The following is a 238,969-nucleotide window of genomic DNA, read 5'->3' as shown; positions in this document are numbered from 1 at the left end:
ATGAGGGGAATAAAGAGAATTTACTGGTCGAACTCTTGGAATCCATTCAATAATATAATGCAGAAGCACACAGGATAAAAGAGAGGCACTGGGGTATAGCTTGCTTCTGCCTCAAAGGAGAGCCAAGCGGTATCTCCTAAACCTGGTGGAGGGTGGTAGCAGTGTTGTGCCCCGAACATTTTGCCACCTCTACTTAAAACCCAGAGAATTATACAGTAGAAGCTTTGGATCTATTCAATAATATTTGCTCAGAATGACACATTGCATAAGTCCCCAACAGGTGGACGCCCTGCTTCAGCATTCAATTATCAAGGATATATGAAAAAAATGGAAGGAGGAATCAAAGGTAATTTGTTACAATAACAATACATTTGTCTCATAGACTTTTGACATGATTTTAGTCATACACCTCTGCACTCTCCTATGAGTCAAACTCAGGAGTCAGGGCACACATACACACACACACACACACATACGCCCACCTCTGGGCCTTCCGGAAATACAGCTTTGCATTTACCTACAATGGCGCCAGTACGCCCCTACACACACACACACACACACACACACACACACACACACACACACACACACACACATACAAACACACACACACACACATACACACTATGCCTCCGTCACACACACTCCCCCCATCCCCACTGCACACACACACACGCATCCCTGCAGACCTCAAAAGGCCTTAATGATTTGGAGAGGGCAAGATTAGAGGAGAAAGATGGATCATCTCCCTCTGCCACCGCAGCTGCCCTCATTCATTAGGGTCTCTTGGATGGTTTCTCTCCATCCGGCCTCATTCACTAAGAAAGCATTCACCCAACCCAGCCCATCCTAACTCAGCCCTGCCCAGTCCATCCCAACCCAGCCCATCCTTGCCCAGCCCATCTTAACCAAGCTCATCCTAACCCAGTCCAGCCCATCCTAACCCAGCCCAGCCCATCCTAACACAGCCCAGTCCATCCTAACACAGCCCAGTCCATCCTAACACAGCCCATCCTAACCCAGTCCATCCTAACCCAGTCCATCCTAACCCAGTCCATCCTAACACAGTCCATCCTAACCCAGCCCATCCTAACCCAGTCCATCCTAACCCAGTCCATCCTAACACAGTCCATCCTAACCCAGCCCATCCTAACCCAGTCCATCCTAACCCAGTCCATCCTAACCCAGCCCATCCTAACCCAGTCCATCCTAACCCAGTCCATCCTAACACAGTCCATCCTAACACAGTCCATCCTAACCCAGCCCATCCTAACCCAGCCCATCCTAACCCAGCCCATCCTAACCCAGTCCATCCTAACCCAGTCCATCCTAACCCAGTCCATCCTAACCCAGTCCATCCTAACCCAGCCCATCCCAACCCATCCCAACCCAGCCCATCCTAACCCAGCCCATCCTAACCCAGTCCATCCTAACCCAGCCCATCCTAACCCAGCCCATCCTAACACAGTCCATCCTAACCCAGCCCATCCTAACCCAGTCCATCCTAACCCAGTCCATCCTAACCCAGCCCATCCTAACACAGTCCATCCTAACCCAGCCCATCCTAACACAGTCCATCCTAACCCAGCCCATCCTAACACAGTCCATCCTAACCCAGCCCATCCTAACCCAGTCCATCCTAACCCGGCCCCAACCCTCGTCACAAGTGGGTGGATCATCATAGGGCCACATGTGGATTATGACACAAACGCGTGCATACACACACACACATACTGTACACATCCACGCGCACACACACACGCACACATGGGTGGCAGGGAGCCTAGTGGTTAGAGCGTTGGGCCAGTAACCGAAAGGTTGCTAGTTCGAATCCCGGAGCCCTTGAGCAAGGTGCTTAACCCTAATTGCTCCAGGGTCGCCATTGACCCCACTCTCTGAGCGTCTCTCAGGGGTAGTTGGGATATGCCAAAAAAACTAACAAATGCCAATTTCACGCATATAATACACACAAAATAAGCAACCACCAAATGATATTATACACTCAGACCCCTGGCTCTCTCTCCACTCCAGCCACAACCACACTCTCCATATGAGAAGTGGAAGCAGGATTTCATGCTCCAGAAGTTATCTGCAGGAAGGATCTAATTCCCAGGTGATGAGTTCTTGAGTGGAGAGGCTTTTTCTTGTTCTTGTGATGCACATGGATGTGACATCACAGTCACAGGAAGCTCTAAGAGTTCCAAGAACGAGAAAGGAGCAAGGAACACGCAAATTAATGTCTAGATTAGAGGATTATAGGAGCATATGTTATGTGCTCACGTGTGACTCTAGGATAGCCATAGGCAAGCATACATTACAAACACAAACGGGAGGATAAGCTTACACAAGTGGATTCACTCGAAAAGCATGCAAGACAAGTACACACTCATAAACACCTGCAACCACACACACACACACACACACATTTATTGGAATTTTTACCTTGTCTGTCTCAGAGTAAGGGTTGTTGAGCACCGTCTGCATGTTGTTGTTGTCCTTCCTCCACAGGTCTTCACACACTCTGTCCTTATCAGACGCCAGCTGGGGTGAAATACCGTTTCCCATACCAAGGTCCCTGAATGGCAGGCACACACAGTTAGTTCTCCTTAACCCCCACCCACCCACGCGTAAATCTAATTAACATAATAAAATAATCCACATCAAAATCCATCTGTTTAAGTTAGAGATACCGACGTCGGCCTTCTGCATCTGTGGTGGAAAGTGGCAGAGCTACAGTGCTGTTTGTCAGACCAGGAGACATCCCAAAAATCGCTCTTCTCACGACAACGTCTGTAGCGTCCGAACGGTTTGGGCAAACTAATATGACCCCTCTATGAAACGATGAGACTCTCATGAACATGGTGGTTTTCTCCGTTTTGCTCTACGACCCCCACAAGTTTCACGGGACTCATCTGAAGGTAACACGGTACCGGGCCGAAAAATCAATGGGAGTGAATACGTAATTCCCATTTCAAAGGTATACGGGTCATTCCACTGTAAAAAATATTATATGTCTCACATAGAGGACAGACACTTCAAAACATACTTCCTTTTGATCTATTTTTTTTGACTATCTGTTTTTCCATGTACGAATCTGTTATTCGATGTGTTTCTATGGGCTAATAGCAGTAAGGCCAAATTCAATGTTTCATCAAATAATTTTTGTATATATATTTTTTATACCTAAAGGGGTCCTAAAATCAAAATCAAATGGCTAAAATGATCCTTGGTATGACCATCTTAAAACAATTCCATATTAGCTTAGTAGAAACCCAGCCCCTGTGCTTAGACTTTAGGTTAAGGAGTGTGTGTCATCTATTGCCAAGCAGAACTACATGTAACTAACATCTATTGCCAAGCAGAACTACATGTAACTAACATCTATTACCAAGAAAAACTACATGTAACTAACATCTATGTCTAAACAGAGATGCAGTCAGACGATGTGTGTGGCTGAAACCCCATGAGACGTGACTAAATACAGCCTCAGTCTCATCAGCGTGTGATTTCAGTTTTGCGTTCCTTCGCTCGCGAAACACCCACACACATATCTCCTCTCTCTCATGGACGCCTGTCCATGCTAATGGGGAATCTGACGCCCGCCTGATCATCTCTCTCTCCCTAACACACACACTCACACACACACTCACACACACACTCATACTCACACTCACTCACACACACACACACAAACTGCCCCCCACTACACACACCTAACAGCGTGCCCAACCGTCTTTCCCTCACACTGCATACACTTATTTCCTCCATTTGTTAAACAACCACATTCATCATCAGCACAATTCTGTAGACGGACTCAGAACCACAGAAATAACAAGAGTAGTTAATATAAGTAGTTTATCTGTCATTGACTCTGACTCAGTTGTTATAAAGTAGTGCAGTTCAGAGTGAAAACTAACTTTAACTACTTTTGGTCTAAATAGCTCTTCTAGTTCATGGGGCTGTTCTATTTCACTTCAACTGCTATATCAACTTATTAGTAAGATGATAGTGCACAAATATAGCCGGAGATAACAGTTCAGGCCTGCCCTGAGTCAATACCTAATACCGCCATTTCATTTTCTATAATCCTTCACCTCTATTGGGTGATCTTTGGAGAGCCTCTTTACTGAGCAAGCTTGGCCATATCTGAACGTCATCATAGCCCTAACAAGGAAATCTGGTTAGCTAGCGTACTCTTTCCTGCCTCTCAAACATCAGTCTGCCCGTCTAAAATACAGGATGCATTTAAAAGTTCATTTATGTTTAGGTGCTATAGGTCACATATCAACATGATTATCAACCGCAATAGCAGTTTTATAGTGCTTTGCTTTGAGGTAGACTTAAAGAGCATGTAACATCGTGTTTTCTAGTTTTCCTAGAAAGCTATGATTCATTTGAGGATGAGAGGATTAGAGGGAGTCAGCAGAGTAATCAGGGGGTTGACGTAGTCAATGTGTGCTATTGATTTTAAGGTACTGTACCATGCTCTCTCAAATCCGATTTTGATTGGATATATGTACACAGGATATATGTACACAGGAGGTATACATTGTCACCAGTATCTACAGGACAATCACCACTGAGTGGGTCTGGACCATACAGTCACTACAACAGTTATCCAAAGAGAATAAGCACAAGATGTTTGAATCAGATTGAAACCTTTTGAACCAACTGCTCCCTGATGTGAAAAGACACTATCCCTCACACCCACAAACACTAGCAATGTAAAGATTTATAATAATGAACCTGTAGGAGCATTCTCATTTACCATCTAACCATCTAGTGATCAAGTTGTTGTGGCGTTGTGGTGTGTTGTGCTATGCACTACTGTATATAGATGTGCTATCTTCATTTGACCAGTTTCATTTTTGGGGGGGGGGGGGAAATAATCCTCCAGCAACAGGACATTTGCATTATTATGTGGATAATAATGGCCATTTTTGTAGGGGTTACATTTTTTGTTAAGGCAAATCAAGTCTGACATTTTTATGTGGACATTACAAACCTTAGAAGCCTTTTAAAAACTTGAATACACTACAATTTGCATTTCCTGCTTCACAGGAACATTCTATGTGACAACAGAGTGATCAAATTAAGAGAGTACATCTGTATGTGCCGTCGTGTATACTATGCATGGTCGGGGTCAACGGATCACATGTTCGGGGTCAATGGGTCACCTCACCTGTCCACCTGCACCTCAGCGTCCCTGCTCTCTATGGTCCTCCGTCCCTCTCCGTTAATCTCCCTCTTGCTGTTCTTGATCAGCCGCAGCACCGGCTCTATCTCCTTCAGCATGTCGTTGTTCTCCTCCAACCCGTTCAGGAGCAGCGCCCCACGGCCCCCGTCTCTGAGCAGGGGGTCCTGGGCCGCGATGAGAGCCTGCACCCCTCCCATCTGGAGCAGGGCCTCTCTGCGGGATGGAGTCACCGAGGGGGGCGACAGGTTCTCGATGGCCCTCAGCTGCTGTGGGTCCTTACCTCCCTGCCCTGGACTGAGGAGGCTTAACGGACAGCAGCGCTCATAGGACTTGGAGGTGGGAAAGGCTGGCCGGGTGACCCTGACGGTCCTCTGTTGTCCGTCTCCAGACAGGGTGGTCTCCAGGTGGGTTGTGAAGCCCTCAGGGCCCCTGAGGATGAGGACGGCGTGGTTCTCTGGGGACACATTCTTCAGGGTCTCCAGGGCCCGCTCGTAGCTGAGGTCCACCAGAGGCTTGTTGTTGACGGCCAGGATGATGTCCCCCACCTGGACTAAGCCGCACTCCTCAGCCGCCCCGCCCCGTATCAGGTCAGACACGATGACCGGCGGCTTGCAGACGCGCTGCTTGACCAGGAAGCCCAGCCCTCCTAACTTCCTCTTGAAGAGACGCACCGAGATGATGTTAGGCTGCAGCTGGTACACAGTAGACTCTGACTCCAGCATGATGTCTGGCGTGTGTCTTGTGTGTGTGTGTGTGGTGTGGTGTGTGTATGTGTGTGTGTGTATGGTGTGTGTTTGTGTGTGTTGTGTGTGGTGTGTTTTCAGGGATCTGATGCCTACAGAGCAGAAGGAAAGACAAGGAGGAGAGAGAGGCCCAGTGTTGTTAGTAAAAGACAACATTGACTTGATTTTGTGATCTATTTGACAGCGTGTTTACAGATGTAATGTTCTAAGACAAGTGAGTCATCATAGAAATGGATTGAATGCTTTTAAAAGGACATGATATTACACTGAACATTTCAGCTGGAGTGGTAAGTGGTTTAGGCATTTTGTCAAGTAGACAAATCATAATCAAAACTTGGTAATTAGGCTATATTAATTATGATCTTTTTTTTTATAAAGGTATGATATCATAACATCATTTTTTTAAATGAATTTTTCTTATAGAAATAGTAAGATAAAGGCCTCAACTCAAGATGACTCACCTGTTTATATTGATGCCCTAGTCAAACAATTACAATAAAACATTTATAAGTGACTTTGTAAGCCTAAGCTGGAGTCATAGACACCATACACAGCTGGCCCCCAGGCAGGATTACCAGGCAGGATCACCAGGCAGGATCACCATAGAGAAAGACTAGTAGACACCCTCCAGTATGACTTCCTCTGTGTGTCTCTGTTAAAGTTCGGAAACCAAGTCGCATATGGTCGCGAGTGACAGCGCTTGCATAATCCTAACATAACCTAATGGAAGTTTGGAGGAAAAGGGCAAAGCGTGCTAACTACACGCAGGCCCTGGAGTCCGAAAGTCGCAATAGGAAAACCAGTGTTGCACGGCGCATTGATTGTGTCAATGAAACAACTTTAAAAACAAAATACAACGTTAAACACACGTTCCTAATCTTTTCAAATGCTTTTTAAATGCTATGCGTTTGTCTAACTTGATAAACCAGATAACCTTTGACTATTTCTATCGTTTCTTATTTTCAATTCAATGTTAGTTATTAGGCAGAATTCAGAACAACAAGTGATTCACATGATTGCTGTGAGACGCCTTGTCCATGTGGGTGGGAAAGTATCAACAATACACGTGCAATGCCTTTCATCTTGTCCAGTGCCAAGGACAGCGCCATGTAGCACCATAGACAGCGCTCATTACAGAAATGTTTTACAATTTCGTGCAGGGTTATCTCTAGCTTTAGGTAAATGTAATGTTTCATATTTCGATTATATTTACTGTTTTAACCGATATGCTATTGAAATCACAAACATAATCCAGGTATTTGTGCAAACAATCTTTTAAATGCACCAATTGCATCGATATTGAACACAATTGGGGATAACTTTTAAAACGGTTTAAGAAGTGTTGATTGTCTCTTGAAGATTAAAATCACTTGCCCCAAAATGTTAAATAACTGAGTACACGCAGAAATGTCAGACATTGTCTGTCAGACATAATCACTTAAACAACGTGGAGGAACCAAAAATATCAGTTTTAGGCTATTGGAATCCTTTGTAGTTTTGTTATTGTCTTTTTTAAAATCTACCTGCCCAATGGGGCAACCACAGAGCAGGCTCAACTTCTCAGATTTAATTCCCTGTCTTCCTACTTCTTCTCCTCTATCGCATTCAAACATGCTATCTTTATCTCACCCACGCGTATATCAAAATAACCCCAGTTAAATGTTGCTGTGTGCTCACTCGCAAAGCAAATGAATAAGACAGATATAATGCTGATCTGTGGGAAATGTAAAAACACTTAGGCTATAGTTTATAGAAGAACAAAACTAAAATCACATCAAATGAACAAGAGCATCATAAAAAAAATGGACAGGCCATAGACAGGAGATGCAGGAGCATGTGTGCTTGTCATGCCATTTTTCAGCTATGAGTGCCGCATAACACTACCCTGGCTTGTCTGTTTAACAATGTCTCAGAGTTCAGGTTCATAGGGCTTTAACCCTACCAGGAGATGTTTCAATTGCTGGGCACAGACATACCGTTACCGTGTATATGGTGAGCACCAGAGGGCCTGTAGCCTAATGTTCGTTTGTTCTATGCAACAAGTGCGTCTTCCTACTGCGTTAATTGCGAAACACACATTTCTGTTGTCTGATAAAGAACAAAGCAAACAGTGCCAAATCAGATCTTATGTTTAGGACAATAATCATTTGCTGGTTTACATTTATAAATATTGTCAAAGAAGTGTATCCACCTGTCTACAATTTTTTTGGAAAGCCTTATCTGACAATAAAATGAACAGTAGGATTTAGCAGTTGTTGTTACATTCGATCCGATAATCAAGTGTATAATGTGTCAAACCTCAACGATAGCGATGCATAATCAACAGCACTAAGCAGCCATGAAATGCGTAATTTTCTGTATGGCACCCAAAGAGAAATCGGTGCTTTTAGGTCTGAATGATCCAAGTGACTCACCTCTGAGAACAACAAGCTCACTGCTTCACGAACTGTTGCAAATAAAAGTGACAGATTAACTCCTCTCGTGCGTATTCGTTTTCCTCCTCCGAAGCTGCACACACAGGTTGTTGGCTTCGCTCGAGCTCCTCAAGTCCCACTTGTGCGCGCTGTCACATTAGAGCTGAAGCATGCCTGTGCGTCTCTGCTCGCCAGGGTGCTGTATAAATATGGAGCACGAGGGACACTGTGACGAGCTCAGATCGGGTCGTGCGCGGGCATTTATAACGTAGTGGTGTACGTACGGTAGGCTGCTGCCTTTTCTTCTGTCATCGCCAAGACGAGTCACTCCTGAGTCCTCCTGACGTCCCACCCCGTTACATGGCCATGGGTGTGGACGGGAGGAGGAAGCGTTGACTGTGGAACTGGAGCCGTCGTTTACAAAATAAACAAAAATATAAATGTGTCTGAGTCATGCTCATGCTTAGTTACTGCCAATATTTGTATTTGCCCACTGCTGTTTACTTTATTTCAAAACATGACTTGTGTGTAGGCTATAGAAGGAGATATATTCTCCATATTAATGCATCTAGTGGAAAGCCTTCCCAGAAGAGTGGAGGTTGTTATAGTAGCAAAGGGGGGACCAACACTATATTAATGCCCATGATTTTGGAATTAGATGTTCAACAAGAAGATGCCCACATACTTTTGGTCATGTAGTGTAGATTGTCTAAGTGGCATCAAAGTACACAATTCTGACAATGGTGTGGCCCAGGCTGTTGAAATCAATTCGTGAAATTGTGATTGCATATGTCAGACACCAGCTTAAATGATTGATCAGGACTACTGCATTGCATTAATTAATAGCCTAGGTTTACTTACACAGTGTGGGACACTTGTACACACTGTGTTCATCAAAGTTATTGGCACAGATAAGTGGTCACTGCAAAGTCACACACACAAACACCACTCCTTGCTTTTTCATATGACCACTAACTGAACCTATTCCTCCAATAATAGCCCACTGAAGGATCTCATTGGAATAGGCTAAATAAAGCCCTTGGCCATCAGTGCAGTAAATAAACTGTTTTCCTTAAGAAAATGGATACCTAGTCAGTTGCGGGAGGCTGCCTTCATCGACGTCATCGGCGCCCGGGGAGCAGTTGTTTTTTTGGGGTTAACTGCCTTGCTCAAGGGCAGAACAGCAGATTTGTCCAGCTTGCTGGCTCAGGGCTACCTGCTGCCCCTTGAAGGGTCTATTTGCAAAAGTCGCTCTGGATAATAGTGTCTGATAAATTAATCAATTTAAATACTATATGTTTGTGGATAAATTGCCTCAGATCTCCAGTGGTTTTGCCTTATCCAATGTTATCTGCCCAGGTGTCTAAAGAAGAGATATGGTCGATCAATTAAAGGGGCAATCCTGGATTTGAAAAGGGGACATGGAGGTGCACGTCCAAGGACTTGAGGTTAGTTATCTCCATACATGTTCAGATAATGATACAGACATCACCAGCCATGGAGTTCAAAGGGCACTGTCTCAGTGGTGCACTGCAGTCCACACTGATTAGCAAAGAATATGGGGCAAAGGATGCTGAATGTGTTACTTCCTACTTCAGAGCCAATCAGCATTGGCCTTTTGACCCAACCTGCTTCATGCTTCCTGGCTGTCATGAGTTGGCAATCATAAAACCAAACACAACACAATTCCTGAAAGACTTGGGGATGTGAATAACCCAGGAGTAGTTATTTTATTGTCCCTTCTATAAAGTTAAGTCTAATACATCGCTGTGATGCGGTGATAAACATCACAAACACACACAGACACACACACACACACACACAGACACACACACACACACACACACACACACAGGCAGGTTAGGGTTTAGAGGACTCACCTGGTGAAGATGGCCAGGTGTGGGGGGCTCATGCAGGTGCCCGTGAAGAGGGCCACATGCACACACACACGCACGCACACACACAAACACACACACTGACACTCAAACACACACCCTGACACACTCGGCCTGCTTCCCCGGCCGTGTCATTATTTCAATCACTTCCTGCTTGAGTGGTACCATCTGCCCTTTAATAAAGCCACGCTGCAAAGCCCCTGCTTAGCCCTGCCAGTCGCCAGGCCGCTGGGCTGTATATCACACCATCAGCCCAGAGTTAAGACCCACCAACCAGCCAAACTAAAATGACATCTGTTACGTTTTACACTCCACCCCATTTACCCCTGTCACCCTCCATTTTGGCAACCAAGCAGTGGATGTTTTGAGAATTGTGACAAGAGTGTTGAGTGAGAGAGAAAGATTAAGAGTGTGTGTGTGTGTTTGTGTGTGTGTGTGTGTGTGTGCGCGCGTGCGTGTGTGTGTGTGAGTACATGTGAGTACATGTGGGTACGTGTGTGTGAGTGTGTGTGCGTGTGCGCGCATGTATGTGTGTGCGTACAGAAAGTGTGTAATGAGGTTGAAGGGGTACCATCGTCAGCGGTTTTCAGGGATACAGTATCTTCAACCTATCTTCCTTTTCCGCTGAAAACTGGATGTTGGGACCTGTTATTTACGCATGCTACGTTAGGGTAAAGGGGTCCTATTTGGAGCAAGGGTTGAGTCACATGACCCTCTCATGTTGTCACATGATGATCTACACATTCCGTGAATGGGTAATTGACGTATATATGATACCTTGACGTATATCATACCTAGCTTCTTTCTCACTTCCTTGTTCTCACCATTTGACTCAATGTCGTCAAACTATACATAGAGCTCAGTTAATTGGTCAGGTGTGATATCCGTTATATCGTTTGGAGTTGATTAAATGTTTTGGTTACATAGCCACTTTTTTATAATGTGTGTTTGGTGTAAGTCTCTCCCTCTGTTGGATCTGTCTCATTATTGCCAGTTACACCACAATACATTATTGCCAGTTACACCACAATACATTATTGCCAGTTACACCACAATTTTTGCCGTCATCACAATAATTATTGCCAGTTACACCACAATACATTATTGCCAGTTACACCACAATACATTATTGCCAGTTACACCACAATACATTATTGCCAGTTACACCACAATACATTATTGCCAGTTACACCACAATACATTATTGCCAGTTACACCACAATACATTATTGCCAGTTACACCACAATACATTATTGCCAGTTACACCACAATAAATTATTGCCAGTTACACCACAATACATTTGTACCTCACTGCAGGCTCACTGTGTTTTGATAGTGTTTAGCTTTGGATGGATGAATTCTATTTGGCCATGTCATATAATTTGATTCTATTGGATTGTGTTTATGTTTGATTGTCGCAGATTTTAGATTACGATTATCATCCTGAGAAGAAAGAATAGAATAATCCTGCAGAGATGTTGTATGTTAGAACTGTATCCACTCACTCATTTGGAACTATTGTTTTTCATTACAGTGCACTCAAGGGATGAATGATGTTTCCAAATACGGTCCTCTACAGTCCCCTAAAGGATCTTGGTTCATGTGTGGGCTACAAAGAAAACGTATTTGACCCTAATGCACTAGAAGAGTCCATTGAATAGTAAACACTCGGGATGTATCAAAATTGTTCAAGTCAAATTTCCTACATATCAAGAGGACATGTCATTTATGATTTGTATTTCGGATCCCCATTAGCTGTTTAAGAAGCAGCAGCTATTCTTCCTGGGGTTCACACAAAACATAGAACATGACAAAACACAGAACACTAATGGGCAGGAACAGCAGCACACGTTTAAACTAAGAACATTATGACTAAAGAACAATATGACTATTAAATATATATATATATAAGAAGAAAGAGATATAGTCTGCTACCATCCTCAGTAGCTTTGCATCTAGGTTGTCAATAACAGGTGGTTTCTCATTGTTGATGGACTGCAATCATTTTTCCACCTCTCCCACACTAACTTTACAAAATTCAAATTTACAATGCTTTTCTTTCATTATTAATTATTTTATGCATGGATATGATGGCTCACAATTTGTTGTTGGCATTTCATGCCTGAGTTGGCCCACTTTGCCAATGAAATAGTCGTTAAAATAATTGGCAATGTCAAAAGGTTTTGTGATGAACGAGCCATCTGATTCAATGAAAGATGGAGTTGAATTAGTCTTTCTGACGGTAATTTCATTTACAGTATTCCAAAGCTTTTTTTCATCATACTTTATATAATTTATCTTAGTTTCATAATACAATTTCTTCTTATTTTTGTTCAATTTAGTCACATAATTTCTCAATTTATAATGTCTGCTAATCAGATGTGCAGCCAGACTTATTTGCCACTCCTTTTTGCTTCATCTCTCTCAACCATACACTTTTTCAATTACTCATCGATCCAGGGGGCCTTAACAGTTTTAACCGGCCTGGTCTCATAGACTAGACAAAACATGGTAAATGTAAATCCGGGACACTCAAATTAGTATATACTACGTTTGGTATGGTTACATAAGACAGATGGTTACTTAAGGCAATTGGCAACTTTTTATCTACTTTTTAGCTACTTTGCAACTACTTAGCATGTTAGCTAACCCTTCCCCTAACACTAACCCTAACCTTAACCCTTTAACCTAACTCCTAAACTTCACCCAAACCTTAACACTAACCCCTAACCCCCAGCCTAGCTAACGTTAGCCAGCTAGCTAACGTTAGCCACCTAGCTAGAATACGTAACATATCATACGTTTTGCAAATTCAGAACATTTAATATTAATTTTAATTCATAACATATCATACGAAATGGGTGATGGACATCCACAAATTAATAGATACCATGCGAAACGTAACATATCATACTAAATGGTGTGTTCGCGGATTTACATACAGAATAATACGAAATGTCTGAGACCAGGTTGTTTTAACAGTCAGTTTCTTAATAGGTTCATGCTTATCAATAACTGGAAGAAACAATGTCATCAATGCATCAAGTGCAGCGTCTGGATGATCCTCATTACACTTCAGACCAACACATCTTCTTTACGTCTTCAACATAGGAATCATTACAAAACCACTTGTATGATCCCTTATACAATCTTTTAGGCTCAGTCTTTGGCACTTTGGTTTTTCTATACATGGCCGTTATATTATGGTCACTACATCCAATGGGTATGGATACAGCTTTAGAGCAGGTTTCTACAGCATTAATAAAGATATGATCAATACACATGGATGATGTCGTTCCTGTAGTGTTTGTAAACACTCTGATAGGTTGATTGATAACCTGAGCCAGATTACAGGCACTGGTTACAGTTTGAAGCTTCCCCTTGAGCGGACAGCTTGATGAAAACAATTCAGGTCACCCAGAAAATAGACCTCTCGGTTAACATCACACACATGATCAAGCATTTCACCCATATTATCCTGATACTGACTGTTAGCACTTGGTGTCCTATTGCAGCACCCCAAAAGAATACGCTTTAGATGAGGCAGGTGAACCTGCAACCACAACACTTCAACAACATTAGACATGAGATACTCTCTAAGCTTTACAGGAATATGGCTCTGAATATATGCAGCAACACCTCCTGCATTAGGCATTTCTGTCTCTTCTGTAGCTGTTGCAGTATATCCGTGTATTGCTGCTGCTGTATCATCAAATATATTATCTAAGTGAGTCTCAGAGATAGCCAATATATGAATGTTATCTGATGTTAGCAAGTTATTGATTTCCTGAACCTTATTTCTAAGGCTACATATATTAATATAATAATAATAAGCCATTTAGCAGACGCTTTTATCCAAAGCGACTTACAGTCATGTGCGCATACATTTTTACGTATGGGTGGTCCCGGGGATCGAACCCACTACCCTGGCGTCACAAGCGCCATGCTCTACCAATTGAGCTACAGAGGACCTTATTGCTAAGGCTACATATATTCATATGGGCTATTCTTAGCCCTTTCCTGGGTAGCTTATTAGAGATGGACATGATACGGAGAGAAAAATAAATAAATAAATAATAGTCAGTTGGTGGTGTGTGTGTATGTGTGTGTGTGTGTGTGTGTGTGTGTGTGTGTATGTGTGTGTGTATGTGTGTTTGTGTGTGTGTGTATGTGTGTGTATGTGTGTTTGTGTGTGTGTGTGTATGTGTATGTGTGCGCGCGTATGTGGGTGTGTATTTGTGTGTGCGTGTGTGTGTATGTGTGCGCGAGTGTGTGGGTGTGTGCGAGTGATAATGGGCTGAAGCTACTGACCCAGAAACTTGGTTCTCTCACTCCTCCCAGGCTTCTGAGAGGGAGGATGGACAATAGGCCGTAGAGGATGTAAGTAATGTTCTCACGCTCTCTGGCAGCTTTCATAGCTGGTATAAGTTCTTTCCGCCTCTGGCGCACAGCTTCAGAGAAGTCCTCGCTGGGGAAGATGTTGGTTCCTCTCAAGTTCTTGGCTCTCTCCAGAACAGCCATCTTGTCCTTGAACCTTAGGAACTTGACCACTATCTGCCTGGGTCTTTCACCTGGGATGGTTACGGGTTTTCCAGACCTGTGGGCGTTCCTCAATCTTCCCATGATCCATTAGCAGCTTTTCGGTGATCATTTATCTCACTTTCTACTCAGACTCTGTCCATGTCTCATGTGGAGACTCTGGTATGCCATACACAACAATGGCATTCCTCCTAGATTGTCCCTCTAGATCACGTGTCAAACTCATTCTACGGAGGGCCGGGTATCTGCAGGTTTTCACTCCACCCTTGCGCTTGACTGATTAATTAAGGTCACTGGTTAGTAAGGTTGTCTAGGTCTTAAAATTGAAAGGAAAAACCAAAAACAGCAGACACTAGGCCCTCCATGGAATGAGTTCGACACCCCTGGTCTAGATGGTCTGTTTTCCCAGTCATTGTTAATACAGTGGGGGAAAAAAGTATTTAGTCAACCACCAATTGTGCAAGTTCTCCCCCACTTAAAAAGATGAGAGAGGCCTGTAATTTTCATCATAGGTACACGTCAACTATGACAGATAAATTGAGAGAGAAAAAATCCAGAAAATCACATTGTAGGATTTTTAATGAATTTATTTGCAAATTATGGTGGAAAATAAGTATTTGGTCACCTACAAACAAGCAAGATTTCTGGCTCTCACAGACCTGTAACTTCTTCTTTAAGAGGCTCCTCTGTCCTCCACTCGTTACCTGTATTAATGGCACCTGTTTGAACTTGTTATCAGTATAAAAGACACCTGTCCACAATCTCAAACAGTCACACTCCAAACTCCACTATGGCCAAGACCAAAGAGCTGTCAAAGACACCAGAAACAAAATTGTAGACCTGCACCAGGCTGGGAAGACTGAATCTGCAATAGGTAAGCAGCTTGGTTTGAAGAAATCAACTGTGGGAGCAATTATTAGGAAATGGAAGACATACAAGACCACTGATAATCTCCCTCGATCTGGGGCTCCACACAAGATCTCACCCCGTGGGGTCAAAATGATCACAAGAACGGTGAGCAAAAATCCCAGAACCACACGGGGGGACCTAGTGAATGACCTGCAGAGAGCTGGGACCAAAGTAACAAAGCCTACCATCAGCAACACACTACGCCGCCAGGGACTCAAATCCTGCAGTGCCAGACGTGTCCCCCTGCTTAAGCCAGTACATGTCCAGGCCCGTCTGAAGTTTGCTAGAGTGCATTTGGATGATCCAGAAGAGGATTGGGAGAATGTAATATGGTCAGATGAAACCAAAATAGAACTTTTTGTTAAAAACTCAACTTGTCGTGTTTGGAGGACAAAGAATGCTGAGTTGCATCCAAAGAACACCATACCTACTGTGAAGCATGGGGGTGGAAACATCATCCTTTGGGGCTGTTTTTCTGCAAAGGGACCAGGACGACTGATCCGTGTAAAGGAAAGAATGAAGGGCATTGAAGATGAAAGGTGGCTGGGTCTTTCAGCATGACAATGATCCCAAACACACCGCCCGGGCAACGAAGGAGTGGCTTCGTAAGAAGCATTTCAAGGTCCTGGAGTGGCCTAGCCAGTCTCCAGATCTCAACCCCATAGAAAATCTTTGGAGGGAGTTGAAAGTCCGTGTTGCCCAGCGACAGCCCCAAAACATCACTGCTCTAGAGGAGATCTGCATGGAGGAATGGGCCAAAATACCAGCAACAGTGTGTGAAAACCTTGTGAAGACTTACAGAAAACGTTTGACCTGTGTCATTGCCAACAAAGGCTATATAACAAAGTATTGAGAAACTTTTGTTATTGACCAAATACTTATTTTCCACCATAATTTGCAAATGAATTCATTAAAAATCCTACAATGTGATTTTCTGGATTTTCTTTTCTCATTTTGTCTGTCATAGTTGACGTGTACCTATGATGACAATTACAGGCCTCTCTCATCTTTTTAAGTGGGAGAACTTGCACAATTGGTGGCTGACTAAATACTTTTTTCCCCCACTGTAATTATTCAAAGACAGTGCTGATGTCATCTAGCTGGGACCTTCAGTTTGTTGTCATATTGCTGCAGGTCCCTTTCAGGACTTCTCCCTGGGAGAACTGCAATCTGTTCTTAGGGTCCTGGACCTCTTTGGTTAGCTCGTCCATTATTTTGTTAGTTGAGTCCACCAGTATTTGGACAAAGCTCTTGAAGCTATTCTCCTGTTGCTTGTAGACATATTTTTGTTGATTTAAAAGATCACGCACCTGTGATAGCGAAACACCGTCCTCCATTACTCCCACCTTCTTTAACTTTGGGTGGCATGATGGTAGCAAGGCAGTTCCAGCCAGGACAGCTTGTAGGGCTGATGGAAACAGCACCAAACAGCAGGGATTTAAACAGCCACAAGTCCGGGACTATCCGTGGTCCCAGCCACAAGGGCTAACCAGGTCGCTGGCTGTGTTCAGGTTGTCAAGGAAACCTGGCTAGCTTGATAGCTAGCAGCTAGGCTAGCTGCTACACCAAGCAGCAGCTCTTCAGACTTTTGGGTTTGGCAGTATTCCGGGACAGATAGTGGCAGTCCCAGCAACTGAGGCTAACCGCGTCGCAGGATCCAAATTAAACAGGTAGTAACCAAGCTTTGTCAATATTTTATTTCCCCCGAAACTTTAAAAAGAACAGACCGAGCTCAATACAACAGCATGGGAGACTCCGTTCACACCTGTCATCCTATGATGAATTCCTGTCATTTGTGACAACATTCTCCAACAGTCAACTACATGGCATAGAGGAAAAGCAATGAAAAGTACACCATCGCTTCTTCAGTAGGGGAAAGGGCCTCAAAAGTTTTATGAAATGCACTATAATTCCAAAGGGCAGGCAGAGTGGTGATAACACATAGAGGGGTCTTTACAGTATGTATGCAAGTGGATATTAGCATCTTCCCACTGGTTGTGTAGGAAATTATTTTATTTGAAATTATGCAAAACATGAGGGTTGCGTACCATCTGTTTAGCCCGTGGGTGATGCACTGTGGGACTGTGGAGGACCAGCGCACTAGAGGACACCACAGAGCAAGAAACACAATTCGCTCCACACAGCGCCTCACACAAAATTTACAGTATATCTCACACTTTCAAGAAAGAGTTCCTCCCACCCTTCTCTTTTGCATGGCTTTGAGGTTTACTTAAACAAATTGATTGTTCTCGCTGAAAAGAGTGTCCAATCATATGGAGGACCGGAGACTGCAGAGAGAGGCAAAGAGAGAAAGAGAGCATAGTTTAGCACTGTGGAGGCTGAAGAGTAATGGTATGGTGGGTACAAGGACTAGATCCTGTAAGTGTCTGTCCGTGCATGCGTGCCTGTGTGCTTGTTGCGCGTGTGTTTGTGTGTGTGTGTGTGTGTGTGTGTGTGTGTGTGAGGGAAGTGGCAATATGGAGGGGGCCTCTCAACAGGCTGTTAGGGGATGATAGTATAATGTGCCTCCCTCCGTCGTGTGTTGTCCTCCCGTTGCCCCAGGAGCTGGTGGGAGGCTGGGGAGCAAGGACTCCTGGTGTTTGCAGAGATGTGAGAAGTCTTTAACCAACCCCCTACCCTGGCATAATTTATTTAAAAACCATAACCCTTAGCCTCAGCACAGCTGGTTCGGCTTCCAGAAGCTCAATCAGAATGATGCCTAAAGCCAAACACGTCATTATAACATTGACTGAATACTGAGGATCTGAATAAATTGTTCTCTCATTGTTCATTTTCCTTATTTTTTTTAACCAGGGACAGAAGGTTGATTGAGCTTTCATTCTCATGTACAACAGTAGCTTGGAGATGAATTGCAGTGAAGAGGAGCGGGGTTGAATGTTTGGATTGGAAGCTGGGGAGGATCAATGAGTGTGGGATCTTGGTAAAGTGTGATAAACAAAGGACGTAGTACAAGTAATAGACTAATGCATTCTTTTCCAATGCCCCCCATAAGACCTCTAAGGTTTGCTATAATTTATGAAGCACTCTACACATTCTAATGACACTAAATAAAATATTAAAGTGTAGTCAAGTCATTCCTAATATATTCGAGTCAAAAGGGAAAAACATTATTGATTTCTGGAACTTTAAATTACTTGAGCCAAACTTCTAATGACCCAGCAAATCATAGTTGTGTAATGTAAGCGGTTTTTGATTATCTCTCTTGATATTTTGGTTTGGGTACACGTTTCCGCTCTATGTTCATCCCTGAAAGAAAACATAAGTAGAAAAAGTAGAAATACTGGTGTGAGTCTGAGTGTGAGTCCTTGTATGTTCTATTGTACTGAATGCCCTCTCTGTGCTGGCTGGAGGAAAACACAGCTACAGAGAACCTTTCCTCACTCAAAAAAGGTCCGGCTCATCATTTATAGTGAGGCTCTTTGCATCCACATCTTCTTGCACAAATGAGAAGATAATGTTGGGGCCAAATAAACTGCGGTTGGAAATCTCTCCAGGCTCAGAGAGAGAAAGAGAGAGCTATGATGTGTGGCCCAAATTTCCCCCTATAAGGAATAGGGTGCATTTGGGATGCGGCCATGGTTTGTAGCATTAAATGTGGATCCCTGATATAACTGCATTGAGCCTGACTAATTCATGAGGCTAGCTGGGGCTGTGTGTGTGTGTGTGTGTCAGAGTATGACTCGTAATGTAATGGCAATCACTTTAAAACAAATGTACTCCCAAGCCTCATCAGCTCTTGAATATTATTAAGCAGCTTTTATCGTAAGCAACAGAGATCATTGCAGAGGTTATGATGATCACAGAATGGACAATGGTCAGAGTGATATAGTGTATGTGTGACTGTGAACTACTGTATATCCCTAGATATTAGTGGCGAGTTTCAGGGAACCGAGTTACATTTCAGGGGACTGAGTTACATTTCAGGGGACTGAGTTACATAATATTAGTCTGACATAATATTAATGCCATGAATCTTCACGGTACCATCTTCACTATAATAGTATTGCAACGAACTAGCAATGCCTGGCAAGTGAAATGAAAATGAAATTCCACTAGTCATCTCTTGCTATTGTCTCCAATGCTGAAAATAATATAACGCACTTCAGAATAAAGTGAGAGCGGTACAACATGTGTCGACCTGTTTTACACAGGGAGGACTGTGTGGGAGGAGGTCCTCACAGAAATCCTGGTCTTTGCGTCAGACAGTGTCATTCATGGTCAGGGTACTGGGTTCAAGCCTTTGAAAATACTCTCAGTAAGAAATAGATCGATTATGTGTTTAAGTCTGGAGCTAAATATAGTGTTGCTTGACTTGTTTTTCAGTTGTCGGTCTCTCTTGTTAGGAAAACGAATGTCCTACATTGACGCATTTGACATGTACCATCTGTGATGTTGAGGAAATTAGGAAAGAAATATCCCCTATTCGTATTTAGGATAGGTGACACAATAAATGGGAGGAACTCACAGAACTGTATGTTAAATTCAATTAAAGAAGCTAATGTGTACACATTTAGAAAGATTGCAACATTTTATTTATTTATCTTCTGATTCATTCATTTCCTTTTGATGCCACTGCTGCTCGTTGGAGACTACATTCTATAAAGGCCAGTGCACTCTCTTTGACTTTTTGACATCTCATAGCACTGTCGGGCTATGAGCTCAGCTGTCGACCAGCTCACTGCCAACCCTCACTGTAAAAGGTATTAAATACAGGTGGACACTGGACTTCAAATAGGAGTGAATCAGAGTCCTCTGATCATAAAATGACTAAACTGTTGGTGGCAATGGATTCTGTAGAGCTGGTAAAAGCAAAAGAGCTCTTATTCTCAGCGGCAGGTAGCCTAGCGGTTAGAGCGTTGGGACAATAACCGAAAAGGTTGCTGGTTTGAATACCTGAGCTGACAAGGGGAAAAGAAATCTGTCAAATGTGCCCTTGAGTAAGGCACTAATTTGCTCCAGTGGCACCGTACTACTATGGCTAACCCTGTAAAACAAACATTTCACTGCACCTATCTGGTGTATGTGACGATAAAATATATATGTTTTTATTCTATCTGCTGACTTCCTTGAGCTTAAACTACTGTTGTCTAATTGTACCCTCCAGTCATATCCAGCAGAGAGCTTCATGAGCCAACACACACAATGAAACACTGGCAGAGAGCTTCATGAGCCAAAACACAGCTTCAACACACACAATGAAACACTGGCCCAGGCTTATGTGTTGTGTGTTAACAGAGGAGGAGGGGGCTACACAGTCTCACATATCAGCTATAATAAGGAAACTGAGTTTTGGACCATTTGACCTGACAGGAGCCATAGTGTTGGTCTATAACTAGACTTTAGTGCTTCTTTGAATCACTGTCCACAGAGTCTAGGTGATTTGGTGGCTTGGTCTCAGAGTAGGTGATTTGGTGGCTTGGTCTCAGAGTCTAGGTGATTTGGTGGCTTGGTCTCAGAGTCTAGGTGATTTGGTGGCTTGGTCTCAGAGTATAGGTGATTTGGTGGCTTGGTCTCAGAGTCTAGGTGATTTGGTGGCTTGGTCTCAGAGTCTAGGTGATTTGGTGGCTTGGTCTGAGTCTAGGTGATTTGGTGGCTTGGTCTTAGTGTCTAGGTGATTTGGTGGCTTGGTCTCAGTCTAGGTGATTTGGTGGCTTGGTCTCAAAGTCTAGGTGATTTGGTGGCTTGGTCTCAGAGTCTAGGTGATTTGGTGACTTGGTCTCAGAGTCTAGGTGATTTGGTGGCTTGGTCTCAGTGTCTAGGTGATTTGGTGGCTTTGTCTCAGAGTCTAGGTGATTTGGTGGATTGGTCTCAGAGTCTAGGTGATTTGGTGACTTGGTCTCAGAGTCTAGTTGATTTGGTGGCTTGGTCTCAGAGTCTAGGTGATTTGGTGACTTGGTCTCAGAGTCTAGATTATTTGATGGCTTGGTCTCAGAGTCTAGGTGATTTGGTGACTTGGTCTCAGAGTCTAGGTGATTTGGTGGCTTGGTCTCAGAGTCTAGGTGATTTGGTGACTTGGTCTCAGAGTCTATGTGATTTGGTGGCTTGGTCTTAGAGTCTAGGTGATTTGGTGGCTTGGTCTGAGTCTAGGTGATTTGGTGGCTTGGTCTCAGAGTCTAGGTGATTTAGTGGCTTGGTCTCAGTGTCTAGGTGATTTGGTGGCTTGGTCTCAGAGTAGGTGATTTGGTGGCTTGGTCTCAAAGTCTAGGTGATTTGGTGGCTTGGTCTCAGAGTCTAGGTGATTTAGTGGCTTGGTCTCAGAGTCTAGGTGATTTGGTGGCTTGGTCTCAGAGTCTAGGTGATTTGGTGGCTTGGTCTCAGAGTCTAGGTGATTTAGTGGCTTGGTCTCAGAGTCTAGGTCATATGGTGGCTTGGTCTCTAAGTGTGTGAGTGGATAACGTGTCTAGGGCCATGTTATAGCCCATAATTACTACTTCAGTTTTAGATTAAGTGGTTGGAATGTATTGTTTTATTATAAGGTACAAAGTCTGACAGACTCAGAGTACCCATTATAGAGTACCCAGTCTGACAGACTCAGAGTACCCATTATAGAGTACCCAGTCTGACAGACTCAGAGTGCCCATTATAGAGTACCCAGTCCGACAGACTCAGAGAGTCAAGGGAACACTACATCAGTCTTGGGGTCCAGAATCAATTTAAACTACTGTCTGCCCACCACACATATGACACCTTCAGAAAATTGGAAGCATTAACCTGTGAGGAGATTCTACCTGGTACAGCTACAAAAACCATTATGTGGTTTTATTCAACTGTAAGAAAATGGTAACTGCATAAATACTGTAAAGTGGGCTGGAGTGGGTGAGATCCATCGTTAGAATGAATTTTTCAGCCGGAACAACCCAATCTGTATTTATCCATCATAATTAAAATAATACTTTACTGCACCTTAGGATTCTCAAAAGGGAGTTATAAAAGGAAAAGACAATGGACATGGTTCGTGAGACACAAGAAGATGCATGACGCAAAAAAGATACTTCCAGAAGGATGCAAGAAAAACATAATTTTGTATGTATTCTACTTTTACAGTGACTGCCACAAGCTACTAAGGATATGTATGATGAATTTTAAATAAGCCGAATAGTTTGCCTTGTTCAATATCAAGAGAATAATGCATTTACTTTATATTTTTCAATAAAAGGACAAGATAAGAAATTAGCAACTGTCACGTCTACTCCCGCTCCTCCCCTCCGGCATTCGACGTCGCCGGTTTACTAACCATTGGTCCTGGTAACCATCATTACGCACACCTGCGCTTCATCACGAGGCACACTTGGCCTCCATTACCTCACTCCCCTTTATCTGGCACTCCCTTAGGTTCTTTCCCCTGGCAGTATTGTTTCTGTGTTTCATGTCAAGATGCTACTCCTGTGTTGTATCATTCCATGTTCTTTCTTGTGGTAAACGTACCACCTGCACCTGCTTCTCGACTCCCAGCGTTCACGTTACGAATACTGCCTCACAAAATGGAAGCAGCAAGTAATCAGAACATCTCCCAGACGGTCGACGAACAGGGATGCCTACTTCGTCAACACCACTACCAGCTGGTGCAACTGGGGACGGCTATAGAAGAGGTTCTTCACAGTGTTCAACGTCTCGAACAAACCCGAGAGGCGTTGCCTTCAACTAGTGGAGGATATTCTACCATCAGTCGACCCAGCAAGCCAGCACACCAGCCCATTCAGCAACCCGCCCAGGTCAGCGATGCCTGTTTGACCCTTCGGATAAATATGACGGAACCCCATCTAAATGCCGTGGCTTCCTACTACAGTGCTCCCTCTACTTTGCACACCAGATGGGAGCCCCCACCACGAGAGGTCCAAGGTTGCCACGGTTATTTCTCTGCTGACTGGGCGGGCATTGGAATGGGCCACGGCCGTCTGGGAGAGAGGAGAGGAGGAGCTGGATTCGTATGAGGGGTTCATGGCTCTGTTCAGAGGTATCTTCGATCATCCACCGGAGGGCAGAGAGGGGGGTGAGCGCCTACTCCAACTACGGCAGGAGGACCAGACTGCTGCAGAGTACGCACTCACCTTCCGGACAGTAGCAGCATCCTGCGGATGGAATGAGCCGGCGCTTCATACGCTATTCAAAAGAGGACTGCGCGAGGAGGTCCAGACAGAACTGGCCTGTCGAGACGACAACCTCTCCTTGGACGCATTCATCGCGATGGCCATCCGTCTGGATGACCTACTTCGGGAGCGTCTGCACTCTCATCGCTTCTCTCCCTCCGTCAGTGAACACTTTGGATCAGAGCCTGAACCCATGGAGGTAGGGGTCCCACGCCTCAACGCGGCGGAGCGACGCAGACAACTGGGGCTCTGTCTCTATTGTGGTCAAGGAGGGCACCAGCTCCAGCAGTGTCCGGTACGTCCCCAACTCGGGATCCACGAGAGCAGAGGGATCTTCCACCTCCTGGGGCAGGTGTGAGTATCCCCTCTTCATCACTTTGTGTCAAACCCTTTTTGGTGTCGATCACACTAGTTGACTGTCCCTCATGTACTGTTTCTACTTTATAATGGCACCGGAGGGGATGGCTGCCGTTTTACGGGCTCGTAACCAATTGTGCTATTGTGTGTGTTTTTTCGCGTTATTTTTAACTTATTTTGTACATAGTGTTTCTGCCACCTTCTCTTATGACTGAAAATAACTTCTAGATATCAGGACAGCGATTACTCACCTCGTACTGGACAAAGGTTTTTCTTTAATGAGTCGGACGCGAAGGATTTACTTCAGACACCCGACAAGGCCCAAGTCCCCGTCATTCGCATGAAGAAGAGACGGAGCTATCGAGGACGTAGGTCGGGGCGAGTTGGTAATCAGCCTCTACCATCAGTCCTATTAGCCAACGTACAGTCATTGGATATTAAAATGGACGAGCTACGATCAAGACTATCCTACCAACGGGACATGAAAAATTGTAATATCTTATGTTTCACCAAGTCGTGGCTTAACGACATGGATAACATACAGCTGGCAGGGTTTTTGGTGCATCGGCAAGATAGAACAGCTGCCTCCGGTAAGACAAAGGATGGCGGTCTGTGTATATTTGTAAATAACAGTTGGTGCACAAAATCAAATATTAAGGAAGTCTCAAGGTTTTGCTCGCCTGAGGTAGAGTATCTCATGATAAGCTGTAGACCACACTATTTACCAAGAGAGTTTTCATCTATATTTTTCGTAGCTGTCTATTTACCACCACAAACCGATGCTGGCACTAAGACCGCACTCAACAAGCTGTATAAGGCCACAAGCAAACAAGAGAATGTTCATCCAGAGGCGGCGCTCCTAGTGGCCGGGAATTCTAATGCTGGGAAACTTAAATCCGTTTTACCTCATTTCTACCAGCATGTTAACTGTGCAACCAGAGGAAAAACAACTCTACACCACCTTTACTCCATACACAGAGACGCTTACAAAGCTCTCCCTCGCCCTCCATTTGGCAAATCTGACCATAATTATATTGTCCTGATTCCTGCTTACAAGCAAAAACTAAAGCAGTGGTCAGATGACGCAGATGCTAGGCTACAGGACTGTTTTGCTAGCACAGACTAGAATATGTTTCGGGATTCTTCCGATGGCATTGAGGAGTACACCACATCTGTCACTGGCTTCATCAATAAGTGCATCGATAACGTCGTCCCCACAGTGACTGTACGTACATACCCCAATCACGCAACATCTGCACTGAGCTAAAGGGTAGAGCTGCCGCTTTCAAGGAGCGGGACTCTAACCCAAACGTTTATAAGAAATCCCGCTATGCCCTCAGACGAACCATAAAACAGGCAAAGTGTCAATGCAGGACTAAGATTGAATCCTACTACACCAGCTCCGATGCTCGTCGGATGTGGCAGGGCTTGCAAACCATTACTGACTACAAAGGGAAGCACAGCCGCGAGCTGCCCAGTGACACGATCCTACCGGACGAGCTAAATGACTTCCATGCTCGCTTCGAGGCAAGCAATACTGAGTCATGCATGAGAGCATCAGCTGTTCCGGACGACTGTGTGATCACGCTCTTCGTAGCCAACGTGAGTAAGACCTTTAAACTGAGTCTGTAATACCAACATGTTTCAAGCAGACCACCATAGTCCATGTGCCCAAGAACACTAAGTTAATCTGCCTAAATGACTACTCACATCTGTAGCCATGAAATGCTTTGAAAGGCTGGTCATGGCTCACATCAACACCCTTATCCCAGAAACCCTAGACCCACTCCAATTTGCATAGCACCCCAACAGATCCACAGATGACACAGTCTCTATTGCACTCCACACTGCCCTTTCCCACATGGACAAAAGGAACACCTACGTGAGAATGCTATTCATTGACTACAGCTCAGCGTTCAACCCCATAGTGCCCTCAAAGCTCATCACTAAGCTAAGGACCCTGGGACTAAACACCTCCCTCTGCAACTGGATCCTGGACTTCCTGATGGGCCGCCCCCAGGTGGTAAGGGTAGGTAACAACACATCTGCCACTCTGATCCTCAACACTGGAGCCCCTCAGGGGTGGGTGCGCAGTCCCCTCCTATACTCCCTGTTCACCCATGACTGCATGGCCAAGCACGACTCCAACACCATCATTAAGTTTTGCCGACGACACAACAGTGGTAGGCCTGATCACTTACAACAATGAGACAGCCTACAGGGAGGAGGTCAGAGACCTGGCCGTGTGGTGCCAGGATAACAACCTCTCCTTCAACGTGGTCAAGACAAAGGAGATGATTGTAGACTACAGGAAAAGGAGGACCGAGCACGCCCCCATTCTCATCGACGGGGCTGTAGTGGAGCAGGTTGAGAGTTTCAAGTTCCTTGGTGTCCACATCACCAACAAATTATCATGGTCCAAACACACCAAGACAGTTGTGAAGAGGGCATGACAAAGCCTATTTCCCCTCAGGAGACTGAAAAGATTTGACATGGGTCCTCAGATCCTCAAAAAAGTTATACAGCTGCACCATTGAGAACATCCTGACTGGTTGCATCACTGCCTGGTATGGCAACTGCTCGGACTCTGACTTCAAGGCACTACAGAGGGTTGTGCATATGGCCCTGTACATCACTGGGGCCAAGCTTCCTGCCATCCAGGACCTCTATGCCAGGCTATGTCAGAGCTTCTACCCCCAAGCCATAACACTCCTGAACAGCTAATCAAATGGCTACCTGGACTATTTGCGCAGACGCATCTACCCTCTGTCAGTGGCTGAGACCAAGGCCATGGAGGAGCACATCCATGAGGCGCTCCAACAAGGTTTCATCTGCACGTCCACTTCTCCTGCGTCTGCAGGCTTCTTCTTCGTGACCAAGAAGGATGGATGGTTATGCCCGTGTATTGATTAAAGAGGACTCCATGAGATCACCACCAGGTACCGTTACCCTCTCCCGTTGATGCCGTCAGCCATCGAACAGCTCTGCAGGGCCCGGTGCTTTACCAAATTGGACCTGCAGAGTGCATACAATCTCATCCCCCTCCAGGAGGGGGATGAGTGGAAGACAGCTTTTAGCATGATGTCTGGTCACTACGAGTACTTGGTGATGCCATTTGGCTTAGCCAATGCTCCGTCAGTGTTCCAGGCATTCGTCAACGAGGTGTTCCGGGACATGCTCGGACTCCAGGTGGTCGTGTATTTCGACAACATCCTGGTCTACTCGGCTACCTTGGAGGATCACACCGCTCATGTCCGAGTAGTCCTGGAACGCCTCCTGGCTAACCAACTGTTTGTCAAGGCTGAGAAGTGCCAGTTTCATCAGGAGGCTGTCTCCTTCCTAGGCTATCAAATCAGTCCGCAAGGTGTGAAGATGGACGTCAAAAAGGTAGATGCGTTCAGGTCATGGCCAGTCCCAACCACCATAAAGGGGTTACAGCAGTTTTTGGGGTTCAGCAACTTCTACCACCGTTTCATCAGGAACTTTAGCTCCATCGCCGCCCCTCTCACCTCTCTCCTCAAGGGTGGTCCCTGTAGGTTGGTGTGGAGTCCAGCAGCTGACGAGGCCTTCCGCCTACTGAAGGGACGTTTCCCCTCCGCCCCATTGCTCCAACACCCAGATCCCATGATACCCTTTGTGGTGGAGGTGGACGCTTCAGAGGTGGGCGTGGGGGCAGTTCTGTTTCAACGACAAGGTAATCCACAAAAATTGTATCCGTGTGCATTTTACTCTAAGAAACTGTCCCCTGCAGAGAAGAATTATGACGTCGGCGATCGAGAGCTCCTGGCGGTGAAGTTGGCATTAGAGGAGTGGAGACACTGGCTGGAGGGCGCCAAGGACCCATTTGTCATCCTCACTGACCATCGGAACCTGGAGTACATACAGACAGCGAGGAGGCTGAATCCGCGCCAAGCAAGGTTGACTTTGTCACTGATCTCCCCTCCTCTGATGGTTTCACCACCATTTTGGTGGCTGTGGATAGATTTTCGAAATCCTGTAGTTTCATCCCTCTCTCTGGTCTCCAGGTCGCTGAGGCACTATTTCAGCAGGTCTTCCGGCATTATGGCCTTCCAGAGGACATCGTCTCCGACCATGGCCCCTAATTCACATCACTGGTATGGAGAGCATTTATGGAGAAGCTCTGGGTCACGGTCAGCCTCACTTCCGGATATAGGCCTCAGTCTAACGGGCAGATGGAGAGGATGAACCAGGAGCTGGGGAGGTTCCTGAGGAGTCACTGCCAGGACTGGCAGGGAGAGTGGGCCCAATTCCTTCCATGGACGGAGGACGCCCAGAATTCGTTACACCACTCCTCCACCGGGCTGACTCCCCCTTCCAGTGTGTTCTGGGTTTTCAGCCGGCCCTGGCTCCGTGGACCCCAGGCCAGAAGAAGCTCCTGCGGTAAATTAGTGGTTCAGGCGCGCAGAAGAAGTGTGGAGCGAGGCTTACATGAGACCAGGCTCACATGAAACCAGGCTCTCTACCAGGAACCTCCCACTCCGCCTGCCCTGCAAGAAGCTGAGACCCCGGTTTGTGTTCAAGGTTCTCCGGAGGGTCAACGAGGTGACGTATAGGGAGGGGTATGGCCCAGAGGAGCGGTGTTGGGTTCCGGTGGAGAACATTCTGAATCCCAACATCATCCGTGATTTCCATTTTCGCCACCCGGACTGGCCTGCTCCTCGTCCTCAGGGCCGGCGTCGTCCTGTGGCTGGAGCCACACGTTGGGGGGGTACTGTCACGTCTACTCCAGCTCCTCCCCTCCGGCGTTCGATGTCGCCGTTTACTAACCATTGGTCCTGGTTACCATCATTACGCACACCTGCGCTTCATCACGAGGTACACCTGGCCTCTTTATCTGGCACTCCCTTAGGTTCTTTCCCCAGGCAGTATTGTTTCTGTGTTTCATGTCCAGACTCCTATGTTGTATTGTTCCATGTTCTTTGTTATATTAAACTTACCACCTGCACTCGACTCCCAGCATCTACGTTACAGAAACATTAATGATATCTCGAAATATGACTCACAGTTAGTTTTTCCCCTTTTTTTTCTCATCTCTGACATATATCACTTGCAAAAAGACATATACAGTGCCTTGCAAAAGTATTCATCCCCCTTGGCATTTTTCCTATTTTGTTGCATTTCAACCTGTAATTTAAATGGATTTTTATTTGGATTTCATGTAATGGATATACACAAAATAGTCAAAATTGGTGAAGTTCCTTGTTTCACAAAAATCTAAAAAATAAATAACGGAGAAGTGGTGTGTGCATATGTATTCACCCCCTTTGCTATGAAGCCCCTAAATAAGATCTGGTGCAACCAATTACCTTCAGAAGTCACATAATTAGTTAAAGTCCACCTGTGTGCAATCTAAGTGTCACATGATCTCAGTATATATACACCTGTTCTGAAAGGCCCCAGAGTCTGCAACACCACTAAGCAAGGGGCACCACCAAGCAAGCGGCACCATGAAGAACAAGGAGCTCTCCAAACAGGTCAGGGACAAAGTTGTGGAGAAGTACAAATCAGGGTTGGGTTATAAAAAAATATCAAAAACTTTGAACATCCCACGGAGCACCATTAAATCCATCATTAAAAAATGGAAAGAATATGGCACCACAACAAACCTGCCAAGAGAGGGCTGCCCACCAAAACTCACGGACCAGGCAAAGAGGGCATTAATCAGAGAGGCAACAAAGAGACCAAAGATAACCCTAAAGGAGTTGCAAAGCTCCACAGCGGAGATTAGAGAATCTGTCCATAGGACCACTTTAAGCCGTACACTCCACAGAGCTGGGCTTTACGGAAGAGTGGCCAGAAAAAAGCCATTGCTTAAAGAATAAAATAAGCAAACACTTTTGGAGTTGGCCAAAAGGCATGTGGGAGACTCCCCAAACATATGGAAGAAGGTACTCTGGTCAGATGAGACTAAAATTGAGCTTTTTGGCCATTAAGGAAAACGCTATGTCTGGCGCAAACCCAACACCTCTCATCCTCCCGAGAACACCATGTTCTTAATCGGCAGGGACTGGGAAACTGGTGAGAATTTAAGGAATGATGGATGGCACTAAATACAGGGAAATTATTGAGGGAAACCTGTTTCAGTCTTCCAGAGATTTGAGACTGGGACGGAGGTTCACCTTCCAGCAGGACAATGACCCTAAGCATACTGCTAAAGCAACACTTGAGTGGTTTAAGGGGAAACATTTACAGTGAGGGAAAAAAGTATTTGATCCCCTGCTGATTTTGTACGTTTTGCCCACTGACAAAGAAATGATCAGTCTATAATATTAATGGTAGGTTTATTTGAACAGTGAGAGACAGAATAACAACAAAAAAATCCAGAAAAACGCATGTCAAAAATGTTATAAATTGATTTGAATTTTAATGAGGGAAATAAGTATTTGACCCACTCTCAATCAGAAAGATTTCTGGCTCCCAGGTGTCTTTTATACAGGTAACGAGCTGAGATTAGGAGCACACTCCTAAAGGGAATGCTCCTAATCTCAGTTTGTTACCTGTATAAAAGACACCTGTCCACAGAAGCAATCAATCAATCAGATTCCAAACTCTCCACCATGGCCAAGACCAAAGAGCTCTCCAAGGATGTCAGGGACAAGATTGTAGACCTAAACAAGGCTGGAATGGGCTACAAGACCATCGCCAAGCAGCTTAGTGAGAAGGTGACAACAGTTGGTGCGATTATTCGCAAATGGAAGAAACACAAAAGAACTGTCAATCTCTCTCGGCCTGGGGCTCCATGCAAGATCTCACCTTGTGGAGTTGCAATGATCATGAGAACGGTGAGGAATCTGCCCAGAACTACACGGGAGGATCTTGTCAATGATCTCAAGGCAGCTGGGACAATAGTCACCAAGAAAACAATTGGTAACACACTACGCCGTGAAGGACTGAAATCCTGCAGCGCTCGCAAGGTCCCCCTGCTCAAGAAAACACATATACATGCCCGTCTGAAGTTTTCCAATGAACATCTGAATGATTCAGAGGAGAACTGGGTGAAAGTGTTGTGGTCAGATGAGACCAAAATGGAGCTCTTTGGCATCAACTCAACTCGCCATGTTTAGAGGAGGAGGAATGCTGCCTATGACCCCAAGAACACCATCCCCACCGTCAAACATGGAGGTGGAAACATTATGCCTTGGGGTTGTTTTTCTGCTAAGGGGACAGGACAACTCCACTGCATCAAAGGGACGATGGACAGGGCCATGTACCGTCAAATCTTGGGTGAGATCCTCCTTCCCTCAGCCAGGGCATTGAAAATGGGTTGTGGATGGGTATTCCAGCATGACAATGACCCAAAACACACGGCCAAGGCAACAAAGGAGTGGCTCAAGAAGAAGCACATTAAGGTCCTGGAGTGGCCTAACCAGTCTCCAGACCTTAATCCCATAGACAATCTGCGGAGGGAGCTGAAGGTTTGAGTTGCCAAACATCAGCCTCGAATCCTTAATGTCTTGGAGAAGATCTGCAAAGAGGAGTGGGACAAAATCCCCCCTGAGATGTGTGCAAACCTGGTGGCCAACTACAAGAAACATCTGACCTCTGTGATTGCCAACAAGGGTTTTGCCACCAAGTACTAAGTCATGTTTTGCAAAGGGGTCAAATACTTATTTCCCTCATTAAAATGCAAATCAATTTATAACATTTTTGACATGCGTTTTTCTGGATTTTTGTGTTATTCTGTCTCTCATTGTTCAAATAAACCTACCATTAAAATTATAGACATACAAAATCAGCAGGGGATCAAATACTTTTTTCCCTCACTGTAAATGTCTTGGAATGGCCTAGTCAAAGCCCAGACCTCAATCCAATTGAGAATCTGTGGTATGACTTAAAGATTCCTGTACACCAGCGGAACCCATCTAACTTGAAGGAGCTGGAGCAGTTTTGCCTTGGAGAATGGGCAAAAATCCCAGTGGCTAGATGTGCCAAGCTTATTGAGACATATCCCAAGAGACTTGCAGCTGTAATTGTTGCAAAATGTGGCTGTACAAAGTATTGACTTTGTGAATAGTTATGCACGCTCAAGTTCTGTTTTTTGGTCTTATTTGTTTCACACAAAAAAATCAAATGATACAAACCCCCCAAAATCCATTTAAATTCCAGATTGTAAAGCAACAAAATAGGAAAAATGCCAAGGGGGGTGAATACTTTCGTAAGCCACTGTATGACAAACAACAGCATATTGACAGTGACTAAATATATTCCTTTTAGATCATCTGGCTGTAAAATATTGTTTTATGTAATCACTGTTGTATGTTCTTGTTTATGACATATCCCTGGAAGGAAAGCATCCAGTGTAAAAAGTAATTCCACCATGTAGGGTAATATCTTTTAAAGTTTTATTGGCTGGACAGTAGAATAAAACCAATTGTTGCACAAAAGAACACAAACCTAATAATAACAAGGATCCAGATTTCAGTAATTAATTGACCTTCAGTTGAACAGCAGAAACTATAAATACTTTCTAGAAGGGTAGAAAACGTTAAATATCACTGTACAAATGTACAAATGTAGATACATCATCTGTCTTTGAACAAGAAAGAGTTGCTCCCTCAAATACATAAACATCAGAAAGAGCAAGGACAGCATCAAAGTGATTATGGTGGTGATGGGGATGATGGTGATGATGGGGGTGATGATGGTGGAATGTGGCTGATGTTGATGGGGATGATGGTGGTGATGGGGATGGTATTGATGGTGGTGAAGGTGATGATGGTGGTGCTGATGGTGCTGATGGTGATGGTAGTTATGGTGGTGATGGTAATGATGGTGGTGGTGATGGGGATGATGATGAGGATCATGGTGGTGGTGGTAATGGTGATGATGATGATGATGATGGTGATGATGATGGTGGTGCAGAAAAGCTGAGTAGGCATATCAAAGAAAGAAAGTGACATACATTTGATTTAAAAGTTTACAGAGGCATCTGTTTTGGACAGAACATTCCAAATAACTTTCACAGAATATCAGTAGACAGGGTGGAGAAGATTTTCAGACATTCAAACTTGACAAAAAAAGAAAAGAATCTGAGATTTAAAAAAGAATAAGCTGAAAGTCACATTTTGGTCAAGATGGAATTCGGAGTCTTTTTTCTCAAACATTAATAAAAATGAACAGGCAAAGAATGCTATTCAAACAACTCACACAAACAGTAAATAAGGCATTTCACGTGCTACAATGTAGGATACATTCTCAGGTGGACAAGGTTTTGTGGAGCTACAGTAAGAGATACCTTGGCCTTTGGCTGCTAGTTTCTTAACAGAAACGTACACCTTGACTCACCTGTACTGTACTGTACTGTACTATAGTACTAAGCCCTTCTGAATCATTGTCCTCAAATTGTACATCTTTGTACTGTAACAGTCAGACTAAGAAACGGGTCCTGTAGATGTTCTACAGTTCAATATACACACTGGGGTCAATTTTCCGCTCTCCCCTAAGGAGGCGCAAGTGTCAAACATGTTAGCACATTGGCGCACGTAATTTCCTCATGTAAAAACGCCAGGGTTGGTAATTTACCTGTCTGACATCAGCTCGCTTGTGCTGAGGTGGGAGGGGTGGACATATTTTAAGTGTGTCCTTAAAAACGGGCGCCGATATGCCAATTTTAGTGCGCAACTAGAGAGAGATATTTAAAACCGGCAAAAAGCTGGTCTTAGCGTAACATGATTGGTCATGGCATTGATTTTGCCAGCATAGTAGAGCACACAGTAGCCTTATCCGTACATCACCAATGTTTTATTAAAATATCACGAGCAGCAAAACATTCAACGAAATCCCCCTTTTTAATTTATATTGGACATTATATTTGTCCAGCTTCTGTGAAAAGTCTGGACTCATTATGTGCGATGCCCATTGCATGAAATATGTCAGTGATTGTAGGAAGCCTGTTTACGAACATCAAGTTATTTAAAAAGACTGCTTATTGTTTTTCATTTGTCATTTTGTCAAAAAACGCATCTTCCCCTTTCCTCTGTTTGACCTAAGTGTCAAATTGCAGGAATTCCGATTGCTGTCCTTGGTGCTGAATCCGCTTGTAGCCTAGGCTATTTGCATGTTCGTTTTACCTTTCACGAAGTAAAGTCACTAACAGGCCATATCAATGGCGATTGTAGGCTAATCTTATTATAGTGTTTGGGCGATGTCCAATTTTCCATGTCTCAAACATGCAGTGCATTTTCGAAATGTGAATGCAATATGTGTAGACGAATATTTCCATGTTAAAGCCAATCAAAAAAAAATGTTGTAACTATGCCTATTGTAGGGTTACTGCACACTGTAAAGGGGTTACTGTACATTTGACAGTAGTTTACAGGCAGCTCAGTGGCAAGTACAATTCCATATTTTATATTAAAGTACACCTACTGTAATATAAATACGGAATCAAAGCAAGTAATGTGTAATGACTGTAAAAGTGACTGTATTATACTGTAAAGAACGCAATATCCGTGCTACCATAATCGGAATGAATGAATGAATGAAATTCATTGAGGAGAGGGGTTTGTATTTCACAGTATTTTACTGTAATTGCAAGGGATTGTTGCAAGCAGGTTGGCTGCTAGGTAAAGTGTTTACACATTACAGTATATAATTAATATTTGGTGTTTTATATCACTTGCACTGCTAGAGGCCTTAACAAAGGCTTCCAAACTGGCAGTGATTACAGGGCAAAACAGACCAAAAGGACATGGCAAAATGCTCAACCATTTAAGGTTTAAGACTTGCTGCCACTTCAATCTGTCCCCTATAAACATGTCTGTTAGGTTTGTTAAAAAAAGGTGCTATCTAGAGCCAAAAAAGGACAGCCGAAGAACCTTTTACAAAACCTTTTTTGAAATTCCACTGCTCTGGCGTAATAATCAGGTTGTTGTTGAGTGTTTTTACAGGCCTGGATGATTAAATCATGGGATTAGGTTGTGTGGAAGTAGATCAAAGCAAGCGTCAGTCAGCATGTAGCCTATGCATGAACCAATTATGTGTTATTTTTGAGGCCTCCATACAACATACAAAAATAAGACCTCCTCGTCTTTCTATTGGGATTTGGGGGGTGTCATCATCCCATTCTTACCATCATAAATGTATCTCTCTATGGCAGATTGGGTAAATTTAATTTGCATGTCTCTACTAAAAGCTGCTTTCCACGATGTCGATGACGTGGCGAGGCAGCGGGACTCGTGTCAGTGGAGCGGTTGTCAGGCTTTTCAAATCAAATCAAATTTTATTTGCCACGTGCCGAATACAACAGGTGTAGACCTTACAGTGAAATGGTTACTTACAAGCCCTTAACCAACAATGCAGTTTTTAAGAAGAAAAAAAAGTGTTTTGCCTTTACTGACTTGCGTGAGAGAATGAAGTGTGCTGGTGGTCATATAACCCTGTAGAGCTCTCTCTTTCTCCTCTCCTCTCCCCTCCCCTCCTCTCCTCTCCTCTCCTCTCTCCTCTCTCCTTACGATCATGAGCTGATCTCTCTCTTGAAGTCATGCTGCTCTTACCAGACCTTGGTTACAGCAGTGCATTTGGGAGGCTCAGGCGAAAATTCATGCGCAACAGGACAGAAAGGCATTTGGTTTGTCCAATGCCCACGCTTGCCTCTCAGAACACAGTCATGGAACCTCAGAACACAACCTCTATACATTTTATGTGTCAGAAAATCCAATCATATACAGGCAAAAAGTTGAAGGGGGTGAAAAACAAGCCATAATGCTGATGTGCTTAAATATATCATTCAATAAACATGTTATGTTGCTTTATAAAGGAGAAAGAATTGTAAAGTAAATTGGAAAATGTTATGGAGTCATTCGAGGACAAGTTATGAGTTTTTCGATGTTCCCAGTCTGCACGTCTGATACAAATTGAATAGATTATTTCATGTTTTACGCTCTACTTGAAGCATTAACATTAATATGTTTACGTTGTGTTTGGCAAAGGGCATGGCATGGGAGAGTGTGCAAACAGCAGAGCAGACAGGGACAAACAAAGTTGAATCATGAATTAATGTTTTTTTTTGCTCCCTTTATAGAATCATATGCAATCTGAGGAGTAGGAGGAAGAGGAGTAGGAGGAAGAGAAGGAGGAAGAGGAGTAGGAGGAAGAGGAGAATGATGAAGAGGAGAAGGAGGAAGAGGAGTAGGAGGAAGAGGAGAAGGAGGAAGAGGAGAAGGATGAAGAGGAGTAGGAGGAAGACGAGTAGGAGGAAGAGGAGAAGGAGGAAAATGAGAAGAAGAAAGAGGAGTAGGAGGAAGAGGAGAAGGAGGAAGAGGAGTAGGAGGAAGTGGAGAATGATGAAGAGGAGTAGGAGGAAGAGGAGTAGGAGGAAGAGGAGGAGGAAGATGAGTAGGAGGAAGAGGAGAAGGAGGAAAAGGAGAAGGATGAAGAAGAGTAGGAGGAAGAGGAGAATGAGGAAGAGGAAGATGAGGAAGAGGAGTAGGAGGAAGAGGAGAATGAGTAGGAGGAGTAGGAGGAAGAAGAGAATGAGGAAGAGGAGAAGGAGGAAGAGGAGTAGGGGGAAGAGGAGTAGGAGGAAGAGGAGTAGGAGGAAGAGGAGAAGGAGGAAAAGGAAGAGTGGGAAGAGGAGGAAGAGGAGTAGGAGGAAGAGGAGAAGGAGAAGGAGAGGAGGATGTTGTCAATGCTGTTTTAAGTGCAGTAAATTAGAGAAGAGGGAGGCTGAATATTTCATTTCCAACTCAACTAGTGGATCAGAAATGGTGCTCATGATCAGATCCTCTCCCTTCAACACTTGCTAAGTTATTTAGTCAAATCTGCTCTAATATGAATTATTAGTGAACCACATGAGCTGTAACAGATTCATAAGTCCGAACCACAGCATCACAAACACGCTCAGCCCCGTACGCAAAGCTTTTTGGAGTGCATCCAAATACTCCACATCAATTAATTGATTATTGGGCTGTGTCCCAAATGGCACCCTCTTCCCTAGGCACACTACTCCCAATATAGTGCACTGGTAAGTAGTGTTTGTTTGCACTATATAGGGAGTAGTGTGCCATTTGGGACGCGACCTTGGTGTCATTGTATCAATAAAGCTTTTATTTGTTAAGGCGGACGGGGAAAAAAGCTCAGGGAAAAAAGCTTTTATTTGGTAAGGCGGACAGGGAAAAAAGCTTTTATTTGTTAAGGCGGACGGGGAAAAAAGCTTTTATTTGGTAAGGGATAAAGTCTACCGGGGAGTAATTAAATACTTGAATGTGAAAATTAGAGATGTGGTGAAGAGAGGATTTGGCATTTCGTCTGCGGTAGCAGCACATTCATTTTCTGCATAGCTGATTACAAACACACACACATTACACACACACCTACAGTATAAACACACACACATTACACACACCTACACAAACACACATAGAAAAATACACGTCATAGGAGGCTGGTGGGAGGAGCTATAGGAGGACAGGCTCATTGAATGGCTGGAATGGCATTAATGGAACGGAGTCAAGGTTTTTATGTTTCATTTGTTTAATACCGTTCCATTAATTCCATTCCAGACATTAATATTAGCCCGTCCTCCTCTAGCTCCTCCCACCAGCCTCCATTGATGCACACATACACACACACACACAGACACACATGCGCGCACCAGGGGCGTCATGCCCATAGGGGGCGCAGGGGCACGTGGCCCCCTCATATTTGTCCTGTTAAAAAAATCATTGTTTTTGTTTTGTTTTGTTTGTTTCTCTGTAATACTACTTGCCACCTAGCAATTTTATGACGTTTGCTTTAGCTAGCCCAGATAGGTTCCCAATCTACCAACTTCATAACTATCTACCATTACATTTCAGGCTATCAATGAAGTTAGAGGAGCTAGCTTGTCTAATTATCTTAGCTGGCATGCCTGCTGGCAAGGTTGGTCGACTTTAGAAAAGCAGCCCATAACTAAATGTATTGAATAAGACCCACATTCCTTTCAATCTTTTACCCAGATTTGAGCAGAGAAGCATATTTCGTTCCTTTAAAAAAAGAACCACCAGTCAGGAGGATACAGACAGCTCAAGAGGTACGCTTCGATATGCAGAAAAACAAACATATTTTTTACATAGAATTAAGCATAATCATTATGGCTCTAGATTACAGGAATAAGATGTTTCAGGTGTTTGAAAAATGTCAAATTCTCCGACTTATTGACGGGGGGCCTAGCCCCTCTCCGGACCATCCCCCAGCCATTATCACGTACTTTGTGCCCCCTCAGATTTTTGGGGTGCATTACGCCCCTGGCGCCCACCAACAACATACACCAAAAGTAGAAAAAATAAACACATAATTAATCCCAATTAGCAGTATCTCACCACTTGCATTCTCTAATCATCTCTGAAAATACGACAGGAATAACTAATGTGAAAAATCTCTCCAAACGCAACAGGAATAACTAATGTGAAAAATCTCTCCAAACACAACAGGAATAACTAATGTGAAAAATCTCTCCAAATGCAACAGGAATAACTCATGTGAAAAATCTCTCCAAACACGGCAGGAATAACTAATGTGAAAAATCTCTCCAAACACGACAGTAATAACTGTTAAAAATCGCTCCAAACAAGACAGGAATAACTCATGTGAAAAATCTCTCCAAACACAACAGGAATAACTAATGTGAAAAATCTCTCCAAACAAGACAGGAATAACTAATGTGGAAAATCTCAAACAGATCGTTTATTGATAATATGACCATCTGTAGGGCATCTACAGATGAAAAATCCGGACTTTCCAAATAAGGTGTGACCCATAAAAAAATGTTTTGGGGGGGCGTCCTGATCCGCAGGCCTACAAAAAGGGGGCCACCAGTTGCCCATCCCTGGACCAGACCATCCAGTAAGACATGAACACCTGAAGCAGGTGCATACAAATAACAGGGTGTGTGACTCACTCATGTATAAATGATGTATGTTCTGTATGTATGTCAACCTCGATGGCAGGTCAGTAGCTAATTTAAAAGTAGTAGTGTCATTGGGTGGACTGTAGCTCTCACAACTGACTGACCTTAATTGGTTGCATGTGTGACTTGGAGATTTGCTGTGCTTAATTGTATGAACTTTTTTAACCACCCTTCTCCTGTGATTGGAGCATAACCTAACTACGCTGTCTCTTTCATTGCAGTTCACGCCCTCTGCCTCCTTCATAACCTGTAGTGCACCTGTGTTCGGGGTTCGAGAGCCTGCTAGGGGCGCTGGAGTCCAAACTACAAAGGTCTGAGCTGCAGAGCTCTGATTGGAGGTTGCTCCTAGTGGCGTCAGTCCTAACCATAGCTATCGTTTTTTTTGTTTTTTTTGTTTTTGTAAGCCTTGCTCCAAGCGCAACTCCCCATACTCATGGTGATGGTGGCTTCACCAGGTATTTGTAACGATTAATGATCTGATATATGACGTAATTTATTGCTCTAAAAGAGACACTAATGTGATCTGAGTAGTGCCAAGCCACCATCCGGGTACGTATCATTGACTGTTGTTTATACTGGCAAAGTTGAAACTGAATTTGGCCAGTTGGTTTTAAATGTTTTAACTTAAAGAAGATTAATTGTGATACAATTGTAGATAAAGTGTTGCCTGGTCCATTGCATTGCTCATGACTCAATCCAATAGGTGGCCTGTCACAAACCTGTGTCTTGTACTGGTTTATTTGGTACCCCTCGTGAAACAGGAAGCAGTCTGCTAGTTGTGCCAGCCCCTCTCGGACAGGGTGTGACATTATAGCATTGGTAATGTGCAGGATATAGCATGGGGTTGACAGTGTTGGAGTTGACTGGAGGATGTTGACACAGGTGAGGGGGAGAAGAGAAGTCGCTCATTCTGCATTATGTCACAGAATAATTATCTGTCATTTTTTAAGGTGTTTTAGTCCCAGCATGATGAACACTGTTGCAAATGAGATGGACGTGAAAGTTAGATGTATGGAATGAATGAATAACGGAACCCCGTAAAACAAAAAAAATCCTAAATCAAGATTAAGTCAATTGTTTGTGGAAAACGTTTTAGGCATTGAGTGGAGAAAGGCCTCTGTCAATCTTGTCTGTAGACTGTCCTCTCTTCTCAACCCCTCTGGCAGAGTGTAAGGTCAAGGGGTCAGGAGTCGTAACCTCTACAAGTTCCCATCAGGCGACGGCTAGTGTGTGTTTGGGCTGGGAAGGGGAGGGGAGGGCCAAAGAGAAGGGTAACATCAAGGATGGGAAAGCTGAGGGGAGCTAGGAAAGGTAAGGTAAATTGGGACAGATGCAGCGGGTGGGAAGCTGAAGGGGGACAAGAGGAAGTGATGGAGCAGAAGCAAGCGGAGGGAGCTGGGGACAAGCTTCACCACGCAAAGACACAGTCCCATGGTTACTTCTGTTACAGCCTGGAGTAGAAACAGGAAAAACAAGAGCCAACATTCAATCAGGGAGTGGTCTTCCTTAAGCCTCGCTATGCCCTGAGGAAATGGAGAAAATCATATCCAAACACACACAGAAACACACAAACATGACCCCGGGGCATAATTACAAAATTTGAAAAAGAGACGGTTTTTGATAAACTTTTAAATATGAAGGGATATTTTACATTTTATTTACAGTATCTATTTCTGATCATCCAACTGTTTATTGTGCACCTCCAACTCCCTGAAACAATCTGAGATCAGACTAACAATAGCATGACACTGTTTGGCATTTATAGGAGAACTACTGAACAATAGGCCTTGGTTATTCTGAGTGGCTCACTGGTACTGTTGCAGAACTGTATTCCTTTAGCTGGCAGATGGACAGATATGGGGACTGTTGCGGTACTGTATTCTTTTAGCTGGCAGATGGACAGACATGGGGACTGCTGCAGGGAAGGAAAGGGTCACATCACATCCTGCCGGCTCTTTTATTTTATTTGTTTATTTTGGGTTTCTGAACTGACCTGTGTCCTCCATGTGGCTGTCAGTGAGGGAGCCAGAATTACCCTCCGGGCATCTGTCTAGTTCCAGGGGCTTTCGCTCTAATTTGGTCACTAGATTCTTATTCCAAATAATACCCCAAAATAATCCCAAAAGGATGCGAGGAATGCACAATTCTGCATGGCTGAAAATAATTGGGATGTGGAAAAATGAAATGTAGTCACACAAGGGCAACTAAAAGTCGTGGCATGAGCTTGAGTCGTTGGCTCACTGGAAGAGGAAGGAGTTGACCTGATGCTTGAGATGTAAGCATACAGGTGTTTCCTTGCTGTTGAGGAACACGTATGATAGCCAGAGGGAAATCTGGCACATTAGAGCATCAATTAATGCAAGCTCTGGTCCAAAACACTGCCAGCTAAAGGAAGGGTTTTCAGGGTACAAGTCTCTGTATTTCTTTGTGTTCTATCTCCCCCCTCTCTCTTTCCTCCCACCAGCCTTTTGTCTCTATCTCTCCATCTTCCGTGAAGTACGCTGTGCGTGTGGGTGTGTTTGGAGGGATAAAGAAAAGCCCACACACTCTGGAGGCTGTGGAGCGATCGTTAACTCGGACAGCTCATGTCGCACCAAATTGGCAGTTTCTAAAGCTCCTGTACTGTACGTGTTTCATCATCTTGATACCATCTTAATAAAGCCAAACGTTTCTTTACCTTGCAGTTGCTCCAATCAATCTTAAAAGGGTGCTGCTTTATTGACTTTCTCCATTCTAAAGGTTACAGTATCTGTTTCATTGACTTGCTCCATTCTAAAGGTTACAGTATCTGTTTCATTGACTTGCTCCATTCTAAAGGTTACAGTATCTGTTTCATTGACTTGCTCCATTCTAAAGGTTACAGTATCTGTTTCATTGACTTGCTCCATTCTAAAGGTTACAGTATCTGTTTCATTGACTTGCTCCATTCTAAAGGTTACAGTATCTGTTTCATTGACTTGCTCCATTCTAAAGGTTACAGTATCTGTTTCATTGACTTGCTCCATTCTAAATGTTACAGTATCTGTTTCATTGACTTGCTCCAATTCTTAAAGTTATAATCTCCACTGACCTGCTCTATCATTGCGAGATGCAAGAATTTCCTCCAAGTTTGTTTCTCACATACTGTACCATTAAACTACTGATGCCATTGGTTCCACAGGGACAGGATTTAAAAATAAGGTATCTTTACCTGCAGCCTGGGTTGCTCTGTCAGCTCTTTCAGTACGGCAATTTCAAAATGGATAAAACAAAATACATGATGTGGGGGAGAGAAGATGGTCATGAAAGATTAAAGGTTCTAATGAAATGTCATGCGAAAACATCAGGAAAAACAAAGGAAACAAGTGGGGGTTTAGGTTTTAGTCGACAGTCATTGGTTATAGTGCCTATAATTATTGTATTATCCTAATTTAGTCATGAACACTTTTCTTTATGTTCTCAAAGAACAATACATTCCCGATTAGAACCTGCCAATGGAATCTTGATCACTAGGACATGACATTGTCACTAATGACTGCATTCTAGAATCTATGGGATAATTTCTCCACCAGATCTTCCTTGTTTTAGAGGGGATTTTCCAGGAAATGATGTTCATGTGTTTGATTTGTAGAACAGGAGAAACATCAACAAACTAATTGGGGCTAATTATGTGAGGATCAGGATATTAGAGTATTAATTAGCATTCCCATTAGAGGTGGGGTATGCAGGATCTGGTGGTGTTACTGGTATTCCCTAATCAACCCCCTCTCTCTACCTCTCCACCACCCCTCCTCCTCCTCTCAATCTATCCACACACCCCGCCCCTGCCGCCATCTCCTCAAGCCTTCAAGACGGTAGATCTCCGAGCAGAAAAAAACAACTCTTTAGATCAGGGCACTCCAACCCTGTTCTTGGAGAGCTACTGTCCTGTAGGTTTTAACTCCAACCCTGTTATTGGAGAGCTATTGTCCTGTAGGTTTTCACTCCAACCCTGTTCCCGGAGAGCTACTAGGTTTTAACTCCAACCCTGTTCCTGGAGAGCTACCGTCCTGTAGGTTTTCACTCCAACCCTGTTCCCGGAGAGCTACTAGGTTTTAACTCCAACCCTGTTCCTGGAGAGCTACCGTCCTGTAGGTTTTAACTCCAACCCTGTTCCCGGAGAGCTACTAGGTTTTAACTCCAACTCTGTTCCTGGAGAGCTACTAGGTTTTCACTCCAACCCTAATCTAGTGCACCTGATTCTAATAATTAGCTGGTTGATAAGCTGAATCAGGTTAGTTACACCTGGGGTTGGAGCGAAAACCTACAGGAGGGTAGCTCTCCAGGAACAAGGTTGGAAAGCACTGCTTTAGAGTAAATAGGCCTAGACATCAATTTATTTGCCTCAATCCTCAACTACTCCATCACTGAGACAGATATCTCCAGACATAGACAAAGATGTGAATTTTACACCTTAGTGGGGGCAGTCAGAAGAAGTGGAGGGAGAGATGGAAGACAGGAGGGAGAGATGGAAGACAGGAGAGAGAGAGAGAGAGAGAGAGAGAGAGAGAGAGAGAGAGAGAGAGAGAGAGAGAGAGAGAGAGAGAGAGAGAGATGGAAGACAGGAGAGGGAGAGATGGAAGACAGGAGAGGGAGAGATGGAAGACAGGAGAGATAGAGATGGAAGACAGGAGGGGGAGAGATGGAAGACAGGAGGGAGAGAGAGAGATGGAAGACAGGAGAGAGATGGAAGACAGGAGGGAGAGAGAGATGGAAGACAGGAGAGAGAGAGATGGAAGACATGAGAGGGAGAGATGGAAGACAGGAGAGGGAGAGATGGAAGACAGGAGAGGGAGTGATGGAAGACAGGAGAGGGAGAGATGGAAGACAGGAGGGAGAGAGAGAGATGGAAGACAGGAGAGAGAGAGATGGAAGACAGGAGAGAGAGAGAGATAGAAGACAGGAGAGGGAGAGATGGAAGACAGGAGAGGGACAGATGGAAGACAGGAGAGGGAGAGATGGAAGACAGGAGAGAGAGAGAGATGGAAGACAGGAGAGAGATGGAAGACAGGAGAGAGAGAGAGATGGAAGACAGGAGAGGGAGAGATGGAAGACAGGAGATCGGAGAGATGGAAGACAGGAGATCGGAGAGATGGAAGACAGGAGATCGGAGAGATGGAAGACAGGAGGGAGAGAGATGGAAGACAGGAGGGAGAGAGATGGAAGACAGGAGAGAGAGAGATGGAAGACAGAGAGAGAGAGAGATGGAAGACAGACAGAGAGAGAGAGAGAGAGAGAGAGAGAGAGAGAGAGAGAGAGAGAGAGAGAGAGAGAGAGAGAGAGAGATGGAAGACAGGAGAGAGAGAGATGGAAGACAGGAGGGAGAGATGGAAGACAGGAGGGAGAGATGGAAGACAGGAGAGGGAGAGATGGAAGACAGGAGAGGGAGAGATGGAAGACAGGAGAGGGAGAGATGAAAGACAGGAGAGAGAGAGAGAGAGAGAGAGAGATGGAAGACAGGAGGGAGAGAGAGATGGAAGACAGGAGAGAGAGAGATGGAAGACAGGAGAGGGAGAGATGGAAGACAGGAGAGAGATGGAAGACAGGAGAAGGAGATGGAAGACAGGAGAAGGAGATGGAAGACAGGAGGGAGAGAGATGGAAGACAGAGAGAGAGAGAGAGAGAGAGAGAGAGAGAGAGAGAGAGAGAGAGAGAGAGAGAGAGAGAGAGATGGAAGACAGGAGAGGGAGAGATGTAAGACAGGAGAGAGAGATGGAAGACAGGAGAGGGAGATGGAAGACAGGACAGGGAGATGGAAGACAGGAGAGGGAGAGATGGAAGACAGGAGAAGGAGAGATGGAAGACAGGAGAGAGAGAGAGAGAGAGAGAGAGAGAGAGATGGAAGACAGGGGGGAGAGAGATGGAAGACAGGAGAAGGAGATGGAAGACAGGAGGGGGAGAGATGGAAGACAGGAGAGAGAGAGATGGAAGACAGGAGAGAGAGAGATGGAAGACAGGAGAGAGAGAGAGATGGAAGACAGGAGAGAGAGAGAGAGAGAGAGAGAGAGAGAGAGAGAGAGAGAGAGAGAGAGAGAGAGATGGAAGTCAGGAGGGAGAGATGGAAGACAGGAGGGAGAGATGGAAGACAGGAGGGAGAGATGGAAGACAGGAGAGGGAGAGATGGAAGACAGGAGAGATAGAGATGGAAGACAGGAGGGGGAGAGATGGAAGACAGGAGGGAGAGAGAGAGATGGAAGACAGGAGAGAGATGGAAGACAGGAGGGAGAGAGAGATGGAAGACAGGAGAGAGAGAGATGGAAGACATGAGAGGGAGAGATGGAAGACAGGAGAGGGAGAGATGGAAGACAGGAGAGGGAGTGATGGAAGACAGGAGAGGGAGAGATGGAAGACAGGAGGGAGAGAGAGAGATGGAAGACAGGAGAGAGAGAGATGGAAGACAGGAGAGAGAGAGAGATAGAAGACAGGAGAGGGAGAGATGGAAGACAGGAGAGGGACAGATGGAAGACAGGAGAGGGAGAGATGGAAGACAGGAGAGAGAGAGAGATGGAAGACAGGAGAGAGATGGAAGACAGGAGAGAGAGAGAGATGGAAGACAGGAGAGGGAGAGATGGAAGACAGGAGATCGGAGAGATGGAAGACAGGAGATCGGAGAGATGGAAGACAGGAGATCGGAGAGATGGAAGACAGGAGGGAGAGAGAGTGGAAGACAGGAGGGAGAGAGATGGAAGACAGGAGAGAGAGAGATGGAAGACAGAGAGAGAGAGAGATGGAAGACAGACGAGAGAGAGAGAGAGAGAGAGAGAGAGAGAGAGAGAGAGAGAGAGAGAGAGAGAGAGAGAGAGAGAGAGAGAGAGAGTGGAAGACAGAGAGAGAGAGATGGAAGACAGGAGGGAGAGATGGAAGACAGGAGGGAGAGATGGAAGACAGGAGAGGGAGAGATGGAAGACAGGAGAGGGAGAGATGGAAGACAGGAGAGGGAGAGATGAAAGACAGGAGAGAGAGAGAGAGAGAGAGAGAGAGAGATGGAAGACAGGAGGGAGAGAGAGATGGAAGACAGGAGAGAGAGAGATGGAAGACAGGAGAGGGAGAGATGGAAGACAGGAGAGAGATGGAAGACAGGAGAAGGAGATGGAAGACAGGAGAAGGAGATGGAAGACAGGAGGGAGAGAGATGGAAGACAGAGAGAGAGAGAGAGAGAGAGAGAGAGAGAGAGAGAGAGAGAGAGAGAGAGAGAGAGATGAAAGACAGGAGAGGGAGAGATGTAAGACAGGAGAGAGAGATGGAAGACAGGAGAGGGAGATGGAAGACAGGACAGGGAGATGGAAGACAGGAGAGGGAGAGATGGAAGACAGGAGAAGGAGAGATGGAAGACAGGAGAGAGAGAGAGAGAGAGAGAGAGAGAGAGAGAGAGAGAGAGAGAGAGAGAGAGAGAGAGAGAGAGAGAGATGGAAGACAGGGGGGAGAGAGATGGAAGACAGGAGAAGGAGATGGAAGACAGGAGGGGGAGAGATGGAAGACAGGAGAGAGAGATGGAAGACAGGAGAGAGAGAGATGGAAGACAGGAGAGAGAGAGAGATGGAAGACAGGAGAGAGAGAGAGAGAGAGAGAGAGAGAGAGAGAGAGAGAGAGAGATGGAAGTCAGGAGGGAGAGATGGAAGACAGGAGGGAGAGATGGAAGACAGGAGGGAGAGATGGAAGACAGGAGAGGGAGAGATGGAAGACAGGAGAGAGAGAGAGAGAGAGAGAGAGAGAGAGAGAGAGAGAGAGAGAGAGAGAGAGAGAGAGAGAGAGAGAGAGAGAGCAGGAGGGAGAGAGATGGAAGACAGGAGAGAGAGAGATGGAAGACAGGAGAGAGAGAGATGGAAGACAGGAGAGAGAGAGAGATGGAAGACAGGAGAGAGAGAGAGAGAGAGAGAGAGAGAGAGAGAGAGAGAGAGAGAGAGAGAGAGATGGAAGTCAGGAGGGAGAGATGGAAGACAGGAGGGAGAGATGGAAGACAGGAGGGAGAGATGGAAGACAGGAGAGGGAGAGATGGAAGACAGGAGGGAGAGATGGAAGACAGAAGAGAATGTGTGGAGGACCCAGTGCTCCCATCCATCCATCCCTTCCCTCTTTCCACCCTCCCTCTCTCACACTCTCTCCTTCCTCAGTCTGTGAGTCACACACACACACACACACACGCACACACACACACACACACACACTGGCATAAAGCAGAGGCAGCAAGCGAGGCTCGCACACACACAGACAGCATCATCAGTGTGCCAACGTTCCCCTAGGGCATGCAGGAATCTTTGGCCAAAAAATACATCAAAATACGACTGCAAGTGTCAATTAGTAGAATGATCAATTCTGTGTGAATGCTGGGATACGTAAAGGAGGATCCTGGCATATAGTCAACCCTCCAAGTCCCTACGGACATAAAGAGATCCATGCAAACACACTGTTGCTGCCAATTTGCTTAATACAAAATATTCATGTCTGGGGAATGTGTAAATTATCTCCAACTCATCTCATTTACACACATACAGTGGGGGAAAAAAGTATTTAGTCAGCCACCAATTGTGCAAGTTCTCCCACTTAAAAAGATGAGAGAGGCCTGTAATTTTCATCATAGGTACACGTCAACTATGACAGACAAAATGAGAAAAACATTTCCAGAAAATCACATTGTAGGACTTTTTATGAATTTATTTGCAAATTATGGTGGAAAATAAGTATTTGGTCAATAACAAAAGTTTCTCAATACTTTGTTATATACCATTTGTTGGCAATAACACAGGTAAAACGTTTTCTGTAAGTCTTCACAAGGTTTTCACACACTGTTGCTGGTATTTTGGCCCATTCCTCCATGCAGACCTCCTCTAGAGCAGTGATGTTTTGGGGCTGTCGCTGGGCAACACGGACTTTCAACTCCCTCCAAAGATTGTCTATGGGGTTGAGATCTGGAGACTGGCTAGGCCACTCCAGGACCTTGAAATGCTTCTTACGAAGCCACTCCTTCATTGCCCGGGCGGTGTGTTTGGGATCATTGTCATGCTGAAAGACCCAGCCACGTTTCATCTTCAATGCCCTTGCTGATGGAAGGAGGTTTTCACTCAAAATCTCACGATACATGGCCCCATTCATTCTTTCCTTTACACGGATCAGTCGTCCTGGTCCCTTTGCAGAAAAACAGCCCTAAAGCATGATGTTTCCACCCCCATGCTTCACAGTAGGTATTGTGTTCTTTGGATGCAACTCAGCATTCTTTGTCCTCCAAACACGACGAGTTGAGTTTTTACCAAAAAGTTATATTTTGGTTTCATCTGACATTCTCCCAATCCTCTTCTGGATCATCCAAATGCACTCTAGCAAACTTCAGACGGGCCTGGACATGTACTGGCTTAAGCAGGGGGACACGTCTGGCACTGCAGGATTTGAGTCCCTGGCGGCGTAGTGTGTTACTGATGGTAGGCTTTGTTACTTTGGTCCCAGCTCTCTGCAGGTCATTCACTAGGTCCCCCCGTGTGGTTCTGGGATTTTTGCTCACCGTTCTTGTGATCATTTTGACCCCACGGGGTGAGATCTTGCATGGAGCCCCAGATCGAGGGAGATTATCAGTGGTCTTGTATGTCTTCCATTTCCTAATAATTGCTCCCACAGTTGATTTCTTCAAACCAAGCTGCTTACCTATTGCAGATTCAGTCTTCCCAGCCTGGTGCAGGTCTACAATTTTGTTTCTGGTGTCCTTTGACAGCTCTTTGGTCTTGGCCATAGTGGAGTTTGGAGTGTGACTGTTTGAGGTTGTGGACAGGTGTCTTTTATACAGATAACAAGTTCAAACAGGTGCCATTAATACAGGTAACGAGTGGAGGACAGAGGAGCCTCTTAAAGAAGAAGTTACAGGTCTGTGAGAGCCAGAAATCTTGCTTGTTTGTAGGTGACCAAATACTTATTTTCCACCATAATTTGCAAATAAATTCATTAAAAATCCTACAATGTGATTTTCTGGAGAAAAAAAAATCTCAATTTGTCTGTCATAGTTGATGTGTACCTATGATGAAAATTACAGGCCTCTCTCATCTTTTTAAGTGGGAGAACTTGCACAATTGGTGGCTGGCTAAATACTATTTTCCCCCACTGTACATAGAGTGTACAAAACCTTAGCAACACCTGCTCTTTCCTTGACATAGACTGACCAGGTGAATCCAGATGAAAGCTAGGATCCCTTATTGATGTCAACTGTTAAATCCACTTCAATCAGTGTAGATGAAGGGGAAGAGACAGGTGAACGAAGGATTTTTAAGCCTTGAGACAATTGGGACATGGATTGTGTATGTGTGCCATTCAGAGGGTGAATGTGCAAGACAAAATATTTAAGTGACTGAACGTTTTAAGTGCCTTTGAATGGGGTATGGTAGTAGGTGCCAGGCGCACCGGTTTGAGTGTGTCAAGAATTGCAATGCTGCTGGGTTTTTCACGCTCAACAGTTTCCGTGTGTATCAAGAATGGTACACCACCCAAAGGACATCCAGCCAACTTGACACAACTGTTGGAAGCATTGGAGTCAACATGGGCCAGCATCCCTGTGGAACTCTTTCGATTTTTTTTGTAGAGTCCATGCCCACAACGAATTGAGGCTGTTCTGAGTGCAAAAGGGGGTGCATTTCAATTTTAGGAAGGTGTTCCTAATGTTTTGTACACTCAGTGTAGTTTAGGTGTTATGTCTGTGAAAAACCTGACTATAGGCTAACCGTTTTGAATTGTGTTACTGTTTAAACACTGGGAAGGACTCTTGATGGGTTCTTGGTTGAGATTGATGACATTGTCCACCAGTATATTTGATGTAACTCAAACTTTCCTGATTGATACAGTACCTTTAATCCAGATTTGTGTTTCACTGCCTCAGTTTAAATTTTTATAGATTTGATATACCTTTTTATGTGTAAGTCAGTTGATTTGAGGTTAGCAACTGACTTTAGGTTCAGTTTTAAAGGACGGCTTAACTTCCTGATTTGGAATCATATTAGATTTTGGTTCATTAAGAAATGCTAGCGGCCATGACTGAATTCAAGCGAGAGTTGGTTTGGGGGTGTGGTTTGATGTTGGTGTCTCGTGTGTATGTTCGCAGGTGGGAAGAGTTTGCCAAATTCTTACGCCAATTAGCTTCAGCCAGCTGGTGTGCGACCGTGGCAAAGTTGGTTTGACTTTGGATAGCCTATCTTTGGGGCTAGTTAGGGACCGCCAGTAAATTACACAATGTAAATGAGACTATTTTCATGTTGCACACGTTTTAGTTCTCATTAAATGCTTTCAATATTTGTATATACATTTCTACAATTTATAGTTGGTTTGAGGTTTTTAGGTCATTGAAATTTGGAGCTTTTGTAATTTAACATTGTTCCATGTACATTGTGTAATTTACCGATGATCCCCAACTAACCCCATTGGGATATTCAAAGTCAAATTTACCACAGGCATTACAATCGGGTCGCATGCAGCTGTACTACGAATGTATGATTACTTGTGTGATGCCAGCTGTGGGCATGTGGGCAGCATTGAAATAAACCCAACCTTCATTTACGTTGTGATGCAGTCACGATCACAAGTCTCACAAAACTCAGTTTTGGACGAGACTGACTTTATCCTATTTACACTTTTGTAGTCAATTTTGACAGTAGAATAAATATCGATGCCACATAGGCTGTTTTCTAAAAGAGAAGTTTGTTTTTAGGGCCGTTGCTCTTTAATAAAGTTCTGTGCAAGGGTGTGTAAAACATTTTCAAAGTAACAAGTGCAAAACATATAAAAGAGAAGAGGGTACGATAAAAGATGTGTAAAAACGAACAAAAAAACATCCAAAATCAAAACATATTTTTATTGTCATACTTTTTCGTAGAAGATGAGTGCAAATAAAGAGCTTCTGATGAGTCACTGAGCCATGGACAACAAGGCATCGATAAATACAAGCTTTTGGAGCTATACTCTACAATACAACGATTTAATCAGAAAATAAACATCAATGCTTACGTAATATAGGAAGGTATATGGAGAAAAATTAATCTGAATGAACAAAAATATACAACAAAACCACAACACAATACAGACATTCATAAAGTAAGAAATCCTGTACACAAACTGCTGTAGTGAGTTCACATGGAATATTGATTTACGGCAACTGACGATAAAACGAGGTCTACAATCAGTTATGTACACTTTGCACTAAATGTTGATTGGTTTTTCTGTTGATTGGTTTTCCAGCACAATTAGTTATTTCTCTTCACGATTATACTGTGCAAATATAATATTACAATCATTCTCTTAAACATCGCTTTTGAACATTTCCTTTTTTACAAAGCAGGCTGTATAGTCTTATTAACTGTTGTCACTGCATCCTTTGGTGGTCCTATGCTGACAACAGTTCAATCAGAAAATACCCCAGTGATCATATACTTAATATAGAGCTGAAAGTCAACTTTGTATCGTAAGAACGAGAATAGATCCTTTGTAGTCCATTTCATGCACTTAAAAGTTGTAAACAGTACAAATATAGATGACCCATGTACAATATCTGAATTCCAGTAATTCCAAAATAGACAGATGTACTCCAAAAAACAGCAGCAATTTGTTTGTATGCATTTCCAACATTGGTGGATATTTTACTGTATAATACAGTGTAGTAGAAAGGGCTTTATACAGGATTGGATTGTCTGCATCTAAGCCGTGGCTGTACAGCGTCCAAAGCAGCAGCTATGCAGTTCTTACTGAGACACTGGTTTTCATCCATAATGATATGATTCAGTCTGACTCTACTCTAGCTAGCATGTTTTTCAAATATCGCTGTGAAATATAAGATAGAAATGGCCAGATCATGTTAGTAGACTGTGTCATGGTGTCTGTCCAGAAAGTGCTTTGTCAATTATAGGGCTGACAAATTCCTCAAGGGAATCGATTGTGTCATCATTAAAATCGATTGTGTCATCATTAAAATCGATTGTGTCATCATTACTGGAAGTAGGTGTTGACCTTAGCTAGCTAGCTATACATCTTTTTACTTTTCTGCGATAAAACACTAAAGTAACCACTATACACCTATTTCTCAGGCACAGCATTTGTCCAAAGTGTTTAAGCACGTTCATACTAAGTAATGAGATACATTTGAAGTGTCAGCGTTTGAACATTAGTGAGAGACTTCTAGTCAGTCAATGTAGGTCTACTACTGACTGAACCAGAGCTGAGAAAAAAAGGCTGTTGTTCAAAGATCTCTCACCCTATTTCCCATCTAGTGCACTACCTTTAACGTTTTTGACAGGTCCATGTAGGGAATAGGATGCAATTATTTTTTACGCATCCTCAACAGTGTTCACAGGCAATAATCAAAGCACAGGACAGTTTCCTACCAATGTACTGAAGTGTCATCCAGCCCTACAAGTGACAGGAGTGGAGTCTTCACATTCAATAGTGAATAATGAAGATAGATAAAGCTTTGAGACAAACATGAAGAGAACACAAACAGGAGAGAACATGAGGAATACTGACAAATAACAGAGACAGTTGACAGATGAGAAATGCCAAGACAATTACTTAAAAATGTACATTTCACAATTCATAAAATAATTACATTCATTCTAAAAAAACTATTTCATTCTGATGCATTTTCCGTACACAACGAAGTGAGACATGACACAAACTCTCATTAAAACAAGTGACATTGAGAAAAATACATTCCAGAATAAAGAAACCATCCAACAAACTGAACAGGTCATTTGAGCAATGAAATAAAACACATCTTCCACGTGATTAAACAATAAACCCAAAATATGTGTTCAGAGGATGTTGAGATGTCTAGGTTCAGGGGGTCTTGGTCAACTGCACCTATTCTCACACACACACACACACACACAAGTACACGCACACGCACACACACACACCATAAGGATACATAGTCTAGGCAGGTTTACTTTGTTGTTTTTTAGTCTCATTTGACATACTCAGCTGACTTCCAGAAGTGCCCTGGGTGGGAAAGGCGGCGGTTCCGTTTTGGCAACTTTTCCAGCAGATCCACCAGCTTGGAGAAGCTGGGCCTCTCCTCCTGCTCGAACGCCCAGCAGAAGAGCAGGATGTCCTAGGGAGGGAGAGCCAGACAGACCCCCTTTAGAGACCCAGGCAAACACAGGAAAAACAGGAGAGAAAGAGACCTGCGTGGAGAACTGGACAAATGGATGAATGCCACCGGATTCAAACAACCGTATTTTTCCCTGTGAGATAAATTATTTTGTGAAGTGGTTCAGGAAACACAAATAACAAAAAGCCAATTGAGCACTCAAAAAACATCCCAGGCAGGATTTAGTCTCATTGCATGTATGAAGATGCACATTCTGAACACCTGTAAATTGATATGTATGCAGATCAGACCTGAAACTACCAGGTATGGTGTTTAGTTATGTGAAGAAAGATAGTCACCACTGCAGTATTATGAAGAACACCACTCAAGGATATACAGTATCTTTACCCATGGACATCAAATATGTTCACCTACAACTAGTGAGCGACTTCTACCAGAAATAGCCAGGTGTGGTACAGTTTACTGTATATGAGCAACACTTACCGATATCTCTTTGCCCATGCCGATCTGTGTGAGGTTGGGCTTCATTCCGCTGCCCACCTGCCAGATGATAACTTCTGCTGGCTGGTTCTTATAAGGCCACTCACGTGCATGCAACTCATACCAGATAGTTCTGCAGACGGACACAGCACAGGGGGGGAAATCAGTTGGAGGGTGGATGTGTGAAATATCCCATGGCTTAGACATTTAACATTATGATACCATAAATGATATGGTAGCATAGATTTCACTGTGCAGTGTCACGTTTCACAATTATTCGATTTGTTTTCATATTCAGCACCTGCTCAGGGAGATTGGATGTGTGTATATCATATTTTCCTATTACAGTGACATTATGACAAAACACAACAACAGACGTCCACACACAAGTGGCATCAAACCAGGTTTAATACCTAAACCTGCATCTCTATGCTGTATGTCTGTTGTGCTTGTCCGAATACATTTAAAAGCTCTAGACGCTCCCACAATGAGTCTGACAGACCACAAGGTTGCTGCTGAGGAACTAACTTTATATCAAACCTGTTAGGTCCATTAATACATTATACTTCATCAACATCGTCACACCATCCTCATTTCGCATTATGAGCAGGCATTTTTTCCCCTGTCATGTCAACGACCAGGGTTGAGTAGCATAAAAATAGCATTCGGCCAAGACAGAAAAACACATGGAGAATTGCTGAATATGTACAACAGCTTCAGGGGTAACCTCTAGATATCACTAAGGCACCAACAGGCCATATGGACACTGGCTGCATCCCAAATTGCACCCTATTCCCATAGGGCTCTGGTTAAAAGTAGTACACTATATAGGGAATAGGGTGCCATATGGGGCGCATCCAATGTGTGTGAGCGCTGCATCCCTTCCCCTCAGACTGATCCAGTGACAGGCCCTCCATATGAGAGGACATCTGAAAATGCAATTGTGTTATGAGTCAAAAGAGCAGGGTCCACCCACGCAAAGGGGTCTGTGACGATCACAGAAGAGAACAAAAGAGAAGGGAGTGAAAGGCAGGCCTAGAACATGGAAAATCACTGTTATAACTAGTGTTATAACTAAAGTCAGTGTTATAACTAGGGTCAGTGTTATAACTAGGGTCAGTGTTATAACTAGGGTCAGTGTTATAACTAGGGTCAGTGTTATAACTAGTGTTATAACTAGGGTCAGTGTTATAAATAGTGTTATAACTAGTGTTATAACTAGGGTCAGTGTTATAACTAGGGTCAGTGTTATAACTAGTGTTATAACTAGGGTCAGTGTTATAACTAGGGTCAGTGTTATAACTAGTGTTATAACTAGGGTCAGTGTTATAATTAGTGTTATAACTAGGGTCAGTGTTATAACTAGGGTCAGTGTTATAACTAGGGTCAGTGTTTTAACTAGTGTTATAACTAGGGTCAGTGTTATAACTAGGGTCAGTGTTATAACTAATGTTATAACTAGGGTCAGTGTTATAACTAGGGTCAGTGTTTTAACTAGTGTTATAACTAGGGTCAGTGTTATAACTAGGGTCAGTGTTATAACTAGTGTTATAACTAGGGTCAGTGTTATAACTAGGGTCAGTGTTATAACTAGTGTTATACAACGGGTTGGTCTAATCCTTAATGCTGATTGGTTACAACAGCATTCCTGCCACAAGTTACCACCAGCTAAATCTATGATGTTAAAACGCCTATTTACTCTGTTCCATCTCACTGCGCAATCCACTGTCTCATCAGCTCTGCCAGGCACTTTATAAACTTGATCTCCACTATAAAAAGCATCTAGACATTATCTCCCATTTCTTTTAGACTAGCAATTGGTTTTCAATAGCGGAGATTTGTATAAACCTTGCTGTCTCTCTGACATTATAACATTGTTTCAGTAGGCTATTGAAATTCTATCTCCAGGTGTCCTATAGTAATGAACGTATAGGGGTCGGGAGTCGGGATGCAGCAAGCAGCTTTTCTCAGCAAATCGAAATCCCGAATCAGCATAATTTGTATGGATATATACAAAGAAATGTCAATAGAAAGGTAAAACAAAACGAAGTGCAGCTAGTTTGCAGTCTTTCCAGCTTCAGTTTTAGCTGTGTTGTTGGCTAGCTCCTCTGAAAAACAGTGTCCTGAGGAGAGAGCACATTTTCTATGCCAGGTGAAACAGTGTATCATTAGCTCATTGTTATGGATGTCTCTAAATAAATGTCTCTAGAAAACAGCTTAAACAAATGCAAATGCAGCTACTTTGTTGTTATTCTGGCTGCACTGTTTGACGTGACTGTAAGTTAGCCGTTGTTGGCTAGCTAGCAAGCAATGGATAAGAACGTTGCCAGCCAGTATGGCAATAGAACATTTAGAACGAACGACTGGATAGATACAGAACAAAAAGACTGAACGACTGGGTCGTGTCTCTGGCAACCGAACCGATAGAACGAACGACCAGCCGGCTAGGGTAGCAACGCTAGATTTGTGTCGGGACTATATCTTGTGGAAGGTTGAAATAGTATGAATAAATTCATCCAAATATTTTTGATATACACTACCAGTCAAAAGTTTGGACACACCTACTCATTCAAGGGTTTATCTTTATTTTTACAGTTTTTACATTGTAGAATAATAGTGAAGACATAAAAACTATGAAATAACACATATGGAATCATGTAGTAACCAAAAAAAGTGTTAAATATATTTTATATTTGAGATTCTTCAAATAGTCACCCTTTGCCTTGATGACAGCTTTGCACACTCTTGGCATTCTCTCAACCAGCTTCATGAGGTAGTCACCTGGAATGCATTTCAAATAACAGGTGTGCCTTGTTAAAAGTTAATTTGTGGAAATGCATTTGAGCCAATCACTTGTGTTGTGACAAGGTAGGGGGGGTATACAGAAGATAGCCCTATTTGGTAAAAGACCAAGTCCATATTATGGCAAGAACAGCTCAAATAAGCAAAGAGAAACGACAGTCCATCATTACTTTAAGACATGAAGGTCAGTCAATACGGAACATTTCAAGAACTTTGAAAGTTTCTTCAAGTGCAGTCGCAAAAACCATCAAGCTCTATGCCACCACAGGAATGGAAGACCCAGAGTTACCTCTGCTGCAGAGGATAAGTTCATTAGAGTTACCAGCATCAGAAATTGCAGCCCAAATGAATGTTGCAAAGAAACCACTACTAAAGGACATCAATAATAAGAAGAGAGCTGCTTGGGCCAAGAAACACGAGCAATTGACATTAGACCAATGGAAATCTGTCCTTTGGTCTGATGAGCCCAAATGTGAGATTTTTGGTTCAAACCGCTGTGTCTTTGTGAGACGCGGGGTGGGTGAATGGATGATCTCTGCATGTGTAGTTCTCACCGTAAAGCATGGAGGAGTAGGTGTTATGGTGTGGGGGTGCTTTGCTGGTGACACTGTCTGTGATTTATTTAGAATTCAAGGCACACTTAACCAGCATGGCTACCACAGCATTCTGCAGCGATACGCCAGCCCATCTGTTTTGGGCTTAGTGGGACTATCATTTGTTTTTCAACAGGACAATGACCCAACACACCTCCAGGCTGTGTAAGGGCTATTTTACCAAGAAGGAGAGAGCTGGAGTGCTGCATCAGATGACCTGGCCTCCACATTCCCCCGACCTCAACCCAATTGAGATGGTTTGGGAAGAGTTGGACGGCAGAGTGAAAGAAAAGCAGCCAACAAGTGCTCAGCATATATGGGAACTCCTTCAAGACTGTTGGAAAAGCATTCCAGGTGATGCTGGTTGAGAGAATGCCAAGTGCGTGCAAAGCTGTCAAGGCAAAGGGTGGCTATTTGAAGAATCTCAAATATAAAATATTTAGATTTGTTTAACACTTTTTTGGTTACTACATGATGCCATATGTGTTATTTCAAGATGACATATGTGTTATTTCTTCACTATTATTCTACAATGTAAAAATAGTAAAAATAAAGAAAAAACAATGAATTAGTAGGTGTGTCCAAACTTTTGACTGGTACTGTATATATTTTTTTAACCCTTTTTCTCCCCAATTTCGTGATATCCAATTGGTAGTGTCGGAGGAAACACCATACAACTGGCGACCGTGTCAGCGTGCATGCACCCGTCCTGCCACAGGAGTCGCTAGAGCGCGATGGGACAAGGACATCCCGGGCCGGCCAAACCCTCCCCTAACCCGGACGACGCCGGGCCAATTGTGCGCCGCCTCATGGGTCTCCCGGTCTCGGCCGGCTGCGACACAGTCTGGGATCGAACCTGGGTCTGTAGTGACGCCTCAAGCACTGCGATGCAGTGCCTTAGACTGCTGCGCAACTCGGGAGGACCCCAAAATAACGTTTTTAATTAAAATATGTACTGTAAATCACTATTTGAATATGTTGGTAACCCATTGTATAAAAGTGATAATGCCCTCGAAGCCGGTGTTCGGAGGATATATTGGCACAGTTTGCCGGCCCTCGACGAACAACACCCATGCCAATATATCCTCCAAACACCGGCTTCTCCGGCAATTATAACTAGGATCCATGTTATAACTAGGGTCAGTGTTATTACTAGGGTCAGTGTTATAACTAGTGTTATAACTAGGGTCAGTGTTATAACTAGGGTCATGTTATAACTAGGGTCAGTGTTATAACTAGTGTTATAACTAGGGTCAGTGTTATAACTAGGGTCAGTGTTATAAGTAGGGTCAGTGTTATAAGTAGGGTCAGTGTTATAACTAGGGTCAGTGTTATAACTAGGGTCATTGTTATAACTAGTGTTATATCTAGGGTCAGTGCTATAACTAGGGTCAGTGCTATAACTAGGGTCAGTGCTATAACTAGGGTCAGTGTTATTACTAGGGTCAGTGTTATAACTAGGGTCAGTGTTATATCTAGTGTTATAACTAGGGTCAGTGTTATAACTAGGGTCAGTGTTATAACTAGGGTCAGTGTTATAACTAGTGTTATAACTAGGGTCAGTGTTATAACTAGGGTCAGTGTTATAACTAGTGTTATAACTAGGGTCAGTGTTATAACTAGGGTCAGTGTTATAACTAGGGTCAGTGTTATAACTAGTGTTATAACTAGGGTCAGTGTTATAACTAGTGTTATAACTAGGGTCAGTGTTATAACTAGGGTGAGTGTTATAACTAGGGTCAGTGTTATAACTAGAGTCAGTGTTATAACTAGTGTCAGTGTTATAACTAGTGTTATAACTAGGGTCAGTGTTATAACTAGGGTCAGTGTTATAACTAGTGTTATAACTAGGGTCAGTGTTATAACTAGGGTCAGTGTTATAACTAGGGTCAGTGTTATAACTAGGGTCAGTGTTATATCTAGTGTTATAACTAGGGTCAGTGTTATAACTAGGGTCAGTGTTATAACTAGTGTTATAACTAGGGTCAGTGTTATAACTAGGGTCAGTGTTATAACTAGGGTCAGTGTTATAACTAGTGTTATAACTAGGGTCAGTGTTATAACTAGGGTCTGTGTTATAACTAGTGTTATAACTAGGGTCAGTGTTATATCTAGTGTTATAACTAGGGTCAGTGTTATAACTACAGTCAGTGTTATAACTAGGGTCAGTGTTATAACTAGGGTCAGTGTTATAACTAGTGTTATAACTAGGGTCAGTGTTATAACTAGTGTTATATCTAGGGTCAGTTTTATAACTAGGGTCAGTGTTATAAAATAATAATAAATAATAATATGCCATTTAGCAGACGCTTTTATCCAAAGCGACTTACAGTCGTGCGTGCATACATTTTTTGTGTATGGGTGGTCCCGGGGATCGAACCCACTACCTTGGCGTTACAAGCGGCAGGTAGCTTAGTGGTTAAGAGCGTTGTGCCAGTAACCGAAAGGTCGCTGGTTCTAATCCCCGAGACGACTAGGTGAAAAATCTGTCGATGTGCCCTTGAGCAAGGCACTTAACCCTAATTGCTCCTGTAAGTCGCTCTGGATAAGAGCGTCTGCTAAATGACTAAAAATGTAATGTAAATGTAAACAAGCGCCGTGCTCTACCAGCTGAGCTACAGAGGACCAGTGTTATAACTAGGGTCAGTGTTATAACTAGTGTTATAACTAGGGTCAGTTTTATAACTAGGGTCAGTGTTATAACTAGTGTCAGTGTTATAACTAGTGTTATAACTAGTGTTATAACTAGGGTCAGTGTTATAACTAGGGTGAGTGTTATAACTAGGGTCAGTGTTATAACTAGGGTCAGTGTTATAACTAGTGTTATAACTAGGGTCAGTGTTATAACTAGTGTTATAACTAGGGTCAGTGTTATAACTAGGGTGAGTGTTATAACTAGGGTCAGTGTTATAACTAGTGTTATAACTAGGGTCAGTGTTATAACTAGTGTTATAACTAGGGTCAGTGTTATAACTAGAGTCAGTGTTATAACTAGGGTGAGTGTTATAACTAGGGTGAGTGTTATAACTAGGGTCAGTGTTATAACTTGTGTTATAAGTAGGGTCAGTGTTATAACTAGGGTCAGTGTTATAACTAGGGTCAGTGTTATAAGTAGGGTCAGTGTTATAAGTAGGGTCAGTGTTATAACTAGGGTCAGTGTTATAACTTGTGTTATAAGTAGGGTCAGTGTTATAACTAGGGTGAGTGTTATAACTAGGGTACTAGAGTTTTTCATGGTTAGGTCAGGTAGACAGGAAAACTTCTGGCTTTTGGTTATTATAACCATTTTAGCTATTATAACCATTGTATTATAACCATTGTATTATAACCATTGTATTATAACCATTCTATTATAACCATTCCAAACATGGATGAGCAAGAAGATGGAAGAGAGGGAATATGGAAAAAGAGGGAAGATGGAAAGAGAGGGAAGATGGAAAGAGAGGGAAGATGCAGAGAGGGAAGATGCAGAGAGGGAAGATGGGTGAGAGGGAAGATGCAGAGGGAAGATAGATGAGAGGGAAGATGGAAGAGAGGGAAGATAGATGAGAGGGAAGATAGATGAGAGGGAAGATAGATGAGAGGGAAGATGGCTGAGAGGGAAGATGGTTGAAAGGGAAGATGGTTGAAAGGGAAGATGAATGAGAGGGAAGATGAATGAGAGGGAAGATGGCTGAGAGGGAAGATGGCTGAGAGGGAAGATGGATGAAAGGGAAGATGAATGAGAGGGAAGATGGCTGAGAGGGAAGATGAATGAGAGGGAAGATAGATGAGAGGGAAGATGGCTGAGAGGGAAGATGGCTGAGAGGGAATATGGATGAAAGGGAAGATGAATGAGAGGGAAGATGGGAGAGAGGGAAGATAGATGAAAGGGAAGATGGAGAGAGGGAAGAGGGTTCAGAGGGATAAGAATAAAAAATTAAAAACATCAGAGTATTTGTCTTGCTAGTGACAACCCCAATTTCCCCTAGTGGGATAAAGTTTATTCAATTTAATTCAAGTCAATACAACCGGGCCTGAAAATCCAATGAAAACTAGACAGAGAGTGAAGAGGCTCCTGAACAACTCCTTACAACAACGAGAAGTCGCAAGGGACACGTAGAGTGTGTTCCAAATGGCACCCTATTCCCTATAGTACACTACTTTTACCAGAGCGATATAGGCCCTGGTCAAAAGTAGCACACTATATATGGAATAGGGTGCCATTTGGAACATAGTGGTACTCACCCAAAAGCAAAGACGTCTGACTGTTTAGAGAAAGGCAGTTTGTCCTCCTCTGTTTCGGGGGAGAGCTGAGAGACTATTTCAGGGGCCAGGTGACACAACCATCCACTGGGGATCCTCAGCTTGTCCTCTCTACGGCTCCAGAATAGAGACAAGACAACAACAGTCTGAATGCTGAACGGTGTGTGGTCTTTCAGAGTTACAGTATCTCAAAGATCATGGCCACCCTTTTTTTTTATTATTCATTAATTTCATCCCTATAGAGATACAGCAGTATGGGGTTGTACATTTCTGCTACTTTTTGTTGTGTTGTTATCTTTCTCTAAATACAGTATTATGGTTTAATTGAAACTCATAATTCATACTCCCAGTAGTTCATACACACACTAGGAGACATCTAAAACAAATGGTAAGCAGCGTTTTGTGTGAAGGGTGAATCTGTCCTTTCCTTTCCCACCTGGATGACATCACACCCCAAACGCACACTGAGACATCCTGCTGGATGACATCACACCCTAAACACACCCTGAGACATCCTACTGGATGACATCACACCCCAGATTTACCCTGAGATATCCTGCTGGATGGCATCACACCCCAAACGCACCCTGAGACATCCTACTGGATGACATCACACCCCAAATGCACCCTGAGACATCCTGCTGGATGACATCACACCCTAAACACACCCTGAGACATCCTACTGGATGACATCACACCCCAAATGCACCCTGAGACATCCTGCTGGATGACATCACACCCCAAATGCACCCTGAGACATCCTACTGGATGACATCACACCCTAAACACACCCTGAGACATCCTACTGGATGACATCACACCCCAGATTTACCCTGAGACATCCTGCTGGATGACATCACACCCCAGATTTACCCTGAGATATCCTGCTGGATGGCATCACACCCCAAACGCACCCTGAGACATCCTGCTGGATGACATCACACCCCAAATGCACCCTGAGACATCCTGCTGGATGACATCACACCCCAAATGCACCCTGAGACATCCTGCTGGATGACATCACACCCCAAATGCACCCTGAGACATCCTGCTGGATGGCATCACACCCCATTAGAAAGTCTAAATAAATTCTCTCTCTTTCTCTCTCTCTCATTCATTTAAGGGCTTTATTGGCATGGGAAACGTATGTTAACATTGCCAAAGCAAGTGAAGTAGATAGTAAATAAAAGTGAAATAAACAAGAAATATTAACAGTAAACATTACACTCAGAAGTTCCAAAAGAATAAAGACATTTCATATGTCATATTATGTATATATACAGTGTTGTAACAATGTACAAATAGTTAAAGTACAAATGGGAAAATAAATAAACATAAATATGGGTTGTATTTACAATGGTGTTTGTTCTTCACTGGTTGCCCTTTTCTTGTGGCAACAGGTCACAAATATTGCTGCTGTGATGGCACACTGTGGTTTTTCACCCAGTAGATAATGGAGTGTATCAAAATTGGGTTTGTTTTCTAATTCTTTGTGGATCTCTGTAATCTGAGGGAAATATGTGTCTCTAATATGGTCATACATTCAGGTTAGGAAGTGCAGCTCAGTTACCACCTCATTTTGTGGGCAGTGTGCACATAGCGTATCTTCTCTTGAGAGCCAGGTCTGCCTACGGCAGCCTTTCTCAATAGCAAGGCTATGCTCACTGAGTCTGTACATAGTCAAAGCTTTCCTTAATTTTGTGTCAGTCACAGTGATCAGGTATTCTGCCACTGTGTACTCTCTGTTTAGGGCCAAATAGCATTCTAGTTTGCTCTGTTTTTTTGTTAATTCTTTCCAATGTGTCAAGTAATTCTATTTTTGTTTTCTCATGATTTGCTTGGGTCTAATTGTGTTCTTCGTTGGTGAGTGGACCCCAGACCTCGCAACCATTAAGGGCAATGGATTCTATAACTGATTCATGTATTTTTAGCCATTTTTATCCTATTTGGTATGTCAAATTTTATGTTCCTTTTGATGGCATAGAAGGCCCTTCTTGCCTTGTCTCTCAGATCGTTCACAGCTTTGTGGAAGTTACCTGTGGCGCTGATGTTTAGGCCAAGGTATGTATAGTTTTTTGTGAGCTCTAGGGCAACGGTGTCTAGATGGAATTTGTATTTGTGGTCCTGGCAACTGGACCTTTTTTGGAACACCATTATTTTTGTCTTACTGAGATTTATTGTCAGGGCCCAGGTCTGACAGAATCTGTGCAGAAGATCTAGGTGCTGCTGTAGGCCCTCCTTGGTTGGTGACAGAAGCACCAGATCATCAGCAAACAGTAGACATTTGACTTCAGATTCTAGTAGGGTGAGGCCGGGTGCTGCAGACTGTTCTAGTGCCCTCGCCAATTTGTTGATACTGTGAGGGAAAAATCAGTATTTGATCCCCTGCTGATTTTGTACGTTTGCCCACTGACAAAGAAATGATCAGTCTATAATTTTAATGGTAGGTTTATTTGAACAGTGAGAGACAGAATAACAACAAAAAAATCCAGAAAAACGTATGTCAAAAATTAGGGGTGTAACGATCCATCTACTACATCGATGTATCGATTTATATTCCTATGATCCAACTACATCGATCTGTGCTCGGCGAGTTGGCCTTTTGGACAACATATATCGATCTAACATCGTTTTAAAATGTAATAAATCGATTGTATCGATACTAGGAAATAACCCATTGGATTTAAGCACGTCAGACTTTATATGGATGTTTTTTCTTAGCACTTTTAATGATAAAGGCTTTAAACATTACTCGATTCACTCTGCCTATCCGTGACGTCATCGCGCCAACAGCAGCGCAAAGGCGGCAAGACAACAAAACATAGCATGGCGGACGACAGAGGAGAAGCCGACGAGCGAGAAATTATCAAGCCACCATTGCGGTCCTTACAAGAAACAGGAATCTAGGAAACTTCACCTGCACTGTCCAGTATGCAGGTATTTATTTCAGTCACACTGGTTGAATTTTTGGCTAAAAGGTTACTGAATCGATTTCAAGTCACTGAATCGTTTCGGATCGTATCGTTCTAAATGAACCAATATCGTCCTTGAATCGTATCGACAACCACGAATCGTGATACAAATCGAATCGTTGTTAAAACGAATTGTTACACCCCTTTCAAAAATGTTATAAATTGATTTGCATTTTAATGAGGGAAATAAGTATTTGACCCCCTCTCAATCAGAAAGATTTCGGGCTCACAGGTGTCTTTTATACAGGTAACGAGCTGAGATTAGGGTGTGCTCCTAATCTCAGTTTGTTACCTGTATAAATGACACCTGTCCACAGAAGCAATCAATCAATCAGATTCCAAACTCTCCACCATGGCAAAGACCAAAGAGCTCTCCAAGGATGTCAGGGACAAGATTGTAGACCTACACAAGGCTGGAATGGGCTACAAGACACTCGCCAAGCATCTTGGTGAGAAGGTGACAACAATTGGTGCGATTATTCGCAAATGGAAGAAACACAAAAGACTGTCAATCTCCTTCGGCCTGGGGCTCCATGCAAGATCTCACCTCATGGAGTTGCAATGATCATGAGAATGGTGAGGAATCAGCCCAGACCTACACGGGAGGATCTTGTCAATGATCTCAAGGCAGCTGGGACAATTGGTAACACACTACGCCGTGAAGGACTGAAATCCTGCAGCGCCCGCAATATCTCCCTGCTCAAGAAAGCACATATACAGGCCCATCTGAAGTTTGCCAATGAACATCTGAATGATTCAGAGGAGAACTGGGTGAAAGTGTTGTGGTCAGATGAGACCAAAATCGAGCTCTTTGGCATCAACTCAACTCGCCGTGTTTGGAGGAGGAGGAATGCTGCATATGACCCATCCCCACCGTCAAACATGGAGGTAGAAACATTATGCTTTGGGGGTGTTTTTCTGCTAAGGGGACAGGACAACTTCACCGCATCAAAGGGACGATGGACGGGGACATGTACCGTCAAATCCTTCACTCAGCCAGGGCATTGAAAATGGGTTGTGGATGGGTATTCCAGCATGACAATGACCCAAAACACACGGCCAAGGCAACAAAGGAGTGGCTCAAGAAGAGGCACATTAAGGTCCTGGAGTGGCCTAGCCAGTCTACAGACCTTAATCCCATAGAAAATCTGTGGAGGGAGCTGAAGGTTCGAGTTGCGAAACGTCAGCCTCGAAACCTTAATGACTTGGAGAAGATCTGCAAAGAGGAGTGGGACAAAATCCCTCCTGAGATGTGTGCAAACCTGGTGGCCAACTACAAGAAACGTCTGACCTCTGTGATTGCCAACAAGGGTTTTGCCACCAAGTACTAAGTCATGTTTTGCAGAGGGGTCAAATACTTATTTCCCTCATTAAAATGCAAATCAATTTATAACATTTTTTACATGCGTTTTTCTGGATTTTTTTGTTGTTATTCTGTCTCTCACTGTTCAAAAAAACCTACCACTAAAATTATAGACTGATCATGTCTTTGTCAGTGGGCAAACGTACAAAATCAGCAGGGGATCAAATACTTTTTTCCCCTCACTGTATATATGTTGATGAGAGTGAGGCTTAAACTGCATCCCTGTCTCACCCCACGGCCCTGTGGAAAGAAATTTGTGTGTTTTTTGCCAATTATAACCGCACACTTGTTGTTTGTGTACATGGATTTCAGTCCAAAGCTTTTTTTTTCTTAGGTTTTTGCATTCTTCATCAAACCATTTGTCATTGTCGTTACTTTTCTTCGGTTTTATGTTATAGATTTTTAGATTTGATAGGGAAGCTGAGAGGAGAAATATACTGTTTAGGTTTTCTACTGCCATGTTTACACCTTCACTATTACAGTGGAACGCTTTGTCCAGGAAGTTGTCTAAAGGGGATTGAATTTGTTGTTGCCCAATTGTTTTTTGGTAGGTTTCGACACTACTTTCCTTCCATCTATAGCATTTCTTAATATTATTCAGTTCCTTTGGCTTTGATGCCTCATGATTGAGTATTGCTCTGTTCAAGTAGACTGTGATTTTCCTGTGGTCTGATAGGGGTGTCAGTGGGCTGACTGTGAATGCTCTGAGAGACTCTGGGTTGAGGTCAGTGATAAAGTAGTCTACAGTACTACTGCCAAGAGATGAGCTATAGGTGTACCTACCATAGGAGTCCCCTTGATGCCTACCATTGACTATGTACATACCCAGCGTGTGACAGAGCTGCAGGAGTTGTGACCCGTTTTTGTTGGTTATGCAGTAGAAGCTTTCTTCATTAAAGTATGGGGATTCTAGTGTGGGGATATAGGTAGCACACAGGAGGACATTTTTCTCTGTTGAGATAATTTCCTTTTGAATATCTAGCCAAATGTAAAATGTTCCTGTTTTGATTAATTTAATAGAGTGAGTTAGGTCTGCTCTATACCAAATGACCATACCCCCTGAGTCCCTTCCCTGTTTCACACCTGGTAGTTTGGTGGATGGGACTACCAGCTCTCTGTAACCTAGAGGGCAACCAGTGGGTCCATCTCCTCTATACCATGTTTCTTGTTGGATGACAATGTCTGTATTAACGATTTCTTTGGTGAAGTCCAGGTTCCTGCTCTTTAGGCCAAAGGCAGATGACCTCAGGCCTTGGATATTCCAGGATGAAATAGTGAAGGCTTTGTTTTCCATAAAGTGTCTAATGTTGTTGGTCGTGTGGTTTGGCCTCAGGCCAGTAATTGTGAGCAGAGCCTGCTGAGCATCTGGTACATGCCATTGGCTTGGGCTAGTGTAAGAGTGGGGGTTGGGCCTGTTTGCCTGCTCACTGCCTGGGCGTATGTGTGACTTTCATGTTGAGGCTCTCTTTGCGGGAGTGGGGGGCATGGGGTGGGTAGGAGGGGCATAGGTCTGATCTGAGGGGGCCTAAATGGGGTGGGGGGGGGGGGTTCTGGGAGAGTGTAGGTCCTGCAGGTCTGGGAGAGTGTCTTTCTGGTCTGGGCTGGGTGTCTGTTGATCTGTTGCTCCTGTGTGAGGTGTTGGGTCTGCGGTTGAGGGCGATATCCTTTAGGGTCCAGGCGAAGGTGAGCACTGCTGCCTTGTATAGGTGGACCTGGTCGTAAAGGCTGTTCAAGTCCAGGGTGGAGTGGTGGGCCAGGTAGACATTTGGTTTTGAGGCACAGTCACAGGAAATACTTGCGTTTACCTGCTGTATGGTAGCAGGGTGGACGTTTTTTCGTGGTAGGAAAGTAGAAGAAGCTTTTTCTATCAGTCCCTTGAGTGCTGTGGCCACCCTTTCCTGCTGTGTTCTCAGGTCGTTTGTGCCTGTGTGTATTATTATGTGACTGGGTGATCCTAGTTGGTCCTCAGACAGAAGGTCTAGGGCGTGCTGGGTGTTTGGGAATTTTTTTTTCTTCCTGTATGTATTTCCCGTTTGAGTCCATAAGGAGTACAATCTGTGGCTTGTGTATGTCCTCAGTGGGTGTGGGGGGGTCGTCAGGAGGGCTATCAGGGTGGCTGACAGGGGGGGATGCTCAGAGGGGTTGGGATCCCCTGGGCTTGTGGTTCTTCATTTGTTTGTCCGGCTGTGATGTTGAGGCTATGGTCAGGGTCTAGGGTGTACTGTTCTGCTGCGGTGTCGAGACTTTGGCCAGGATCTGAGGTGGGCTGTTCTGCTGGCTTCTCTGCTGGGGTGGCCAGCTCTCTAATGGGTTGTTCTCTGTCACCCGTCATCGTTCTCACCTTCTCCTCCAGCACTCTGATCCTCTCCTCTAGCGCTCCGTTCTTCTCCTGCTCCTGCTCTTTCTCCTGTTGATGTTGTCTCGCCACAGTCCAGAGTGCAGACATGTCTCTCTCCACCTCCAGCTCTCCAGGTCTAGTTAAGGGGGTGTTGTTGTGCTGGACTGTTGTCTGGGTCTGTGCTGACTGGAGTGTAATCACCTGATGTACCTGCTCCACCTGCCTTACCTCCAGCTGGGTGAATTTATCCTTAATTTCAATGAGGGAGTAGTACTCTGTGCTGGGAAGTTGACTTTCCGCTTGGGGTTGCTCGTCTGTGGGGTTATTTAATGAAGAGGTCTGGTCTGACTCGCTCGGGGTGGGGGTATCTTTCTCAAGGGAGAGCTTCTCCTGCTGAGCTATTTATTTGATTAGGTGAAAGTCCAGCTGGAACTATTTGGGGTTGCCCTGTACCAATACTGTTCCAGATTTATAGAGATTTATATTAGCTGACTCAGAGTCCTCGTTGTCTAGTATCCTGAGTTTCCACCCATTGCTAACACCCCCCCTCTTAACAGAGGGGTAGTGTGCTAATATAGCACTGTGCCATGCCAGGGGATGGTCTGTGTTGAAGATAAGGTTGCTTATGTTCCCAAAAGTGTCTCTTGATTTCCCATAAGGAAACTGTAGCTAAGTTGGTAGAGCATGGCGCTTGCAACGCCAGGGTTGTGGGTTCGATTCCCACGGGGGGCCAGTATGAAAAATGTATGCCCTCACTAACTGTAAGTCGCTCTGGATAAGAGCGTCTGCTAAATGACTAAAATGTGAATGTTGTACTCTTTTCGTGTCTTATCATTCTTTACAAACAGAGGGTACTGTATTTTAATTACCTCTGAACAGCGGGAGGGTGCTTCTAAGGCCTCTCCATTTGGTTGGGGTAGACTGTGCGACTCTCCTGCCATTGTTGGGCTCAAGGGCTTTGACACCTCTCACTTTACACGTCAGTGCTAATTGAAGTTGTATCTCTTTGTACTAGCAAGCTTGGTAGCCTTAGCATTAAGTCCTTATAAAGTAAAATATATCATTGTAATGTATTTTTCTTCTTGGTTTTTGAAAGTAAAAAATAGCTTCAGACTAAACATGATTCACTCAGTTCTAGGTTGGATGGTGTTTTCAGGTTTCTGTTTGTTTGCCAGATCATTTGCTGTATAGCTTGGGAATAGTCATCCTTGGTAGTAGAAAGCCTTCCAGGTAATTCCGTCCAAAATCAGGTTGTAGGTTTGGAGTTTTGGTTTGGAATTAAGGTTATGTTGTGGAGGGTAGCATCCTGTATACAGTTGAAGTCGGAAGTTTACATACACCTTAGCCAAATACATTTAAACTCAGTTTTTCACAATTCCTGACATTTAATCCTAGTAAAAAGTCCCTGTCTTAGGTCAGTTAGGATCACCACTTTATTTTAATAATGTGAAATGTCAGAATAATAGTAGAGAGAATGATTTATTTCAGCTTTTATTTCTTTCATCACATTGCCAGTGGGTCAGAAGTTTACATACACTCAATTAGTATTTGGTAGCATTGCCTTTAAATTGTTTAAATTGGATCAAACATTTTGGGTAGCCTTCCACAAGCTTCCCACAATAAATTGGGTGAATTTTGGCCCATTCCTCCTGACAGAGCTGGTGTAACTGAGTCAGGTTTGTAGGCCTCCTTGCTCGCACACACTTTTTCAGTTCTGCCCACATATTTTCTATAGGATTGAGGTCAGGGCTTTGTGATGGCCACTCCAATACCTTGACTTTGTTGTCCTTAAGCCATTTTGCCACAACTTTGGAAGTATGCTTGGGGTCATTGTCCATTTGGAAGACCCATTTGCGACCAAGCTTTAACTTCCTGACTGATGTCTCGAGATGTTGCTTCAATATATCCACATAATTTTCTTTCCTCATGATGCCATCTATTTTGTGAAGTGCACCAGTCCCTCCTGCAGCAAAGCACCCCCACAGCATGATGCTGCCACCCCCGTGCTTCACGGTTGTGATGGTGTTCTTCGGCTTGAAGCCTTCCCCCTTTTTCCTCCAAACATAACGATGGTCATTATGGCCAAACAATTATATTTTTGTTTACTCAAACCAGAGGACATTTCTCCAAAAAGTACTATCTTTGTCCCCATGTGCAGTTGCAAACCGTAGTCTGGCTTCTTTATGGCGGTTTTGGAGCAGTGGCTTCTTCCTTGCTGAGCGGCCTTTCAGGTTATGTCGACATAGGACTCATTTTACTGTGGATACAGATCATTTTGTACCTGTTTCCTCCAGCATCTTCACAAGGTCCTTTGCTGTTGTTCTGGGATTGATTTACACTTTTCGCACCAAAGTAAGTTCATCTCTAGGAGACAGAACGCGTCTCCTTCCTGAGCGGTATGATGGCTGCGTGGTCCCATGGTGTTTATACTTGCGTACTATTGTTTGTACAGATGAACGTGGTTCCATTCAGGCATTTGGAAATAGCTTCCAAGGATGAACCAGACTTGTGGAGGTCTACAATGTTTTTTCTGAGGTCTTGGCTGATTTCTTTTGATTTTCCCATGATGTCAAGCAAAGAGGCACTGAGTTTGAAGGTAGGCCTTGAAATACATCCACAGGTACACCTCCAATTGACTCAAGTTATGTCAATTAGCCTATCAGAAGCTTCTAAAGCCATGACATCATTTTCTGGAATTTTCCAAGCTGTTTAAAGGCACAGTCAACTTAGTGTATGTAAACTTCTGACACACTGGAATTGTGATACAGTGAATTATAAGTGAAATAATCTGTATGTGAACAATTGTTGGAAAACTTACTTGTGTCATGCACAAAGTAGATGTCCTAACCGACAAAGTAGATGTCCTAACCGACAAGAAATTTGAGGAGTGGTTGAAAAACAAGTTTTAATGACTCCAACCTAAGTTTATGTAAACTTCCGACTTCAACTGTATGTCTCTGCCAAAAAATCCAAGTTTATCTAACTCTAAATCTATATTTTTTGTAAAAACATTGCAGGAGCAATGTCTTTGAGCTCTCTCTCTCTCACACACACACACACACTAGCTACCTTTTGAGTGTGTATCCCGTGAATCGGTTGGCATCAGATGCTGGAACGGCTACTATCTGTCCAGTGATCCTGCCTGCTTTTTTGACATCACACTTCACACAGCAAGTCCTGCAGGCTCTAGTTTTATCTTATCTTGATTATTGTCCAGTCATATGGTCAAGTGCTGCAAAGAAAAACCTAGTTAAGCTGCAGCTGGCCCAGAACAGAGCGGCACGTCTTGCTCTTCATTGTAATCAGAGGGCTAATATTAATTACTATAGATGCCAGTCTCTCTTGGCTAAGAGTTGAGGAAAGACTGACTGTATCACTTCTTGTTTTTATAAGAATCATTCATGTGTTGGAAATTCCTAATTGTTTGCATAGTCAATTTACACACAGCACTGACACACACACTTATCCCACCAGACATGCCACCAGGGGTCTTTTCATAGTCCCCAGGTCAAGAACAAATTCAAGAAAATGTACAGTATTATACAGAGCCATGAGTGCATGGAACTCCCTTCCATATTATATAGCACAAGTGAACAGCAAACCTAGTTTAAAAAAACAAATAAAGCAACACCTCACGGCACAACGCCTCTCCCCCATGTGACCTACTTGTTGTGTGTATGTACTGACATGCATGTGTAACACACTACATGTTAATGTTTTTAAAAGTATGTAAATTGTACAGTCTTTAGTTTGTAATGCCTTCTTCGTTACGTGTCGGACCCCAGTATGACTAGATGTCGCCATTGGCTCCCGAGTGGCGGAGCGGTCTAAGGCACTGCATCTCAGTGCTTGAGGCGTCACTACAGACCCCCTGGTTCGATTCCAGGCTGTAACACAACCAACCGTGATTTGGGAGTAGGGGGCGCACAATTGGCCCAACGTCGTCTGGGTTTGGCCGGTGTAGGTCGTCATTGTAAATAAGAATTTGTTCTTAACTGACTTGTAAATAAGAATTTGTTCTTAACTGACTTGCCTAGTTAAATAAAAGGTTAAAAAAATAAAAACACAAATAATAATTGCCGTTGGCTAATGGGGATCCTAATAAATCTAATCAAATATACTACAACCCTTCTGACATTCTCAACTACTTCAAAATGCACCCTGAGCGCTCACTGACTCACTCAAACTGACAGGCGTACTGCCACCTCTGCAATAACACACAGCACTGCATTGCACTACTGTGGGTATACCCATCCACAGGTATCTGTCCAGTCAGCCATTAGTATTCATCATGATGCACACAACAATGCGTTGAGTCATGAAGCTGATGGTTTCATTTAGCTACCCACTGTAGTGGTGAAGATAAATATGCAGGGCGTTGTTGTTTGTTTTCTCTTGGTGATAATGATAATTCATCATTCAGAGGGTTGGCTTTGGTAGGATTCACAGTAGGTGAGAAAGTTTTCCTAACAAAAAAAGAGTTAACCAGGGACAACAGGCTGATTATTATTTGATTATTCAACCGACAGTGCCAGGTAGCAGAGGCCCAGTATTGTAGACATCTACATATCCCCTTGTGTGTGTGTGTGTTTAGCAGGTTGGCACTACAGGAATGGTTGTCAAACTTTTCCCGGTATAAATTACCTTCAACGCACACACTCCTGTTGGACACACACACACACACACACACTCCTGACTCCACCACAACATAACATTCCTGCTGAGAGTGAGGGGCGGTAGGTAAATGTTTGTCTTGTCATTCTGTCAAACCTGTTTATTAGTTAGCCGTCTTGCCTGCCAACGAAAATAAACAAAACAAACAAGTCACAGAACTACTGAAGCTAGATTAACCACCTCACACCTAGCTATTTGTTCTCAGAAATTAATTGAGGTGTTCAACTTTGAAAAGAGAGGCTTCTGGGTATTGATGACAACACCAGACGTCTAATGAGGGCTTAATCAGGAGCCGGGTGGCGAATGGGACATCTCAAAAACAGCAACAAAAATATATTTTGATTATTTTCCCAATAATTTTTATGGGGCTTTATTCGTCAGAGATTCCAAAAACATCAAATGATACCCTGACAAACAGTAAGCGTTAGTGTGGCCATTGTGAGCATTGGCACGCAGTAATTTCATAGAGGCTTTTGAAAACGTTGTACACTGCAAGTCAAATAGCACAACAGAAGAAAAAAAAAGAAAAACACTTTCCAGGTTTTCTCTGTTAGGCATTGCAGTAACAACAGTTCCTGAAAACAATCCTAACACAATGATCAGAATGAATCATATATTCTTTCATTTGTTAGAATCTTTAGATGTTATGTTAGAACCTTTAGAATTCTCAGTCTGCCTGTGTCCATTCACACATTCTGTTTGGCTCTGCTTGTGTCTAGTCAATCAGCCTGGTCTCATAAACTAGACGTAACATAGTAAAAGTAAATCCGGAACACTCAAATTAGTATGATACCGTATGTTACGCTTGGTATGGTTACATTAGACAGATGGTTACTTAAGGCAAAAACGAAAGTAGGGTGGTTGGTTGGGGTGGATGGGTTGGTGTATAACGCAAACGTCTAGCAAGCTAAAGGTTGTGAGTTTGAATCTTTATCACGGACAACTTTAGCATTTTAGCTAATTGGCAACTTTTCAACTACTTACCACTTTTTAGCTACTTTATAACTATTTAACATGTTAGCTAACCCTTCCCCTAACCCTAATCATAACCTTAACCCTTTTAGCTAAACCTTCCCCTAACCTTAACCTTTTTATCTAACCCTTCCCCTAACCCTTTACCTAACTCCTAAACTTAACCCTAACCCCAACTCCTAGCTAACATTAGCCAGCTAGCTAATGTTAGCAACCTAGCCACCTAGCTAGAATTCGTAACATACAGTTGAAGTCGGAAGTTTACATACACTTAGGTTGGAGTCATTAAAACTTGTTTTTCAACAACTCCACAAATTTCTTATTAACAAACTATAATTTTGGCAAGTCGGTTAGGACTGCATGACACAAGTAATTTTTCCAACAATTGTTTACAGACAGATTATTTCACTTATAATTCACTGTATCACAATTCCAGTCTGTCAGAAGTTAACATACACTAAGTTGACTGTGCCTTTAAACAGCTTGGAAAATTCCAGAAAATGATGTCATGGCTTTAGAAGCTTCTGATAGGCTAATTGACATAATTTGAGACAATTGGAGGTGTACCTGTGGATGTATTTCAAGGGCCTACCTTCAAACTCAGTGCCTATTTGCTTGACATCATGGGAAAATCAAAAGAAATCAGCCAAGACCTCAGAAAAAAGAATTGTAGACCTCCACAAATCTGGTTCATCCTTGGGAGCAATTTCCAAACGCCTGAAGGTACCACGTTCAACTGTACAAACAATAGTACGCAAGTATAAACACCATGGGACCACGCAGCTGTCATACCGCTCAGGAAGGAGACGCGTTCTGTCTCCTAGAGATGAACGTACTTTGGTGCGAAAAGAGCAAATAATCCCAGAACAACAGCAAAGGACCTTGTGAAGATGCTGGAGGAAACAGGTACAAAAGTATCCATATCCACAGTAAAACGAGTCCTATATCGACATAACCTGAAAGGCCGCTCAGCAAGGAAGAAGCCACTGCTCCAAAACCGCCATAAAAAAGCCAGACTATGGTTTGCAACTGCACATGGGGACAAAGATCTTACTTTTTTGAGAAATGTCCTCTGGTCTGATGAAACAAAAATAGAACTGTTTGGCCATAATGACCATCGTTATGTTTGGAGGAAAAAGGGGAAGGCTTGCAAGCCGAAGAACACCATCCCAACCGTGAAGCACGGGGGTGGCAGCATCATGCTGTGGGGGTGCTTTGCTGCAGGAGGGACTGGTGCACTTCACAAAATAGATGGCATCATGAGGAAGGAAAATTATGTGGATATATTGAAGCAACATCTCAAGACATCAGTCAGGAAGTTAAAGCTTGGTTGCAAATGGGTCTTCCAAATGGACAATGACCCCCAAGCATACTTCCAAAGTTGTGTCAAAATGGCTTAAGGACAACAAAGTCAAGGTATTGGAGTGGCCATCACAAAGCCCTGACCTCAATCCTATAGAAAATATGTGGGCAGAACTGAAAAAGTGTGTGCGAGCAAGGAGGCCTACAAACCTGACTCAGTTACACCAGCTCTGTCAGGAGGAATGGGCCAAAATTCACCCAATTTATTGTGGGAAGCTTGTGGAAGGCTACCCAAAATGTTTGATCCAAGTTAAACAATTTAAAGGCAATGCTACCAAATACTAATTGAGTGTATGTAAACTTCTGACCCACTGGCAATGTGATGAAAGAAATAAAAGCTGAAATAAATCATTCTCTCTACTATTATTCTGACATTTCACATTCTTAAAATAAAGTGGTGATCCTAACTGACCTAAGACAGGGACTTTTTTACTAGGATTAAATGTCAGGAATTGTGAAAAACTGAGTTTAAATGTATTTGGCTAAGGTGTATGTAAACTTCCGACTTCAACTGTATCATGTTTAGCAAATTTGTAACATATATTTCGAATTGTAATTCGTAGCATATCATACGAAATGAGTGATGGACATCTACAAAGTAATAATTACCATATGAAACGTAACATATCATACTTAATGGGGTGTCTCAGATTTACGTACAGAATAATATGAAATGCTCTGAGACCAGGTTGAGTAAATGAACAGTGAGAGATGCTCACTACTATTAAAAGTATTGATTCCAGAGCAAACCTAAATGGCAGTTGGCTACACTGGAAACTAACGATAGACTGGATAAGGCTGTATAAGATCTAGGTGCATGTTGCAGGATTGCATATCTGTCTACAGTAACACTTCAGCATTTATTTAGAAGAGGCTTTGGGTTTTAATGAGCTGTCAAGAATGCCAATATGAAACCATCCATCTTCATTTGACATAAACAGTGACTCATCTCATATACTCTTCCATCCATAGTGTTGAAATGCACTCCTACGCAACACCACGTTTCAACTGTGTTGTACAAACTTGTTGAAAACACACTATGCAATACCTCTCGTTGGGAAGTCGGCTGTATAATCAACATCTTTCTGATTATAATAATTAGTAGTACATAGCACATGGGGGCGGCAGGTAGCTTAGTGGTTAAGAGCGTTGTGCCAGTAACCGAAAGGTCGCTGGTTCTAATCCCCCGAGCCGACTAGGTGAAAAATCTGCCGATGTGCCCTTGAGCAAGGCACTTAACCCTAATTGCTCATGTAAGTCGCTCTGGATAAGAGCGTCTGCTAAATGACGTAAATGTAAAAAATGTAATCCTCTCACAGTCAATTGCAGGAACACATCTCAAACCTACTGGAGATTTGTAATTGATGTGGCCAATTAAATGGAAATAAATCCATCAAGACAAATCTAGTCACCAGTCAATTATAGCAGTTGTTGTCGTCTCACCATATATGTCAATCTAAATCTAAAGAAAACATACTTCACAGTGTTTTAGAGAACACACACACACACTTCCTTCCAACATGTTGATAGCGCCTGTAAAGCTGCTTCATATACAGTGAGGGAAAAAAGTATTTGATCCCCTGCTGATTTTGTACGTTTGCCCACTGACAAAGACATGATCAGTCTATAATTTTAATGGTAGGTTTATTTGAACAGTGAGAGACAAAATAACAACAAAAAAATCCAGAAAAACGCATGTAAAAAATTTTATAAATTGATTTGCATTTTAATGAGGGAAATAAGTATTTGACCCCTCTGCAAAACATGACTTAGTACTTGGTGGCAAAACCCTTGTTGGCAATCACAGAGGTCAGACGTTTCTTGTAGTTGGCCACCAGGTTTGCACACATCTCAGGAGGGATTTTGTTCCACTCCTCTTTACAGATCTTCTCCAAGTCATTAAGGTTTCGAGGCTGACGTTTGGCAACTCAAACCTTCAGATCCCTCCACAGATTTTCCATGGGATTAAGGTCTGGAGACTGGCTAGGCCACTTCAGGACCTTAATGTGCATCTTCTTGAGCCACTCCTTTGATGCCTTGGCCGTGTGTTTTGGGTCATTGTCATGCTGGAATACCCATCCACGACCCATTTTCAATGCCCTGGCTGAGGGAAGGTACATGGCCCCGTCCCTTTGATGCGGTGAAGTTGTCCTGTCCCCTTAGCAGAAAAACACCCCCAAAGCATAATGTTTCCACCTCCATGTTTGACGGTGGGGATGGTGTTCTTGGGGTCATAGGCAGCATTCCTCCTCCTCCACACATGGCGAGTTGAGTTGATGCCAAGGAACTCGATTTTGGTCTCATCTGACCACAACACAATCACCCAGTTCTCCTCTGAATCATTCAGATGTTCATTGGCAAACTTCAGACGGCCCTGTATATGTGCTTTCTTGAGCAGGGAGACCTTACGGGCGCTGCAGGATTTCAGTCCTTCACGGCGTAGTATGTTACCAATTGTTTTCTTGGTGACTATGGTCCCAGCTGCCTTGATCATTGACAAGATCCTCCCGTGTAGTTCTGGGCTGATTCCTCACCGTTCTCATGATCATTGCAACTCCACAAGGTGAGATCTTGCATGGAGCCCCAGGCCGAGGGAGATTGACAGTTCTTTTGTGTTTCTTCCATTTGCGAATAATCGCACCAACTGTTGTCACCTTCTCACCAAGCTGCTTGGCGATGGTCTTGTAGCCCATTCCAGCCTTGTGTAGGTCTACAATCTTGTCCCTGACATCCTTGGAGAGCTCTTTGGTCTTGGCCATGGTGGAGAGTTTGGAATCTGATTGATTGATTGCTTCTGTGGACAGGTGTCTTTTATACAGGTAACAAACTGAGATTAGGAGCACTCCCTTTAAGAGTGTGCTCCTAATCTCAGCTCATTACCTGTATAAAAGACACCTGGGAGCCAGAAATCTTTCTGATTGTGACGGGGTCAAATACTTATTTCCCTCATTAAAATGCAAATCAATTTATAAAATTTGTGACATGCGTTTTTCTGGATTTTTTTGTTGTTATTCTGTCTCTCACTGTTCAAATAAACCTACCATTCAAATTATAGACTGATAATGTCTTTGTCAGTGGGCAAACGTACAAAATCAGCAGGGGATCAAATACTTTTTTCCCTCACTGTATAGGTTTTGATATAATATTTATTAGAATGCCTTGCTGTGTGAAACTTGTGGCTGGTGACATTTCAGGGAGAAGTCATTTCAGTGAGCAGTCATTTCAGCACAGTGGCGGCAGAAAGCAGAGATAGACTTTAATCACTCTCAGGGAGACAAATTAAATAGAGATTAGCACCGATCCATACCATTTTCTGGCTAATACAGACCATTGAGCCACTAAAGAGTATAATCATCACTGCAGTAAAATAACTGTCACAGCAGGAGGGGTTATAATTACGCGCGCCTCTCTGTTTGTTTAGCACTGATGTTTATTTTTGTTTTCCTACTTATGCTTTTTTTAACAGATGTATCTTATCCCAATACATCTACTCTACTCTACTGTACTTTACTCTACTCTACTGTACTCTACTGTACTCTACTGTACTCTATTGTACTCTACTCTACTGTACTCTATTGTACTCTACTCTACTGTACTCCACTCTACTGTACTCTATTGTACTCTACTCTACTGTACTCTATTGTACTCTACTCTACTGTACTCTATTGTACTCTACTCTACTGTACTCTACTCTACTGTACTCTATTGTACTCTACTCTACTGTACTCTACTCTACTGTACTCTATTGTACTCTACTGTACTCTACTGTACTCTACTGTACTCTACTGTACTGTACTGTACTGTACTCTGCTCTGCTCTGCTCTACTGTAAAGTACAACAGTAACTACCAACCTGCCGGCTTGCAGAACCCCAGATATGGTGAAGAGTCCGAAGTCGGTGATGACCACTTTGCCGTTGTCATAGAAGACATTCTTGGACTTCATGTCCTTGTGTAGGATCCCCTTGGCATGAAGATAGCCCATTCCCTGAAAACAACACAAACATAACTCATTGGGGGTCTAGGCTGAGTCATGTTTTGTGACCAGTGTTGTTGTAGAATAAACTGATTGATTGATTTAATGTTTGATTGATTGATCCAGCCAGTCTCCAACACATTGATTATGTTGTTAAGGTAATGTGTAATGAGTCTTAAAAACGTTACAGTACCTTAACCATCTCCTGGGCGATCTGTCTGGTCTTGTTGACATCCAGGATGACTTTAGCATCTCTCACCACTGAATACAGGGTCCTTCCCTTACACAAGCTGAGAGAGAGACATTACAACTTAACAACACATCATACATTAGAATAGAGTAGAGTAGTGTAGAGTAAAATAGAGTAGAATAGAGTTTAGTAGTGTAGAGTAGAGTAGAGTAGAGTAGTGTAGAGTAGTGTAGAGTAGAGTAGAGTAGAGTAGAGTAGTGTAGAGTAGAGTAGTGTTTAGTAGAGTAGAGTAGTGCAGAGTAGAGTAGAGTAGAGTAGAATAGAATAGAATAGAGTTTAGTAGTGTAGAGTAGAGTAGAGTAGAGTAGAGTAGTGTAGAGTAGTGTAGAGTAGAGTAGAGTAGAGTAGAGTAGTGTAGAGTAGAGTAGTGTTTAGTAGAGTAGAGTAGTGCAGAGTAGAGTAGAGTAGAGTAGAATAGAATAGAGTAGTGTAGAGTAGAGTAGAGTAGAGTAGAGTAGAGTAGAGTAGAGTAGAATAGAATAGAATAGAGTTTAGTAGTGTAGAGTAGAGTAGAGTAGAGTAGTGTAGAGTAGTGTAGAGTAGAGTAGAGTAGAGTAGAGTAGTGTAGAGTAGAGTAGTGTTTAGTAGAGTAGAGTAGTGCAGAGTAGAGTAGAGTAGAGTAGAATAGAATAGAGTAGTGTAGAGTAGAGTAGAGTAGAGTAGAGTAGAGTAGAGTAGAATAGCATAGAGTAGAATAGCATATTCATCTTCATAGCAAGTTAAGCATTGTTTCATGAAATCATATGCTATGTTGTTGTTGTTAGATTTTTTACCAGGGGGGTATTGTTGTTAATTGAATATTCATTAATGATGATGGTATCAGTTCCAGTGTAGGGACATATCCATTCTGTTTAGTTGTTAATTGAATATTCAACAATGATGATGGTATCAGTTCCAGTGTAGGGACAAATCCATTCTGTTTAGTTGTTAATTGAATATTACACATTACATCTCCAATAACACAAACTGAGCATTTGGCTTTGTAGTGGAGGAATAACTGGTGCGACATCTAACCCCAAGGCCTCTCGTTTGGGCTCAGAGGGCAGGTGATGGATGAGAGCAGAGAACAACTAAAGCCAGGGGCTGCCTGCCATCTATCTATCCACTACTGGTGAATCACAGCTAGGGGCTGCCTGCCATCTATCCACTACTGGTGAATCACAGCTAGGGGCTGCCTGCCATCTATCCACTACTGGTGACTCACAGCTAGGGGCTGCCTGCCATCTATCCACTACTGGTGAATCACAGCTAGGGGCTGCCTGCCATCTATCTATCCACTACTGGTGAATCACAGCTAGGGGCTGCCTGCCATCTATCTATCCACTACTGGTGAATCACAGCCAGGGGCTGCCTGACATCTATCCACTACTGGTGACTCACAGCTAGGGGCTGCCTGCCATCAATCCACTACTGGTGACTCACAGCTAGGGGCTGCCTGCCATCTATCCACTACTGGTGAATCACAGCTAGGGGCTGCCTGCCTATCTATCCACTACTGGTGACTCACAGCTAGGGGCTGCCTGCCATCTATCCACTACTGGTGACTCACAGCTAGGGGCTGCCTGCCATCTATCCACTACTGGTGACTCACAGCTAGGGGCTGCCTGCCATCTATCCACTACTGGTGACTCACAGCTAGGGGCTGCCTGCCATCTATCCACTACTGGTGAATCACAGCTAGGGGCTGCCTGCCATCTATCCACTACTGGTGAATCACAGCTAGGGGCTGCCTGCCTGCTATCTATCCACTACTGGTGACTCACAGCTAGGGGCTGCCTGCCATCTATCCACTACTGGTGACTCACAGCTAGGGGCTGCCTGCCATCTATCCACTACTGGTGAATCACAGCTAGGGGCTGCCTGCCATCTATCTATCCACTACTGGTGACTCACAGCTAGGGGCTGCCTGCCATCTATCCACTACTGGTGAATCACAGCTAGGGGCTGCCTGCCTGCTATCTATCCACTACTGGTGAATCACAGCTAGGGGTTGCCTGCCATCTATCCACTACTGGTGAATAGAGACATTTCAAATATGACATTTTAAATGTCTCTATTCCTTTGGAACATTTGTTTAATGTTTACTGTTTATTTTTGATAGTTTATTTCACTTGTATTTATGATCTATTTCACTTGCTTTGTTCATGTAAACATATGTTTCCCATGACAATAAAACCCTTTGAATTGAATTGAGAGATAGAGTAGTATTACACCTCATCACATCCTAAAGCCCCTCCCCCTCCTCACACCCCTTCTATCACCCCAAAGCCCCTTGCCCTCACACCCCTTCTATCACCCCAAAGCCCCTTGCCCTCACACCCCTTCTATTACCCCAAAGCCCCTCCCCCCTCACAACCCTTCTATCACCCCAAAGTCCCTCCACCCTCACACCCCTTCTATCACCCCAAAGCCCCTCCACCCTCACACCCCTTCTATCACCCCAAAGCCCCTCCCCCTCACACCCCTTCTATTACCCCAAAGCCCCTCCACCCTCACAACCCTTCTATCACCCCAAAGCCCCTCCACCCTCACATCACCCCAAAGCCCCTCCCCCCTCACACCCCTTATATTACCCCAAAGCCCCTCCCCCCTCACACCCCTTTCATGAAATCATATGCTATGTTGTTGTTGTTAGATTTTTTACCAGGGGGGTATTGTTGTTAATTGAATATTCATTAATGATGATGGTATCAGTTCCAGTGTAGGGACAAATCCATTCTGTTTAGTTGTTAATTGAATATTCAACAATGATGATGGTATCAGTTCCAGTGTAGGGACAAATCCATTCTGTTTAGTTGTTAATTGAATATTACACATTACATCTCCAATAACACAAACTGAGCATTTGGCTTTGTAGTGGAGGAATAACTGGTGCGACATCTAACCCCAAGGCCTCTCGTTTGGGCTCAGAGGGCAGGTGATGGATGAGGAGCAGAGAACAACTAAAGCCAGGGGCTGCCTGCCATCTATCTATCCACTACTGGTGAATCACAGCTAGGGGCTGCCTGCCATCTATCCACTACTGGTGAATCACAGCTAGGGGCTGCCTGCCATCTATCCACTACTGGTGACTCACAGCTAGGGGCTGCCTGCCATCTATCCACTACTGGTGAATCACAGCTAGGGGCTGCCTGCCATCTATCTATCCACTACTGGTGAATCACAGCTAGGGGCTGCCTGCCATCTATCTATCCACTACTGGTGAATCACAGCCAGGGGCTGCCTGACATCTATCCACTACTGGTGACTCACAGCTAGGGGCTGCCTGCCATCAATCCACTACTGGTGACTCACAGCTAGGGGCTGCCTGCCATCTATCCACTACTGGTGAATCACAGCTAGGGGCTGCCTGCTATCTATCCACTACTGGTGACTCACAGCTAGGGGCTGCCTGCCATCTATCCACTACTGGTGACTCACAGCTAGGGGCTGCCTGCCATCTATCCACTACTGGTGAATCACAGCTAGGGGCTGCCTGCCATCTATCTATCCACTACTGGTGACTCACAGCTAGGGGCTGCCTGCCATCTATCCACTACTGGTGAATCACAGCTAGGGGCTGCCTGCCTGCTATCTATCCACTACTGGTGAATCACAGCTAGGGGCTGCCTGCCATCTATCCACTACTGGTGAATAGAGACATTTCAAATATGACATTTTAAATGTCTCTATTCCTTTGGAACATTTGTTTAATGTTTACTGTTTATTTTTGATAGTTTATTTCACTTGTATTTATGATCTATTTCACTTGCTTTGGTCATGTAAACATATGTTTCCCATGACAATAAAACCCTTTGAATTGAATTGAGAGATAGAGTAGTATTACACCTCATCACATCCTAAAGCCCCTCCCCCTCCTCACACCCCTTCTATCACCCCAAAGCCCCTTGCCCTCACACCCCTTCTATCACCCCAAAGCCCTTGCCCTCACACCCCTTCTATTACCCCAAAGCCCCTCCCCCCTCACATCCCTTCTATTACCCCAAAGCCCCTTCACCCTCACAACCCTTCTATCACCCCAAAGCCCCTCCACCCTCACACCCCTTCTATCACCCCAAAGCCCCTCCACCTCACACCCCCTTCTATCACCCCAAAGCCCCTCCCCCTCACACCCCTTCTATTACCCCAAAGCCCCTCCACCCTCACAACCCTTCTATCACCCCAAAGCCCCTCCACCCTCACATCACCCCAAAGCCCCTCCCCCCTCACACCCTTATATTACCCCCAAAGCCCCTCCCCCCTCACACCCCTTCTATTACCCCAAAGCCCCTCCCCCCTCACACCCCTTCTATTACCCCAAAGCCCCTCCACCCCCTCACACCCCTTCTATTACCCCAAAGCCCCTATACCCTCACACCCCTTCTATTACCCCAAAGCCCCTCCACCCCCTCACACCCCTTCTATTACCCCAAAGCCCCTATACCCTCACACCCCTTCTATTACCCAAAGCCCCTCCACCCCCTCACACCCCTTCTATTACCCCAAAGCCCCTCCACCCCTCACACCCCTTCTATTACCCCCAAAGCCCCTCCCCCCTTCACACCCCTTCTATTACCCCAAAGCCCCTACACCCTCACACCCCTTCTATTACCCCAAAGCCCCTCCACCCCTCACACCCCCTTCTATTACCCCAAAGCCCCTCCCCCTTCACACCCCTTATATTACCCCAAAGCCCCTCCCTCCCCACCCCTTCTATTACCCCAAAGACCCTCCACCCTCACACCCCCTTCTATTACCCCAAAGCCCCCTCCCCCTCACACCCCTTCTATTACCCCAAAGCCCCTCCACCCTCACACCCCTTCTATTACCCCAAAGCCCCTCCCCACTCACACCCCCTTCTATTACCCCCAAAGCCCCTCCACCCTCACACCCCCTTCTATTACCCCAAAGCCCTCCCCTTCACACCCTTTCTATTACCCCAAAGCCCCTCCACCCCCTCACACCCCTTCTATTACCCCCAAAGCCCCTCCACCCCCTCACACCTTCTATTACCCCAAAGCCCCTCCACACCCTCACACCCCTTCTATCACCCCAAAGCCCCTCCACCCTCACACCCCTTCTATTACCCCAAAGCCGCTCCACCCTCACACCCCTTCTATTACCCCAAAGCCCCTCCACCCTCACACCCCTTCTATTACCCCAAAGCCCCTCCACACCCTCACACCCCTTCTATCACCCCAAAGCCCCTCCACCCCCTCACACCCCTTCTATCACCCCAAAGCCCCCTCCACCCTCACACCCCTTCTATTACCCCAAAGCCCCTCCCCCTCACACCCCTTCTATTACCCCAAAGCCCCTCCACCCTCACACCCTTCTATTCCCCAAAGCCCCTCCCCCTCACACCCTTCTATCACCCCAAAGCCCCTCCACCCCCTCACACCCCTTCTATTACCCCAAAGACCTCTCCCCTCACACCCCCTTCTATTACCCCAAAGCCCCTCCACCCCCTCACACCCCCTTCTATTACCCCAAAGCCCCTATACCCTCACACCCCTTCTATTACCCCAAAGCCCCCTCCACCCCCTCACACCCTTCTATTACCCCAAAGCCCCTCCACCCCCTCACACCCCTTCTATTACCCCAAAGCCCCTCTACCCTCACACCCCTTCTATTACCCCAAAGACCCTCCCCCTCACACCCCCTTCTATTACCCCAAAGCCCCTACACCCCTCACCCCCTTCTATTACCCCAAAGCCCCTCCCCCCTTCACACCCCTTATATTACCCCAAAGCCCCTCCCCCACCCCCCTTTATATTACCCCCAAAGCCCCTCCCCCCTCACATCCCTTCTATTACCCCAAAGCCCCTTCACCCTCACAACCCTTCTATCACCCCAAAGTCCCTCCACCCTCACACCCCTTCTATCACCCCAAAGCCCCTCCACCCTCACACCCCTTCTATCACCCCAAAGCCCCTCCCCCCTCACAACCCTTCTATTACCCCAAAGCCCCTCCACCCTCACAACCCTTCTATCACCCCAAAGCCCCTCCACCCTCACATCACCCCAAAGCCCCCTCCCCTCACACCCCCTTATATTACCCCCAAAGCCCCTTCCCCCTCACACCCCTTCTATTACCCCAAAGCCCTCCACCCCCTCACACCCCTTCTATTACCCCAAAGCCCCCTCCACCCCTCACCCCCTTCTATTACCCCAAAGCCCCTATACCCTCACACCCCTTCTATTACCCCAAAGCCCCTCCACCCCCTCACACCCCTTCTATTACCCCCAAAGCCCTATACCCCTCACACCCCTTCTATTACCCAAAAGCCCCTCCACCCCTCACACCCCTTCTATTACCCCAAAGCCCTCCACCCCCTCACACCCCTTCTATTACCCCAAAGCCCCTCCTTCACACCCCTTCTATTACCCCAAAGCCCCTACACCTCACACCCTTCTATTACCCCAAAGCCCCTCCACCCCCTCACACCCTTCTATTACCCCAAAGCCCCTCCCCCTTCACACCCCCTTCTATTACCCCAAAGCCCCTCCCCCCTCACACCCCTTCTATTACCCCAAAGACCCTCCCCCTCACACCCCTTCTATTACCCCAAAGCCCCTCCCCCTCACACCCCCTTCTATTACCCCAAAGCCCCTCCACCCTCACACCCCTTCTATTACCCCCAAAGCCCCTCCCCCTCACACCCCTTCTATTACCCCAAAGCCCCTCCACCCTCACACCCCTTCTATTACCCCCAAAGCCCCTCCCCCTTCACACCCCTTTCTATTACCCCAAAGCCCCTCCACCCCCTCACACCCCCTTCTATTACCCCAAAGCCCTCCACCCCCTCACACCCCCTTCTATTACCCCAAAGCCCCCTCCACACCCTCACACCCCTTCTATCACCCCAAAGCCCCTCCACCCTCACACCCCTTCTATTACCCCAAAGCCCCTCCCCCCTCACACCCCTTCTATTACCCCAAAGCCCCTCCACCCTCACACCCCTTCTATTACCCCAAAGCCCCTCCCCCCTCACACCCCTTCTATCACCCCAAAGCCCCCTCCACCCCCTCACACCCCCTTCTATCACCCCAAAGCCCCTCCACCCTCACACCCCTTCTATTACCCCAAAGCCCTCCCCCTCACACCCCTTCTATTACCCCAAAGCCCCTCCACCCCCTCACACCCCCTTCTATTACCCCCAAAGCCCTCCCCCTCACACCCCTTCTATCACTCCCCAAAGCCCCTCCACCCCCTCACACCCCTTCTATTACCCCAAAGACCCTCCCCCACACCCCTTCTATTACCCCCAAAGCCCTCCACCCCTCACACCCCTTCTATTACCCCAAAGCCCCTATACCCTCACACCCCTTCTATTACCCCAAAGCCCCCTCCACCCCCTCACACCCCTTCTATTACCCCAAAGCCCCCTCCACCCCCTCACACCCTTCTATTACCCCAAAGCCCCTCTACCCTCACACCCCTTCTATTACCCCCAAAGACCCTCCCCCTCACACCCCTTTCTATTACCCCAAAGCCCCTACACCCTCACACCCCTTCTATTACCCCAAAGCCCTCCCCTTCACACCCCTTCTATTACCCCCAAAGCCCCTCCCCCCTCACACCCCTTATATTACCCCAAAGCCCCTCCCCTCACCCCCTTATATTACCCCAAAGCCCCTCCCCCTCACACCCCTTCTATTACCCCAAAGCCCCTCCACCCCCTCACACCCTTCTATTACCCCAAAGCCCCTACACCTCACACCCTTCTATTACCCCCAAAGCCCCTCCCCCTTCACACCCCTTCTATTACCCCAAAGCCCCTCCCCCCTCACACCCCTTCTATTACCCCAAAGCCCCTCCCCCTTCACACCCCTTCTATTACCCCAAAGGCCCTCCACCCCCTCACACCCCTTCTATTACCCCAAAGCCCCTCCCTTCACACCCCTTATATTACCCCCAAAGCCCTACACCTCACACCCCCTTCTATTACCCCAAAGCCCCTCCACCCTCACACCCCTTCTATCACCCCAAAGCCCCTCCACCCCTCACACCCCTTCTATTACCCCAAAGCCCCCTCCACCCCTCACACCCCTTCTATTACCCCAAAGCCCCTCCACCCTCACACCCCCTTCTATTACCCCCAAAGCCCCTCCCCCTCACACCCCTTCTATTACCCCCAAAGCCCCTCCACCCTCACACCCTTCTATTACCCCAAAGCCCCTCCACCCTCACACCCCTTCTATTACCCCAAAGCCCCTCCCTCACACCCCTTATATTACCCCAAAGCCCCTCCCCCTCACACCCCTTATATTACCCCCAAAGCCCCTCCCCTCACACCCCTTGTATTACCCCAAAGCCCTCCCCCTCACACCCCCTTCTATTACCCCAAAGCCCTCCACCCCCTCACACCCTTCTATTACCCCAAAGCCCCTACACCCTCACCCCTTCTATTACCCCAAAGCCCCTCCCCTTCACACCCCTTCTATTACCCCCAAAGCCCCCCCCTCACACCCCTTCATTACCCCAAAAGCCCTCCCCTTCACACCCCTTCTGTTACCCCAAAGGCCCTCCACCCCTCACACCCCTTCTATTACCCCAAAGCCCCTCCACCCCCTCACACCCTTCTATTACCCCCAAAGCCCCTCTACCCTCACACCCTTCTATTACCCCCAAAGCCCCTCCCCCTCACACCCCCTTCTATTACCCCAAAGCCCCCTCCACCTCACACCCCTTCTATTACCCCAAAGCCCCCTCCACCCTCACACCCCCTTCTATTACCCCAAAGCCCCTCCCCCACTCACACCCCTTCTATCACCCCAAAGCCCCTCCACACCCTCACACCCCTCTATTACCCCAAAGCCCCCTCCCCCTCACACCCCCTTCTATTACCCCAAAGCCCCTCCCCCTCACACCCCTTCTATCACCCCAAAGACCCTCCCCCTCACACCCCTTCTATTACCCCAAAGCCCCTATACCTCACACCCCCTTCTATTACCCCAAAGCCCCTCCACCCCCTCACACCCCTTCTATTACCCCAAAGCCCCCACCCCCTCACACCCCTTCTATTACCCCAAAGCCCCTCCACCCCCTCACACCCCTTCTATTACCCCAAAGCCCCTCCCCCTCACACCCCTTCTATTACCCCAAAGCCCCTCCCCCTTCACACCCCTTCTATTACCCCAAAGCCCTCCCCTCACACCCCCTTCTATTACCCCAAAGCCCCTCCCCTTCACACCCCTTCTATTACCCCAAAGCCCTCCACCCCCCTCACACCCCTTCTATTACCCCCAAAGCCCTCCCCTTCACACCCCTTCTATTACCCCAAAGCCCCTACACCCTCACACCTTCTATTACCCCCAAAGCCCCTCCACCCTCACACCCCCTTCTATCACCCCAAAGCCCCTCCACCCCCTCACACCCCTTCTATTACCCCAAAGCCCTCCACCCTCACACCCCTTCTATTACCCCAAAGCCCCTCCACCTCACACCCCTTCTATTACCCCAAAGCCCCCCTCCCCCTTCACACCCCTTCTATTACCCCAAAGCCCCTCCACCCCTCACACCCCTTTCTATTACCCCCAAAGCCCCTCCCCCTTCACACCCCTTCTATTACCCCAAAGCCCCTACACCCTCACACCCTTCTATTACCCCCAAAGCCCCCCCACCCTCACACCCCCTTCTATCACCCCAAAGCCCCTCCACCCCCTCACACCCCTTCTATTACCCCAAAGCCCCTCCACCCTCACACCCCCTTCTATTACCCCAAAGCCCCTCCACCCTCACACCCCTTCTATTACCCCCAAAGCCCCTCCCCACACCCCTTCTATTACCCCAAAGCCCTCCACCCTCACACCCCTTCTATTACCCCAAAGCCCTCCACCCTCACACCCCTTCTATTACCCCAAAGCCCTCCCCACTCACACCCCCTTCTATCACCCCAAAGCCCCTCCACACCCTCACACCCCTTCTATTACCCCAAAGCCCCTCCCCTCACACCCCTTCTATTACCCCAAAGCCCCTCCCCCCTCACACCCCTTCTATCACCCCAAAGACCCTCCCCCTCACACCTTCTATTACCCCAAAGCCTCTATACCCTCACACCCCCTTCTATTACCCCAAAGCCCCTCCACCCCTCACACCCCTTCTATTACCCCAAAGCCCCCTCCACCCCCTCACACCCCCTTCTATTACCCCAAAGCCCCTCCACCCCTCACACCCCCTTCTATTACCCCAAAGCCCCTCCCCCTCACACCCCTTCTATTACCCCCAAAGCCCCTCCCCTTCTACACTCCCTTCTATTACCCCAAAGCCCTCCCCCCTCACACCCCTTCTATTACCCCAAAGCCCCTCCCCTTCACACCTTCTATTACCCCAAAGCCCCTCCACCCCCTCACACCCCCTTCTATTACCCCAAAGCCCCTCCCCCTTCACACCCCTTCTATTACCCCCAAAGCCCCTATACCCTCACACCCCCTTCTATTACCCCAAAGCCCTCCACCTCACACCCCTTATATCACCCCCAAAGCCCCTCCACCCCTCACACCCCTTCTATTACCCCAAAGCCCCTCCCCCCTCACACCCCTTCTATTACCCCAAAGCCCCTCCACCCTCACACCCCTTCTATTACCCCAAAGCCCCTCCCCCCTCACACCCCTTCTATTACCCCAAAGCCCCTCCACCCTCACACCCCTTCTATTACCCCAAAGCCCCTCCACCCTCACACCCTTCTATTACCCCCAAAGCCCCCTCCCCCTCACACCCTTCTATCACCCCAAAGCCCTCCACACCCTCACACCCTCTCTATTACCCCCAAAGCCCCTCCCCTCACACCCTTCTATTACCCCCAAAGCCCCTCCCCCCTCACACCCCTTCTATCACCCCAAAGACCCTCCCCCTCACACCTTTTCTATTACCCCAAAGCCCCTATACCCTCACACCCCTTCTATTACCCCAAAGCCCTCCACCCCCTCACACCCCCTTCTATTACCCCAAAGCCCCTCCACCCCCTCACACCCCTTCTATTACCCCAAAGCCCCTCCACCCCCTCACACCCCTTCTATTACCCCAAAGCCCCTCCCCCTCACACCCCTTCTATTACCCCAAAGCCCCTCCCCCCCCTCACACCCCTTCTATTACCCCAAAGCCCCTCCACCCCCTCACACCCCTTCTATTACCCCAAAGCCCCTCCACCCCTCACACCCCTTCTCTATTACCCCAAAGCCCTCCCCCCTCACACCCCCTTCTATTACCCCAAAGCCCTCCACCCCCTCACACCCCTTCTATCACCCCAACTGTAACGGCTTGACGCAGCTAGGTGACATCCAGATGACCTGAGGGCCAGGGGCTTCATGCATATTCATTCATACCAAGAGGTAAGGTGACGGGCCTCTGGCTCCGGAGAACGGGATGGGGACCTTCTATTGCCTGATGACGCACCGTCCACAACTTCAGGAACCAATAAACATCCAGGGATGACATCAATTACTGCCATAGCTTACAGGTGTGTGTGTGGGGTGGGTGGGGTCTGTGTGTGTGTGCGCACTGAGGGTTTTGTCAACAGTCTGGATGAATACAGCCAGGATAGTAATACAGTGATGGAGTTTCGTGGCTCTCTCTGCTGATCAAAAGCTAATAAAGTCACAAAAACACTCAGAGAGCCTAGCTTTGAAAAGCGGAGTAATTATTCTGTATGGATAGAAACCTGCGGTGAAGGGAAACGGCTAATGATTATTCCACACTGCGGGCACTCCTGCAAATCAATCCACACACAGCCACTCATGACGAATCAATGACAAACAATCAATATGAATATTTTCAGAATTCTCCACATCGCTGACTAACCTTCCATCCCTGCCTGGCATGAGCCAATTTCGTCCTCATTCATGTTCAATTTGACATGTTTTTCCTGTTGGTCTCCGTGGTAATACGGCTGAGTGGAATGATTAAGACTAGTGCGGCTCTATAGCAGGTCCTGTATATTAAGAGTATTAAGTATTAAAATGTATGCACTCACTAACTATAAGTCGCTCTGGATAAGAGCGTCTGCTAAATGACTCAAATGTAAAATGTAAGAGCAGCTCTATGCGGCTAGCTATGACATTTCCTTTGATTTCATGCACTCACTCATTTCAGCACTCAGGACTTGTCCAAGGCAAAGCACTTGACTTTTGAGTCCTTTTAACTATTGTTTGCGAGTGTTGGTAGTTCGCCGAACTATGCTTGCATGATGAGTGACTTTGCCTGACACCCGGAAACTTGTGTTAGCTCCCAGAGTTAATGCCTAGGCTTTAGCTCAAAGGGCTAATGCAGTCTTGGGTCATGCAGACAACCCAGGGTTGATACCTGGTCAATAAGGGATGGAATGGCATTGTTTCTATAACATCCCTTTTCCTTTCAATTTACTCAATTGTATAATTCTTGAAGTGAACACGGTACTAATACAACTTCAAGCACACCATCCTATGTTTTTTTGTGAAACATTATTTCTGCTTCTTTGTGCACTGAGCTGTTATCATAACAGGGGAGGGGGTTTCAGACACTGTTTGATGAGTCGTCCTCACACATTTCCTCTGGAGAAACAATGACACAGCACTTTAACTGAGGCATTTCCTCTGGAGAAACAATGACACAGCACTTTAACTGAGGCATTTCCTCTGGAGAAACAATGACACAGCACTTTAACTGAGGAATAGAAAATGAGGGACAGAATCAAATGGAATCAAAGGAATTATTGTTGTTTTGTTACTTTTAACAGTTACTTTATGGAATCTACATTTAAGTCTTTCCTTTGTTGAAAAAGGACCACACACCAAAGGAATTGTCCTAAAAGTGAACACTACAAAACATTTACTCACATCTAGACAGGGATTTAGCTACAGTATAATGTTAACTGCTTCATCTCCAGGTATACACTTCTACTTGTGAGGTAGTTTGGATTCCCCCTTTACCTTAGCATATATGTATTTTCTTAGCCGCAATATTGTCTGTTTCTGTTATTAGCCAGCCACTAACGTTTCATATTTTATTCATAGAAATATCCTGCCAGACAAACACCTTGAGATGAATCATCAAGTTAGTTTCTTGGGGGGTCCTGTTACATGACAAACAATACCATGTCTCTAAACCTAAAGCAGAGCGTCCAGAAAGGCCAGTCTTTGTGTAAGCACAGATCTCTAGAGAACACGCAAGGGCTGTGGAGAATCACTGCACACTCGGGTTGGCTCAACCCAGTGCACTTCAAATCAGCCAGATAGACAGCACAGCCAGGACACTGCCTTTCACTTCATTGAGACACCCATGTTACCCACTTCCCAGTCCAGACACACAATAGTGCTCCAGAAGGGAATGGAGCGCTGTTTTATGATCTAAATCCACAAAACACCCTTGTTGGAGAGAGAGACTCTGTCTCTGACCACTGCCAGGCCTCATGGTAACAAAGACTGGGTCACTCATAGTACATAGCTAAACCACTTCACAAGAGTATTGTATTTTTCTACACAGCTTCACTACTTTACGATAGCTTTAAATTCCTAGAGTGGTGAAGTGGATGCTATCGCCCAATCATTCTTCTGCACGTTGACATCAAAATCCCATTTATATCTATATCTATATCTATATCTATATCGGGGACAGGAGAGTTGAATTTAAGGAGGGGGTTACTGTGACGTTAAAAGGGTTGGGCTGCTTCCCTATACTGAGAGACCAGCTGGTGGTGTGGGACTACCACCTACCACCACAGATGTTACTTAATATATTGCCGTTCCTAAACTGTCCAGTATAATTATGGTAGGGTTGTCAGACCCAATTCCCCTCTTGTACTTGAAGAGCACTTGTAACGACATACTTACTGATCCTGTACTTGAAGAGGCCCCACAAGGACATACTTACTGATCCTGTACTTGAAGAGGCCCCACAAGGACATACTTACTGATCCTGTACTTGAAGAGGCCCCCACAAGGACATGCTTACTGATGCAGTTTGATTATAAGACCACAGTCAGTTCGTCAGTTGGCTGTGGTCCATGTTGGAACAGAGCTCAGTAATGACAAACATCATCACTCACCTGGTGAAGATAGCCAAGGGTTGGGGGCTCATGCAGGCGCCCATTAAGAGGACCACAAACACACACACAGACAGGTTAGGGTTTAGAGGACTCACCTGGTGATGATGGCCAGGTGTGGGGGGCTCATGCAGGCGCCCATGAAGAGGACCACGTTCTCATGTCGGGTGTTACGGTAGGCCATCACCTCCCGCTTGAAGGCCTTCAGCTGATCCTCGTTGTCCTGCTCGATGTCGATGAGGCGGATGGCTACCTCACCATGCCAGCGCCCGTGGAACACCAGGCCGAAGCGACCTGAAGAGAGCAGAAGGTAACTTAGAGGTTAGAGAGGTGGACCTGTAGCCAGAGGGTCGCTGGTTCAAATCTCAAGTGGGATCTGAATTGGTAACTAAAAGACTGCTAGTGTCAGATCACAACTAAAATGTCCCACCATTGTGACCCTGAAGCAAGGCACTTAAACCTAGCTCCAAGGATTCTGCACTATGGCTGACCCTGTGCTCCTTTCAAATGACGGATTGTGTTGTATGGGGCGATTGAGAGCAGATGTAACAGTTGGACTAATAAAATTGTATTGTATTGTATTGTATTGTATTACCTTTCCCGATGAGGTCTCCTATCTCCAGCTGTTTGAAGGGGATGTCCCACTCCTGGAGGAAGATGGATGTCTGGCTGGCCTTACGGGGGAAGTTACGGGCCGACAGCAGAGACAGGTTCATCTCCTCAAACTCATCCTCCGAATCCTCCGCCTCATCGTTGCACTCCTCATTCTGTTCAGGAGAGGAAGATGAAGAGGAGAGGAAGATGAAGAGGAGTTTAAGATGAAGAGGAGAGGAAGAGGAAGATGAGAGGAAGATGAAGAGGAAGATGAGAGGATGATGAAGATGAGAGGAAGAGGAAGAGGAGGAAGAGGAAAGGATGATGAGAGGAAGATGAGAGGAAGATGAAGAGGAAGAGGAGAGAATGAGTGAAACTCCTTTCAATCCAGGTCCACAATAAGTGTTTTATACTTATTTGTATTTATTTATTTATTTTTACATATAACACAAAAACACAACAACAACAAAACACCCAGTATACAAAACATTCTCTAAGATGGTCAACATACGATTTCCAAATTCTGTCAAATGTGTCTGGTTTATGTTGGATGTTATGAACATTTTCACATTTATATGATCAATGGTTCTTCTCAATTTCTTCCTTTGTCTGTTTCCGATTTCTTCCTTATAGGTTCTGAACCAGCAGGTAAAGTTTCAATCAACCCTTGGCAATCATCTTCTTTGGCGTAGCAGCTTCTTTCAGTATTTTTTCTATGCTAGATGCCTTAGGTTCATCCAGATTCTGTTGAAGCGATTTAATAAGATTTCTGAGTTGTAAGAACTTAAAGAAATCGACCTTGGATAATCCAAATCTTTCTTGTAATTGATTGAATGACAGTAAAGATCCATCATAGTACACATGTTCAAAATTCATGATGCCACTTTGGAACCAGGACTTAAAGGTGTTGTCATTCAACACTGGAGGTAAGGTGGGGTTATTCCAAATAGGGTTGCCTGGTAATATTGGTTCTTTCCACCTCATGAATGTATGTATATTTTCCCAAATACACATGGAATTGAGAATCATTGGATTGTCTGTTTTTTTCTTCAATGCCTTGGACCCGAAGTAGTGAATATATTTTAGATCATACGGTACAAGATTTGTGGCTTCGATACTCCTCCATGAACAAGGATAGTCAGTTTGCTGTCCATTGTTTAAGTGAACAATGGCTCTCATTGCCAAAACTCCGAAGTATCCCTTTAAAGAAGAGTTATTGATTTGATATGCCTCCTCCAGATTGCATGGTATCAGTACACCCGGGTATTTCATATGTGTCTTTGTCCATTTCCACTTCAATGTACTTTCTAAGCTTGAGAAGTCATGATTAGAAATGGGCATTATTTCAGTTTTCTCCCAATTCACATTGAATCCTGAAACAGCACCATGTGTCCAACAGTAGTAAAATAAATGACAGAATGTTCTGATTCAGAAGATAAACAAAGTAAAATGTCATCTGCATACAATGATGTCACATGTTGACCTCCACCAATCTCTATGCCCCGGATTGAGCCATGAGTTCTAATTATTGATGCTAAGGGTTCTGTGGCTAAAGATAATACATAATTAGACAAACTAGTTTAAAATCCAATTAAATGTAATTGAAACAGTGAAAATGGACAGCCTTGTTGTGTGGTTGCAAAGGATTACCATCTCGAGCATCAGCATGCCAAACTATAACAAATATTACTAACCCTACACAGATTTTATTCAGAAATAAATCCTACAATTTCATTAGAGGGGGGACTCACGTCTGATGTAGGTTCCACTTCAATCTGTAGTAAAGGGTTTAAAGGGTTCATCTCGACTCTGTAATCAAGAGGAGGGCATGCAGATGGGATGAGCATTTTACATTGCACACGTTAGCATCATACACATCTGCACTGAACCGTGTTGAATCACGCATCGTGGACGGTGATTAAACACCATGCACTTTCTGAACCCTCCTTTCTGTTTATCTAGCTAGGTGGCCAGACAGTAAGGCATTCTACATGTAAGCTCTTCTAACCTCTGTGTCATCAGTACAGCTGCATACACACAAAATTGTCACATGTGCCGAATACAACAGGTGAAGACCTTACAGTGAAATGCTTACTTACAAGCCCTTAACCAACAATGCAGTTTTAAGAAAAATAAGTGTTAAGTAAAAAAATAGATAAGTAAAACATTTTAAAATAAATAAATAATTAAAGAGCAGCAGTAAAATAACAATAGCGAGGCTATATACAGGGGGTACCGGTACAGAGTCAATGTGCGGGGGCACAGGTTAGTCGAGGTGATTGAGGTAATATGTACATGTAGGTAGAGTTAAAGTGACTATGCATAGATAGTAAACAGAGAGTAGCAGTAGTGTAAAGGTGGGGGTGGGGGCGACGACAATGCAAATGGTCCGGGTAGCCATTTGATTAGCTGTTCAGGAGTCTTATGGCTTGGGGGTAGAAGCTGTTAAGAAGCGTTTTGGACCTAGACTTGGCGCTCTGGTACTGCTTGCCGTGCGGTAGCAGAGAGAACAGTCTATGACTAGGGTGGCTGGAGTCTTTGACAATTTTTAGGGCCTTCCTCTGACACCGCCTAGGTCCTGGATGGCAGGAAGCTTGGCCCCAGTGATGTACTGGGCCGTACGCACCACCCTCTGTAGTGCCTTGTGGTCGGAGGCTGAGCAGTTGCCGCAACCAGTCAGGATGCTCTCGATGGTGCAGCTGTAGATCTTTTTGAGGACCCATGCCAAATCTTTCCAGTCTCCTGAGGGGGAATAGGCTTTGTCGTGGCCTCTTCACGACTGTCTTGGTGTGTTAGGACCATGACAGTTTGTTGGTGATGTGGACACCAAGGAACTTGATGCTCTCAACCTGCTCCACTACAGCCCCGTCGATGAGAATGGGGGCGTGCTAGGTCCTCCTTTTCCTGTAGTCCACAATCATCTCCTTTGTCTTGATCACGTTGAGGGAGAGGTTGTTGTCCTGGCACCACACGGCCAGGTCTCTGACCTCCTCCCTATAGGCTGTCTCATGAGTCATGAGTCGTTCCTGGCCATGTAGTCATGGGTGAACAGGGAGTACAGGAGGGGACTAAGCACGCACCCCTGAGGGGCCCCCGTGTTGAGGATCAGCATGGCATATGTGTTGTTACCTACCCTTAACACCTGGGGGCGGCCCGTCAGGAAGGTAGAGGTGGTCAGTCCCAGGGTCCTTAGCTTAGTGATGAGCTTTGAGGGCAGTATGGTGTTGAACGCTGAGCTGTAGTCAATGAATAGCATTCTCACGTAGCTGTTCCTTTTGTCCAGGTGGGAAAGGGCAGTGTGGACTGCAATAAAGATTGCATCATCTGTGGATCTGTTGGGGCGGTATGCAAATTGGAGTGGGTCTAGGGTTTCTGGGATAATGCTGTTGATGTGCACCATGATCAGCCTTTCAAAGCACTTCATGGCTACTGACGTGAGTGCTACGGAACTGTAGTCATTTAGGCAGGTTACCTTAGTGTTCTTGGGTACACACACACACACGATGCACACACACATTAGGGTTATGTATTATGTAATCTTTTATGTTTTGTGTTGGCCCTGCAACAGCTAATGGGGATCCTAATACAATACCAATAAACCCCCCACACACACCCACCACCCACCCACCCACCCGCCCCCCTGTGTGCAGAGTAACACTACTGGTGGCTCAGTGTTATGATGGTGACAGTGTATGAAATGATGTATGTGATTCCTGTGGTATGTGTGGCCCCTGGTAGGGCCTCAGTCTCCTAATGAGAGGATCCAGCCAGGGCCATAGAGAGGCCCTCATTAACCCAGGGAAGAGGTCATTAAGGCGGGGGAAACTGCCAGCTGCTACTGGACCCTGGCTGGGTGAGGGAGTGCATGGAGCCACACACAGAGTAGAAGACTGGCTTTAATTACATCATGAGAATGTGGGTTTCATAACCAAGATAATGGATTCACATTTGTCAGAAAGCAGTGGGAGAGAAAAAGAGAAGCAGTGGGAGAGAAAAAGAGAAGGAGAGAGAGAGGGGGAGAGAAGGTGAGAGAGAGGGGGTGAGAAGGTGAGAGAGAGAGAGAGAGAGAGAGAGAGAGAGAGAGAGAGAGAGAGAGAGAGAGAGAGAGAGAGAGAGAGAGAGAGAGATAGAGGGAGAGGGAGAAAACGCAAGAGAGAGAGAGATGGGTGCACCTTTCCCCAGTCATATTGACATTGAAATAACACCTGTGTCAGTCACTTAGAACGTATAAAAAGCATTAGAAAGTCATTAAAACAGTCTCCCATTTCTGTCAGTTTAAAAATCCACTAACAATTGACTATGAAAATCATCTATGAAAGCTAGTTTAGGTTTAGGTTTATTTGAACATCTTGGTACATACAGTATGCAGTTTCTGAAAGCTAAAGTTACTGAGCGCTACCTTGCGTTTATTTATGTGATTGATTTAGATTATAATCAAACTATCTGAGGAGTCCAAAGACATCGGCATCAGTCCTTGTCGTCTCCTTCTGCTTGCTTTCCGCAGCCGTGGTTTTTAGAAACCCAAGTGGAATCCAGTTGGCATCCTAACTGTAGCGTGAAGTAAAGGCCATGCTAACATTAGCCCCAGAGTGTGTGTCTTGTCCTGCATCTCTCATTGTCACAAAAACGTCTTTGCTCCAATAATTTTGAGTCCCTATCCCCTTTCGACCAATGGAGGGACAGAGACCGACAGACGAGACGTGATATGAGGCTTATCTGAAACAGACTGTTTGTTACCCACACGATCATGCGAACATTGCTCTGCGTCTGTGTCGCTCGACAACATTTCTTGGCATATCATTTAAAAATAAAATGTATGTCATTTACTGACCTACTTCACTGGTGGAGGGAGACAGAGGAAGAATCAGAGCTATCCCACTGGGCACAGAAGTCAGTTCAACATCTAATTTTGATTTACATTTGGTTAAGTTGTCAACTAACGTGAATTCAACGTGAAATCAACAAAACACTTCATAATGTCATTGGAAATGTGATGTCATTGGACATTTTGGTGAAAATGCTGGTGAAAACAAAGCAGAAATGCCCTTACGTTGATGACTTTTTGCAAATCCAATTCCTTTTCCACGTTGATTCAAGGTCATCACATTGATGTTTTGGGTTGAAATGACGTGGAAACAACGTTGATTCAACCAGTTTTTGCCCAATGGGATTTTAAACAGTTTATTTCCTTCAACAACCCCTCTAGATTGACTAAGGTCAGAATATATTTGTCACGATAACTCATGTTGTTCATACTGTATCCAAGATGTCAACAGCGTTATGGTGGACACTCCTCCCAAGATACTTGTCAGACTTCCCTTCAAACACCCCTTCTAGATTGACTAAGGTCAGAATGAAATAGACTGACAGTGACTTATCTGCTGCATGGTGTGTTTCTGTGGCCGACACACCTCCCAGGGTACTGGGCGGACGTTATGTCGCGTGTGAACTCAAAGATTGACACCTCACTGACATTGTCATTAGATGTTGATTGCGTGACATTGGTTTACTACGTGGTACCATGGTTGAGCCAAAACAAATATAAAGAAAGCAATCCCGTTTCCTAGTTTTCTACTCACCCTGGCTCAGACAGAACTGGGTGCAGGATGACCTGGGGTGCCCTACTGGGGGCCTCTGGGACCAGGGCCACGTCTAGAGAGGAGAGGCATATTGTAAATCATCACAACACTGGACATTACATAGTCTTTATACCACAGCCCAGTGTAATATCACATACAGTGCATTCGGAAAGTATTCAGACCCCTTGACTTTTTTTTACACATTTTGTAATGTTACAGCCTTTTTCTAAAATGGATTAAATTTCCCTCATCAATCTACACACAATATCCCATAATGACAAAGCAAAAACTGGTTTTTAGAAATGTTTGCAAATTTATATATATACAAAAATATATACAGTGAGAGAAAAAAGTATTTGATCCCCTGCTGATTTTGTACGTTTGCCCACTGACAAAGAAATTATCAGACTATAATTTTAATGGTAGGTTTATTTGAACAGTGAGAGACAGAATAACAACAAAAAAATCCAGAAAAACGAATGTCGAAAATGTTATAAATTGATTTGCATTTTAATGAGGGAAATAAGTATTTAACCCCCTCTCAATCAGAAAGATTTCTGGCTCCCAGGTGTCTTTTATACAGGTAACGAGCTGAGATTAGCTTACCTGTATAAAAGACACCTGTCCACAGAAGCAATCAATCAATCAGATTCCAAACTCTCCACCATGGCCAAGACCAAAGAGCTCTCCAAGGATGTCAGGGACAAGATTGTAGACCTACACAAGACTGGAATGGGCTACAAGACCATCGCCGAGCAGCTTGGTGAGAAGGTGACAACAGTTGGTGCGATTATTTGCAAATGGAAGAAACACAAAATAACTGTCAATCTCCCTCGGCCTGGGGCTCCATGCAACATCTCACCTCGTGGAGTTGCAATGATCATGAGAACGGTGAGGAATCAGCCCAGAACTACGCGGGAGGATCTTGTCAATGATCTCAAGGCAGCTGGGACCATAGTACCAAGAAAACAATTGGTAACAGACTACGCCGTGAAGGACTGAAATCCTGCAGCGCCTGCAAGGTCCCCCTGCTCAAGAAAGCACATATACAGGCCCGTCTGAAGTTTGCCAATGAACATCTGAATGATTCAGAGGAGAATTGGGTGAAAGTGTTGTGGTCAGATGAGACCAAAATCGAGCTCTTTGGCATCAACTCAACTCGCGGTGTTTGGAGGAGGAGGAATGCTGCCTATGACCCCAAGAACACCATCCCCACCGTCAAACATGGAGGTGGAAACATTATGCTTTGGGGGTGTTTTTCTGCTAAGGGGACAGGACAACTTCACCACATCAAAGGAACGATGGACGGGGCCATGTACCGTCAAATCTTGGGTGAGAACCTCCTTCTCTCAGCCAGGGCATTGAAAATGGGTCGTGGATGGGTATTCCAGCATGACAATGACCCAAAACACACGGCCAAGGCAACAAAGGAGTGGCTCAAGAAGAAGCACATTAAGGTCCTGGAGTGGCCTAGTCAGTCTCCAGACCTTAATCCCATAGAAAATATGTGGAGGGAGCTGAAGGTTTGAGTTGCCAAACGTCAGCCTCGAAACCTTAATGACTTGGAGAAGATCTGCAAAGAGGAGTGGGACAAAATCCCTCCTGAGATGTGTGCAAAGCTGGTGGCCAACTACAAGAAACATATGACCTCTGTGATTGCCAACAAGGGTTTTGCCACCAAGTACTAAGTCATGTTTTGCAGAGGGGTCAAATACTTATTTCCCTCATTAAAATGCAAATCAATTTATAACATTTTTGACATGCGTTTTTCTGGATTTGTTTGTTGTTATTCTGTCTCTCACTGTTCAAATAAACCTACCAAATTATAGACTGATCATGTCTTTGTCAGTGGGCAAACGTACAAAATCAGCAGGGGATCAAATACTTTTTTCCCTCACTGTATATATATATAAAATAAAAAGTAACACTATATTTACAAAAGTATGTGGCTTTGTGTTGTTTTGTTTTGCTTTGTGTTGTCAAACAAATGTGTTGTTTGATAAGCTGGTAAGTACATGTAATACTTTTATAATTAAATGTTTTGACTTAAAACAATGATTTGCAGGCGTAAGAAATAAGCATTGGGAGTTGTTAACAGCAATGGCCTCATGACACTACTCATGACTTCATAATATACACTGTGAGGATCAGTCCTGCATCACTATACTGCATCTCGGACTCTTCCACCCCACACAGATGTAGGATCTTCATTTGATCACGCTGTTGTTGCACAGCATGAAATGCAAACTTGTAATGTATTCAAGGTTTAAAAAGCCTTCTAAAGTTTGTAATTTCAGACTTTATTTGCCCTAATTCAAATGTATCAACCCCTACAAAAATGCACATTTCCTGTTGCTGCAGGATTAAGATCCACAGCTCTAAAAGACTCTCCTGTAATGGTCCAGCTAGATAACAGAGACCGGCAGCAGCAGGCTTTTATTTGTTTCTATTCTATAGAAGAGCCTGAGGAGAGCAGAGGAGCGTGAGGGAACCTGAGGAGAGGAGACTGAGGAGAGGGAACTGAGGAGGGGGAACTGAGGAGAGGAGGGGGAACTGAGGAGAGGAGATTGAGGAGAGGAGACTGAGGAGGGAAGGCTGAAGAGAGGAATGGAGTCTGAGGAGAGGAGACTGAAGAGAGGTGGTTGAGGAGAGGAGACTGAGGAGAGAGGAGACTGAGGAGAGGAGACAGGCGTTAGAGTTTAGAACCTGTCAAGGACGAAAGAACAGAATCATCAAATCTCAACATCAAAAGTGAATGGGTATTGTGATGATCAACTACAAGGCACTTACCTGGGAATATGAACTGCTGCTTGTATTTGAAGTAAGAAGAGGCTGGATAGAGGGGGAGAGGGAGAGAGGGAGGAGGGAGATTGAGAGTGGGTCAGGGTTGTGGTGCAGACCCTTTTGATCTTCTTTCACTGACAATCAGCACAGAGCTGGGTTCATAGAAGGGTTGAAATGACAAGAATGACATTTCTTTCCTTGAGCAGAGAAGTTGAACAGACGGCTCTAAAAATCAAACAGTAGTAACACTAAATGTACTACTTCTATCAGAATAAATGTCTAAACGCACTTTAAATAAAGTTTGATTTAAGACTTTATCTGGAAGAAAAACGCTTTACGTTTTCATTTAAATCCCGTACCTGTTAAATTGAACTGTTTCTGTAGCCGTGCCGACTGTGGGGAGGGGTGCAGGGGGGAGGGAGGCGTGGTACTGGAGGGGAGGGGGGGAACGGGGGAGGAAGGAGTGGAGGAGGTGGTGGAGGAGGGGTTACTACTGGAGTCTGGCTGGTACGGGACAGGGATGTGATCCTGAGGACAGAGATAGATAGAGAGAGAGGGAGAGAGAGCAAGAGAGAGGGGGATGGAGCAATACAGAGAGAGGAAGAGAGATAGGAAGAGAGAGAGGGAGGGAGGGAGGGAAAGAGAGAGAGAGCGAGAGAGTGAGAGCGAGAGAGCAAGAGAAAGAGATAGGGAGAGAGAGGGAGAGACGGAGAGAGATGGGGGAAGAGAGCGATATAGAGAGAGAGGGAGAGAGAGAAAACGAGAGAGGGGGGAGACAGAGAGAGATACAGAGGGGGAGAGAGAGAGAGACAGAGACAGAGACAGAGAGATAAGGAGAGAGAGAGATAAGGAGAGAGAGAGATACATAATTAAATAGGCCAGTATTATCGTTTATCTCTATGGCCTGTAGCAGGAAGAACTAGTATCTTTTCAGACTCTTCCTCATTCACAAGATAACACCTGACAACGCACCTGTCGTCTATTTGTGTTGTTATGATGAGGATCCATAGAGATAGTAGAGAGATTTGCTGCCTGTGCTGTGCTCTGGGAGCTAAAAGCTATTTTATGTGGTAGGGTAGGAATGAGTGGACTTGGTTGTCCTCTCTTATTATGGAGTGTTGCTATGCGTGTTGTTGACCAATATGTTCATTTCCTGGTTGTATTGGGGTAGTCGTACAGAGTGAGGGAGTGAAGAAACTCTGGTCTCAAACTACACTAGTAACGGTCATAGTGAATTAGCAGATGTCCATTAAAAGTCTCTCATTAAAAACTCTAACTCTGAACTGTAAGGCCCACTAAATGTTGTCTAAAATGTAACAGTAAATCTGAGACTGAGCTTCATGTGATTTCAAACAGAAATAAATAACTTTTGGACTTTAAATAAGACAACAGGCCTCAGATGTGGAGCCCAGAGCAGTTTGTTTGTGTGCGAGTGTGTACGGTGGTTCCTACCTTGTTGATTTTGCTGGTTTTGGGCAGCGTCTGACTGATGTGCAGGTCTGTGTACCTGAGGGGGTTGTTGATGTCACATGGTACCGATTCAGTCCGTACCAAACGAGCTGGGAGAGACAGAATCAGACATAAACAGAACACTGAGTGAGGGCTTTGAGCAGATGTGATATGTGCTTAAAAGCTTTGGCTGTCCATTAGAGAAAGTCTTTATCTACTCAAATTTCTAAATGTGTTAAATGGAAGATGGACCCTTTTTACTATCGCAAGGGAACTCTTAAGAACACCTTAAGATAGCTGGCCAACTTCAAGTAGACTTCAGAAAGGTTCTGTAGTTCAAAAAAAGAAAGGTTGACAAAGTGATTGTTTTACCTTGATTTCCTTGGTGATCTGTCGCACCAGTTGGGAGAAAAGGAGAGACATATAAAGAACTTACAGTAAAAACTAACTTCAGATGACAGAGAACCTTGAAGTAATACTTCAAACAAAAGCACTATAGCAGAGAATTAGTATTATTTTAAAGCAATACTTCCATAACTAAAGCACTACAGCAATAACAATCCTAATAAGTATTCCTAATATGAATATGTTTTGCACTGCTGAATTACAGTAGGGCTACAGAAAGTATATCTCTCCTAACTTGAGATACATGTGCAGTTCGTGTTACTGCTTATGTTGAGAATACTACTAAGACGTTTTGAGGCCTGTGTATCAAGGTCTACAGCTATTAAAATGGTGCATTACTGCTTTCAGTCGCTTTAATAAATGCATCTGCTAAATCACGTATTATGTATGAATTGAAAGACCAGTGGTGAAATGGTCCTTGAAGTTATGCGGCATGTATATGAAGTCAGGCTTCAGCCCTACAGTAAGCTGCTGGTCCAACAGTCCTTTGTTACCTTTCAGGGGGTTCCTCCCTCCTCGCTGGATGATCAGCAAATGGCAAGGCGGGGCTTCTTTGGTGCATTTGTTGTGGCACTTCAGCCTAGTGAAACAACAGAATAATATACACACTGAAACCAGGGCTGTGTCTGAAATGGCACCCTATTCCCTATATAGTGCACTACTTTTGATCAGAGCCCTGTGGCTCTGATCAAAAGTAGTGCACTATATAGGGAATAGGGTGCTACTTCGGACACAACCCCTGACATCACTGAATCTCTACTATTCATTTTCAAAACAGTTAAAAGAAACAGTTCTTGAACGTTTAGTAGTCTGGGTCATTAAGGAAATAAAAAGCTGTCCTTGTGTCAAAGATGTCTCATTCGGTCGATTGTGAAATTGGTTAATTTATTTGAGTAATCTGTTTAGAATGATAATGATAATTGCTGTTCTGTTCCTTTTCAGAGACTTTTCAAAGTATGCCGTGACAAATTATCTTTCTAGAATTCTAATAAGAATGTGGATTAACAAATATGGAGGACAAAAAAGACCTTAAAACCCATAACCAACCAGCATAATGATTGGATTAAATGATTAAAAATGTTTACTTCACTAAGCACACCAAGATAAATTCTTAGAAACATTTGATGCATGGCAATAATGTTGTTTTCTCCTGGCGTAGACATGCTTTTCATGAACAAAGATCAGAATAAGGTTAGGAAGAAGGACCTACTTGCAGTTTTTACATTTGAGTCCAAACAACATTCCTTTTCCACACACTATGCATGTCTGAGACATCCAATACTTGGTGGAAAACCTGCAAAGACAAGAGAGCGAACGAGAGAGAGAGAGAGAGAGAGAATGAGAGAGAGAACGAGAAAGAGAGAGAGAGAGAGAACGAGAGAGAGAGAACGAGAGAGAGAGAACGAGAGAGAGAGAGAGAGAAAGAGATAAGATCACATAGACAAAACATCTCTTCTACCTGTTTCTCCATGCATAAATGAGTCCCAAACAAGGCCCCAGCAGGTGTGCATCACTGCACAGAGGAAACATCACTGATTGCTTGTGACCTTTCAGAAAATGATTCCTATTCCCACGTGATGACAAATGGCTTTTGTCATAGAATGCCTCATATTCTCAGGTCACCTTTCCTTAACATAAGAAAGATGGACGCCTTTAGGCCTATTCTTCCCCTCCCTCTAAAGATTTTTGTGCTAATCTCTAATGCACCTTGATTCAATTTGGGGTTCACCTGGCACTCCTTTCATTATCCCCCGCCAATGTTGAGTTTGTGGCTGTGCTGTCTGAATAACTGCTGTGACAGCCCACTTGAATCAACGTTGTTTCCATGTCATTTTTGCGAAATGACGTGGAACCAACGTGGAATAGACGTTGAACTGTGCCCAGTGGGAGAGACCATACTGCTGCATCAAGACGGTAACACAGCAACCATTCACAGAGATGAAGACGGAGCCTGGCAGAAACCGTGGCACGGCGCACAGAGCAAGATCTCAAGATGCTGCCACTTTATCAAACGGGCAAATCTACAGTGTGTTTTAATTCTCTTGAACGATAAAAAGCAATTCCCTACTTCGAGGTTGGATGGAGCATCTAAGTGCCAGGCAGCCCAGGGATAGAACTAGGGGGTTTATTGACAGATAGAGGCTGACACCTGGGTTCAAGCAGCAGGCTGGCTGGGGTAATGGAATATGACTGATAGAGGCTGACAGAATCAGAATCTCTTCATTAGGAACCCTCGCATCACCTCGTACCGTCGCTAAAAAGAACCAGAACTTAATCTTCCACACAGACCATCCACTGGCATGGTGCAGTGCTTTATTAACACACTACCCCTCTATCAATAGGGGGGGTGTTAGCGATGGGTGGAAACTCAGGATACTAGACAACAAGGATTTGAGTCAGCCAATGTCAACCTGTACAAGTCTGGAACAGTATTGGTACAGGGCAAACCCAAACAGTTTCAGCTGGACTTTCACAGAATCAAAGAGGGAGTGCAGCAGGAGAAGCTCTCTCTTGAGAAAGACTCCCCCACCCCGAGCGAGTCAGACCTCTTCATTAAACAACCCCACAGACGAGCAACACCAAGCGGAAAGTCAACATCCCAGCACAGAGCACTACTCCCTCACTGAAATTAAGGATAAATTCACCCTGCTGGAGGTAAGGTAGGTGGAGCTGGAACAGCAGGTGAACACACTCCAGTCAGCACAGACCCAGACAACAGTCCAGCACTGTGGTGAGACAACTTCAACAGGAGCAAGAGCAGGAGCAGAAGATGAAGGCCCAGCAGCCAGATGGCACGACTCCAACAACATCATTAAGTTTGCAGACGACACAACAGTGTTAGGCCTGATCACCGACAACGATGAGACAGCCTATAGGGAAGAGGTCAGAGACCTGGCCGTGTGGGGCCAGGACAACAACCTCTCCCTCAACGTGATCAAGACAAAGGAGATGATTGTGGACTACAGGAAAAGAAGGACCGAGCACGCCCCCATTCTCATCGACGGGGCTGTAGTGGAGCAGGTTGAGAGCATCAAGTTCCTTGGTGTCCACATCACCAACAAACTATCATGGTCCAAACACACCAAGACAGTCATGAAGAGGGCACGACAAAGCCTATTCCCCCTCAGGAGACTGAAAATATTTGGCGAGAGAGAAAGGGAGCGTGAGAGAGAGCGACAGACAGAGCAGTAGAGAAAAGTTGGTTCGTTTCCAGGTTCTCATGGCCAATAGCGGTGGTGTATTGTTTAACTTAGAAATCCGTGACATTTGGGAGTCATCAGGCATTCAAATGGGGAAAGAGCATGAAAATGAGTTATGCAAGTACCCCCTTTAATTGGTCTGACATTCTGTCTGTCAGTGGTGGAGAAACAGACACATTAAGAGATACACTCCACACCTTAATGTCTGAACACTCAAACCATCACACACACACACACACACACGCACACACACAGGTTACCTGTGTTTTATGGAGTTTCCCAGGTCTCTCTGGGGGATCTGTGGGGACCAGCGAGGCACTGAGAGAGTGTCTGGAGGAGAAGAGAGAAAGAGGGATGGATAAGAATGTAACGATGATGAGATATTGGACCAAACGTAGGGCTTGATTCAGTCAGACATGCAGCGTTGTAGCCTAATACATACTCACCATTGGAAATTAGGACTACATTTCAACACATGCCCTTGTATTGAATAGTTCCCTAACGAATACCACTGATTGTGACTGGGCTAAAGCAAACACTGATTTGTGGACTGCATGACATTTTGCCGTATTAATAGATTAGTAAAAACTGGTCTGATCTGGCTTTGGTCTTTACTACAATCAATTATAATTACCTATTTTGACTAACAATTCCTGACATTCAAAAACCATAAAGTGACAAAAGTCTGATCTACGTCAGAGTCATGAGATACAATGATTCACTTCTGGATCTTTAAAGAAGAAATACAAGTTATTCTCTTTTCTAAACGTCCTTTTATCAAACAGGCAGAATGGTATCAGCTCTCTCAGCTATGACCACACAGTAAATGTACAAACAAGTGTTGTTAAAATTCTCAGTTACATTCACGGTCACAACAATCCCTGTAGCTCAGTTGGTAGAGCATGGCGCTTGCAACGCCAGGGTTGTGGGTTCGTTTCACACGGGGGGCCAGTATGAAAAATGTATGCACTCACTAACTAACTGTAAGTCACTCTGGATAAGAGCGTCTGCTAAATGACTAAACATGTAAAACAATCTAAGCCTTAAGGTGTACGATACATGGAAGATATAGGAACATGGCTCCAAAGAACATTCTTCTGACATCACCATTACTACAGTATACTGCTCAGATATTCACCGTTACTACAGTATACTACTCAGATATTCACCGTTACTACAGTATACTGCTCAGATATTCACCGTTACTACAGTATACTGCTCAGATATTCACCATTACTACAGTATACTGCTCAGATATTCACCGTTACTACAGTATACTACTCAGATATTCACCATTACTACAGTATACTGCTCAGATATTCACCGTTACTACAGTATACTACTCAGATATTCACCATTACTACAGTATACTGTTCAGATATTCAGCATCAGCAAAGTATGAGATTGAGCATCAAGCCCAGACCAGACCTAACCCGCTATATAGATACACACACGACCATAATAGGTGGTATGTTGATGATATGGTCCATATGAAAAGCGTTCTGTGTTGTAGGTGCTCCATTGTGAAGGTATGCACAGAAAATGACTTCATGGCAGCAGCAGCAACCTTATACATTACGGACCTCTCAATGCACTGTGTGCCACCAGCCACAGCACACCCACAGGCTGCAAAGCTATAGTCAGGAGAGTATGTACCATACCTATTCTGTGCATTGCATTTCTGTGTGTGTGGGGGGAGTGGGAGGGTGCTCGAGTGTGTGTGTGTGTCAGGGTGAGAGCGAGAGAGGGATCGAGAGCGAGCGAGCGAGAGACAGAGATAGGTGAAATACCACAGTGTGCCATCACAGCAGCAACATTTGTGACTTGTTGCCACAAGTGAAGAACAAACACCATTGTAAATACAACCCATACTTATGTTTATTTATTTTCCCTTTTGTACTTAAACTATTTGCACATCGTTACAACACTGTATGAACATAGCCACAATATGACATTTGAAATGTCTCTATTCCTTTGGAACTGTAATTTTGTAAACTGTAAAGTTTACTGTTAATTTCTGATTGTTTATTTCCCTTTTGTTTATTATCTATTTCACTTGCTTTGGCAATGTAAACATATGTTTCCCATGCCAATGAAGCCCTTCGAATTGAAGTGGTTGAAGAGGTTATCTCAACCCTGCTACCACGAAAAGACTTCCACCCTGCTACCATACAGCAGGTAAACGCAAGTATTTCCCGTGACTGTGCATCAAAACCAAATGTCTACCTGGCCCACCACTCCACCCTGGACGTGAACAGCCTTTACGACCAGGTCCACCTATACAAGGCAGCAGTGCCCACCTTCGCCCGGACCCTAAAGGATATCGCCTTGATGGAAAGTGGGGTTGGGGGAAAAACATACAACATTATAAAATCCATGTACACAAACAACAAGTGTGCGGTTAAAATTGACAAAAAACACACACATTTCTTTCCACAGGGCCGTGGTGTGAGACAGGGATGCAGTTTAAGCCCCACCCTCTTCAACATATATATCAACGAATTGGCGAGGGCATTAGAACAGTCTGCAGCACCCGGCCTCACCCTACTAGAATCTGAAGTCAAATGTCTACTGTTTGCTGATGATCTGGTGCTTCTGTCACCAACCAAGGAGGGCCTACAGCAGCACCTAGATCTTCTGCACATATTCTGTCAGACCTGGGCCCTGACAGTAAATCTCAGTAAGACAAAAATAATGGTGTTCCAAAAAAGGTCCAGTTGCCAGGACCACAAATACAAATTCCATGTAGACACCGTCGCCCTAGAGCACACAAAAAACTATACATACTTCGGCCTAAACATCAGCGCCACAGGTAACTTCCACAAACGATCTGAGAGACAAGGCAAGAAGGGCCTTCTATGCCATCAAAAGGAACATAAAATTTGACATATCAATTAGGATCTGGCTAAAAATACTTGAATCAGTTATAGAATCCATTGCCCTTTATGGTTGTGAGGTCTAGGGTCCGCTCACCAACCAAGAATTCACAAAATGGGACAAAACACCAAATTGAGACTCTGCACGCAGAATTCTGCAAAAATATCCTCAGTGTACAACGAAAAACACCAAATAATGCATGCAGAGCACAATTAGGCCGATACCCGCTAATGATCAAAATCCAGAAAAGAGCCGTTAAATTCTATAACCACTTAAAAGGAAGCGATTCACAAACCTTCCATTACAAAGCAATCACCTACAAAGAGATGAACTTGGAGAAGAGTCCCTTAAGTAAGCTGGTCCTGGGGCTCTGTTCACAAACACAAACAGACCCCACAGAGCCCCAGGACAACAAAAACAACACAATTAGACCCAACCAAATCATGAGAAAACAAAAAGAGAATTACTTGACACATTGGAAAGAATTAACAAAAAAACAGAGCAAACTATAATGCTATTTGGCTCTAAACAGAGAGTAGACAGTGGCAGAATACCTGACCACTGTGACTGACCCAAACTTAAGGAAAGCTTTGACTATGTACAGACTCAGTGAGCATAGCCTTGCTATTGAGATAGGCTGCCGTAGGCAGACCTGGCTCTCAAGAGAAGACAGGCTATGTGCACACTGCCCACAAAATGAGGTGGAAACTGAGCTGCACTTCCTAACCTCCTGCCAAATGTATGACCATATTAGAGACACATATTTCCCTCAGATTACAGAGATCCACAAAGAATTCGAAAACAAACCCAATTTTGATAAACTCCCTTAACTACTGGGTGAAAAACCACAGTGTGTCATCACAGCAGCAAGATTTGTGACCTGTTGCCACAAGAAAAGGGCAACCAGTGAAGAACAAACACCATTGTAAATACAACCCATATTTATGTTTATTTATTTTCCCATTTGTACTTTAACTATTTGCACATTGTTACAACACTGAATATAGACATAATATGACATTTGAAATATCTTTATTCTTTTGGAACTTCTGAGTGTAATGTTTACTGTTAATATTTATTGTTTATTTCACTTTTGTTTACTATCTACTTCACTTGCTTTGGCAATGTTAACATATGTTTCCCATGCCAATAAAGCCCTTACATTGAAATTGAATTGATAGAGAGAGAGAGAGAGAGAGAGAGAGAGAGAGAGAGAGAGAGAGAGAGAGAGAGAGAGAGAGAGAGAGAGAGAGAGAGAGAGAGAGAGAGAAAGAAAGAGAGAAAGAAAGAGAGAAAGAGAGAGAGAACCCTCCCCATCTACTGTAAAGCTTATCTCAGTATGACACATGGTCTTAAGACGGACGAGGCAGAAGAGGAGGAGGAGGAGGAAGAGGAGGGGGTATGACTTTATAGCTGAATAGATTGAATCCAGCTGGAAAATAGATACAGTATTTGTAAGATAATTCTTCATTATTTTCAGGTCACACTGAAAAGGGATTTTATCCGAAATGTTAGTGTATTGTCCAATCCCCTGTCAAGATAAAATAATTTGAATATTTGGAAAAATTAAGTAATTTCTTTGGACCTACTTTATCACTGTATAACAGTTCTCAAGGTTGGCAAGTACAGTACTGCGTCCCTAGTGTGTAGAATTGTGTTTTTCATATTTGATATACAATTAAATTAACAATAAAGGCTATGTTGACATGACAACAACAATAAAGGCTATGTTGACATGACAACAACAACAATAAAGGCTATGTTGACATGACAACAACAACAATAAAGGCTGTGTTGAAATGACAACAACAATAAAGGCTACGTTGACATGACAACAACAACAATAAAGACTACGTTGACATGACAACAACAACAATAAAGACTATGTTGACATGACAACAACAACAACAAAGGCTACGTTGACATGACAACAACAACAATAAAGGCTATGTTGAAATGACAACAACAATAAAGGCTATGTTGACATGACAACAACAACAATAAAGGCTATGTTGACATGACAAAAACAACAATAAAGGCTACGTTGACATGACAAAAACAACAATAAAGGCTACGTTGACATGACAACAACAATAAAGGCTACGTTGACATGACAACAACAACAATAAAGGCTACGTTGACATGACAACAACAACAATAAAGGCTATGTTGACATGACAACAACAACAATAAAGGCTACGTTGACATGACAACAACAACAATAAAGGCTATGTTGAAATGACAACAATAAAGGCTATGTTGACATGACAACAACAACAACAATAAAGGCTATGTTGACATGAAAACAACAACAATAAAGGCTACGTTGACATGACAACAACAACAATAAAGGCTACATTGACATGACAACAACAACAATAAAGGCTATGTTGAAATGACAACAACAATAAAGGCTATGTTGACATGACAACAACAACAATAAAGGCTACGTTGACATGACAACAACAACATTAAAGACTACGTTGACATGACAACAACAACAATAAAGGCTATGTTGAAATGACAACAACAATAAAGGCTATGTTGACATGACAACAACAACAATAAAGGCTACGTTGACATGACAACAACAACAATAAAGACTATGTTGAAATGACAACAAAAACAATAAAGGCTACGTTGACATGACAACAACAACAATAAAGGCTACGTTGACATGACAACAACAGCACTACTCTGGCTTGCTCCTATATAGGCATGCTATGCACAGAGGCAAGGTCATTATTTGCATACAAAATGTTCAAGGGCAACTATGACATAGGCCTACCGTATTTTAATTATATTACCACTATTTCATCTGATCATTTTTAACAAAGACTTACACAACAGAGTTCGTTGAATATGTTGAGGCCTTTCAGCCTTTTTTGGAGCTGAAAGGAACAAGTCAAGTAAGTCAATTTAAGATGAGCCATTTCCTAAAGACACATTTGACATAATAATCATTGAAATATAGCTTCCTGTACAATACCAGACAGAACAGTGAGTTTAGTTATTTCCTCTCTGAGCTGACTACGCAATATAAGCTCTTGACATGCTGGGTGTGTTCGTAAATTCTGGCTATCTATTCCGATTTCAGAGCACTCTCGTCTGAGTGTGCCAGAGTGCAGAATAACTCATGAATTTACGAACGCTCAACACCCGTTGAATATGACTGGTGTCAGTAAATGTCGGCAAATAAACATTATCAAATTGTTGCTAGCAGCACAGTTACAGTCACCAACGCTCTGGATAACATGAAAACAGCCTAACCAGCTCTGCTAGGGCGAGTAAAATGGTCAGCGTGAGGTGTTCTCTCATTTGTGTCTGGAAGTAGCTAGCTAGCTAGCCAACTTTAGCCTGTTAGCTTGGGTGCTTGACTGCCGTTGTGAGGTCAGAAGTCTCGGATCAACCCTACTCCTAGGCCAGAGCGTCCAGTGTGCGCTCTGAACGCTCCGAGAGCGAAACGCTCTGAATTTATGAACAGACAATCTGACCATGCTCTGATTTTACAAACGACCCGGAGCGCACTCTGACACACTAGAGGCAATTTACAAACGCACCCTTTATTGAAATTGAAAACAATTAGGAGAATGTTTTTTGAAGCCTTCGAAAAAGAAAACACATGCATTCTCACTCAGACTAATCTTGAAAGTCATATTTCCAACAAAAGGCCAAAAACAACAGTCATTAGCAACTCTTACTGTAGTACAAGAAAAGGGTATTAGACTGAGTTCCTTGTTCATTCTCCAAACGGGCCAAGTGATTATAGTGTATGGATTGAAAATACCTCCCATTTAGGCTTTCTGTTCATATTGTCCTTTTCCAAACATGCAGGTGTTTTTTACTAAGCAGTTGAATGGAGAACCTACTATCACTGGATACACTTTGGCTGACCCAGCTTGTGTGTGTGTGTGTTTGTTTGTTTGTTTGTTTGTTTGTTTGTTTGTTTGTTTGTTTGTTTGTTTGTTTGTTTGTTTGTTTGTGTGTGTGTGTGTGTGTGTGTGTGTGTGTGTGTGTGTGTGTGTGTGTGTGTGTGTGTGTGTGTGTGTGTGTGTGTGTGTGTGTGTGTGTGTGTGTGTGTGTGTGTGTGTGTGTGTGTGTGTGTGTGTGTGTGTGATTGGTGGTACTGTGACAGCAAAATAAAATTATCTGTGCAAATCTATTCTCAATTCTATTTCCCTTTCAATAATATGACCCTGACCTGACTTTAGCAGAGCCATGTGTTTAGAGAGTTGGGCCATGTTAGATCCCCATTAACATTTCATGGGGAATATTTTTTTTAAAGTGTCTAAAATTAGCATTATGACACATTTATATGACACTACAACATTCTATAGCAGCCATGTTGGCGCCCCATTAAAATGACATGGGGAATATTTAAATAATGCTATGATACTGAATGTCTAGAATTAGAACAGTATTTAAAATTCTGAAAGTTTGCCCAACTCTCTAAATACATAGCTCTGGTGATTAGGCACAGAGCCATACCAGTAACCCAGTATATACATACAGGAGGTAGGGGTAATAACCTGGTGAATTAAGGGTTGACTGTGTGACAGCACGCCACTGAAATGGATATCAATGATTGATGATAGGACTGATTAACGTAGCTCCAGTAACACAGCATTTCCTAGTTCCTGTTGCACACACACACATACACACACACAAACACCATCCCACCCTCCATGGGCCTGTGACTGTGTCTCTGGTTCACAGTCCAATACGTCGCTGAATTACACTCAGTCAGCCTGATAACCTAATAGAGAAGGGGAAATGACATCATCTGCTTATTGTTTAGTCTGTTTACACTAACAGCCTTGTAACAGCAGCATCACATGGTGTTGACATCTCTGAGCCTGACTTCATGAGTCTTTGCACATGTGTGCACACAGACACACACACGCACACAGACACACACACACACAGACGGATGTCTGAGTAACCCAAAGGCGCCAGACAACAGTGTCCTCCTCCATCCTTTCTCTTTCATTTGGATGGAGTCACAGCCTCCTTACCCCTCCACTCCTCCCTCCACCCCCTCCCCCCTCATGTCATCATCTAATAAGATGACAAACAGCCAAACAACAACAGGTCAGGGAGAGAGAGAGAGGATACATAGACATGGAGGATATTACACCATAAAGTAGGGAAGACATGTCCGCCTTCCTGATCACAGGCACCTACAGTAGGTTATGGTGTCTTTACGTATGGAAACCAACTGAAATAAAAAAGCTGAATGACATTAAACACAATAACAAGTTTTAATAATGATATTAATCTATTTTGCTTTAATAAAACTACCCCATGTGTGACCTAAATAACAGAAGTTGGCAGAGAGTGGTGGTGAAATGTAACTGTAATTTCCACGGTGTGAAATAAACTCCTCCGTTCCACTTGAGACAAAGAGCCTTGTTGCCAGCACTGTTTCCATGACAACCATTCAACGCGTGGGTATGACCTTTTCTACAGAATATTGTTTTGATGTCATCTTTGACGAGGAGAACACCCCTCCCTCTTCTCACCTATCACCGAGTGCCCTAGAACTTTCTGTTGTTACACATCATGGTGATGGTCATTAAAAACAACATGTTAGAAAATACATATTATCTTCCACAAATGGGCCAAAGCCCCTCAGACCTAGCCTGGTCTCAGATCTGTTTGTGCGGTCTTCCCAAATCATATGGCAGGTTGCCTAACGGTTAAGAGCATTGGGCCAGTAACCGAAAGGTTGCTGGTTTGAATCCCAGAGCCGACTAGGTGAACAATCTGTCGATGTGCCCTTGAGCAAGGCACTTAACACTAATTGCTCTGGAATAGAGTGTCTGCTAAATTACGTAAATGTAAGACAACACAAACAGATCTGGGACCAGAACTACCTCAGCCAACCACTGCAACGCATGTGAATGTCTGTTCTAGTCATTATACTGTTTATGTGGGAATGGGAAGCAGACGTGTTCATTAGAAGTGGTGGTCAAATTAGAATGGTGGTTTCTTTGTTTACCTGGCATCGGTGGTAAAATTATCCTTGTGGTGTCTGAGTTTAGCTGGCAGCAGTGGTAAAATGAGCCTGGTGGTGTCTGTATTTACCTGGCAGCAGTAAAATGAGCCTGGGGGTGTCTGTGTTTAGCTGGCAGCAGAAAAATGAGCCTGGGGGTGTCTGTGTTTACCTGGCAGCAGTAAAATGAGCCTGGTGGTGTCTGAGTTTAGCTGGCAGCAGTAAAATGAGCCTGGTGGTGTCTGTGATTACCTGGCAGCAGTAAAATGAGCCTGGTGGTGTCTGTGTTTACCTGGCAGCAGTAAAATGAGCCTGGTGGTGTTTAGCTGGCAGCAGTAAAATGAGCATGGTGGTGTCTGTGTTTAGCTGGCAGCAGTAAAATGAGCCTGGTGGTGTTTAGCTGGCAGCAGTAAAATGAGCATGGTGGTGTCTGTGTTTACCTGGCAGCAGTGGTAAAATGAGCCTGGTGGTGTCTGTGTTTAGCTGGCAGCAGTAAAATGAGCCTGGTGGTGTCTGTGTGTAGCTGGCAGCAGTAAAATGAGCCTGGTGGTGTTTAGCTGGCAGCAGTAAAATGAGCATGGTGGTGTCTGTGTTTACCTGGCAGCAGTGGTAAAATGAGCCTGGGGGTGTCTGTGTTCACCTGGCAGCAGTAAAATGAGCCTGGTGGTGTTTAGCTGGCAGCAGTAAAATGAGCATGGTGGTGTCTGTGTTTACCTGGCAGCAGTGGTAAAATGAGCCTGGTGGTGTCTGTGTTTACCTGGCAGCAGTAAAATGAGCCTGGTGGTGTTTAGCTGGCAGCAGTAAAATGAGCATGGTGGTGTCTGTGTTTACCTGGCAGCAGTGGTAAAATGAGCCTGGTGGTGTCTGTGTTTAGCTGGCAGCAGTAAAATGAGCCTGGTGGTGTCTGTGTTTACCTGGCAGCAGTAAAATGAGCCTGGTGGTGTTTAGCTGGCAGCAGTAAACTGAGCATGGTGGTGTCTGTGTTTACCTGGCAGCAGTGGTAAAATGAGCCTGGTGGTGTCTGTGTTTAGCTGGCAGCAGTAAAATGAGCCTGGTGGTGTTTAGCTGGCAGCAGTAAAATGAGCATGGTGGTGTCTGTGTTAACCTGGCAGCAGTGGTAAAATGAGCCTGGTGGTGTCTGTGTTTAGCTGGCAGCAGTAAAATGAGCCTGGTGGTGTCTGTGTTTAGCTGGCAGCAGTAAAATGAGCCTGGTGGTGTTTAGCTGGCAGCAGTAAAATGAGCATGGTGGTGTCTGTGTTTACCTGGCAGCAGTGGTAAAATGAGCCTGGTGGTGTCTGTGTTCACCTGGCAGCAGTAAAATGAGCCTGGTGGTGTTTAGCTGGCAGCAGTAAAATGAGCATGGTGGTGTCTGTGTTTACCTGGCAGCAGTGGTAAAATGAGCCTGGTGGTGTCTGTGTTTACCTGGCAGCAGTAAAATGAGCCTGGTGGTGTTTAGCTGGCAGCAGTAAAATGAGCATGGTGGTGTCTGTGTTTACCTGGCAGCAGTGGTAAAATGAGCCTGGTGGTGTCTGTGTTTAGCTGGCAGCAGTAAAATGAGCCTGGTGGTGTCTGTGTTTAGCTGGCAGCAGTGGTAAAATGAGCCTGGTGGTGTCTGTGTTTAGCTGGCAGCAGTAAAATGAGCCTGGTGGTGTCTGTGTTTAGCTGGCAGCAGTAAAATGAGCCAGGTGGTGTTTAGCTGGCAGCAGTAAAATGAGCATGGTGGTGTCTGTGTTTACCTGGCAGCAGTGGTAAAATGAGCCTGGTGGTGTCTGTGTTTACCTGGCAGCAGTAAAATGAGCCTGGTGGTGTTTAGCTGGCAGCAGTAAAATGAGCATGGTGGTGTCTGTGTTTACCTGGCAGCAGTGGTAAAATGAGCCTGGTGGTGTCTGTGTTTAGCTGGCAGCAGTAAAATGAGCCTGGTGGTGTCTGTGTTTAGCTGGCAGCAGTGGTAAAATGAGCCTGGTGGTGTCTGTGTTTAGCTGGCAGCAGTAAAATGATCCTGGTGGTGTCTGTGTTTAGCTGGCAGCAGTAAAATGAGCCTGGTGGTGTTTAGCTGGCAGCAGTAAAATGAGCATGGTGGTGTCTGTGTTTACCTGGCAGCAGTGGTAAAATGAGCCTGGTGGTATCTGTGTTTAGCTGGCAGCAGTAAAATGAGCCTGGTGGTGTCTGTGTTTAGCTGGCAGCAGTAAAATGAGCCTGGTGGTGTCTGTGTTTACCTGGCAGCAGTGGTAAAATGAGCCTGGTGGTGTCTGTGTTTACCTGGCAGCAGTAAAATGAGCCTGGTGGTGTTTAGCTGGCAGCAGTAAAATGAGCATGGTGGTGTCTGTGTTTACCTGGCAGCAGTGGTAAAATGAGCCTGGTGGTGTCTGTGTTTAGCTGGCAGCAGTAAAATGAGCCTGGTGGTGTCTGTGTTTAGCTGGCAGCAGTAAAATGATCCTGGTGGTGTCTGTGTTTAGCTGGCAGCAGTAAAATGAGCCTGGTGGTGTTTAGCTGGCAGCAGTAAAATGAGCATGGTGGTGTCTGTGTTTACCTGGCAGCAGTGGTAAAATGAGCCTGGTGGTATCTGTGTTTAGCTGGCAGCAGTAAAATGAGCCTGGTGGTGTCTGTGTTTAGCTGGCAGCAGTAAAATGAGCCTGGTGGTGTCTTTGATTACCTGGCAGCAGGCTCTCTAGGCCCAGCAGGTGTTTGTGTGTTGTGTCCACAGGCTAGGAGCAGCCTCCCAACTGGACACACAAAACCTGTCTCCCTGCAGGCACCACTTCAATCAGGCCATCTAAAACAAACCTCAAACCTCTAAGCTTCATGGCGAGACAAATAATACAGCCACCCGGAAACACGGTATCAAGGCAAACTGTTTTAGAATACAGAAATCTATTACATACTGATGCAGTACAAAACTGTATGACATGCAACAGATTTCAACTGCCACTGTCAAAAGCAATAATAATTAGCGACAATTCAGCCTCCGTTCTGACTCATTCTGAGCGGGTCCCAGTTGGCCAGCTACCCTCATGGAGTCCTTGCTCTTTGATACAGATATCAGAGCCAGTAGGTTGGTTCTTGTTGTGCCAGAAGGGGCTTTTACAGATGAGCTGTGCTGAGCAGATCCCAAGCAGATACTTTACGGCACAACGTGCTCAATAAAACTCCAGCAGCATTCTGCTCTGTGGCTCTGTGCTGCTATGAGCCGTACTGGGAACCCAGGGGGAGCCTAAGCAGCCATATAAAAGCATTAGGGATGCCGCCACTTCCTATAAATAACTGCCTTAGACAGGCATTTATCTTAATCTCTAATGTCTTTGTCAGAGCCACAGTAAGATAATGAGCCAGAACGGAGGTTTCTGACTGGCTTTACCAGGGATATTCCTCTATATTGTAGTGCTTTAGGGCCAAGCCCTGTTGGTTGTTCTGGAGTGGGTGGACCTAACCTCTGATTTAAGGTCAGATATATTCTACAGATTACTGATGGGTTCTGATTTATAAACTAGAAATATCCTTAATCATGTCACAGAGGGAGAGAGAGAAATGCAGGACGTGTAAGTACTGGCAGAACATGTTATTGTTAATTATCAAGTATCCTATGGAAATGAGGAGTGCCATAGTCTGGTTTCTACACCAGAAGTTAATGGTTATCTGTAGGAGGAATGTATATGGTGGAGGCAATCACATGGTTGCAGTCACTGATAAGGGTGGATAGCTGTGGATCAGTGAGGATTGAGGAATGAGGTCAGGTCAGGTCACATTAAGGGAGAAGGAACAGTTTATTGCCCGCATCACTTAACTTCCTGCCTAGCAATAAACATGTCATGTTTAGAGGGAAGGAGGATACTTCACCCAAATTGGGGTATATATATACTTGTGCTGGTGGAAACATGTCTTTGTCTTATGCAGCTGTGGGACCCAGTGGGTGAATAAACTTGGTTGAGCTTTACTAATCGTCTGTGGGTTTTAGTCCGTTCGTTTAGAACCTAACATTACTAATGGTTACTGTTAGAACTGTAGGTAAGGTTATTTGATTCTAGACCTGTAGTTAACTTATTTTGTTTGATCTTATCCCTGGTATTCGCTTGGTCAATTAGTCTCACTGGACAGAGAATAGACACATCAGTAGTCTGGTCAGTCACTGACAGCAAGAAAAAGCTTAACCATCAGTGGTCCTTAAAGATTGGAGTTAAATACACTTAGTTCATAGTGCTGAATATCTAGAGGCTAGAGCCCCTAACAATGACATAAAGAACAAGAGAGCGTAATTATACTTATTTGTACTTACGTGACATTTAAATAACAGCCAATTACAAAGATAGTAATTACTGAGGGAGATATTAGATTACCAGGAGCACTTTTTAGCAACTGGTATTGAATTAAACATGACTTAACAAGGAGCTTTTCATACTACATCATGCAGCAAGGAGGATTATCATCATTGTCGCGCTCACTCCTGCTCGCTCTATCCTAAACTATCTCTCTGTCTGTCCATCTGTCTGACTCTCTCTCTCTCCTGCTCTCTCTATCCTAAACTATCTCTCTGTCTGTCCATCTGTCTGACTCTCTCTCTCTCCTGCTCGCTCTATCCTAAACTATCTCTCTGTCTGTCCATCTGTCTGACTCTCTCTCACTCCTGCTCGCTCTATCCTAAACTATCTCTCTGTCTGTCCATCTGTCTGACTCTCTCTCTCTCCTGCTCGCTCTATCCTAAACTATCTCTCTGTCTGTCCATCTGTCTGACTCTCTCTCACTCCTGCTCGCTCTATCCTAAACTATCTCTCTGTCTGTCCATCTGTCTGACTCTCTCTCTCTCCTGCTCTCTCTATCCTAAACTATCTCTCTGTCTGTCCATCTGTCTGACTCTCTCTCACTCCTGCTCGCTCTATCCTAAACTATCTCTCTGTCTGTCCATCTGTCTGACTCTCTCTCACTCCTGCTCGCTCTATCCTAAACTATCTCTCTGTCTGTCCATCTGTCTGACTCTCTCTCCTGCTCTCTCTATCCTAAACTCTCTCTCTCTCTGTCTGTCTCTCTGTCTGTCTCTCGCTCTGTCTGTCTGTCTGTCTGTCTGTCTGTCTGTCTGTCTGTCTGTCTGTCTGTCTGTCTGTCTGTCTGTCTGTCTGTCTGTCTGTCTGTCTCTCTCTCTCTCCTGCTCTCTCGTTCTTTCTCTCTCTATCCTAAACTCTGTCTGTCCGTCTGTCTGGCTCTCTGTCTCTCTCCCTATCCTTCTCTCTATCCCTCTTTCACTCACAGAACAAAAACACACACACACACAAACAAGCACGTCATTCATCCCATTTTATGTTGCAGCAGATTAATTGAAGTAGACGCCGCATCTTGAGAGATAAGCATGAGGCATTATCTTTGTTTTGTGTATGTATAGTCTGTGTACGGATGTGTGAAGAACAACTTCCTGCTACTTCTCATATCCCATGTTGAGTCCACAACGTGAATCCAGACTTCCATGGTAATACCAGACAATGAATTAAGGACTATTAGTCAGAGTCTAGACCCATTCAGGTCCTGTATCGACGGACATATTTCACGCCCCGACACCCCTGTCCCTTCCTCCCTCCGTCATTCTCAGTCTCCTCACATCGTCCCCCTCTCTCGCTCCGGACCGCTCGGGCACTAATTGCTTCCGGTGGGGGCGCCAATAACGCAGTAGCCAATAAGGTGGCTGTATGCGCTGACATCGCACCTCCGGGTACCCTGGGATATGTATATGTGATCTGGGAAGGATTAGTCTTCCGCTACACGTATAACCTCACTGAGAGAGAGAGATGAATATAGATAGAGACTTGAATGGCTAGGCCTCTAAACTCCCTAAACTCCCATAAAGTAATTACTAGAGAAAGACCTGCAGACAGACAGTGGACAATCGACAATCATGTAGCACACTTGAGTCTTCAATCAATACTTTATTAGTTTTATCAGGTGAGTTACTCCTTGCACCCACACCGGACATTTGCAGATAAAATGGAACACTCCTAGACTAAGGTGTACTATAAGTCTTAGTGTTGTAAAAAGGGTACTTACTTGCGTCGGAGTAGACGGGGGGAGTGGAGGGCATGAAGGTGGGGAAGAAAAAGGAACGGAGGGAGCGATGGTCGGAGGAGTGAAGGGGTGAGCGCTGGATAGGCAGGTTCTCACAGCTCCCCACACTGCTGTTGATCTTCAGGTGCTGAGGCTTGGACTTCTTCTGCTTCACTCTGAGACACACAGAAATATAACATTACTGTTATTAAACAGTTACAAACGTATATTATACAATTCTAAAGCTCTTACGCACAGAGAAAAAGTTAGACTGTAATTATAAACTACAGTTATAAAGCTTTATACTTCGATTTATGTGTGTATAATCAAAGTATAAAACTTTATAACTGTATATATATGTATATATATATATATATATATTATACAGTTAAAAAGCTCTTATAATACAACTTCTTATAAAACTACAGTTACAAAACTTGGATTTTTCGGCAAGGACATATACAGGATACTACCCTCCACAACATAACATTCACTCCATATCAAAACTCCAAACCTACAAAATTACCTGGAAGGATTCCTACTACCAGAGATCCAATCTATACAGCAAATGCTCTGCCAAACAAACATAACCAACAAAAACGGGTCACAACTCCTGCAGCTCTGTCGCACACTGGGTATGTACAGTGGGGAAAAAAAGTATTTAGTCAGCCACCAATTGTGCAAGTTCTCCCACTTAAAAAGATGAGAGAGGCCTGTAATTTTCATCATAGGTACATATCAACTATGACAGACAAAATTAGATTTTTTTCCCCAGACAATCACATTGTAGGATTTTTAATGAATTTATTTGTTCAAACAGGTGCCATTAATACAGGTAACGAGTGGAGGACAGAGGAGCCTCTTAAAGAAGAAGCTACAGGTCTGTGAGAGCCAGAAATCTTGCTTGTTTGTAGGTGACCAAATACTTATTTCCCACCATAATTTGCAAATAAATTCATAAAAAATCCTACAATGTGATTTTCTGGATTTTCTTTTCTCAATTTGTCTGTCATAGTTGACGTGTACCTATGATGAAAATTACAGGCCTCTCTCATCTTTTTAAGTGGGAGAACTTGCACAATTGGTGGCTGACTAAATACTTTTTTCCCCCACTGTACATAATCAATGGTAGGCTTCGAGGAGACTCCTATGGTAGGTACACCTAAAGCTCATCTCTTGGAAGTAGTACAGTAGACTACTTTATCACTGACCTCAACCCAGAGTCTCTCAGAGCGTTCACAGTCAGCCCACTGACACCCCTATCAGATCACAGCAAAGTCTATTTGAACAGAGCAATACTCAATCATGAGTACTGCCAAAGGAACTGAATAATATTAAGATATGCTATAGATGGAAGGAAAGTAGTGTAGAAACCTACCAAAAAACAATTAGGCAACAACAAATTCAATCCCTTTTAGACAACTTCCTGGACAAAACGTTTCACTGTAATAGTAAAGGTGTAAACTTGGCAGTAGAAAACCTAAACAGTATATTTGACCTCTCAACTTCCCTAACAAAGCTATACATTTCTAACAGAAAACCAAAGAAGATTAACAACAATGACAAATGGTTTGATGAAGAATGCAAAAACCTAAGAAAGAAATGGAGAAAACTATCCAACCAAAAACATAGAGACCCAGAAAACCTCAGCCTACGCCTTCACTATGGTGAATCACTAAAACAATACAGAAATACACTACGGAAAAAGAAAGAACAGCACGTCAGAAATCAGCTCAATGTATTTGAAGAATCCATAGACTCTAACCACTTCTAGGAAAATTGGAAAACACTAAACAACCAACAACACAAATAGTTATTTATCCAAAATGGAAATGTATGGGTAAACCACTTCTCCAATCTTTTTAGCCCTATAACAAAGAACAAACAGCAAAAACATATACATGATCAAATACAAATCTTAGAATCAACTACAGTGCCTTGCAAAAGTATTCATCCTCCTTGGCGTTTTTCCTATTTTGTTGCATTACAACCTGTAATTTAAATTGATTTTTATTTGGACTTCATGTAATGGACATACACAAAATAGTCCAAATTGGTGTAGTGAAATTTAAAAAAGTAATTGTTAAAAAAAAATCTAAAAAATTAATAATGGAAAAGTGGTGCTTGCATATGAATTCACCCCTTTGCTATGAAGCCCCTAAATAAGATCGGGTGCAACCAATTACCTTCAGAAGTCACATAATTACTTAAATAAAGTCCACCTGTGTGCAATCTAAGTGTCACATGATCTCAGTATATACAGTGGGGGGAAAAAAGTATTTAGTCAGCCACCAATTGTGCAAGTTCTCCCACTTAAAAAGATGAGAGAGGCCTGTAATTTTCATCATAGGTACACGTCAACTATGACAGACAAATAGAGATTTTTTTCTCCAGAAAATCACATTGTAGGATTTTTAATGAATTTATTTGCAAATTATGGTGGAAAATAAGTATTTGGTCACCTACAAACAAGCAACATTTCTAGCTCTCACAGACCTGTAACTTCTTCTTTAAGAGGCTCCTCTGTCCTCCATTCGTTACCTGTATTAATGGCACCTGTTTGAACTTGTTATCTGTATAAAAGACACCTGTCCACAACCTCAAACAGTCACACTCCAAACTCCACTATGGCCAAGACCAAAGAGCTGTCAAAGGACACCAAAAACAGAATTGTAGACCTTTGTCAGGCTGGGAAGACTGAATCTGCAATAGGTAAGCAGCTTGGTTTGAAGAAATCAACTGTGGGAGCAATTATTAGGAAATGAAAGACATACAAGACCACTGATAATCTCCCTCGATCTGGGGCTCCACGCAAGATCTCACCCCGTGGGGTCAAAATGATCACAAGAACGGTGAGCAAAAATCCCAGAACCACACGGGGGGACCTAGTGAATGACCTGCAGAGAGCTGGGACCAAAGTAACAAAGCCTACCATCAGTAACACACTACGCCGCCAGGGACTCAAATCCTGCCGTGACAGACGTGTCCCCCTGCTTAAGCCAGTACATGTCCAGGCCCATCTGAAGTTTGCTAGAGTGCATTTGGATGATCCAGAAGAGGATTGGGAGAATGTCATATGGTCAGATGAAACCAAAATAGAACTTTTTGGTAAAAACTCAACTCGTCGTGTTTGGAGGACAAAGAATGCTGAGTTGCATCCAAAGAACACCATACCTACTGTGAAGCATGGGGGTGGAAACATCATGCTTTGGGGCTGTTTTTCTGCAAAGGGACCAGGACGACTGATCCGTGTAAAGGAAAGAATGAATGGGGCCATGTATCGTGAGATTTTGAGTGAAAACCTCCTTCCATCAGCAAGGGCATTGAAGATGAAACGTGGCTGGGTCTTTCAGCATGACAATGATCCCAAACATACCGCCCGGGCAACGAAGCAGTGGCTTTGTAAGAAGCATTTCAAGGTCCTGGAGTGGCCTAGCCAGTCTCCAGATCTCAACCCCATAGAAAATCTTTGGAGGGAGTTGAAAGTCCGTGTTGCCCAGCGACAGCCCCAAAACATCACTGCTCTAGAGGAGATCTGCATGGAGGAATGGGCCAAAATACCAGCAACAGTGTGTGAAAACCTTGTGAAGACTTACAGAAAACGTTTGACCTGTGTCAATGCCAACAAAGGGTATATAACAAAGTATTGAGAAACTTTTGTTATTGACCAAATACTTATTTTCCACCATAATTTGCAAATAAATTCATTATAAATCCTACAATGTGATTTTCTGGAGAGAAAAAAATCTCAAATTTGTCTGTCATAGTTGACGTGTACCTATGATGAAAATTACAGGCCTCTCTCATTTTTTTAAGTGGGAGAACTTGCACAATTGGTGGCTGACTAAATACTTTTTTCCCCCACTGTATACACCTGTTCTGAAAGGCCCCAGAGTCTGCAACACCACTAAGCAAGGGGCACCACCAAGCAAGCGGCACCATGAAGAGCAAGGAGCACTCCAAACAGGTCAGGGACAAAGTTGTGGAGAAGTACAAATCAGGGTTGGGTTATAAAAAAATATCAGAAAATTTGAACATCCCACGGAGCACCATTAAATCCATTATTAAAAAATGGAAAGAATATGGCACCACAACAAACCTGCCAAGAGAGGGCCGCCCACCAAAACTCACGAACCAGGCAGGGAGGGCATTAATCAGAGAGGCAACAAAGAAACCAAAGATAACCCTGAAGGAGCTGCAAAGCTCCACAGTGGAGATTGGAGTATTTGTCCATAGGACCACTTTAAGCCGTACACTCCACAGAGCTGGGCTTTACGGAAGAGTGGACAGAAAAAAGCCATTGCTTAAAGAAAAAAATAAGCAAACACATTTGGTGTTCGCCAAAAGGCATGTGGGAGACTCCCCAAACATATGGAAGAAGGTACTCTGGTCAGATGAGACTAAAATTGAGCATTTTGGCCATTAAGGAAAACGCTATGTCTGGCGCAAACCCAACACCTCTCATCACCCCGAGAATACCATCCCCACAGTGAAGCATGATGGTGGCAGCATCATGCTGTGAGGATGTTTTTCATTGGCAGGGACTGGGAAACTGGTCAGAATTGAAGGAATGATGGATGGCGCTAAATACAGGGAAATTCTTGAGGGAAACCTGTTTCAGTCTTCCAGGGATTTGAGACTGGGACGGAGGTTCACCTTCCAGCAGGACAATGACCTTAAGCATACTGCTAAAGCAACACTCAAGTGGTTTAAGGGGAAACATTTAAACGTCTTGGAATGGCCAATCCAATTGAGAATCTGTGTATGACTTAAAGATTACTGTACACCAGCGGAACCCATCCAACTTGAAGGAGCTGGAGCAGTTTTGCCTTGAAGAATGGGCAAAGATCCCAGTGGCTAGATGTGCCAAGCTTATAGAGACATACCCCAAGAGACTTGCAACTGTAATTGCTACAAAAGGTGGCTCTACAAAGTTTTGACTTTGGGGGGTGAATAGTTATGCACGCTCAAGTTCTCTTTTTTTTGTCTTATTTCTTGTTTGTTTCACAACAAAAAATATTTAGTATCTTCAAAGTGGAAGGCATGTTGTGTAAATCAAATTATACAAACCCCCCAAAAAAAACATTTTAATTCCAGGTTGTAAGGCAACAAAATACGAAAAATGCCAAGGGTGGTGAATACTTTCGCAAGCCACTGTATTAAAGACTACCAGAACCCACTGGATTCTCCAATTACATTGAAGGAACTACAGGACAAAATACAAACCCTCCAAAACCCAAAAAGGCCTGTGGTGTTGATGATATCCTCAATGAAATGATAAAATATACAGACCACAAATTCCAATTGGCTATACTTAAACTCTTTAACATTATCCTTAGCTCTGGCATCTTCCCCAATATTTGGAACCAAGGACTGATCACCCCAATCCAGAAAAGTGGAGACAAATTTGACCCCAATAACTACCGTGGGATATGCGTCAACAGCAACCTTGGGAAAATCCTCTGCATTATAATTAACAGCAGACTAGTTCATTTCCTCAGTGAAAACAATGTACTGAACAAATGTCAAATTTGCTATTTACCAAATTACTGTACAACAGACCACGTATTCACCCTGCACACCCTAATTGACAAACAAACAAACCAAAACAAAGGCAAAGTCTTCTCATGCTTTGTTGATTTCAAAAAAGCTTTTGACTCAATTTGGCATGAGGGTCTGCTATACAAATTGATGGAAAGTGGTGTTGGGGGAAAACATACAACATTCTAAAATCCATGTACACAAACAACAAGTGTGCGGTTAAAATTGGCAAAAATCACACACATTTCTTTCCACAGGGCCGTGGGGTGAGACAGGGATGCAGTTTAAGCACCACCCTCTTCAACATATATATCAACGAATTGGCGAGGGCATTAGAACAGTCTGCAGCACCCGGCCTCACCCTACTAGAATCTGAAGTCAAATGTCTACTGTTTGCTGATGATCTGGTGCTTCTGTCACCAACCAAGGAGGGCTTACAGCAGCACCTAGATCTTCTGCACATATTCTGTCAGATCTGGGCCCTGACAGTAAATCTCAGTAAGACAAAAATAATGGTGTTCCAAAAAAGGTCCAGCTACCAGGACCACAAATACAAATTCCATCTAGACACCGTTGCCCTAGAGCACACAAAAAACTATACATACCTCAGCCTAAACATCAGCGCCACAGGTAACTTCCACAAAGCTGTGAATGATCTGAGAGACAAGGCAAGAAGGGTCTTCTATGCCATCAAAAGGAACATAAAATTTGACATCCCAATTCGTATCTGGCAAAAAATACTTGAATCAGTTATAGAACACATTGCCCTCTGTGGTTGTGAGGTCTGGGGTCCACTCACCAACCAATAATTTACAAAATGGGATAAACACCCAATTAAGACTCTGCATGCAGAATTCTGCAAAAATATACTTAGTGTACAATACAAAACCCCAAACAATGCATGCAAAGCAGAATTAGGCCGATACCCGCTAATGATCAAAACCAGAAAAGAGCCGTTAAATTCTACAACCACCTAAAACCACACCCTACCACAAAGCTCTCACCTACAGTAACCTAGAGGAGTCATCTAAGCAAGCTGGTCCTGGGGCTCTGTTCACAAACACAAACAGACCCCACAGAGCCCCAGGACAGCAACACAATTAGACCCAACCAGATCATGAGAAAACAAAAAGAGAATTACTTGACACATTGGAAAGAATTAACAAAAAAACTGAGCAAACTATAATGCTATCTGGCCCTAAAAAGAGAGTACACAGTGGCAGAATACCTGACCACTGTGACAGACCCAAACTTAAGAAAATCCTTGACTATGTACAGACTCAGTGAGCATAGCCTTGCTATTGAGAGGCCGCCATAGCCTGTCTTCTCTTGAGAGCCAGGTCTGCCTATGTGCCCACTGCCACAAAATGAGGTGGAAACTGAGCTGCACTTCCTAACCTTCTGCCAAATGTATGACCACATTATTCAGACATATTTCCCATATATCACACAGACCCACAAAGAATTTGAAAACGAATCAAACACTGATAAACTCCCATATCTGTTCTGCGAAATATCACAGTGTGCAATCACAGCAACAAGATTTGTGGCCCATTGCCATGAGAAAAGGGCAACCAGTGGAGCACAAACATTGTAAATACCACCAATATTTATCTGTTTATTTATCTTCCCCTACTATTTGTACCACAACTATTTGCACATTGCTAAGACACTGTACATTGCTGCTAATATAAGACTTGAAAAGTCTATCTTTAAAAAATATTTTTTAGTGCAATATTTACTGTTCAATTATAATCGTTTTTGGTTGATGTTGTTTTGTCTCTTCTCACTTATGTTTATTGTTTATTTCACTTGCTTTGGGAATGTAAACATATTTCCCATGCCAATAAAGTCCCTTTGAATTGAATTGAGAGAGAGACAGAGAGAGACAGACAGAAACAGAGATAGAGAAACAGAGAGAGACAGAGAGAGCGAGACAGACAGAAATAGAGATAGACAGACAGAGATAGACAGAGACAGACAGAAACAGACAGACAGACACAGAGAGTCCCAGGCAGGCGGAGTGAGACTGCAGTCAGTTAGTATAAGCCTGCAGGACTTATCCTCAGTCACACAATTAGACCTTTTAAGGTCCTCCGATACATCGTCGCAATCCCTCAACTGCAATAAGGAAGCTGCCTGCAGGTTATCACTTTCTCACTAAAGCCTTTGTCGGCAATAATGCTAATCTAATTTGGCCCATTCATCTCTCCCTGTGTGTGTAGAGAGAAAAACAGAGACAGAGACAGGGCCCTGACAGTACATCTCAGCAAGACAAAAGTAATGGTGTTCCAAAAAAGGTCCAGCTGCCAGGACCACAAATACAAATTCCATCTAGACACCGTTGCACTAGAGCACACAAAAAACTATACATACCTCGGCCTAAACATCAGCGCCACAGGTAACTTCCACAAAGCTGTGAACAATCTGAGAGACAAGGCAAGAAGGGCCTTCTGTCATGGGCCTCTCACTCCACCGGGTTACCACCTTAATTTTCTTCCACTCTGCTCACCACTCTCTCTACTCAGCCTAACTAGCTCCACCTGTCCCTGCTCTGCTCTGCTCTAATTACTCTGCCAGCTGCGCTGCATTACCCACTACCTCTCCCAGTATTTAAGGCCCTGTCTTTCAGCTCTCCGGTGTCAGATCGTCTGCAAAGCTCACACCCGGAACCTGTTTGCTCGCGCTTCTGGCTCACCCTGGTTTTGTGACCCCGGACCTGCCTGTTTTTTTGGATACTCTTCTGCCTCAGGAGATCCAGACCTGCTTCTGCCATTACGACTCCTGACTACTCTTCAATCCCGGTAACTCTGACCAGCCTTCTGCCTTGCTACTACGTATTTTGGATTTCCCTTGAACTGTACTGCTGCCTGGTTTCATTCCGCCCTGTTGTGTCTGTGTCTCCCCCCAGGACTTCTGGACCACCCACCACCGGCTTCATAGGACGCATCGCTGCCACTGGGGGGCACAGACCCAGCGCATTGGACGGGATCCCTGTTACCCCTGGAGCCTTCATTCACTCCCTACTTCCCTTTTCCCTTAAGTTTAATAAACTTTCTGGTGTGACGCAATTGTGGTCCTCTGGTCGTCTGTCTGAATCGTGACAGTACGATCTGACCATTATGGACTCAGCGCACACTTTCCCCGACATGGAAACCGATGAGCATGAGCAGCAGTTCCAGCAGCAGCAACAACAACTCGCCATGATCATTCAACTCCTCACCAACCTTACCCCAGCCAGTCTGCCCACCAGCCCAGCCCCCGAGTTACCTGCCCCGGTCATTGCAGCCGCTGCTCCGGGAACCCAAGATTGGAAACCCCGAGCGGTTCAACGGCGATTCAACCCAGGTCCGGCCATTCCTGACTAGCTGCCGACTTCAGTTCTCCTTGCAGCCAAGGACCTTCGCCACGGGGGCTAAAGTTGGGTATGCCATCACTCACCTGACGGGCCGAGCTCGACTCTGGGGAACAGCAGAGTTCGAACGTCAAACCCCCGCATGTGCAACCTTCGACCTGTTTGCTGAGGAGATGCTGAAGGTGTTTGACCTGGATTCACCCACCGCAGAGGCGTCTCGTGAACTGTTCAGTATTCGACAAGGCAGACGTACAGTCGCAGACCATTCCATCGACTTCCGAACCCTGGCTAGACGAAGTTCTTGGAACACACCATCGTTGGTGGACGCGTTCTTCCATAGTTTGGCTGACTATATCAGGGACGAGTTGGTCTCCCATGAACTGCCTTCCACTCTTGATGAAGCCATCGCACTGACTGTCAGGATCGACAGAAGGATACAGACCCGTCGTCGTGAGAGGGGGCGCCAAGGTCCACCTACTACCGGCATTCGGAGAGATCCGACTGGGCTCCTGTCATCTACTGCCACTCACCCAGGTCAGCTTGATCAGTCTGAGCCTATGGAGATTGGGCGAGCCTCCCTCACTCCTGCAGAGCGCCAGCGCCGCTTCACCTCAAACCTCTGCCTCTATTGTGGAGGTGATGGACATCGTGTGGTAACCTGCCCTTTAAAGGGCCGAAGCTCACCGGGCGTAGGGGGAGTCCGGTTGAGTTCAATGACCATCCAGTCCTCCGACCGCAAACCCCCTGCTGCAAGTTCACCTCCGCCTCTCTGACTCAACTCACACCCTGGCTGCTCTGGTGGATTCTGGCGCCGAAGCCAACATAATGGACATCAAGCTGGCACGCCAACTGGGACTGGAGAACCTCCGTTTGACACCTCCTATTCCTGCCCGGGCACTGGACGGACACTTACTCGGATCGGTCACTCATGTCACGGCCCCGGTCTCGATGGGTCTGTCCGGAAACCATCAAGAAACTATCCAGTTTCACCTGCTCCCCTCTCCAGGCCAACCCCTCATCCTGGGTTACCCATGGCTCCGCCCGGCACAACCCTCAGCTCGACTGGGTGACCGGGGTGATCAGGGAGTGGGGAGAGGACTGCCACCGAACCTGCCTGCTTGCTGCCGCACTACCCCCCTCGGCCAGTACCTACTAACTCCGCTCCTGACCTCTCCAATGTCCCAGAATGCTACCATGGTCTCAGAGAGGTGTTTCAACAAAGCAAGAGCCACATCTCTGCCCCCTCACCGACCGTACGACTGTGCCATCGACCTCCTCCCTGGAACAGCTCCTCCAAGGGGTCGTCTTTATTCGTTGTCTGCTCCTGAAAGAAAGTCCATGGAGGACTACATCAATGGCTCTCTGTCCGCAGGATTAATCCGTTCATCTTCATCTCCTGCTGGTGCTGGCTTCTTCTTTGTGGGGAAGAAGGACGGATCTCTTCGCCCCTGCATCGACTACAGGGGACTCAACGACATCACAGTGAAAAACCGTTACCCTCTGCCTCTGCTCACCTCTGCTTTTGAGTTGCTCCAGGGAGCCACTGTTTTTACCAAGTTGGATCTCAGAAACGCTTACCACCTAGTGCGGATCCGGGAGGGAGATGAATGGAAAACCGCATTCAATACACCCACAGGCCACTACGAGTATCTGGTTATGCCTTTTGGCCTCACCAATGCTCCTGCTGTGTTCCAGGCTCTAGTGAATGATGTACTGCGGGACATGTTAAACAAGTTTGTCTTCGTTTACCTGGATGACATCTTAATTTACTCCAGAAACCTGTCTGAACACACCCGCCATGTCCAGCAAGTCCTTCATCGTCTTCTGGAGAATTCCCTCTACGCCAAGGCAGAGAAATGTGAGTTTCACGTCAAGACAGTGGCCTTCCTGGGGTACATAGTGGCAGAAGGAAGTATCCAAATGGATCCTGCCAAAGTATCAGCAGTCACTTCATGGCCAGTTCCGGAGAACAGAAAGAAGCTGCAACAGTTTCTGGGGTTTGCTAACTTCTATAGGAAGTTTATCCGGAACTACAGTACCGTTGCTGCCCCTCTCACTGCTCTAACCAGCACCAAGCAACCCTTCACCTGGACCCCAGCAGCCGACAAAGCCTTCAGTACCCTCAAGGTGAGGTTCACCTCCGCTCCCATCCTCCAGATGCCTGATGTGGACCGGCAATTCATTGTGGAGGTGGACGCCTCGGATGTGGGAGTTGGTGCTGTGATTTCTCAGTGGGCTGCGGAGGATAGGAAGCTCCATCCCTGTGCCTTTTTCTCACGTCGGTTGTCCCCCTCTGAGTGCAATTACGACATAGGGAACCGTGAGCTGCTGGCTGTGAAGCTTGCCTTGGAGGAGTGGCGTCACTGGCTGGAGGGGTCCACCATTCCATTTCTCGTTTGGACCGATCATAAGAACTTGGAGTACATCCGCACGGCCAAACGGTTGAACTCCAGGCAGTCCCGCTGGGCCCTGTTCTTCACCAGGTTTAATTTCACTCTGTCATACCGGCCTGGATCACGCAACACCAAGCCAGACGCCCTCTCCCGTCAATTCCAGAAGGATGACACCCCCTCCAAGGACCCTGTGTCGATTCTGCCAAGTCCCTGCATCGTTGCAGCTCTGACCTGGGCTGTTGAGGAACAGGTGCTGGAGGCTCTCCGTAACCAGCCAGGTCCCAGCACTTGCCCAGCTGACCGCCTTTTTGTCCCCGAAGACCTGAGGTCCCAGGTCATTCAGTGGGGACATGACTCCCGCCTAGCTTGTCACCCTGGCTCCACCCGCACTTACAACCTGCTCGCCCAGAGGTTCTGGTGGGCCTCTCTGAGGAAGGATGTACGGGAATTCGTCCAAGCCTGCCCCATCTGCAACCAACACAAGTCGTCCTGCCAGCCCCCAGCCGGATTGCTGCAGCCCCTGCCTGTGCCCAGACGTCCCTGGTCTCACATCGCCCTTGACTTTGTCACGGGGCTGCCCCCTTCAAGTGGCATGACCGTCATTCTCACCATCGTTGACCGTTTCAGCAAGATGGCACACTTCATTCCCCTCCCCAAGCTCCCAACCGCCAAGGAGACCGCCCCAGGTGGTCCTGGAACACGTCTTCCGGATCCACGGACTGCCAAGGGATGTTGTTTCTGACCGTGGTCCACAATTCTCCTCCGCTTTTTGGAAGGAGTTCTGTCACCTGCTGGGAGCCACAGTCAGTCTGACTTCGGATTCCATCCCCAATCCAATGGGCAGTCAGAGCGGGCTAATCAGGAGCTCGAGAAGGCACTGCGATGCATGACTTCACGCAACCCCCACTCCTGGTCGCAGCAATTGACATGGGTGGAGTACGCACACAATTCTCTGACCTGCTCTGCCATCGGTATGTCCCCTTTCCAATGTGTTTATGGATACCAGCCTCCTCTATTTGCCAGCCAGGAGGAGGAGGTTACTTGCCCATCTGCACTTGCTTTTGCCCGTCGATGTCGCCGCACCTGGTCACAAGCCCGAGCCACACTCCTCAGGTCCGTTGCCAGCTACACTACCGGGGCCAACCGTCGGAGAATTCCTGCTCCCACCTACCATGTTGGTCAAAGGGTGTGGTTGTCATCGAAGAACCTGCCACTCAGGGTGGAGTCGCAGAAGCTGGCACCTCGGTTCATTGGCCCATTCCCTATCATAAGAGTGATTAGCCCAACTGCTGTCCGGCTCCAACTGCCTAATTCCCTGAGGGTGCACCCCACTTTCCATGTGTCTAAGATTAAGCCCATCCATGAGAGTCCGCTGGTCCCTGCTGCGCCTGGTCCTCCTCCTCCACGGCTCGTCGATGGTGGTCTGGTTTACACCGTCCGCCGCCTGCTTCGGTCCAGACGGAGGGGTAGGGGTCTCCAGTACCTCATTGACTGGGAGGGCTATGGACCTGAGGAAAGGACCTGGGTGCCAGCTAGTCGGATTGTGGATAGGACTCTCATCACCGCTTTCCACCAACGGCATCCTGATCAACCTGCTATCCGTAGGGGCCGCCCCAGAGGGGTCCCTAACCGTCCGGCCCGCTCGGCTTCCTGTCCTGTGCCTGATCCTGTCTCGGGACCTGTCCCATCTCCCGACCACGGCCCTCCGGCTTCCTCCGAGGATGAGGACGTTCACTCGGACCGTTCGGAGGAGTTCTAGCCCTCCTCCGGCTCCCCTCCTCCCGCCCGGCGTGGTGTTGCTCTTTGGACTTCTGGGGCCGTCCCTTGGGGGGTTCTGTCATGGGCCTCTCACTCCACCGGGTTACCACCTTAATTTTCTTCCACTCTGCTCACCACTCTCTCTACTCAGCCTAACTAGCTCCACCTGTCCCTGCTCTGCTCTGCTCTAATTACTCTGCCAGCTGCGCTGCATTACCCACTACCTCTCCCAGTATTTAAGGCCCTGTCTTTCAGCTCTCCGGTGTCAGATCGTCTGCAAAGCTCACACCCGGAACCTGTTTGCCTCGCGCTTCTGGCTCACCCTGGTTTTGTGACCCCGGACCTGCCTGTTTTTTTGGATACTCTTCTGCCTCAGGAGATCCAGACCTGCTTCTGCCATTACGACTCCTGACTACTCTTCAATCCCGGTAACTCTGACCAGCCTTCTGCCTTGCTACTACGTATTTTGGATTTCCCTTGAACTGTACTGCTGCCTGGTTTCATTCCGCCCTGTTGTGTCTGTGTCTCCCCCCCCCCAGGACTTCTGGACCACCCACCACCGGCTTCATAGGACGCATCGCTGCCACTGGGGGGGGCACAGACCCAGCGCATTGGACGGGATCCCTGTTACCCCTGGAGCCTTCATTCACTCCCTACTTCCCTTTTCCCTTAAGTTTAATAAACTTTCTGGTGTGACGCAATTGTGGTCCTCTGGTCGTCTGTCTGAATCGTGACACCTTCTATGCCATCAAAAGGAACATAAAATTTGACATACCAATTAGGATTTGGCTAAAAATACTTGAATCAGTTATAGAACCCATTGCCCTTTATGGTTGTGAGGTCTGGGGTCCGCTCACCAACCAAGAATTCACAAAATAGGACAAAACACCAAACTGAGACTCTGCATGCAGAATTCTGCAAGAATATCCTCAGTGTACAACGAAAAACACCAAATAATGCATGCAGAGCAGAATTAGGCTGATACCCGCTAATGATCAAAATCCAGAAAAGAGCCGTTAAATTCTATAACCACTTAAAAGGAAGCGATTCACAAACCTTCCATTACAAAGCAATCACCTACAAAGAGATGAACTTGGAGAAGAGTCCCTTAAGTAAGCTGGTCTTGGGGCTCTGTTCACAAACACAAACAGACCCCACAGAGCCCCAGGACAACACCCAAAAACAACACAATTAGACCCAACCAAATCATGAGAAAACAAAAAGAGAATTACTTGACACATTGGAAAGAATTAACAAAAAAACAGAGCAAACTATAATGCTATTTGGCTCTAAACAGAGAGTAGACAGTGGCAGAATACCTGACCACTGTGACTGACACAAACTTAAGGAAAGCTTTGACTATGTACAGACTCAGTGAGCATAGCCTTGCTATTGAGATAGGCTGCCGTAGGCAGACCTGGCTCTCAAGAGAAGACAGGCTATGTGCACACTGCCCACAAAATGAGGTGGAAACTGAGCTGCATTTCCTAACCTCCTGCCAAATGTATGACCATATTAGAGACACATATTTCCCTCAGATTACACAGATCCACAAAAAATTCAAAAACAAACCCAATTTTGATACACTCCCTTATCTACTGGGTGAAAAACCACAGTGTGCCATCACAGCAGCAATATTTGTGACCTGTTGCCACAAGAAAAGGACAACCAGTGAAGAACAAACACCATTGTAAATACAACCCATGTATGTACATTTATTTTCAAATTTGTTCTTTAACTATTTGCACATTGTTACAACACTGTACAGTGGCGGCTCCTGAAAAAATTCTCAGGAGGGGCAATTTTTCTGATGATTTAGGTGACCTACACACATTTAAAAAAAGATATGTCCAGCAACAACATGAAGACAGGGGCAGCATATAAGTCAATACCAGAAGCATTTATTGACTGATCTCAAAAGTGTTGGCTTACCAGGGTTGGTGGAGCCCTCAGTTTCATCTTTGCCTCGCAAAGCTAACTCAAACACTCCGCAAAACTTCACACACTGGATTAGCCGGCTGAGGATGTGGCGGTTCTTGCTAATGTCGTAGTAAATATATTTGTTATAGTGAATATGGAATATGATATGTTGAGTAAAATGTTGTGCTAAGATCTATTTAGGTCAGGAGCTGGTTATAAGTTATGTTCCTATCCAATAACAATGGACAAAAGGGTCCTATCTTGTCAGCCTTGTCAGCAGGTGGCCAAGGACAACACCCACGCCATAGGCCTCTCAGTTCTTCCAACTCACGAGTTCTTGCTCTGAGGACACACACACACACAAACACACACACACACACACATCATCACTGTTAAACACACACACACACATCATCACTGTTAAACACACACACACACACACACACACACACAAAAATCCCCTCTCTTAGGCTGAACATTTGAAGACAGAGAACCCGACTCAGAGCCAATGCAACAGTGACAGTAGCCTGGAGGGGACCTCGCCCAACTCATCAGGACCAATCAGAAGATCAGAACTACTAGATTGAACCTACTTCATTTATTGCATAAAATGTCTGCACACAATGTTTCGGGGCTCTCTTCAGATAATAATAATAATAATGCCATTTAGCAGACGCTTTTATCCAAAGCGACTTACAGTCATGCGTGCATACATTTTTGTGTATGGGTGGTCCCGGGGATCGAACCCACTACCTTGGCGTTACAAGCACCATGCTCTACCAGCTGAGCTACAGAAAGTGGATACTCATGGATGCGCATTGCAATTGTAAAATGTCAACACAATTGGAGACACCACGTCATTTTTGGAGACATGTTATTGACAGTAAACTATTGTAGATGCGACTGCTAACTAAATAAAACATTTTAGCTGGCTAGCTAATCATCTTAGCTAAATGTGGGGCAAACAATTCAGTTATTTACCATTAATTTGAGGGATTGGGGTGAAAGAAATCGAGTTACATAGTGATACTTTACGATATACTGTATTGACAATATCGCAATATTTTAGCGCTAGTTGGCTGTACCTGCACCAAAAACACCATTATTGTTCCTTCATAGCTTGTTCTCAATCTTTTCACATTGGGAGCCAATTTGTTTTCAGCACTTTTATTTCCATGACTGATCAAAACTCGTTCTCATGGCTTTCTGATCCCTCTGCAACAGACATATGGTGCGCAATAAAATCACAGTATCGAATCGCAATACGTATAGAATCATGAGACTCGCAATGCTGATGCATATATCTTATCGTGAGGTTCCTGGCAATTCCCAGCCCAAGTTCATTTGCCACAACAAATCTCTTCGCTAGCAAACGCAATGTGTCTCCAGCAATGTTTACTTTTTTGACGTTCTATGGCATCTCCACTTTCCAAGCATATATGACCACATGTAATATTTTGGTAAGTGATGCAAATAGTGAACTATGTAGGGCCAGGATGTAAAATATATGTAGCTGCAGCAATTTCTCTTATCTGATATGGTAAGTAATGGGGCTTGATTTATAGCTCCCTAAGAGTTTGATTGAACGGGTCCGTGAACGCGATTGCAGATATCTTTACCTCTGAATAAACTGCCTTATATTATACAATTATCCACCTTGTCCAAAAGTCTCTACTTTTTCTCCGTTCTCCAGTAAACTTGTTTTATCAACAATAGTAAGGTTCAATGACACAGAAAGCAGTTCAATGTCGGGTACAGTCGCTCTCTTACCAGGATCGCGGTCCGCTCTGACCAGGGTGAAGGTGGCCGCTCCACCTCTCTGCCAGCAGCGTTTTCATTATTTAGTCCGTTCGTAGCGGGTATGTACACGATCAACAAGATCAGTCCAAAACCGAAGATCAGTCCAAAGCAGAATGTTTGCAGAATGTTTGTAAACTAAGTCTACAAATTAAAAACATAAAATAACGCCACACTGCAGGTCGCAACATAGACGCTGATAGCCGCCATTGTCTTAGTTACGTTCAACGTTACGTCACGTATGACGAAAGCGCGTAAGTGCATGCACACAGACACCCATAGAGAATGTATTGAAAGCTTTGAAATGTGAAAAAAATAGATTTTACATGACAGGCTATGAGAGACTTCTGGGCGATTTTCAACCTGACTGAAATCGCCCAAAAAACGGGCGGGGCCATTTGAAGCACGACTTTAGCCTGATTTGACATTTAGTGGCTGGCAGATCAGACGTGAACACTGATAACTGCTGTTGCCGTGATATAATTTTTTATAAATTTATAAAAAAAAAATATATTTTTTTTATTTTTTTATTTTTTTATAATTGATTAGAAAAAAAATCCCTTCCTTTTCCCGTTTGGCAGTGCGTCGCCCATATCGCCCTATTGAACAAGCCGTCCCTGACACTGTATATAGACATAATGACATTTGAAATGTCTTGATTCTTTTGGAACTTCTGAGTGTAATGTTTACTGTTAATATTTATTGTTTACTTCACATTTGTTTACTATCTACTTCACTTGCTTTGGCAATGTTAACATATGTTTCCCATGCCAATAAAGCCCTTAAATTGAATTGAATTGAATTGAGAGAGCGAGAGAGAAAGAGAGAGAGAGAGAGAGAGAGAGAGAGAGAGAGAGAGAGAGAGAGAGAGAGAGAGAGAGAGAGAAGCTTAGTACAGAGAGACGAGAAAGAGGGAGAGAGTGAGTGGATGGAGGATGACAGGTGTCAAGTAAGATGTCAGAGAGTGTGAATAATTGTACCACATTGCTGAAATCAGCAGCATGGCAGTCTGTTCAGTCTCCTGTGTCAGTCCAGGGGGGAACATACGGCTACTGTCATATTCCATCATACTGTCAGAAAGGGAAGTCTCTAAGGTCAGAGTCAACACTAGTATCCATTATATGGATTCCTTTCATATGGTGAGTGGCCCTTGGACTAAATAGGGCTTAAATGTACCCTACCTACCACAATAAGCACACTAGTACTGGTAAATATGCCATCATACCTTCAGCCAGGGAAGTCTTTGAGGTGAGAGTCAACATATTCTATGTGGGGGTTCCAATATCCACATTATGGATTTCATACTAGCATAAGTAAACCCTAACTAGCACGCTAGTACAGTACAGTACATTGTATGTTATTATGGATAATGGGACACAAACACTGTCACTGTAGATTGATATTTGGGGTATGAAGTTCATAGCCTTGTTATTTGTACATTCTACCATGTATAAAGTTAGTTGAATCAGAATCCCATGGCCCAGTGTCGTGACTGTGTTTATAGAGCTAAAAACCTGATGCAACACAACAACACTTTGATTTTCTTTAAAGGCTCAACTCTCTTTCTTGGCAAGACATCAGGATTGCTGGAGGGAGCAGAGAAACACCACGATCTGGTGTGGACGTTACACAGAAAAGCAAACACATGCACGCACAACACCCCAATTACGTTGATATAGACAGAAGGAATCCTCATTTGATCCGGCATAAGACCGCAGAGAGACATGCAACACTTCAAACAAACACATCCTTTGCGGATAAATCAAATGAAAGGAAGTGAAAAGCGTAGGTCATGAATATTCCACAGGTTCCTGTCTCTACGTGTGAATCATCGCAACCCTGCTGGAATATTTTCCACTGAAGAATTACAGCCTGTACTGTTGGTTCATTAACTGTTGTGTCCTTCTCCTAAAAAGCACTGCAGAGATTCCATCTGCATACCTCTGTACTAACTAACCTCAGACCTGGGTTCAAATACTATTCGAAACCTTTCAAATACTTTAGTGCAAGATAGGCGGGGTTTGCACTTTTGCAATTATTCTATTGGTTAAACAAGGATGTCCATTGTCTCCATATTTATTTGTTATGGCCATCGAAATGCTATCTCTTACGATCCGATCAAACAATAAGATCAATGGTTTAGAAATCCACAGCCTAAAAACAAGAGTGTCAACGTATGCGAATGACAAGTCTTTCTTAAGTCCTGGATCACTGCGTAGTCTCATTGAGGATCTAGATCACTTCTCTAGCCTCTCTGGACTAAAACGTCATTATGATAAGTGTACCATATTACGTATAGGATTGTTAAGACACAACATTCACATTACCCTGTAGTTTACCTATAAAATGGTCTGATGGTGAAGTAGACATACTTGATATACATATCCCTAAAGATACAAAATAACTTACCAAGTGTCACGCCCTGGCTCTGGGGACGCTTGTATGTTGAGCCAGGGTGTGAGTGTTCTTTGTTTATTCTAGTTCATGTATATCTATGTTGGCCAGAGTGGTTCTCAATCAGAGGCAACGAGTGTCAGCTGTTGCTGGTTGTCTCTGATTGGGAACCATATTTAGACAGGCTGTTTTCCCACAGTGTTTGTGGGATCTTGTTCCTGTGTAGGTTTGTGTTTTGCACCTTTGGACGTCACGTATCGATTTGTTGTTTTGTTCGTGTATTCATTTAATAAATAAGTATGTTCACCTTCCACGCTGCGCCTTGGTCCTCCTCTCTTCTCGATGAACGTGACACCAAGACTCATTTCAATAGAAAGTTTGCCAAAATAAACAAGATCTTGCAACCATGGATAGGTAAATACCTGTTTATTTATGGAAAAATCACACTAATTAACACATCAGTCATATCAGTTTACTTATTTACTTATGGCCCTGCTTACTCCAGATGACTCGTTTCTTAAATAATATGAGCAAAAATTATTTACATTTATTTGGAATGGTAAGACAGACAAAATTAAACGTGCTTATTTATATAATGAATATGAGTTTGGGGGGCTGAAATTATTAAATATTAAAGCATTGAACCTCTCACTAAAAGCATCACTCATACAAAAGTTATGCTTAAACACAAAATGGTTCTCCAGTAGATTATTAAAACAAGCTCATCCTTCGTTACAAAATCACCTTTTTGCCTTCATCCAGATTACAACCTCTAATTTTCGGTTAATTTAAAAAGAAAGCTTGTTCAAAGCATCACCCTTTCTCAACCAAGCCATACAAACGATTACAATTTCAGACTCCAGAAAAGACAGAAACAATATTACAACAAATATTATGGTTAACTCAAAATATACTAATTGATAAATAAAACCTTTTTTTTTATTATTGTTTTAATTGCATTATTTCAATTAATGATATTATGAATATGAAGTTGTCACATATGCAGCTATCTAAAACATATGGGAATGTTTGCTCAAAACAAAGTTATAACAAATTGATTGCAGCATTACCGCAGAAATGAAGAAGGCAACTGGAAGGGGGAGAAGGTAGGGAACTTGTTTGTCTGCCCTATATTAAAGATCAAAATTGGAAGAAAAAAAATAATATTAAAGAACCTCAACATTTGCATAAATATAAAAAATTACCAGTTCCATTTGAGGACAGCTGCATCTCAAAGGTTACAAAAAAGCTGAGAAGACATCTTTGACGTTCTGATCCCATGGCACTTGGTTTATGAACTGATAAACAAAACAACGATTGATTCAACAATTCAAGTTTTTCAATTACAATTATTTAACAAAATTCTTGCTACCAACAAAATTGTATATATAACATATATATATATACAGTGGCTTGCGAAAGTATTCACCCCTTTGGCATTTTTCCTATTTTGTTGCCTTACAACCTGGAACTAAAATGGATTTTTGGGGGGTTTGTATCATTTGATTTACACAACATGCCTACCACTTTGAAGATGCTAAATATTTTTTATTGTGAAACAAACAAGAAATAAGACAAAAAAACAGAAAACTTGAGCGTGCATAACTATTCACCCCCCCAAAGTCAATACTTTGTAGAGCCACCTTTTGTAGCAATTACAGCTGCAAGTCTCTTGGGGTATGTCTCTATAAGCTTGGCACATATAGCCACTGGGATCTTTGCCCATTCTTCAAGGCAAAACTGCTCCAGCTCCTTCAAGTTGGATGGGTTCCACTGGTGTACAGCAATCTGTAAGTCATACCACAGATTCTCAATGGGATTGAGGACTGGGCTTTGACTAGGCCATTCCAAGACATTTAAATGTTTCTCCTTAAACCACTCAAATGTTGCTTTAGCAGTATGCTTAGGGTCATTGTCCTGCTGGAAGGTGAACCTCCGTCCCAGTCTCAAATCTCTGGAAGACTGAAACAGGTTTCCCTCAAGAATTTCCCTTTATTTAGCACCATCCATCATTCCTTCAATTCTGACCAGTTTCCCAGTCCCTGTGAAAATGAAAAACATCCCCACAGCATGATGCTGCCACCACCATGCTTCACTTTGGGGATGGTGTTCTCGGGGTGATGAGAGGTGTTGGGTTTGCGCCAGACATAGCGTTTTCCTTAATGGCGAACACCGAACATGTTTGCTTATTTTTTCTTTAAGCAATGGATTTTTTTCTGGCCACTCTTCTGTAAAGCCCAGCTCTGTGGAGTGTACGGCTTAAAGTGGTCCTATGGACAGATACTCCAATATCCGCTGTGGAACTTTGCAGCTCCTTCAGGGTTATCTTTGGTCTCTTTGTTGCCTCTCTGATGAATGCCCTCCTTGCCTGGTCCGTGAGATTTGGTGGGTGGCCCTCTCTTGGCAGGTTTGTTGTGGTGCCATATTATTTCCATTTTTTAATAATGGATTTAATGGTGCTCTGTGGGATGTTCAAAGTTTTCTGATATTTTTTTATAACCCAACCCTGATCTGTACTTCTCCACAACTTTGTCCCTGACCTGTTTGGAGAGCTCCTTGGTCTCCATGGTGCCGCTTGCTTGGTGGTGCCCCTTGCTTAGTGGTGTTGCAGACTCTGAGGCCTTTCAGAAACAGGTATATATACTGAGATCATGTGACACTTAGATTGCACACAGGTGGACTTTATTTAACTAATTATGTGACTTCTGAAGGTAATTGGTTGCACCCGATCTTATTTAGGGGCTTCATAGTAAAGGGGTGAATACATATGCAAGCCACCACTTTTCCATTATTTATTTTTTAGAAACAAGTTATTTTTTCATTTCACTTCACCAATTTGGACTATTTTGTGTATGTCCATTACATGAAATCCAAATAAAAATCAATTTAAATTACAGGTTGTTATGCAACAAAATAGGAAAAACGGAGGATGAATACTTTTGCAAGGAACTGTATATGTACAGTGGGGAGAACAAGTATTTGACACACTGCCGATTTTGCAGGTTTTCCTACTTACAAAGCATGTAGAGGTCTGTAATTTTTATCATAGGTACACTTCAACTGTGAGAGACGGAATCTAAAACAAAAATCCAGAAAATCACATTGTATGATTTTTAAGTAATTAATTTACATTTTATTGCATGACATAAGTATTTGATACATCAGAAAAGCAGAACTTAATATTTGGTACAGAAACCTTTGTTTGCAAATACAGAGATCATACGTTTCCTGTAGGTCTTGACCAGGTTTGCACACACTGCAGCAGGGATTTTGGCCCACTCCTCCATACAGACCTTCTCCAGATCCTTCAGGTTTCGGGGCTGTCGCTGGGCAATATGGACTTTCAGCTCCCTCCAAAGATTTTCTATTGGGTTCAGGTCTGGAGACTGGCCAGGCCACTCCAGGACCTTGAGATGCTTCTTATGGAGCCACTCCTTAGTTGCCCTGGCTGTGTGTTTCGGGTCGTTGTCATGCTGGAAGACCCAGCCATGACCCATCTTCAATGCTGTTACTGAGGGAAGGAGGTTGTTGGCCAAGATCTCGCGATACATAGCCCCATCCATCCTCCCCTCAATACGGTGCAGTCGTCCTGTCCCCTTTGCAGAAAAGCATCCCCAAAGAATGATGTTTCCACCTCCATGCTTCACGGTTGGGATGGTGTTCTTCCTCCAAACACGGCGAGTGGAGTTTAGACCAAAAAGCTCTATTTTTATCTCATCAGACCACATGACCTTCTCCCATTCCTCCTCTGGATCATCCAGATGGTCATTGGTAAACTTCAGACGGGCCTGGACATGCGCTGGCTTGAGCAGGGGGACCTTGCGTGCGCTGCAGGATTTTAATCCATGACGGCGTAGTGTGTTACTAATGGTTTTCTTTGAGACTGTGGTCCCAGCTCTCTTCAGGTCATTGACCAGGTCCTGCCGTGTAGTTCTGGGATGATCCCTCACCTTCCTCATGATCATTGATGCCCCATGAGGTGAGATCTTGCATGGAGCCCCAGACCGAGGGTGATTGACCGTCATCTTGAACTTCTTCCATTTTCTAATAATTGCGCAACAGTTGTTGCCTTCTCACCAAGCTGCTTGCCTATTGTCCTGTAGCCCATCCCAGCCTTGTGCAGGTCTACAATTTTATCCCTGATGTCCTTACACAGCTCTCTGGTCTTGGCCATTGTGGAGAGGTTGGAGTCTGTTTGATTGAGTGTGTGGACAGGTGTCTTTTATACAGGTAACGAGTTCAAACAGGTGCAGTTAATAAAGGTAATGAGTGGAGAAAAGGAGGGCTTCTTAAAGAAAAACTAACAGGTCTGTGAGAGCCGGAATTCTTACTGGTTGGTAGGTGATCAAATACTTATGTCATGCAATAAAATGCAAATTAATTACTTAAAAATCATACAATGTGATTTTCTGGATTTTTGTTTTAGATTCCGTCTCTCACAGTTGAAGTGTACCTATGATAAAAATTACAGACCTCCACATGCTTTGTAAGTAGGAAAACCTGCAAAATCGGCAGTGTATCAAATACTTGTTCTCCCCACTGTATGTAAACTCAGCAAAGAAAGAAATGTCCCTTATTCAGGACCCTGTCTTTCAAAGATAATTTGTACAAATCCAAATAACTTCACATATCTTCATTGTAAAGGGTTTAAACACTGTTTCCCATGCTTGTTCAATGAACAATTAATGAACATGCACCTGTGGAACGGTCGTTAAGACACTAACAGCTTACAGACGGTAGGCTATTAAGGTCACAGTTATGAAAACTTAGGACACTAAAGAGGCCTTTCTACTGACTCTGAAAAACACCAAAAGAAAGATGCCCAGGTAACTGCTCATCTGCGTGAACGTGCCTTAGGCATGCTGCAAGGAGGCATGAGGACTGCAGATGTTGCCAGGGCAATAAATTGCAATGTCCGTACTGTGAGAAGCCTAAGACAGCGCTACAGGGAGACAGGACAGACAGCTGATCGTCCTCGCAGTGGCAGACCACGTGTAACAACACCTGCACAGGATCGGTACATCCGAACATCACACCTGCGGGACAGGTACAGGATGGCAACAACAACTGCCCGAGTTACACCAGGAATGCACAATCCCTCCATCAGTGCTCAGACTGTCCTCAATAGGCTGTGAGAGGCTGGACTGAGGGCTTGTAGGCCTATTGTAAGGCAGGTCCTCACCAGACATCACAGGCAACAACGTCGCCTATGGGCACAAACCCACCGTCGCTGGACCAGACAGGACTGGCAAAAGGTGCTCCTCACTGACGAGTCGCGGTTTTGTCTCACCAGGGGTGATGGTCGGATTCGCATTTATCGTCGAAGGAATGAGCGTTACACCGAGGCCTGTACTCTGGAGCGGGATCGATTTGGAGGTGGAGGGTTCGTCATGGTCTGGGGCGGTGTGTCACAGCATCATCGGACTGAGCTTGTTGTCATCGCAGGCAATCTCAACGCTGTGCCTTACAGGGAAGACATTCTCCTCCCTCATGTTGTATCATTCGGGCAGGCTTATCCTGACATGACCCTCCAGCATGACAATGCCACCAGCCATACTGCTCGTTCTGTGCGTGATTTCCTGCAAGACAGGCATGTCAGTGTTCTGCCATGGCCAACAAAGAGCCATGATCTCAATCCCATTGAGCACGTCTGGGACCTGTTGGATCGGAGGGTGAGGGCTAGGGCCATTCCCCCCCGAAATGTCTGGGAACTTGCAGGTGCCTTGGTGGAAGAGTGGGGTAACATCTCACAGCAAGAACTGGCAAATCTGGTACAGTCCATGAGGAGGAGATGCACTGCAGTACTTAAAGCAGCTGGTGGCCACACCAGATACTGACTGTTACTTTAGATTTTGACCCCCCCTTTGTTCAGGGACACATTATTCAATTTCTGTTTGTCACATGTCTGTGGAACTTGTTCAGTTTATGTCTCAGTTGTTGAATCTTGTTATGTTCATACAAATATTTACACATGTTAAGTTTGCTGAAAATAAACGCAGTTGACAGTGAAAGGATGTTTCTTTTTTTGCTGAGTTTATATATATATATATATATGGGGCATACAACCATGTCAGCTATGCATCATTTTCTGTGAAGAGATAGAATCACTGGATCATCTATTTTGGTATTGCCCCCTTGTAGCTGATTTCTGGTCACAGGTTCTGGAGGGTCTAAAAAGCCTTAAAATGAACCCTACAAATGGCACTGTTGGGCAATCTGAAAAGTCATAGTAAATGAATCAACATAACACTCTTAGCAAAAATTTTAATTTTAAATCACAATCTGTTGATAACATTCGACTAGAAAGGTTCAGAATGACAGCATAGTTTAAAAATATTAGAAAGGTTCAGAATCACAGCACAGTAGGAAAATATATGTCACAACGAAATCAAGAGAGGGTGGTCTATGGAGATAGGTGGGATCGGCTGAGGGGTGGATTTAATCTGTAATAGTTATTAATCTGTAATAGTTGTGACCGAAAATAATATATATCTTGTGTACAGGAAATGTCTCAGCACTATGACTCAAAATGTTTTAAAAAATCAAATGAATTCAAATGTGTATATATAAAAAAATATATACAGTACCAGTCAAACGTTTGGACACACCTACTCATTCAAGGGTTTTTCTTTATTTTTACTATTTTCTACATTGTAGAATAATAGTGAAGACATCAAAATTATGAAACAACACATATGGAATCATGTAGTAACCAAAAAAGTGGTAATCAAATTAAAATATATATTATATTTGAGATTCTTCGAAGTAGCCACCCTTTGCCTTGATGACAGCTTTGCACACTTTTGGCATTCTCTCAACCAGCTTCATGAGGTAGTCACCTGGAAGGCATTTCAATTAACAGGTGTGCCTTGTTAAAAGTTAATTTGTGAAATTTCTTTCCTTCTTAATGTGTTTGAGCCAATCAGTTGTGTTGTGACAAGGTAGGGGTGGTATACAGAAGATAGCCCTATTTGGTAAAAGACCAAGTCCATATTATGGCAAGAACAGCTCAAATAAGCAAAGGGAAACGACAGTCCATCATTACTTTAAGACATGAAAGTCAGTCAATCCGGAAAATTTCAAGAACTTTGAAAGTTTCTTCAAGTGCAGTCGCAGAAACCATCAAGCGCTATGATGAAACTGGCTCTCATGAGGACCGCCACAGGAAAGGAAGACCCAGAGATACCTCTGCTGCAGAGGATAAATTCATTAGAGTTAACTGCACCTCAGATTGCAGCCCAAATAAATGCTTCACAGAGTTCAAGTAACAGACACATCTCAACATCAACTGTTCAGAGGAGACTGCATGAGTCAGGCCATCATGGTCGAATTGCTGCAAAGAAACCACTACTAAAGCACACCAATAAGGACAAGAGACTTGCTTGGCCCAAGAAACACGAGCAATGGACATTAGACCGGTGGAAATCTGTCCTTTGGTCTGGAGTTCAAATTTGAGATTTTTGGTTCCAACCGGCGTGTCTTTGTGAGACGCAGAGTAGGTGAACGGATGGTTCTAGACTTGGCGCTCCGGTACCGCTTGCCCTGCGGTAGCAGAGAGAACAGTCTATGACTTGGGTGACTGGAGTCTTTGACAATTTCTTGGGTTTTCCTCAGACACCAACTAGTATATAGGTCCTGGATGGCAGGTAGATTGGCACAAGTGATGTACTGGGCCGTGCGCACTACCCTCTGTAGCGCTATACGGTCAGATGCCGAGCAGTTGCCATACCAAGTGGTGATGCAAGCGGTCAGGATTTTTATATATATATATTTTTTTGTCATTTAGCAGACGCTCTTATCCAGAGCGACTTACAGGAGCAATTAGGGTTAAGTGCCTTGCTCAAGGGCACAGACAGATTTTTCACCTAGACGGCTCAGGGATTAGAACCAGCGACCTTTCGGTTACTGGCACAACGCTCTTAACCACTAAGCTACCTGCCGAGGATGCTCTCGATGGTGCAGCTGTATAACTTTTTGAGGATCTGGGGACCCATTCCAAATCTTTTCAGTCTCCTGAGTAGAAAAAGGTGTTGTTGTGCCCTCTTCACGACTGTCTTGCTGTGTTTGGACCATGATAGCTCGTTGGTGATGTGGACACCAAGGAATTTGAAACTCTCGACCCTCTCCACTACAGCCCCTTCGATATTAATGGGGGCCTGTTCGGCCCTCCTTTTCCTGTAGTCCACAATCAGCTCCTTTGTCTTGCTCACATTGAGGGAGAGGTTGTTGTCCTGGCACCACTGCAAGTGGTCCGCGCATGCTTTGAGTACACGTCCTGGTAATCTGTCTGGCCCTGCGGCTTTGTGAATGTTTACTTGTTTAAAGGTCTTGTTCACATCGGCTACCGAGAGCGTTATTACACAGTCGTCTGGAACAGCTGGTGCTCTCATGCATGCTTCAGTGTTGCTTGCCTCGAAGTGAGCATAAAAGGCATTTAGCTCGTATGGTAGACTCGTGTCACTGGGCAGCTCACGGCTGGGTTTCCCTTTGTAGTCCGTAATAGTTTTCAAGCCCTGCCACATCCAACGAGCGTCAGAGGCGGTGTAGTAGGATTCAATCTTAATCCTGTATTGACGCTTTGCCTGTTTGATGGTTCGTCTGAGGGCGTAGAGTAATTTCTTATAAGCTTCCGGATTAGTGTCCCGTCCTTGAAAGCGGCAGCTCTAGCCTTTAGCTCAATGCGGATGTTGCCTGTAATCCTTCTGGTTGGGATATGTACGTATGGTCACTGTGGGGACGACGTTATCGATGCACTTATTGATGAAGCCGATGACTGAGGTGGTATACTCCTCAATGCCATTGGATGAATCACGGAACATATTCCAGTCAGTGCTAGCAAAACAGTCCTGTAGCGTAGCATCCGTGTCATCTGACCACTTCCGTATTGAGCGAGTCACTGGTACTTCCTGCTTTAGTTTTTGCTTGTAAGCAGGAATCAGGAGGATATAATTATGGTCAATTGAGATGGTTTGGGATGAGTTGGACCGCAGAGTGAAGGAAAAGCAGCCAACAAGTGCTCAGCATATGTGGGAACACCTTTAACTGTTGGAAAAGCATTCCAGGTGAAGCTGGTTGAGAGAATGCCAAGAGTGGTCAAAGCTGTCATCAAGGCAAAGGGTGGCTACTTTGAAGAATCTAAAATCTAAAATATATTTTGGTTTGTTTAACACTTTTTTTGTTACTACATGATTCCATGTGTTATTTCATAGTTTTGATGTCTTCACTATTATTCTACAATGTAAATAGTAAAGATAAAGTAAAACCCTGGAATTAGTAGGTGTGTCCAAACTTTTGACTGGTACTGTATGTTATGTGATATTATGTAAAAAAGTACCATGATAGATTTTTTTCTCTCACCCAATACCACATAATGACAAAGTGAAAATATGTTTTCATAAATGTTTTCACATTTATTGAAACTGAAAAACAGAAATATCTCCTTTACATAAGTATTCACTCACATAGGTCAATACATCTTACAATCACCTTTGGCAGTGATTACAGCTGTGAGTCTTTCTGTGTAAGTCTCTAAGCGTTTTGCACACCTGGAGTGTACAATATTTGCACATTAGTCTTACAATCTTTTCAAGCTCTGTCAAGTTGTTTGTTGATCATCGCTAGACAGCCATTTTCAAGTCTTGCCATAGATTTTCAAGCCGATTTAAGTCAAAAGTAACTACGCCACTCAGGAACATTCCATGTTGTCTTGGTAAGCAACTCCAGTATATATTTGTCCTTGTGTTTTAGGTTATTGTCCTGCTGAAAGGGGAACTTGTCTCCCAGTGTCTGTTGGTAAACAGACTGAACCAGGTTTTCCTCTAGGATTTTGCCTGTGCTTAGCTCTATTCCATTTCATTTTATGCAAAATAAACTCCCTAGTCCTTGCCGATGACAAGCACACCCATAACATGATGCAGCTACCAACATGCTTGAATATATGAAGAGTGGTACTCAGTAATATGTTGTGGTGGATTTTCCCAAAACAGAACACTTGGTATGCCAAATTGTTTGTAGTTTTACGTTAGTGCCTTTTTGCAAACAGGATGCATGTTTTGGAATACTTATATTCTGTACAGGCTTCCTTCTTTTCGCTCTGTCATTTAGGTTAGTATTGTGGAGTAACTGCAATGATGTTGATCCATCCTCAGTTTTCTCCTATCACAGCAATTAAACTTTGTAACTGTTTTAAAGTCACCATTGGCCTCATGGTAAAATACCTGAGCGGTTTCCTTCCTCTCCGGCAACTGAGTTATGAAGGACGCCTGTATCTTTGTAGCGATTGGGTGTATTGACACACCATCCAGAGTGTAATTAATAACTTCACCATGCTCAAAGGGATATTCAATGTCTGCTTTTTTTTTACCCATCTACCAATAGGTGCCCTTCTTTGCGAGGCATTGGAAAACCTCCCTGGTCTTTGTGGTTGAATCTGTGTTTGAAATTCACTGTTCGACTGAAGGACCTTACCGATAATTGGATGTGTGGGTTACTGAGATGAGGTAGTCATTCAAAAATCATGTTAAACACTATTACTGCACACAGAGTGAGTCCATGCAACTTATTATGTGACTTGTTAAGCACATTTCTACTCCTGGACTTATTTAGGCTTGCCATAACAAAGGGGTAGAATACTTCTTGACTCAAGACATTTCAGCTTTTCATTTTTTATTAATTTTGTAAACATTTCTAAAAACATATTCCACGTTGACATTATGGGGTATTGTGTGTAGGCCAGTGACACAAAATCTTAATTTAATCAATTTTAAATTCAGGCTGTAACACAATAAAATGTGGAAAAAGTCAAGGGGTGTGAATACTTTCTGAAGGCGCTGTGTATATACATACAGTACCAGTCAAAAGTTTGGACAAACCTACTCATTCAAGGGTTTTTCATTATTTTTACATTGTAGAATAATTTTTTTCAGCAGGACAATGACCCAACACACCTCCAGGCTGGAGTGCTGCATCAGATGACCTGGCCTCCACAATCACCCGACTTAAACCCAATTGAGATGGTTTGGGATGAGTTGGACCGCAGAATGAAGGAAAAGCAGCCAACAAGTGCTCAGCATATGTGGGAACTCCTTCAAGACTGTTGGAAAAGCATTCCAGGTGAAGCTGGTTGAGAGAATGCCAAGAGTGTGCAATGCTCTCATCAAGGCAAAGGGTCGCTATTTGAAGAATCTCAAATCTCAAATATATATTTTTATTTGTTTAACACTTTTTTTGGTTACTACATGATTCCATATGTGTTATTTCATAGTTTTGATGTCTTCACTATTCTTCTACAATGTAGAAAATAGTAAAAATAAAGAAAAACTATTGAATGAGTAGGTGTGTCCAAACTTTTGACTGGTACTGTATATATAATTGTTTTTCTTCCATTGGTTCCATTGTGCCAGGCAAGCTCAATCAAGTTCAGATAAAATATTTGAAATGATTCCAAATAGTATTTGAACCCAGGTCTGACTAACATCACTAACAATAAATATTCTGATGCTTTCACCGAGCCCATATGGTGAAAGAAGCATCCTGTTGTTTTTATGCAAATGTTTGGAATATTATCAGTCTTTCACTGACACCTTCATGCAGATTTAATAAAGGTTGGAGAGAGGTTATATGAAAAATATACAAGTCAAATGAATCAGAGGTCAGTGACTGACAGTGAAGCATCATTCCCATACTGATCTATAGTCAATATTCTGCTGGGACAGAAGACTTCTCTACTACATCTCTATATGAGTTATACTCTCAGTTATATGAGTTACAGTACTCTGTTATATGAGTTACAGTACTCTCAGTTATATGAGTTAGAGTACTCTCAGAAAACAGACATTATTATATACTAACAAGACCTTAGTATTTTGTTGTTCCTGTGTTTGTACCCCCCCTCTCTTTCTCTCTCTCCGACCCTATGTCTTGCTCGCTCTCTCTTCCCCCCTCTCTCCCCTCGCTCTCTCCCCTCTCTCTCGCTCTCCGCCCCTCTCCCTCTCTCCCCTCTCTGTGAAAAATAATCTCTGAAGATTTCCCAATACACCTGCAATAGCTGCCACACTGTTCCCACGAACATCTAAAGCATGTGTGTTGTATCTTTGTGGTAAAAGAGAATTGTGATGTGAGACAAATCTCTGAGCAAGTTGACAATGAAATATAATCTCATGATCACAAAGCTTTTCCTCAAGACAGATAAGGATATTGTAGTCGCTGTCTGGTGATCACACAGAATATCAAAAGGTCGCATTTAGCTAATCAGCAAGACGATATCACTGAAACAGACACACTTTCAAACACAAAACATGACAGTGTCTGATAGTCTGGCCTGGTGCCTAAACAAATATACTTTCATGGTCTGATCAAACATCAAACATGTCCACACTGTCTCTATCTTAAATAACACAGAGAGAGTTTAATTCATTTCAGCAGGTAAGCCCCTGCTAGAGGTGTGTGTTTAAACTCGGAGCTCTACCTAGGTAGATCCACATTTATTTTCCTATTATTTCAAAATGAAACATTTACATCATTTAGCAGACGCTCTTATCCAGAGCGACTTACAAATTGGACCATACGTTAATCCCTGAATGAGCAAACCTTAATATACAAAAATACTGGTAGATGCAAGAAAAGCAATTTGGCCCATAGCCATGTTCCTTAAGTTGACTTTAAAATGGAGAACAGTAGAAACTAACTAGAGGAACAAAGGGTCTGAGAACCATGGAACCAAAACCAACCGAAGATGATACCGTTAAACTCTCAGGGATGATTTCAATACCAAAGCACACATCTACGGGATAAATCTCACGTATGGCCTGCGAGATAAATTACTGATAGAGTTGATGTCTTGGTAGTCGGGTGAAAGGAAATAGGACTGAACAGTGAAAGGGGGCATCAGACCACCAACTCCCCTTCCCTGCCTCTCAATCTTCTCTTTTACGGCTCTCCAAGCTCCCGTTGGGGGTCTCAAGAGTCCTCCTCCCCCCTCGCCCCTTCTCCGGCATCACGGCCTAATAAATCAATTATGCAACAATGGCATTCGGTCTAGCACAACCTCACACTCCTAAATACTCATTTAAATTCAGAATCATGCCTCCAATTTCCTGGTGTGGTGCAGGGAGAGGCATCTGAGCTCTCATTACCCCTAGACACACAGAGGGGAATGAGTCTGTGTCTGTCTGTCTGTCTGTCTGTGTGTGTGTGTGTGTGTGTGTGTGTCTGTGTGTCTGTGTGTGTGTGTGGGCACGTTGACACCCCCTTTCACCTGACTTGTCATTAATAGCAGTTTCAATTACATTTTAGTCATTTAGCAGACGCTCTTATCCAGAGCGACTTACAGTTAGTGAGTGCATACATTTGTTTTTTCATACTGGCCCCCCCGTGGGAATCGAACCCAAACCCTGGCGTTGCAAGCGCCATGCTCTACCAACTGAGCTACACAGGACCTGAAGCGTGTTGTGTCTTCTTTAAGGGATGGACAAAAGAGCAGTAGTGTGTGTCACTAATAAATCAAGAGGTCAGGGGTCAGGTGTTAAAGCATCAATGTATTTGTCCGGGAACTAGCTGTAGCTCTGATCTGTATCTCAATGTATTCTCCAGGGAAAACGGACATTGGTTTTGGGAGGCATTGAATATTTAACAACATGAACACATAGCTGCATTGGTGTTAGGAGTTTATCATTCAATAAATATGTCTCTGTGAATGTAGAGCTTCTGTTTCCACAAAGGAAGCGTGTCTGCACTTTATTTGAAATAGACTAGATACCATGAACAAAGCCTTTGTAAGTACAGTGTAACAGCAAAGTATCCTATAATAACATGGTACTTCCCACTGTTACTATAATGGCATAATATGGTACCTTATTACAAAGTGAGGCTTTAAACAGTTAGAACAGCTGTTGCACATCTCCACATTATATCCTCTGATGAGGCAGTATTTTACTCTTCACCTCCTAGCAGGGTTTCCCAAACCCGGTCCCGGGGACCCCAAGGGGTGCACATTTTGGTTTTTGCCCTAGCACTACTCAGCTGATTCAAATAATCAAAGCTTGATGATTAGTTGATTATTTGAATCAGCTGTGTAGTGCTAGGGCAAAAAACTAAACGTGCACCCCTTGGAGTCCCCGGGACCAAGTTTGGGAAACCCTGGAGATCTTATTTTGGCTATCACCATCTTTAGGTATACAGCTCCCATAGCATCACTGAACAGAAATCCAATAACAAAATGTATTTTTCAGGCTGAAATGGGGGAATTCCACAGATCACTGTAAAACATCAATTCAACAAAAACCCTGGACATGCATGAGAGCGACATATGGGGAGAAAGTGCGTGAGAGAGAGATCTTGAGAGAATTATACCATACTGTATAAGACATTTTAATCAAAGCAAACATTCAAATTGGCCATGGAATAGATGCAAATTTCTCCACTCAAATTGTCCATGGTGGAATTACTCTGAAAGAAGGCACAGAGTAGTGGGTGATTCATAGCCTACCCTGCCTCCCCCTCTCCTCCTCTCCTTCTCTCCTCCTCTCCCTCCCTCCTCCTTTACCTCCCGCCAGTGCTGCATGATTTATTAGCGAAACATCAAATTCAATAAGAAAGTGCTTAAGATTAACCTCTAAGGGAGACAGAAGCGTGAGGAGGAGAGGCTTACAGGAACTTTCATAGAGAAGCATTTTATGACCCAGGAATTATGAAAAAGGGAGGGGAAAAGAAAACTGAGGTAAAGGTCATCATCACCCTTCTGAAGCAGGTGGTCATGGGAAGAGCTGGATGAGCTTCACAAGCTGGATGACAAACTCTCTGTTCTTGCCCTTACAGGACTGAGATAACACAAAAAACCTCCTAAACAGATAAGTATTTACACGCATCTAATCCTAACACAGCTGGACTAAAGACAGAAGGTGGATTGTCTGCTCAGTGCTTGCCGTTTGTTACTCCAAACTTTTAATGACGCTTTTAGTGACACACCAACAAAGTTTCAAACCGGTAAACAAAGACACAACACAGCACAACACTTCTGGAGATGAGACGCGACTAGAGAAAACTCTGTGGCCTTTTTCACAACACACATGTTGCTCCTCATTACCATAGCCAAAGAGCCTCACCCATTACCACTTGAGCTGAGACAGAGAGACGCGCCTTGAAAAGGGCAACGAGACGAGAGAGGCAACGTTAGCTAAATGAATGGGCACCACATGTGGGTGGGTGGTGTTCGTGGATAATGGAGGGGTTCTGTAACAGAGTAGACCAATATGATACTGTGCATCTACTCTGTTCCCTGACTGAGTGTGTACCCAATAGAGATTAGCATAGCTAATCATGCAGGTAAGCCTTGTTCATTGTGTGAAAAATGAAACACGTAAATGTTGATTTCATTGATTTTGTGTGTGCAAGAGAGACAGAGAGAGGAAGAGAGGGAGAATGAGATGGAGAGAGAAAGAGAGAGAAAAGGAGAGAGAAAGAGAGAGAGAGGGATAAAGAGGGAGAGAGAATAACAACATATTGATTGTTTGGTTGGAACTGATTACTGCATCAAGCCGGTGAATTACATGAATCCAGTCTAATTGGCCTGTGGGTGATTGATGAGAGAGATTACATTTATTATATTCTCATTACGCCACCATGAAATACATGTAACACTTACCCAAAGGAGACATATTCATGGAACATTTCCCAAACGAGACACTCATCAACTGTCCCCAAGATATGTAAATATGTCAATTAAATCAGGACACAAGCCAGTCTAGCAACACTCCTTCCATAATACCAATTATCAAATCAGTGAAAGGCTAGCGAGTTACCTTTTCTTGCTGTTTTGCTAACAAATTAGTGGTGTTTTTTTTTTACAGTCATCCACTCACAGAATACATTTGAAACTAACTAAACAGACTTCTTCTAAATTTAAGCAAAACTATAATATTGCTCTGTCATTTGACTACAGCCTTTCAACCCTTTCATTTCTCAACACTTCTCATTAGCAGCAGTTGAGAAGATCATCAATTAGTCCTTGCCATTTAAAAACAACTGGTCAAAAATGACCAAGAGTAGGGTATTATTTTTGCGCAACAGTCTACTCGAACACAGCAAGTTTTTCAAATGTTAATCCATAAGCAAGACCAAAGAAAATGTGTGCTTGGCCACTCATGGACAAATGAGTACGTTACACTCAATGAGTACCTTACACTCATGGACAAATGAGTACGTTACACTCAATGAGTACGTTACACTCATGGACAAATGAGTACGTTACACTCAATGAGTACGTTACACTCATGGACAAATGAGTACGTTACACTCAATGAGTACGTTACACTCATGGACAAATGAGTACGTTACACTCAATGAGTACGCTACACTCAATGAGTACGCTACACTCAATGAGCACGCTACACTCAATGAGTATGCTACACTCTTTAGGGAAGCAATGTGAGTGAACAAGAGTGAGGCCATTCAGCTAACATTATCATGGCTGGTTGATGAGGTGACTCACTGCTCACTGGCAGTAGGAGGATTGTGAAGTGTATTGTTTTTTCAACTGTATCATGGCTGTCAGAAGGTCCCCGTTGTTAGGACAGCAGACAGGCTGCTCAGAGCCTTCTGTCCCCGACCAGGGAGCGACACCATACTCTCCAGCATCAGTCCACCTTTCACAAAGTTCAGACTAGAAGCTATCCCAGAGTTTCACACTGCAACGAGCCACAACATGCCAAAAAGTCCTCTGATAATTGCATACTTTTTGCAGGTTTGTCCACACAGTATAGGGATTGAGGGTTGTATTGACATTGTTCTCCATACAGAACTACACTGCCACACAGAAATAACTGTTGTTTTTGCAGGTTTGTTGTTAGAGTATGGATGGTTCTAGAAGGGGATAAATATTCTATAGGTGAATCAATAGAATGGGGAATCCTAACACAACCATTATCTTCCCTGCTGTTTCCAGGGTTCTGTGCATAAACATATCACAGACAACAAAACAGCTGTCAGCCATTGCTCCTCGGAACAGTTCAGATCTTGTTTACAATAACGCTCCTCCTTCTCCACATCAAGTCACAAGCAGCTTCTACTGAATGAGGAAAGCAAGCTTCTAGCCCAAAAAATACCTGAAGATTTCCTGGACTGAGGATAAAAAACAAGGCAACCAACGACAGTGTGACACAAACGGAAGGAAATCATTCAAATGTCTCCATAATGAATCTGAGTATCTCCTTTCAGACAACGTCTTCTGGCTTTGTGATGTGTTGATAATGGTGGGGGGGGTATTTGAAGTGCCTGGCTGATGTCTGTTGGTACTCGGTAGGACCATCTCATTAATACACACACACACACACACTAGAGAGATATGTCATCAGTAGGAACGTGGCGGGGTTAAAGGTTAATCCTGGATACTGTGTCCTGGCTGCAATACCATGTAATTAAGAAAGACAGGACGAGCTGAGGGTTGTTGAGAGCTATTTCAGACATTAAGGATAGGAGGTGTGGAATGAGGAAGCTGTGGTAACAGCAGCAGTAATCATGCAGGGTATAACCAGCTATAGCAACTTTCTAATTAAGAAAGACAGGACGAGCGGAGTGTTGTTTAGAGCTTTTAGAGACACTAAGGTTTAGAAGATGAGGAATGAGGAATCTGTGGTAATGACAGCAACAACCGTGCAAGGTATTAACACCAGGAAATGAGACTTCAAGCTACTGAAAACACAGCCTTTGTACCTGGCCATGGTGTGCCTCTACTGTTCTAAAGAGGGAATGATGCATAAAGGAACAAAACGTGAAGTCAACATTAGGAGAAACAAGTCAGTTATTAGATCCAAAAGGTAGACTTGTACATATCCTCTTTAAACCATGTACACTGAGGCAACCCCATTCCCTTGTGAGATGAAGGGGAGGAGACAGGTTAAAGAAGGATTTTTAAGCCTTGAGACAACTGAAGTTGATATGGATTGTGTATGTGTGCCATTCAGAGGGTGAATGGGCAAGACAAAATATTTAAGTGCCTTTGAACAGGGTATGGTAGTAGGTGCCAGACGCACCGGTTTGAGTGTGTCAAGAACTACAACACTGCTGGATTTTTCACGCTCAACTGTTTCCCGTGTGTATCAAGAATGGTCCACCACCCAAAGGACATCCAGCCAACTTGACACAACTGTTGGAAACATTGGAGTCAACATGGGCCAGCATCCCTGTGGAACGCTTTCGACACCTTGTAGAGTCCATGCCCTGACAAATTGAAGCTGCAACTCAATATTAGGAAGGTGTTCCTAATGTTTTGGCCACTCAGTGTATATTCGTGTAGAGGAATAGCACTAGGCCTATGTTTCCCAAACCTTCAAGAAAACCAAAATTAGTTAATTAGTTGAATCAGGCTGTGCTAGTTCAGGAATAGATCACAAAAGTGGAACTGGCTGGGGGTACCCAAGGAGAGGTTAGTGAAAGATTGCACTATGCTACTCTCCACTGTGTCCAGATGAGTCCTAGCTTTTCCAGGCACAGTCCAGTACTAAAACGGTCATTGATTAGAGGGCTAAACTCTGAGCCTGCAGTCTGTCAGTGCTCAGGGACCGGTAATCAATTATCTAATGCCGATTGAGTCCCTATTCACTGCTCTGCTTATCCACTACCTCACAGGACAGACAAGTACATGCACGCACACACACACACACACACACACACAGAGATTCATGCACGCACACACACACACACCAGAACACAACCCAGATGGCAGGAAAATAACCTCCAAATATTAACTTACTAAGTAGGCAACGATGGGCCACTGTAATCTAATAGTATTATAAAAATGACTGTTGGTCTCCTGAGGGGCTCTCCTTTCCTGACTCCTGATGGTTCCTGATTACTGTAGGTACTGGGGTGGACCCTCTCTGGCCTGGCCTCTGTTAGCGGAGGAAACAGGCTGATCTGATCTGATCAACATTGCATGAGATGAGGCACAAGGTTGGCTCAGTGGCTCAGTCAGGAACTCAGCACTCTGCAGGGCTCTCTGTTATCTCTGTTCTGTTGACAGACATTGTTTCTCTACGGGAAAAGCAGCTCTATCTTGTATTTATTGTCTTACTGTTTTATTAAATGCAGTTAGATACAATTGAATATTTCCTCTGAGTACCCTATCCCTCTCTCTTGTATAGAAGTCCATCTTAATCTCAATCTTAGTTTAATAAAACAGTTAGAATGCAAGATGGAGCTGCTTTCCTGGGAGTGCCCTCTCTGTCTTCTAAAGAACTTAATCTTATTTTAAAGATTTGCTGTATTAGAAATGAGATTTTGAAAGTTTCAAGTGTGCCTCAAGCAGGCCAACCGTTGGATTAAGTTGAACTCTAAACACTCTTTTACAAGCTTCTATGCTTTAGTTTTAATGTACCGACTGCGAGCTCTCTCCCTCTTCATCCACAAACTCATTGATACCCTTGTCCCCCAGCAGAATCAAACTTGTTACAACAAAACAAACTGCTCCAAAATCACAGCCAGAATTACAAGTGTTGTTACTGTGGTAGACCAATAGCCCCCCAAAAGCCAATTACTGACAGTTCACTCAACATGGCTGTTGTATCATTTGGCCAGTGGGCAGGTGGGTCTGTGGGAGGGGCACTTGCAAAAGAGGATTCTAATAATATCCCTTTCATACTAAGACGCTAACTTTATCATCCTGCCAACTTTTTCCCCGCCTTTTCTTTATATCTGAAAGGTATTGCCGGTATCAAAGCCAAAACGTGTATTTCCGCCAAACGACCTTGTAATCGTTTTCCGTAAAGTTCTGCCTACGGCTTAGTATGAAACGTAGCCGTAATGCTGAGGAGGCATTGGCACGCACCTAAAGTATCGATGGTTGCTAGGCAGCGCCCGTTAACCATCCTCCTGCCAGTTCTAAATATTGCGACGGAAGTCACTTTGCCCATCTCTTCACATAACCCACCACTAAGCATGCACTGTTTTCTTACCCACATGGATCCATAAATAAATGACTGTGGGAATAAATATCACTGAATGACAAAAGTATTGGAATAAAGCAGGCTAATGCAACTGATGGCATGTATCAAACTGTTGATTCCTGAAACTCCCAAAGTCATCCAATCCTCCTTGTAATAAATGTGAAGCAATAGCCTACCCACGTGTGGTCATCTAGATGATAATTACAGCACCGTTTTGATTGGGACAGAGCCATCGCCATGCTTTGAGACAAGTGTGGGAACTCGTCTTGATAAATCAATCAATGTCAGATTTTTCTTTTCACTAAATCTACAATTAGGATGGGAAAAGTTGAGGTGAGTGCTGCCCATGATCGTCTTGTCTAGTTGGCTCATTTATTAGAACGTTTTGCTAGCATGTTATGGAGTTTAACAAGTGGATTATTTTGCTCTTCACTCAGCGGCTTAGTATCTCAGGCATCCTCCCGACCAAAAGCCTGTGACTTCACTGACTTGTCTGATAATCAATCAATGTGATTTTGTTTCACTGAATCTCTGTCTGTATAGGCTATTTGGTTAATTGGTTTCTGGCTGGGCAAATAAGTGGAGGTGGAAGCTCATCTGTTCACTTGCTCATCTATCACGGATCAGAAACATTTAGCATGCAAAAATGTAGCCTAAATCAAGTGTAGGCTTAATATTTTGCTCGACCGCATATAGGCAACTCCAAAAGCTTGCAGAGGTTGTGAAATATGAAAGAGACTCACATGCTTTTGAAAATAGGATTGTTATTATTTTCTATCGGTATCATGATGAAGGTAAGACCCTACGCCTGCTCCCTAACAAAGCGGAGTGAGGGTAGGAAAGAGATGAAACGTGGATTTAAAAAAGCATGAGATTGGGCTCCGTTTCAAAATATCACTTTTTTTATATGACAGCGGTTCCACACGATCCCGTGACACAAGCTGTGGGGGAAAAATATTTGTTGTATTTATTCTGTTATATTCTAACTATAATATATATATGTGTGTTGACTGTCATCAGGAAGGTGTGTCTTGTCTGTTTACTGAACAAAATAACTAACTATTGATTTAATTTGGATGGCGCAGCCATGGCTGCACAATCCAGTAACATAGGCCTGATTAACTCAAAATGTGTTATTCTATTATTTTGAAAATACAATGTATTAGTCTTATAATGTTTCTTAGTACCTGCCTAAAGAAATGAATAATGGATTTATTTTTGATGGTGTATTTTCTCAATGGATTTATTAAATTGACACCAACCACTACTACCACTCATCCCCCACTGGAGGTATAAAACGTTATACAGGCAAGAATGTGGTAAAAATTGGCCTGTTTGTAAAGGGGTCATATAAACATTGCCCAATTGTTTTTACAGGCAAAATACCATAAATCCTATGTGAAAGCAGTATTAAGGGTCCAGATGAAACAAAGGTCAAATGACTCACCTGGGTGTCTGCGTGTCAGCTGCCTCCAGACCTACGCGGTTTCCCAGCTGGAACTCGTGTGACTTGGAGCGGTGCAGCGCCGTGAAGCCCGGCAGCAGATGGATGAGCTTTCGGCTGGGCGGCGGGGGCGTCCCGGGAGCCTTCGTCTTGTTCCTGCGTCTCATGGGGGGCGTGCCCGGGGGGGTCATGGTGTTGACCACCAGAGGAGTCCGGGGAGGGGTGTGGGCAAAGTGCCTCTGGCGGGGCGAGGGGGGCAGGGAGCGGTGACCCGTGTCCATGGGAGGGAAGGCCCCCAGACCCAGGTGGCTGTCCACGGTGAGGCGGTCTGGCTGGACGTAGGGGCCGTACGGATAGGGTAGCAGGGCCTGGGGGATGTGACATTGGCTGTGTTGCTGCTGCTTGTACTTGGCCTGGACCTTCGGGCTTTGGGAGAGCTGGAAGCGGACCCACTGGCTGGGTTCGGGAGAGGGGAAGGGAGTGTTCTCCTTCCCGGACTCGGAGGTGGGCCACTGGATGGACCAGTCCTGCTTGGCATAACCACCTGCTGTGAAGGAGGAGGAGAAGGAAGGAACATGTTACAGATAACATAAACAACCACCCGATACCATGACTCTGCTTAATAATTTACATTTATACTCATTTAACAATAATATTAAAACAAATATTTGATTACAAACAACAATGGCCTGATGATAGAGCAAAGAAGCGAGAGAGCATGCATCTGACATCAACAGCAGATGTAATGTGGCATGGGGTTCAAATAGGAGAGGAGTAGCGGACAGTGATGCTTGATGAACCACAGCCACCTTGATCACTAAACATTAGATGAGAATCTGGAGATGGGGGTTCATGTTGAGTAAATTAGACAGAATGGTTTTGGTTTGGGAAAGCAGTGAAGAATAATCACCTCCATGATTGGGCAATGTGTCGTCCTCCAGTTGTTCTTCAAAGAAAAGAAAAAGGGAATAAACGTTTATTGATTTGATAAAAATATATAAAATATTCTGCAGTAACCCTGGTCGATAATTGTTTGCTTCCCCCTCTCTCTCTCTGCCCTTTAGAGACCCAGCCATTGTAGTAATCACACAGTCTTCCCCCTCTCTCTCTCTCTCTCTCTCTCTCTGCCCTTTAGAGACCCAGCCATTGTCGTAATCACACAGTCTTCCCCCCCCCCTCTCTCTCTCTCTCTCTCTCTCTCTCTCTCTCTCTCTCTCTCTCTCTCTCTGCCCTTTAGAGACCCAGCCATTGTAGTAATCACACAGTCTTCCCCCTCTCAATTCAATTCAATTTCAATTTAAGGGCTTTATTGGCATGGGAAACGTATGTTAACATTGCCAAAGCAAGTGAAGTAGATAGTAAACAAAAGTGAAATAAACAATAAATATTAACAGTAAACATTACACTCAGAAGTTTCAAAAGAATAAAGACATTTCAAATGTCATATTATGTATATATACAGTGTTGTAACAATGTGCAAATAGTTAAAGTACAAATGGGAAAATAAATAAACATAAATATGGGTTGTATTTACAATGGTGTTTGTTCTTCACTGGTTGCCCTTTTCTTGTGGCAACAGGTCACAAATCTTGCAGCTGTGATGGCACACTGTGGTTTTTCACCCAGTAGATAAGGGAGTTTATCAAAATTGGGTTTGTTTTCAAATTATTTGTGGATCGCTGTAATCTGAGGGAAATATGTGTCTCTAATATGGTCATACATTTGGCAGGAGGTTAGGAAGTGCAGCTCAGTTTCCACCTTATTTTGTGGGCAGTGTGCACATAGCCTGTCTTCTCTTGAGAGCCAGGTCTGCCTACGGCGGCCTTTCTCAATAGCAAGGCCCTTTAGAGATCCAGCCATTGTAGTAATCACAGTCTTCTCTCTCTCTCTCTCTCTCTCTCTCTCTCTCTGCCCTTTAGAGACCCAGCCATTGTAGTAATCCTACAGTCTCTAAAGAGCTCTCAGCATCAAAACTCAACTCTGACTACAGTATCTGATCCAGCGCAATAACACTAATGGCTATCAACTCCGAAAATGAGAAAATTACCCCTTAGGAGTTTTTCCTTATCTGTGACGTTTTAAGAGGGGGGAAGAGAGAGAGATAGGTAGAGGAAAGAGAGAGAGGGAGAGGAGAGAGAGAGAGAAAGAGAGAGAGATAAAGGGAGAGATGGAGAGGAAAGAGAGAGAGATAGAGAGAGATAGGTAGAGGAAAGAGAGAGATCCAGTCAGGTCCATAAATATTTATATTGACCAAGTTATTATTATTTTAGCTGTCTACCACAGCATATTGGAGTTGAAATTAAATAATGAATATGAGTGCAGACCTTTCAGACTTTCAGCTTTAATTTGAGGGTATTTACATCCAAATCGGATGAACGGTGTAGGAATTACAGCACTTTTTATATGTGGTCCCCCCCTTTATAAGGGACCAAAAGTAATTGGACAATTGGCTGCTCAGCTGTTCCTTGGCCAGGTGTGTGTTATTCCCTCATTAGTTTATTTACAAGTAAGCAGATGAAAGGTCTAGAGTTGATTTCAACTCTCAATATGAAGTCCAAAGAGCTGTCAATTCCAGTGAAACAAGCCATCATTAGGCTGAAAAATCAAAACAAACCCAAAACAGAGATATCAAAAACATTAGGTGTGGCCAAATCAACTACAGTGAGGGAAAAAAGTATTTGATCCCCTGCTGATTTTGTAAATTTGCCCACTGACAAAGACATGATCAGTCTATAGGTTTATTTGAACAGTGAGAGACAGAATAACAACAACAAAAATCCAGAAAAACGCATGTCAAAAATGTTATAAATTGATTTGCATTTTAATGAGGGAAATAAGTATTTGACCCCTCTGCAAAACATGACTTAGTACTTAGTGGCAAAACCCTTGTTGGCAATCACAGAGGTCAGACGTTTCTTGTAGTTGGCCTCCAGGTTTGCACACATCTCAGGAGGGATTTTGTCCCACTCCTCTTTGCAGATCTTCTCCAAGTCATTAAGGTTTCGAGGCTGACATTTGGCAACTCGAACCTTCAGCTCCCTCCACAGATTTTCGATGGGATTAAGGTCTGGAGACTGGCTAGGCCACTCCAGGACCTTCAGGTGCTTCTTCTTGAGCCACTCCTTTGTTGCCTTGGCCGTGTGTTTTGGGTCATTGTCATGCTGGAATACCCATCCACGACCCATTTTCAATGCACTGGCTGAGGGAAGGAGGTTCTCACCCAAGATTTGATGGTACATGGCCCCGTCCATCGTCCCTTTGATGCAGTGAAGTTGTCCTGTCCCCTTAGCAGAAAAACACCCCCAAAGCATAATGTTTCCACCTCCATGTTTGACGGTGGGGATGGTGTTCTTGGGGTCATAGGCAGCATTCCTCCTCCTCCAAACAAAGGAAGAGCTGCATTTTGGTCTCATCTGACCACAACACTTTCACCCAGTTCTCCTCTGAATCATTCAGATGTTCATTGGCAAACTTCAGACGGGCATGTATATGTGCTTTCTTGAGCAGGGGGACCTTGCGGGCGCTGCAGGATTTCAGTCCTTCACGGCGTAGTGTGTTACCAATTGTTTTCTTGGTGACTATGGTCCCAGCTGCCTTGAGATCATTGACAAGATCCTCCCGTGTAGTTCTGGCCTGATTCCTCACCGTTCTCATGATCATTGCAACTCTACGAGGTGAGATCATGCATGGAGCCCCAGGCCGAGGGAGATTGACAGTTCTTTTGTGTTTCTTCCATTTGCGAATAATCGCACCAACTGTTGTCACCTTCTCACCAAGCTGCTTGGCGATGGTCTTGTAGCCCATTCCAGCCTTGTGTAGGTCTACAATCTTGTCCCTGACATCCTTGGAGAGCTCTTTGGTCTTGGCCATGGTGGAGAGTTTGGAATCTGATTGATTGATTGCTTCTGTGGACAGGTGTATTTTATACAGGTAACAAGCTGAGATTAGGAGCACTCCCTTTAAGAGTGTGCTCCTAATCTCAGCTCGTTACCTGTATAAAAGACACCTGGAAGCCAGAAATCTTTTTGATTGAGAGGGGGTCAAATACTTATTTCCTCATTAAAATGCAAATCAATTTATAACATTTTTGACATGTGTTTTTCTGGATTATTTTGTTGTTATTCTGTCTCTCACTGTTCAAATAAAGCTACCATTAAAATTATAGACGGATCATTTCTTTGTCAGTGGGCAAACGTACAAAATCAGCAGGGGATCAAATACTTTTTTCCCTCACTGTATTGGTACATTCTTAAAAAGGAAGAACGCACTGGTGAGCTCAGGAACACCAAAAGGCCCGGAACACCATGGAAAACAACTGTGGTGGATGACAGAATAATTATTTCCCTGGTGAAGAAAAAACCCTTCACAACAGTTGGCCAGATCAAGAACAACCTCCAGGAGGTAGGCGTATCTGTGTCAAAGTCAACAATCAAGAGAAGACTTCACCAGAGTAAATACAGAGGGTTTACCACAAGATGTAAACCATTGGTAAGCCTCAAAAACAGGAAGACCAGATTACAGTTTGCCAAAAAACATCTAAAATAACCTGTACAGTTCTGGAACAACATCTTATGGACAGATGAGACAAAGATCAACTTGTACCAGAATGATGGGAAGAGAAGAGTATGGAGAAGGGAAGGAACTGCTCATGATCCAAAGCATACCACCTCATCTATGAAGCATGGTGGAGGTAGTGTTATGGTGTGGGCGTGTATGGCTGCCAATGGAACTGGTTCCCTTTTATTTATTGATGATGTGACTGCTGACAAAAGCAGCAAGATGAATTCTGAAGTGCTCAGATTCAGCCAAATGCTTCAAAACTCATTGGACGGCGCTTCACATTGCATATGGACAATGACCTGAAGCATACTGCGAAAGCAACCCAATACTTTAAGGCAAAGAAGTGAAACGTTCTGCAATGGCCAAGTCAATCACCTGACCTGAATCCAATTGAGCATGCATTTCACTTGCTGAAGGCAAACCTGAAGGCAAAACGCCCCAAGAACAAGCAGGAACTGAAGACCGCTGCAGTAAACGCCTGGCAGAGCATCACCAGGGAAAAAAAACTCAACATCTGGTGATGTCCATGGGTTCCAGACTTCAGGCAGTCATTGACTGCAAAGGATTTGCAACCAAGTATTAAAACTCATAATTTAATTTATGATTATTTTAGTTTGTCCAATTACTTTTGAGCCCCTAAAATTGGCGGGATATGTATAAAAAATGGTTGTAATTCCTACACGGTTCATACAATATTTTTGACAAAACCCTTAAATTAAAGATGAAAGTCTACACTTAAAGCACATCTTGATGTTTCCTTTCAAATCCATTGTGGTGGCGTACAGAGACAAAATGATGCAAATTGTGTCACAGTCCAAGTACTTATGGACCTGAATGTATATAGAGAGAGTGATATAGGGAGAGGAGAGGAGAGGAGAGGAGAGGAGAGGAGAGGAGAGGAGAGGAGAGGAGAGGAGAGGAGAGGAGAGGAGAGGAGAGGAGAGATATAGGGAGAGGAGACAGAGAGGGAGAGAGAGAGAGAAGGTAGAGGAGAGAAGATGAGAGAGGGAGAAGGAAAGGGAGAGGCCTGCATTAACACAAGTGAGCGACAGTGTCTTAAGGCCTCTTGTCTGAGGTCAGGAGTCAAAGTCTGACTGAGATATTCGCACATACACACTGATGGGTCTCTGAAACAGACTTGAAGTGTGCTGCACAGTGCACTAAACTCCTCAGACAAGACCAGGATGCAAGAGGAAAAGGGCCCGATGGAGCGCTCCTCAACTGCTCAGAAAGGAATAGAAGGGGAGGATGACGCATGCTCAAGCATCCTTCATCAGCAAACGCGTACGACGAACAAGCCACTGGAAATTACAAAGTTTGGCATCTCCTCACTTGAAATGTTTCAAAATCATCAAAAAGCCTTCTTCACCCGTGGATACCATTAAACTGACATTAGCTCTCTTAATATAGATGATGACGAGACACACGTGAAGCATGTGATACTGATCTAATTACAGCCCAGCCATTCATTACACACAGGACCCGAATAATCCAATATTGTCTGCAAACATCCATGTAACTGATGAACAGTTGAAATAATCCATCTCTAGAGTGTATTAGAGTATCCATTTCCTTGGAGTCTTTTCATTCTTTTATTAAAAGCTCATTTGAAATGGTTTCTGTAATACTGTTGTCAGGGCTAGAACCCCGTGAAGTCACAGTTTTTGGAAGGCATATAGAGAAAGAATGAAGTCTAATCAGATACAGTGGGGCAAAAAAGTATTTAGTCAGCCACTATTTGTGCAAGTTCTCCCACTTAAAAAGATGAGAGAGGCCTGTAATTTTCATCATAGGTACACGTCAACTATGAAAGACAAATTGAGAAAAAAAAAATCCAGAAAATCACATTGTAGGATTTTTTTATGAATTTATTTGCAAATTATGGTGGAAAATAAGTATTTGGTCACCTACAAACAAGCAAGATTTCTGGCTCTCACAGACCTGTAACTTCTTCTTTAAGAGGCTCCTCTGTCCTCCACTCGTTACCTGTATTAATGGCATCTGTTTGAACTTGTTATCAGTATAAAAGACACCTGTCCACAACCTCAAACAGTCACACTCCAAACTCCACTATGGCCAAGACCAAAGAGCTGACAAAGGACACCAAAAACAAAATTGTAGACCTGCACCAGGCTGGGAAGACTGAATCTGCAATAGGTAAGCAGCTTGGTTTGAAGAAATCAACTGTGGGAGCAATTATTAGGAAATGGAAGACATACAAGACCACTGATAATCTCCCTCGATCTGGGGCTCCACGCAAGATCTCACCCTGTCAAATTCACAAGAACAGTGAGCAAAAATCCCAGAACTCATCACCTTTAAAATTCTGTTGCATCCAGACGCATCATGCTTTGGGGCTGTTTTTTTGCAAAGGGACCAGGCGACTGATCCGTGTAAAGGAACGAATGAATGGGGCCATGTATCGTGAGATTTTGAGTGAAAACCTCCTTCCATCAGCAAGGGCATGGAAGATAAAACGTGGCTGGGTCTTTCAGCATGACAATGATCCCAAACACACCGCCCGGCAACGAAGGAGTGGCTTCGTAAGAAGCATTTCAAGGTCCTGGAGTGGCCTAGCCTGTCTCCTGATCTCAACCCCCATAGAAAATCTTTGGAGGGAGTTGAAAGTCTGTGTTGCCCAGCGACAGCCCCAAAACATCACTGCTCCAGAGGAGATCTGCATGGAGGAATGGGCCAAAATACCAGCAACAGTGTGTGAAAACCTTGTGAAGACTTACAGAAAACGTTTGACCTGTGTCATTGCCAACAAAGGGTATATAACAAAGTATTGAGAAACTTTTGTTATTGACCAAATACTTATTTTCCACCATAATTTGCAAATAAATTCATTAAAAATCCTAAATGTGATTTTCTGGATTTTTTTTTCTCATTTTGTCTGTCATAGTTGACGTGTACCTATGATGAAAATTACAGGCCTCTCTCATCTTTTTAAGTGGGAGAACTTGCACAATTGGTGGCTGACTAAATACTTTTTTCCCCCACTGTACATAAAAAAGTTTGGCTCTGTAACGACTCAATTTACCAACCATACCAGTTTCTTAGCAACTGCTTTATTAAAATAGTAACAGAACTCGACTGCAGTTACTTCATGTGATCTCACTTTTTTTTTTTATGACAAAAGCTTTTTTCTTCACCATTGAATACCGTTGCTTGTTGCATATTGTTTATCCTTTAACTCTTATTGTTTATCCTTTAACTCATATTGTTTATCCTTTTAACTCATATTGTTTATCAATTTAACTCATATTGTTTATCCTTTAACTCATGTTTATCAATTTAACTCATATTGTTTATCAATTTAACTCATATTGTTTATCCTTTAACTCATATTGTTTATCCTTTAACTCATATTGTTTATCCTTTAACTCATATTGTTTATCAATTAACTCATATTGTTTATCCTTTAACTCATATTGTTTATCCTTTAACTCATATTGTTTATCCTTTAACTCATATTGTTTATCCTTTAACTCATATTGTTTATCCTTTAACTCATATTGTTTATCCTTTAACTCATATTGTTTATCCTTTAACTCATATTGTTTATCAATTTAACTCATATTGTTTATCCTTTAACTCATGTTTATCAATTTAACTCATATTGTTTATCAATTTAACTCATATTGTTTATCCTTTAACTCATATTGTTTATCCTTTAACTCATATTGTTTATCCTTTAACTCATATTGTTTATCCTTTAACTCATATTGTTTATCCTTTAACTCATATAGTTTTTTCTTTAACGCTTCTTTATCTCTATGGGCTTCCTATGGCTCTTCAAGACTCCCCCATAGCTCGCAATGACTTTCTGTAGCACCCTATGATTCCGCATAGCTCACAATTCTACAGAGTGTAATTCAAACTTTATGGAGTGTAATTATAATTATATGGAGTGTAATTCACATTCTATGGAGTATAATTATAATTCTCTGTAGTGTAATTATAATTATCTGGAGTGTAATTCACATTCTTGTCATGAGCACTCTCTCTCCCTGGTAGCAACATTAATTGCATTCAATTATCTTCCACTCTGCTCACCTCCCTCTCTCTACTCAGCCTAACTAGCTCCACCTGCCCTGCTCTGCTCTTGTTACCTGGCCAGCTGCACTGCATTTCCCACTCACCATCCTCACCTTGCCTCACTCTGTTCTAATTACTCTGCCAGCTGAACTGCATTTCCCCACTACCTCTCCCAGTATATCAAGCCCTGTTTTTCAGCCAAGCCCTGTCAGATCGTCTTCAAACCCGGACCAGTAACCTGCCTGTCTGCGCTCTGACTCCTGTTTGTGATACCGATCCTTTCTTGACTGCCTCCTTGTTCTACTGCCCCGTCTATCCCAACCTGCCTTCTGGACCTCGACTACTCTCCGATCTTCCAGCCCCTCCGGTAACTTTCGTTTCTGTCTTCTGTCTCTCACCACGATATTTGCCCAGCCCTGATCTGTACTTCTGCCTGCCATTCATATTGCTGTTGTGTGTGTGTGTTCCCCAGGTCTCCGACCACCAGATGAGCGTGCCCAGACGTTTCACCACCCTCAGCCCGATACGCCGCTCCATCACTGGGGAACACACACACTAAGCACTTGGACTGGACACCCCCGGACATTTGGTGACCCCCGGAGCACAGGTACCCACAGGAGGACCCTGAAAGACCCCTGACACCCCTGGGACTCCTCTTCCCGCCTGTAACCTTGAATAAAGAACTCTGAATTTGAACTTGCGCTCTTGGGTCCTCTTCTGTTCGTGACAGAACGATCTGACCATCATGGACCCAGCGCACTCCTGACCACGATGGAGGAAGAGCCAGAGAGGACTGCCCTACAGCGACTGGAACGCTCTGAGGGAGACATAATCGGATGGCTGGCGACATCGCTTCCCCTTCTCCAGCTATTCAACCAGCAGCAACAACAGTTCCAACTGCAGCAACAACAGCTAGCCCAAGCCCTGCAACTACTCTCAAGCCCGGCTACTCCACCTGCACCCCCTGGTCCTTTTGTTCCTGTACCACCGATACTCCTTCATCCCTCCGCTGGAGGTCCCAATGCTGCAGGCCCGGCAGTGCTGCCACCAGATCCCCACGCTCCTGAACCAAGGATTGGGAACCCGGAGCGTTTGATGGCAACCAGAAGCAAGTAAGACCATTCTTGAGCAGCTGCCGAATCCAGTTTGTACTACAGCCCAGGACTTTCTCAACAGAGGGAGCCAAGGTGGGGTATGTCATCACACATCTCACCGGTCGAGCTCGGTTGTGGGGAACGGGAATTCGACCGGCAAACCCCAGCCTGTGCCTCCTTCCAGTGCCTTTGAGGAGGAGATGTTAAAGGTCTTTGACCTAGGCTCGCCAACAGCCGAAGCGTCATAAGCTCTGCTCACCATCCGTCAGGGCAATCGGACAGTGGCAGACTTCTCCATTGACTTTCGTACCCTGGCCAGTCAAAGCTCGTTTAACCCAGAGGCACTGGTGCAAGCCTTCCTCCATAGCCTGGCGGACTATATCAAGGACGAGCTTGTTTCCCATGACCCGCCCTCAACGCTTGATGCCGCCATTGACCTTGCCGTTCGCATTGACGCCGTATACAGACCCGGGAGGAGGGAGAAGGGCCGTCTCAGTCAACCTGCCATCCGTACTGGGTCGATACCGCTTCTGTCCAGCCCCTGCCTGTCAAGTCCCATAGCCAACTCAATCAGCCTGAGCCCGTGGAGATTGGCCGTGCCTCTCTGACTCCCGAGGAGCGTCGGGCGCCGTCTAAGCTCCAACCTTTGCCTCTACTGTGGTGGCGAGAATCACCGTGTCGCTACTTGTCCGGCAAAAGCCGCAGCTCACCAGGTGTGGGGAGATCCGGGTGAGCTCAGCAAAGCCTTCAGTCTCCCTCCATCCGAAAGACCCTGCTTCATCTCCGCCTTCAGCTTTCTGACAAGACTCATACATTGGCCGCCCTTGTGGATTCCGGAGCGGAAGCAAACATCATGGACCCTGAGCTTGCACAGCAACTGGGCGTGAACCATCACCAACTGACACAACCCATTCCTGCACGAGCCCTGGATGGGCATCATCTTGGCACTGTCACTCATATCTCCGCCCCCTGTGACAATCCTGCTGTCAGGAAACCACCAGGAGTCCATCCAGTTTCACCTCCTACACTCACCTGGCCAACCACTCATTCTTGGATACCCGTGGCTCCGTCAGCACAACCCCCACATCGACTGGGAGACAGGAACAGTCCGTGAGTGGGGAAGGAGTTGTCACCAGACCTGTTTAAGGGGGCCCACCTGCCCGTTCACCGGGAAGGATCTAGCGCTACCTCCGACATATCCAATGTTCCGGCCTGTTACCACAGCCTGAAAGAGGTGTTCAACAAATCCAAGGCGACATCTCTACCCCCACACAGACCCTATGACTGCGCGATTGATCTCCTGCCTGGCACAGCACCTCCCAAGGGTCGTCTGTATTCACTGTCAGCCCCGGAAAGAAAGGCCATGGAGGACTACATTAATGACTCTCTTGCCTCCGGGATAATTAGGACCGTCGTCTTCCCCTCGCAGGAGGCGGGGATTCTTCTTTGTCGGCAAGAAGGACGGTTCTCTTCGTCCATGCATAGATTACCGGGTCTGAACGACATCACGGTTAAGAATCGCTACCCACTGCCCCTTACTTTCGTCTGCCTTCGAACTGCTGCAGGGAGCCACTGTATTCACTAAGCTGGACCTTCGCAAGCCTAGCCATCTGGTGCGGATGAGGAGGGAGACGTAATGGAAGACAGCGTTCAACACACCAACCGGCCACTATGAATATCTCGTCATGCCCTTCGCCTCACCAATGCCCCCAGCAGTTTTTCAAGCCCTAGTGAATGATATCCTCAGGGGACATGCTAAATACGTTCGAGTATTTGTGTACCTTGACGATATTTTAATATTCTCAAAGACTCTGTCAGAACACACGCACCACGTCCGGTTGGTCCTGCGCCGCCTGCTGGAGAACTCTTTTTCGTGAAGGCAGAGAAGTGCGAGTTCCATGCCAAGACCGTTTCATTCCTGGGGTATGTGGTGACCGAGGGCAGCATTCAGATGGATCTCACCGCAGTGTCGGCTGTCACTTCCTGGCCAGTTCCTGAGTCTCGGAAGAAGTTGCAACAGTTCCTGGGCTTTGCCAACTTTTATAGGAGATTCATCAGAAACTATAGCACAGTGGCTGCACCCCTCCACGGCGCTAACCAGCACTAAACAACCGTACCAATGGACATCAGCTGCTGATAAGGCCTTCAATATCCTCAAGACATGTTTCACTTCTGCTCCCATCCTCCAGATGCCAGATGCAGCAAGGCAGTTTGTGGTGGAGGTAGATGCTTCGGACGTGGGAGTGGGTGCAGTGCTTTCTCAAAGAGCAGCTGAGGATGGCAAGATGCACCCCTGTGCCTTCTACTCCGTCGGCCAACCCCTGCCGAATGCAACTACGACATTGGGAACCGCGAGCTGTTGGCTGTCAAGCTCGCCCTTGAAGAATGGCGGCACTGGTTAGAGGGGTCAAAGGAACCATTCGTAGTGTGGACAGACCACAAGAACCTGGAGTATATCCAAACAGCCAGGAGGCTGAACTCCGTCAACAGCGGTGGTCTCTGTTCTTACGCGCTCAATTTCACGCTCTCCTACCGCCGCCGGGATCTCGCAACATCAAACCTGATGCTCTTTCCCGGATGTTTCAGGAAAGGACGAGACCACCGCCATGACAGCTCCCATTCTTCCCAGCCACTTGGTCGTAGCGGCCCTCACCTGGGAGATCGGAAGCAGGTCATGGAGGCTCTTCGGGTCCAGCCAGGTCCAAGCACCAGCGCCCCCAACCGTCTGTTTGTTCCAGCAAGTCTCAGGTCACCTGTGATTCAGTGGGGCACGAATCCCGTCTGGCCTGTCATCCCGGCATCACTCGCACCCTTCATCTGGTCCGCCAGCGGTTCTGGTGGCGGGGGGATGAGACGGGATGTCCGAGAATTCATCCGAGCTTGTCCCACTTGTAACCGAAACAAGACTCCCAACCAGCCTCCTGCTGGGTTGCTGCAACCCTACTCATACCCAAGAGGCCCTGGTCCCACGTTTCACTGGACTTTTGTTACGGGCCTTCCGCCCCCTCTGACGGACACACAGTCATCCTTACCATTGTTGACCGCTTTAGTAAGATGACCACTTCGTGCCCCTTCCCAAACTACCCTCTGCTAAAGAGACCTCCCAGGTGGTCCTGGAACATGTGTTTCGTATCCATGGCCTACCCCAGGATATAGTGTCAGACCGGGCCCGCAATTCTCAGCAACCTTTTGGAAGGAGTTCTGTCATCTCCTTGGGGCCACCGCCAGCCTATCGCTCTGGATTCCACCCGCAGTCAAACGGCCAGACTGAACGCATGAACCAGGAGCTGGAGAAGGCACTGAGGTGTGTGGCTTCCCAAATCCCCGGGCCTGGGCTCAACACCTGCTCTGGGTGGAATATGCCCATAATTCACTCACCAGTTCCTCCACCGGGCTCTCCCCCTTTCAGTGTGTCTACGGGTATCAACCTCCACTGTTTGCCAGCCAGGAGGCGGATGCCACCTGTCCGTCTGCTCTTGCGTATGCCCGCGCTGCCGCCGCCACTTGGGCCCAGGCTCGCACTGTGCTCCTGAAGTCTGGAACCAGCTACGCCGTCGGTGCCAACCGACGGAGGACCCCAGCACCTACTTACCGGGTTGGTCAGAAGGTCTGGCTGTCTGCCCGGGATCTGCCGCTGCGGGTTGTATCCGGCTGGCCCCTCGCTTCATTGGTCCTTTTCCTGTGCAGAAAGTCATCAGTCCAACGGCGTCCGACTTCAGTTGCCCGCTTCCATGCGGGTCCACCCCACCTTCCACGTCTCCAAGGTCAAGCCGGTCCATGAAAGTCCCCTGGTCCCTGCAGCTCCGGGCGCCACCTCCTCCGCGCCTCGTAGATGGCGGTCCTGTCTTCACCGTCCGGCGGCTGCTCCGCTCTAGGCGAAGGGGGTAGGGGTCTCCAGTACCTCGTTGATTGGGAGGGATATGGTCCAGAGGAGAGGACCTGGATCCCGGCCAGGAGGATAGTGGACCGGACCCTTATCACTGACTTCCACCGACTACATCCTGATCAGCCTGCAATCCGTGGGGGGCCGCCCAAGAGGGGTTCCTAGCCGTCCGGCCCGCCCTGCTCCTGTCTCAGTGCCTGTCCTGTCTCCCCGACCGTGACCCTCCAGCTCCTTCTGAGGATGAGGAGATTCCTCGGACCGCTCGGAGGAGTTCTGACCCGCCGCCTGCTCCCCTCCACCCTCCCGGCATGATGTTGTTCTTGGGACTTCTGGGGCCGTCCCTTGGAGGGGGGGTCCTGCTCATGAGCACTCTCTCTCCCTGGTAGCAACATTAATTGCATTCAATTATCTTCCACTCTGCTCACCTCCCTCTCTCTACTCAGCCTAACTAGCTCCCACCTGCCCTGCTCTGCTCTTGTTACCTGGCCAGCTGCACTGCATTTCCCACTCACCATCCTCACCTTGCCTCACTCTGTTCTAATTACTCTGCCAGCTGAACTGCATTTCCCCCACTACCTCTCCCAGTATATCAAGCCCTGTTTTTCAGCCAAGCCCTGTCAGATCGTCTTCAAACCCGGACCAGTAACCTGCCTGTCTGCGCTCTGACTCCTGTTTGTGATACCGATCCTTTCTTGACTGCCTCCTTGTTCTACTGCCCGTCTATCCCAACCTGCCTTCTGGACCTCGACTACTCTCCGATCTTCAGCCCCTCCGGTAACTCGTTTCTGTCTTCTGTCTCTCACCACGATATTTGCCCAGCCCTGATCTGTACTTCTGCCTGCCATTCATATTGCTGTTGTGTGTGTGTGTTCCCCCAGGTCTCCGACCACCAGATGAGCGTGCCCAGGCGTTTCACCACCCTCAGCCCGATACGCCGCTCCATCACTGGGGAACACACACACTAAGCACTTGGACTGGACACCCCCGGACATTTGGTGACCCCGAGCACAGGTACCCACAGGAGGACCCTGAAAGACCCCTGACACCCCTGGGACTCCTCTTCCCGCCTGTAACCTTGAATAAAGAACTCTGAATTTGAACTTGCGCTCTTGGGTCCTCTTCTGTTCGTGACAATTCTATGGATTGTCATTCACATTCTATGGAGTGTAATTCTCATTTTATGGAGTGTAATTCTAATTCTTTGGAGTGTCATTCTAATTATTTGGAGTGTCATTCTAATTCTATGGAGTCTAATTCTGATTCTATGGAGTGTAATTCTCATTGTATGGCATGTAACCCTCATTCTTTGGAGTGCTCCAAAGCCTATTCATACTAGTTATTTGGTTCCACCTGTCTGTAGAGTGACTTGGTGGTGGATGAGGTGAGCTTCCCCCTTACTAAGTGATTTGGGTGTCTAGAAAAACGCTATATACAGTGAGGGAAAAAAGTATTTGATCCCCTGCTGATTTTGTACGTTTGCCCACTGACAAAGAAATGATCAGTCTATGATTTTAATGGTAGGTTTATTTGAACAGTGAGAGACAGAATAACAACAGAATAATCCAGAAAAAGGCATGTCAAAAATGTTATAAATTTATTTGCATTTTAATGAGGTAAATAAGTATTTGACCCCCTCTCAATCAGAAAGATTTCTGGCTCCCAGGTGTCTTTTATACAGGTAACGAGCTGAGATTAGGAGCACACTGTTAAAGGGAGTGCTCCTAATCTCAGTTTGTTACCTGTATAAAAGACACCTGTCCACAGAAGCAATCAATCAATCAGATTCCAAACTCTCCACCATGGCCAAGACCAAAGAGCTCTCCAGGGATGTCAGGGACAAGATTGTAGACCTACACAAGGCTGGAATAGGCTACAAGACCATCGCCAAGCAGCTTGGTGAGAAGGTGACAACAGTTGGTGCGATTATTTGCAAATGGAAGAAACACAAAATAACTGTCAATCTCCCTCGGCCTGGGGCTCCATGCAAGATCTCACCTCGTGGTGTTGCAATGATCATGAGAACGGTGAGGAATCAGGCCAGAACTACACGGGAGGATCTTGTCAATGATCTCAAGGCAGCTGGGACCGTAGTCACCAAGAAAACAATTGGTACCACACTACGCCGTGAAGGACTGAAATCCTGCAGTGCCCGCAAGGTCCCCCTGCTCAAGAAAGCACATATACAGGCCCGTCTGAAGTTTGCCAATGAACATCTGAATGATTCAGAGGAGAACTGGGTGAAAATGTTGTGGTCAGATGAGACCAAAATCGAACTCTTTGCCATGAACTCAACTCGCCGTGTTTGGAGGAGGAGGAATGCTGCCTATGACCCCAAGAACACCATCCCCACTGTCAAACATGGAGGTGGAAACATTATGTTTTGGGGGTGTTTTTCTGCTAAGGGGACAGGACAACTTCACCACATCAAAGGGACGATGGACGGGGCCATGTACCTTCAAATCTTGGGTGAGAACCTCCTTCCCTCAGCCAGGGCATTGAAAATGGGTCGTGGATGGGTATTCCAGCATGACAATGACCCAAAACACACGGCCAAGGCAACAAAGGAGTGGCTCAAGAAGAAGCACATTCATGTCCTGGAGTGGCCTAGCCAGTCTCCAGACCTTAATCCCATAGAAAATCTGTGGAGGGAGTTGAAGGTTTGAGTTGCCAAACGTCAGCCTCGAAACCTTAATGACTTGGAGAAGATCTGCAAAGAGTGGGACAAAATCCCTCCTGAGATGTGTGCAAACATGGTGGCCAACTACAAGAAACGTCTGATCTCTGTGATTGCCAACAAGGGTTTTGCCACCAAGTAAAGTCAAATACTTATTTCCCTCATTAAAATGCAAATCAATTTATAACATTTTTGACATGCATTTTTCTGGATTTTGTTGTTGTTATTCTGTCTCTCACTGTTCAAATAAACCAACCATTAAAATTATAGACTGATCATGTCTGTCAGTGGGCAAACGTACAAAATCAGCAGGGGATCAAATACTTTTTTCCCTCACTGTAAATCCAATCAATTATCAATCATTTATGTACAGCCATTGTTCCATAGAATTAGGAATTAGAATACTAGAATGGACATGATTGTTCTTATGACAGTATAAAAGCTCAGCCATTTTGGTCAGAGAGAGTAATGTAATAGGATCTCTATGCATAGTTCTCTGTGCTGTCACTTGGCCATCAGCAGCAGAGGCCCTATACAGTACAGTCTCTCCACAGTGATTCACAATACACCACACCAGTCAGATGACATGAAGGAGTGATTATTCAAGATGATGATTTATGGTAATTTGGCCAACACATTACACATCCCCATTGTTAATAGGAGATATTTACATATAGGTAGAGTTCTGTGAGAATAGGCAGTTAACAGCATACTAATTAGACTAATTAGGACCAGGCTTGTGCTGTTGTGTGGTAAATGGCAGAGAATGGCAACATGGATTCTATCCCCATAGGGCTCTGGTCAAAAATACTGCAGGATACCATTTGGGACACACCCTTTGTGAAAGGATGCCATATGCTGCTCTGGAAGGATTCATTTTTTATTTAGTCCTATGAATGGGATGACGGTGAACGATGATGGCATCAGCAGTAGCTAGATAGCTTCCTCTCTTCTCTCCTCTCTTCCCACATCCACTGTCCTCTCTTCCTCTCCTATGAATCAAATCAAACCAAATGTTATTTTCCACATGCGCTGAATACAACAGGTGTAGACCTTACAGTGAAATGCTTACTTACAAGCACTTGACCAACAATGCAGTTTTAAGAAAATTAAAAATAAAGTATTAAGTAAAAAACTTGTCCTCTCCTCTCTTGTCCTCTCCTCCTCTCCTCTCTTGTGGTCTCCTCCTCTCCCATACTCCTCTCCTCTCTTGTCCTCTCTTCCTCTCCTCTCTTGTCCTCTCCTCAATCTCCCATTCTCCTCTCCTCTCCTCCTCTCCTCTCTTGTCCTCTCCCATACCCCTCTCCTCTCTTGTCCTCTCCTCTCTTGTCCTCTCCTCCCCTCCCATAGCCCTCTCCTCCTGTCCTCTTCTCTCCTCTCTTGTCTTCTCCCACACTCCTCTCCTCTCTTGTCCTCACCTCCTCTCCCATACCCCTCTCCTCACTTGTCCTCTCCTCCTCTCCTGTTCTCTCGTCTTGTCCTCTCCTCCTCTCCCACACCCCTCTCCTCTCCTGTTCTCTCCTCCTCTCCCATACTCCTGTCCTCTCTTGTCCTCTCCCATACCCCTCTCCTCTCTTGTCCTCTTCTATCTTGTCCTCTCTTCCTCTCCCATACTCCTCTACTCTCTTGTCCTCTCCTCTCTTGCCCACTCCTCCTCTCCAAAACTCCTCTCCTCTCTTGTTCTCTCCTCCTCTCTCATACTCCTCTCCTCACATGTCCTCTCCTTCTCTCCTCTCTTGTCATCTCCTTCAATCCCATACTCCTCTCTTCTCTTGTCCTCTCCACTCCTCCTCTCCCATACCCCTATCCACTCTTGTCCTCTCCTCTCTTGTCCTCTCCTCCTCTCCTCTCTTGTCCTCTCCTCTCCTGTCATGTCCTCCTCTCCCATACCCCTCTTCTCTCTTGTCCTCTCCTCCTCTCCCATACTCCTCTCCTCCCTTGTCCTCTCCTCTCTTGTCCTCTCCTCTCCTCAATCTCCCATCCTCCTCTCCTCTCTTGTCCTCTCCTCTCCTGTCCTCTCCTCCTCTCCCATAACCCTCTCCACTCTTGTCCTCTCCTATACTGTTCAACTCTCTTGTCCTCTCCTCTCTTGTCCACTCCTCCTCTCCCATTCTCCTCTACTCTCTTGTCCTCCTCACTTGTCCTATCCTCTCTTGTCCTCTCCATTCTTGTCCTCTCCTCCTCTCTTGTCCTCTCCTCCCTTGTCCTCTCCTCTCTTGTCCTCTCCTCCTCTCCCATACTCCTCTCCTCTCTTGTCCTCACCTCCTCTCCCATACCCCTCTCCTCTCTTGTCCTCTTCTCTCCTGTCCTCTCTTCCTCTCCCATACTCCTCTACTCTCTTGTCCTCTACTCTCTTGTCCTCTACTCTCTTGTCCACTTCTCCTCTCCCATACTCCTCTCCTCCTCTCCTCTCTTGTTCTCTCCTCCTCTCTCATACTCCTCTCCTCACATGTCCTCTCCTCTCTTGTCCTCTCCTCCTCTCCCATACTCCCCTGCTCTCTTGTCCTCTCCTCTCCTCCTCTCCCATACTCCTCTCCTCTCTTGTCCTCTCCTCCTCTCCCATACTCTTCTCTCGTCCTCTCCTCTCATCCTCTCCCCTCTTGTCCTCTTCTCTCTTATCCTCGCCCCCTCTCACATACTCCTCTCCTTTATTGTCCTCTCCTCTCTTGTCCTCTCCTCCCTTGTCCTCTCCTCCTCTCCATACACCTCTCCTCTCTCGTCCTCTCCTCTCTTGTCCTCTCCTCCTCTCCTCCTCTCCCATACCCCTCTCCTCTCTTGCCCTCTCCTCCTCTCCCATACCCCTCCCAAGAGAGGAGAGGAGGAGAGGACTAGAGAGGAGAGGACAAGTGAGGAGAGGGGTATGGGAGAGGAGGTGAGGACAAGAGAGGAGAGGAGAGGGGTGTGGGAGAGGAGGAGAGGACAAGAGAGGAGAGGAGTGTGGGAGAGGACAAGAGAGGAGAGAAGAGGACAAGAGGAGAGGGGTATGGGAGAGGAGGAGAGGACAAGAGAGGAGAGGACAAGGGAGGAGATTACAAGAGAGTTGAGGAGTATGGGAGAGGAGGAGTGGACAAGAGAGGAGAGGACAAGGGAGTTGAGGAGTATGGGAGAGGAGAGGAGAGGTCAAGAGAGGAGAGGAGTATGGGAGAGGAGGAGAGGACAAGAGAGAAGAGGGGGAGAGGTCAAGAGAGGAGAGGAGTATGGGGGAGGAGGAGAGCACAAGAGAAGAGAGGAGGAGAGGACAAGAGAGGACAGAAGAGGACAAAAGGAGAGGGGTATGGGAGAGGAGAGAGAGGACAAGAGAGTAGAGGAGTATGGGAAAGGAGGAGAGGACAAGAGAGGAGAGCAGTATGGGAGAGGAGAAGAGGACAAGAGAGGAGAGGAGTATGGGAGAGTAGAAGAGGACTGTCCTCTCTCATACTCCCCTGCTCTCTTTTCCTATCCTCCTCTCCCATACTCCTCTCCTCTCTTGTCCTCTCCCCTCTTGTCCTCTCCTCCTCTCCCATACTCTTCTCTCATCCTCTCCTCTCATGTCCTCTCCTCTCTTGTCCTCTCTTCCTCTCCCATACTCCTCTCCTCTCCTCCCTTGTCCTCTCCTCCTCTCCCATACTCCTCTCCTCTCTTGTCCTCTCCTCTACCCCTATCCTCTCTTGTCCTTTCCTCCTCTACCATCCTTTTCTTCTGTCTTGTCCTCTCCTCTCCTGTCCTCTCCTCCTCTCCCATACCCCTCTCCTCACTTGTCCTCTCCTCTATAGTCCTCTCCTCCTCTCCTCTCTTGTCCTCTCCTCTCTTGTCCTCTCCTCCTCTCCCATACCCCTCTCCTCTCTTGTCCTCTCCTCTCCCATACTCCTCAACTCTCTTGTCCTCTCCTCACTTGTCCTCTCCTCCTCTTCTCTCTTGTCCCTTCCTCCTCTCCTCTCTTGTCCTCTCCTCTCTTGACCTCTCCTATCTCGTCCTCTCCTCTCTTGTCCTCTCCTCCCCTCTCCTCTTGTCCCCCTCCTCTCTTGTCCACCCCTCCATAACCATCTCCTCTCCTCTCTTGTCCTCACCTCCTCTCCCAAACCCCTCTCCTCACCTGTCCTCTCCTCTCTTGTCCTCTCCTCTATTGTCCTCACCTCCTCTCCCATACTCCTCTCCTCTCTTGTCCTCTCCTCTCTTGACCTCTCCTCCTTTCCCATACCCCTCTCCTCTCTTGTCCTCTACCCCTCTCCCATACTCCTCTCTTGTCCTCTCCTCTATTGTCCTCTCCTCCTCTCACATACCCCTATCCTCTCTTGTCCTCTCCTCCTCTCCTCTCTTGTCCTCTCCTCTCCTGTCCTTGCCTCCTCTCCCATACCCCTCTTCTCTCTTGTCCTCTCCCATACTCCTCTCCTCTTGTCCTCTCCTTCTTTCCCAAACCCCTCTCCTTACTTGTCCTCTCCTCCTCTCCTCTCTTGTCCTCTCCTCTCTTGTCCTCTCCCATAACCCTCTCCTCTATTGTCCTCTCCTCTCCTCTCCCATACTCCTCAACTCTTTTGTCCTCTCCTCTCTTGTACACTCCTCCTCTCCCATTCTCCTCTACTCTCTTGTCCTCCTCACTTGTCCTCTCCTGTCCTCTCCATTCATGTCCTCTCCTCCTCTCCTGTCCTCTCCTCTCTTGTGCTCTACTCCTCTCACATACTCCTCTCCTCTCTTGTCCTCTCCTCTCTTGACCTCTCCTCCTTTCCCATACCCCTCTCCTATCTTTTCCTCTCCTCACTTGTCCTCTCCTCTCTTGTCCTCTCCTCTCTTGTCCTCTCCTCCTCTACCATCCTCTTCTCCTCTCTTGTCCTCTCCTGTCCTCTACTCCTCTCCCATTCCCCTCTTCTCTCTTGTCCTCTCCTCCTCTCCCATACTCCTCTCCTCTCTTGTCCTCTCCTCTCCTCCTCTCCCATACCCCTATCCTCTCTTGTCCTCTCATCTCTTGTCCTCTCCTCCTCTCCCATACCCCTATCCTCTCTTGTCCTCTCCTCCTCTCCCATACTCCTCTCCTCTCTTGTCCTCTCCTCTCATGTCCTCAGCTCCTCTCCCATATCCCTCTTCTCTCTTGTCCTATCCTCTCTTGTCCTCTCCTGTCCTCTCCTCCTCTCCCATACCCTTCTCCTCTCCCATACCCCTCTCCTCTCCCATACCCCTCTCCTCTCTTGTCCTCTCTCTTGTCCTCTACTCATCTCCCATACCCCTCTCCTCTCTTGTCCTCTCCTCCTCTCCCATACCCCTCTCCTCTCTTGTCCTCTCCTCTCCTGTCTTGTCCTCTCCACTCCTCTCCCATACTCCTCTCCTCTCTTGTCCTCTCCTCCTCTCCCATACTCCTCTCTTGTCCTCTCCTCCTCTCCTCTCTGGGAGATTGAGGAGAGGACAGGAGAATGGGAGATTGAGGAGAGGACAAGAGAGGAGAGGAGGAGAGGACAAGAGAGGAGAGGAGTATGGGAGAGGAGGAGAGGACAATAGAGAAGAGGGGAGAGGTCAAGAGAGGAGAGGAGAGGAGAATGGGAGAGGAGGAGAGGACAAGAGAGGAGAGGAGGAGAGGCCAAGAGAGGAGAGGAGAATGGGAGATTGAGGAGAGGACAGGATAATGGGAGGATGAGAGGACGAGGGGAGGAGGGAGAGGACGGGAGGGGACAAGGAGAGGTATGGGGAGAGAAGAGGAAGTTGGGAGAGGAGGCGAGGACAAGAGAGGATAGGAGTATGGGAGAGGATGGGTTAGGGTTAGGGTTAGTGTCCTCTCTTGTCCTCTCCTCTCTTGGCATCTCCTCTCTCGGCCTCTCCTCTTGTCCCCCTCCTCTCCTGTCCCCCCCTCCTCTCCTCTCTTGTCCCCCCCTCCATAACCATCTCCTCTCCTCTCGTCCTCACCTCCTCTCCCAAACCCCTCTCCTCACCTGTCCTCTCCTCCTCTCCTCTCTTGTCCTCACCTCCTCTCCCATACTCCTCTCCTGTCCTCTCCTCTCTTGTCCTCTCCTCCTCTCCCATACTCCTCTCCTCTCTTGACCTCTCCTCTCTAGACCTCTCCTCCTTTCCCATACACCTCTCCTCTCTTGTCCTCTCCTCCTCTCCTCCTCTCCCATACTCCTCTCCTCTCTTGTCCTCTCCTCTTGTCCTCTCCTCCTTTCCCAAACCCCTCTCCTCACTTGTCCTCTCCTCCTCTCCTCTCTTGTCCTCTCCTCTCTTGTCCTCTCCTCACCTCCTCTCCCATAACCCTCTCCACTCTTGTCCTCTCCTCTCCTCTCCCATACTGCTCAACTCTCTTGTCCTCTCCTTTCTTGTCCACTCCTCCTCTCTCATTCTCCTCTACTCTCTTGTCCTCCTCACTTGTCCTCTCCTCTCTTGTCCTCTCCATTCTTGTCCTCTCCTCCTCTCCTCTCTTGTCCTCTCCTCCTCTCCTCTCTGGGAGTTTGAGGAGAGGACAGGAGAATGGGAGATGGGAGGGACAAGGTACAAGGGGAGAGGGTATGGGGGAGGAGGAGAGCACAAGAGAGGAGAGAGGACAAGAGGACAGAAGAGGACAAAGGAGGGTATGGAGAGGAGGAGCAGGAGAGGTATGAGAGGAGAGGACGAGCAGTATGGGAGAGGAGAAGAGGACAAGAGAGGAGAGGAGTATGGGAGAGTAGAAGAGAACTGTCCTCTCTCATACTCACCTGCTCTCTTTTCCTATCGTCCTCTCCCATACTCCTCTCTTGTCCTCTCCCCTCTTGTCCTCTCCTCCTCTCCCATACTCTTCTCTCATCATCTCCTCTCATGTCCTCTCCTCTCTTGTCCTCTCTTCCTCTCCCATACTCCTCTCCTCTCCTCCCTTGTCCTCTCCTCTCTTGTCCTTTCCTCCTCTACCATCCTCCTCTTCTGTCTTGTCCTCTCCTCTCCTGTCCTCTCCTCCTCTCCCATACCCCTCTCCTCTCTTGTCCTCTCCTCTCTTGTCCTCTCCTCCTCTCCCATACCCCTCTCCTCTCTTGTCCTCTCCTCTCCCATACTCCTCAACTCTCTTGTCCTCTCCTCACTTGTCCTCTCCTCCTCTTCTCTCTTGTCCTCTCCTCCTCTCCTCACATGTGCTCTCCTCCTCTCCCATACTCCTCTCCTCTCTTGTCCTCTCCTCTCTTGACCTCTCCTCTCTCGTCCTCTCCTCTCTTGTCCTCTCCTCCCCTCTCCTCTTGTCCCCCTCCTCTCCTGTCCCCCCCTCCTCTCCTCTCTTGTCCCCCCCTCCATAACCATCTCCTCTCCTCTCTTGTCCTCACCTCCTCTCCCAAACCCCTCTCCTCACCTGACCTCTCATCTCTTGTCCTCTCCTCTCTTGTCCTCACCTCCTCTCCCATACTCCTCTCCTCTCTTGTCCTCTCCTCTCCTCTCTTCACCTCTCCTCCTTTCCCATACCCCTCTCCTCTCTTGTCCTCTACCCCTCTCCCATACTCCTCTCTTGTCCTCTCCTCTATTGTCCTCTCCTCCTCTCACATACCCCTATCCTCTCCCATACTCCTCTCCTCTCTTGTCCTCTCCTCTCCTTGTCTCCTCTCCCATACCCCTCTTCTCTCTTGTCCTCGCCTCCTCTCCCATACTCCTCTCCTCTTGTCCTCTCCTTCTTTCCCAAACCCCTCTCCTCACTTGTCCTCTCCTCCTCTCCTCTCTTGTCCTCTCCTCTCTTGTCCTCTCCCATAACCCTCTCCTCTCTTGTCCTATCCTCTCCTCTCCCATACTCCTCAACTCTCTTGTCCTCTCCTCTCTTGTACACTCCTCCTCTCCCATACTCCTCTCCTCTCTTGTCCTCTCCTCTCCTGTCCTGTCCTCGCCTTCTCTCCCATACCCCTCTTCTCTCTTGTCCTTTCCTCTCTTGTCCTCTCCTCCTCTCCCATACTCCTCTCCTCTTGTCCTCTCCTTCTTTCCCAAACCCCTCTCCTCACTTGTCCTCTCCTCCTCTCTTGTCCTCTCCTCTCTTGTCCTCTCCCATAACCCTCTCCTCTCTTGTCATCTCCTCTCCTCTCCCATACTCCTCAACTCTCTTGTCCTCTCCTCTCTTGTACACTCCTGCTCTCCCATTCTCCTCTACTCTCTTGTCCTCCTCACTTGTCCTCTGCTGTCCTCTCCATTCTTGTCCTCTCCTCCTCTCCTGTCCTCTCCTCTCTTGTGCTCTCCTCCTCTCCCATACTCCTCTCCTCTCTTGTCCTCTCCTCTCTTGACCTCTCATCTCCTCCTTTCCCATACCCCTCTCCTATCTTTTCCTCTCCTCACTTGTCCTCTCCTCTCTTGACCTCTCCTCCTCTACCATCCTCTTCTCCTCTCTTGTCCTCTCCTGTCCTCTACTCCTCTCCCATTCCCTTCTTCTCTCTTGTCCTCTCCTCCTCTCCCATACCCCTATCCTCTCTTGTCCTCTCCTCCTCTCCCATACTCCTTTCCTCTCATGTCCTCGGCCCCTCTCCCATATCCCTCTTCTCTCTTGTCCTATCCTCTCTTGTCCTCTCCTGTCCTCTCCTCCTCTCCCATACCCTTCTCCTCTCCCATACCCCTCTCCTCTCTTGTCCTCTCTCTTGTCCTCTACTCATCTCCCATACCCCTCTCCTCTCTTGTCCTCTCCTCCTCTCCCATACCCCTCTCCTCTCTTGTCCTCTCCTCTCCTGTCTTGTCCTCTCCACTCCTCTCCCATACTCCTCTCCTCTCTTGTCCTCTCCCATACTCCTCTCTTGTCCTCTCCTCCTCTCCTCTCTTGTCCTCTCCTCCTCTCCGGGAGATTGAGGAGAGGACAGGAGAATGGGAGATTGAGGAGAGGACAAGAGAGGAGAGAGGACAAGAGAGAGAGGAGGAGAGGAGAGACACAGAGAGAGGAAAGAGAGGACAGAAGAGGACAAAAGGAGAGGGGTATGGGAGAGGGGAGAGGACAAGAGAGTAGAGGAGTATGGGAAAGGAGGAGAGGAGGAGAGGACAAGAGAGGAGAGCAGTATGGGAGAGGAGAAGAGGACAAGAGAGGAGAGGAGTATGGGAGAGTAGAAGAGGACTGTCCTCTCTCATACACCCCTGCTCTCTTTTCCTATCCTCCTCTCCCATACTCCTCTCCTCTCTTGTCCTCTCCCCTCTTGTCCTCTCCCATACTCTTCTCTCATCCTCTCCTCTCATGTCCTCTCCTCCCTTGTCCTCTCCTCCTCTCCCATACTCCTCTCCTCTCTTGTCCTCTCCCATACCCCTATCCTCTCTTGTCCTCTCCTCTCTTGTCCTTTCCTCCTCTACCATCCTCCTCTTCTGTCTTGTCCTCTCCTCTCCTGTCCTCTCCACCTCTCCCATACCCCTCTCCTCTCTAGTCCTCTCCTCTCTTGTCCTCTCCTCTCTTGTCCTCTCCTCCTCTCCCATACCCCTCTCCTCTCGTCCTCTCCTCTCCCATACTCCTCAACTCTCTTGTCCTCTCCTCCTCTTCTCTCTTGTCCTCTCCTCCTCTCCTCTCTTGTCCTCTTCTCTCTTGTCCTCTCCTCCTCTCCCATACTCCTATCCTCTCTTGTCCGCTCCCCTCTTGTCCTCTCCCATACTCTTCTCCCCTCCTCTCCTCTCTTGTCCTCTTCTCTCTTGTCCTCTCCTCCTCTCCCATACCCCTATCCTCTCTTGTCCTCTCCTACTCTCCCATACCCCTCTCCTCTCATGTCCTCAGCTCCTCTCCCATATCCCTCTTCTCTCTTGTCCTATCCTCTCTTGTCCTCTCCTGTCCTCTCCTCCTCTCCCATACCCTTCTCCTCTCCCATAACCCTCTCCTCTCCCATACCCCTCTCCTCTCTTGTCCTCTCCTCCTCTCCCATACCCCTCTCCTCTCTTGTCCTATCCTCTCCTGTCTTGTCCTCTCCACTCCTCTCCCATACTCCTCTCCTCTCTTGTCCTCTCCTCCTCTCCCATACTCCTCTCTTGTCCTCTCCTCCTCTCCTCTCTTGTCCTATCCTATTCTCCTGTCCTCTCTTGTCCTCTCCTCCTCTCCTCTCGTCCTCTCCTCTCATCCTCTCCCCTCTTGTCCTCTTCTCTCTTGTCCTCTCATCCTCTCCTATACCCCTCTCCACTCTTGTTCTCTCCTCTCTTGTCCTCTCCTCCTCTCCCATACTCCTCTCCTCTCTTGTCCTGTCCTCTCTTGTCCTCTTCTCCTCTCCCATACCCCTCTCCTCTCTTGTCCTCTCCTCTCTTGTTCTCTCTTCCTGTCCCATACTCCTCTCCTCTCCTCCTCTCCCACACCCCTCTCCTCTCTTGTCCTCTCCTCCTCTCCCATGCCCCTCTCCTCTCTTGTCCTCTCCTCCTCTCCCATGCCCCTCTCCTCTCTTGTCCTCTCCTCCTCTCCCATGCCCCTCTCCTCTCTTGTCCTCTCCTCCTCTCCCATGCCCCTCTCCTCTCTTGTCCTCTCCTCCTCTCCCATACCCCTCTCCTCTCTTGTCCTCTCCTCTCATGTCCTCAGCTCCTCTCCCATATCCCTCTTCTCTCTTGTCCTATCCTCTCTTGTCCTCTCCTGTCCTCTCCTCCTCTCCCATACCCTTCTCCTCTCCCATACCCCTCTCCTCTCCCATACCCCTCTCCTCTCTTGTCCTCTCCTCCTCTCCCATACCCCTCTCCTCTCTTGTCCTATCCTCTCCTGTCTTGTCCTCTCCACTCCTCTCCCATACTCCTCTCCTCTCTTGTCCTCTCCTCCTCTCCCATACTCCTCTCTTGTCCTCTCCTCCTCTCCTCTCTTGTCCTATCCTATTCTCCTGTCCTCTCTTGTCCTCTCCTCCTCTCCTCTCGTCCTCTCCTCTCATCCTCTCCCCTCTTGTCCTCTTCTCTCTTGTCCTCTCATCCTCTCCTATACCCCTCTCCACTCTTGTTCTCTCCTCTCTTGTCCTCTCCTCCTCTCCCATACTCCTCTCCTCTCTTGTCCTGTCCTCTCTTGTCCTCTCCTCTCTCCCCCCTCTCTCCTCTCTTGTCCTCTCCTCTCTTGTTCTCTCTTCCTGTCCCATACTCCTCTCCTCTCCTCCTCTCCCACACCCCTCTCCTCTCTTGTCCTCTCCTCTCTTGTCCTCTTCTCCTCTTCTCTCTTGTCCTCTCCTCCTCTCCCATACTCCTCTCCTCTCTTGTCCTCTCCTCCTCTCCCATGCCCCTCTCCTCTCTTGTCCTCTCCTCCTCTCCCACACTCCTCTCCTCTCTTGTCCTCTCCTCCTCTCTTCGCATGTCCTCTCTCTTGTCCTCTACTCATCTCCCATACCCCTCTCCTCTCTTGTCCTCTCCTCGCTTGTCCTCTCCTCTCTTGTCCCTTCCTCCTCTCCCATACTCCTCTCCTCTCTTGTCCTCTGCTCTCCTGTCCTCGCCTCCTCTCCCATACCCCTCTTCTCTCTTGTCCTCTCCTCCTCTCCCATACTCCTCTCTTGTCCTCTCCTCCTCTCCCATACCCCTCTCCTCTCATGTCCTCGGCTCCTCTCCCATATCCCATATCCCTCTTCTCTCTTGTCCTCTCCTCTCTTGTCCTCTCCTGTCCTCTCCTCCTCTCCCATACCCCTCTCCCATACCCATCTCCTCTCTTGTCCTCTCTCTTGTCCTCTACTCATCTCCCATACTCCTCTCCTCTCTTTTCCTCTCCTCCTCTCCCATACCCCTCTCCTCTCCTGTCTTGTCCTCTCCTCTCCTGTTCCATACTCCTCTCCTCTCTTGTCCTCTCCTCCTCTCCCATACTCCTCTCTTGTCCTCTCCTCCCTTGTCCTATCTTATTCTCCTGTCCTCTCTTGTCCTCTCCTCCTATCCTCTCCCCTCTTGTCCTCTTCTCTCTTGTCCTCTCATCCTCTCCTATACCCCTCTCCACTCTTGTTCTCTCCTCTCTTGTCCTGTCCTCTCTTGTCCTCTCCTCCTCTCCCATACCCCTCTTCTCTCTTGTCCTCTCCTCTCTTGTCCTCTCCTCCTCTCCCATACTCCTCTCCTCTCTTGTCCTCTCCTCCTCTCCCATACCCCTATCCTCTCTTGTCCTCTCCTCCTCTCCCATACCCCTCTCCTCTCATGTCCTCGGCTCCTCTCCCATATCCCTCTTCTCTCTTGTCCTCTCCTCTCTTGTCCTCTCCTGTCCTCTCCTCCTCTCCTCTCCCATACCCCTCTCCCATTCCCATCTCCTCTCTTGTCCTCTACTCATCTCCCATACTCCTCTCCTCTCTTTCCTCTCCTCCTCTTCCATAACCCTCTCCTCTCCTGTCTTGTCCTCTCCTCTCCTCTTCCATACTCCTCTCCTCTCTTGTCCTCTCCTCTCTTGTCCTCTCCTCCTCTCCCATACTCCTCTCTTGTCCTCTCCTCCTCTCCTCTCTTGTCCTATCCTATTCTCCTGTCCTCTCCTCTCCTCTCCCATACCCCTCTCCACTCTTGTTCTCTCCTCTCTTGTCCTCTCCTCCTCTCCCATACCCCTCTCCTCTCTTGTCCTCTCCTCTCTTGTCCTCTCCTCCTCTCCCATACTCCTCTCCTCTCTTGTCCTCTCCTCCTCTCCCATACCCCTCTCCTCTCTTGTCCTCTCCTCTCTTGTTCTCTCTTCCTCTCCTATACTCCTCTCCTCTCTTGTCCTCTCCTCTCCTCCTCTCCCACACCCCTCCCCTCTCTTGTCCTCTTCTCTCTTGTCCTCTCCTCCTCTCCCATACCACTCTCCTCTCTTGTCCTCTCCTCCTCTCCCATACCACTCTCCTCTCTTGTCCTCCCCTCCTCTCCCATACCCCTCTCCTCTCTTGTCCTCTCCTCCTCTCCTCGCGTGTCCTCTCTCTTGTCCTCTACTCATCTCATACCCCTCTCCTCTCTTGTCCTCTCCTCGCTTGTCCTCTCCTCGCTTGTCCTCTCCTCCTCTCCCATACCCCTCTCCTCTCTTGTCCTCTCCTCTCCTGTCTTGTCCTCTCCTCTCCCATACTCCTCTCCTCTCTTGTCCTCTCCTCCTCTCCCATACTCCTCTCCTCTCTTTTCCTCTCCTCCTCTCCTCTCTTGTCCTATCCTATTCTCCTCTCCTCTCTCATCCTCTCCCATACTCCTCTCCTCTCATCCTCTCTCCTCTTGTCCTCTTCTCTCTTGTCCTCTCTTGTCCTCTCCCATACCCCCCTGCTCTCTTGTCCTCTCCTCTCTTGTCCTCTCCTCCTCTCCCATACTCTTCTCTCATCCTCTCCTCTCTTGTCCTCTCCTCCTCTCCCATACTCCACTCCTCTCTTGTCCTCTCCTCTCTTGACCGCTTGTCCTCTCCTCCTTTCCCACACCCCCCTCCTCTCTTGTCCTCTCCTCACTTGTCCTCTCCCATACTCCTCTCCTCTCTTCTCCTCCTCTCCTCCTCTCCCATACCCCTCTCCTCTCTTGTCCTCTCCTCTCTTGTTCTCTCTTCCTCTCCCATACTCCTCTCCTCTCGTGTCCTCCCCTCCTCTCCCACACTCCTCTCCTCTCTTGTCCTCTCTTCCTCTCCCATACTCCTCTACTCTCTTGTCCTCTCCTCTCTTGTCCTCTCCCATACCACTCTCCTCCATTGTCCTCTCCTCTCTTGTTCTCTCTTCCTCTCCCATACTCCTCTCCTCTCTTGTCCTATCCTATTCTCCTCTCCTCTCTCATCCTCTCCCATACTCCTCTCCTCTCATCCTCTCTCCTCTTGTCCTCTTCTCTCTTGTCCTCTCTTGTCCTCTCCCATACCCCCCTGCTCTCTTGTCCTCTCCTCTCTTGTCCTCTCCTCCTCTCCCATACTCTTCTCTCATCCTCTCCTCTCTTGTCCTCTCCTCCTCTCCCATACTCCACTCCTCTCTTGTCCTCTCCTCTCTTGACCGCTTGTCCTCTCCTCCTTTCCCACACCCCCCTCCTCTCTTGTCCTCTCCTCACTTGTCCTCTCCCATACTCCTCTCCTCTCTTCTCCTCCTCTCCTCCTCTCCCATACCCCTCTCCTCTCTTGTCCTCTCCTCTCTTGTTCTCTCTTCCTCTCCCATACTCCTCTCCTCTCGTGTCCTCCCCTCCTCTCCCACACTCCTCTCCTCTCTTGTCCTCTCTTCCTCTCCCATACTCCTCTACTCTCTTGTCCTCTCCTCTCTTGTCCTCTCCCATACCACTCTCCTCCATTGTCCTCTCCTCTCTTGTTCTCTCTTCCTCTCCCATACTCCTCTCCTCTCTTGTCCTCCCCTCCTCTCCCACACTCCTCTCCTCTCTTGTCCTCTCCTCTCCTGTCCTCTCCTCTCTTGTCCTCTCTTCCTCTCCCATACTCCTCTACTCTCTTGTCCTCTCCTCTCTTGTCCTCTCCCATACCACTCTCCTCCATTGTCCTCTCCTCCTCTCCCATACTCCTCTCCTCTCATCCTCTCATCCTCTCATCCTCTCATCCTCTCATCCTCTCCCCTCTTGTCCTCTCCTCTCTTGTCCTCTCTTCTCTTGTCCTCTCCTCTCTCCTCCTCTACTCTTTTTTTCTATACTCACATATGTCATTTGAAGCCATGCGATCTTAAGGCAGGGCAGGCGTGGGGACAGTCCTTTTAATGATGAAAAGATAAGTGAGGACGCATACTGAGACTTCAGGGCACGACTTGTCTCTCTCACGAACACTTAGCTCTTAGCGTTAGATCAACACTATTAGTAAGGACAAGGCAGGATGTTGGCTTTACAGTGAGTGTGTGTGCGTGTGTGCATGCATGCGTACATGTGGTGAGTGTGTGTGTGTGGGCTACTGAAGAGGAGCATGCTGGGTATATAATGTGTGTACATTGCAGCAACACAGAGGGACTAACTGACAAGACCCTAGCTGAAATAATATGACTCAACGCTGAAGCAACCTCTGAGTTGAAATACCAACCAAGAGCTGTGTGAAAGCCACAATCACCTTGCATTTGTTTTTAACGTAATAAACTATTCTAATATACGCTTTAAATGGAAGTGTTCTTAATAGCTGACATTCTCATTTACTCTAAGTGAATTACTTGACTCACTTCTCAATATGCAATTTCATGTCACGCCTTACATTTTTCTATTTGAACCTCAAAAACATTGTTATGGATGCAACAGTGACGGACGTACCCATACCTGAGTAACCGTACCTCTTCCTCAGTCACCAGCTCACACAGAGACTGAACTCGGGACCTCTGTCTCACAAACACACCCCTTTGACAATGTCTTAGCCAGCTATGCCACCAAAAAGCTAGCAATTCTGCTGCGTGGGTGGAGACATTTCAAGCTGAGGAGTCCAAGTGAGGTTACAAATCCTGTACACAACAAAGTCTGTATTAATCACTGCCTTGCTTCTCCAATGACAGAAGTGCAACAAAGTCTGCAACGGCTTTAAGAGTAATGTGACAAATAATGTGACAATTCTAACTTTTCATGTGAATATTCTGCATAATGTTCTGCGTAGGAGTTACAAAGACAGGCTTCCATAGAGGGCCATGAATTTTCCTAACGGACCCGTTCCTCTCAGAGAATTCAAAAACACACAGCAAATGTAAGCGTCAGAGTGTAGTGGTGGTCATTTTCTCTCTTAGGTTTAAAGAAAGGGCTGAGTCTGGAGGCTGGGGAAGAGGCTGGAGGCTGGGGATGAGCCTGGAGGCTGGGAATGGAGGCTCAGACTAGAGATGAGGCTGGAGTGTGGGGCTGGAGGCTGGGGATGGGGCTGGAGGCTGGTGATGAGTCTGGAGGCTGGGAATGGAGGCTCAGGCCAGAAATGAGGCTGGGGGCTGGGGCTGGGGATGAAGCTAGAGGCTGGCGGTGGTGCTAGAAGCTGAGGATGAAGCTGGAGGCTGGGGATGAGTCTGAGGCTGGGGGCTGGAGGCTGGGGATGAGACTGCGTACCAAATGGCAACCTATTCCCTGTATAGGGCACTACTTTTGACCAGAGCCTTATGGGCCCTGATCAAAAGTAGTGCACTATATAGGGAATAGGGTGCCATTTGAGATGTAGCCTGGGAGACAAAATAGGCCTTTCTCTCCCTTTCGCTCTGAGTATGAGTGGCCCTAATAACAAGCACAGTGTTTCTGTTACATTCACACCTGAGAGAGAGAGAGAGACAGAGAGAGAGAGAGAGAGAGAGAGAGAGAGAGAGAGAGAGAGAGACGAGACGAGAGAGAGAGAGAGAGAGAGACAGAGAGAGAGAGAGAGAGAGACAGAGAGAGAGAGGGGGGGAGGGCCAGAGAGAGAGAGAAACAGAGAGAGAGAGAGAGAGAGAGGAGAGACGAGAGAGAGAGACAGAGAGAGAGAGAGAGACAGAAGAAGGAAAGAGAGAGAGAGAGAGAGAGAGAGAGAGACAGAGGGAACAGAGAGGCAGAGCAGAGAGAGAGAGAGAGAGAGAGAGAGAGAGAGAGAGAGAGAGAGAGAGAGACAGAGAGACAGAGAGAGAGAGAGAGAGATAGAAAGGAGTGTGTGTGTCCAACCCCCTTCCTGACCATGAGAAGCAGGATGACTGAGGAGAACAGTACCTGTATTTTTTAAATTTTATTTAACCTTTATTTAACCAGGTAAGCCAGTTGAGAACAAGTTCTCATTTACAACTGCGACCTGGCCAAGATAAAGCAAAGCAGTGTGATAAAAACAACACAGAGTTACATATGGGGTAAAACAAAACAAAGTCAAAAATACAAACAGAAAATATATATACAGTGTGTGCGAATGTAGTAAGTTATGGAGGTAAGGCAATAAATAGGCCATAGTGCAAAATAGTTACAATTTCGTATTACTGACTGTACTGCATGATTGTAGCGGATTTACTAAAGCGTTAGTTCTAGTAGGTATGTTGACTATGACGTTAGCTAATATGGTGACAACGATGTAGGCTGTGTGTAGCTGTTAGCGGTTATGATATGAAGGTTTGGCTTGGAACGTTTTTTTTCGCCTGGCCACAGACAGCTGATTTGTTGTGCACTGAAGTCCACAAGCAAAGGGAAAAGGTGAGAGGAGGAGAGCGCGTCGATGCGAGAAGGAATTATACAACGATCAAAGGGATCATGCTGTTTGTATGTGGCTGCTATGAAAGTGAACTGTGTTTGATTAGGGGTGTATTCATTCCGCCTATTCTGTTGAAAAACGTTTCTTAAACGGAAGCAAACGGGGATAAACATACCTGAATTTGTCCAATAGAAACTTGTTTGCAACTGTTGGACTAATGATTACACCCTAGATCAGCTAGATGCAGGCAAGAGTGTGCAAGGCGGTATTGAATGTGTCAATGTCTGTCACCTTGATTACTCAAATTTCTCTCGACCTGTGCACCTACGTTGTAAACTTTCATTCATAGGCTAGGTTGTAGCAACCTCATGATGGGTATAGGGAAAATGTGAGTATTATGTAGTAGCCTAAACCTATCGATGTTACATTGAGCTGGGTGAATGGAATATGAATGACAGTCATCCAATATTCTGTAATAGAAATAAGGCCATGCTCATTTAAAAAAATAATCGTCCTCCCTCATCTTAAACGGCACGACCGCCACTGACGTACAGGCCTAGCCTATGTGTATGTGTGATCTATTAGGCTTGGTTGGAACAACTATAACTAGGCACACACACACACCCAACTGGACTCTGTATGGGCGTCCAATCCCCCGGCTGTCTCCTGTGGAGGAAGTTGGAGCTCAGCAGCCAATCAGCTACTGGCTACAATCTAATCAGGCCTTAGGAACAGACACACAGACCAGGCCAGACCAGTGTGTGTCTGTGTATCCAGTCACTATCTGACCCCAGCCTAGAACCTATTCAACACCCACAGGCTACAATGAACCTGCCTACTGCTCTGAGTAGGGTGCTGTCTTTCAGATGGGACGTTAAATGGGTGTCCTGACACTCTGTGGTCATTTCAAATTCCATGGCACTTATCGCAAGCTAGATTCCCAACCTGGCCCCATTCCATCATGGCCACCCAATCATCCCATCATTCGTAATTGGCAAATGGTTGCCGTGCATCACCAAGGTGGGTGCCACACATTGGTGGTGGATGAGGTGAGTTCCCCCCCTTACTATGTAAAGCGCTTTGAGTAGCTCAGCTGGTAGAAAGGCGCTTTATAAATCCAATCCATTATTATTATTATTACTGGAGTTAGCTGCGTGTAGAATCAAAGCAGGGAAGGGAAGTGACCCTCAGATGAGCTTTGGGACCAACGGGACGTTGAGTTTTCTGACAACAGTTTGGTACATGACCAGACTTTCCTAAAGCAACATCTGCTGTCTTTTCATTTGGATAAAAATATTCCGGGTCTGTGTACTATGGCTGAGATGAGGAGAGCACTGCAGTGACAATACAACTCTTCTCAACTTGGCTTGATAACATTAAGTATTCCCAGTGACTCATCTGGTGGGAATGAATGTGTGTGTGTGTGTGTGTGTGTGTGTGTGTAGGGGGAGGAACACACATCAAATGGCAGGTTATCAAACCTTGATTTCAAACCTAGTTGTGTGATGGTCTACTGTCCCCTTCTGCTCAGCCAGCAACACTACAACACTAGACTGTTTAGTTCAGAAAATAAAAATGTGGTCTGTGCTGCCCACTATTGGACAAGATGCCAACGGACTACATGCTCTATGTGCTGGGAGGGTACATAAATAGTCTACAGCAGCCTCCTCTCCTCATATCCTCCCTTCATCTATACTGATCTGAAAACACTGGGCAGGTGAAAGCAAAATGGTGTAATGTCTTGTAATGCCTTACAATAATTTGGTTTCCGTTGTCTGATTCTTTTCATCAGTGGAGATGAAGGAAAGGAGACAAGGAGCAGCGTTTGACTATTGAGATGCACCCACGGAGCGGCGTTTGACTATTGAGATGCACCCACGGAGTGGCGTTTGACTATTGAGATGCACCCACGGAGTGGCGTTTGACTATTGAGATGCACCCACGGAGTGGCGTTTGACTATTGAGATGCACCCACGGAGCGGCGTTTGACTATTGAGATGCACCCACGGAGCGGCGTTTGACTATTGAGATGCACCCATGGAGTGGCGTTTGACTATTGAGATGCACCCATGGAGAGGAACGAGGAGACTACTGTGAGGATGTCACACAGTCACAGGTAAGGGGTACTAAAAGTGGCTGTTACAGTATGCAAGGGCAGAGAGCTTCATTAATCCAATAATGGCAAGAGCATTTAATAACTCAATATGGATCATTTAACCCTTAGATATTTCCCTGTTAAAACCTGGTACTGGAGACCCACAGCATAGCAGGTAGCCTAGCGCTTAGAGAGGCAAGCCAGCAACCGGAGGTTGAATCCAGTTCGAATCCCAGGTCAGAACAAAGGGTTGCTGGTATCAAATTCTAGATGCAATTGCCGGACGTTGTGCCCTTGAGCAAGTCATTTAACCCTCCACAACATCTTCATTGGTACCCAGTTTGGCAGCCAAAACCTGCATGTGTCTTTTGGAGGGGTTGGGATAAAAGCGGAAGTCAAATTTCGGTTGGAAATTGTGTGCAATTGACCAATAAAAGTGATCGTAAGGTGTGCAGGCTTTTGCACTAACACAACAGAATAGACTAGCAGAGTCAACAGATTAAATCCCACCAGTCATTGTAAACTCCAGCCCTTCATTCCTCATTGTGAACTAACGCATAATACCCCATATCAATTAACAACCCACTTATACATTTTAATTTAGTTTCCAGACTAAATAAAGCAAGGCACATTTCTGAGACTGGCATTCAGGCTATATTGACTTCATGCTGTGTTGCTAAATCTGGTCAACAGATGGCGACATGCACCAGTTTATGAAAAGTCCTCATGAACTGTATAGATCAGGGCTCTCCAACCCTGTTCCTGGAGAGCTACCCTCCTGTAACTAAGCTGATTCAGCTTATCAACCAGTTAATAATTATAATGAAGTGCACAAGATTAGGGTTGGAGCGAAAACCTACAGGACGGTAGCTCTCCAGGAACAGGGTTGGAGAGCTCTGGTATATTTAGCCTAATACTACCATCCTGATATCGTGAGCTTACATGAATATGTTTTGCTTGTAGCGAAACATACAGAGTGTACAAATCATTAGGAACACCTACTCTTTCCATGACAGATTGACCAGGTGAATCCAGGTGAAAGCTATGATCCCTTATTGATGTAAACTGTTAAATCCACTTCAATCCGTGTAGATGAAGGGGAGGAGACAGGTTAAAAAATGATTTTTAAGCCTTGAGACAATTGAGACATGGATTGTGTATGTAAGTGCCTTTGAACAGGGTATGGTAGTAGGTGCCAGGCGCACCAGTTTGTGTGTGTCAAGAACTGCAACGCTGCTGGGTTTTAGACGTTTAACAGTTTCCCGTGTGTATCAACAATGGTCCACCACCCAAAGGAGATCCAGCCAACTTGACACAACTGTGGGAAGTATTGGAGTCAACATGGGCCAGTATCCCTGTGGAACGCTTTCGACACCTTGTAGAGTCAATGCCCCGACGAATTGAGGCTGTTCTGAGGGCAAAGGAGGGTGCAACTCAATATTAGGATGGTGTTCCTAATATTTTGTACACTCAGTGTATTTACGGAAGCTTGCGAGATCGCGATAGTAGTACAAGGCTACTGTATAAAGCACTAACTGAAAACTCCCCTGAACTGAGGCAATAACAACCTAGAGGAGTCAGTTACATCCCAGAGTGCCCTCCCCCTCTCTCTCTCCTCCTCCCTTCTTCCCTCCCTCTCTCTCTCCCTTCCTCAGAGATGGCATGTGTTAGGGGCCCTACCTGACTTGTCCCCACTGTCTACCTTTCCTCCCTCTGAGTGTGTAGGGTTCCTACCTGACTTGTGGGCCCTCCTTAGGCAGGACAGAGAGGCATTGAGCCGGGCACACTCCTCGTCGTTGGCTCCAAACTTCTCCATGGCCTCACACACCTCCTCATCACTCATCTCCAACAGCCCCTCCAGAGTCACCTCGCCCGGACCCATCTCCTACAGAACACACACACGAGTAGCCTGGTCCCAGATCTGTTTGTGCTTTTGCCTACTTCATTGTCATTGTCATGACGATTCCATAAGGAGTTGGCTAGAGAGCAGAAACAGACTGGCACCCAGGCTAGCAGACTGCAGGTTTTCATTTCTCCCAGACAGGAAGTCAACACACCTGGCTTACCAGGTCTAAATCAGACACTCATTTAAAGGAAAGAATACCAAAGAAATGCAGACAATGTGGTCTTCCAGAAATTGAGTTTGATACCCCTGGACCATATTTACCAAGAGTATCAGAGAATGCTGATATAAGATCAGGTCTTTTGATTATACACTGAACAAAAACATAAACCAACATGTAAAGTGTTGGTCCCATGTTTCATGAGCTGAAATAAAAGATCCCAGAAATGTTCCATATGCACAAAAATCTTATTTCTCTCACGTTGTGCACAAATGTGTTTACATCCCTGTTAGTGAGCATTTCTCCTTCGCCAAGATAATCCATCCACCTGACAGGTGTGGCATATCAAGAAGTTGATTAAACAGCATGATCACACAACAAAATGCCACAAATGTCTCAAGTTTTGATGGAGCGTGCAATTGGCATTCTGACTGCAGGAATGTCCACCAGAGCTGTTGTCAGACAATTGAATGTTCATTTCTCTACCATAACCCACCTCCAACGTCGTTTTAGAGAATTTGGCAGTACATCCAACCGGCCTCACAACCGCAGACAATGTGTATGGCGTCGTGTGGATGAGCAGTTTTCTGATGTCAATGTTGTGAACAGAGAGCCCCATGGTGGCGGTGGAGTTATGGTATGGGCCGGCATCAGCTACGGACAACGAACACAATTACATTTTATTGATAGCAATATGAATGCACAAAAATACCGTGACGAGATCCTGAGGCCCATTGTGAGGCCCATTTTTTTAAAGGTATCTGTGACCAACAGATGCATATCTGAATTCCCAGTCATGTGAAATCCATAGATTAGGGCCTAATTAATTTATTTCAATTGACTGATTTCCTCATATGACCTGTAACTCAGTAAAATTTTTGAAATAGTTGTGCTTATATTTGTGTTCAGCATATAAAATAAAAGATTACATGGACAGGAAGACCGAAAAGTGCAGCAACAGACAGTTATTTTCTTACTAGCACTGACTTTTCTGATCATTTCGTTGTTGTTGTTCCTTACTATGACTGACTGTGATGTGTTGTTGTCTCACATAGCTACCTTAAGACGAATGCACTAACTGTAAGTGGCTCTGGATAAGAGCGTCTAAACAGGGTTGGGGTCATTTACATGTTAGTCATTTAGCAGACGCTCTTATCCGTAGCGACTTGAAGTTAATGCATTCATCTTAACGCAGCTAGACAACCACATATCAGAGTTGTAGCAAGTAAAACTTTTCATCAATAAAGTAGCTATGAGCAGAGTCAGTGCTAGTAACAACAATGCATGTTAGAGAGATAAGGTAGCACTCGAGAAGGTTCAGGAAGTGATGTGTTTTGGGCAAAGGAAGAAGACTATGTTGGGCTTATAGAAATTGAAAGCAATGTTTGTTTATGATGAGGTGTTAGTCTGATCCAACATCCTGACCGCTCTTGTAAACAGGAAGTACACAAAACTTCCAATTCCAATTCTCTTCAAAGCTTTTAAATTAGGAAAATGTAGAATTGGGAGTTGGAATTTGGTTTACTTTCTGAATTGACTGGAATTTAAATAGAATTGACCCCAACCGTGGTGCTGCTAAATGACTAAATTGTAAATGTATTGTTTCCCCTTTACTTTTACTAGCACTAATTTTGCAGACCATTGGCTATTTGTAAGAAGGTTTTACTTACAGTGATTGTGATACGTAGATGTAAATCAAAGTACCTCAGTGACCTCCTTCCTCAGGTTGACGATACGGAACCAGTGTCCCAGCCGGGGGAAGTCCTGTAGCTCTGTGCTGTCCTCCTGTAAGGCCGCTCTCACCTTACAGGACAGCTGGCGACTGAAGTACTTCACCAGCTTTCCCTGCAGGAGGGGGGGGGGGACAGAGACAGAGGGACATGTGTGTGTATTTGGTCTGGAGAAGCACAACCCAAATGTGTTACACAGCTATGGATGCAAGGACTCACAGTCTATATATTAGAGCAGTGCTTTTCAAACCTCTCCTCTTGGCCCCCAGACATTTCACAATTTTGTCCTGAACTAGCACACCTAGTTAGTCAAGTAGACAATTCACCTAGTCAATTCACAACTTGACTAATTCACCTAGTCAAGTAGACAATTCACCTAGTCAATTCACAACTTGACTAATTCACCTAGTCAAGTAGACAATTCACCTAGTCAATTCACAACATGACTAATTCACCTAGTCAAGTAGACAATTCACCTAGTCAATAAAAAATTTACTAATTCACCTAGTCAAGTAGACAATTCACCTAGTCAATTAAAAATTTACTAATTCACCTAGTCAAGTAGACAATTCACCTAGTCAATTAAAAATTTACTAATTCACCTAGTCAAGTAGACAATTCACCTAGTCAATTAAAAATTTACTAATTCACCTAGTCAAGTAGACAATTCACCTAGTCAATTCACAACTTGACTAATTCACCTAGTCAAGTAGACAATTCACCTAGTCAATTCACAACTTGACTAATTCACCTAGTCAAGTAGACAATTCACCTAATCAATTCACAACCTGACTAATTCACCTAGTCAAGTAGACAATTCACCTAATCAATTCACAACTTGACTAATTCACCTAGTCAAGTAGACAATTCACCTAGTCAATTAAAAATTTACTAATTCACCTAGTCAAGTAGACAATTCACCTAGTCAATTCACAACTTGACTAATTCACCTAGTCAAGTAGACAATTCACCTAATCAATTCACAACTTGACTAATTCACCTAGTCAAGTAGACAATTCACCTAATCAATTCACAACATGACTAATTCACCTAGTCAAGTAGACAATTCACCTAATCAATTCACAACATGACTAATTCACCTAGTCAAGTAGACAATTCACCTAGTCAATTCACAACATGACTAATTCACCTAGTCAAGTTGACAAGTTGAATCAGGTGTGCTAGCTCTGGAATTGAATGGCTGGGAGTCCCCGTTTGAAAAAGGCTGCATTAGATCAAACATATTTTGAAGCAATACATTGTTTGTTTACAAAGACTCAAATTACCTGAAATAAAAAATTGCTTTCAATCTCACCATCTGTATTTTAAGGGCTCCAAGCTTAGAAAGTTTACAAAGCTTAGAAAGTTTAGATAATTAAATGCAACAGAGCACTCATCATGACCTCGCAACAGAAGCTACACTCCAAAAATTAGGGGTTCAACAAGGGTTATTTTAAGATCCTCAAAGTTCTTTGAAGAACCGTAGGGTTCTTGGCACTGAAAATTGCCCCCAAAGGGTTCTTCCAAGAACCTCCTTAGTTGGTGGTTCTTGCAGGAACCCAACTGAAACATTTGGATTTGAAAGGACAGCAGGTGCAGGCACTTAATTTATTTTTTAGTTTTTAGTTTATATATCTCAATTTAAGGTAAGGTTTTCAACGTGTATGATCTAAATTGATATTGTTTTATGATGATACCATCTATCTTTTCATATTTGTGTAAATCTTTCTAAAACAGAAAATGGACACAATTCAATGGATATCAATCAACAGAGGTAAGACTATGTATGCTATAAGAATATGTTGAAGGCTAGCTGTATTGGGTGCAGATGAATGAACTGCTCACTTTTGTGTCTGTAGGTATACAGACGAGGAGGCATACAAAGGTATGTCAATTGGTATTGGTATGTTATGCTGATCACATTTACCATCCTCCTCCCTTACCTCTTCAATGAAAATCCCATAGGCCTCTACATTATGTAATGTATGAAAACCATTATCAAAACAGTTTTTTTCATTCACATTTACCACAAAAACCAAGGTATGAATACTGTTGTGTGCATGTTTTGTTAAACAGCTGTATAATTTTAAAAAATGTGGATTCACAGACATCACCCTCCCTACACCTCTGATGAATATAACAGGAAACCTGTTTGATCACCATGCACTGCAAAATCATTCTGGCTATGGATACGGAGAACATCAACACATTAACAACACACCAGAGGATATACCCATTGGACTTGGGGCTCTGCTGGGAGTTTACCTCATATTTTGATTTTTATATTCTGCTCTGCCACTAAAATCATAATGAAAACGGATAACTAAAATATTGTGTTATTGTTATGCATATTATTAATAATAATAGGGGGGGGGGGTTCAAAAATTAACCCCAAAAGGTTTTTCGAGGATCCATTAAAGGGGTTCTTCGAAGAACTTATAGGGGTTCCCCCACAGTTTCAATTTGAAGAACCCCTAAAGGATCCTCCAGGAACCTTTACTTTTTAGAGTGTACTGTGTATAAAGTATATTATTTTATGTACCGTAAATAATGGTTATAATGTTAAAAATCTCATTTCTGTGAACAGGTTATAAGACAGGATGTTAAATATACAAAATAATGACTGTGACCCCCAGCATATTTGCAGACCCACATAAAAGGCATCAAACCCCACTTTAAACCATATAGAAAACAGAATTCCTCTATATAAAAACAATAATTTATTTTTTCAAGGGAATTTTAGATAATTCACTCTCAATGAAATGTCCTTTACTGGCCATTTTGAGTGTTTGTTTGTACCATCACTGGCGTACCGGTCACCCCCCTACAGCCCCCACAAGGCTGTGGGGGGGTGTCCAGTACGATCAAAGTGCCTCAGGCCTTGAAAAATAAATGATTGAACTGATTGAAAGTAAGGGGATTTCAGTGAACAAATGCCGTGGTCAAGGCTACGATGGCGTGAGTGGAATGAGTGGAGCTTACTCAGGTGTTCAAAAGCGCATATCAGACCGTATCCATAGCCAGAATGATTTTGCAGTGCATGGTGATTGAACAGGTTTCCTGTTATATTCATCAGAGGTGTAGGGAGGGTGAAATCTGTGAATCCCCAAAAATGTAATTATACAGATGATTAACAAAACATGCACATCACAGTATTCATACCTTGGTTTTTGTGGTGAATGTGAATGAAAAAAATCTGTTTTGATAATGGTTTTTTCATTCACATACTTTGTCCATAATGTAGAGGTCTATGGGATATTCATTGAAGAGGTAAGGGAGGAGGATGGTAAATGTGATCTGCATAACATACCAAAACCAATTGACATACCTTTGTATGCCTCCTTGTCTGTATACTTGCAGACAGAGACACAAAATTGAGTAGTTCATTCATCTGCACCCAATACAGCTATCCTTCAACATATTCTAATAGCCTACATATGTTTACCCCTTTGTTGATTGATATCCATTGAATTGTGTCCATTTTCTCTTTTAGAAAGATTTGCACAAATATGAAAAAGATAGATGGTATCATCATAAAACAATATTAATTTAGATCATACAAGGGACAAACCTTAACTTAAATTGAGGAGATCTTTAAATTTTTCAGTTAAGTGCCTTCACCTGCTGTCCTTTCAAATTCAAATCCAAATGTTTCAGCTGGGCAGTTAGGTTCCTGCAAGAACCCCCACCAACTAAGGAGGTTCTTCGATGAACCCCACCTCCTATGGGGTTCTTGGAAGAACCTTTTGGGGGCCATTTTCAGTGCCAAGAACCCTAAGGTTCTTCGAAGAACTTTGAGGATCTTAGAAGAACGCTTGTTGAGTAGGCTATACAGGACAGTTGTATAGGGTACTACAGTATGGGGCGAGACGCCCCCTGGGGTAACACCCCCCACTGTAATTCTCACAAAAACCACAAGATGTCCCAAACAAATAATTCAACAGTTATTCTGGCTACCACTAGTCTTGTCAACTACACATTTCCTCTGTTTCATCAAAATTGTTGTCATTCCATCAAAACAATTTTGAGGTAAGTTGATCAAATGTTTTGTCATTTAGAAAAAGTTGTAGATATAGTCCAATGACGTTAGATCCATTTGTTTTATATATACAGTACCAGTCAAAAGTTTGGACATACCTACTCATTCCAGGGCTTTTCTTTATTTTTTACTATTTTCTACATTGTAGAATAATAGAAGACATCAAAACTATGAAATAACACATATGGAATCATGTAGTAACCAAAATTGTGTTAAACAAATCAAAATATCTTTTATATTTGAGATTATTCAAATAGCCACCCTTTGCCTTGATGACAGCTTTGCACAATCTTGGCATTCTCTGAACCAGCTTCAGCTGGAATGCTTTTCCAACAGTCTTGAAGGAGTTCCCACATATGCTGAGCACTTGTTGGCTGCTTTTCCTTCACTCTGCGGTCCGACTCATCCCAAACCATCTCAATTGGGTTGAGGTCGGGGGATTGTGGAGGCCAGGTCATCTGATGCAGCACTCCATCACTCTCCTTTATGGTAAAATAGCCCTTACACAGCCTGGAGGTGTGTTGGGTCATTGTCCTGTAGAAAAACAAAGGATAGTCCCACTAAACCTAAACCAGATGGGATGGCGTAACGCTGCAGAATGCTATGGTAGCCATGCTGGTTAAGTGTAAATCACAGACAGTGTCACAGGCAAAGCACCCCCACACCATAACAACTCCTCCTACATACTGTATGGTGGGAAATACACATGCGGAGATCATCCGTTCACTCACACCGCGTCTCACGAAGACACGGCGGTTGGAACCATAAATCTCCTATTTGGACTCCAGACCAAAGGACACATTTCCACCGGTTTAATGTCAATGTCTCGTATTTCTTGGCCAAAGCAAAGTCTATTTTTCTTATTGGTGTCCTTTAGTAGTGGTTTCTTTGCAGCAATTCGACCATGAAGGCCTGATTCACACAGTCTCCTCTGAACAGTTGATGTTGAGATATGTCTGTTACTTGAATTCTGTGAAGCATTTATTTGGGTTGCAATTTCTGAGGCTGGTAACTCTAATGAACGTATCCTCTGCAGCAGAGGTAACTCTGGGTCTTCCATTCCTGTGGTGGTCCTCATGAGAGCCAGTTTCATCATAGCGCTTGATAGTTTCTGCGACTGCACTTGAAGAAACTTTCAAAGTTCTTGAAATTTTCCGTATTGACTGACCTTCATGTCTTAAAGTAATGATGGACTGTCGTTTCTCTTTGCTTATTTGAGCTGTTCTTGCCATAATATGGACTTGGTCTTTTACCAAATAGGGCTATCTTCTGTATACCACCCCTACCTTGTCACAACACAACTGATTCAACTCAAACGCATTAAGGAAAGAAATCCAACAAATTAACTTTTAAGAAGGCACAGCTGTTAATTGAAATGCATTCCAGGTGACTATCTCATGAAGCTGGTTGAGAGAACGCCAAGAGTGTGCAAAGCTGTCATCAAGGCAAAGGGTGGCTATTTGAAGAATCTCAAATTCTTCAAATTTGCTTAACACTTTTTTGGTTACTACGAGATTCCATATGTGTTATTTCATAGTTTGGATGTCTTCACTATTATTCTACAATGTAAAAAATAGTAAAAAATAAAGAAAAACCCTTGAATGAGTAGGTGTGTCCAAACTTTTGACTGGTAGTGTATATATACACATGTAGGGAAGCTTTAAGATAAATCATCCACGTTTAGAGAGAAAAAAATTGATTGTTTTTGCGCTAGATGCTCCCAATAATTTATTTCTAGCTATGATTTAGGCACTGGCTAGCCCAGTTAGCTAACTAGCAACCTCACTAGCAGAAAGTCTGAGGTGAAATAAATGCTAGCCAGCTAGTTAGCATAAGCTAACATCTGCTAGCATAGCTAGCTAGCCCCCAGTTAGCAGGATTAGGATTAGGGTTAGGGTTCAGGGTTAAAATTGGGGCCAAGGTTAGGATTAGAATAGGGGTTAGGGTCAGAATAGGGGTTAGGATTAGGGTCAGAATATGGGGTAGGGTTAGTGTCAGAATAGGAGTTAGGGGTCAGTTCTCCACCGTTCTGAAAATAAAAAAATGTACAAGTATCTTTAGATGAGAGTTTACAAGAAAATATCTGATTGTGGTGGCTATGGCGAAGAGGCACTTCGTTGTGCCCTGAATGCTATTGAAAATGGGCAGGGCATTAAGGCAGCTGCCGTGCTTTTAATTAAAAATATGTTTTATTAAATAACTAAAAATCTGTCAACTGTAGCCATTTATTGTCCATCATCTACCTACATGTCTTACATTCAGGGCGGGATGTAAATGTAAAATGTTCTTTGTCTAAAATAAATCACTGCATTTGACTTACACAGCCTCAGTCACTTACTCACCTCGTCCACTGTGTGTGTGCCTCTCTGTCACATAAGCTAAACATCTAGCTCATAATGTCTCAGTCTAAACTGCACACTCAAAAATACAGAAATGAGTGGGAATCAAACCCTGAATTCAAAGGCTGGTTGAAGCCGTTTATTGGAGATGATACACGGGCATACTGCCTGTATTATAAGGCTGATTTCTACGCCAAACTTAGTGACGTAAAAAAGACATGACAACTCAAAAACATACTCAAAAGGCAAAGCCTTATAACAGTTCCACCCAAAACAAGCTGCCATTTATGGTTTAAAAAATTGACTCTGCAAAAAAGGCTGGGGCCACCATGGCATTAGCTATCGCTGAACACTGTTCCATGCTGGCATGTGATCACATTGGAGAAACATGTAGAGCTGCTTTCTCAGACTCCACTGCTGCTACCCACTTCAAAATGCACAGGACAAAGTGCACAGAAATGATTAATGGTGTTCTAGCACCATACTTTCTGAAAAAGTTGGTCGCAGATGTGGGTGACCAGCGTTTCAGCCTCCTCCTCGATGAGTCCACGGATGTAAGTGTTTCTAAGTACCTAGGGGTTGTGATAAGGTACTTTAGTGACACCAAGCAGACAATTGTATCAACATTTCTGGGGCTTGTTGAGTTGGAGGGAGGAGATGCCAAATCTATAGCCCGTGCTGTTGTGGCTTTCCTCGAGAAATGTTGTCTTAAAAAAGAGAAACTCCTAGGGATATGGACTGACAATGTCTCTGTTATGACGGGGATTAACAATGGGGTCCATAAAGTGCTGAAGGAGGAGTATGGCCTCAAATATCTGGTTCTTATTCGCTGTGTGTGCCACTCTCTGCAGCTTGCTGTAAGTCATGCTTCCAATGACACCATCCCCCGTAGTGTGGAGTAATTGCTACGAGAGACTTATAACTGGTTTTCAGTGTCTCCAAAGCGCAGGGAGGCTTACAAGGCCATATATGAGACCATCAACTGTGGGGAAAAACCTTTACAGATAACCAAGGTGTGTGCGCCACACGTTGGCTCTCCATTAAACCCGCGGTTTCACGCATTTTGGACCAGTGGGAGAAGCTTAGGCTGCATTTCACAGTCACCAAGTCCAGTGAACACTGCTACATAGCTGAGGTTTTATACTCCATGTACAGTGATCCTCAAAACATATTGTATCTGACTTTTTTGAAGTCAGTGGTGCTGGGTGAGGTACAGTTGGCCATCAAGGCTTTTGAGGGAGAGCAAGTAGATCCTCTTAAGCTACTTGACAGCTTGGTTAGCCTGATCAACTCTGTGAGCAGCAGGGTGCAGAATCCACTGGCAAATGTTGATGTACTCAAAGGGCCAATAGATGGATACATCAGTCCCAAACCGTACCTTGGCAAGGCAGCTGAGCTCCACCTTGCGCCTGAGGATGAAAACAACGTCCGAAAGCGGTGTGTAGCCTTCACCATCTCCCTCACTAATGAGTTGAGGGTGAGACTGCCGGACAACATCGAAGCATTGCAGTACATGTCAGTTTTCAATGTGGAGGAAACTCTAAAGCACAATAAGAGCCCTGGAGAAATAGACAAAATAGCCAAGCTCCTTGGCTACTCCCCTGCAGAGATAGACAAGATTGTCCAGCAATGGCGTGCCATCCATCTTAGTAAATGGAATGAGAGAAAAAACACACTGTGCTTCTGGAGTGAGATTTGGAAGTTCAGGGATGCAGCTGATATCAACCCGTCTGTTGTCCTTGCCACACTCAAATGCTGAAGTCGAGAGAGTATTCAGCCAGATGAGTGTGGTAAAAAGCAAACTTAGAAATCGGATGTCCTTGCAGACCCTTAACTCCATCCTGTACATTCGATATGGACTGAAGCTGTCTGGTGAGGCTTGCTATGAGCACCAGCTGCCTTGTGTTTTGCAGCTTTTTGGCACATCAGCTGCTTACTCATTTAAGTCAGCTCCCACAGTTGCTGAACCTGCCATAGAGAGCCTTGACCAAAATGACAATGACCCACTCTTTCTGTGAGCCAGCACAGCCTGTGTGTGTGTGGAAGGGGGGTCTGAAAAAAACAAACAATTAACCTGAATTAGGGCCAGACTAGTTACCATCATTTTCTCACATTCCCATTGACAGTTTTTTCTATTGTCTCTTTTTGGTCCATTTAGATTGTTAATGTAGATTGTATACAAAAAAGTGGTTAAAATGTTATGGTTAAACAAGTTCATGTTTTACTGTGACTTGTTGTAGGCTCCTAAGTGGCTAGGTTAAAAACCAAACCAAACTTAAGAAAACTAAACTCAAAAAAACTAAAACAAACTTTTTACAAAAACTAAGTAACTCCGCCAGTGTCTCTTTTTGGTCACTTTTGCCCGGATAAAGGGGGAAGGTTGGAAATTAGGTGTCGTTTAGGACAGCCAATAGCTACTTTCCTTACTGAGGAGTTGGCAACACTGTTTACGATTTCGGGTGTGTTCGTAAATTCAATCTGGAGTGCCAGAGTGCGCTCTGGGCGTTCGTAAATCCAGAGCGTTGTCAGATTGTCCATTCATAAATTCAGAGCGCAGCCTTGACGCTCTGGCCGAGGAGCAGGGTTGATCCGAGCGTTCAACCGTAGTCAAGCACCCAAGCTAACTGGATAACGTTGGCTAGCTACTTCCAGGCACAAATGAGCGAACACCTCACTGACCATTTTACTCGACATAGCAGAGCTGGTTAGGCTGTTTTTATGTTATCCAGAGCGTTGGTGACTGTAACTGTGCTGCTGGCAACAATTTAATTACGCTTTTTTTTGCCGATGTTTACTGACACCGGCCATATTCAACCCGTGTTGAGCGTTCGTAAATTCATCAATTATTCTGCGCTCTGCCTCTGGCACACTCAGACGAGTACTCTGAAATCGGAGTAGATAGCCAGAATTAACAATATCCATTGAAACGCACAAAGAATATACCACTTAGCTAAGAATGATTTGAATAATCAAGTCAATAAACGTTGGGTAGTTAGTTAGATAGCAGATAGTTAATATACTGCCTGGCAAGTTCGATGTATTAGTAGCCAACTAACGGTAGGTAACTAGCTAACATACCAGTACATATTGCTGTAATGCTATGCGGTTCGTAAGGATAGCGTAGCTAACAAATTGTCAGCCAACAAGCCAGTAACTTATTTGAAATGTCATGACTTTAATACATTTCTTAACATTTGTCATAATTAGTTAAAGCAATGAATTTATACCCGCTCTCGTCGGACTTCTGCTGCACATTAAACCGCCATTTTCTTCAAATCTGAAAACGTTGTGACGCAACGCCCAGTTCCTGAAGAATTGAATTATGGGCTCGAAAAGCACAGAAATAGTGTACACTGCTTGTATACTTAGTATTTTTGCGAATTTAGTACGACAATCCGGGAACTGTTGGCATACTAACTATATCCAATAAGCATACTATATACTCAACTTACATCACAAATAGTACGGTTAGTAGGAGTATTCGAACACAGCTCATGTGTCGCAGGGAGTGTGTAACTTCGTGAAATGTTAGGCTTAAAATGACGACCAAATACGCCTACCAATAAACTAGGGCTGGGTGATATATCGAATTAAGTCGATTAATTCGAATGTAACTGCTACATTATTTGTGAATGTGCGTTATGCATGGTTAAATTTAACAAAAATTGCATTTTTATAGACAGATCTGAAAGCCAGATCAGTGATTATTGCAACAACAAAAAAACAGGTACATCTATTTTGATAAAATAATTAAATTCTTAGTGGGTCTTATGGTTGTGGAAGGCATATATTCAGCCTAGGTATAATTTCACAAGTTCTGAATGTATTAGATTATTGCTGAGTGTTTTAAATGCAGTGTATTTGACCTTTATTTGTACAACAAAGCTTATTTAGAGAAAACATTTTTTTAAATCGAGATATATATTGTGAATCTCCCATAAGTTTGAAAAAATCGAGATATGAGTTTTAGGCCATATCGCCCAGCCCTACAATAAACATTTATCCATTAGCTAAGGCAAAGCTATATGCCACATGCCCTGGCACCACAGAAAGCTTATAATTGATTTGATAGGCAGCCGCATAGACATGTCGCAATGTCAGCACCTTCGACAGCATCGGTAGTCTATACTTTGTGAGTGGCTGTCTGGCTGACGCATTACATTTGTATTTATTTTAGGGAGAGGGTCCAGAGAAACTGCGTTACACCAGTGTGTACCATTATATCAATAGAACAACAACAAATTCCTGGACAAACCGAGCGATGGCACATCTCTCCACTCTACTTGACCCTTCCCATGACTAAACAGAGACTGATCACCATCTACATCCTTTTGAAGCATGTGAAAACTAAGTCTGAATAGTAGAGAATTAAATGTCCCTTTGTGAAAATATGACTACGTCCCAAATGGCAGCCTATTCCTATAAAGTGCACTACCTCTGACCAGAGCCCTGTGGGCCCTGGTCAAAAGCAGTGCACAATAAATGGAATATAAGGGTGCCATTTGGGATGAAGACTATGACTAAATAGACCACCACAAGGGCAACAGCACTCACACTAAGTAGAGTATCCTTTAATAGACATTACTAGGAAGAGAGAAATAGTGGAAGTATAAAAAGCGACTACTTTTCTACTAAGATAGATGTAAAAGTAATGAGAGTCTGTTCCTCTATGGCCGACCCGGGTTGCAAACCCACGCAAGATATTGGTAGCATCCCAAATAGATGGGACGCATACATTGGCTTATCTTTATGGCACCAAACCCATTTCCATTATCGGTGCAATCTTTTTTTCTACAACTATAACTAAGCTGAAAGGTAACATGAAGGGTATAACTAAACTCCATAGAGAAAGTGTCACTCTTCTTCTGTATCCCGTATTCTGTATATTTGAGGGATAAACAACACTAAATAAACCTCCAAACTTTATTCAGTATCAGTAGATCTGTAAGGAACATGGCAAAGGCATAGACACATGTTCCTGTGTTTGCATTGTCACGAGACGACTCTTCCACATAGAAAGACAAAATCAGACTTGTCAAAATGAAAAAAAAAATATATATATATATATAACTGACAATTGTTGATGCAAATGAATCCACAGCTAAAATGCTAAGATCATAATCCAACATCAATAAATCCAACATAACATAGCATGAGTTCCACCAGTACAGTTGAGGTTAGTGTTACTCAAACCTACTTCAAACTCAGGTGAGATCATTTTCAGACTAGAAAGGAGCCATTTGACTCATGAGCACCCCTCGAGGTCAATGTGGAGGAGTGCACGTTCGATGCATTTGGAATGCATTGACCTGAGTCGGACTAGGTCCAATTCAGCTCATTTATTCAAGGGGTGAATGGCAAAAAGTGGGTCAGTACAGTACAGTACAGTAGCATCTAATGCAACCAGAGAAACAAAGGTAAACACTGGTTTGTGTGAAGGTTGTTGTCTTTCCACACTGGTCCTGGGTCCTAGTGAGTGTGTCTTTTGAGCCGAAGGTTATGGTTACCATTTGGGTGTGGAGAGCTGATACTTGACCTGCTCCCATGGTAGGGCCAGAAATGTTTTGTCTTCACTAGGGGAAAAGTGTTGGTCATCGTAACTAGGGAAAAAGTGTTGGTAATTGTAACTAGGAAGATGGTGTTGGTCATCGTAACTAGGGAAAAGGTGTTGGTCATTGTAACTAGGGAGAAGGTGTTGGTCATTGTAACTAGGGCTAAGGTGTTGATCATCGTAACTAGGGAAAATGTGTTGGTCATAACTCGGATGGGGTGTTTTTAACTTGAGACACATCTCCTATGATGAAAAAGGCATATGAGATATGCTATAGTCTGACACTATCTAGTGTGATCTGGTATAGTCTGAACGCTGAACCTATATCATGTGATATGGTGTAGTCTGAACTCTGACCCTATCCCATGTGATATGGTATAGTCTGACCCTATCCCACATGCACCTTGCTTCACAACAGAGAGACACCATTGAAAGTGTTTTTTAGTCCAGGACTAGGCTTAACTTGTGTCCGGGAAACTGGCCCACTTTCCAATGTCTTGAACTGTGCAGGGGGACATTTTACAAATAAAGTCATATTTCACAGTTGCAATGGTCAGACACTTTCACATTTGAAAATAGTTGTTTCTATAATATTGCATATGTCTGTGTTAACACAGGCCTTTGTTGTAAGTGCAGCAAGTAAAATAAAAAATAAAACAAAAAGATCTATGGGGTGCAATGAGTGCATGATTCTACTATAAACATATGTTACCTGCCAATGAGGCCAGACACCTGACCCGGCCTGGAGAAGACAAGTTAAAGGGGAAATCTGCAGTTCAAACAATACCAAAGATTACGCCCACCACTGTTATAATAAAAAGCTGTTTTGAGGCTATACTGTGTTTGTTTACATTACATTGTTTACAAACATTGAAGTAAAACAAGCTTAGATTTTGGGTTCTGATGGGGTACAGCAGTTGAACTAAGCTCATGAGGCATTTCTAAATTATATTCTTCGAGAATCAATGGTTATATATCATTCAATTAAAAGTCAAAAATGGATGTACCTATTGCAGATTGCCCCTTTAAATGTATATAATCTAAAGCCCTTGTCCAACACACTCAATCAATAAATTAAATGTATTAATAATGTTTTTTACATCAACAGCCTGACCCATGCCCTGGCTAAAAACTGTGAGAGGCAACTGCTTGACCACGTTTGGCCCTCCATGAATACATTATAACAACATGCTAATAGAATGCTATTAGAACTACACAGGAAGAAGCGCAACTTAATGTAAAGTGTTACCAAATATGACTGCTCCATCCTCAAGTACTGTGCCCTCTGCCTCAGAAGGCCCAAACAGTGTGCATGCCAGCATGTGCAAACATACAGCAAACCTACCACCTAACTTAACAGGGCCTTTAGGCCACATGTCAATGGCAGACATGTCTTTTTAGAGTTTGAGTGCAGCCATGTTTTTTATGACTGAAGATGCTGTACCTGCATGACACAGCACAGTTTCCCTGAGTCAAACTATTAGGCGTACATTTCAAAGTGGTGTTTTTGGTTGGTAGCTAGGGAGTGAGGAACGATACACTGTGTGTGAACATTTGTTAGATCAAATAATTGTAACCTAGTTAGACATGGGGAATCTATTCAGCATGTTCGATTCACCCAAACAGGTAGACTATTAAGTTCATGAGTGGCCATAATGTAGTGTAGGCCTAGCTATAGGGTAATGTGCTGTATGTTTTCAATCTACTCCACTCTGAAATTCAATTCAACTCATGCATCTAGGCATACTTATCCCTTCAAATTACAAAATATTGTAAAATGGGGTGCCTATATATATCAAGTCCATATGAGAGGCATAGTTGTGGATTTTTTTCTCCCTTGTATCAGTGGGAAAACTACATGATTGAGTAAATGAATAAACCAACAGTATATAGAGGCCTGCTATTACAGGCCTATGTCATCTCATCATGTTGAGGATAATGAAGGTGCCCTCTTTTACTCACACATCATCAAGTCCCATCACATTGGACCTCTGTTGACATTTATTCCCTTTAAAATCACCCACCTGTGCAACTCACACAATAATCTCTGCATGGTTTTTAAAAGTGCACCTGAAATGTACCCAGAGTAGCCAGACTCCATTTTATTTATTTGGCAAAAAAATCTATGTTTTGATATTTTAAAAAAATTGAAAAAAACCTTAACACTGGCTTGGGATAACATCATGTCCATTGCATAACGCAATTTATGGAATACCCTGTGGGCCAATTAAATCGGATCTCATTTTCACAAATACACACTTGCATAACAGTTGTTGCAATCTAACTGATGATATGCAGAGCATATTACTTATGATGATGATGATGATGATGATGATGATGATGAATCGTAAACAGAAAGTGTTTAGGCCTCAACGTTCTCGGAGAATTCTGATGGAGAAGAGTTCAGTGCTAAAGCTGAATGTTCCACCTTCTTTCCACCACCTGCAGAATGCGCAAGCCCACAACAACTTGCTCACTGCAGCTAGCTTCTTCTCGATTTATTAGACTGCATAAAACACATCTAGGCTGTATAAAACAGTATTTCAATGGTATAGTCAACCATTTTAACGATATCGAATAATGTACATTGATGTTGATAAAGGCTATGACAGACGTGACAACCAACCCAACATTGATTTTGATCAAAATACAAGATTAGCAGCCTCAGCGCAGCCGTAGCCTTTTTCATTCTACGGAATAGATGCTTTTGCTTACCTCCAGCGTTCGTATTTCTTTTTGTGTCAAGTCGTTGGATGTGGCACATTTGGTCCTCAATCCCTCCAAGCTAGAAATGCTTATGTCTATCATATTTTGCACCAACTCGCACTGCTGCAAGGCTTTTTGCAAACTCAGATGCTGCTCGTCGCTTTTGGTCATATTCTTCTCGTCCATTGCTTGCGAGCACTGGTCGTTTCTTTATGTGTACTTAAAAAAAAATCAACTCAGAAAATAAAGGTGGAAAAAACTCCATGTAATAAAGCGACCTGCAAAACGCCAGCAAACGTGGTGGTATATTATATTATGTACATTGGTTTACAGATGAGATGTGATAAATGTAAAAGGCGACTCCATTGCATTAGTCCTAGTATTTCCTGGTGGTGGTTCGTCTAGGTGTTTCTGATTGAACCTGGTATTGATGCTGAGGGCTATATCATCAAACACAATATGCAGATAGCATAGGCTACCTCTTCAACAGAAATAAAAATCAGAACACAACCGATCAAGCCTCAGCTAATAAATCCATTGAGCGTTGTTTATTCATTTCAAAAAAAAAAAAAACAACGCATCACAATAACATAAACGGATCCATAAAACTAAAGCAGCGTAGTATAATCATTTTAAAGCTGATGCTGTGTGGATTGGGTACAGGTACTCCCCGTCTCCCTTGCCAGAAGCTGTATCCCGGGTCGCTCCCACCACCACACCGACATGTTCCCGTCAATCAAATCTACAGCAACCGCATAGCATCGCCCACGGAAGCAGCGGGAGGAGAGGCACCACCGCCGAGTGATGGAGGAGTTATCGCGAGATTATGTGCATCAGTGCAGAGAGAGTGAGTTCACTGTTTGAACTTCATTATCGATACGCTCCATCAGCTCCACATGAGCAGTTTAATGTGTTATCAGGATGGTAGGCCTACCTACAGTGCCTTCGTAAAGTATTTAGACCCCTTGACTTTTTACACATTTTGTTACGTTACAGCCTTATTCTAAAATTGATAAAATACTTTTCCCCCCTCATCAATCTACACACAATACCCCATAATGACAAAGCAAAAACAGGTTTTTAGAAATGTTTGCAAATGTATTAAAAATATACAACTGAAATATGACATTTACATAAGTATTCAGACCCTTTACTCAGTACTTTTTTGAAGCACCTTTGGCAGCGATTACAGCATTGAGTCTTCTTGGGTATGACGCTACAATCTAGGCACACGTGTATTTGGGGAGTTTCTCCCATTCTTCTCTGCAGTTCCTCTCAAGCTCTGTCAGGTTGGATGGGGAGCATCGCTGCACAGCTATTTTCAGGTCTCTCCAGAGATTCAATCGGGTTCAAGTTCGGGCTCTGGCTGGGCCACTCAAGGACATTCAGAGACTTGTCCTGAAGCCACTCCTGTGTTGTCTTGGCTGTGTGCTTAGGGTCGTTGTCCTGTTGGAAGGTGAACCTTCGCCCCAGTCTGAGGTCCTGAGCGCTCTGGAGCAGGTTGTCATCAAGGATCTCTCTGTACTTCGCTACGTTCATCTTTCCCTCGATCCTGACTAGTCTCCCAGTCCCTGCCACTGAAAAACATCCCCACAGCATGATGCTGTCACCACCATGCTTCACCGTAGGAATGGTGCCAGGTTTCCTCTAGACGTGACGCTTGGCATTCAGGCCAAAGAGTTCAATCTTGGTTTCATCAGACCAGAGAATCTTGTTTCCCATGGTCTCAGAGTCTTTAGGTGCTGTGACGTCACGAGAGGCTACACAGCTTTCAGCGGGATTGCTCAAGTAGTGCAAGGAGACAAGGTTCAAACAAAACAAGGATTTTATTATAGGTCTTGGGAAATTAACGAAAATATAACCAAATTCTGTTCTCTTGTGGCTCTTTAAGGGTTAACAGTTCAGGGATGTCTCTTCCACATCCAAAAACATAATTCTCACTCGCTCAGATAACTTTTCCCCAGCCTTACTGTAGTCCACGTTGCAGCTAGTGGCCAACCCAGCAAAAAGTCCTTCCAAATGTCTCTCACGTATTTCCACAGGTGCATATATCCAAAGGTGAGTATTTCCCAAAGGTAAGTATCTCCAAATCCTTATATTCCTCATGGAAGTGGACGTGCAGCACTCTTGTTCTCCAGAGAGCCCAGGTTGGAGACTGTGTTTCTTCACCCCCCACACACTCCCTCAGTGCTCTCTTCCCTTCCCAAACCTTCAGCTCATCAGCTCCTGATTTGTTTCAGCTGCGTGGGAAGATTGGCCATAGAGGGGTGGAGTTCCCGACCATACCAGCAGATGGAGCCATAGCTGTCTGGGTTTGCAGCCATCTCAGGGGGATGTAACGTCCCTCCAGGACACAGCCTCTCGTGACATCACACATCCCTCGGACCGACGTCCTCGTGGGGTAAAGGCAGCGAAGAAGGCATCACGCCGGGAGAGGGCGTCCGCATTGCCGTGGTGCTTGCCAGACTGCTCTCTCTTCAACTCCTCCAACTCTAGGACCAGGGACTCAGCCTCCTGTTGTCTCTCCTTGAGTTTCTTACTGAACGCATCAGCCTTGGTTTTAGCAGAGTTTAGCTTCTGTTGAGCAGCTTTCAGTTCCTTCTCTCTCTCTGCCTCCGCATTCTTCATCTTGTTCTCCAACACCTTGTACTTCTCCTCTGCCTTCTTCTGGACCTCCTTACTCCTGCGCAGGGTCTCCTCACACTCCTCGATGGTCCTGCGCAGCCTCTCCAGCTCCTCCTGTTGCTTAGGGAAGGAGCTCTGTTGGAGTTTAGCCTGGAGGATATCTAACTCTTCTGTCTTCATGTCTAACTGTTGCTTTAACAAACGATACCTCTCAGCGGTCCCCTTCAGACCAGACAGTTCTTTGTCCAGATTCTGTAGCTCCGTCTCTGTGTCGGTCTGAGCACCTGCCATCCCTATCAGAGCCCGGGCGGGAGTGAGTAACTCGGAGGATTGCACCGAGCCTTCCCAGGATGAGTCTTGCCTCTCCGTTTCCGAGGTACTCGGGGTTATCCTCTCCTGAGACTCTCTCCAGAGTGGGTAAAAGGCTGGGCAGTCTCGTCCAATTAGGACAGGGACGGGGAGGGAATCAACCACCCCCGCCGTCGTGTGTATGGTTCCCCGTGTGCTGGTCATTGTAAGTTCAGTAATGGGGTATTCTCTGGTGTCCCCATGGACACAGGAAACTGGGAGGAGACTTTCCCCGGGGTCAGACACGTTGGGCCCACCAAATCCTTACGCACTAGGGTGGCCCGGCTACCAGAATCCAGTAAGGCCTCCACATCATGGTGATTCACAGTTACCGGGCAGGTGGGGGGTCGATCTGGGCCGCCATTCTACGACTCCCAAGAGCGAGGCAAAACGGTGTGTGGGTGCTGAGCTGGAGGACTCCGCAGTGGGCATAGGTTCCTCGGCTGGTTTCCCACACTGCCAGGAGATATGTCCCATCTCCCCACACCGGTAACACTGTCGAGTTTCCCCCTCCTGGTATACTCTTCTTGGACCCGCCTGGTTTCTGGCCCCCCTGGAGCCGGGATAAGTCCTGACGTGGCTGGGTTCGAGACCGTGGGGTCCTTTGGACGGGTTCTTCCCATTTGTGGTGGGGCCGCACTCCTGGGGTCTTTTCGGAAGCATTCAGCATCTCCGCTGTGGCCTGGTACTTTTCCACAGCTTCCACGGTCAGATCAGCCGTGGTCAAGGCCTGTTGACTGATGAACCGTTTTGCCTCATAAGGCAGGGCGCGTAGGTAACGATCCACCACAACGGCCTCCACCACCGCCGCTGCTGTATTCCTCTCGGGATCCAGCCATTTCCTTGCGATTCGGACAAGTTCATGCATCTGCGCCCGAGGAGGTTGGTCTGGTTGGAAGGTCCAACTGTGAAAGCGCTGGGCCATACCAAACTTTGTGAGTCCATATCTGCTGAGGATCTCAGACTTCAGGGCATCATAGTCAGTAACCTGGTCAGGGCCCAGGTCCCGGACAGCATTCAGCGATTCCCCGGTTAGAAAGGGGGCTAACAGACCAACCCACTGTTGCTTGGGCCAGGCTTCCCTAGTGGCCGTGGCCTCAAATGCATGCAGGTATGCCTCAATGTCATCGGTAGCTCCCATCTTAGATATAAAGTCACTTGCCTTTATTGGGCGGGTATTTTGGACCACCCTCTGTCTCTGCAACTGCAATTCCTCTGCCTTCAGAAGGTTGGCTTTCTTTTGCTCCTCCCAGAGAGCCACGTTTGCTTGCATCTGGGCTTGCTGGCCAGCAACAAGGGCTTTCAATATGTCCTCCATTTCAGTCGGCGGGGAGCCTACGGCCAACTTGGAAAACTGGGTGATCAAACCTTCGGTATCCTCCTCTGACATGCACTATTAACGCTTGAGCGTGCCCGTATTCTCCACCATCTGTGACGTCACAGATGCTACACAGCTTTCAGCGGGATTGCTCAAGTAGTGCAAGGAGACAAGGTTCAAACAAAACAAGGATTTTATTATAGGTCTTGGGAAATTAACGAAAATATAACCAAATTCTGTTCTCTTGTGGCTCTTTAAGGGTTAACAGTTCAGGGATGTCTCTTCCACATCCAAAAACATAATTCTCACTCGCTCAGATAACTTTTCCCCAGCCTTACTGTAGTCCACGTTGCAGCTAGTGGCCAACCCAGCAAAAAGTCCTTCCAAATGTCTCTCACGTATTTCCACAGGTGCATATATCCAAAGGTGAGTATTTCCCAAAGGTAAGTATCTCCAAATCCTTATATTCCTCATGGAAGTGGACGTGCAGCACTCTTGTTCTCCAGAGAGCCCAGGTTGGAGACTGTGTTTCTTCACCCCCCACACACTCCCTCAGTGTGTCTCTTCCCTTCCCAAACCTTCAGCTCATCAGCTCCTGATTTGTTTCAGCTGCGTGGGAAGATTGGCCATAGAGGGGTGGAGTTCCCGACCATACCAGCAGATGGAGCCATAGCTGTCTGGGTTTGCAGCCATCTCAGGGGGATGTAACGTCCCTCCAGGACACAGCCTCTCGTGACATCACAGTGCCTTTTGGTAAACTCCAAGTGGGCTGTCATGTGCATTTTACTGAGGAGTGGCTTCCGTCTGGCCACTCTACCATAAAGGCCTGATTGGTGAAGTGCTCCAGAGATGGTTGTCCTTCTGGAAGGTTCTCCTATCTCCACAAGCATTTCGCTACACCCGCAATAACATCTGCTAAACACGTGTATGTGACAAATAACATTTGATTTGATTTGATTTGGAGCTCTGTCAGAGTGACCATCGGGTTCTTGGTCACCTCCCTGACCATGGCCCTTTCCCCCCGATTGCTCAGTTTGGCTGGGAGGCCAGCTGTAGGAAGAGTCTTGGTGGTTCCAAACTTCTTCAATTTAAGAATGATGGAGGCCACTGTGTTCCTAGGGACCTTCAATGCTGCAAAACATTGTTGGTACCCTTCCCCAGACCTGTGCCTCGACACAATCCTGCCTCAGAGCTATACGGACAATTCCTTCGACCTCAGGGCTTGGTTTTTGCTCTGACATGCACTGTCAACTGTGGGACCTTATATAGACATGTGTGTGCCTTTCCAAATCATGTCCAATCAATTGAATTTACCACAGGTGGACTCCAATCAAGTTGTAGAAACATCTCAAGGATGATCAATGGAAACAGGATGCACCTGAGTTTAATTTTGAGTATCATAGCAAAGGGTCTGAATACTTACGTAAATAAGGTATTTCTGTTTATTTTATTTTTTTATACATTTGCAAAAATGTCTACAAACCTGTTTTCGCTTTGTCATTATGGGGTACTGTGTCTAGATTGATGAGGAAAAATTTTTATTTAATCAATTTTAGAATAAGGCTGTAACGTAACAAAATGTGGAAAAAGTCAAGGGGTCTGAATACTTTCCGAATGCACTGTATATGTCATTTTTCACAGAATCAAATTGGGATAATTTTTAAGATACATTTAGGCTATTCTGTTTACATGTGCCCTTTTAAGCCTACTTGTAGGTATCTTGCCACACACACACATGCGTGCACGTGCACGTGCACACACACACACACACACACACACCACTAAAATAACCATAGCTACATGTGTTACGGTTGTATACTCCAAATGAACTGCAACAGTTGTCTGTCTAAATTAAATGACAGAACGCTGAGTGACACTGAGTAGGCCGGCCAACATCTCTCACTGAATTATAGCCTATTTTATGACAGCATTTTCTCTTCTATGGGTGGGGTGAAATAAACAGGGGAACAATTTAGTGTTACACCTGCGGGGTCAATTTGAATGAGGCCGGTGGTGGGGAACCAGAGATTGTCTGACATTTCCTCTGTGTCACCTGCAGAGACATCAGACAGCATTATTGTGTCTCGCTGCTGGAATGAACAGGCTTGGTGCTGTGTGTGTGTCAAGACACTACACATAGATCCTATTCTAGAGTTCACTAGAAACATTGTACAGTCTATGTGTTGTACAGTGTGTGATCATAAGGGCCAATCATAAGGGCCAATCAAGCACAAATAATGGCAAATCATAAGGGCTTATATACTGTGAGCCTCTTACAATACTCTGAGCCTCCTACAATACTCTGAGCCTCCTACAATACTCTGAACCTCCTACAATACTCTGAGCCTCCTACAATACTCTGACAAAACCGACAATAAAACAACCATTCTCTTTGTTATGATTTGTGGCACCCAATTTTGTCTCATTTAGTGTAGACATGATATCTGACATGCTCTAACACTTGATTTAGGTATTTAGTTGTTGTTTTTAAATATTAAAAACGACACGTATACAAATGTAACTCAGACTTTTTGTTAAGCAGAGCATGTTTTCTTGGAAAGTGCTATTAAAAGCTACATTTGCATGTATTTCCCAAGAGAGCAATAGAGTCAGGTTTTCCCAAAATACTATTCTGATACCTACCTCTCTATGCAATCCAAATGGCAGTAGAGTTTACTTATTTGTCCGAAAAAACTATGATGGACAACAACTAAAATAACAATTTAGAAAAATCAATCATGGGGGTTACTTTTCCCATCAGGCAATCCAGTACCCTGTCCTGAACCTTAGACATGGTCACTAGCCGGCTACCACCTGGTACTCTACCATGCACCTTAGAGACTGCTGCCCTATGTACATAGAGTCACATTAATAAAGTTGACATACTGTTTTACCCACTTTATATGTATATACTGTATTCTAGTCATGGCTCATCCTATATAACTACTGCTGTACACACACCCTTTCTATTCATATACTGTCCACACACACCATTCACATATTTATATTCTACTCAGATATTGCTCGTTTTGATGTCTTAATTTCTTATGTATTTATTTTTACTTTTGGATTATGTGTGTATTGTTATTGAATTGCTAGATATTGCTGCACTGTTGGAGCTCGAAACATAATCATTTCGCTGCACCTGCGATAACATCTGCAAAACTGCGTATGCTACCAATAAGGGATTCATTTCTTAATTTTAAAAGCCTTTGTTTTGGCATTAGAGTATAAATATTTAAATTGACAACTAAACGACTGGCTTGGTATCTGCCTTCGCCATGTTTTTGCCATTCGTTATTGTGTAACTGAAAAATTACGTATGCCCTCTTGATATTACACGGTCGTCACTTGTTACCACAGGCACAGTCATAAATCATGCATATTTCTACAATGTATCTTCTTAAAATGTGTTAAACCCAAGTCTTCCCTTAACCACACTGCTAACCTTACACCTAAATTATGACAAAAACGCTACTGTTGTTCATGAGCCTTCACGATATAGCGTATATAGTTTGACATCGTGGCTGTGCTCTCTAGTGGAAACCATTTTTCACACTGGTGCGAAAGTAACGCCCGCTTCCGCTTTACTTCCGTATCCATTCCCGTACCATCAAATACATAAAACTCGTGAAAACGCGGTCATTAAAGATAGCTAGCTATATACATACTATTATATTCGTGTTTGTGGATGAATTTACTTCTGCCGAATGTCTTTAATGAAGATTTTCGACACACGAAAACACGTTAGTCTTAAGGGGCAATTTGGAGTTGCGACATACATTTTTGGACTTGTAAACTGATATGTACCCATCGACTCTTGAATATAACTTAACGTTATGCCTCACGAGCTTACCACAAATGTTTTTTTAACTCGTGTTTGTGAACCAACTATATGCTCATGGTTTAAAACAAATCAGATTTAATGGGTGAGTCCTTGCAGCAGTCTATTAATTTAAGTGGTTACATCGCCCCAGACCGATCCTGCAGTTTGTACTGAGGGGGTGGGGTGGCTTTGTAGTTTCGACTGCGGAATCCCGCGTTTAAAGGCCTTAGGCAGAATTCAACACAAACCCGAATCATTCATCTTAAATTACCGCGTTTTCATGGATTGATGATACGGCATGACAAATGTTAGTTCACTAATAACTTGAGGAGAAGTTGTTTTTCCAAAGAAATCGTTTAATAGGTTCCATAAAGCCAAAATTGACACAAAAAATAATGTTGAGGAGACAAAGAACAGAAAGTACAAAGGTGGAATGTTATCGGGCAAGAGAACATGAACTTTTCACATGGTTTGTAAATGAATGGCCGACACACGTGGCTAAATTGAAAGACGCTCGAGCTAGCTAGCAAGCTAACTTAGCTAATTAAACACAGAATAGGACTACAAAAGTCATCCGGTCAACAACAACACGTGGACATTTCTTGAGGAGCGCATCTTTTAAATACAGCCAGCCAAGGGATGATCTTGAATCGGAGTTTACTCGTGTGCAGCATAACGTTAACTGTTGTAGCTAGCAGTCTCTGTAGGATCCCCGGCCTAGAACGGTCTCCGTAGCCTTCATGGGCCCAACCTATTGATTGTCCCTGTATCCGCCACCGGAGGAGTATCCGCCTCGGCCTCCACCGCCGCCACCACCACCACTCCTGTATCCGCCACCACCTCCGTAGCCCCGATCTTCGCCATAACTGCGGCCTCCTCCGCCACCACCGTAACTCCTCTCGCCTCCACCATATCCACCGCCACCTCCACCGCCGTATCCACCGCCACCTCGGGAACCTCTGTATCCACCGCCACCTCCACGACCGCCACCACCGCCCTGGCCTGCCTCGTTCACACGGATGGTTCTGCCGTCGAGAGACTGGCCGTTCATTGCATCCATAGCGTCCTTCGCATCCTCGGGATTGTCGTACTTTACGAAGCCGAATCCACGAGGCCTTCCTGTTTCTCTGTCCATGATGACATCACATTTGGAGATGTTCCCGTACTTGGAGAACGCTTCTGCAAGAGATTGCTCTGTTGTGTCGAAGCTCAGGCCACCGACGAAAAGTTTTCCTTCGTCGGACATGTTTCTTTGTCTTTTGCGGACAGAACCAGAAAGAGCTGCTGCTTGGAGAGGAACGTCGACGGAAAAGGAAATGGTAGCATGCCGCGAAATATTATAAAGAGTAATTTGACTCCGCCCACAGTAAAACAATGGATGCGATTGGTTGCAAACCTGCCGTAAACAGTGTATCGTGACGTAAAGCACGTTTTGTTGAGGTAAAGCGCGCCAAGGAAATGCTGCAGATTAGAGCGTGAAAAGAAGCGCTGTTTTGTATGTCAATGAACACGTTCATTTGGAGAAAATATTGAATCGATTCAAATGGCATCGACTAGCAAGATACCGTTGCAGTCAAGAAATTTGCCCTGGTAAATTGATTCCACTAGCTAGCCGGTGTCAGATGCTAGCTAACTAGCTTATTTGTTGCCAGCAAGCAAGCTACCTAGCTACGTTAGCGGGCTTAATTAGCTCGCCGAACATCAATCATTGTGTTAATATGTTTCCCTTGCCTATATACGGTGTAGCAAAGTGATGTGTATTTTAGTTGTCTTGTATGTTCATGGACATCCCACCACCTCGTCCCTGCTTCCAATGTAGCTACGCATGCGCCGATGCTGTCTGACATCTTATATTTTTATTTTAGGGTTGAGAAATACAGGCCACAGACCCTAGATGACTTGATTTCTCACAAGGACATATTAAGCACCAGTAAGTATGTTTTTTTCAGTCTTTGGAACAACAGGGATGGAACTGCTCATGTAGAAAACCTGACCCTTATCCATTCCAACAACAATTCATTTCAAATGTATGGTCAAATCAAACTTTATTTGTCACATGCGCCGAATACAACCGGTGTAGACCTTACAGTGAAATGCTTACTTACACGCCCTTAACCAACAATGCAGTTCAAGAAAGAGTTAAGAAAATATTTACCAAATCAACTAAAGTAAAAAAATATATAAAAAGTAACACAATAACAATAACGAGGCTATATACAGGGGGTACCGGTACCGAGTCAATGTGCAGAGGTACAGGTTAGTCGAGGTAATTTGTACATGTAGGTAGGGGTAAAGTAACTATACATAGATAATAGACAGCGGGTAGCAGCAGTGTAAAAACAAATGGAGGGGAGGGGGGGGTCAATGTAAATAGTCCTGGTGGCCATTTGATTAATTGTTCAGCAGTCTAATGGCTTGGGGGTAGAAACTGTTAAGGAGCCTTTTGGTCCTAGACTTGCCGCGCCGGTACCGCTTGCTGTGCGGTAGCAGAGAGAACAGTCTATGACTTAGGTGACTGGAGTCTTTGACAATTTTTTTGGCCTTTCCTCTGACCGCCTAGTATATAGGTCCTGGATGGCAGGAACCTTGTCTCCAGTGATGTACTGGGCTGTACGCACTACCCTCTGTAGCGCCTTACGGTCAGATGCCGAGCAGTTGCCATACCAGGCGGTGATGCAACCGGTCAGGATGCTCTCGATGGTGCAGCTGTATAACTTTTTGAGGATCTGGGGACCCATGCCAAATCTTTTCAGTCTCTTGAGGGAGAAAAGGTGTTGTAGTGCCCTCTTCACGACTGTCTTGGTGTGTTTGGACCATTATAGTTCGTTGGTGATGTGGACACCAAGGAACTTGAAACTCTCGACCCGCTCCACTACAGCCCCGTCGATGTGAATGGAGGGCCTGTTTGGCCCTCCTTTTCCTGTAGTCCACGATCAGCTCCTTTGTCTTGCTCACATTGAAGGAGAGGTTGTTGTCCTGGCACCACATGGCCAGGTCTCTGACCTCCCTATAGGCTGTCTCATCGTTGTCAGTAATCAGGCCTACCACTGTTGTGTCGTCAACAAACTTAATGAAGGTGTTGGAGTCGTGTTTGGCCACGCAGTCTTAGGTGAACAAGGAGTACAGGAGGGGACTAAGCACGCACCCCTGAGGGGCCCCAGTGTTGAGGATCAGCGTGGCAGACGTGTTGTTGCCTACCCTTACCACCTGGTGGCGGCCCGTCAGGAAGTCCAAGATCCAGTTGCAGAGGGAGGTGTTTAGTCCCAGGGTCCTTAGCTTAGTGATGAGCTTTGTGGGCACTATGGTGTTGAACGCTGAGCTGTAGTCAATGAACAGCATTCTCACATAGGTGTTCCTTTTGTCCAGGTGGGAAAGGGCAGTGTGGAGTGCGATTGAGATTGCGTCATCTGTGGATCTGTTGGGGCGGTATGCGAATTGGAGTGGGTCTAGGGTATCCGTGATGATGCTGTTGATGTGAGCCATGACCAGTGAATGTATTAAAAATAATGTTTTCATGCTCAAATGAACTATAGTTGTGTTTTTTTTGTTGCATGAGTGCATATGTAACAACATATTTGTCATAACCAATCCTCTTCTCTTTTCAGTCCAGAAATTTATCAGTGAGGACAGGCTGCCACATCTCCTATTCTATGGACCCCCAGGCACAGGGAAAACATCTACTGTTTTAGCCTCTGCCAAGCAGCTCTACAAGGAGAAGGAGTTCAACGCTATGGTCCTGGAGGTATGCACCAACTCAGCACTGAGATGTAGAATTATCAAAGAGAAATGCTCTGCTCATAACACTGCACTTGAGGGTTGTTATGTTTTCCAGTGAGCAAGATTGATTCTTAACATTCAATGTTAGTGTGCAGCATACATAACTGTTCTCGGGTGCATCAAGGTTATGCTCCAACGTATGTGTTATCATAACATATTATTGTTCTTCTTACATGGTAATGAATGCATTTATTTATTTTCAGCTTAATGCGTCAGACGACAGAGGTATCGATGTTGTACGAGGACCCATCCTGAGTTTTGCCAGCACCAGGACCATATTCAAGTATGACAATAATGAATAATACTACAAAATGTTTCCTTGCGGTCACTGAAAGGTCTGTATTTGTAGAGAAGTAGGTCTCTTAGCTACCAGTAGTTGTCTACCATATTGCAATGAGGTTCCCAGTCTTTTCAGTGAGGACAAGGAAACGCAAAAGAGGATTGGACGTCTGCGTGTCACAGACAACCCTGACTTCAATTGACAAAATTAGTGTTTATTTATTTTTCTTTGTCTTACAGGAAGGGTTTCAAGTTGGTGATCCTGGATGAGGCTGATGCCATGACCAGGGATGCCCAGAATGCATTGCGGCGAGGTAACCATCTGTTTTGAGTGGCTCACCTGCTGTGTACCAACTGGCCAAATGAGCTGCCTGCGTGCTAACCAGTAATTCTCACTGATGAAAAGATCTGCTTACTGTAAAATGGGACATGAGACAACAAGCAAATGTTGAATGCATTTGGGAGGGGTACCGCCTGATTATTTAGAATATTAATGTGTTGCAATTGCTTGTAATAGATGCCATTGATTTAACAGTTCAAGTTTTATTTTCTACATTTTAGGGGTGTAACGATCCATCTACTACATCGATGTATCGATTTATATTCCTATGATCCAACTACATCGATCTGTGCTCGGCGAGTTGGCCTTTTGGACAACATATATCAATCTAACATCGTTTTAAAATGTAATAAATCGATTGTATCGATACTAGGAAATAACCCATTGGATTTAAGCACGTCAGACTTTATATGGATGTTTTTTCTTAGCACTTTTAATGATAAAGGCTTTAAACATTACTCGATTCAGTCTGCCTATCCGTGACGTCATCGCCCCCGCAAAGACAACAAAACATAGCATGGCGGACGACAGAGGAGAAGCCGACGAGCGAGAAATTATCAAGCCACCATTGCGGTCCTTACAAGAAACAGGAATCTAGGAAACTTCACCTGCACTGTCCAGTATCCAGGTATTTATTTCAGTCACACTGGTTGAATTTTTGGCTAAAAGGTTACTGAATCGATTTCAAGTCACTGAATCGTTTCGGATCGTATCGTTCTAAATGAACCAATATCGTCCTTGAATCGTATCGACAACCACGAATCGTGATACAAATCGAATCGTTGTTAAAACGAATCGTTACACCCCTACTACATTTTAATGAGTGTATGCCCACTGTCCCATGTAGGTCAGTTGGTAGAGCATGGCGCTTGCAACGCCAGGGTTGTGGGTTTGATGCCCACGGGGGGCCAGTATGAAAATGTATGCACTCACTAACTGTAAGTCGCTCTGGATAAGAGCGTCTGCTAAATGACTAAAATGTAAATGATCGTCAAATTATTGACATCCATTTCTCACTCCCGGTCTCTCTACTCCTATCTCTCTCTTCCTCTCCTGCAGTTATTGAGAAGTACACAGAGAACACCAGGTTCTGTCTGATCTGTAACTACCTTTCGAAGATCATCCCGGCCCTGCAGTCTCGCTGCACCAGGTTCCGCTTCGGACCCCTGTCTCAGGACCAGATGATACCCAGGCTGGAGTTTGTTATCCAGCAGGAGAGGTGAAGGGGCTCAGGAGTTAATGGTTCTGGGGGTGGGGGAAGTGAGAGGCCTGGTGGTGGGAGAGGTGAGAGGCCTGGTGGTGGGGGCTCCAGAGGGTAGATCACTCTGTTCCTCAAGGAATTTGGTACTGGCATTGTATGTATTGTTCTTCCTCTTATATCTTCTGTTTTTTTGTTATACTGTTTTGATATTGAATACTGCACTGTTGGGAAGGGCTTGCAAGTTAAGCATTTCACTGTACTTGTGCATGTGTGAAATAAAACTTGAAACTTACTCGAGACTAATGTCTGCTGGGCTTTATTATTGCTTTTTAATCAGATATGTATGTATGTCTGCTCTCGTCCCTGCAGCATTGATGTAACTCCAGATGGAATGAAAGCTATTGTGACCCTCTCATCAGGAGACATGAGAAGATCCCTCAACATACTGCAGGTATGGAAAACATATTACCTGTGTGTAGCTAAATGTAGTTCATTGCATCACAGTGTTGAGTTTTTATTGCTGGTCTAAATGTATTAGTGTATTGACTAGTGGTGGGCATCAAAATCGCTAATTCGATATGATATCGTTTGGTACACTATATATCGTTTGGTACACTATATATTACATGACTGTTCCTGTAGGCATTAAACTGACCTTCTCACAGGCTCTCAATTTAGCATACTTATTGGCCTGCTGAATAATAGTTGATTGTATTCAAAGTGGTTAGGTAGGTTCAGGCCCCCAGGACATTCACACCTGGCCCAATGGGATTTCACAAAGCCTTGGAAGTTAACAGAAGATGAACACAGCTGCAATGTTCTTGATAAAAAACATATCTATACTGAACAAAAATATAAACGCAACATGCAACAATTTCAAAGATTTTACTGAGTTACAGTTCATATAAGGAAATCAGTCAATTGAAATAAGTTAATTAGGCCCTAATCTATGGATTTCACATGACTGGGAATACAGATAAGCATCTGTTGGTCACAGATACCTTTTTTTTTTAAAGGTAGGGGTGTGGATCAGAAACAGTCAGTATCTGGTGTGACCACCATTTGCCTCATGCGAAAACAAGTCAGTATCTGGTGTGACCACCATTTGCCTCATGCAGTGCGACACATCACCTTTGCATAGAGTTGATCAGGCTGTTGATTGTGGCCTGTGGAATGTTGTCCCACTCCTCTTCAATGGCTGTGCGAAGTTGCTGGATATTGGCAGGAACTGGGACACGCTGTCGTACACGTCGATCCAGAGCATCCCAAACATGCTCAATGGGTGACATGTCTGGTGAGTATGCAGGCCATGGAAGAACTGGGACATTTTCAGCTTCCAGGAACTGTGTACAGATCCTTGCGACATGAGGTCATGCATTATTGTGCAGAAACATGAAGTGATGGCGGAGGATGAATGGCACGACAATGGGCCTCAGGATCTCGTCACGGTGTCTCTGTGCATTCAAATTGCCATTGATAAAATGCAATTGTGTTCGTTCTCCGTAGCTTATGCCTGCCCATACCGTAACCCCACCGCCACTATGGGGCACTCTGTTCACAACGTTGACATCAGCTAACTGCTCGCCCACACAACGCCATACACGGGTCTGCGGTTGTGAGGCCAGAATGGACATACTGCACAATTCTCTAAAACAACGCTGGGGGCGGCTTATGAACATTTTAAATTATCTGGCATCAGCTTTAATGGACATTCCTGTAGTCAACATGCCAATTGCACACTCCCTCAAAACTTAAGACATCTGTGGCATTGTGTTGTGTGACAAAACTGCACATTTTAGAGTGGCCTTTTATTGTCCCCAGCACAAGGTGCACCTATGTAATGATCATGCTGTTTAATCAGCTTCTTGATATGCCACACCTGTCAGGTAGATGGGTTATCTTGGCAAAGGAGAAATGCTCACTAACAGGGATGTACATTTTACATTTTAGTCATTTAGCAGACGCTCTTATCCAGAGCGACTTACAGTTAGTGAGTGCATACATTATTTTATTTTTGATACTGGCCCCCCTGTGGGAATTGAACACACAACCCTGGCGTTGCAAACGCCATGCTCTACCAACTGAGCTACATCCCTGCCGGCCATTCCCTCCCCTACCCTGGACGATGCAGGGCCAATTATGCGCCGCCCCATGGGTCTCCCGTTCGCGGCCAGCTACAACAGAGCCTGGATTCAAACCAGGATCTCTAGTGGCACAGCTAGCACTGCGATGCAGTGCCTTAGACCACTGCGCCACTCGGGAGGCCATGTAAAAACATTTGTGCACAAAGATTGAGAGAAATAAGCTTTTTGTGCATATGGAACATTTCTGGGATCTTTTATTTCAGCTCATGAAACATGGGACCAACACTACATGTTGCGTTTATATTTTGGTTCAGTGTATATCGCTTAAAAAACTGCAACTGATATCAACTTTCCATATCGGTGCCCATCACTAGTATTGACCATGTTAGACAGATTCTGAGTACACTAATTACGGTGGATTTCTTTTTGTTATTTCTAATGACTGACTGATTCCTTTCCCATGTATTTCTCAGAGCACCAGCATGGCATATGGGAAGGTCACAGAGGATAATGTTTACACCTGCACTGGTCACCCACTACGATCAGATATAGCCAACATCCTGGACTGGTCCCTAAACAAGGATTTCACCTCCGCTTACAATCGTATCCTTTATTCTCTCTCACAGCCATATGTATTACAGACATATGTATTACAACCATATGTATTACAGCCATATCTATTACCACAAGTTATGTTTAGCCTACTCTCTTCAACAACCAAATGGCTTGTTTTTTCCCCCACAATGGTATGTTTATGTATTGCCAAAGCAGCTCTTTCAAATAACACAATATCGCCAATGTATGATATCTACATACATTACTGCATTATCTAGAAATAGCTAAATAGCCATCTCAAATTAGCACAGTATCTCCAATATGTGGTATATGAGGACACCTTGTGCTCAGCAGCGTCTACCTCTTCTAGGAAGTGGCTCTGAATGCCTTGCTGTGGTGTATTTTGAAGTGATGTTATTAGGTCGGTATAGAAAGTAAATTTCAGTGATGTACCCTATGAATAGAGGATCATGTCAGAAAAGCACAAATTCCTGATTTTAATCAGGAAGAATCTCACCCCTATATGGGATCAGGACAACAGAACATCTGAATGTTGGCTAGGTGATGACACTGTATGTCAGTTTCTGGTATGTATGGATATATAGAGGATCATGTCAGGAAATCATGAATTCCAGGAATTATACTGAAGGACAAATCCCATCCTTGATATTTGAGAGATGTTCCTTAGCTTCTGATCCATAGAGATTCTTCAGCTGAAGACGCTGAAAGGCCTAGCCCTGCATGACATTCTGACTGAGGTCCATCTACTGATACACAGAGGTAAGGACTGGACTGGAGGCAGTAAACCTGTACAATGCAGTGGTTTTAGAGATACTGTGTATTTCAGACTTGTGCATTTCCATACTGTATGGTATTGCATCACAGGCAGAATCACTGTATCCCCAAAGTCTGAAGCTGTATTTAGAAAATGTGTTAATTGTGTGAATTATATACTAGATTATGGACTTTTAAAAAAAATATTGTCTGGCAGGGCTTAGCTTACTGTTAATATATATATATATTTATTATTGTATATTTGGTAGATATATTCTGAACAGACTTCACACAGCACAGTATATAAGAGAATGCTACTAGGTCTGAATTTGACACCATCTGCATAGTGATGTTTTCTTCCTCTGGTTTCCCGGGAGACCCCTCGCGGTTGCCATGGCTGCCATGGCTGCCAGTGTTCTCATTGTAGAATGAATGGCTTGCCAATGTTAGTGTGGCACGCATCACTACTGCAACGTTTTTAGATTTGGTTTAGATTGCCTGTTTTCTTATTTCTGAGGTTATGCGTTTCTGTTTTCACTAAGCTGTCTTGGCAGATTCATCAGGGGTTACCATAGAGGGCCTTTGAATTATAGGATTGATACCTGTTAATTTTATGATGTGATTTATATATTTTTTTAGGGATTTGGTACACTTCTGTGGTGTATTTTAGAGATGTCACTCCTTATATAATGGTAAAATGATACAGAATAAAATAATGGGGTTTCCTGAATGGAATACAGAAATGGGATAGTGATTTTAGCAACGCATTCGGTTACCTGTAGCTGCTTGGCAAAAGGAGTTTGGAGAGAATATCTTGTCTGTGGTACTTCATCAAATCTAATGATCTATTAGCATTAGGAATAAAAACTGCAGTTCATTAATCGATACATAGAAGAGCGGCAGGTAGCTTAGTGGGTAAGAGCGTTGTGCCAGTAACCGAAAGGTCGCTGGTTCTAATCCCCAAGCCGACTAGGTGAAAAATCTGTCGATGTGCCCTTAAGCAAGGCACTTAACCCTAATTGCTCATGTAAGTCGCTCTGGATAAGAGCGTCTGCTAAATGACTAAAATGTAAATGTAAAGGTAATAAGATTAACACCAATGCAATCAGCTTGTATACTTATTTATCTGTTGAAGTCTGATTGGCCGAGCTCCAGCTCAGTCACACCCACTTGAGTCCAAGTGTGAAAGAAGGCGGAGTTAGGTTCTGTTCATAACAAATTATGTCCATAACTGTCTGTACTTTAGCAGACGCTGTTTCAATGTTCATGTCATTTCCTTGTGGTTCCATAGATACTAACATTGACATGGTAATAATGTCAAATTAATGATTGCTTGAAACTATCTGAAATTCATTATCAAAAAAAGCAAAGTGAAAGACATACTGTAGCATAATTACACAATCATTTTGTTACACTGGATATCAGAAATACTCTTGGCCACTCTGTATCCTTGGGTAAAATAGAATTTTAAGGTTTTTGTAAGTTTTAGTGTCCTTTCACTGTAGCAGTCCGGTCCCTTGGTGTCGACCAGGGTCTACACTCTGCAACATCTCTTTGTCGTGCAAACGTAAGGGCCTTCAATTGATTGGGAACCATTTGGGGAAGCCTCCACCGATGCTAATTCCTTTGACATTCAAACTGTGGCCATTTGGCAGTAGTCTGTAATCTCATTTTGAAAAGGAGGAAGATGAGGAAGAAGGTTTTTTTTCTTAGCTGGGTGACTTCCTGGTGTGAGGTGAAGCCATTGAAGAAGAATGAGGATCTTCCTCCCCCCATGGAGAGGTCTCCTCCTGTGACTTGTGGAGATTGGTCGACGCCTCAGTCCTGTGTTGATTGAAGATTGTAGATGCAGATTGGAAGGATAAGGAGTCCTTCCTGGTCAGACGGTGTGGACCAGGTCTTGGGGGGTCGACTCAGCTCTAAGATCAATGCCACGGCATGACGTCGTTACAACAGTTCATTTTATGATGCATGTTTTGAGAGATTTGATACACTTCTGTGCTGTATAATAACCATGTTTGTTGATTTCTTACAGTGGACTTCCCTCCTGCCATTCGGATGGGCTTGCTTATCAAGTTGGCAGACATTGAGTAAGTGCGCATATCTTCAGTCTGGTGGTTATATACCCATCAAATTGTATACCTTACTGATCGTCCCTCTGGATAACAGCGTCTGCTGAATGACTTCAATGTAAATTAGGATGACTAATATGGTACACTTATTTGATGATGTCTTTTCTTCCTCTTCTAGGTACCGGCTGGCCTCGGGAACCAGTGAGAAGATCCAATTGAGTTCGATGGTGGCAGCTTTCCAGGCAGTGAGAGACATCGTGGTCAATGAGGCCGCCTAGACCAGTGGCCCTCAGGCACCTACCATGGTCCTGGAGAGCTACAGGGTGTGCAGGATTTTATTCCAGCCCAGCACTAACACACCTGATGCAATCTATACATTGCTGGTCAAGACCATGATTAGTTGAGTTGGGTGTGTTAAGTGCTAGGTTGGAATTAAAGGCCTGCATACCCTGTTGTTCACAAAAAAAATACATGTGCTTGTCTGCTCAATATTCCTGTCTGTATGTACATTTGATATCGCTTGTCTGTTAAATAAAATGGTTTCTTATGTAATCTAGTGTCTTGTAGACTGTCCGAAAGTCATGGAATAAGGTTTCAATAGACCAATTTACTGCACACGATGCAAACTTTAGATTTACTCTCAGCAAATGTACATTAAATAACAATACACGCTATAATAGTTATATATCGTACAATATACATCTAGCACAAAAATATATATTGGTCATTCTTGATAAGTCATTTCCATTACATTTATGTAAATTAACTTGAATAATGTTAGGATTCAAGGCTTTTAAGAGTTCAGTTGTATGTTTGAGTATGATCACTAGCTATTTGCATCTTTGTATGTTTGAGTATAATCACTAGCTATTTGCATCTTTGTATGTTTGAGTATAATCACTAGCTATTTGCATCCAGTTGCATTAGCATTTTGACATCCTGAGAGATTTCCTTGGACAACTAGTTGATCGGACATGACTGATTTTGTCTAAACCACAAAGTAGAACCCTTGCCTTCACCTATCCAACCATGTTAGATCAACTCTAACTTCAGAGAAGGTCGGAGTGAAAGATGCATCCACACAGGGCCCTAGAAAGTCCCGTGACTTCTGTCAGACTATTCCCACCATTTTGTTATGCTTTCCAAACAGAGGCAAATAATGAGCTCTCCTCCCTTGACTGTGCTATCATTAGTTATTCAATACTTCCAAACAACTGAAATTCATTTCAAATGGAAGCCAATAAGTATTCTCTCATTATTCCCCAATCTCATAAATGTTTCCTCAGATGGAGCATTGTGTTTTGGCGCAGTCCGGCATGTCTCTCTCTGTAGGTGAGGAACTCCAGGATCCTGCGTGGGATGGGAAGGGCCTCCACCTGGTGGGTGGAGACAGAGTGGTGCAGGGGCACAGGCTAGGCATGGCCCTGGGTACCCTCCAGAACCTCACATGGCCATCTCTGGTCCTGCAACAACAAGCAGAGGATATTGGAGGTGCATCTCAACAGAAGCTCCTTCAGACTATTGAGATGATAGCAGAAATGTGTACTCAAGGCAGATGGGCACATGAACAATGTAAAATAATGGAGATATGTGATGTACACCTTGACCCTCTCCATCGTTATTACTCAACTACCCTCATCATTCATAGTTGATTACATCCAGGCTTGACAGAGTTTGGATGTATGTATCTAAAACTTGTTTGTATCAAGTCATTCTAATGAGAGTGAGACAGTTATTCAAGTTATAAAATTGTCCTGCATGGACGTTATCTCTATAAGAGGAGTGCGCTGTACTTACAAACTTTATCAGAAGCGTTTGGACAGAATTGTCATTTTTCTCGAAATATTGGTCATGGGGTCTAACTATGTTAAACCTGCCGACGGGATGCCATCATGCTGCAGTCTGGTGAGACACTAGTCCTTGTGGCCAGTGAGGACACGTGGCTATTTTTGTACCTATGGAAGGCAGAGAAGCAGGTAAGTATAGAGATGTTTAAGATTATTTCCATGTGCAATAAAAATATCCATGAACTTAGACAGACAATTAAAAAAGAGATAGACAGAGAAAAGCTCTTTGGCTGAATATATTTTTTTAGATATAAAAATGGCTGACCTTTCTGGGTTAAATGCTATATCCTTAAGGTTTTATCTGGAAAGGAAGATACCAGGGTGAGCTTTCCTTTGGGAGTGAAGACCAGGTCCCTCGCAATACCCTCATGTCCTTTGAGGTCAAACCGAGGGATAATCTATTCAAAATAACGGTTAAATGAAAAGTGCTATCGTCAAATTAAACGTTAGCCTTGATTCCATAACAAACACAGCAAAATGTCCCACCAGTTGCAACATCCCATATCTTGATGACTCCGTTGTCCAGCCCAGTGGCCAGAAGCAGTCAAACAGGCTAAGCGTCAATACAGGACTAAAATTGAATCCTACTACACCGGCTCTCACGGTCGTCGGACGTGGCAGGGCTTACAAACTATTACGGACTACAAAGGTAAATCCACCTGCGAGCTGCCCAGTGACGCTAGCCTACCAGAAGAGCTAAATACCTTTTTTGCTCGCTTTGAGGCAAGCAACACTGAAGCATGCATGAGAGCACCAGCTGTTCCGGACAACTGTGTGATCACGCTCTCCATAGCCGATGTGAGCAAGACCTTTAAAAAGGTCAACATTCACAAGGCCGCGGGGCCAGATGGATTACCAGGACGTGTACTCAGAGCATGCGTGGACCAACTGGCAAGTGTCTTCACTGACATTTTCAACCTCTCCCTGACCGAGTCTGTAATACCTACATGTTTCAAGCAGACCACCATAGTCCCTGTGCCCAAGAAAGCGAAGGTAACCTGTCTAAATGACTACCGCCCGTAGCACTCACGTCGGTAGCCATGAAGTGCTTTGAAAGGCTGGTCATGGCTAACATCAACACCATCATCCCAGAAACCCTAGACCCACTCCAATTTGCATACCGCCCCAACAGATCCACAGATGACGCAATCTCAATCGCAGTCCACACTGCCCTTTCCCACCTGGACAAAAGGAACACCTACAGTTGAAGTCGGAAGTTTACATACACCTTAGCCAAATACATTTAAACTCAGTTTTTGACAATTCCTGACATTTAATCCTAGTAAAGATTCCCTGTCTTAGGTCATTTAGGATCACCACTTTATTTTAAGAATGTGAAATGTCAGAATAATAGTAGAGAGAATGATTTATTTCAGCTTTTATTTTTTTCATCTCATTCCCAGTGGGTCAGAAGTGTACATACACTCAATTAGTATTTGGTAGCATTGCCTTTAAATTGTTTAACTTGGGTCAAACGTTTCGGGTAGCCTTCCACAAGCTTCCCACAATAAGTTGGGTGAATTTCGGCCCATTCCTCCTGACAGAGCTGGTGTAACTGAGTCAGGTTTGTAGGCCTCCTTGCTAGCACACGCTTTTTCAGTTCTGCCCACACATTTTCTATAGGATTGAGGTCAGGGCTTTGTGATGGCCACTCCAATACCTTGACTTTGTTGTCCTTAAGCCATT

At 44.7% G+C, this 238,969-nt stretch overlaps 4 protein-coding genes across 8 annotated transcripts in view; 1 reads left to right on the top strand and 3 right to left on the bottom strand.

Moving 5' to 3' along the window:
• The window catches only part of LOC121530778 (nitric oxide synthase, brain-like), a 90,436-nt gene extending 84,435 nt beyond the window's left edge, over positions 1-6,001 (bottom strand). The window contains exons 1-2 of the mRNA XM_041836008.2: positions 5,183-6,001; positions 2,443-2,575 (exon numbers count right to left, since the gene is read on the bottom strand). Coding sequence (XP_041691942.1) covers positions 2,443-2,575; positions 5,183-5,919 — 870 coding nt within the window. The 5' untranslated portion in view covers positions 5,920-6,001. The remainder of the gene's footprint in view (positions 1-2,442; positions 2,576-5,182) is intronic.
• A 44,890-nt stretch (positions 6,002-50,891) lies between these two features.
• LOC121530779 (kinase suppressor of Ras 2-like) lies at positions 50,892-217,074 on the bottom strand. 5 transcript variants are annotated; one of them, XM_045226870.1, is made up of 23 exons: positions 216,247-217,074; positions 201,577-201,717; positions 199,544-199,694; positions 163,536-163,571; positions 162,629-163,172; positions 122,090-122,262; positions 107,454-107,523; positions 105,204-105,287; positions 104,488-104,573; positions 103,961-103,987; positions 103,592-103,698; positions 102,499-102,667; positions 102,146-102,187; positions 99,356-99,428; positions 95,528-95,585; positions 93,778-93,949; positions 93,281-93,476; positions 79,126-79,222; positions 78,811-78,944; positions 61,260-61,388; positions 53,641-53,770; positions 53,024-53,157; positions 50,892-52,907 (listed from the first exon to the last, which is right to left on the bottom strand). In XM_045226870.1, exons 1-23 carry the CDS (start codon positions 216,421-216,423, stop codon positions 52,898-52,900), a joined length of 2,940 nt encoding a protein of 979 aa, XP_045082805.1. In that variant the 5' UTR covers positions 216,424-217,074; the 3' UTR covers positions 50,892-52,897. The 5 variants fall into 5 exon arrangements, with proteins under 5 accessions (XP_045082805.1, XP_045082804.1, XP_045082806.1 ...); XM_045226869.1 differs by having other exon boundaries at positions 61,260-61,394; positions 216,247-217,073; XM_045226871.1 differs by having other exon boundaries at positions 61,260-61,394; positions 103,961-103,978; positions 216,247-217,073.
• Positions 217,075-224,689: 7,615 nt separating this feature from the next.
• LOC121530781 (glycine-rich RNA-binding protein GRP2A) lies at positions 224,690-225,677 on the bottom strand. Its single transcript, XM_041836012.2, has one exon. It carries the CDS (start codon positions 225,598-225,600, stop codon positions 225,106-225,108), a length of 495 nt encoding a protein of 164 aa, XP_041691946.1. The 5' UTR covers positions 225,601-225,677; the 3' UTR covers positions 224,690-225,105.
• Positions 225,678-225,779: 102 nt separating this feature from the next.
• On the top strand, positions 225,780-235,988 carry LOC121530780 (replication factor C subunit 5-like). Its single transcript, XM_041836011.2, has 11 exons — positions 225,780-225,944; positions 226,220-226,284; positions 227,960-228,096; positions 228,335-228,414; positions 228,651-228,724; positions 229,810-229,969; positions 230,321-230,402; positions 232,509-232,638; positions 233,293-233,370; positions 235,400-235,454; positions 235,615-235,988. The coding sequence occupies exons 1-11, from the start codon at positions 225,898-225,900 to the stop codon at positions 235,712-235,714; spliced, it is 1,008 nt and encodes a 335-aa protein (XP_041691945.1). The 5' UTR covers positions 225,780-225,897; the 3' UTR covers positions 235,715-235,988.
• The last annotated feature ends 2,981 nt before the right edge of the window (positions 235,989-238,969 follow it).

This window comes from Coregonus clupeaformis, chromosome 18 (assembly GCF_020615455.1).
Source record: "Coregonus clupeaformis isolate EN_2021a chromosome 18, ASM2061545v1, whole genome shotgun sequence".
Classification (NCBI taxonomy): Eukaryota; Metazoa; Chordata; class Actinopteri; order Salmoniformes; family Salmonidae; genus Coregonus; species Coregonus clupeaformis.
This window is presented reverse-complemented; position numbering and strand designations above follow the sequence as displayed.

What these genes read in the sequence shown, in the direction of transcription:
- LOC121530779 (XM_045226869.1), bottom strand. Translation starts at nt 216,423, where the DNA reads ATGGACGAGAAGAATATGACCAAAAGCGACGAGCAGCATCTGAGTTTG. An exon ending in GGAAACTCCATAAAACACAG is followed by an intron (nt 105,288 to 107,453) that starts GTAACCTGTGTG and finishes TTGTCTTTGCAG; the next exon opens with GTTTTCCACCAAGTATTGGA. An exon ending in CCAGTTCTGTCTGAGCCAGG is followed by an intron (nt 95,586 to 99,355) that starts GTGAGTAGAAAA and finishes TCTTGATTACAG; the next exon opens with AGTCGAGATGAACCCTTTAA.
- LOC121530781 (XM_041836012.2), bottom strand. Translation starts at nt 225,600, where the DNA reads ATGTCCGACGAAGGAAAACTTTTCGTCGGTGGCCTGAGCTTCGACACA.
- LOC121530780 (XM_041836011.2), top strand. Translation starts at nt 225,898, where the DNA reads ATGGCATCGACTAGCAAGATACCGTTGCAGTCAAGAAATTTGCCCTG. An exon ending in CCAGAATGCATTGCGGCGAG is followed by an intron (nt 228,725 to 229,809) that starts GTAACCATCTGT and finishes CCTCTCCTGCAG; the next exon opens with TTATTGAGAAGTACACAGAG. An exon ending in CCATCTACTGATACACAGAG is followed by an intron (nt 233,371 to 235,399) that starts GTAAGGACTGGA and finishes GATTTCTTACAG; the next exon opens with TGGACTTCCCTCCTGCCATT.